At 38.8% G+C, this 210,141-nt stretch overlaps 6 protein-coding genes across 13 annotated transcripts; 2 read left to right on the top strand and 4 right to left on the bottom strand.

Moving 5' to 3' along the window:
* Nucleotides 1–75,742: 75,742 nt before the first annotated feature.
* mepcea (methylphosphate capping enzyme a) lies at nucleotides 75,743–94,451 on the bottom strand. 6 transcript variants are annotated; one of them, XM_079815476.1, is made up of 6 exons: nucleotides 94,400–94,451; nucleotides 91,913–91,962; nucleotides 88,326–90,165; nucleotides 82,639–82,857; nucleotides 78,317–78,440; nucleotides 75,743–78,230 (listed from the first exon to the last, which is right to left on the bottom strand). In XM_079815476.1, the coding sequence occupies exons 3-6, from the start codon at nucleotides 90,132–90,134 to the stop codon at nucleotides 78,178–78,180; spliced, it is 2,205 nt and encodes a 734-aa protein (XP_079671602.1). In that variant the 5' UTR covers nucleotides 90,135–90,165; nucleotides 91,913–91,962; nucleotides 94,400–94,451; the 3' UTR covers nucleotides 75,743–78,177. The 6 variants fall into 6 exon arrangements, with proteins under 6 accessions (XP_079671602.1, XP_079671599.1, XP_079671601.1 ...); XM_079815473.1 differs by having other exon boundaries at nucleotides 93,867–94,423; XM_079815475.1 differs by lacking the exon at nucleotides 91,913–91,962 and having other exon boundaries at nucleotides 94,400–94,424.
* A 10,672-nt stretch (nucleotides 94,452–105,123) lies between these two features.
* Nucleotides 105,124–107,240, bottom strand: her1 (hairy-related 1; the record flags this gene model as incomplete). Its single annotated transcript, XM_079813981.1, has 4 exons — nucleotides 105,124–105,860; nucleotides 106,800–106,893; nucleotides 106,981–107,076; nucleotides 107,199–107,240. 4 exons carry the CDS (start codon nucleotides 107,238–107,240, stop codon nucleotides 105,124–105,126), a joined length of 969 nt encoding a protein of 322 aa, XP_079670107.1.
* Nucleotides 107,241–123,408: 16,168 nt separating this feature from the next.
* her7 (hairy and enhancer of split related-7) lies at nucleotides 123,409–124,730 on the top strand (the record flags this gene model as incomplete). Its single annotated transcript, XM_079814247.1, has 3 exons — nucleotides 123,409–123,420; nucleotides 123,528–123,623; nucleotides 124,251–124,730. The coding sequence occupies 3 exons, from the start codon at nucleotides 123,409–123,411 to the stop codon at nucleotides 124,728–124,730; spliced, it is 588 nt and encodes a 195-aa protein (XP_079670373.1).
* Nucleotides 124,731–135,471: 10,741 nt separating this feature from the next.
* Nucleotides 135,472–168,288, top strand: ganaba (glucosidase II alpha subunit a). 3 transcript variants are annotated; one of them, XR_013816395.1, is made up of 26 exons: nucleotides 135,472–135,560; nucleotides 135,891–135,977; nucleotides 142,253–142,361; nucleotides 143,185–143,312; nucleotides 146,529–146,708; nucleotides 150,253–150,318; nucleotides 152,832–152,889; nucleotides 153,004–153,085; nucleotides 153,200–153,296; nucleotides 155,163–155,343; nucleotides 155,541–155,694; nucleotides 156,329–156,564; nucleotides 157,594–157,720; nucleotides 157,793–157,872; nucleotides 158,011–158,151; nucleotides 159,847–159,943; nucleotides 160,029–160,130; nucleotides 162,968–163,211; nucleotides 164,109–164,173; nucleotides 164,257–164,333; nucleotides 164,416–164,490; nucleotides 165,010–165,123; nucleotides 165,222–165,334; nucleotides 165,981–166,081; nucleotides 167,772–167,944; nucleotides 168,227–168,287. XR_013816395.1 is itself a non-coding variant. In XM_079815467.1 (25 exons), exons 1-25 carry the CDS (start codon nucleotides 135,541–135,543, stop codon nucleotides 167,879–167,881), a joined length of 2,844 nt encoding a protein of 947 aa, XP_079671593.1. In that variant the 5' UTR covers nucleotides 135,472–135,540; the 3' UTR covers nucleotides 167,882–168,288. The 3 variants fall into 3 exon arrangements, 2 of the variants coding, with proteins under 2 accessions (XP_079671593.1, XP_079671594.1); XM_079815467.1 differs by having other exon boundaries at nucleotides 167,772–168,288; XM_079815468.1 differs by lacking the exon at nucleotides 150,253–150,318 and having other exon boundaries at nucleotides 135,533–135,560; nucleotides 167,772–168,288.
* A 1,285-nt stretch (nucleotides 168,289–169,573) lies between these two features.
* slc25a45 (solute carrier family 25 member 45) lies at nucleotides 169,574–189,901 on the bottom strand. Its single transcript, XM_079815469.1, has 7 exons — nucleotides 189,819–189,901; nucleotides 189,498–189,545; nucleotides 182,343–182,386; nucleotides 182,184–182,255; nucleotides 172,734–172,904; nucleotides 172,408–172,654; nucleotides 169,574–170,937 (listed from the first exon to the last, which is right to left on the bottom strand). The coding sequence occupies exons 2-7, from the start codon at nucleotides 189,532–189,534 to the stop codon at nucleotides 170,654–170,656; spliced, it is 855 nt and encodes a 284-aa protein (XP_079671595.1). The 5' UTR covers nucleotides 189,535–189,545; nucleotides 189,819–189,901; the 3' UTR covers nucleotides 169,574–170,653.
* Nucleotides 189,902–191,715: 1,814 nt separating this feature from the next.
* LOC307124921 (cytochrome P450 2J2-like) lies at nucleotides 191,716–204,337 on the bottom strand. The gene is made up of 9 exons (XM_079814421.1): nucleotides 204,062–204,337; nucleotides 200,788–200,950; nucleotides 200,507–200,656; nucleotides 197,042–197,199; nucleotides 196,697–196,873; nucleotides 193,775–193,916; nucleotides 193,443–193,630; nucleotides 192,332–192,473; nucleotides 191,716–192,238 (listed from the first exon to the last, which is right to left on the bottom strand). Exons 1-9 carry the CDS (start codon nucleotides 204,242–204,244, stop codon nucleotides 192,066–192,068), a joined length of 1,476 nt encoding a protein of 491 aa, XP_079670547.1. The 5' UTR covers nucleotides 204,245–204,337; the 3' UTR covers nucleotides 191,716–192,065.
* Between the last annotated feature and the right edge of the window lie 5,804 nt (nucleotides 204,338–210,141).

The following is a 210,141-nucleotide window of genomic DNA, read 5'->3' as shown; positions in this document are numbered from 1 at the left end:
GTTTACGCCAAATTCTGACTGTCTGAATGTCTCAACAGAAATCGAGACTCATCAGACCAGGCAACATTTTTCCAGTCTTCAACTGTCCAATTTTGGTGAGCTTGTGCAAATTGTAGCCTCTTTTTCCTATTTGTAGTGGAGATGAGTGGTACCCGGTGGGGTCTTCTGCTGTTGTAGCCCATCCGCTTCAAGGTTGTGTGTGTTGTGGCTTCACAAATGCTTTGCTGCATACCTCGGTTGTAACGAGTGGTTATTTCAGTCAAAGTTGCTCTTCTATCAGCTTGAATCAGTCAGCCCATTCTCCTCTGACCTCTAGCATCAACAAGGCATTTTCGCCCACAGGACTGCCGCATACTGGATGTTTTTCCCTTTTCACACCATTCTTTGTAAACCCTAGAAATGGTTGTGTGTGAAAATCCCAGTAACTGAGCAGATTGTAAAATACTCAGACCGGCCCGTCTGGCACCAACAACCATGCCACGCTCAAAATTGCTTAAATCCCCTTTCTTTCCCATTCTGCCATTCAGTTTGGAGTTCAGGAGATTGTCTTGACCAGGACCACACCCCTAAATGCATTGAAGCAACTGCCATGTGATTGGTTGATTAGATAATTGCATTAATGAGAAATTGAACAGGCGTTCCTAATAATCCTTTAGGTGAGTGTATATGCTATGATACAGAATATCCGCGGCACTGTTACTAGTAACTGATCTCGCAAATACTTTGTTTCTGAATTTAAACATGTAAAAACGGTGTGGTATTTGTCCCGCCCCTATCACTGTGATGGACGGCTGGGTAAAAAGTGACAGCGATGAGTGCAGCGTTTTACCCAAAGTTGAACATTCTTTCATCAACTTTCTGCGACCGGTAAAAAATGCTTTGGTGGACGCACGGCTTAAGAATTCAGACTTTTCTGACCTTTGATGTTTAGGTTACACTTTATTTCAATGGTCCATTTTAGACATTCTACTAACTATACTTTGCAATAGTATAGTTAATCAATAGTAAATCAGAATTATCGGCACCCCAGGTAAATATGGTCAAAGATGGCTGTAAAAATAAATCTGCATTGTTTACGTCATTGTACGTCAACACATTGAATAATGCTGCGCGCTTCAAGGCACTTCAGTGGACATTTAAAGGAACACGCCGACTTTTTGGGACTTTATCTTATTCACTGTATCCCCCAGAGTTAGATAAGTCCAAACATACCATTCTCATCTCCGTGCGTGCCATAACTCTGTCTGACGCACCCACCACTAGCCTAGCTTAGCACAAAGACTGGAGGTAAACGGCTCCAGCTAGCCTACCGCTCAATAAGTGACAAAATAACGCCAACATTTGCCTATTTACATGTTGTGATGTGTGTAGTTACATCGTGTACTAAGCAGGGTTGCCAAGTCTCACGCATTTGGCGTGATACTCACGCTTTCAGGTTCTGTCTCACGCTCTCACGCTGCCCAACCTAATCTCACGCCAAATTGCCAAACCTGCTTTTGATATTAAACAAAGTCTAAGCTTTTACATTTTTTTAAGTTTTAATGCAAAATTTAAACAATAAATAGCGTTTTGGCGCTAATATGGGATAACAGTTAAAGCTAGTGTTGAAAAACGGAGTTGCGACATGCTCTCTCATCTCCTGGGGGCGCACGCGGTCACGTGCTTCACGGAGCTCTCAATACTTCTAGCGCTGTGTCAATGCATTTGAATGGCTTGATACACAACAGCTCCACTTTACAGGGGTTTGCAGCTAGTTTTGGTAAACAGTAAACATTGTATTTAGCCCTCAGGTATTCCTTACTAATTGGTCACACTTATACTCATTGATGGTCAAATGTGACCATACACCTTAATTATTTTTTAATTGAATTAATGTTATATATTTTAGTTCAATAATATTTATTGAATATTTGGAGATATTTTGGTACAAAATACTATTTGTGCAATAATTATGGTCCATTAATGACCACTTAAAATATTTTTCTTCTAATATTTTTATTTATATTACAATTAGTGTAGTAATTAAGGTTAAATTAGAGAATTCTTATTCAAAGAGGCAAATTAGAGTCATTTTGTGGCTCGAAAAATAATAATTTCCATTTGTAATGTACCCACTGATGCCTTTATGGCTCTTTAATCAATATACATGTATCTAATCTAGTTGCTCAAAAAAGTTTTACATTTTAATAAATATTTAGATATGATCAAACACTAGATTTCTTTAAATGTGAAATTTTAAAATGTCAATAACGTACATATCCTTATTTCCTTATATGTACATTAGGCTATGAATTGATACTGAGATCGAAATCAATATACCGTCGTATACCGTCAGCCCCTCAATACCTCATCACCCCCCCCCCCCACCCCGAATAAAAGTTGGCAACCCTGACTAAGACCGAAAAGTTGCAATTTTCTAGACCGATATGGCTAGGAACTATACACTCATTCCTGCGTAATAATCGAGGAGCTTTGCTGCCGTCCCATGAGTGCAGCGGCGCAATGATATAACACAGCGCCTGAAAATAGGCTAACTTCTGTCAACATAACCAACGTGACAACCTGCTTACACAGAGAGCGTGCTGGGGACTATTATTTTCGTAATTTCATTGCGTCGCTGCACTCATGGTACGGCAGCACCATTTATTTTGTCACTTATTGAGCGGTAGGCTAGCTGGAGCCATCTACTACCAGTCTTTGTGCTAAGCTAGGCTAGCGGTGGGTGCGGTCAGACAGAGTTATGGCACGCACAGAGATGAGAATGGTATGTATGGACTTATCTAACTCTGGGGGATACAGTGAATAAGCTAAAGTCCCAAAAAGTTGGCGTGTTCCTTTAATTTCGTCAATACACTGGCATAGGAAGTGTGTAGATATCGTCTGCATATCTAATGTCTGGTGTTTACCTTTTCCCTCTATTTTTCAGTGTTTTCTGCACTGTTTGCTCAGATTGTCATGCCATTATTGGGATTTGTTTTTCTATTCCAGTCAACTATTGTGATATAAAACCGTTTCAGATAACTCCACCGCTCTTTCTTCTTAAGTGTTACAGTCAGTTGTTGTTGATGATGCTGTTACTGTAATACTGTTTGAGAAGAAAACACCACTAATAACTGTCATGTGAGAAGACAACGGCACAAATCTACCTAAGCCTTTCTCTCTCCGTGATACAGTTCTAGTCCTCCTTTCTGGAAAGTCCAGACGGGCCACCTGGTGTGACAGTGGCAGCTTGCGTTGTTAAAAAGTGAGCCCTGTCCTGTCTCACCTTGCCTAGACAGAACTTACACAGAAGCCTGTTGAGATGAGAACGTGTCCTGCCAAATCATGACCTTTCTCCCACTTCATTTTGCGCATAAACTTCGCCCTGAGCCAACCGATTCAGTTTACACTCTACATTCACTCAGCTATACTTAAAAAGTCTTGTTTAAAGTTTTTAAAAGCATAAAAAGTAAACTATTAACTACATATCAATATATTGTTGTAACAATGACAATGAGATTGTCACTGGATGATTCAGCATTTTTGAACAAATCTCTTGAATGAATGATTCAATGACAAATAAATTTTTTAACAGTGACTTGTCGCCACCTACTGGTGTAACGCTGTAATTGATACAATCTTTATTTTGAAACGTGAATTACGTAAGGAATAATTGATGACGGGCCATTTAATTATTCGATTATTATAATGTTTTGAGGTGAGTTAACCGTAGTTATGCTTTGCGTCGTGACCACATTGCGACCTCGGGTGGGCATTATTTTTCAATAATTCAACAGCGCGGCGTCAATTATTCCACTTATACTATGGCTACACCTCACCACACCTCAGGTTTTGTCTTTAAAACGCTCTTGTGTGCAGGACTAATTTTGTTGCGCATCTAAACCCAAGCCTCCATTGCTAATCCCAAAACGTCATTTTAGAGCTAGTATAACGGAGGCTTGAGCCACTGATAGCAGACTAAGGCCCCGATCAGACAGAACGCATTTTTGCAGTGAGAGGCGCCTTTTTTAAATCGTTTTCTGTTGGCAGTGAGTCTTATGCATGCTGTTTGTATGTGTTTTAAAGTCGGAGTGAAACGGAAGTTGAGATCGTCTTTTTCTCCTTATTGTGACGTTTATCCAAGTGAAACGGCTTCTGAAATTAGAAAAAATGTAAGGTGAGGCTTGATTTCGTCCTTCGGGAATTGATTGGATCGTTGGAAGTTGGGCTTTGCTAACAAAATGGAGGCAGATTTGAAGTTTGCACTCAGTTGTGGAGAAAAACTTGATCGATCTCTTAAATAAATGTATTTTCTCTCTAAATCTTTTCTACATATTTTACTGAGCATATTTCCTCTTTCGCTGGTTTATGCTACAGATTTCACTTATTTTAAGCCTTTTATGGCTTTATTTCTGTAAAACTTTTTTCTCAGCTCTCCCTTGTAAGGGGGCGCGCCGTAAGCGCATTCACACACGCTGCATTCCTAAGTGCGAGCCGTCACGACAAGCTGTTCGTCCGACCATATTGAGTAATTTTTACATTAAAAAAGCTTTTATTTCTCATATATTTCTCTCTTTTTGCCTCAAGTCCTTCTTGAAGAAGGTATTGTGTACGCCGAGAAAAATGCACCTGACCACCATATTGCTACGATCAGTGACAGGTTTCTGAGAGGCGGTGCAGAAACGAGACAGGGGCCATAGCACAAGACCGGGAGAGAAGAGAAGTCGTTTCGATGGGGGAGGGAAAGTTAACGTATTTGATTAAAGATTATAAGGGTAAATAAATGTTTTTTTAAAAATGAAGTGCACAGATAAATCAGTTATAGTAAACACTACAATATTAAATATAAAAATACGAATTGTAAAATTTGATTTCATGTCGCCTTTAACCGCCTGCTGTGCCTCGCGTTTTTCCAGGAGCGCTCAGCATGAAATTGAAAGAAAATCAACTCTAAGCAGAAAAGCGCCCGACGTCATCGCGTTTTTTCCCATTGACCAATCGAATGAATGGAGAGGCGGGTCTTCCGTTGTGGTGACGGTTATCTTGATTAGACTGACAGCACAGCTGATTCGGGGGTTGCCTAGAAATATAAATAAACGCAGCGCACTGCTATTTTCTCAATTAAAAAACGTCAACAAAAAAGGCAGTGCGGTGCGCCTCGCGTTTTCAAACCTGAAAAACACGTTCTGTTTGATCGAGAGAGAGAGAGAGAGAGAGAGAGAGAGAGAGAGAGAGAGAGAGAGAGAGAGAGAGAGAGAGAGAGAGAGAGAGAGAGATCGTATGTGAATGATCTCAGTCTGTGCGTCTCTCAACGGTGTTCGGCAGCGTCTACTAATACGAAACTGTAAGAACAGCACCGTTTTTACCTCGCTAGTGAGAAATGGCATGTAGCTTTTAAGCTGCTAAACTATTTTACTGATAAAATCGTCAGAGCAGCGCTGACAACACTTTTCTGTGCGAGTGTGTGTCCGTACTATATGTGTGTTTGTTTGTGTGGGAGAGAGAGAGAGCGGGACAAAGAGAGTATGTGCTTTCCGTCAGGGCCGTAACCACTATAGACAGTGAGGGGGACAAGTCCCCCCCAATAATTAGAAATGGCCAGCTTGTCCCCCCAAATATTTGAAATGATTGCATTCCTCTGCTAAACTTCATTACACAGTGCTCTGCTCTGTATGTTAGGATGACAAAAAGGTTTAAAAGTTGCATGTTTTAGTCTGGTCTGCCTCAGGTCTAACGTGCTCGTCAATGTTAAAATGACTGAAATGGCCAATCAAATCAAAGTAGGCGGGGGTTATGTTCTCTTTTGGCTCGTTCACAGTCACACCTATTTTTTTACAGTCGGTGCTTCACACAGACAAGTGCGTGAATCTATCGCTTAATGCCGGGGAGTCGGGGACTCTATTCTTTCCGGTGAAATCACAAATCAAAATGCACACAAACGTGTTCATGCTCTTAATATACAACATCTTTGATTTTAATGAAGAAAAAATAACTATATGAGGGCGGATTAGAACCTGTAACCTTCGACACGGTTTACAAAAATTCTACCACCAGACCACTTAGGAATTCAAATTTTAATAGCAGATCTATGTATTTATTCACTAGCAGGAAGAATCTCGAGACAATCGATATATTTGACGCAAATTAATGCAAATATTATTTGCAAATAGTCCCAAAATTATTATTTCCCAACAAGAAATAGATCTATAATTTCGTTCACTGTTCTGTTTCTTTATGCTTTATAAAAATTTGGTTCAAGACACGGTTACGGCCTTGCTTTCCATACATAATAAAACGCAATTTTGTGGCAAAAAAACATGGAAATAATCTGTTGTTTTTATCCTATTGTTTACTATATTTATTTGTTTGGTCAGTGTCATTGGTTATTTTGCTGTAAGGACCTTTGAAATAACTGAAATCATTTGGCGGAGTGATATGGAGCTGTAATGTGGTCAAAACCTGCCTGGAACTACTTTTGCCGTGCGTTTCCCTGAAAATAATTGCACACCTTAGAACGTTCATCAACCAATCAGATTCAAGCATTCAACAGCCTTGTAGTATAACGTACTTTGATCGCTATACCACAGACATCAAATCTGAGCTTTTACCCCAGTACTTCTGTGATCGTTTCAATTATTGTATTACTATAATACTGTCTGGTTGAAAATCGGTTGTCATACCTATACATGACAACGGCTCTCTCTGTTTCAGAACGCAGATCTGAATGTTCGCTGTGATCGCACTTGTCAAAGGTTTAATAGACACTGGAGAATCGTTGTCATTTAGGAATGAGATTGAGTGTTTGAATTGAGATCGCAATGGATGGATGGATGGATGGATGGATGGATGGATGGATGGATAGATTTTTCACATTTTATCAGTCCATTCCTTCCGAATGGAACCCATAACCTTGCCATTATTGACACCAGAATGATTGGCGGCTTTTCCGCACACTTTGTAATCACATGCCCATCGCTTCTCATTTTGGATCTCAACAGCCATCTGATGAAATGGCAGGACTAACGCATTCTTCTACGTTGTTCCCTTTTTAATTTGGATTTGCAATCACATGAGGGTGCGTAAATGATGACACCATTTTAATGTCTGAGTGAGCGACTCCTTTAATGAGCTTTTTATGTGTGATCAATTCTGCAGCAGAGGACGTGAGAAAGACTGATCATGCGTCTAAAGTGTGCGTGTGTGGTGTTTGAATATGGAGGATGCACCTCTGCAGTGGATGTGTGCGCTGAAGGTTGATGTATGCGTGTAGGAGACTCACTGAGAAGAAAGAAACGATGGGCAGATGAGAACTGAGGGAAATAAATGAGAGAGAGTTAGATGAGTGGGAACGGTACTTGCACAACATACAGTATGTGTGTGCAAGCACAGGTCACTGGATGTGCCCCGTAGTTTAGCTTAGCATAACTACGCTAAATATTAATGAGCACACATGAACGCAGTGTTTTAATTACCGGTGGGAAACTGTGGATTTTCTTTTAAGCCCTCGCTTTCCGAGCTGGGAGCCTGTGCATTAATAAAAACATGACGGGAGCTAATTGGTATCAATCATAATTAAGTCATAATTGTGAGCCTTTACTGAGTATTTCTCATTGTACGCATCTTGAGGAAGAGAAGAGCTAAAGCTTCCAAGAAAATATCACTTATTTAGCTAGTGACATTTCTGACATTACATTACTGCCTGCATGTTTCAAAGCACTATCAAAATAAAATATCCAATGAGAAACTGATGAACAGATGAACGTTATTCTGCATTGTTTTGGTTTTTTTACATATCACAGCAGTTCGGAAATTAAATATCCAGTAAATGGCGCTAAAAAATATTTCATTTTAGCTTGCTTATACAAGTGTGGGTGCTGTACCAGGTAAAACTTAACAAGTTTACTGTGTGAAAAGCCACACATTTGGATCTGGTTATGCAATGTTAAAGGGTTAGTTCACCTAAAAATTTAAATTAGCCCATGATTTACTCACTTGCAAGTCATCCTAGGTGTATATGACATTCTTCTTTCAGACAAAATCAATTGGAGTTATATTAAAAAAGTCCAGGCTAATCCCAGCTTTATAATCGGAGTGACTTGATAAAAAGTCCATAAAAGTGCATCTATCCATCATATAACTGCTCCACATGGCTCCGGGGGTTAATAAAGGCCTTCTGTATTGAAGTGGCGCATTTGTGTGAGAAAAATATCCATATTTAAAACTTTATAGACTAAAATAACTAGCTTCCGGCGGTCAGCGGTACGCAAGTCGACTTGCGCTAAAAGAGTAAACCCTGAAGTGATATACAGGAGCATCTCGAGACGCCTCTCGTGGATAGGGTTGGGCAACAAACTCAAGCCCCTCTTCTCTTATATCGAAATCCTCTGCCAATTCTCTGTAAAAAATTATCGTTTTAGACTCTAATTCATGACCTGTGTTTTGTTTTGCTCTATACTCTACGCTTCTGCTTTTGTCAATGCGCAAGCATCAAGGGTTCAAGGGTTACTCTTATTCACCGCAATTTGACATGCTTACCGCTGACCGCTGGAAGCTAGTTATTTTAGTCTATAAAGTTTTAAATATGGATATTTTTCTTACACAAACACTTCGCTTCACTACAGAAGGCCTTTATTAACCCCTGGACACGTGTGGAGCACTTTTATGATGGATAGATGCACTTTTATGGACTTCAAAACAGAAACATTCACTGCCATTATAAAGCTTGGAAGAGCAGGACATTTTTAATATAACTCTGATTGTGTTCGTCTGAAAGAAGAATGTCATGTACACCTAGGATGACTTGAGGGTGAGTAAATCATGGGCTAATTTTCATTTTTGGGTGAACTATCCCTTTAAGACATAACAGATAATGTTTGCATGAATACTGCCGAGACAGGTATTTTGAAATACTGTATATGTGTATATACAATTTTTTTTTTTTACATTTATGAATGTGAATCATAAACTAAATGGTCCATACTCATGTTCCATTAATATTTATACAAAATGTTTACTCATTTAAAAGTCTTAATTCATAATATGTAGGGATTATTCAATTCAATTTGATGGAATTAAACAATTAATTGAAATATGTAAAAAAAATTGTACTGTAAGTAAATTTTACTTAATTCTATGTGTGAAATTTACTTTAAAAATATGCATGCAAAAACTTACAGTACACTATGGTAAAAAGCATTTGTGGTCATATCATAATGTACAAGGGACCACACAAAAATTATTATTTTTAAATTATTTTAATTATTATTTGATGAACTGCCCGTGTAATCGTAATTTGTGAACTGGAACAAACGTTGTTGCTGTTTTACTGCCACTATAAATTCAGCTGAAAACTGCAGTGAATTATATATATATATATATATATATATATATATATATATATATATAGTATAAGTTTATATATAAGTTTTTAGAGTTTTGCAAAAAAATGGCAATGAGTCCACGATAGCTATAGATAATAACATAATGACAGATTTCCACAACAAAATTACATTTCCCATTGGTCTCTGATGCAGCACAACAATGGAAGCTACAGACCAACATAAAAGAGCAGTGTGAATGAGCAGCTCTTCACTTTGTTCCTGTTTTTTAGTATGTGGAAAAGAGGAAAAGAAATATGAAATTTCACGATGTATCCAATGCTTTCAAATCAAAATCGAAACTCGAACTCACATCAGCGATAAAGCTTTACAGAATACTCTCATTAGCCAGTTTGCCAGACTTCCTGTCATTCTCTGGAGCAGCATGATAATGATAAAATACATATGTTTACATACGCTATATAGATAAAGAATCATCATTATACTCTTCATCTGTAGTGTCCATTATTTTCCCCAATCCACTTCAGAGGTAGCATTTCATTCTGAGCCATTGGGGTAAACGTAAGCTCAATACCCATTAAGCACACTACTATCGTTGAGCTCAGATTATAAAAATAAAACAATTATTGATCATCCTATTTGATGTCTTAACCAAATGATGTGTTTGTTACTATATACCTCCTGTAATTTCAAGCTAATCAGACTATTGCACACTGAGATATGGGTATTCATGTGTTCACACTGTCTGGCGGCCATTTTGAAAGCTGTCTGAAAACTTTCACCAAAAGAGGAGGCCCTTAAATGTGTGTAAGCCTTTATTTTCTGTAAGTATAACTTCTTACTGCAAAATTAAGAGATTAATATTTAGATTTTTGCATATCATAACCTGGAACCTGGATGTGGGAAATAATTACAGTTAGACCCAAAAGATAGTTTTAGCAACATAGCGCAGATGCTACTGAACATTGCTAGCTTACTAGCTGAATAAGATTGTGTGCTACACTAATATATTACTTCACAGGCATTACTGGCTTTTAAATTCATTATATTATACTTCATATTATTGTGAGGTGAGCTTAAAGGGTCACTACTATGAAAATCACAGATTCAGTGTGACATCAATAAGAAAAAGTATAATTTCATAGATATTTTCAATAATAGCTGTTCACATTAAAATATGTATGAACTCAATACATGACCTAGATTATTTATTTAGAAAAAGTGTCCTTTTAAATTTAATGTAATAATATGTATTAATTCAAAAAAGGTTTGCTGTTCCAATAATCCTCAGTGTGCTCCCTTTAAACTCATTGAACGTCTATGTAAATACTTCATAAACAGACTTTAAATATTAGCTCATGGTTGTCACTTCAAGTTATCTTTATAAAAGTATTCTTTAAAAATGTTGTTTAAAATAAACAAGAATTTTCCCAAAAAAACATGATGTGAGTTTAATAGCAACAGGGGTGTGAAGGGTACAAACATGCACCCATTAAGCACAGCCAGACTATTTGCATTTAATGATGTATATCTTAATTTAAATCCTTTTGTCATTTAAAATAAAATTAAATATTGTGTGAGAGATTAATATTTTATTTTAACATAACTTTTGTACTCAAACCAATTCCCTGTGCACTAAAATGTCTCAATGTAGATTTTAGTGAGCTTAATAGGTACCCTACTTGGAAATGTGTCACCCTACTAAAAAGGTCAGTTTTTAGACAGTTTAGCATGAATCTCACTGGCTATGCTTGGAAAAGATAGTTGACCAAGAAAGTTTGTTTTGAAATAAATTGCACTGTCATACTGCACACACACACACACACACTTCTTACTGCACTGTTTAGTCTGAGTAATTTTGATGAAGAATAGTAATAAAGCTTGAGTGACAGGTCTGGTAAAACTACATTTCCCATCATTCTCTGGGCTAGATAAAGCAACAGTTACACATCTAATGCACACCCTTTGTTTCATTTAGTTGTGGCAGCACTAAAAGAAGCTTGTTTGCCAGTAAGTTATATGAAGGAAATATGAAATTGCCCACCAAGTCCATTATTTCTAACCAAAATCAATTGAACTCACATCATGGTGTAATTACGACTTCCAAACTTGTAAGTAGAAACGTCCCAGGAGATTTTGAGTGCAGAATTAGAGCTTCGAACACAGCAATGATACTCCTGTGGTTTCTGTTCAAAGTGTGTGGGTGCAAAAATATATATAAAATTAAAATTAAAATGAATAAAATGCCTATAGTTTTCTGTGAGGGTTATGTTTGGGGTGAGATTAGGGGATAAAAAATAGCTCAGTATAAAACAATTATGCCTTTATTGAGTGTCCACAAACTATTTACGCATGTGTGTGTTTGTATATATGGTTTATAAGGACACAAAATGTGTATAATGACATGCATTACAACATACGACACTTGTCCTTGTAATCCAAATGGCTTAAAAACATACTAAACTGTTTTTTTATTTAAAAAACGGCAAAAGTTTAGTGTGATGGGTAGGTTTAGGGGTAGGGTTAGTGTAAAGGGAGAGAATATACAGTTTGTACAGTATAAAAAACATTACGCCTATATGGAGAGTCCCCTCAAGGACAGCGAACCTGTGTGCGTGTGTGTGTGCCTGCTGTGTGTGTGTATGTTTTTGTGATTTATGAGGACACAAATTTGTGTAATGACACAGGTATTACACTGGTATTACGCATTTCATATGTCCTCATATTTAAAATAGCTTTAAAAACATACTAAACAATGTTTAATTAAAAATTAAAAATTTAGGGGGAGTGTGTGTGTGTGTGTGTGTGTGTGTGTGTGTGTGTGTGTGTGTGTGTGTGTGTGTGTGTGTGTGTGTGTGTGTGTGTGTGTGTGTGTTTGCGTGCTGCGTGTATGTGTGTGTGTGTGTGTGTGTTTGCGTGCTGCGTGTGTGTGTGTGTGTGTGTGTGTGTGTGTGTGTGTGTGTGTGTGTGTGTGTGTGTGTGTGTGTGTGTGTGTGTGTGTGTGTTTGCGTGCTGCGTGCTGCGTGTGTGTGTGTGTGTGTGTGTGTGTGTGTGTGTGTGTGTGTGTGTGTGTGTGTGTGTGTGTGTGTGTGTGTGTGTGTGTTGCGTGCTGCGTGTGAGTGTGTGTGTGTGTGTGTTTGTGTGTGTGTGTGTGTGTGTGTGTGTGTGTGTGTGTGTGTGTGTGTGTGTGTGTGTGTGTGTATGTGTGTGTGCGTGTGTGGACATCAAATGATAAAAAAATTAATTTGTGGAAGATTAGGGATGGCTCAACCTGGACACATACAGGGCCACAACTGGCAGCATAAATCTCTGATTTTGCCAGATAGAGTTAAAGAGAGAGAGAGAGAGAGAGAGAGAGAGAGAGAGAGAGAGAGAGAGAGAGAGAGAGAGAGAGAGAGAGAGAGAGAGAGAGAGAGAGAGAGAGAGAGAGAGAGAGAGAGAGAGAGGAGGCCGGTGTCCTTGAGAGGAGATCAAATATGACCTCTCTACTTTATCTGCTGACATCAGAGACATTATAAGAGTGTTACATTCACACACATACACACACACACACACACACTAAACACATGCACAACATGTCTCTCACATCTGAAAACATAAGAAAGCTTTACCATCACACATGTAAACAAACACACAAATACACACACAGAATATGACTCACAACCATATCAAGTGTCCCGAAACATGAGCTAATGTTCGATTCTTTTACAAATACACTCACACAAATGCAGCGCAAGCCCATTGTGAATCAACACGCTGCTGCCTACAGATTTGGCCATGTTGCGTATAATGTACACGCTCGCACACACACGCCAACACGCGTTCACCCACACGCTATCCTACTTAAACAAACCCTGACACATACACATGTGGATAAAACTCTGACACACTATTTTATGACACACTTGTCATCTTAAACTGAGCTGAGAGCTGTGGAGGCATGGATGAATAATTAACCCAGGCAATTCGATTTTGTGCGATGGTGTGTGTGTGTTGTGTGTGATGAAAAGGCTAAGATTTGCAGCAGCTCCTAAGTGACTTTAGCCGTTAGATGTCACGCCCCAGTACCCATCCTGGCTTTGTTTGGGATAGCATACTAACACACTACTCTGTTTCTTTGGCAAGTAGTAAGTACTGTGCACAGCATGCAGAATATCCAGACATGCTACTACATTTGCCAAAATGTGCAATTTACAGCACTATCCCATAATGCAATGCACTCAATTTCCATTTCAAGTGTGACAAATGAACCACAAACACTTATAGCCACAATTTTACAGTAATAGCTCATTTGGCTCATTATTTCATTGGACTTCACTGCAAAAAAATGCTTTTCTTACTTAGTATTTTTGTCTTGTTTTCAGTCCAAATATCTGAAAAATCTTACATTAAGAAGCATTTACTAGACAAGCAAAAGTTTTTGTCCTGTTTTGGGGGGAAATAACTCAAAATTAAGGGAGTTTTTGCTTAAAATAAGCAAAATAATCTTGTTTTCTGTTTGAATTAAGATTATTTTGTTTACCCCATTGGCAGATTATTTTGCTTATTTTAAGCAAAAACTTCCTTAATTTTGAGTTATTGTTCCCCAAAATAAGACAAAAACTTTTGCTTGTCTAGTAAATGCTTCTTAATGTAAGATTTTTTTTAGATATTTGGAGTGAAAACAAGACAAAAATACTAAGTAAGAAAAGCATTTTTTTGCAGTGTACAAAAAATGCTGACATTGTTACGCAAATTTGAATTAAAAAAAGAAAATGACTGTACTTCAAATTTAGAATGGAAAAATAATCCCAAACCTACAAGCAGTGACAGAAATGAACATTTTAAATTAAGGGGTGATATTTGCATTGATTTCCATGGTCATTCCTTTATAAAGGCACCTTTTAGAACATTTTTAATGGGGTCATGAACTGAGAAATCACATTTTCCTTGAGCTTTTGACATAAAAGAGGTCATCATACTATAAGAATATCCTGTCAGTTACAGAACTGAAAACGTCCTTGTCAGTCCAAAAACAGCTTTTATTGTAACCAAGCCCAACTAACTACTCGTTGAGGAATGTGCCAATATATGAGGTGAAAGAGCGCCTCTGCAGAAGAAGATCAACGCCTACTTCACCATTGCAACTTTGGCCCCGCCCACTGGCGTGTTAGTGAGATGACGAGGAGAGAAGAGCGATACAGGATCACTGGACTAAAAATAACATTCCCTTCCAAAGGACCCTAATGCTAGGAATGTGCTTATTTATTTTCATCAATGTGAATGTCTCAGTTGAGCATTATTTATTTGTACATTTCACTGTGGATTCTTCAGTAAATCAGTCGCAATTCTGTCGCAGGCTTTGCAAACACGATATGGACTCGACAGTAATGCCACAACATGCAAGTAACCGTGTTCACTCTAATGGCTGATCTGTGATCAGTGATTTGTGATATGTAATGATTCGTGTACAGTCAGATGTTCTTTGTCTGTGTGTCAGTAAATCAAACCAGTGACTAAATGGTCAACTTCACATTGTTTCTCTTAGTAGCATGAAAATAATCTGTTATAGAGTATAAAGTTATGACGTCACTTTGTAGGCCAAAACGCGGAAGTGAGTTAGCATTTTAGCCCTTCCGGTTCCCTCACCCTAAAGTCTATGGGTTTTTTGAATGGGTTTTTGCTAAAACGCCTGAAATAAGGTCAGTGGTTAACAAAGCCTCTAAATATTTTCACGTTTTGATCTATGACATAAAACACATTAGCTAAAACCTGCTTGTGATTTTTTTTAAACTTTATTGTGTCTTAAAAACGGTGGTTGCTAACAAGTTGCTAAAAGGGACTACATCCTTTGGCGGGGACTTTAGACGTCATTGTGACAAACAGGCAATCTCTCACTAGCCCGCGTTTCAGCCTTATGAAGAACTTATGTGACGTGAATAAATCGCGCTATTCGCGCAAAGTTTGATGCTTGAACATTTGGAGTTTACTCTCTTCACATGTTTGTCTCGTTGAGAAATGGCTGACATGGGCTGTGTTTACACGTCTTTTTGTGTTAAAATTACTGTTAATGTGTGACAAAACGTAGTTTTAAGACTTTTTCAGTCGATAATGTAGTTGTTTAAAGCTCAAATCTGTGGTTTATTTATAAGAAGAGTGCCTATTTTAACATTTTATCTGGTGTTATCGGAGTTGTGAGCTCCAGTGGGTCAGCGGCGCTCCGCGCTTGTTTACCCGGCGAGGGCAACCTTTCCTCGGCTAGTCCTTCTGCCGTCTGCCGCTGGCTCTGATGTCTCTGCGGCGTCTCCAACTATAATTCGTCTTGTGGAGATTTAACGGCCCATATTTGCTCTCATGCATCTATAAGTTGTTCCCTGGCAAATCTTTTAGGCTGAGGGCAAAGTGAAGTTTCATTACTTGTTTATTTTTAGGCTATAACTGTACGTTACCGTTGTAAGTTAGCCGACTAGCACTGACTTTGAATGTTTGACTGAATTGTTCGCTTTATTTAATGTATAGCTTATTATACATTTTACTTATACTTTTGTATTATTGATCATACATAAACTTTCATTTAACAAAAAGAGACTGGGTTGTGTTTCATGTCATTTAATGTTATCACAGTGATAATCATATTGTCTGAAAAAAACATTAACAAAAGATAAATCTCAGAGAGGCACGCATAAACAAAATTAGTTTCTAACATTTTTGGAAAAAACGAATGGGCAATATTTCTCATGAAAAAGTGGATAAGTGTTCATACACAGCGCAGATCATAATTAGCGAGCGTGTTTTTTAAATAAAGTTTGAGGAAGCTTGATGATGACGTTGATCCGCGACCATGGTGTGCTGTAGTCCGTTTATAGCCTACCGTTAGCATTTTATATCTGACGGCTTTATTTAAGCTTCAAAATGTATACATTTTGGATTAATTTGTAAAGATTATCTTGATAGACAAAACGTGTAAGGGTCATAACTCTTTGTTGAACACAGATCTTATTTTTGGCGATTTTCCAAAAGTCTATGGGGAAAATGCATGGCTTTTCAATCGAGGGAACCCATGCGCCGCTAACTTCCGGGTTGGCCTACAAAGTGACGTCATAACTTCGGCACTCTATTTAAACTGTGATTAAATGATATATAGAAAGCTCGCTTTACAATCGCTGGAGCCAGAGCCGGCCCAAGGCATAAGCGGACTAAGCGGCTGCTTAGGGCCCCCTTCGCCACCAGGGGGCCCCCAAGAGCACATGAAATTACTTGCTGCATGTTGCTTTATTGAATTTGCGAAATGGCCTTAAACAATTAGATAAACTGCACTTTAAAAAAAATACAATTATCTAACATATGCACGGATTGATTCTGACAGCTGCATGAGCTCGCAGCACCATTGGCTGGACACTATTCGCTTGTTAGCCAGGGTTCAAAGTCCAAAGTGCGAGAAAAATCAGCGCTGAAACGGTGCTACTCGTCAGTTGCCCGGTAACCTTTTTATGAATGAATGGATTTGAGAATGTGATATGGTTTAGTGCAAATATCTTATCTGACGTGCTGCATGTTTTGGACAGAGTACAGCATAGCTTTCAGTTCCTGTTCGCAGTAAATGCTTCTCTACTATATGTTTGAGTCGCTCAAAAATTATAATTTGGGAATGCAACATGCAGCAAACATCTTCCCAAATTCGTAATGAGAATCATTTATAAATATTTTGTCAACAAAAAGAAGCCCTAAGTCTTCCTGCGTGTTTCTGCCTAAATAAAAGCTGTTTAACGTTTTAAAGAAATCTATCAACATTTCTTGTTTTTAAAAGAAGTCTCTTCTCCTCACCAAGGCTGCATTTATTTGACCAAAAATACAGTAGAAAAACGGACAGTAATATTGTAAAATATTATTGCAATTAAAAATAGCTGTTTTCTATGTGAATATATAGTAAAGTGTCATTTATTCCTGTGATTAAATCTGAATTTATCATCATTACATGCCACATGATCCTTCACAAATCATTCTATGAGGATTTGATGATCAAGAAACAATTATGGTTATCATCGGTGTTGAAAACAGTTGTGTAAACATTTTTTTAGGATTCTTTGAAAGCTTTCTATTTCAGATAAATGTTGTTCTTTTGAACTTTCTATTCATCAAATAATTCTGGGGGAGTATATTCAGCATAAGAGACTTCTTTTAAAAATATTTTTTAAAAAGTGTACATATCCAAGTCTGAACTATAGTAGGCTACTGTAAGACTTTGAATATTAAGGTGCAAGTTAACATCTGATCCCTCTTGTGTGTTTGCTACTGTTACAATTAAAAACCGTAAAGGGTAAAAACATGACAGGCTGACATGATGTAAGCAACACAGCTACAACTAATAACATTGATAATGGCTGTGCGAATTATCAAGAACTGACAATAGTCAATCGTATTGGTGGCACAGAGGGGCCCCCAAATTAAATTCTGCTTAGGGCCCCATAAAGGCTTGGGCCGGCCTTGGCTGGAGCTGTCAATCAAACAGCGCGAGTTTATCAGTGACTGAGTTCTGGACTCTAGTCAATCCTCCTTATCCAAAATCTCTTATTTACATTGTGTTTGCACTGTTAGTTATGATGAAGCATCGTGCAGATATTGAGTTCATGTGCTCAACATGTCTGTGATTGTCTACAATGCTCATCACTGCAACCTTTCTAAATACGATCTAAATATAATGCTATAATCAACACTTTTCACGATTAGTAAACCTTGAGAGCTGTAATAGTAAAAACATGCTAAAAAAGTTTGAGAGTTACACATGTAATACTATTTAATATGCAAAGATATTTGCCAATCACAGCAGTGGGCGTTTACACTAAAGTCTCACAACAGCCAATCACAGCAGTGGGCGTTTACACTGACGTTTCACAGCAGCCAATCACAGCAGTGGGCGTTTACACTAAAGTCTCACAACAGCCAATCACAGCAGTGGGCGTTTACACTAAAGTCTCACAACAGCCAATCACAGCAGCGGGCGTTTACACTGAAGTCTCACAGCAGCCAATCACAGCAGTGGGCGTTTACACTAAAGTCTCACAACAGCCAATCACAGCAGTGGGCGTTTACACTAAAGTCTCACAACAGCCAATCACAGCAGTGGGCGTTTACACTAAAGTCTCACAACAGCCAATCACAGCAGTGGGCGTTTACACTAAAGTCTCACAACAGCCAATCACAGCAGTGGGCGTTTACACTAAAGTCTCACAACAGCCAATCACAGCAGTGGGCGTTTACACTAAAGTCTCACAACAGCCAATCACAGCAGTGGGCGTTTACACTAAAGTCTCACAACAACCAATCACAGCAGTGGGCGTTTACACTAAAGTCTCACAACAGCCAATCACAGCAGTGGGCGTTTACACTAAAGTCTCACAACAGCCAATCACAGCAGTGGGCGTTTACACTGACGTTTCAGGGCAGCCAATCACAGCAGTGGGCGTTTACACTGACGTCTCACAGCAGCCAATCACAGCAGTGGGCGTTTACACTAAAGTCTCACAACAGCCAATCACAGCAGTGGGCGTTTACACTGACGTTTCACAGCAGCCAATCACAGCAGTGGGCGTTTACACTAAAGTCTCACAACAGCCAATCACAGCAGTGGGCGTTTACACTAAAGTCTCACAACAGCCAATCACAGCAGTGGGCGTTTACACTGACGTTTCACAGCAGCCAATCACAGCAGTGGGCGTTTACACTGACGTCTCACAGCAGCCAATCACAGCAGTGGGCGTTTACACTAAAGTCTCACAACAGCCAATCACAGCAGTGGGCGTTTAGACTGACGTTTCACAGCAGCCAATCACAGCAGTGGGCGTTTACACTAAAGTCTCACAACAGCCAATCACAGCAGTGGGCGTTTACACTAAAGTCTCACAACAGCCAATCACAGCAGTGGGCGTTTACACTGACGTTTCACAGCAGCCAATCACAGCAGTGGGCGTTTACACTGAAGTCTCACAGCAGCCAATCACAGCAGTGGGCGTTTACACTGAAGTCTCACAGCAGCCAATCACAGCAGTGGGCGTTTACACTGAAGTCTCACAGCAGCCAATCACAGCAGTGGGCGTTTACACTGACGTTTCACAACAGCCAATCACAGCAGTGGGTGTTTACACTGAAGTCTCACAGCAGCCAATCACAGCAGTGGGTGTTTACACCGAAGTCTCACAACAGTCAATCACAGCAGTGGGCGTTTACACCGAAGTCTCACAACAGCCAATCACAGCAGTGGGTGTTTACACCGAAGTCTCACAACAGCCAATCACAGCAGTGGGTGTTTACACCGAAGTCTCACAACAGCCAATCACAGCAGTGGGTGTTTACACTGACGTTTCACAGCAGTGGGTGTTTACACTGAAGTCTCACAGCAGCCAATCACAGCAGTGGGTGTTTACACTGACGTTTCACAACAGCCAATCACAGCAGTGGGCGTTTACACCGAAGTCTCACAACAGCCAATCACAGCAGTGGGTGTTTACACCGAAGTCTCACAACAGCCAATCACAGCAGTGGGTGTTTACACCGAAGTATTACAGCAGCCAATCACAGCAGTGGGTGTTTACACCGAAGTATCACAGCAGTGGGCGTTCACACTGACGTTTCACAACAGCCAATCACAGCAGTGGGTGTTTACACCGAAGTCTCACAACAGCCAATCACAGCAGTGGGTGTTTACACTGAAGTCTCACAACAGCCAATCACAGCAGTGGGTGTTTACACCAAAGTCTCACAGCAGCCAATCAAAGCAGTGGGCGTTTACACTGACGTTTCACAGCAGCCAATCACAGCAGTGGGCGTTTACACCGAAGTATCACAGCAGCCAATCACAGCAGTGGGTGTTTACACCAAAGTATCACAGCAGCCAATCACAGCAGTGGGCGTTTACACTGAAGTCTCACAGCAGCCAATCACAGCAGTGGGCGTTTACACTGAAGTCTCACAGCAGCCAATCACAGCAGTGGGCGTTTACACTGACGTTTCACAACAGCCAATCACAGCAGTGGGCGTTTACACTAAAGTCTCACAACAGCCAATCACAGCAGTGGGCGTTTACACTGACGTTTCACAGCAGCCAATCACAGCAGTGGGCGTTTACACTGAAGTCTCACAGCAGCCAATCACAGCAGTGGGCGTTTACACTGAAGTCTCACAGCAGCCAATCACAGCAGTGGGCGTTTACACCGAAGTATCACAGCAGCCAATCACAGCAGTGGGTGTTTACACCAAAGTATCACAGCAGCCAATCACAGCAGTGGGCGTTTACACTGAAGTCTCACAGCAGCCAATCACAGCAGTGGGCGTTTACACTGAAGTCTCACAGCAGCCAATCACAGCAGTGGGCGTTTACACTGACGTTTCACAACAGCCAATCACAGCAGTGGGTGTTTACACTGAAGTCTCACAGCAGCCAATCACAGCAGTGGGTGTTTACACCGAAGTCTCACAACAGTCAATCACAGCAGTGGGCGTTTACACCGAAGTCTCACAACAGCCAATCACAGCAGTGGGTGTTTACACCGAAGTCTCACAACAGCCAATCACAGCAGTGGGTGTTTACACCGAAGTCTCACAACAGCCAATCACAGCAGTGGGTGTTTACACTGACGTTTCACAGCAGTGGGTGTTTACACTGACGTTTCACAGCAGCCAATCACAGCAGTGGGTGTTTACACTGACGTTTCACAACAGCCAATCACAGCAGTGGGCGTTTACACCGAAGTCTCACAACAGCCAATCACAGCAGTGGGTGTTTACACCGAAGTCTCACAACAGCCAATCACAGCAGTGGGCGTTTACACTAAAGTCTCACAACAGCCAATCACAGCAGTGGGCGTTTACACTGACGTTTCACAGCAGCCAATCACAGCAGTGGGCGTTTACACTAAAGTCTCACAACAGCCAATCACAGCAGTGGGCGTTTACACTAAAGTCTCACAACAGCCAATCACAGCAGTGGGCGTTTACACTGATGTTTCACAGCAGCCAATCACAGCAGTGGGCGTTTACACTAAAGTCTCACAACAGCCAATCACAGCAGTGGGCATTTACACTGACGTTTCACAGCAGCCAATCACAGCAGTGGGCGTTTACACTAAAGTCTCACAACAGCCAATCACAGCAGTGGGCGTTTACACTGACGTTTCACAGCAGCCAATCACAGCAGTGGGCGTTTACACTAAAGTCTCACAACAGCCAATCACAGCAGTGGGCGTTTACACTAAAGTCTCACAACAGCCAATCACAGCAGTGGGCGTTTACACTGACGTTTCACAGCAGCCAATCACAGCAGTGGGCGTTTACACTTAAGTCTCACAACAGCCAATCACAGCAGTGGGCGTTTACACTAAAGTCTCACAACAGCCAATCACAGCAGTGGGCGTTTACACTGACGTTTCACAGCAGCCAATCACAGCAGTGGGCGTTTACACTAAAGTCTCACAACAGCCAATCACAGCAGTGGGCGTTTACACTAAAGTCTCACAACAGCCAATCACAGCAGTGGGCGTTTACACTGACGTTTCACAGCAGCCAATCACAGCAGTGGGCGTTTACACTGAAGTCTCACAGCAGCCAATCACAGCAGTGGGCGTTTACACTGAAGTCTCACAGCAGCCAATCACAGCAGTGGGCGTTTACACTGAAGTCTCACAGCAGCCAATCACAGCAGTGGGCGTTTACACTGACGTTTCACAACAGCCAATCACAGCAGTGGGTGTTTACACTGAAGTCTCACAGCAGCCAATCACAGCAGTGGGTGTTTACACCGAAGTCTCACAACAGTCAATCACAGCAGTGGGCGTTTACACCGAAGTCTCACAACAGCCAATCACAGCAGTGGGTGTTTACACCGAAGTCTCACAACAGCCAATCACAGCAGTGGGTGTTTACACCGAAGTCTCACAACAGCCAATCACAGCAGTGGGTGTTTACACTGACGTTTCACAGCAGTGGGTGTTTACACTGAAGTCTCACAGCAGCCAATCACAGCAGTGGGTGTTTACACTGACGTTTCACAACAGCCAATCACAGCAGTGGGCGTTTACACCGAAGTCTCACAACAGCCAATCACAGCAGTGGGTGTTTACACCGAAGTCTCACAACAGCCAATCACAGCAGTGGGTGTTTACACCGAAGTATTACAGCAGCCAATCACAGCAGTGGGTGTTTACACCGAAGTATCACAGCAGTGGGCGTTCACACTGACGTTTCACAACAGCCAATCACAGCAGTGGGCGTTTACACCGAAGTATCACAGCAGTGGGCGTTTACACTGACGTTTCACAACAGCCAATCACAGCAGTGGGTGTTTACACCGAAGTCTCACAACAGCCAATCACAGCAGTGGGTGTTTACACTGAAGTCTCACAACAGCCAATCACAGCAGTGGGTGTTTACACCAAAGTCTCACAGCAGCCAATCAAAGCAGTGGGCATTTACACTGACGTTTCACAGCAGCCAATCACAGCAGTGGGCGTTTACACCGAAGTATCACAGCAGCCAATCACAGCAGTGGGTGTTTACACCAAAGTATCACAGCAGCCAATCACAGCAGTGGGCGTTTACACCAAAGTATCACAGCAGCCAATCACAGCAGTGGGCGTTTACACTGAAGTCTCACAGCAGCCAATCACAGCAGTGGGCGTTTACACTGAAGTCTCACAGCAGCCAATCACAGCAGTGGGCGTTTACACTGACGTTTCACAACAGCCAATCACAGCAGTGGGTGTTTACACTGAAGTCTCACAGCAGCCAATCACAGCAGTGGGTGTTTACACCGAAGTCTCACAACAGTCAATCACAGCAGTGGGCGTTTACACCGAAGTCTCACAACAGCCAATCACAGCAGTGGGTGTTTACACCGAAGTCTCACAACAGCCAATCACAGCAGTGGGTGTTTACACCGAAGTCTCACAACAGCCAATCACAGCAGTGGGTGTTTACACTGACGTTTCACAGCAGTGGGTGTTTACACTGAAGTCTCACAGCAGCCAATCACAGCAGTGGGTGTTTACACTGACGTTTCACAACAGCCAATCACAGCAGTAGGCGTTTACACCGAAGTCTCACAACAGCCAATCACAGCAGTGGGTGTTTACACCGAAGTCTCACAACAGCCAATCACAGCAGTGGGTGTTTACACTGACGTTTCACAACAGCCAATCACAGCAGTGGGCGTTTACACTAAAGTCTCACAACAGCCAATCACAGCAGTGGGCGTTTACACCGAAGTATCACAGCAGTGGGCGTTTACACTGACGTTTCACAACAGCCAATCACAGCAGTGGGTGTTTACACCGAAGTCTCACAACAGCCAATCACAGCAGTGGGTGTTTACACCGAAGTCTCACAACAGCCAATCACAGCAGTGGGTGTTTACACTGACGTTTCACAACAGCCAATCACAGCAGTGGGCGTTTACACTAAAGTCTCACAACAGCCAATCACAGCAGTGGGCGTTTACACCGAAGTATCACAGCAGTGGGCGTTTACACTGACGTTTCACAACAGCCAATCACAGCAGTGGGTGTTTACACCGAAGTCTCACAACAGCCAATCACAGCAGTGGGTGTTTACACCGAAGTCTCACAACAGCCAATCACAGCAGTGGGTGTTTACACTGACGTTTCACAACAGCCAATCACAGCAGTGGGCGTTTACACTAAAGTCTCACAACAGCCAATCACAGCAGTGGGCGTTTACACCGAAGTATCACAGCAGTGGGCGTTTACACTGACGTTTCACAACAGCCAATCACAGCAGTGGGTGTTTACACCGAAGTCTCACAACAGCCAATCACAGCAGTGGGTGTTTACACCGAAGTCTCACAACAGCCAATCACAGCAGTGGGTGTTTACACCAAAGTCTCACAGCAGCCAATCAAAGCAGTGGGCGTTTACACTGACGTTTCACAGCAGCCAATCACAGCAGTGGGCGTTTACACCGAAGTATCACAGCAGCCAATCACAGCAGTGGGCGTTTACACCAAAGTATCACAGCAGCCAATCACATCAGTGGGCGTTTACACTGAAGTCTCACAGCAGCCAATCACAGCAGTGGGTTTTTACACTGAAGTCTCACAGCAGCCAATCACAGCAGTGGGCGTTTACACCGAAGTCTCACAGCAGCCAATCACAGCAGTGAGCGTTTACACCGAAGTCTCACAGCAGCCAATCACAGCAGTGGGTGTTTACACCGAAGTCTCACAGCAGCCAATCACAGCAGTGGGCGTTTACACTAAAGTCTCACAGCAGCCAATCACAGCAGTGGGCGTTTACACTTAACATTGAATCACTTATTTATTCATTTGAATCTTATTTATTTACTTAATGCTTTTTCATGATTTTTCTCTAGACTTTTTCCCGGGCCCCCTGTCACTCCTTTGCGGCCCCCTGGGGGTCCCCGAACCCCAGTTTGAAAACCCCTCCCCTAGGGGACAACTATTATTTGAAAGATTTATCATTGCATAATGCCTACTGTCTCACATACTATGTTTAAACAGTATGAAGTGTATTCTGTGCAGTACTGTGCAAGTAAGCTTGAATTCTGTCCATGGCCACACACACACACACACATACATACACACACACACTTGGAGGTGGTAGCTTAATATACAATGATGTGCTACCTAAAAAAAAAATTCCTGTGATATGTACCCATAGTTCTCATTTTAGCAAACTAGCAGCCATATTTAGGTGCAGACTAGCTCACTAAACCCCTTGCACGGCTCAAAGGGAAGCTATCTTGAGTATGAAAGACGCTGGACATGGCACAGATCAGCACAGCTGCTGACATTCACCAACTTACATCTCTTGTGCATGTATTATTCATCTAAACACGCTATAATGAGCGAGGAAGGAAAGGGGAGAGAGAACGTACAAAGAGGGCAGAGAGAGAAGCAAGAATATCAATAAAAAAAAACAGGAAATTAGGAAACTCCCATTAGCGTATGGGAGCAGCATTTACAGGCTTTTTTTTTTTGTGTGTGCACTTTTTAATTCAGCATAGCTTCTATAGACATAAAATAAATCCCAGAATGCACTGCAACAAGCTCAACGAAAAAAAATCCACCCAAGATGGTGGACAAAGTGAGAGAAGATGCTGTCTACACTCTAAAAAAAAAAAGGTTCTATATTGCACCAAAAATGGTCCTTGGCTCGTAATCATAGGGGAACCTTTTTTAGTGCTATATAGCACCAATTTTGGTGCTTCAGTGGTTCTTCAGCGGTTCTTCAGTGGTTCTTCAGTGGTTCTTCAGAGGTTCTTCAGAGGTTCTTCACCGGTTCTTTGACTAAGGTGCTATATAGCACCTCTGAAGAACCGCTGAAGAACCACTGAAGCACCAAAATTGGTGCTATATAGCACTAAAAAAGGTTCCCCTATGATTACGAGCCTTTTTTTTTAGAGTGTACCCTTACGGGGGAAAAAAGACGTTTATTCAAGTGTGCAACTCCTTTTAAACTAAAACAATAAGAAAGTATACCTTCAGTCTACTTTTTATACTTCTCAGAAATACACTTGCACTCAAGTAATCTTGATTTATACTGACAGAAAGGTCTAAGTATATTTCGATTATACATGTACTCAATCTTTTGATCAAGATTTACTTAAAAGTATAAGTATTCTCAGCTTGTTTAATCTTTTGATTGAGTAGCCTATTAAATACTTTTTTCCACATAGTTTTATAAACTTACATTGTTTGAAAATAGAAAACAGATGTTCCTAATTCTGAGTATCTGAACTGTTTGTGTAGGCTTGTCCACTGGTAGTTTAATTTAAAAGTACTCTACCCTTTCCGTGGCACTAGCCACGTTTACATGCGCACTTTTTTGTCATTCCGATTAATATCATTCCATTTGAAAGATTCGGTGGACTGTTTACATGAGACGTTATCTAAACCGATCTGGTGAAAAAAAAAAACTTTCCGAAACTTGTTCGAATCCTGAAGGAGTGTATTTTGCACAGAAATACTTGATTTGGCATTGTGGCCATGTTTAGCATGAGAATCAACTCTTTAACAGTGTAAATAAGTTAGGAATGCATGAAATAGTATTAGGCCCCCCTTTAAGGCATCCAGGGTTAACTCTTTCTTTTCTTGCTATAACTTCATTCATGTGTGGTGTAAAGCCACCAAATTTAGCATGCAGGTTATTTTTATGGCTCAATTATGAGATGGGTTAACACGCTGACTGCTTAGCAACAGTGTACACATTTTTTTAAATAAGAAAGCTCATCTCCCGGTTTTCTCAATTTGTGCTATAGAGGCGTCTTATTTTACACATTTTACATGCTTCTCGTGGAGAACAAATTTGCCTCTGATGATTGAGAGATGAACAAATAAACTTCTGATGGATCATATTTTAACATGATTTTTCTAAGAATGTATGGATGATCAAGTAAACAAGTTGATTCAGTCCAGGAAGTGAAATACTGAAATATTACTAGCAATCTAAAAATTATTCTTATGTTTAATTAATACAAATCAATAAAGATTTCACCGCATGAATCAAACCCTGAAGAGGGACTTTTTTTTACAATTATAGCTACTAAAAGGCATTTTATTTGCTAAAAAAGTCTAAACAATCAATAGCCGCGTTTCCATTAACCTTCAAATTGCGCAAATTGAAATTGCGAATTGAAAATATGCCCTATGGAAACACACAAAAACGATATCATATTTTGCACAAAAAAATTGCGCTTGCATGAAGTGGTTTTTCAGGCAATTCGAAAAAGGAATATTTTGCAAAACTGCTATGGAAACAGTGTTTTTTCGCATTTACAGGTCACCTGGCGTACACAAAAGTCGATCATTCTTTAAAGATGACGCGGTATGTTTGGACAGAAAACGAGAGATCTTTATTAAGCTCATAAAAGACAAAAGAATTATGGGAATACTGGATTCTAACACCTCACACATGACTGCTCCCAAGTATAAGGGGCTTTCCTTGCCATTATTATTTGGCTAACTGTCGTGTCCTTCGATTAAAAATAATGGCTAGTGCTAGTGTTTACGTGATATACGTAAACATACTAACATCCGTTGCCATTATTTCTGGAATGACTTATTACGAGAGGAAAAAATTAAGCTATAGTCGCATAACATCGGTTGTTAGAAACGCTGTCATTTCGCAATAGTTTTTTATCGACATTTAGAAGATATCACAAAAGTTTTGCACAAATCTACAATGGAAACACGGCTACTCAGACGAAAGAAGGCTTATAGTAGATTGTGTAGTTTTGATCATATTTATAATTTATGTGTGTTTCAAAATCAAATACATTTAATGCTTTATTATCTGGTGCCACTAGGTAGCATTTAAAGTTATACATTGATGCTTTAGTGTGAAGGCTGTCAGTTTTATGACATAACAAAAGTCCATAGATACCATATCAACCAACATTTCAGTATCAGTGCGTCCTAACTATACTATGAAGTAAGCTCCGTTTCTCCACAGTTGATGTGAGTGTTTGAGACATGTGAAATGCTCTGTGGTCTGGATCTGTTGAGCTGATGGTTTTGAGAGCTTATGGAGGGTGAACATCAGTTTACTTGGCCCGCCAGTGAAGTTCTTTCCATTTTAAATAGGCCATCTGCCTCCTGTATGTTAGCCAAACCTGGCCTGTCACAGCCAGTCTTTAGACTAACACACACACACATACGCTTACATACAGGTTCACACACAAACACACACGCACTTATTTTTACCAACGTAATCACACACTGTGCCAATCTCCAGCCTTTTCTCACTCTCACAGACGTGTGAACGTTTTTTTAAAAAGGCTTGTTAATATCCATGGAGACGCTCTTCATTCTGTCTCAAATCACTTTAAAAGTTCTGTTGCCACAGTACATCACAGAAGTGTTCACTGCATGCATCCTCCTCCTCCTCCTCATAGCTGGGCAGCAAATGAGTGCGTCTGGAACAGACGGCCAATGCATTTGTATATCACTTGTATTGTCAGTAGCTTTGTATGAAGATACACCCCTGAAGGCAAGCGTCCAAATGTACATCTATAATAGGGCTTCTTAAAATCTCTTACCAACACTATTCAAAATAAAAGTTCTATTGGCATCGATGGCTCCATGAAGAACCTTTAATATTGTTCCATTGTACAAAAGGTTCCTTATAGTGGGAAAAGCTTTTCAAAATGTTCTTCAACCTCAGAAAATTTGGCTCTTTTAAGAACTGGTCACTGAAAGGTTTTTTGGGACACCCAAAAAAACCCTGGAACCTTTGTTTTTAAGAAGGAAACAGTGGTTACTGTAAGTGTTTTGGGCAACATATCCTCCAACCAATACGCCTATATAGGTCGTTTGTCACTTCCCTGAAATACGACCCATAGGAGCGTTTACAAAAGTTGTGCCCCTATCGACAACAGGACACTTTCACTTTAATGCTTTGTTTCCTTTCATTTGTGTCATATTTTGGGTTTTGCCTAGCTCAATTGATAGAGCATTGCAAAATACAACATCATGTTATCATGCAATCGTGGGTTCGATCCCAGGGAACGCATGTGCTCATAAAGTGTATATGCACTATAAATCACAGGGTAGGTTTAGGGGTGGGATGCATTTCGTTAATGACGAAAATGCTGTAAATTCTCTTAAATAATTGCTGTAAATAATCTAAAGCGTTACCCAAACAGACACATGCCGAGAAGCAAGAACAAGTTCTGCTGTATGTCTTCCACTGTTGTTTAATGTGCATTCTTCTTCATGCAGGAATGAATTTGATCACTTCATCACCCCTATCAAGTAAGGGTGCTGTTGGCGGTGGAAACGCAAGCCGGATTAGGGTTTAGCGTCTCGGATCGTGCTGAACTGTACTGAACCGTACCGAACCGTACTGCACCGCTCATGGGACCAATAAAGACAAACCAATAAAGGCTATGTTGATTAGCATTGAAGTATATACTTTATTATCATGAAAATACCCAAGAAGGTTAGAAGACCTCAGATAAACCATATATTGTCGTAGTCATGTGTTTATTTGTCATGTTTAATCGATCAAAGCGTTTCTGTTTATTCAGCTACAGCGATAGTATAATGCCCATAAGGATTTCCTGGAATGAAGTGCAGCCCTAGTCTCCTTGTTAGAGAATCTGACTCTCTAACTAAGGAATAATTGACGACAGGCCATTGAATTAGTAGAAAAATAATGCACACCTGAGGTGGTAATGCAGTCACGACTGAGTCTATATAGCCCCTTTCACAAAGAGCGTTGATCCCAGAAAATAACGTGTACAGAATTGCTAGTGTGCTGGGATCGATCCTGGGATGGGGACCTAGTAACATTGCTGGGATCAGTGTCAGAACAAAAGGCAGGACCAATGGCGTAACGGGTGATGACGTAGTTAACAAAGAAGACAGTTTGTGTTCGTCAAGGAACAAAGGAAGGACAAAAAATTATGATTATTAATCAAACTGTATTATTCATTAAATGTTTATAAGGTCCGCTCCATATTGTTTTCTGAGGTGCATTGAGGAAGGACTATTTATGTTTTCCTGGGACCCACAAAGTCATAAGTTACTGTGTAAGTACTATATATACCACTATACTATGTGTTTTGTATAGTTTGTATATAGTTGGAGCAAAGTGACGTTTTTAGCTTTTAGACTGAACCAAATTAATCTGTAATGACTACAGTGGTTATTTGTCAGTTGTAAAACATTTAGTTGTAAATGTAACAAATACAACTGACTTCTTTCAACTGCTCTGTCAGCAAAAAAACTTTTATTCTTTCAGTCGTCTACCAAAATGCATGCAAAAGATTACGATATCATAATCGAAAACATCTTCTCTGCCTTCAGGAATCAACCAGATGGAGGAATCTTTGTGTGAATATTATATTAAGGCAAATCTTTATCTTTCTACTTTAAAGACTTAAAGTAACAAAAATGGTTTTACTGCCTGATGCCACGGAAGAACCTTTTTAGGAGAATATTATTAACTTTTAAGAATCAGTCTATGGTTCTTTTGAAAAGTTTCAATGGCTTTAAACAAAAAAAGGAATATGTGGCTTTTTCTGAAGGACCTAACACGCAACTCATGAACCCTATATCATGAAAAAAATTATACTTGATAATAAGAGGGTTCATTCCTGAATAAGCAGATTCTTTTCTTTCCTGGGACTTCAACTAATCACTTTCATGTTCAATAAGTTAAGCTCAATCAACAGCATTTGTGGCACTTAGTGGATGAATAGGGACAATCTGTGAACAATAAAATGCTCATTGTTTCAAAAGTATAGCACACACACAAACCATTATGCATGTTGCATGTACTTTAGTGTGAACAAATTGCTTATTAGCCTTTTCTGTCAAGTTAAGACTTCAAAAATGGCCATAAAATTGACACAAACAGCTTTACAGCTCAAATAATACAGACGTTTTAACTGAAGAATAAAATTACAAGCTTCACATTTCTGCATTTAAAGCTGCAATATGTAACAATTTTTAGGTAAAATATCCAAAAACCTCTAGGCCTGTGTTATACATTTTGTTCAGTTGAGTACTTATAATATCCCAAATGTTCCAACTATTTGTAAATTGTGAGAAAATTGCTATTTTAACCAAGGAACCTGTCGCCTGTCAGTGGCGTCATATCTGCGTTCCCCTCAGTTTCCGGTTTTATTTTGCAGAAACGCTTTACTCTCACTGCAGTGTGAACAGGTGTCATAGCAGCCGCCACGAGAACGCACAGAGTAACGTCATAACATCATTAACACACTCAGATGTGTCTAATATGATAAACAGAGCTGCGTTACCTCATGACCGGAAAAGCGGAAATGGCGCCGGCAACTGTGTCATAATAAAAGTCCCGCTGCTCGCGAGGCGTGTGTTGCGTTCATCTTATAAACAATCGCTCCAGCCGCCTTGCTCAGCTCCACAACACTCAGTCCTGCTCTGCTTCACACTACTGTTACAAGTAGACAGGAGGCAGACACAGATGTAAACAGGTATGGGTAGTTTATTAGACCACAGTAGAGCAGGTGTTGTGGAGCAGGTGAGTAAACCGGCTGTTGGTAGATTAGAAGGTGATATGAGAGAGAGAGAGTTACTGTCTTTTGTTTTGAAGATGGAAGGACGCTGGAGCTTGGAGGTTATTGGAGATTGGAGATCGCTGGAGTACAGAGGGACGGACAGGAACACACCCACACAGCAGACAAGGAACACAGAAGGAAGGAGACACGCTGGAGACAGTTAAGTATCAGTAGTAGAGTCCTTGAGGTAAGCATAGCCTGAAGTATATGCGAACGAGACCGGACGTGGAGTGCTGTGTGCGTGTGCTTCTTATAGTGCTGGTGATGAGTGCCATGATGAGGTGCAGGTGATAGTGATCAGTACTCTGGGGATGGAGTGCGCTGTGATTGGTGGAGGGTGGAACCTGACGTGTCTGTGACAGTACCCCCCCCCTCCACGGCCCGCTCCAGAGGGCCGAGAACCCCGACGCCGTGGTGGACGTCCTCTACCCCGCGGAGCTGGCTTCTCAGGATGACTGTCGTGAAAGGTCTGGAGTAAACTGGGATCTAAAATGTCGTTCCTTGGGACCTAGGAGTGTTCCTCGGGACCATATCCTTCCCAATCCACTAAATATTCCAGCTGTCCACCACGACGTCGGGAGTTCAAGATCAAGTTCAAGTCTGACGTGTCTGTGACAACTACAGTAACGTTAATAATCACATCCATCAACATGATTTCTGCCCGAGTCCTATCCCGATTCTTTCCCACCGGCTGTGAGGTGAAGACCACATGTCCCAAGATTCTGCGCTCAAACTTGGCGTCATCAAGCTACGCCTTTGTTTTGAACAGGCGACCTCTAGCGGACGGAAAAGTTACATAGTGCACCTTTAAGCCCTCCAAAATTTGGCACCATTTACTTCCATTGTAAGTATACTTCACCGTAAGTTTCCTATTACTTTTACTGAATAAAATGAGTGACTAGTCAAAATAATTTTTGGTGGTAATCAACATTGTGATTTGCTTTAACTTGTACATTTCTTTAAGAAAAGAGTGATACTATATCACACAAGCAAGAGTGTTGCAGTACACAATATCAGCACGGCTGTGATTCGGAGCAACACCCTCTTTATGTCCAACTGGGCGAGGGAAGTGATATTTGTGATTAATGCATTTAAAGATAACATCCTAAGAGGAAGATATTTCCTTTCTTCTTGATGTTTCCTTCTCTTTGTGTTATTTATCACATCACACATTGATCCATCAGCTGATTAATGTATGTTATCCTGTGAATAAGCTTATTTAAAAACGAAGTCATTGCATGGCTCGGTTTAACGTTCAATAAACACTGAAACTGGCCAATCTCTTTTTCAGCAAATGAATCCCTCAAACAGGCAGTCAGATCTGCGAGGGAGAATCTTTCATCCAGTTTTAGGCAATTAACCCAGTTTCTTCAGTCTTGTGTAAAGGAAAAGCCTTAAGTCATAATTCACACATAATCTTGCCTTCTGCCTTCCATTCAAACATTAACACAAACTGCCTCCTCCTTTGGTCAGTTCTCTTTCAGGTCAACATACGCATGACAGACAAGTTAGAGTTGATCTGCTTACAGTTAGCTATCTGAATAATAGCACATCCGATTTTTTATGAGGTAACCCAGTGAGCAATTTTGCGTTTAAAAGACGTGGGATAGCTGTCCAAACACAGTCTTGACATCTAGTCAACAAGGCAACATTTGGGCTGTCAGTGAGAATGTAATAGACGTCTAACCATAGCCCAATAATAGAATAGTCATCTAGAACATGAACAACATGTCAAAGAAATGAAACCAAACACCTTGTAATCACTGTTGACTTTGCTTACATGATGGAATATCACACATCTCACAAGTTATTTTGGCAGAAACAACATGTAACCAAATCAAAGGTTATTTTGGCTAGAAGTGGGTTACTCATAGCGGGTCTATAGTTAACCGAGAAGGTGAAATGACAGCTATTCATAGTTTTCACGTGACGTCACAGCATTATAGGAACGCCCACCTGGAGGGCAAAACAAGGCTTTCCTCCATTGCCCGCCAGTCATTTTTACCAGGTTTGTAGTAAGTTTTAATGCAGTAAGACAGTGATATTAAAAGACCAACTTCAATATACACTTTATTGATGATGCATACTTTGTACAGGCAAGCAAATGAACACAGAATATTAATTTTCCCAATTAAAACCATTTTAAAGAAAACGTGTTGCGTTCATAATTTTGGCTCATCTGCTCACCTCTATATATAGTATGGATCATCAAAAAAAGTGAATTTGATCTTTTAATATCACTGTTTTAGTACATTAAGGCACTTTAAGGATGGGTTGCACTAATAATGATTCTTTAGCCTGGCGTCGGTTCATCCCGATCAGCCCTTTAATTCTAACGGTCTTTCTATTAATCTGTGTTTGAAATGAAGTGGTGCAACACAACTCGATTTAAAATAAAACCCAGATCAACAAATCCTTGATTAGCGTTAAACTTTGCTTAAAGGGGCACTTCAGTGCTGGGACGATGAATGTATTTTTAAACTGGGTTATTTATGTAGTAGAAATGTGAAATTATTTTTGAATTTTGAGCCTTCTAGACTGAGAAAAGACAGAAAATGTATTTTTGTCTCATGTGGATGAAAGACAACAACTCCCAGAATGCACTTGCTTCGCTGCCCTACGAGGCCACTCCCAAAGCCACGGCTACTGGTTATCACTTGCCCACCATGACTCCGCCCCCACCATCGTTTTGATATTCATAGTAATAAAATCATTTCGTTCAGTTAGAGAACAGACACTACAATTAAAAACTGAACGTGTCTGCTCAATAAAGTGTGAGTGAGCCGAACGAAAGTCACAACACAAACGCAGCAGGAGTCAGATTTTATTCATCACGAGAGTGAAGAGCTGAGCAGAGCTGAGGTAAACGCGGCTGTCATTCATGCTTATTAGCCTATTAGCCTCTGTCGCATTATCAGGCGTAACGCGTAACTTTCATAGGAATTCATTGAAAGGTTGCAACACTCACTTTGCTCCGCACCGCTCCGTTATTAAAGGGGTCATATAATGCCTTTTTTGTACAAGTTAATATGATTCTTTAGTGTCTAAATGAAAAGTTTGTATTATACTTTAATTAAAAATTCTCATTAGTATTGTAAGAAAACACTCATTTTACCTGGTCAAAAACAGCTCTGTTTCCCGATCCGAGCGGCAGCAGCCGTGCACATTTACATTCTGTGAGTGAGATCCCTCCCCTGTGGGCGGGTTGAAAACATGCAGAACTACCTCCTGTAGTCTCTAGGCTCTGGCCAAAAATCCTCAGATGACGCAAAATGGCGATATTTGAGTCATCTGAGAATTTTTTCCAGAAATAAAATGCATAATTCTCTCGTCTCAGGGCGACATGAGGGGGGAAAGTACAATAATTTGAATATACTACAGGGTTTCTACTGAGACAAAGCTTAATGCTAATCGCTGAAGTAACCCTTTAATGTAATCTTTATTGGTGCAACTCACCTTATAAGTGTTTTTAACGTTAAGCGTTTTAAAACGTCCCGCTGTTAGTGCATCCTGTTTTAACATTTTTTTTTTAATTGTCAGGCGTTGCTGCAGTTCTGTGGCTGTTTTGCCCTCCAGGGCTCCGCGACAGTCACGTGAAAACCTGAAAACTACGAATTGCTTGCTGGAAAATTACACATTGTGCACGTGTAGTGTATTTCAAATCTAAAAGTATATTTTTTAAAGAACTGTACTTGCAGATAATATACTATTAATTAAATAAAAGACCTTTAAAAGAGTACACTTTCATGTTCCCTTTCAAAAGCTACACTCAATGCTGCATAAGCTTATGCAAATGGGGATGTCTTTGACATAACCAGCTGTGAAAATAGTGTGAAAACACGTCAATGAAATTGACCCGGAGGTATTTATAGCCTCGGCCGGTGACGTCATAGGCGCACCTGCTGCACGAGGCTATAAATAGATGAGCTTCAGCTGGAGCAAACCAGGTCTTTTTGTTTTCAGACCAACTCTGTGTTATGGTGTGTTACAAAGTCTCTGGAAAAAAAAAAAAAAAAATTCTCTCTCTCTTTCAAGACTCAACTCGAGATCTTTGTTAGGAGTTAGTTTTCAACATGGCAGTGTGCAGATTTCTCTCTCTTTCTCATCTCTGTTACAAAGAAACATAAGTGGAAAGAGTTCTAGTTAAATCTGATCAGTTGGAAACGAGTCAGCAGAGTAAAACGCTGTATATCCATGTTCTCTTTCAAATAACAGAACTGGATGCACACGTGTATTGCTGTGTGTGTTTGGGGAAGAGCATGCGGTTCGCTGCATTGAGTCAGACGAGTGTGAGCATTGCAAGCCTTTACAGTTAGAATGCTTTATGCTCGTCTGGGCTACTTTCAGTCCGCACCAGTTTTCGGAGCTCTCGAATGGGTTTGTTGACGAGCAAGAGACGGGTTCGTCCCTTTCGCTTGCTCGCTCAACAAATGCATGTTTCCCCGCGTGATCCCGAAGCGCGCTCCGGCGTTTCTTCGGCTCGCGCGGGGAATGATGATGAATCTCTGGGTCCGCGGACCTCGAGCAGCCGCCTGCGATCGTTCCTCACATGATAGTGAATCCATACGAGGAATTTATCGAGGTGGTTGTTCGCGCGGTGGCCAGGGCAGTTTGTCTGGTACCGTGAATGAGAGATCCCCGAACGCAGTGAGCTTGAGGTTTTTGTCTATAAAAAAAAAAAAAAAAACATTTACTTCACGTGTTTTTGTACCCTTGACGTCGACATTTTCGACTATCATGGGTGCGAAATCGCGTGGATATGTGAGAATACCCCAGGTGGGAAACGCTCACGAGCTATCTCTCGCCTGGGTCTGCATTTTCATTAAAGAGACATACCTCCCCATAAAGCCATGTAGAAAATAAACGTCGGCTGTCATGGGCAAAGCTTATATATATGAATTATATATTGTATATTATTTTATATGGAATATATATATATATATAATATATTATTTTATATGGAATATATATTGTATATGATTTATATAAGAATAAAAAGGGACAGGCTGGTGCTGCGCTGCACACTATGGCTGTCTTGCAAGCATATCAGGCTGACCTTCTGAAGGATTTGAGTGGTTCGATGGTGACTCAGTTAACTCTGTAGTGGCCAGATTTAAAGGAGTGGAAGAAACATGAAGTGTTCACTCAGTTTCTTCCTCAATGCACTCAAGGGGAGGGGCTATCAGCCACACAACCTCTCTTCAGTCCTTCAAGATTTAGGGGGGTAATAAGCAGAGTGTGGCGAGTCGCGCTCTCCCTCGTAAAGACTGGAGACCGGCTCGTCATCCTCAACAACCTCTCAGGGCAGACCTCGGGATTGTCATCAATATAAGAAGTCCGGTGGTCTGGTGCCCAGTCTGCCCCCACGGGACAGGGCGTGTCAAACATTTGCTCGCCCCACCCCGTTATCCTCAAAACTACTCCATCCCCGCCGCCTCTGGTGATTCGGGGGGGCAGTGGTTTCCAGTGAAATGTTAGACGTTCAGTGTTTAAATCCTGCTATCATCCAGGACATAGAACGTCTAACATCCCCTCAACAGGAAGTGTTAAAATTGTCACTCTCAGAGTCTCAGGCAGCGTGTGAACTTCTGCCAGGCGTTTCTGCATGGGTGTTAAGCACAGTAAAAATTAGTAAACTAATTTATTTGTCATCCTCCTTGTTTGAACGGCGTGGTCTCCACTTCCGTGAAGGCGGAGTTGGCGTTCGTACTGTCACAAGTGACAGCAGTTACTTCCTGGTCCCCAGTAGGGTGGGGGGGGTGTCTAATCTCAGATCTTCGAGTCTTAAACCGTGAAGCAGTTAAAGTACTCAAGATGTTACAGTGAAGGCGGTCGTGTCGCATATTCAACATTGTGATTGGATTCGGCACGATTGATCCGAAGGACGCATGTATTCGCATAAAAAGTCTGCCACAACACAGGAAGTTCCTGAGGTTCGCTCTTGGGGGCAAAAGCTTACCAATTTCGGGTCTTCCATTTGGCTAGCCTTGTAACCGCACATAAACAAAATGTATGGATGTATTACCGGCTCCATTGGGATTCCGGGGCATTCAAATTTTGAATTACAAAGGCGATTGCTAAAATTAGCACAATCACATGAGATGGTGCTTCAACACAGTGTGTTGGCTCATCTAGTTTCTCTAGGGTTGAGACTCAACACCAAGAAAAGTGTTCTTTCTCCTGCCCAGAGAACGACTTATCTAGGGTTTGTTCGGTTTTTGGTCACAAGGTGGGCACAATGGTTTCCCGCTTGAATCAAGACCATTCAGTATTCCCTGAGCAAAGTCAGGCTAGACCAAGATCTTACTGATCATCAGCACCAGAGTGTTAGGTCTAATGGCATCAGCATCCACGGGTTTCCCTTTGGGGTTGTTGCACATAAGACCGTTTCAGTTGTGGCTCAAAGCCAGAGGACTTAGGGCCAATCCTCAGGCAAATAAAGTGGCGCGCCATGTGGCTTCGTACACTAACTATGTGGTTCAGACCCCGGTTTTTGCCTTGGGTCCCACTCTAGGCGTACCTTGTCGTCGCAAGTTGCTAACGACGGACGCTTCCCTGACGGGCTGGGGTGCGGCCTTAAGTGGTCGTCCAGCCCAACGGGAATGGGAGGGTCAAACTCAGTTGGCACATCAACTGCCTCGAGTTGACGGCTGTATTTCTGGCCCTGAAATACTTTCTCCCCCAATTGAGGGGCTGTCATGTCCTAGTGCGGGTGGACAGTACAGCTAAATATCTTGTATATAATCACCAGGGGGGTCTGTGCTCACGCTATCAGAATAGCGAGACAGATTTTTCTCTGGGCTCAGAACAAGTTCCTGTCACTCGAGCAGTGTACATTCAAGGGCGGGAGCAGATTTACTGTCCAGACAGAGTTACAGATGGGGGGGTAGAAACTCCACCCAGAAGTAGTCAAGCAGATCTGGATCAGATTTTACAGAGCTGACCACAGGGAGTGGACCTCTTCGCCTCTTCTCAGACAGCGCAATGTCCCTGCTTCTCTCTGTCACCCAGCCCCGCTGGGTCTGGATGTGATGGTTCATACATGGCCCAAAATGTGTCTGTATGCCCTCCTTCCAGTCGCTCTGCTCCTGGGAGTTCTAGCCGGGGTTCGCCAACAAGGGTCTTGCTTCTTATCGATAGCGCTGCGTTGGTCGAACAGGGTTTGGTTCTCGGAGATAGTGTCTCTCCTCAACGGCTCGCCTTGGGCGATTCCGGCGAGGAGGGACCTTCTGTCTCAGGCCCGACCTGTGGAACCTTCATGTTTGGCCCCTGAAGGGCACCAACTGAGGGACACGGGGCTTTCGCCTGCAGTTATTGAGACCATTCTAAGTGCTAGAGCTTCCTCCACTCGGAAGTTTATGCTAATAAATGGGGTGTCTTTGAAAGGTGGTGTACGACACAATGTAGATTCAGTCAACTGCCAGGTAACTTCAGTTCTGGATTTTCTGCAAGAAAAGTTGTCATCAGGCACCTGCCCCTCCACTCTCAGGGTTCATGTGGCCGCTCTTTCGGCTTGCCACGCCTTGGTGGATGGGGTGCCGCTCGGGAGACATCCTCTACTCGCTCGCTTCATTCGTGGGGTAGGCGGTTGAGGCCACCTGTTAGAACCAAGATCCCTTCATGGGACTTAGCTTTAGTCTTCGAGGGTCTGGTTGAGACCCCCTTTGAAACATTAGCTTGCCCCTCCACTCTCAGGGTTTATGTGGCCGCTCTTTTGGCTTGCCACGCCCTGGTGGATGGGGTGCCGCTTGGGAGGCATCTTCTGCCTGCTCACTTTGTTGTGCCAGGCAGTTGTGGCCTCCATTAAGAGCCAAGATCCCTTCATGGGACTTAGTTTTAGCCCTCGAGGGTCTGGTTGAGACCCCCTTTGAACCTCTAGAATCAGCGTATGACGAACTTCTGACTCTAAAGATGGTTTTTCTTATGGCTATAACTTCTCTGAAAAGAATTGGGGACATGCAGGCTCTGTCAATATCGCCATCCTGCTTAGACTTTGCCCCAGGTTTGGTGGAAGTGATTTTGCATCCCCGCCCTGACTACCTGCCTAAGGTTCCTTTGTCGACTGTACATCCTGTCACTCTTGAAACCTTCTGCCCTCTGCCGTTCACAACGCCGGATCAGGAGAAATTTCATAGACTGTGTCCAGTCCATGCTCTTCAGGCCTACGTCCACCGCACTAGCCAGTGGCGTAAGTCAGAGCAACTGTTTGTTTGCCATGGGGGCCGTAACAGAGGTTCTGCCACCATCAAACAATGTCACATTGGGTCAGGGATGCTACTGCTCTTGCCTATGAGGTGCGCGGTCAAGCTTCGCCTATAGGATTAAGGGCTCACTCCACCAGGGGAGTCGCCTCTTCTACTGCGTTAGCAAGGGGTGCTCCCTTACAAAGTGTTTGTGATGCGGCAGGTTGGTCCTCTCCGCACACATTCTTAAGACTTTATAGCTTGGATGCTCATGCCACTCTGGGCTCTCATGTCCTTGAGTCGACATCACAGGCTAATGCCTGAGGCTTCCTGCGTTCTTGTGCACACCTACACAACCGTAAGGGGTCCAGGCACCATCAAGCACGGCGGCGTGGGTATTCTCGTTCCCATTTGCATAAGCTTATGCAGCATTGAGTGTAGCTTTTGAAAGGAAACACTTGGGGTTACTTGACTGTAACCCTGTTCCCTGATAAAGCGGAACGAGATGCTGCATTGCTAGGCCGTGCTGATGATGCTTCAGGACTGGTCTTCAAACAAAGAAGATCTGGTTTGCTCCAGCTGAAGCTCATCTATTTATAGCCTCGTGCAGCAGGTGCGCCTATGACGTCACCGGCCGAGGCTATAAATACCTCCGGGTCAATTTCATTGACGTGTTTTCACACTATTTTCACAGCTGGTTATGTCAAAGACATCCCCATTTGCATAAGCTTATGCAGCATCTCGTTCCGCTTTATCAGGGAACAGGGTTACAGTCAAGTAACCCCAAGTGTTTCTTTACACACTTAAGAATGTAAAATTAAAATTACTTTCATTGTTTTAATAATCTTTTGTCATGCTTTAAAGAAGTGCCCTTATTTTGATGTGTTGACTAACATACTAAAGCACATGTAAAGTACTTGATTATAACTTAACTGTAGTGTGTTATTTGGTGTTACTTTTAAAGGTAATACATTTTAAATGTACTAAATTGCAACTTCATCATTACAAATACATTCAAATACATGACACAAAAGTCTCAATGGAAATAACATTAAATGCTTGTTATTTTAATATTTCAAAGACAATAGAATTATGAAATTACATATAAAAATGTACTTAATTCCAGGTAAAAAAAAGCATCTAAAGTTCAGCTAATTGCATTTAATATAAATTTTAACTATAATACATTTTCATTCAATTGCAGTTAACATGCAATTAAGTGCCCAAAATATTACATTATGTTTGCACTGAAGTGTATCTTTGGTATATTTTTTTAAAGTATATTATTTCCTTAGTAGGTACTCTTTTTAAAAGTATGCTAAAGTGTCCTTAAAAGGTATTTGGGTGTTCAACAGGACAACTTGCTTGCAATGCTTTGGTCAAGCATTCACATTTTTGATTAGTTTACATTTACTCTTCTTCACATTAAAACTCATCTGATCATTTCATTTGAAAAAATCTCACTCACAGTTTTTTATTGGCATGAAATAATTAGGCAGCAGCTATTTATAAAATAGCTAATTTTCTTAGGGATAGTTGCATATTTTTATTGCATATTTTCTTTGCAATAAATCAACAGTATTTGTCAACAGTAGTTAGATGCTATTTATACTTATAGTGGCAGATAATATTTGCACCTCATTGTTGTTGTACATTAAACTGTATGCAATAACGAGAGAGAAAATTATTATATTTATTAGAATTATTAAATGGATGCTGCATTATTGAGACAATAAAGCCCTCCCTACCACCCTTAACACTTTATTTTTAAACACACGTTAGACACTTTATTTCCACTTTTCAAATATTTTCTTGAAAATAAATGTCTTTCCGATCTGATATGTGATGGGAAAAGAGAGTAGTGCGAGTTCGGCAAAAGGAAAATTCAAACTCGGGTTGATTTGTGGCAAAACTTTCTACCTCACGCCCTACTCCTACACTATCAGCAATCCAGTGGCATCCGTAATTTCCTCTGGCCCAATCAGACGTCAGTGGGCGGAGTTAATGTAAATAGACACTCCGAAATAGATAAGACTGAAATGCATTTTGATTTTGGCTATTTGTGCTGCCAAATCAACTGTGGATGAATGAGATGGCCCGTCACCTTCTCAAAAAGCACTTGTATAACAATCTCTGTCATTACCGACAACAAAATCTTTGAATAGATCACAATCTCAGGCCCCGTCCACACGGAATCGCGTTTAGCTATATATAAAAAGTTGTATCGTTGTGCTGTTTCGTCCACACGTATCCAGCATTTTGGGAGCCTAAAACTGTTTTTTTTTTCCCAATCCGTATTTTCTCCAAGTCTTCTTCTCCGTTTTACGTGCATCTCTGTGGCAGAATTACAGCGCCACATACTGGTCTGGCATGTATACTACATCGTTTTGAGTCAGTGTCAGTGGTTTCGTGTGTATGCAGATATTTCTGGAGACGAGGGGAAAAAAAGATTGGATAGGGAAAGCTCTGGTTTCGTGTGGATGTGGCCTTAAACTCTCCAAAAATCTCTCCGAAAACCACTTTCACTCTTTTCTCCTCTTACTCTTCTAAAATATGAGTCAGAAATTTGCAGTGATCAAATTTCAAAGTAAAGGTTTAGTGGTGCTGAATAAAAAGTGTTCAGTGGTAAAAGCTTGTTTATTCAGTGGGGGGTAAATTATGGTTCTTCCCAAGGATTTTAACATACACCTACTACTACCTCTAAGTATAAATGTTTTTTTTTTTTGAAAGTGCTATTTGTTTGAAGGTCAGCCATTCAAGCACACCTTTCATCAGCATCTGGTCCTGTCTGAAACTGTCTAAAGTGGCCTAATTTATCAGCTCTGAAATGACTATGTGCTGATCCTACACCAACTGTTTAAAGGAAAGTTCACTCAGACATAATTCTGTAATTACTGTCTCACTCTTGTGTCGTTCCCAACCGGTTTGCTGTTGCTGTTGCTATTATTCTCATGAGATGAAGACTCCAGTCATATCAGTAGCCTACTAAAAGCGGTTTTATTTTACCTGGAGTACGTAGCCTCATTGGGATAATATGTTGAGATCATATGACCAGTCGAATGCTAATCGCTTTATCCCGGTTATCGGACACTTGCACTCAAGGGCTGAATTCGAAATCGCCCCCCTATACCCTCAAATAGGGCATTATTTGAGGGGACAGCCATTTGCAGTGGTGTCCGAAACCATAGTGGACGTTATCGAGAGCACTCATTCAATCCCACAATGCACCACAATAACGAGAGTACAACCAATGTACAATCAATGGCTGTCCGAATTCACTCACTCATTTTCATAAACTCCATCAAGTGAACTATATTAATGGACTAACGTAGGGAATAGTAGGGCCCAATGAAATTCGTTTTTATTTTTTTCCCAAAAATATTTTCTGGATTTGTTTTAGTTTTTTTTTCATTTGGACTCCATTTTAATGGTTAAATAATTGTTTAACTAATCAAAAAGCATGTATAATAGGGTTGGGCGTTGTGTTGATGTTTGGCTACGATGAACCATGACATCCGGGGTTGCGTTTAAGCGTTAAAGGAACACAGCACACTCTAAAAAAAAGGTTCTATATGGCACTAAAAGTGGTTCTTGGCTCGTAATCATAGGGGAACCATTTTAAGTGCTGTATAGCACCAATCTTGGTGTTTCAGTGGTTCTTCCGTGGTTCTTCAGCGGTTCTTCAGCGGTTCTTTGACCCAGAAGCAATTTGTTTACAAGCAGAGGAAGACGCGCCGCATCTAAGCTGTTGAATTCTACATTGATCGTGCTTTAGGTCTCGGCGTAGTTCTCAAATGGGACTAAAGTGTGCATTCCATGGATTCCCGAACCCCGGCGCTACGTCATATTCTCGTGCATGCGTCGTGGAGGCACACACGGAAGACAAGAAGAGGTTGAATAAAGTCGTTATTTTGATTTTTTTTGCGCACAAAAACTATTGTCGTCGCTTCGTAAAATTATTGTAGAGCCACTGTGGTGAGATGGACTTTGTAACAACGTTTTAAGCGCCTTTTATGGGTCTTGGGAGTGTCAATGTACTGAATGCCAATGGAGGCCTATCTGAAGCCTTTCTCAGCCATCAGCTTTCAACTAAAATATCTTCATTTGTGTTCCGAAGATGAACGGAGGTCTTACGGGTGTCGAACGACATGAGGGTGAGTAATTAATGACAGAATTTTCATTTTTGGGTGAACTAACCCTTTAATCCTATAAAGCCAGTATCATATTTCACAAATTATGAACAAAACTTGCTGAAGAACTAAATCTACAACATTTCTTTTGTCGTCTAGGTAAATGTTTACACTTTTTTAGCAAGTAAAAGGCCTTTAAATTGTACAAACATCAACCTTCTGAAAGGGAAACTCCTACAAATGCATATGCAATGAGGTCAGCCGCAAAATCACCCTGTCCACGTCTTTTCTAACGTGTCTTTAGTAAATCCTGACAGTAGTTTTTTTTATGTCAAAAGAGGGGTTGTGCTGGTGCAAGCTGTTAGTAAATCTGGCCCTTGGTTTTTTGAGCTCCAACTTGAATGGACATTTTTTTTACTCTTTTTTACTTTTTTACATCTGACACAGCTCAGAATTAGTTGTACTCGTGTGAACACCAAAAATCCGCACAAGATCAGATTTTTTTTGCATCCGATCTGAGCCACCTCCAAATGTGGGTTTTAACTCAGATACAACTGATATCTGGACTTCTGACCTACGTCCAAACACGTATATCTGATTCCCCTTTGAAGCCAGAACAAGGCGAAGGCGACACGTTTGCCCACAAAGATAGCTTTTCAATGTTGTATTATGAAGCAGACGTGCCGTATGCACTCGCTCTCTGCTTTTTTATTGAGGTGGGAACTTTATAACGGAAAGAAATTGTGCGCACACAGAAACATTCAGGAGCTGGTTTTCAACCTCTGCCCCTTCATACTGAAAGCTACATTAAATTTCTCAGGAATAAGATGATAACTTTGCTGTAATTAAACCAACAAGCTTCACTATTATGACTCTCTCTCTCTCTCTCTCTCTCTCTCTCTCTCTCTCTCTTTAATTAACTCAAATTCATTAAAAAAGTAATCTTACATTGCTACTTTATTTTCACTTCAGAAGATCTGGTTTTCCGGGAGCTTCCGGTGTTTCTCTGAGCCTAACTGTATTGGGACTGTCACTGGAGAGAGCGCTAAAGCTGCTAAAGGAAAAATTTTACAAAAAATGATCATTCTTTCTAAATGTGATGTAAACATACTGTCCTGTGATTACAAATAAGCAGAAACAGACACGACTGAATAAGCGTCCTCTTTCTTTTGTGAAATAACGGGAAATACCACTTTATTTCTGTGGGAATAATGGGCAATCTTGACACAAATGAATCCATTATGATCAATGCATCAGTTATTATGGTAAAACTGTGGTAAAACTGTGACTACGTTTACATGGACAGCAGTAATCTAATTGTTGACCTTATTCTGAATAAGACAATATTCTGATTAAGGTGTTTACATGAGTTGCTTTTTGAATATTCTGTTCATGTTCCCGTTTTACATGTTGTAGAACATAGCTCAATTAATGGCACATCATTACGTCCCCATGCCACGCTACGCTGTCCCATGTCCAATCATAGCACGACTTTCGTGGGTCTGTTAAAATAAATGGGCTCAGGCAACCCGCTGTAACTTTACCTGTGGGTGTCGCTGTTGGACAGTGTTCCTTCATAAAAACGAGTGATTTTTATACTTTATATATATATATATATATATATATATATATATATATATATATATATATATATATATATATATATATATATATATATATATATATATATATATATATATATATATATATATATATATATATATATATATATACACACACACACACACACACACACACACACACACACACACACACACACGTTTTATTTTTGTAATATTATATATTGTGTCTTTCAGTTTTTTTTTAAGAGACACTGCCCAACTTGCCTCCTTCTTGACAGCCTACATTATACGAATAATAGCTTTGAATAATGATGAAAGGTTTCAAAATCGCGATTGTTTGGATTGTTTTTTTCTGCCGTCGAGGCACAGGCGTTCACTGAATGGCCGCTCTTGTAAGCACACAATTATGAATCTGTGATTACAGATAGCCTACAAACTTATTGTATTTTACTTTTACAATGAGCAGAATTATTACAACACAAATAAAAAAGTATAGAGGAGGCAGTGTCAGAATGAGCAGTCAAGCAAGGCACGCACCATAGCAACATAGCGACATTTCAGACTGACAGATACATAAAAGATAAACGGGACATTTGAGCGCTTTGTTACTGTTTTGTACGCGCTGTTATATTAATTATAATTCAAATTCTGTTTTATTTGTCACAATATTATTGATGATTGTTGAGAGGGACACTTTTGATACATTTTTAAAAAGGGTGTGTGTGTGTGTGTGTGTGTGTGTGTCCTGTCACAAAATGCGGCGAAAACTCCTACACGACGTTAATAGATCAAGGTGTGTACATGTCTACAATGCTCTCCGATAATGCGACTAAAATAGGCATACTCCACATGTCTTAATTCGATTTTTGTTTAATTCGAGTATGGCTTTAACCGGATTTAAGATAATTAGAAATCGCTGTTTACATGGTAGTTTCTTAATCAGAGTATGGTCTTAATCAGATTAATATCGGAGTATTGTTGTCCATGTAAACGTACTGAGTGATGCTTGGGTTTTAAATCTTTAAGTAAACGACAAAAATGGCAACAAACGCACGCGTTTATCATGCTTGTTTTGCGATCTCGCTAGTTTCCAGTGATTTCATTCTGATTAGTTTTCTGATAAAACTTCATGCGTTGGTGAAATTATGGATTTGTGTGAAGTTGTTCCAGAGAGGCGTGTTAAGGGCGGGTTTTAGTGAAGGGCTGTGGAGCTTCTAGCAAAACGGTGGAAACGCAGCGTGATTTTGGGCTCGGTGCTACAGGTCAGAGGATATTAGCCCAGCCCGGCCTGTTAAAAGCCCTGGCTCGCATTGGCCCAACAGTGGAAAAGTGGCTATTTACGCCCGGACATTTAAAAGAATTGAGATTTTCTGGAATTCTCTATATGTACATGTGCAGCCAAGACTCATGGGGCCCTATTTTAATGATCTGAGCGCATGGTCTGAAGCGCATGGCGCAGGTGCACTTAGAGCGTGTCCGAATCCACTTTTGCTAGTTTAAAGATGGAAAAAACAGTCAGCCCTATGGTCTAAAAGTGTTGTGCCTAGTCTCTTAATGAGTCATGGGTGTGTTTTGGGCGTAACGTCCAATAAACCAATCAGAGTCTCATCTCCCGTTCTCTTTAAAAGCCAGTTGCGGATAGACTGAACGCTTCTCCAGAGAGGAATCCTTTTAATATGTAAAAATATCTGTGTGCTGTTGCATGTCCCTGTGTGTGCACCCGCCTATAGACGCAAATTACTGACGTGCCCTTTAAATAACACAAAAAATACTGCGCTATTGACTTTAGAGCAGGGGCGCAGTTGTTTTCAGTTCCTCAAAATAGCAACGCGCCAACAATGCTCCTGAACACGCCTGCTTTTCAGACCAGATGGGCACGAGTGCATTTGCAATACAAACAATGTGGCGCTGGATGTGAAAATGATCCTAAATGAACTGCGTTGGGCTGAAACTAGCAAAAAACACTTGCGTCACGCCTGCCGTGTCAGTTTGGTGAATGATAGGGTCCTTAACTCGTTCCCCACCGTGTTTTCACTGTTTTATGCTAGGGGACGCTATAACACATCTTCTGAATGAGTACAGAATCTCCTGATCAAAACACATGCGAAGAAGACACAAAAAAAACTAAACAAATGATCGTATGTAATCAGATGCATATGTAAAATAACGTGATCATCAGTATTAAACATCATATAAATCAAAACGGCCTAATATTACTGAATTAAATGTCGACCCAGGGTGAGCTACAGGACTGTGCAAGTATTTGCCGTGTTGATGGACTCGATCTACTCCATCTGTGTTTGATCATCGCTCTGAATCTGATCTGGATGTAGTCTTTGACAAAAACGTGATTTTCTCAGCTTTTTGTTCAAAATGTTGCTTTTTTTTTATTTAACTTACCCATATTTAAGTGTTGATAAAAAAGGAATGCATGCAAAACTCTTTTTTTTTTTTAAAGCAGAGGGTCTGTTCTTTCTTTTGATATATTGCATGCTCTGATATATCAACAAAATATTCTATGGGCCATTCGATTTTTGTGACAATTATCAAAAACCCTTTTTTTAAACTCTGGCGGGGAAAGAATTAATGTATTCAGTCAAACCTCAGCAATGAAGCTGCTTGACCAATGAACCTGCTCCACTGACGAAACAAATGCTTGCAACAAAGACATCAAGTTCCTGCAGCTGGAAGAGCATGGCGCTCACAACGCCAAGGTCATGAGTTTGATTCTTAGGAAATGAATATACTGTCTTGAATGCACTGTAAGTTGAAAATGAATAAATGTAAATATTGTGTTGCAACAAAAAGATCCATTTAAATACAGCGAGGGACATGTATTGGTCAATGTGAGGTGGATTCATCCACTGTCACAGTCTGTGGAGCCAGATTTGGCTCAATCTCAGTCACCACAGGGAGAGATCCAGTTTCAGTCTGACTGAAGAGGATTTCAAAGAGTAAACCTCCACTTCTGTACACACACACACACACACATATACGCGGGCCGTCTTCAGACACACTAACAAACTAAAGCATTGGGAGAGAGTGCACACACTGACACATACAGCTTATCAGCCTTCACAAACACACCTCTACAGATACACAGAAACCTTCTCTATCGTTCTCTTCGCTCATCTCTCCTACCCACTTCATATTGTCTGCTTCTGTCAACTGACGAACAGGCGCCTGCTTCTGTTGCCAAGGGAACAAGGCTTAAATCAAATGAAGCCAACAGGAACTGAGTGACATTCACATGCATCTGTGGCCATGGATGAGCTAACACACACACACACATTTATACACAAACAAAAAAACTGATTCTAACACAACAAAAAATAGCACACATGCTGAAGAAACATAGCATACACACAGATGTACGCTGGCACAATACATAACTCACCCACAATATAACTCAATGAAACCGGAACATAATGTACAGCAAACTTTATAGATCAGAAAAGGGGGTGACAAAAAGTTATTAAATTGCTGAATCAGGATGAGACTCGTGGAGTAACACAAGGATGCTGACAAGATTCGGGAACAAAAAAGTAGTGGTAATAACGCGCATTATGAAGAACATACACCATCATAAGGATTTTTTTGGACGTTTAACCTGATAATTCGAGTGTCATGTAAATATCAAGACATATGAATATGGTCATTAAATTCACACACTTTAGCATACTTGTAAAAGGAGTCCTTATTACAGAAATGATATACTGTAAAAAAGAAAAGAAAAAGTGAAATGTATAAATTATACATTTATATTAAATACAATTAGTTAAACTTAAGAGTGATTTTTGACCAGCTTAATAGGACTTAATTATATCTCTCATGTATGTCATTTTATATGTCATTTCTATTGAAACTTGTATGTCATGTATTTAAATAATAGGCTATATTTTAAATACCTGACACTAGTTTCAATAGAAATTACATAAAATGACACATTTCAAACATATTACATTTGTAAAAATGTAGTACATGTAAAATATATTAACTTTAAATATCAAATAACACACTACAGTTAAATTATAATCAAGTTCTTTACATGTGCCCGAGTATGTTAGTTGACAAGTCAAAATAAGTGCACTTCTTTAAAACATGACAAAAGATTATTAAAACATAATTGTTTAAAATGTACTTTAAAGTATTTGACATTATTGCAAAGTGCACTGGTAACACTTTACAATAAGGTTTCATTTGTTAACATAATGTATTAACTAACATTAACTAACCACACTCAAAAAAAAAAGGTTCTATATGGCACCAAAAATGGTTCTTGGCTCGTAATCATAGGGGAACCTTTTTAAGTGCTATATAGCACCAATTTTGGTGCTTCAGCGGTTCTTCTCCGGTTCTTTGACTAAGGTGCTATATAGCACCGCTACCATATACAGAACATGTTAAGATATGGCGCTATATAGCACCAAAAGTGGTTCCTCTATGATTACGACGAAGAACTTTTTGGTGCCATATAGAACCTTTTTTTTTTTTTTGAGTGCATGAGTAATACATTTGTTACTGTATTTGTTCATCTTTGTTAACGTTAGTTAATAAAAATACAGCTGTTCGTGTTAGTTCACAGTGCATTAATGTTAAGAAATACAGCTTTTGATTTTAAAAATGTATTAGTACATTTTGAAATTAGCATTAACAAAGATTAATAAATGCTGTAGAAACAGTCATGAAAGTTTACTCTTTTTACACTTAAGTGGTCTTTTATTTAATAAATATTATATTCTTTAATATTAATATTATATTTAAGTACAGTTTTTAAAAAAATATTTTTTTCTATCTATCTATCTATCTATCTATCTATCTATCTATCTATCTATCTATCTATCTATCTATCTATTTTTTCTATCTATTTTTATAAAAATCTATCTATCTATCTATCTATCTATCTATCTATCTATCTATCTATCTATCTATCTATCTATCTATCTATCTATCTATCTATCTATCTATCTATCTATCTATCTATCATCTATCTATCTATCTATCTATCTATCTATCTATCTATCTATCTATCTATCTATCTATCTATCTATCTATCTATCTATCTATCTATCTATCTATCTATTTTTTCTATCTATTTTTATTAAAATCTATCTATCTATCTATCTATCTATCTATCTATCTATCTATCTATCTATCTATCTATCTATCTATCTATCTATCTATCTATCTATCTATCTATCTATCTATCTATCTATCTATCTATCTATCTATCTATCTATCTATCTATCTATCTTCTATCTATCTATCTATCTATCTATCTATCTATCTATCTATCTATCTATCCATCCATCCATCCATCCATCCATCCATCCATCTATCTATATCAATTTTTTATTGATAGTTTAGGGTTAGTTCACCCAAAAATGAAAATTAGCCCATGATTTACTCACCCTCAAGTTGTATATGACATTCTTCTTTCAGACGAATAAAATCTGAGTTATATAAAAAAATGGCTCTTCCAAGCTTTATAATGGCAGTGAATGGTAGTTTGTGTCTGTGTCTGTTTTTGAAGTCCATAAAAGTGCGTCTGTCGATCATAAAAGAAATCCACACGGCTCTGGGGGGTTAATAAAGGCCTTCTGAAGCGAATCGATGCATTTGTGTAACAAAAAATATCCATATTTAAAATGTTATTAAGTAAAATAACTAGCTTCTGGTAGACAGCAAAAGAATAACAACTGAACTGACGCATGCGCAGAGGATAGAGCAAAACCACTGCGAATGCGTCAGTTCAGTTGTTATTCACACACTTTTTTCTTCAATTTTTGTTTATGGCTTCTTTTGATTTGAACAGATTATGTTTTGTTAGAGGTCCCATGGCATGAAAATGTCATTTTATGAGGTTTTTTAACATTAATATGAGTTCCCCTAGCCTGTATATGGTGCCCAAGTGGCTAGAAATGGTGATAGGTGTAAACCGAGTTCTGGGTGTCTTTCTCTGCTTTTGAGAAAATGAAAGCTCAGATGAGCCGATCTGGAATATTGTGGTCATACGGGGAAAGGTTACCTCCCCTTCCTCTGCTTTGCCCGCCCAGAGAATTTGGAGAAAATGGATTCAGTTTATCAGTCGCGCGATGTCAGCACATGCTTTACAAACAGACTTTTCTATATGGATTCGACAACACCGCCACAAACAGTGAGTAACAGTGTTCATTAATGCCTGATCTGTGATCAGTGATTTCTGATGTGTGGCTAATCATTCAAGTTCACGCAGACTTTCTTTCTAAATCGTTTAATGATCGCCGTCTTGATGCCCTAAGCGTAATGCATCCGTGAATCAAGCCAGTGACTAAAACGATCGTTTCTGTTAGTAGCATGAAACAAATCTGTTATTTAAATGATTAAACTACAGAAAGCGATCAAAGAACTCTCTCTTTATAATGTTCGGATCTTTCAATCACACATCGCGAGTGTATCTGCACACTTGTCCAAACTGCCGTTATAATGAATGACGCTGCACAACGAAGCTCTTACTGTATTCATGTCCATGTCGTGTTTGCTGTTAGTTGTGGTCAAAGCATTTTGTGAGAGAAAACGTGTTGCAATGACGAGAGATCACTGCATTCAAGCGATCAACAGACTGTCCGTGTACTCAATGCTCTTCACCGCAGCCTTTCATGTGAAGGGAAAAGATCGAAAAGTAATGCTATAATCCACACTTTGACGATTCGTTCATCTCGAAAAACGTAGTAAAAGTATTCGAGAGGGGTTCCACATTACAACGTTCGTAGAATAAGGAGGAAGAAGACAGGGTCGCGTGGCTGAGACTCGTGTTTATTCAGAACTCTCAGATACAAACAAAATAAACTCGTGCTCACAGCGCTCTCAACAACTCGGTACAATAAAACTTTCTCAGCAATCTTTCTCCAGCTCTAAAAGTCTCTCTGGTCCACAAGTGCCCAGTCCGTCTCTTTCTCTGGCAGCGCTTGCAGATCTCGCTAAACCACGCCCCCACCGCCACATAATCTAATACTCATTTCAAATGCAAAGATGTCAGCCAATCACAACAGTGGGCGTTTTCACTGGAGTCTCACAGCAGACACGCCCCTTCAAACAGAGCATTCAAGCCAGAGGGCTTATATCAGTATAGAAAAAATGCTTTTTATTTCTAAATGATGACGTTTTTTTATGTAAAAACCATACTAACAATATAAGTACACCTCAGGAAACATTATAAAATAATAAAAACAATCCATGCCATGGGACCTTTAAAGAAATGTTCAGTTTTTCATGAAATATCCCTTTAATTAAGAAATAAAGAAATAGTGATTAAAAAACACTGAAAGTTGTTAATTTTGAAGCATTTCTAAGTAAGAGAATGTTATTAAGGAAACTTCAAAAGGGAATAATCAGCATATGCTGGTACACATGCTAGTTGCTAAGTGGTTTCAATTAGCAGTTTGTATACAGTGCAAATGATTTAATTGTAAGCATAATAAACAAAGCAAATGCATTCTGTGGTCCATACAGACTTAATGCTAATTAAAATGCATGCTGCTTATGAATATGAACCATTCATTTAAGTGTTAATACTATGTTTGAAAGGTTACAGTTGAGTGAAGAGCATCGTTTTGGTGTCCAGAAGCTATTGTGAATCCAGAGTAAACTTTCTGGACAGCCTTACATCTAATGCAGTCGTTTGTTTGAATGGAAATGCAAATGTAGAATTTCGCAAAGTCTTCTGTTTTGCAGATATTTCTCCAGAGAAGGAAAAAAACTGTAATCATGGCCCAGAAATCAGTAAAGTCTCATGTAGAAAATATCTAATGTCTCCAAACTGTCTTCAGATTTGCAGTAGAGCTATTCAGAGATTTATGAACTCTTCCCAGACCAAATGATCTAAGCTATGCTTTTCACATTCGTTTTATTTCTGTATGTGTACACATACAGTATATGTCCACTCTCTTGAGGAGTTGTAACATCTGAGACGAAAGGCCCGTTCACACCAACAACATTAACTTTAAAGATATCGATATCGTTCTGTTTACTCTAAGTTCGCGCTGCAGTTTTGTCGCCTGTCACTTTAAATGCTCAGGTTCGTTAAAGGAAGATGGATTCTGATTGGCTGTCAATGTTTTTATCATGCATCAGCTGTGATTCCAACAATATTGTTTCTCTGTGCCGTTATGGTAATTCTTTTAAATTAGAGCGATTTTTAGAACTGTATCTTTATCTTTATCTTTATGTGAACGGGCCTTAACCCCTTGTCTGTCGCTGCCCTGCTAGCGGGACACTTGGCGCTCTTATTTATCGCTTGATTATGATGATTAGTAATCATTCAGGAATCATTCAAAAACGTATAAACTCGTTTGAAAACGTATATTTTTCTCTCCGTTTTGGCCTTCTGTCCACACTGAGACGGCGTTTTAAGTCAACGAAAACGTAGCTTTTTGAAAACGCTCTCCAAAGCGGATACATTTGAAAACGCCGTCTTTGCGTCATAGTGTGGACTGTGAAGACGGAGGTATTTGAAAACAATGACGCATGTTTAGTCATGTGACACGTATTGTACCAATAGGTATTGATGTTTATACCGCTATTGTGCCTGTCAGTGGCATGCACAGACCTCCTCAGGGGCAGGGGCAGAAGGACCAAAAAGGGCATTAAAAAAATAACAAGAATCAAATGTATTTTTTACATAATTTAAATGCATTTATTTATGACATAAATACGCTGTATTTAAAGCAGTACGCGTCTGTCTGTTGTGTTTTTAAATATTTTAACAACAAAAAAAGGGGGGGGGGCAATTTTGTTCCCCACTGGCTTTCAATATATGGTTAAAACCATTCTTAAAAATATTCCATATTTCCTTGGCATTCTATGAAAAGACATTGATACAAATAGAATGCATAACACATCAAACAAAAACAGGGAAATTATGATAATATTACTATATATATATATATAAATATTATTTACTTTTACTTTGCTAAAAAAAACAGTGAGAATCAAGCAGGTAATTATGAGGAATTCATGTTCAGTTTTGTTGATGTTGTAAACCTGTATTGTAAGTAGTATTTGCTATCATGCAATAGGTAACATTTTACAATAAGATTTCTTTAGTTAACTACATTTGTTAACATGAACTAATAATAAACTGCCCTTCTACAGCATTTATTAATCTTAGTTGATATTAATTTCAGCATTTACGAATACATTATTAAAGGTCCTGTTCTTCGTGATCCCATTTTTCAAACTTTAGTTAGTGTGTAATGTTGCTGTTAGAGTATTTATAATACCTGTAAAATTATAAAGCTCAAAGTTCAATGCCAAGCGAGATATTTTATTTAACAGAAGTTCCCTTTCAAAGCCTACAGCGAACGGCTGGCTTGGACTACATCCTGGTATTTCCTGCTTTAATTACGTCAGTAGAGCAGTATGTCGACTAACCTCCGCCCACAAGAACGCGCGAAAAAGGGGGCGTGGTCTTGTTGCTCTCCCACGTGGAGAAGAGGAAGTGTTGCGTTCGGTTGCGTTCGTATAGTTTGTTTGTTGCCATGTCGTCGAGACGCTGTTATTTTCATCCCGGAGTCAAGTCACCTTTGTTTGGCTTTCCCAGGGACGCTGTACTTAGAGATCATTGAGCGCATGCATCCCCGTTATGGTGAGAGGCGTGACCTTTCCGGTAACGTGCGCTCTGCGTGCGCTAAGCTGCTGTCGAATCACAACACGGGAACCGCTGGCACAATCAGAACTCGTTACGTATTTCTGAAGGAGGGACTTCATAGAACAGGGAAATCTTTCAAGCCGTTTTGAGGACAGTGAAAACAGCAGTATACAGATAAGTAAATTGTGTGAAAAATACTGTGTTTTTTTACATGAACACATGTTATATTGCACACTGTAAACACAATCAAAGCTTCAAAAAAACACGAAAAACGGGACCTTTAAAATCAAAAGTTGTATATGTTATATTAGTTAATGCACTGTGTCAACATGAACAAACAATGAACAGCTGTATTTTTATTAACTAACATTGACAAAGATTAAAATATTAATATACAATAACAAATGTATTGCTCATGGTTAGTTCATGTTGGTTAATACATTAACTTTACAAATGAGACCTTCATGCAAGTGTTACCATGATATCAAATATATAAATTCCATACAATTTAGAGTTTGACAAGGACTTTTTTCATTTCATTTCACTAGATTTCTTTCCCCGAGCTAATAACACGAGGACGTGCTATGGTCTTGGATAAAAACAAATTGAATGACATTGTCAAACTCAGAATGCTGCTGCTGAACTCGAGTTATGCTTTTATTATAATTAAGCATAACTTGCACGCTCCCGCAACCTTTACAGTAGCGTGGTGGTAGGATAATATACATTTTCTGTATTAGCTTAGCTGCTGATCGTGTAGTTTGAAAACTTGCACGGCTAATCGCTGTGCTGTGTGCAAACTGCGTGCAGAGAGCTGAAATTGTAACTCCGCCTACCGATCCGAATACTTTTTGTAATATTGTTAGTGTTAAAATGGTATATAAGCGTACTGTTATTTATTAAAATATTTATAATAATAAAAAATATTATTTACTATTACCAGGGAGGGGCACATTACATTTTGAGACAAAAGGGGCAGGGGCTTGAGCCCCCCCCCCCCTTGTGCACGCCTGTTATGTGCTAAAATATGTTACTTCGTGCACTCTTCATATCGCAGTCCTGCAAAGATGACACAAAATTTACTCGCAATTGCTGTCCTGTGGCAAAACATGACAGCAGTTGCGTTTTAGACCAAACATATAATGGTGAGTGAGAGCGACCTGGACGCATCAGAGTTAAGGCCCTTTCACACCGGACACGTAACGGAAAAGCGAAGCGGAAAAACAAATGTTTCGTGTGCGAATAGTTTGTGGCAAAGCCATAGAGTGCCGAAGTAATGACGTCACTTTGTAGGCCAACCCGGAAGTTAGCGGCGCATGGGTTCCCTCGATCAAAAAGCCATTCATTTTCCCCATAGACTTTTGGAAAATCGCAAAAAATAAGATCTGTGTTCAACAAAGAGTTATGACCCTTATACGTTTTGTCTACCAAGATAATCTTTACAAGTTAATCCAAAATGTATACATTTTGAAGCCCAAATAAAGCCGTCAGATATAAAATGCTAACGGTAGGCTATAAACGGACTACAGCACACCATGGTCGCGGATCAACGTCATCATCAAGCTTCCTCAAACTTTATTTAAAAAACACGCTCGCTCATTATGATCTGCGCTGTGTATGAACACTTATCCACTTTTTCATGAGAAATATTGCCCATTCGTTTTTTCCAAAAATGTTAGAAACTAATTTTGTTTATGCGTGCCTCTCTGAGATTTATCTTTTGTTAATGTTTTTTCAGACAATATGATTATCACTGTGATAACATTAAATGACATGAAACACAACCCAGTCTCTTTTTGTTAAATGCAAGTTTATGTATGATCAATAATACAAAACGTATAATAAGCTACACATGAAATAAAGCAAACAATTCAGTCAAACATTCAAAGTCAGTGCTAGTCGGCTAACTTACAACGGTAACGTACAGTTATAGCCTAAAAATAAACAAGTAATGAAACTTATCTTTGCACTCAGCCTAAACGATTTGCCAGGGAACAAATTATAGATCCATGAGAGCAAATATGGGCCGTTAAATCTCCACAAGACTAATTATAGCTGGAGACGCCACAGAGACATCAGAGCCAGCGGCAGACGGCAGAAGGACTGGCCGAGGAAAGTCAACTCTCGCCGGGTAAACAAGCGCTGACCGCCGCTGACCCACTGGAGCTCACAACTCCGATAACACCAGATAAAATGTTTAAATAGGCACTCTTCTTATAAATAAACCACAGATTTGAGCTTTAAACAACTACATTATCGACTGAAAAAGTCTTAAAACTAAGTTGTCACACATTAACAGTAATTTTAACACAAAAAGACGTGTAAACACAGCCCATGTCAGCCATTTCTCAACGAGACAAACATGTGAAGAGAGTAAACTCCAAATGTTCAAGCATCCAACTTTGCGCGAATAGCGCGATTTATTCACGTCACATAAGTTCTTCATAAGGCTGAAACGTGGGCTAGTGAGAGATTGCCTGTTTGTCACGATGACGTCTAAAGTCCCCGCCAAAGGATGTAGTCCCTTTTAGCAACTTGTTAGCAACCACCGTTTTTAAGACACAATAAAGTCTTAAAAAATCACAAGCAGGTTATAACTAGTGTGTTTTATGTCATAGATTAAAACGTGAAAATATATAGAGGCTTTGTTAACCACAGACCTTATTTCAGGCGATTTAGCAAAAACCCATTCAAAAAACCCATAGACTTTAGGGCGAGGGAACCCATAGGGCTAAAATGCTAACTCACTTCCGCGTTTTGGCCTACAAAGTGACGTCATTACTTCGGCACTCTATTCACATCAGCCGCAACACGAGTTTGCGACATTTCAGGGCTCCAACATTCCAAAACATTCGTGGCGACAGCAGAGAAAACATGGACACTTCCTCATTCGGTGAAGACGAGCTTTTCATTTCCTTTAAAAGACCGAAAAGAAGGTTCTGGGTGCACCCAGTCTTAAAGAACAGAGAGTCTGAAGGGGAGTATGCTAATCTTGTACAAGAGCTAAAACTTTATCATGGCCGGTTCTGCACTTTCGAATGTCCGTGGGACAATTTGAGGAGCTCCTCCAGAGACAGTAGCACCGCATCTGACGAGACAAACACACACTTCAGGAACCGATCGATCCGGAGCAACTGTGTTTCCAGTTGAGAACCACAGTCGTACTGACGGAAACGCATTCACTTTCTAGTCGCGGACACAATTAGATTAGAAAAAAATCTACGAGTTTTAACTCAAAAGGTTATGTTATCGTTGTCTGTAGCCTACAGTGGGCAAACACAACTACAGCTGTAATCTCATGAGAATGCGATACCCGCCAAAGGTTAATGTTGATTGAATAGCTAATGACATCAACTGGACATTTCGTCACCGAATTCCTTGTATGTGATTGGTTGAAGCCTTTTCTGTCGCTGCGAGAGTTAAAAAAAATCGACATTGAAACGGAAAAAAATAAACATTGTTTTTTCGCCGCAGCACATGCACGTTCGGTGTGGAAGCACTCATTACACAAACAGCTGTTCAAAAATAAAACCATCGCCCGAATTATTCACGCATCCAGTGTGAAAGGACCTTAAGGTGTATTATTTTGCTTCATAAAATGATCCTGCCAGAAGAATTGTGTGATAACCTGATAATGACTTAATAATAAAAATAAATACAACAGGATTTTTTTTTTTTACTTGTATAAACATAAAAGCGGGGCTAGGGCTTTTAAGATGTACGGTAAGTGCAACCGTGGGGTATAAACTAAGCTAATCGGGTAGCTGTATGCTATGCTAGAACGTACGCTAACTAAAAAAAACATTAAGAACGAGATTTGCTTGATTTCACAACTTATAGCTTCGGTTATATACTATTTGCAAGACGTTAAAGACTATTTTAACACAATTTAAACGACAAAAATCAAAACGTGATTTTGTAAGAATTGTAATTCGCTCTGAACAGATTACCCATTAAAAGTTCTTTCAGCCAATAGAATCGCTCTGGGGTACTAAGCGGACACTATCGCTGCGTCCCAATTCACATACTATCCGTACTAAATAGTATTCGAAAAAAGAATTAGTATGTCCCAAATCATATGTCCCATTGCGAAATGGACAAGGATTCGATTAGAACTACAAACATGACGGTTATGCGAGACGGTTATGACAGTTAAGTAGACAGGGTTAGATAAAGCGGTTCGAACAGGAGGGGTTACACAAGCACATGAGGAGAGTCTCTGCATTAAAGACCCAGGAATGGCAGATCAACGTGTGTCTATACATTTCTCTCCGATATGGTAGGAAATTAAATTGAATGTGGAGGATTTGAACTGTGACGATGATTGACAGGGCAGTTTAAACGGTGACGGGATGCACGTAACTAAGCGACAGAGTATGTTAAAGATGACGAAGTAGTACGTCCCAAATTGCATGCTCTTCTGCTACACACTCAAAAGTATGTACTTTTTCCTCACAAAAAGAGTACATACTTTTAGGTCGTAGTATTAGTAGGCGAATTGGGACGCAGCATATTTCACAGGGGGACAGGATTTCTCATGACAGGTGTCGACGTAGCCTAAATTCTTTTAGCAGGCTCCTCCCCTAGTGGGCGGAGTCAGGTTTCATATTACAACATTTATTTTAAGTACTTTATAATCAAAACCTTGACAAAACACATATCTTCAGGAAAGGTCTGAATCTCAGGGTTCCATATTTTATGATAAAAGTAATATTTGGACAGAAATTTATTTAGAATTCTTCAAAAAAAAATGCAATGGAATGTGGGCGACATCCAGTGGCTATTTTTGGTAACACGTCTAAACTAAATCTTCAATTTTTGTGATATCAACTTCAAATTTGGAACACAACTTGGTTAGACATATGGCAAAATTATACAAAATTATTTAGTACAGTACATTTGATGTACAGTAAATTTGAACTTCCATAGCTTTGTCATACTTTCATTTTTTGAAGTGCTTTAATCTGCTGAGTGTCTTCTTTAAAGACCAAATTTAGGTCTATTTTGGATAGTGGATTTTCACTTCTATTCTCAAAATTGCTTTATTTGTACATTTCTCCATATATTACAAAGCCTCCCAACATTTCAAAATAAAGTACTACATTTTACCGTATTTAAGTTGAATAAGTAGAAAGAAAGGGGATCAGAAGAAAAACAGAGACACACAATAAAAGGAATGCACCTAGAAAAAAATGCTTTTCTTACTTAGTATTTTTGTCTTGTTTTCAGTCCAAATATCTAGAAAATTTTACATTAATAAGCATTTACTAGACAAGCAAAAGTTTTTGTCTTGTTTTGGGGAAAAATAACTCAAAATTAAGGTTGTTTTTGCTTAAAATAAGCTAAATAATCTGCCAATGAGGTGAGCAAAATAATCTTGTTTTCTGTTTGAATTAAGATTATTTTGCTTTACCCCATTGGCAGATTATTTAAGCAAAAACTCCCTTAATTTTGAGTTATTTTTCCCCAAAACAAGACAAAAACTTTTGCTTGTCTAGTAAATGCTTCTTAATGTAAGATTTTTTAGATACTTGGACTGAAAACAAGACAAAAATTCGAAGTAAGAAAAGCATTTTTTGCAGTGTAAGGCACTATACGAAACATAACATATAAGCCTCACAGAATCAGGTTCCTTGTACGGTCTTTAATAACAGCAAATCCAAAGACCAGTGCACCATTTCCATCTCAACCCACACAAAAGCAGGCACTGCGCTAATTTCTCTCTTCAACTCTCTCTCTCTCTCTTCGTACCTTTCTGACTCACTCATACAGTAGGTCTGTTGGGAGGGAGGTCATATAGTGTTTAGGAGGAGCATGCAAGGTGGGAGTCCATCTGAAGACAATGAGAGAGAGAGAGAGAGAGAGAAAAGTGATAGAACAGACTCCAGCTCGGGAGAGAAAGCACCAGCCAACGTTACATAAACCATTCGGAGTGCTCTGCCAGGAACACGACATGGGCAAAGAGGCACCAGCCGTCAGGAGCAGTGGGATGTGTCTCACCTCCATACACTAACTGCAGTTCGATGACAAATCACATGTGAGCATTTATTAATGAAAGCTTTCCTTCTCCTCTGGCTCCCACACATACATGAGTCCTTCCCTCTATAATTTAACGGATCGCTCTCACTTTTCTCTCTCCTTTCCTTTTCATGTCCTCACGGACAGCATCTGAAGCACGTCTGAAGCACCACAGCAGGGTCAGAAATTAACCAGGGCTCGAGGCCAAAATGCCAGTGAAACTGACAAAAAATGCCCCAAATATTTAAAGCGCGTGTGTGTCCTGGTAAACCATACATTATGAGGACAAAATGTCCCCACAAAGATGGCAATATCCAAAATGAAAAAGGCTTATAAATCACACTAAGTTTTCTGTGATGGGAAGGGGAGAGAATATACAGTTTGTACAGTATAAAAACCATTACGCCTATGGAGAGTCCCCACTATAATGTGTGTGTGTGCGCTTGGGTCTTAACTGTTCTTTTTGTTACCAGACATTTTATATATTTCATAATGTTCAATCTGGTTATTGGGTGAGGGACAATGCAGACGCTGTAGTGCCTGTCAAATGTAAGTGCTGTTGAATGTGCAGCTAAAAAGAGTATATAAAAAAAAAGACAATCCAATTGCTCCAAAATTTACAAAAGCGAGCCATTAAAATCTAGACAGCACTTTTGCAGCTACTTTAGTCCAGTATTTGATGTTGATTTGCACCCTCACAAGTGTTTTAAATATATATATATATATATTTGATTGATTCAACTGAACTAAATAAAGTGTTTGTATACGGTTAGAAAATCAAAGTTAAATGGGGAAAATATAAAAATAAAAACAGAAAGTTAATATCTGACACTGCACCACAGTGAGCGCGAGACCCGTTCACACTAGACGCGTTCTCGCGTTCCGCTGCGCTATCGTTTAATTGTTGTACACATGTACACACACAAACAGATGGACCTCTTTTACTTTGTTTAGTGGTGGCGTCTCTCTGGGGTATTTTTTAAAGCGAGTCAAGTAAAAAGAAGTTGAACTTCTTTCGCGTCTCGAGACCCAAGCGTTGCGCTGCGCGTCCGTGCGCGCGCAAAAAAACGCGTAGGGAGGCAAGAGAGGGAATACAAATACATGATGCTCCTGTCACAAAACAGGCAGGCATTTGATTTCAAAATACGAGCTCGGATGAGAGAGACGAAAGAAAGAACACATCAGTGCTGAATCCACAGCACACTTCGCGCGCCGCGCTCACCACATAGTCCCGCTTCTGGGCTCGTTCTGGTCGTGACGGAAGAATTGTCTTACCTTTGTGGTCACTATGCAGAGGCAGTCCATGGCAGAGAGAAGAAGACAGGTGGAGATGTATCCAAACCCCCGTTCCCCCCTCTCCCCTCTCTCCCTCCAGCTTCTCTCCTTCTCTCGTTCTCTCTCTCAGCGCCCGCCGTTCGCCCCTCTTTTCTTCAGCGTATCTCTTTTGACTGACTTAAGCAGCATTGAGGAAAATAGAGTATGGAGGGAGGGGGGAAACGTAAAGAGGAAGGGGGTGGGACGGAGAGAGAGAGAGAGGTCTGGCTTCAGGATTTAGCAAACGAGGAAAGGACGAGGAGAGGGACGCGATCGTATCGATGAGGGGTGAGACAAAAAAAGACGAGATGGAAGAGAGGATACGAGCAAATGAAAGGAGGTGGGCTGGGGAGGATGAGTACAGATACGAGAGGTGACGAAGAGGGGGAGAAAAGAAAGAGGGAACGGACTGAAGCGGCAGAAGATGCAGAGAGAGAGAGAGAGAGAGAGAGAGAGAGAGAGAGAGAGAGAGAGAGAGAGAGAGAGAGAGAGAGAGAGAGAGAGAGAGAGAGAGAGAGAGAGAGCGCGCGCACGGAGGGAGGGAGGGGACGTAAAAAGATGGAAGGGGAGGCGAAGATGTGTGTGTAGAGAGATTTAAAGACCGAGAAAAGCGAGCTAATGTAAAGGAGTACACGAAAACGCGAGTTCAGGCAAACAGATAACGAGGGTGCTCCTCTGGTTATCATGGCTTTCGGTAACCGTTGCCTTGGCAACGCTGCAGAGTTGTTGCTGTGTAAATAGCCGGGCTGTTGTCATGTGGCCATGGCTTGACAAGCGCAGGGAAATCAGTGAGCGTTCCAATGGACCACACGCGTACTGCAGACTGCGCACTTCAAAGGGTAGTGTGCGAAATGTAACGATAAACGTATCATACTGTGCACGCATGGGATCCGCGGAAGGCTTGCTGCAGATGCAACTTGATGTACTAAAATAACCCAAAAACTGAAATAAAAATTATTAAATCTATATAGGCATATTTTTAAAAGAAAAGTAATTTAATGACACAAACAAAAAAATTGTCATCTAAAATTAAAACGGAAAATATAATGCATAAATTCATAATAAAATGATGAAAATAAAAAAATCCGTTCCACACTCTAAAAAATGCTGGGTTAAAAGCAACCCACGTTGGGTTGAAAATGGATAAACCTAGCCATTGGGTTGTTTTAACCCAGCGAATGGGTTGTTTTAACCAAGCGAATGGGTTGTTTTAGCCCAGCGATTGGGTTGTTTTAGCCCAGCGCTTGGGTTGTTTTAGCCCAGCGATTGGGTTGTTTTAGCCCAGCGAATGGGCTGTTTTAGCCCAGGGAATGGGCTGTTTTAGCCCAGCGAATGGGTTGTTTTAACCCAGGGATTGGGTTGTTTTAGCTCAGTGAATGGGTTGTTTTAACCCAGCGATTGGGTTGTTTTAACCCAGTGAATGGGCTGTTTTAGCCCAGGGAATGGGTTGTTTTAGCCCAGCGATTGGGTTGTTTTAACCCAGTGAATGGGCTGTTTTAGCCCAGGGAATGGGTTGTTTTAGCCAAGCGAATGGGTTGTTTTAACCCAGGGATTGGGTTGTTTTAGCCCAGTGAATGGGTTGTTTTAACCCAGCGATTGGGTTGTTTTAACCCAGTGAATGGGCTGTTTTAGCCCAGGGAATGGGTTGTTTTAGCCAAGCGAATGGGCTGTTTTAGCCCAGGGAATGGGTTGTTTTAGCCCAGGGAATGGGTTGTTTTAACCAAGTGAATGGGTTGTTTTAGCCCAGCGATTGGGTTGTTTTAGCCCAGTGAATGGGTTGTTTTAACCCAGCGATTGGGTTGTTTTAGCCCAGTAAATGGGTTGTTTTAACCAAGTGAATGGGTTGTTTTAGCCCAGCGATTGGGTTGTTTTAACCCAGCGAATGGGTTGTTTTAGCCTAGCGAATGGGTTGTTTTAACCCAGGGATTGGGTTGTTTTAGCCCAGTGAATGGGTTGTTTTAACCCAGCAATTGGGTTGTTTTAACCCAGTGAATGGGCTGTTTGAGCCCAGGGAATGGGTTGTTTTAGCCAAGCGAATGGGTTGTTTTAACCCAGGGATTGGGTTGTTTTAGCCCAGTGAATGGGTTGTTTTAACCCAGCGATTGGGTTGTTTTAACCCAGTGAATGGGCTGTTTTAGCCCAGGGAATGGGTTGTTTTAGCCAAGCGAATGAGTAGTTTTAACCCAGCGATTGGGTTGTTTTAGCCCTGTGAATGGGTTGTTTTAGCCAAGCAAATGGGTTGTTTTAGCCCAGCGATTAGGTTGTTTTAGCCCTGTGAATGGGTTGTTTTAGCCCAGCGAATGGGTTGTTTTAACCCAGGGATTGGGTTGTTTTAGCCCAGTGAATGGGTTGTTTTAACCCAGCGATTGGGTTGTTTTAACCCAGTGAATGGGCTGTTTTAGCCCAGGGAATGGTTTGTTTTAGCCAAGCGAATGGGTTGTTTTTACCCAGTGAATGGGTTGTTTTAGCCCAGCGATTGGGTTGTTTTAACCCAGCGAATGGGTTGTTTTAGCCCAGCGAATGGGTTGTTTTAGCCCAGTGAATGGGTTGTTTTAACCCAGCGATTGGGTTGTTTTAACCCAGTGAATGGGCTGTTTTAGCCCAGCGATTGGGTTGTTTTAGCCCAGTGAATGGGTCGTTTTAGCCCAGCATTCGGGTTGTTTAGCCCAGTGAATGGGTTATTTTTAACCCAGTGAATGGGTTGTTTTAGCCCAGCGGTTGTTAAAGTTTTGCCCAATGAATGGGTTGTTTTAGCCCAGCGATTGGGTTGTTTTAGCCCAGTGAATGGGTTGTTTTAACCCAGCGATTGGGTTGTTTTAACCCAGTGAATGGGCTGTTTTAGCCCAGCGATTGGGTTGTTTTAGCCCAGTGAATGGGTTGTTTTAGCCCAGCATTCGGGTTGTTTAGCCCAGTGAATGGGTTATTTTTAACCCAGTGAATGGGTTGTTTTAGCCCAGCGGTTGTTAAAGTTTTGCCCAATGAATAGGTTGTTTTAACCCAGCGATTGGGTTGTTTTAACCCAGTGAATGGGCTGTTTTAGCCCAGGGAATGGGTTGTTTTAGCCCAGCGATTGGGTTGTTTTAACCAAGTGAATGGGTTGTTTTAGCCCAGTGATTGGGTTGTTTTAGCCCAGTGAATGGGTTGTTTTAACCAAGTGAATGGATTGTTTTAGCCCAGCGATTGGGTTGTTTTAACCCAGCGAATGGGTTGTTTTAGCCCAGCGAATGGGTTGTTTTAACCCAGGGATTGGGTTGTTTTAGCCCAGTGAATGGGTTGTTTTAACCCAGTGATTGGGTTGTTTTAACCCAGTGAATGGGCTGTTTTAGCCCAGCGATTGGGTTGTTTTAACCAAGTGAATGGGTTGTTTTAGCCCAGCGATTGGGTTGTTTTAACCCAGCGAATGGGTTGTTTTAGCCCAGCGAATGGGTTGTTTTAACCCAGGGATTGGGTTGTTTTAGCCCAGTGAATGGGTTGTTTTAACCCAGCGATTGGGTTGTTTTAACCCAGTGAATGGGTTGTTTTAGCCCAGTGAATGGGTTGTTTTAACCCAGCGATTGGGTTGTTTTAACCCAGTGAATCGGCTGTTTTAGCCCAGCGATTGGGTTGTTTTAGCCCAGTGAATGGGTTGTTTTAGCCCAGCATTCGGGTTGTTTAGCCCAGTGAATGGGTTATTTTTAACCCAGTGAATGGGTTGTTTTAGCCCAGCGGTTGTTAAAGTTTTGCCCAATGAATGGGTTGTTTTAGCCCAGCGATTGGGTTGTTTTAGCCCAGTGAATGGGTTATTTTTAACCCAGTGAATGGGTTGTTTTAGCCCAGCGGTTAGTAAAGTTTTGCCCAATGTGCTAGGTAGTTTTATTTAACCCAACTGTTGTTTAAAAATTACTATATAGCTGGCTTAAAATGAACCCAAAATAGGTTGGAAATTAAAAATCAGACACATAATTACTAGAGGCAGCAATGATAATCAAAAGGTGAACATTTATTAATATGCAATTTAATAAATGTTGAAATTATTATTCATTAAACTTATTAATAATGTTAATTTATTAAACATATTAATACATTTTAATTTCCAACATACTTTGGGTTAATTTTAGGCAAGCAATACAGTAATTTTTAAACAATATTTGAGTTAAGTAAAACTTCCCAGCAGGTTGGGCAAACATTTAACCCATTCGCTGGGTTTGCATTTTCAACCCAACTAGGGTTGTTTTTAACCTTAACATTTTTAGAGTGGCATTTTTTATTTGGTAACACTGTATTTTATTTCACAGTGCCCTTGTTACACACGTTACAACAGTAAATTATGCATAATTACACGCAACTAACCCTCAACCAAAACCCTAACCGTAACTTTACATAGTTAATTAATATTACTCAGTACTTAAATATGTAATTACATTGTAACAATAACACCTTAAAATAAAGTGTAGATTTTTATTTTAAGGTGACGTAGTTACACTTACTCAAATAAGCACTGAGTAATATTAATGTACTTACTATAACGTTACGGTTGGGGTTAGGGTTTTGTTGAGGGTTAGTTAGCGTGTAATTGTGCATAATTTACTGTTATTACTACGTTAAGTACATGTAGTACCGTATAAATATGTCAACTTCAAAGGGTTTCCTGTAAAATGACACCAAAAATTGTGTATTTAGAGACGACTGTATGTGGGTATGGGAAGCTTTTCAATTTGGGTAGGCTAAATCCAGATGGAAATGGTCCCCTACTATATAGTAGGCAAAAAACAGTATGTGACAAAAGAAGTATGTCTGAATTCACAGTACTCATATAATAGTGGGTGAAAAGTACTTCTTCCAGCAAGATTCTGCAGTGTGTATAATATGATGGACATTTTACCCATGAGGCCTCTGGAGAGAATTTATGAATGGATGTGAAGCAACGCTGCAGGTCACATGACTATGACAACATGCCGAATGTAGTACAGCTGAAATTGACCTATCGGTAAGCCCCGCCCCCCTTAGTTACTGTTGCTAACTCGGACAAACAAACTGAGTTGCTATATCTTACAATGACAGCCGTCAGTGTGAAAACCTTATCCCAAGATGTTTTTGGACACAGATTGTAGCGTATATCCCGTCCGAATGATGGCCAAACTTAACTGATGGTTTATCAAGTTTATTATGTCCTTTTTCACTCCAAAAAAATCATCGTAAGAGCTGAACAAACAAAGCATAAGAAGTGCGCACTAACGTCTCATTCACAAACTATCTCTCTCCGTTGCATTACCATTAACATACACAGCAAATTACACAAAAACACTCATACAACTAACAGTAAACAAACATACACACAGACCGTATGCCTTTTCGAGAGTGCAGTTAATAACTGGTAAACTTTGTATCTGCAAAACAACTCCGATAAACTGCGTGCGAGCTCTCCCTTATACCCGTAGACTATAATACCCATTAAAATAGGAGTCCTCCTTAGTAGGACAGATAATGTAGACCTTAAACATATCTAAAATGAAATGAATTTACATATAACCAGTTTAATATGGAGAGGCACTGAAATGTAGACCTTCGTGTTTTTGACCTACAGTGTTACATGACGTGAGAACAGTTAGTTTTTACAGTTTGTATGTTAGCAGGGACTTTAATCGTAACTTAACGAGAGTTTGACAAACAGAAAATCCTCTCAGGATCCCTGGAATCAGTGTTATAGTACCTCAGGCACGACATTTTAGCATTTTTGTAGCATAAACATCATCAAACCGATGAGAGCTTCGGATTTTCCAATGTTTCTCTCTGGCGCTGAAACCTAAAGATGTCCGAGTTCTGGTCCCAGCGCAACTGATACTCAACTGCTATTGGCTCATCTGCGATCGAGGGGAGGGGCTTACCGATAGGTCAATTGTATCCTCTCCTGAGTAGGTACTTATTTTGAATGAGTAATTACTTCACGACCGCTAATGCTGAATGTGTGTAGCATGAATGTAATCTGGACGTACTAAATTCGCCATGTTGTCTTAATCATGTGACCAGCGTCAGTTTCATTTCACTGTCGTTCACCAATCCTCTCCCGTGGCCTCATGGGATAGTAAAGTTTCCCACACACACGTCACATGTCATTGTCATGTGACCTACCAGCCTTGCTTCAACTCCATTCATAAATCCTCTCCCATGGCCTCATGGGTAAAGTGTCCATCGTATACACACACTTCAGAATCTCACTGGGTCATCCGTGTGCTTTTTTCCTGCTCTTTTACGAATACTGTGAATTCAGACATACTTCTTTTGTCACATACTGTTTTTTTGCCTACTATATAGTAGGGGAGTGTGTGATTTTGGATACAGCCCATAAGTGAATTAGAGAGAGCGTGAGTGTTTGTGACAGGGTGTGTGTGTGTGCGTGTGTGTGTGTGTGTGTGTGTGTGTGTGTGTGTGTGTGTGTGTGTGTGTGTGTGTGTGTGTGTGTGTGTGTGTGTGTGTGTGTGAGTGAGTGAGTGAGTGAGTGAGTGAGTGAGTGAGTGAGTGAGTGAGTGAGTGAGTGAGTGAGTGAGTGAGTGAGTGAGTGAGTGAGTGAGTGAGTGAGTGAGTGAGTGAGTGAGTGAGTGAGTGAGTGAGTGAGTGAGTGAGTGAGTGAGTGAGTGTGTGTGTGTGTGTGTGTGTGTGTATTAGACAATGAGTGAGTGAGTGAGCGAGTGTGAGCGTGTGTGAGTGAGTGAGTGTGTGTGTGTGTGTGTGTGTGTGTGTGTGTGTGTGTGTGTGTGTGTGTGTGTGTGTGTGTGTGTGTGTGTGTGTGTGTGTGTGTGTGTGTGTGTGAGTGAGTGAGTGAGTGAGTGAGTGAGTGAGTGAGTGAGTGAGTGAGTGAGTGAGTGAGTGAGTGTGTGTTTGTGTGTGTGTGTGTGTGTGTGTGTGAGAGAGAGTGTGTGTAATCTGGACGTACATCCGGGTGCTTTTTTCCTACTCTAATATGAGTACTGTGAATTCAGACATACTTCTTATGCGATTTCAGATGCAGCCCATAATGAAGTGTGCATGGACACTTTTTACTATCCCATGAGGCCACTGGAGAGGATTTGTGAATGGCAGTGAAGTGACGCAACTGACCACATGATAAAGACAACATGGCGAATGTGGTACTTCCGGATTACATTCATACACACACTAAAACATACTTTTTTAGCAGTCATGAAGCAATTACTTACGCAGCCATTTGCAATTAACCATGTGACTGTTTGTGTGACAAAGAGTCACATTGTGTGCGGTACAGTTTTCCACTCAGCGTACTTTGGTTGCACTGCACATTTTGGCAAAGGATCATGTCTTTCAGAATCTTTGCATACTGTGTTTCTATACTGCAGCAGAGGTGGACAAAGTACAAAACTCCATTACTCGAGTGAAAGTAAAAGTACTACTGGTCAAATATTACTCTGTTACAAGTGTAAGTTGTTAAAAACTATTTTTACTTAAGTAAAAGTACAGAAGTACTTTCTTTTAAAAATACTTAAGTATCAAAAGTATATTTCCTTTTTTATGTCAATGCATTATTTTATTATCGTTGCATTGTTGTATAAATGCTCGCTATGCCATGGTGGTTTAAGCCAGTCAGTGATGCTCCATCCGACATGCTAGCATTCGACCACCTTGAACTAATTTAAATACTTAAAAGTTACAAAGCTCTTTACAAAGCTACATCCGATATTCCCCCAACTGTTTACGTTCACTCAAGACATAATCAACTTTGTTTACGTGAATACTTTCTAAAATGAAAATTTTGACATTTTGTGTGTATTGGTCTGTTTAAGTGTGAAAAAAACACACAAAAGAAAGCTCTATTCACTACTCGTGCTCTGGCATCCCAGAGGCACAAAAAACAGGCTGAACTGAGCTCTTTCATCAGGCTTTTTCAGATTCATCCTTAAAGCTACACTATGTAACTTTTCCGTCCACTAGAGGTCGCCTGTTCAAAACAAAGGCGTAGTTTGATGACGGCACGTTTGAGCGCAGAATCTCGGGACATGTGGTCTTCACCTCACAGCCGGTGGAAAACAGTCAGGATAGGACTCGGGCAGAAATCATGTTCATGGATGCGATTATTAACATTACTGTAGTCTGAAGCAGAGCAGGAGCGAGTGTTGTGGAGCTGAGCAAGGCCGCAGGAGCGATTGAAGAGCGGGACTGTTATTATGGCATAGTCGCCGGCGGGACTTTTATTATGACACGGTTGCCGGCGCAACTTCCTCTTTTCCAGTCATGAGTTTGAGGTAACGCAACTCTGTTTATCGTATTAGATATATCTGAGTGTTTTGAAAAGGAAGTTATGACGTTCGCTCGGCGGCTGCTATGACACTTGTTCACTCTGCAGTGAGAGTAAAGTGTTTCACTGAATAAAACCGGAGACCGAGGGTGACGCAGATATGACGCAATCGACAGGCGACTCCCTCACACGCATAGCTCACACGTCCCGGTTCCTCGGTTAAAATAGCAATTTTCTCACGATTTACAAATAGTTGAAAACATTTGGGATATTCTAAGTACTCAACTGAACAAAATATATAACACTGGCCTGGTGGTTTCTGGATATTTTACTGCAAAAATCCTACATAGTCCACCTTTAAGTCTATGCTTCTCTTTCTCCCAGACATTAACATTTTGCAAAAAAAAAAAAAAATGTAAAGAAGATAAAAATTCATCCACTGACTTGGAAAGCTGCTACAGAAACGACTTTTGACTTCGAGGACCTTGATAGAAATGTAGTGGAGTAAAAAGTATGATATTTGTCTTTCAAATGTAGTGAAGTTAAAGTAAAAGTTTCCCTAAAAAATAATACTTCAGTAAAGTACAGATACTCAAAAAGTGGACTTAAGTACAGCACTCAAGAATGTTCTTCGTTACTGTCCACCTCTGTCCTGCAGAAATACACTAGTATGGCAATGCGCTATTCCCAATTATACACAATGTGAATGGGAGACAGCGGGAAAGAGGCCATGCATTTTATCTTTTCTCTCAGAAATAAAAGACACTAGATGAGGCTATTTTTAGTGATACTGACATCTTATTTGCTTCTTTTTATGCCTTTGTTAAGCCCAGTGAGAGTGTATTATGTTGTGCACAATTTAAAAAAAAGAAAATTGCATGTATCGCTTTAAGAGCGTGGACTGTACCATTGAAGTCAGAGCCTCGAAGCCTTTCAATCAGAATCTCCACCCAGTCAAGGGTTAATGGTGTCGCAATGAAGCACACGTTTACGTTCTCCGGGGTGGTGCAACCGCAGATAAAAGCATTTGACAAAGAGAATCGGTGTGTGAAGAGTGTTTGAACTGAGTGACACCCAAAGCATCTGTATCTGCCGTGCAGCACATGCCACTTGAGCTGCAGAAGTCCAGAGCTGCCATGGCTGCAGGAGCGTTAAATGTGCGCATAGAAGAGGACAGAGCAGAAAACTGGCCCTGTGCTAGAAGAGAGAGAGAGTGTGTGTGCTTTCACTGGGTGTTGGTGAAACAGAAAGAAGACAATGAATGAAGAGGAATGCCTTTAAATGGATTGACCTGTTTACATCTTCACACTTACATCACTGTTGCACTGTGTGTGTGTGTGTGTGTGTGTGTGTGTGTGTGTGTGTGTGTGTGTGTGTGTGTGTGTGTGTGTGTGTGTGTGTGTGTGTGTGTGTGTGTGTGTGTGTGTGTGTGTGTGTGTGTGTGTGTGTGTGTGTGTGTGTGTGTGTGTGGGTGGGTGTGTGGGTGTGTGTTTTTGTGAAATATCAGGACACAAATGTGTATAATGACATGGGTATGACATAGGTATTACAAAAAGAGGGTGAAATATGAGGACGTTCCCCATGTCCTCACTTTTCAAAATGCTTATAAAACACACAGAATGAGTTTTTTTTCACAGAAAGTGAACTGCACAGTCTCCTGTGATGGGTAGGTTTAGGGGCAGGGGCAGTGTGTGTGTGTGTGTGTTGTGTGTGTGTGTGTGTGTGTGTGTGTGTGTGTGTGTGTGTGTGTGTGTGTGTGTGTGTGTGTGTGTGTGTGTGTGTGTGTGTGTGTGTGTGTGTGTGTGTGTGTGTGTGTGTGTGTGATGGGTGATGGGTAGGTTTAGGGGCAGGGGCAGTGTGTGTGTGTGTGTGTGTGTGTGTGTGTGTGTGTGTGTGTGTGTGTGTGTGTGTGATGGGTGATGGGTAGGTTTAGGGGCAGGGGCAGTGTGTGTGTGTGTGTGTGTGTGTGTGTGTGTGTGTGTGTGTGTGTGTGTGTGTGTGTGTGTGTGTGTGTGTGTGTGTGTGTGTGTGTGTGTGTGTGTGTGTGTGTGTGTGTGTGTGTGTATTAGAGAGAGAGAGAGAGAGAGAGAGAGAGAGAGAGTGTGTGTGTGTGTGTGTGTGTGTGTGTGTGTGTGTGTGTGTGTGTGTGTGTGTGTGTGTGTGTGTGTGTGTGTGTGTGTGTGTGTGTGTGTGTGTGTGTGTGTGTGTGTGTGTGTGTGTGTGTGTGTGTGTGTGTGTGTGTGTGTGTGTGTGTGTGTGTGTGTGTGTGGGCATGTTTTTGTGAAATATCAGGACACAAATGTGTATAATGACATGGGTATGACAGGTATTACAAAAAGAGGGTGAAATATGAGGACGTTCCCCATGTCCTCACTTTTCAAAATGCTTATAAATCACACAGAACAAGTTTTTTTTCACAGAAAGTGAACTGCACAGTCTCCTGTGAGGGCTAGGTTTAGGGGCAGGGGCAGTGTGTGTGTGTGTGTGTGTGTGTGTGTGTGTGATGGGTAGGTTTAGGGACAGGGGCAGTGTAAGGGGATAGAAAATACGGTTTGTACGGTATAAAAACCATTACGCCTATGGAATGTCCTCACATTTCACAAAAACAAACATGTGTGTGTGTGTGTGTGTGTGTGTGTGTGTGTGTGTGTGTGTGTGTGTGTGTGTGTGTGTGTGTGTGTGTGTGTGTGTGTGTGTGTGTGTGTGTGTGTGTGTGTGTGTGTGTGTGTGTGTGTGTGTGTGTGTGTGTGTGTGTGTGTGTGTGTGATGGGTGATGGGTAGGTTTAGGGGCAGGGGCAGTGTAAGGGGATAGAAAATACAGTTTGTACGGTATAAAAACCATTACGCCTATGGAATGTCCTCACATTTCACAAAAATAAACATAGAGAGAGAGAGAGAGAGAGAGAGAGAGAGAGAGAGAGAGAGAGAGAGAGAGAGAGAGAGAGAGAGAGAGAGAGAGAGAGAGAGAGAGAGAGAGAGAGAGAGAGAGAGAGAGAGAGAGAGAGAGAGAGAGATTCATTCTCAGGGTTTAATAGCTAAATGAAGTTTTCTATTAAAGGAGAGTTGCCCATAGCAAGCTTGTCATCACAAAATCGCATTCACATTCAAGTTCAAACACGTGTTGGGTGCATTAATATTTAAGTTTAACACTTACACATCTGCAGTTAGAAATGTGTGTTCACACATTGCTGTGCTGTAGAGACAGAAGCTACCAACATACATTCACACAAAAGCAGCTTTTCACACACACACTCGTGTGTCTTAAGCATTATGTTTAAACTGGTTAAAGTTTCTATTTAAACAGTAGACATTGATGTTACAATCATGAATGTGTTAAAAAGCAAGATAAAGGAATTTCCTCCTCTTGTTACACGAACAGCTCGTTTTTTGTCAAATTGCTCCCTCTTGTGGTCGTTTCAGTGGAACAGATTTGTAATGTGACTATATTCAGCAATATTACGAAGGCTACCACAGCCGCAGCGCACCGTGTAGTGAAATGTTACTGCTCAGTCTGCAATGCTTGAGCCATCGGGCAGCAATAACTTTTACCTATGATACATATTCAAGAAAGTTCGAGAAATTCTCAATCGAGCCTCATTCAGGACATCTTTTGTAATTGTACACATTTGTATATTATTGTCAATCCTTTATTTTTCTTTAATTCCAATGACTCGTATCTGATATACAAATGACATCTTTCAAGTAATCTTTACTACATTAATTGATGAAAAAACAATCCCATAATCATAAACGACCGTTGGTTAAACTGAGAAAAGTAGCGCGTACCACGTGACAAATCAATCGCTGCGGTGTTTCAACCATAGATATCCGTCTCGTGCGTGCTGCTGGCCCTGGCGGCCATCTTGTCACAGGCAGCCCGCTCACTCGTAATATTGTTTTTATGGGTGCTTGCACTAAACCATAACTTGCTCAATTTTCTACCGATTTTCAAACTGTTTGGTTTGTTATAAACGCCAGAGATGTAGTTATGACATTGCATACTTATGAAAAATTATTCATAATTTGTTCAAGCATCCATAATTTTAGCCACGTTAATAACGTTTGTAAGAAACCAAACCATTTGTAAATCCGTTAAGATTTCAGTGAGATAAGAGTATTTGTGTTCATGCAGATCATCAAGTACCACAGAGCCCTGCCTGTGACAAGATGGCCGCCGGTGATGACGTTAGAGACTCCGCCGTAAGACATCAAGCCTTTATTATGGATATCTATGGTTTCAACTGCCGTCTGGACGATTGATATACGCTTTAATAATCATTGAATAGAGTATACACAATAAACATGTTTAAAATTATTGTGACAAATAGCACCAGGGCCACTAGTCGAAGTAGAGTCGTGTAGTTATTAATTGGCATAATGCGCCATTTTATCCGATACAATTTGGAATTTTTAACGTAAAGACCCTTTTCACAGACTGCGAGGACGTGTTTTAACGGTCATCAGCATCGTAAATCCTGCGACGTTTTTTTTAATATATATATATATATATAATTTTTTTATGTATGTAGTATGTACATTTATAACACTATACGTTGTATTATATTACATATGCATCAAATAAATAAATAAAAATTATAATTAACGCTGCTGTGAGGGTGTTTAACTGTGGTGGGAACAAGCCTGGGGGGGGTGCTCTGAAGTTGTCACTGAGGTTCTGAAAAAAAGGATAGAAATTATAAAGTTAGATTTGGTCGTTGCAACAAAAAAACTTTCTCACTAATAAAGTAAAAGAAGTGTCTTTTAAAAGAATAAAAAAAATTTACCCTGTTAAAGCTGCACTGTGTAACTTTTTTAGTTTATTCTTAGCTAAAAACACTTCGTTCTTTCAAAAATATATGTGCTCATTAATGTATATTTACTTATTTCAAGTAATAAAGTATTCTCTTAAATGTATAATATGCCATTGAAAATACATACGGGTGAGGGTTCGAATGCGGGTCGCCATGTTGCCCCTCCATCTTGAAAGTACATTAGCCAAAGAGGGACATACCCGTAAATTCAAGCTTCACCTTTCACCGTGTCGAATGTGAACGAGGTCGAACTGGAAGCCATGTTAATCTTGGACTAAATCGGCCACCGTAGGAGTTAAAACTAAATCGGAATTGAGAGGAACAGAAACTAATATTCTCTGGATGGTCATATACCTTTTCACCACTAGAGGGGGGAAAATAATCACACAGTGTAGTTTTAAAGATTTCATGAAGAAATTTAAAACTAATATTGATACTAGCTGTTCATTTTGTCAAGTCCACACAGAAACTGTTTATCATTTATTTTGGTCATGTTATTATACTAAACAACTTTGGAGAAATATTGAGGCTTTTATTAATGATAATATCCAGCAAGGCATATCCATAACTTTTAAAGACATTATTTTCGGTCGGTATGGTTGTGACTCTACTAAAAGCAATGCTTACTTTGCTATAAATTTAATATATTTTCTTTGTAAATTGTAAATTTTATATCCACAAATGTAAATTCACCAACAACAAACCAATTTTTCGTGTCTTTTTGAAAGAATTTAACATATATCTTAACACTATTTCATCCTCTGTAAATAAGAAAGCAAGTAAAACGATGTCAATTTGTATTGACTTTTATCTGTATAACCTAAGTGATGTATAATTATCTTACCCTCATGTTCTTATGTTCTTTTTTTCTCTTTCCTTTACCTTAATCTTTAACTAATTCGTTCTAGCCTTTATATTCTGATGACATTGAACATATTATTGATACATTTTGTGTACTGTATTACAAACTTGTGTATTATAAATATGTCATCTCTGTATCTTTTTGCATTAAAAAAAAAATAAAAAAATTTGTCAATGAGGTACCAACCGGCTTTTTTCGGGAGGAGAGTGAAGCTTTCGCTTTAATTTCTACATTTCCATAACTGTTTATTTCACACCAACATAATGAATTTAGGATTTAATAGGTTCACATAATTGCCAATAACAGATATATTTAACCACTTAATTTTTCCAATAATATTACTCTGTCTATGAAGAGAATGAAGTTGCGTCATCCATATTTTTTTTACGGTCTATGGGTGGGAATGATGGCAAAATCTGACTGCTGTTATCCGTTTTCTCCCTCTTTCTGAAAGTAGTAAAAATCCTTTTCGCATTTCAGGTTTCTCAGAGCGGAAGTCATCATAGTTGGGTTTACTTTTATAGCAGTGAATGGGAGTATACATTAAATATATTTTTTGTTTCCCCATTTGCTTAAACAGCAAAAAGAAAAACGCCACAATAGTGATTTCACAATTTTACAAAGAGAAACCATCACCATCCCTCCCATAGACGCTGTATTAGAAACACCCTCACAGCAGCGCAAACTTGTTTTTTTGTAATTTGATGCAAAAGTAATAAAATACAAAAAACGTTGCAGGATTTACGATATTGATGACCGTTAAAATGAGTCATGACAGTCTGTGAAAAGGGTCTATCTTGAAGTTTTTCATTTGCTACTTGAGCTAATGGAAACACAAAAAATATTTAATGTACTCATTCACCACTGTATAAGTTTACTATAGAAACACTATATAACTATGACGAAACCCGGAAATGTGAAAAGCGTTCATTAGCAAATAGAATAACATTTTTAGGTCCAGAAAACATGATAAAAAAAAAAAAACAGCTCAGCATTACAAATACATGTTACTTTGTAGTTTATTTTTCATTTTCATCGAGTCCTTTGAATGAAAAGGACCCTTTCTCAGAGATACACCGACTTTCCATTTGCACATCAAAATACAAATGTGGGAGAAATTTGTTCTCTCGTTTTAGTGCAAACTTTTAAATATGAATAAAACTAACAACAACAAGGTTACCTCGATGGCGACAACAACTCTGGACGAACGGTTTACAAAATGTACATCAGTTTGTTAAACTTTAACAGTTGGAGAATAAGAACAGAACACATTCAAATAAAAATAAAAAAAGTTATAACATCGTTCTCTGTGACCCACCAACACTAAAAAGGAGTCACATCCTTCTGATATAAACACTTTGTCATCGCAAATCAGCTAACCTGCAGCTTCAAAACTCTCAAGGACGAAATCATCCGGTTAGACCAGGGAATATAATTGATGGATATGAAATTGAGCTATCGGCATTTGTTACTAGAATTAGCGGCCATGTCTGTCTGCAGAACGGCGGATGGGTGACATGCTAGAAGTGTCAAAAGCTTCCTATGTTAATAGCCATGTTTTGTTCGAAACTAAAAGAAAAAATGAAGTACATGACAGTGCAGTAGCATCACTAGTAGAGCAAAACCTTTTTTTGCAAACTTAACCACCAAACATTTGAATTCTAGATGGTCTTTTACCAGTTGTGTGTATGCTCAAGAATTTACACTATTGGGAATTTCATTCCAAATGAAAAAATTATTTGACAAGATTGACTTGGGATTTGATTGAATTGAACTTTGTGCTTCTTCACAAGACCGTCCTTTAGGAGATCATCTTGATCGAATAGGGAAAAGTCCTTGAAAAATAAATTGCGATATTTTCCTTTTCTTTTTAAATGGAAGGAGGAAATTTGATCTTATTCAGCACCAATGAGATTCCATTTAACAGTTCAAAATATTGAATGGCCCATCTCAACTTCGAAGAAAACGTTTAAAGATCCAGTGGCTTCAAATGCTGGTTGATTTCCAAATCTTCACATATGTGGATTTCAAAGTCAAAGTTGGCGGTCAAACTGGTGGCGTCACTTTTGAGGTGAGAGTCCTTTGTGGAAAATGTAGATTGGTCTCTGAAAGCCTAAGAAAAAGACAAAAAAGGATCAATATTTGCATATACAGTACAATATCACAGGTAGGAATGGCAAAGCATTTTCAAGCTCTGACCTCTAGAGTAGTTTTGTGGCGTTCCGATGAGCTCATAGCTGGAGAAGCCCACATCAGCAGTCAGGTAGGAGGAGAAATGGTCCGGTTTTAACCGGATGCTATGGTAATTCTTACTGATGTCCTCCTGAGAAATCAAACAACAATTTTGTTAAACAACTTTAAAGGAACACTCCACTTTTTTTTTAAAATAGGCTCATTTTCCAACTCCCCTAGAGTTTTCAAATCCATTAAGCCGATCTCCGGGTCTGGCAGTAGCTCTTTTAGCATAGATCATTGAATCTGATAAAATGGTTAGCATCTCGCTAAAAAAAATAAAATGAACAAAGAGTTGATAATTTTCCCATTTTAAACTTGACTCTTAGTTACATCTTTCCAGCGTAGGTCCACGGGGTCAGGAGACTGACGCGATCTGTCTGTGCGTTGAGTGTGTGTGTGTGTGTGTGTGTGTGTGTGTGTGTGTGTCAGAGTGACATGTCTCTCTCTCACACACACACACACACACAGGACACTGACATACAGCGCGTTCTCTTGTGTCTTGTCGCGCTTAGAAGCATTTACATGTATAAGAACGTGATTATATAATGTAACGCTCAGCAAAAATGGATATAAAAACGGACGCTGGAAATTATCGTGGCCGGAAAAATTAGAGCTCTTTTTTTTTTTATAGTGCGATTAATTGATTTATTGACTATCGCGACAGGCCCATGCATGTTCACTGTGAGAGACATAATCTAAAATAAAAAATACAGAAATCACAATGCATGATTTTTAAACTATTTATTTGTATGATACAGCTGCAAATAAGTTTTTGAACACCTGTCTATCAGCTAGAATTATGACCCTCAAAGACCTGTTAGTCTGCCTTTAAAATGTCCACCTCCACTCCATTTATTATCCTAAATTAGATGCACCTGTTTGAGGTCGTTAGCTGAATAAAGACACCTGTCCACCCCATACAATCAGTAAGAATCCAACTACTAACATGGCCAAGACCAAAGAGCTGTCCAAAGACACTAGAGACAAAATTGTACACCTCCACAAGGCTGGAAAGGGCTACAGGGAAATTGCCAAGCAGCTTGATGAAAAAAGGTCCACTGTAGGAGCAATCATTAGAAAATGAAAGAAGCTAAACATGACTGTCAATCTCCCTCGGACTGGGGCTCCATGCAAGATCTCACCTTGTGGGGTCTCAATGATCCTAAGAAAGCTGGCTAATGACCTGAAAAGGGCTGGGACCACCGTTTCCAAGGTTACTGTTGGTAATACACTAAGACGTCATGGTTTGAAATCATGCATGGCACGGAAGGTTCCCCTGCCTAAACCAGCACATGTCCAGGCTCGTCTTAAGTTTGCCAATGACCATTTGGATGATCCAGAGGAGTCATGGGAGAAAGTCATGTGGTCAGATGAGACCAAAATAGAACTTTTTGGTCATAATTCCACTAAACGTGTTTGGAGGAAGAAGAATGATGAGTACCATCCCAAGAACACCATCCCTACTGTGAAGCATGGGGGTGGTAGCATCATGCTTTGGGGGTGTTTTTCTGCATTGGGACAGGGCGACTGCATTATATTAAGGAGAGGATGACCGGGGCCATGTATTTGTATGAGATTTTGGGGAACAACCTCCTTCCCTCAGTTAGAGCATTGAAGATGGGTCGAGGCTGGGTCTTCCAACATGACAATGACCCGAAGCACACAGCCAGGAGAACCAAGGAGTGGCTCTCTAAGAAGCATATCCAGGTTCTGGCGTGGCCTAGCCAGTCTCCAGACCTAAACCCAATAGAGAATCTTTGGAGGGAGCTCAAACTCTGTGTTTCTCAGCGACAGGCCAGAAACCTGACTGATCTAGAGAAGATCTGTGTGGAGGAGTGGGCCAAAATCCCTCCTGCAGTGTGTGCAAACCTGGTGAAAAACTACAGGAAACGTTTGACCTCTGTAATTGCAAACAAAGGCTACTGTACCAAATATTAACATTGATTTCCTCAGGTGTTCAAATACTTATTTGCAGCTGTATCATACAAATAAATAGTTTAAAAAAAAAAATCATACATTGTGATTACTGGATTTTTTTTAATATTATGTCTCTCACAGTGGACATGCACCTACGATGACAATTTCAGACCCCTCCATGATTTCTAAGTGGGAGAACTTGCAAAATAGCAGGGTGTTCAAATACTTATTTTCCTCACTGTATATGTATGTATATATATATATATATATATATATATATATATATATATATATATATATATATATATATATATATATATATATATATATATATATAGGGAGTGCAGAATTATTAGGCACGTTGATTTTCGGATCATATTTTTTTTCCAGGCACATTTGACCAATTCCAAACCACAGTAATCCTAATAACTACTATTGATTTAGTATTTAATAATGTATAAGAATTCATCTTCCAGAATCTGGCAGTACGTTTTGGGAGTTCATTTTAGTCCATCCTGAAGTCCGTTTTGCAGAGATGGACTAAAAATGAACTCCCAAAACGTACTGCCAGATTCTGGAAGATGAATTCTTCAAACAGTGGTACTAGAGGATGTGGTGCTGGTCCTTCAAGAGTCACTCTCAACCTATCTGTCCATAAAGCCTATAAAAAAACCTTCTTCATGTATTTTACAACACTTCAGCTTATGATTCTTATCTAGTGAGGGTCATTTTTTAGGATTCTTTACCTAACTGAAGTCTCTGAGATCCTGACACCTTGCACTTCTGGAGACTCCAGGTAGGTTGCAGCTCTGGAAAATGGTGGCGCTGGAGACTAAAGGGTTCCTGATGGTTTCACCCTTAATTCTTCACCTTAATTCTTTTGCAGTTAACAGGTGTCTTTTCTTCACCACCTGTTTTTGTCAGATCCTGCTGACCCAACGAGCATTTCACTGTCCAATGGTCATGCCTTAACTGCAATGTCTAGTATTGCATTAGTATTGCATCCTTCTCATGGGCATTTAATACTTTTTAGTAGTTAAATCTCTTTTTTGGCTCTATTTATCTGTAAAAGAAAACATGCCTAATAATTCTGCACACCTGAATATAAGGTGATTTTCATTTCCAGCCTTCATGAACAATTATATATCACTTATACATTATTAAATACTAAATCAATAGTAGTTATTAGGATTACTGTGGTTTGGAATTGGTCAAATGTGCCTGGAAAAAAAATATGATCAGAAAATCAACGTGCCTAATAATTCTGCACTCCCTGTAGATATATAGAATTATTATTATTTTTTTCTCAGACACCTTTCAACATTCTCTCACATTATCAGTTTATTCGCTATAGTTCCAATTTAGGTCAACCAATGACCAAACAATGCTTCATTTAGTTCAGTCTGTGGTGTCAAAGGTCGCATTAGCAATTAAAGAAAAAACACTGAAGCAAAACATGCTCAGGTCAAAGTGTCGGAATCATTTTGCTCCCAAATTTGTATCATTTTTACTGGTTGTCACTGTATGAAGAAATTTTGGGTATAAGATCACAGTTTGCTTTATTTTGCTCTCCTCACTTACATAAATGAACTATAGTGTCCTGCACACACTAGTACAAAATTATATCTGGTGTCTGAATCATTAGTATTAAACCGTTTTGTTTTTTTTCATGTGTCAACTTTAGATTACACCCCCACTGCCCCCTTTTTCCCTCTCTCTTGTATTATTGTAAATAAATAAATACAATTGGGACTAAACTGCCCCATTTTAAACTTCTATTGTTTTCTATTGTTTTCAATTTCTATATTTAAAATGTTATATAAACTTCATCCCAAGTGGTCAGAGGACACACACTTGAGAACACCATCTTGAAGCTACACTGTGTAACTTTTTTAGTTTATTCTTAGCTAAAAACACTTAGTTCTTTCAAAAATATGTGCTCATTAATGTATATTTACTTCTTTCAAGTAATAAAGTATTCTCGTAAGTTTATAATATGCCATTGAAAATACATACGGGTGAGGGTTCGAATGCGGGTCGCCATGTTGCCCCTCCATCTTGAAAGTACATTAGCCAAAGAGGGACATACCCGTAAATTCAAGCTTCGCCTTTCGCGATTTAACACTCGATGGCACCGTGTCGAATGTGGACGAGGTCGAACTGGAAGCCATGTTAATCTTGGACTAAATCGGCCACCGTAGGAGTTAAAACGAAATCAGAATTGAGAGGAACAGAAACTAATATTCACTGGATGGTCATATACCTTTTCACCGCTAGATGGGGCAAAATATCACAGTGTAGCTTTAACACCATTGAATGTCAAACATCTTAGCAGAAAAACTGATGCTATGATAAAAAAGGGGCCTTACAGTGAGCTTCTTTCTCTTGCTGTAGGAGCTCCAGGGTTGAGGCTCCAAAATGAAGAGTCCTCCAGGCCGCAGGTGATTGTACACCCTGTGGAAGAGCCTCTTGAGTCCAGCATCACCCCAGTTCAAGTGGACCCATTTTGTCACACTCAAACATAAGATCACGTCATACTCTTCCTTCTGTATCTGCACCAACATATCACTATCCAGCACATAGTTCCCCTGTGTAGATTAGACAGACAGAGTATAATAAAACAGGATAGACAGGTGCTGCATGCCTAGTAGTAGTATTTTAACACAAACATACACATCTTTAAAAGTTACTGTGCCACACCTGTTTCCTGATTTTAATCACATTGCCATGCGGTTTGCTAAGGTGTTCTCTTACTGGCCAAAAAAAGTCCACCTCCAAATCTCTACAATACTCTTTTCTCTAGATGTGGCTCGGGTCACTCCATCATTGTCAACTTGTTTTTTTTTTTTTAAAGGGAAAGGCTTAATGTGCTTGGATGAGCATGCATAAGCATATACACACAGCCAAGCAGAACCTGGCGACAGACCAAACACCTAGATCATCAGATTCCAGTGTATCTTTAGCTATGCTACAAAACTAGGTCCTGTGTGTGCTTTAAACAGGAGGTAAACAGCTAAAACTACTATGAATGACAGGATTGCATGCATCTCTCGTGTGCACTGCATTACATGTATTGCATTCACTTCATTTTCACTACTCAACTAGTACCATTCCCTGCTCCTATATTCGGTCCATCTTATGCCATTGTGATTAAATGCGTTCTAGGTGAATAATGCATGTGGAATGCATCAATATACCGCATTTCATTTTTGTACAAAGGGATAGTTCACCTAAAAATGAAAATTCTGTCGTTTATTCCTCCCCCTAATGTCGTTCCAAACCCGTTCATCTTCGCAACACAAATTAAGATCTTTTTGATGAAATCTGAGAGCTTTCTGTCCCTCCTTTGACAGCTCCACAACTACCACTGTGACGCTTCAAAACCTTCCTAAAGAGATCATAAAACTAATCCATATAAATCAAAGCTAAATGATGTCCTGGGATAAACGCGATGCGTAACACGAGAATAAACCTCATTGGTTCTTGCAGAAGCTCAAACGTGCTGCGTAATGCTGCGTTCACACCGAACGCGAATAGAGCGTCTGGCGCGAGTGATTTCAATGTTAAGTCAATGGAAAGGCACATTGACGCGCGTCTGGAGGTCCTGCGGCGCGATAGACACGTTTCGTGCGATGCGATGCGATTCCGCCTCATTCACGCATCCAGTTCGCGTGAATTGGACGCAAATTGAGCGTCTTGCGCGATACACGCGAGTGGTGCTTTTTGTGCATTCATGCGTTTGAAGCGAATTCGCGTCTGACGCCAGAGTTGAAAAATTTAACCAATCAGGAGCCTGCTTGCTGCCGTCATGTGGTAAAGTGACGTGATGAGAAACCCTGCATAATTTAAAATTACTACAATTGTGTCACAAAATGTAGTTAAGACTATTTCAGGTGAGAATGTAGTTGTTTAAAGTTCAAATCTGTGGTTTATTTATCAAGAGAGCGCCTAAAAAATAGTGCGTTTTTGGAGTTGTGAGATCCAGGCGATCACCGGGTGCTCAGCGCTCATTAACCCCAGCGAGAGCAGCCTTTCCTCGGCCAGTCCTTCTGACGTCTGCCGCTGGCTCTGATGTCCTGTAGTGGTTCGTCTTGTGTAGATCTAACGGGCGATCTTTGCTCTCATGAATCTATAATTTGTTGTCTGCCTAATCGTTTTGACTGAGGGCAAAGAGAAGTTTCACAACAATTTTTTTTAAGGATATTTAAATATACATGCAGTGAAGATAATGTAGGAGTTGCCTGGACCACATTTGTGTGGCTATTAATCAGAGGTGTCAAGTAACGAAGTACAAATAAGTAGAAAACGAAGTAGAAATTTTGGGTATCTATACTTTACTGGAGTAATTATTTTTCAGCCTACTTTTTACTTCTACTCCTTACATTTTCAAGCAATTATCTGTAATTTCTACTCCTTACATTTTAATAATAGCCTCGTTACTCCCATTCCATTTCGGCATGTTTTTATTCCGGCTTGTCGTCAAAAAAAAAAACAAAAAAAAACTATTCAGATAAATCGTGCCATCCGGATAGAGTGAATTTGTTTGTGGTTGGGTGAGAAAGATAAACACAAACCATTCCGACACCCTATTGGGTTGTAGGCGATCAATCACGCCTGCACCTGAACAAATCACACACCATGCTGCCAGATAGGGCGGGTTCTCGCCGACGAGCACGCACTTTCAGCCAATCAGCGATCAGCAGGCAGACGTGCTCATTCATGACTTTAGCCGGGTTTTTAGCACGACAACTCGTAGCTGTATATTCCAGTGATCACTATGCCAGTGGCATAAATATACAGTAAGTTGTATCTACAGTAAAGAGTGGGAGAGTGACTCTCAAACGTGAATTACACCTGTGCCTCGAAGACTCTTTATAAATATGACAGTGACTCCTGTCCATCGTCATACACACACTTAGGACATCTGCAACTAGCAACCCCGACAGCTGCTGAAAGAGGTTAAAATCAACGATTAATCCGTTTTGACTGTGCTAAGTGCATGCGCCGTGTATTTTATGAAAGACGTACTGTAGTTTTGTCAAAGCAAAGTGCAACACAATGGTAGGCGCATTGTTATTTTTTGTTGGCGAATTTAACAGTATCAATGAATTACGCATTTTGACAGTGGTGTGTGCATTAACGTGTGAAATGCCAGTTAATTACATTGCTTTTTTCAATCTCTATATTGGGCACTTTTTGCACGTAAATTGGCTTCTTACTGTTGACATTGTGTTTTTCTGAGGGATTGCCGTTTTGACAGTTTCTTCCTGGACTATAATAGTCATATTTGATCTGTTTTACTGGGAAATGGATTTTTTTTTTTATCATCAATGTTATGTTTTAAGGAGATAAAATGGTAACTTACTTATCAACATTGATTGGTATGGCAATAAAATAATATCACATTTTGGCGGTTAAAGTTTTGGGATTTTTCTTGGAGTGACTAGTTGCCTATAAGTATTGTAAAGGTGCAAAACGTCAAAATTCAGAGGCATGTTATCAATAACCATTTTTTGAATATAAATGTACATTTGGTGAGTTTTTGGGCTGGAAATCGTTGACCCAATCTGGCCACACTGATCACACATTCAAATAATGGTTATTGATAACATGCCTCTGAATTTTTACTTTTTGCTCAGTAGTACACTTATGGTTCTTTAATGTATTTGCATTGTCTTAAAATGCGTTGATTTTCAATGGGAATATATGCAGCTGAAACGGGTAGCCTATGCATCTAAAAAATTTCAACATTAACTTTTTAATATAACATTATAGTCATTGTGGCCTTTAGATTTTTGTGGGGTATGCACTGTGGCGCGGCCTAATCTTTTGTCCTTAAAGGGATACTTCATCCAAAAATGAAAATGCTGTCATCATTTACTCACCCTCAAGTTGTTCCAAACCTGTATGAGTTTCTTTGTTCTGAAGATATGTTGAAGAATGTTTGTAACCAAGCAGATAGAGCAACCATTGACGGCCATAGCATTTTGCCCCTACTATGGCAGTCAATGGTTGCTCTCTCTGCTTGGTTACAAACATTCTTCAAAATATCTTCAGAACAAAGAAACTCATACCGGTTGGAAGTACTTGAGGGTGAGTAAATGACAGAATTTTCATTTTTGGGTGAACTACCCCTTTAATGGCATTTTTTCCCCTTACATTACTTTTACTTTTATACTTTTGAAACCAGTACTTTTACTTGAGTAAAAAGCTTGAGTTGATACTTCAACTTCTACAGAAGTCTTTTTAAACCCTAATATACTTCTACTTGAGTAATGAATGCGAATACTTTTGACACCTCTGCTATTAATGCTAATATATATTTTTAATGAAAATGAAAAGAGGCAGAGTGGCATTTTATGACATTTCTCCTGGAGCGCCTTGAACGCGCATCTATTTCGCTTCAAATGCTCGATTTATAAGCACGTCCAATTCACTGTGGACGCGCGAATGGATTCAAAATGTTCAAGCGTCCAACTAGACGCGGCAGACGCGATTTTGACGCTCTATTCGCGTTTGGTGTGAATGCAGCATAACAAGAATGAACCTCGTTGGCTCTTGCTGAAGCTCAAACGTGCTGCGTAACACGAGAATGAACCTCATTGGTTCTCGGATGTCAAGTGCACATGCTTGACCTTCTGTTGCCGTTTAGATTGTGCGAGTTGAAGGTTTATATGTGAATAAAATCCTACATTTAATCTGTTCATCATATAAAGCGATCGAGTCTTCAGAAAATTTGGACTAAACCGCTCAATTCATATGGATTAGTTTTAGGATCACTTATGAACTTTTTGAAGCGTCAAAGTGGTAGTTGTGTAGCTGTCAATGGAGGGACAGAAATCTCTCAGATTTCATTTAAAAAGATTTGAGTTCTGAAGATGAAAGAAAGTCTTACGGGTTTGGAACAACATGAGGGGTGAGCAATTAATGAAAATTGTCATTTTTGGGTGAACTATCCCTTTAAGTCGTCACATTTATTTATATGGAACTTTATACAGTACAGACTGATTCAAAGCAACTTCATAGTGATAACCTGGGAAATAACAGTATTAATGTTGTAAAATGTATCAATAGACCCTTTTCACAGACTGTGATGACGCGTTTTAACGGTTATCAATATCGTAAATTCTGCTACGTTTTTTGAATTTACATTTTTTTTTAAATATATGTACATTTATAACACTAATACTTTGTATTGCATTACTTTTGCATCCAATTACAATAAAAAAAAGTTACAGCTGCTGTGAGGGTGTTTAGTAATAGCATCTATGGGAGTGATGGTAAAAATTTACATATTTCTCTCTTTTCATTGCCGTTTTCAATCTCACTAAATTTTTTCCCTCTTTTTGAAAGTTGTGAGATCACTACTGTGGCGTTTTTCTTTTGCTATGTGAGCAAATGGGCACACAAAAAAAATATTTAATGTATTCTCTCATTCACAGCTATAATATTTAACCTAACTATGACGACTTTCGCTCTGAGAAACCCGGAAATGTGAAAAGGGTCTATTATGAGGTTAATGGTGTCATCATTCAGCTCAATTTAGGTCAATGTTGGTTCAATTTTATAATGTGTATATTGAGGGTAACATCAAACATACTGGATACAGCACTTTTAAAATGGAGCTTTTATTTAATATCTTAAAGGGATAGTTCACCCAAAAATGAAAATGCTGTCATCATTTACTCGCCCTCAAGTTGCTCCAAACCTGTATGAGTTTCTTTGTTCTGTTGAACACAAAAGATGATATTTTGAAGAATGTTTGTAACCAAGCAGATCGAGCAACCATTGACTACCATAGTAGGGGACAAAAATACTATGGTAGTCAATGGTTGCTCGATCTGCTTTGTTACAAACATTCTTCAAAAGATCTTATTTTGTGTTCAGCAGAACAAAGAAACTCATACAGGTTTGAAACAACTTTAGGGTGAGTAAATGACTGAATTAAAAATTTTGGGTGAACTATCCCTTTAAGTAAAAACGTATCTCAAGTAAGCATTAATTCCAACTCAAATGAAAAGCAGCAAAAAACAGAAATTAAGTTTTTCAGTCTTACCTTGACAAAGGTCACGTTAGCAGGGAAATCTCCAGGAGGGAGACTATTTGTGTTCGTCTCAGGCAAAGGGGGGCCAGCTATGGGTCCTCTTGAGATTCGGAGCGAGACAGGGAATGAATGCTTCCCATCAGGGAGACTTACCGACGCTCCATCTTCCATTTTTCCACTCGTTCCTCGCTGATCAGCCTCAGTGGATCTGCGCTTCTCTCCTCGACCAACTTCCATTTCTTCCTCGACCGTGCATTTGTTCACGTCATCCACATGCTTTGTTTTTTTCTCATCTCCGTCCTCTTTCACAACAAGACTCTCTTCGCCTTTCTCATTCCCCCGACTCTTTTCTTCTACCAAATCCTCCTCCATCCTCTCCCTCCCTTCCCCTTGATCCCGCTCCCCGTTTTCCCCAGAACGTCGGGAGTGCTGCGTGTGGACCTCAGAGAGATAGTGCCGGATATTCTGCCGAGCAGCATGTATCAATGCCCCATCAATATCCAGGCCGACAATCCGTGCCGGTCGCCAGTTTTTGGCGATGGACAGCGTCAGGTGGCCGGTGTTGCAGCCCATATCTAAAACAGCCTTCCCTTGGAACCACTCGGGATTCAAAACACACATACGAGGATCCTCGCTCAGACCCGGGTTCCGATAACCATAGTATTTATTATAGTTGCCGTACTGAAACTTCTTCTTCGGCTGCTGGTTGTTGCTGTACTGCGGCCTCCAATGGTTCGGATGTGGCTGCGGTCTTTCTGCAGTTCCCGTTCCTGGGGTGTGAAAGGACTGAGAATGCCTTCCAGGTCTTCTCACCTCATTTAAATAATCTGCGTTCTCGAATCTGCCACTGGCACGCCTGCGTTTGCGCTGCCTGTTTGATGGAGCATTGGTGGGGTTTGTGGGTGGAGGTGCAGTTGAGGCGTCAATGGCTTTCTCCTTCACCTCACCGCCATTTGTGGTTAAACTGGGCTTATCTGAACACTGAGCCTCAAGAGTCAAGTCCGATAACGTTTGGTCCTCAGGAACGAGGGGGTTCGCCACCCTTGAACCCCCTTCGGAGTGCAAATGTGTCAAGGGGAGCGTTGTTTTTCCATCGTCTTGTGTCGTTGCACAGCCGTTAGACTCGAGTAAATCGATCTGTGCGACTCCTTCGCCAAAACCTTTTCCATGGTGCTTGTTCCGATGTCTTCGCCTGCCTCCGCTACTTTTTAAGGGAGATGTCAACAGACTGCTATCTCCTCCACTAAGGCAATTGAGATTGAGGGGGTCTGTGATATCTCTGGGTATCAGGATTTCTACAGGATCTCTGTTTTTGGCTGGCAATGGCGAGGACTTGGGCGTCTCTGCATTGAGAGCCCGGTTCACCTCTTCATCCAGAAGGCTGTTAAGGTTGAGTGGGTCAAAAATGTTCCCGCCCAGCAGGAAATTGGTTGGCAGGACTGACTCGCTCTCCGAGTTGGCACGCCGTCGTCGTTTCCCACAACCAGGGTGTTTGAATCCAGCGCTCATAGTGTTGCGGCGCTTATTGACTTTCTGCTGTTGAGGTTTGGACTGCTGGGTGCCATTTTGGGTTTGTGTAGATGATTCGACCCCACTGTCACTCACCGCATTGTTATCCGCGGTTTTCTCTCTGTGCTCCACCGATGTCTCACTTCCGGTCTCTTCATCAGCCTCTTTGCTGAGGTTTATAACTGTGGTCTTCTCGGATGGATGGAGAGCGCTGGTCTCATTTCTAGGAAGTTCTGAGTGCTGTTGGGAAGTGGGGTCTGTTTGCCCCTCACAAGATAAAACAGTTCCTTTGTCAAATGACATCTCTATCATTTTTCAGGCTGACGCTGGAGGAGACATGGATCTGAAATAAAAAGCACAAAGCAATCATCCACAAATCCATGTGCACAAAATCATTACTATACACACTCAAAAGGATGGAATTTACTGGAAATGCGCTATCCAATCCTAAAGGATCCTAATTAGTGACAGACTAACACAGTGGCAAGAAGTAGTATGTGAACCTCTTGCAGAATCTGTGACAAAATGCATGTTATTTTTTTATTTAGTACTGTCCTGAATAAAATATTTTACATAAGATGTTAAAATATAGTCCATAAGACAAAAAAGGTGAATTTATAAAAATGACCCCCTTGGTTCTTAATACGGTGTCGTTCTTCAGAAAAAAAATCCTCCAATTCCCAAAAATTCTTCAGTTTTCCAGCATCTTTTGCACATTTGAACCCTCTCCAGCAGGGACTGTATGATTTTGAGATTCCTTTTCACACCGAGGACGATTGAGGGATTTAAACAACCATTAAAAAAAAAAAAAACATTCAAACATTCACAGATGCATTAACCCTCCGGGGTTCTTCATTTATGGGTCACACTCAGGACCTTCAGGTCAAAAATGACCCGGAGGGCGGGATTAAGATAAAAAAAAAGATTTGAGTAAAATCAATTAAATATATTTTTGTTCAATAATATTTTCTCTTTTCTTTTTTGGTGTTTTGAGATTAATAATGAATATTTAAGCAATAATTATGACCCATTTTTCCCCTTTGAATATAATAAAAAATGTATTATATATATATATTATTTTTTTTTATTAAAGCTGTATTTCATTTTAGAGTCAAGCCTAGGCCTCATGAAAGCAATTTTTTAAATGAGATCGGTGCCATCCGGTGGACACATTGAGCATTTTTATCACACAATAGCACATTTTTACCACTATAGTGTATCTTGCGTTTTATAATTTTTTTTTTAAAAGATCGCAGCTTCATCGGAATGGTCCGAAACTTAGTGACTTTATTGGTCCTTGGTATATGAACACCCCAAAAAATTGGGGACAGGATTTGAAAAGTCTAAGTGGTCGTAAAAAAAATAGTCACATTCAGGACCTTCTTTTTTTTTACGACCACTTAGACTTTTAAAATCCTGTCCCCAATTGTTTTGGGTGTTCATATACCAAGTACCAATAAAGTCATAAGTTCCGTGCCATTCCGATGAAGCTACGATTTTAAACATTAAAAAAATTATAATAATTCGGGTCAGAAATGACCTAAGACCCCCAGAGGGTTAAGAGCTTGGGGGTGAAAACTTTTGAACAGGATGTCAATTTTTCTTATTTTGCTTCAATATCTTTTTTTCTTCCATTTAGTACTGCCCTTCGGAACAAACAGAAGAGACTTACATGTTTCCCAAAAGACAAATTAAGTATAATTTACCGTAATCTTCAAATTCAAAAGGTTTTCTTTCTGTATTAATGCATTGGGTTTCCTTCGGGAGCATCAGTGAATGTTTGTCCCTTTTTTTAAATGAATAATTTGCAGTACGTGAAGGATTTTTCTGAAGAACGTCGGGCAGTTCAAGAGACTCAAGAACAGCCATCAAAAAACAAAAAAACAGCGTGGGTCATCCAGGGAACAACACACAGGATTAATAATCAAGGGTTCATAAACTTATTTTAAACTTACTTTATGTACACATCTTTTAAGGAAAATATCTTATCCGGGACAGTACTAAATAAGAAAATAACATGCATTGTGTATGATCTCTCTTATTTTGTTAAAATCATTCACATTTTCAGATTCTGAAAGGGGTTCCCATACTTTTTCTTGCCACTGTAATTCAGTCCATAATATCAGTCAGGCGATGTAAACTGTAAAAAAAAAAAAAAAAAGGATGTTGTCTTCAATGTTTAAGTACAATCAACTTGGACGTTTAAGTCACTTCAACTTAAATTACATTAAACTGTAAAGTGAAAAATGCTCAACTTATTTTGATGAGTTAATTCAATGTAAAAACATATGTTGTCATAACTTATTGATCATTTTTATAGTCCAGTATTTGACTTTTTTGTATAGTTTGCAGATTAACAAATTATTCTGTCTAGTTACAGGTTCAATTTATTTAATGATTTTGCTTTGTTGATTTTGGGCAAATAACAATGTTTATCCAAACTTAGCAATTATGTTTATATCTATTTGCTATCATGTAATTTTACTTATATAGCAGGCGGCTAAAACTATCTATTCTTTAAATTTATCAAAATATATATTTTTTTAAAAGCACAATAGGTCAACCACTAATCCTAATGAAAATGGTCTTTCAGAATCCCAAAAGAACTCAAAGTAAATATTAAGAGTTTCTGATACGAAAATATTTTTCAGGATATTAAAACTGCTACAGCTTTCATTTAACCATCCATTAGCAAGAAGTTACTTCAACACAAGTAAAGTTGTGATAAAGATGATGATTTCAGTGTATATTGCAGTATTTGTGCAATTGGCAGATAAACTGAAATGATTCAGTCTCGTTTCAGGTCATATTTATTAAATGATTTTGGTTTGTTGATTGTTTATCCAAAGTGATTGTGAAATGTTTATCCAAATTTAGCAATTATCTTTTTGCTATCATGTAATTTGATTTATATAACAGCCGACTAAAACTATCTATACACAATATCAATAACAAAAAGCCTAATGAAAATGGTCTTTCAGAATCCCAAAATCTTTTAAGAGTTTCTCTGATTCCCAATAAGAAAAAATATTTTTTTTTTCAGGACATTAAAACTCCTACATCTTTCTTTGAACTATCCATTAGCAAGAAGTTACTTCAACACAAGTAAAGTTGTGATAAGATGATGATTTCAGTGTATATTGCAGTATTTGGCCATTTTATGCAATTGGCAGATTAACTGAAATGATTCTGTCTCGCTTCAGGTCATACTTATTTCATGCTTTTGGTTTGTTGATTTTTGGCAAATAACAGTGTTTATCCAAATTTAGCATTTAGCTATTTGCTATCATGTAGTATTTTTATATTCGGCGACTAAAACTATCAATTCAAAATATCAAAAATAAAAAAAGCACAATAGGTAAACCACTAATCCTAATGAAAATGGTCTTTCAGAATCCCAAAAGAACTCAAAACATATATCTTTTAACTATCCATTAGCAAGAAGTTATTTCAACATAAAGTAAAAGTTGTGATGATGATTTCAGTGTATATTGCAGTATTTGGCCATTTTATGCAATAGGCAGATTAACTGAAATGATTCTGTCTCGTTTCAGGTCATGTTTATTTCATGCTTTTGGTTTGTTGATTTGGGGCAAATAACAGTGTTTATATCCATTTGCCATCTTGTAATTTTACTTATAGAGCGGGTGGCTAAAACTATGCATTATTTTAATATATAAAAAAAAAACACAATAGGTAAATGACCAACTTAATCCTAATGAAAATTATCTTTCAGAATTCCAACAGAACTCTCAACTTCCTGATTATGATCCCCAATCATAAAAATTTAATTCAGTATGTTAATTATACAGTAACAAGACGTTATTTGACCACAAGTTCTGATAAAGATGATAACAGAACCTCTTCTAAGAATCCTACATATATATAAACACACATTCATACCGTTATTAAAACCAAAAACGAATTCAACTACATAGAGAAAATGAAGTTTGCATGGAGCTTAACGTTACCTGTCGAAACATCTGTCAAATGTGCATGAAGAAAGTAAATGTTTAGGTCAACGTTGGCAAAACGTCCACCCACCTTCAGTGTCAGCGGGTTCGCCTCCTCTTGACACTGCCGTTATTACTGATACTTCGTATAAGCCCCGCCTCCGAGCGTCATTTATGAATAATACATAGCACAGTAAAATCAGCCAGAAGAAAACAGAAGAGAAAAAAGATACCTAAACAGGATCAGTACTGTGTTGAGCACACAGCCCCGGGGCTCTAACTCTCTCCGCCCTCTCTTAAAGCTACACAGCCCAATGCCTGCCTCCCTCTCCAGCGGACGAAAAAATAACCCCACAACAGCTTGGACAGGTTAGCGACAGCTGTCCTTGCACATCCCGCACGGAAAGCACCAGTGCCTTACTACGCACAGCTGTCCGCTGATGTCGGGTTCAGAATCAAAACAATACACAGAGAGGACACACCCCTTAAAAATAAAGATTATATACAAACGAACACTATTTTAGAACATCAGCAAATCTGTGTGGAGGCACTGAACACAATGATAATATTTTACAAACCCCTAACTGTTCGGCTAAACTCCTGCGCTTACTCGGCTGAACTTACTAATGAGCTGCAGAATCTCGCTGTGAGGAGCGGGGCTTTCGCTGCTTTATATATTTTCAACGGCTGATGACGTCGCGAATAGGCACTTTAAACGGCCAATGGCACGCCGGCTTTCTGGAAACCGTCCAATCACGTAGTGTGAGAGGGCGGGATTAGCCTAGATACTTCTGTATAGGTACCCTAGGTATGTGCCTGCGTATAAAAATCAGCTTTATTAAAACGGGTTTCATCGTTTCGTGAATCGCGCAGCGACCTCGTTAAACTTCCGCGTGTTTTCCATTTTATTCCATTACAGTAAGACTGTGGTTTTGTTCGTATGTGTTTATTTGGCTGTTGTTGACACACTGCACACTTCCTCACAGGCAAGCAACACGACGCCCCGTAGCTTTTCTATTCAGCATGTAACCTAAATTTACGACATTTTTGACGCTTGGCTGACAGACAGTATCCTAAAAGGCAAATCCAGCAACTCTTATACAGCACTACTTGCCTTACTTCCGCGATTTATTGCTATTTTAAGCTAAACGCTATAAGCAGACGCTTTTTGGTCCCCGCCCCCGCGCAATATCAAGCCACTGGGATTTGTAGTCCCCGCACACTATTCGTCTCGTGCACATTTGCTTAGTCTACATACAACTCCCATCACAGTTACCATCACATACCGTTCATCCTGTTAAAGTAAAAGGTGTGATAGTGAGGAAAAATTAAGGACATAACAAAGCATTTACAAACAAAACATCCAAAAACAAAACTATTACAAGTAAAACGGTTGAGTTTACAATACAGGAAATAAGATATAGATATTGATTTACATAGAAGTAGTAACCTAGTAGAATTAGTAGGCCTACATAGATCAGGCATAAAATTATGACAAATATCTGTTGGTTTTCTTTTGCTGCCAAAACAGCCCTGACCTGTCGAGGCATGGACTCCACTAGACCCCTGAAAGTGTGCTGTGGTATCTGGCACAGATGTTAGCAGCAGATCCTTTAAGTCCTGTAAGTTGCGAGGTGGGGCCTCCATGGATCGAACTTGTTTGTTCAGCACATCCCACAGATGCTCGACTGGCTTGAGATCTGGGGAATTTGGAGGCCAAGTCAACTAAACTAATTTTTGTGCTCCTCAAACCATTCCTGAACCATTTGTGCTTTGTGGCGGCGCATTATCTGCTGTAAGAGCCACAGCCACCAGGGAATACAGTTTCCATGAAAGGCTGGACATGGTCTGCAACAATGCTTAGGTAGGTGGTACGTGTCAAAGCAACATCCACATGGATGGCAGGACCCAAGGTTTCCCAGCAGAACATTGCCCAAAGCATCACTGCCTTCTTCCCATAGTGCAACTGGTGCCATGTGTTCCCCAGGTAAGCCACGCACACACACCCGGCCATCCACGTGATGTAGAAGAACACGTGATCATCAGACCAAGCCACCTTCTTCCATTGCTCCGTGGTCCAGTTCTGATGATCACGTGCCACTGTTGGCGCTTTCGGCGATGGACAGGGGTCAGCATGGACACCCTGACTGGTCAGTGGCTGTGCCGCCCCATACACAACAAACTGAAATGCTCTGTGTATTCTGACACCTTTCTATCAGAACCAACATTAACTTCTTGAGCAATTTGAGCTACAGTAGCTCGTCTGTATGATCGGACCACATGGGCCAGCCTTCACACGTGCATCAATGAGCCTTGGCCGCCCATGACCCTGTCGCCTGATCCTGTCAAATCACAATCTGGCTCTTGGCAAACTTGCTCAAATCCTTACGCTTGCCCATTTTTCCTACTTCTAACACATCAACTTTGAGGACAAAATGTTCACTTGCTGCCTAATATAGCCCACCCACTAACAGGTGCCTTGATGAAGAGATAATCAGTGTTATTCACTTCACCTGTCATAATGTTATGCTTGATCGGTGTACAAGTTCAATTTTTAAGTAACTTCAACTCTTTAGCAAATAACACTGTATCTTTAATTTTTTTTGTTATCAATACATTAGAGAGACTCAATATACAAATGAAAATCAAGCAAGATTTAGAATTTATTTATTTTACATTTATGAATTTACCAACTAAAGTCATTAGATTCATCATAAAATTAACAGATTGTTTATTCAAAATATATAAAAACATCTTTGGACGTTAAATCACAGTTATAACCAGAATTCTGTCTGTCATAGATGAATCTTTGCAGTATTTTTGGGAATGGTAACATTGAAAAAAGATGTAGTAATTTTTTCTGGCTGATCTGAACTAAATGAGCAATTTTCATCAATATCCATAACTTTTGATAAAGTATAATTACTAACATAAATATTATGAAGAATTTTCAAATGTAGTTGCCAAAGTTTGCTCGATATACAAAACCAAAAAGGAAGCAACCAAGCTTTTTTCCAAATTATCTCTGGGAAACAAATATTCCAGAAAGATTTTGGTCACAGTTTATTTGAAGGTGTCATTGTTACGGTGTAATTATATATTTAAGCACTGAGTAATAATAATTAAAGCTGCACTATGTAACTTTTCCGTCCACTAGAGGTCGCCTGTTCGAAATAAAGGTGTAGTTTGATGAGGCCAAGTTTGAGCGCAGAATCTTGGGACATGTGGTCTTCAGCTCACAGCCGGTGGGAAAGAATCGGGATAGGACTCGGGCAGAAATCATGTTGATGGATGTGATTATTAACGTTACTGTAGTATGAAGCAGAGCAGGAGCGAGTGTTGTGGAGCTGAGGAACCGCTGGAGTGATTGTTAATAAGATCGCAACACACGCCTCGCGAGCAACGGGACTTTTATTATGTCACCACTTCCGCTTTTCCGGTCATGAGTATGAGGTAACGCAGCTCTGTTTATCATATTAGATGACGTTACTCTGTGTGTTCGCTCGGCGGTTGCTATGACACTAAAAAGCGTTTCTGCAAAATAAACCAGAACCCGAGGGGAACGCAGATATGACGCCATCGACAGGCGACTCCCTCACACGTCCCGGTTCCTGTTAAAAGAGCAATTTCTCACGATTTACAAATAGTTGGAAACATTTGGGATGTTGTAAGTACTCAATTGAACAAAATATATAACACTGGCCTACAGTGGTTTTTGGATATTTTAATGATTTTTTTTTTTACATAGTGCACCTTTAACTGGATGTACTTATAGAGTTAGGGTTTGGTTTAGGTAAGTTGTATATGCATCATTTATAGTACTATAGTAACATGTAATGTGTGTACACTGTAAAAAAAAATCAGGTCTCCAATTGAAAATTTTCTAGTGACCGATCACATCTACATTTTTTAGTTGGCCAAATTGAATTTCTGTGAATTATCAATTCACAGAAATTCAATTTGGCCAACTGAAAAATGTAGATGTGATCGGTCACTAGAACATTTTCAATTGGAGACCTGCATTTTTTTACAGTGTAACAAAGACAGTAAAATAAAGTGTGTTACCAAAATTTCCCTTAAAGTATCTGTTTTATAAAAATAGATTTCTAATTTATTTATTTGTGCACTTTTTACTTTTAATGTCTACCCATTTTAAATGAAGAAATTATCTTTTATTCACAAAATTGAGCTGACTGATCTAAAGGTCAGATTAAACGTAAATTCCTCTATCCATCCAACTCTGTAAGTAAAGAGATTTCCGATTAACAACCATGAGGAACTTTCGACAGACTTGAGCAAACACTGTTATCATCAATTATCAAAGAGACAACTCTGTGTCAAGGTCACATACTAACAGTCATGTTAAATTCAAGTACTGTTTGTGTGTAGGCCTACTATAGCATAGTGTCACATCTGTTCTGTGTTTTGCACTTTTGGGACTTTTAAGTTGACGTTATTTGTGCCTAGGTTCTGTGTTCTTTTCTGTGTCCTGTTCCTGTGGAGTTTTGTAGTTCTTTGTAGTTTTTCATGTCGATTCATTTTCCCAGGTGTTTCCATTCACCACACCCCTTGTTATCTTTAGCTAGTCTCCCCTGTGTGTATATAAAGCCCATGTTTTCTCTGGTTCTCTGTTGGTCGTTGTTTAATGTTTTATGTGATGCAGGTTTATCCCATGCCCCGTGGTTTTGTTTATGGTTTTCTCAAGTGTTATTTTGTTCCTGACTTTTGATTTATATTTTGTAATCTACATTAAATTCCCCTGCTTTTGGATCCTCATCTCTGCCTGCCGTCTTTGATTTCCCTTGTGTTCCGTGACAAACAGGGCCTGAACAGACAACAACAAATTTGAAAAAAATCAACCAATTACACTTTCAACAATTATATTTGCAGAAGGCACATGTTTTGTACTCAAAACAAGCCTAAAATGCAAAATTAAGGATGGAGAAAGTCCATTTCTAAAACAAGCACAAAAATAACATTTGAAAAGTAAAAAAAAAATGTACTGTAGGCTATAGAGTAGGAGCGCGGGGTTAGTTGTAACACACATGCTTTAAAACTTTCCACACATGTCCGGGGTCCGTTCTTCGTACCTCGCTTAATACATCTGAGATGATTTGACAGATCCCAGATCTTCTAATCGTGACAACTGATGTCTGGCTAATTTGGTTCTCCAAACGAATTTGCGGATTGGATTAAAATATCTGGATTAAATGATCTAGGATTACTGCGCGTTCTTGTGTTCCCTGAAGAGGGCAGATGCATCAATTCTCGAAACCACGATCAGTAAAGCAGCGATTGGCTGGCATCAAGATAACAATGACATCATATAAAATTAAAACAGCCACCTGGCAAAAAACCTGACAAATTACACAAAAAAGCTTCATGAATTTCTGGACCTTTATAAGGAAACAGCCAAACCAACATAAAAGTTATAATAGATAAATGATAAATGTTTGTTTAAAAAAAAAAAAAAAAGAACACCCCAATTACCAATTATTTATATTCACGATTTTATAGTACACTCTAAAAAATGCTGGGATAAAAATAACCCAAGTTGGGTTGAAAATGGACTAACCCAGCAATCGGGTTGTTTTAACCCAGCAGTTGGGTTAAATGTTTGCTTAAAACAACCCAATCGCTGGGTTAAAACAACCCAACAACTATTACTGCCATTATAATGCTTGGATTAGGCTGAACATTTTTAATATAACTCAGATTGTATTGGTCTGAAAGAAGAATGTCATATACACCTCGGATGACTTGAGGATGAGTAAATCATGGGCTAATTTTCATTTTTGGGTGAACTATCCCTTTAAGAGATGGGGGTGAAAACTTATTGAATTTGAAGATCAAGGTAAATTGTAATGAATTTGTCTTCTGGAAAACAAGTATCTTCTGTTGTTTCTGAAGGGCAGTACTACATGAAGAAGAAAAAATATTTAAACAAAATAAGAAAAATTTGGACATCTTTATCCTTTTCATAGTGATATTTGGTGCATTGTATTAAAACAAGTTAGTCAGTTTGACGTCAGTTAATAATTAGTATAACCAGGGTTTCCGCTGGGTCTTAAAATCTAAATTTTAGGCCTTAAAAAGTCTTAAATAGGGCTGTGCACGAATATTCAAACTGTAATTAATTTTCAAAAAATAAAAATAGTATTAGAATTTTACTACGTTGCTTTGCTGGCTGTAAATGCAGTGAATCCATGATAAATCCCACAAAAAAATTGCAGCTGTAACTAAGTCCACTGGGTGGCGCTGTTGAGCGTGTTAAGTTTATTGTATTGGATCACATAATGTTGTTGTTTGGAAATACATAAACAATATAAACACGATAACCATACGTATGATAACTGGTGCACTCTGCTTTATTTACGTTTTTTCCGCTCGCGTTGCTTGAGTTTGTAATGATTTGTTCTTTTGGCATATATTTTTGGGTTTACACATATTGTTTAATATTTTAACTGAAAGAAAACATTAAAGCTACACTGTGTAACTTTTTTAGTTTATTCTTAGCTAAAAACACTTAGTTCTTTCAAAAATATATGTGCTCATCAATGTATATTTACTTCTTTCAAGTAATAAAATATTCTCGTAAGTTTATAATATGCCATTGAAAATACATACGGGTGAGGGTTTGAATGCGGGTCGCCATGTTGCCCCTCCATCTTGAAAGTACATTAGCCAAAGAGGGACATACCCGTAAATTCAAGCTTCGCCTTTCGCGTTTTAACACTCGATGGCACCGTGTCGAATGTGAACGAGGTCGAACTGGAAGCCATGTTAATCTTGGACTAAATCGGCCACCGTAGGAGTAAAAACGAAATCAGAATTGAGAGGATCAGAAACTAATATTAACTGGATGGTCATATACCTTTTCACTGCTAGAGGGGGGAAAATATCACAGCTTTCAGTAGCTTTAACAATGCATCTCCATCACTCTCCATTATAAAATGATACTAAATTATGGTTGACGTAATAATCAATGCACACTATGCTGTACTGTTTACTAAAAACTTGCTGCAAACACCTCCATAGTGAAACTGTCGTCTATCAGCTTAAGCCATTCAAATGTATTGACAGCTCTGGTTTGTTTGGAACAAGCCTACAGCACTCCTCTCAGAAACTGAAGCTTCCGCGCCTCGATCGCCCCCCCCGTGGTTGGTCCCAGTATACCTCATAACCCCCACCCCTCCATGTATTTGAATGGACGCGAGACACACTAAACAATTCAATTACACTTCAAATAATTGTTTCCTAAAGATGGTTTCTGTCATTTTAGGCAGTTTTTATTACGATGATTTCATTTCAAGTGTTCGTTTTTTAAATAAGTTTAGTTTTAGTTAGTTATTTGATACTATAAAAACAGGGGGTGTGACGTCATGATTGACAGCTGAGATTGACGGCTTCTCTGAGTGAAGTTGTCACTGAGGCACTAACAGACTTTTTTCGGGATTTTTGGGAGGAGATTGGAGCTTTAGCTTTAATTTCTACATTTCTATAACTGTTTATTTCACACCAACATAATGAATTGTTCTGCATCTGTGAGAGTGTGGGCGGGCTTTTGATAATCGCGCCTCTACTTCCTGTTCTCTACTGCGCAACTCCTGTCCTGAGATCGCTACTGCGCAGACTCGGTCCCAAGATGTCAGCGCCGTGTGCGGGCCTACGAAAGCTTCAACTATGGTCAGCGGAAGTCAATGAAGTCGCGTCGTCCATATTTTTTTACGGTCTCTGGTTTGTTTGGAACAAGCCTACAGCACTCCTCTCAGAAACTGAAGCTTCCGCGCCTCGATCGCCCCCCGGTGGTTGGTCCCAGTATACCTCATAACCCCCACCCCTCCATGTATTTGAATGGACGCGAGACACACTAAACAATTCAATTACACTTCAAATAATTGTTTCCTAAAGATGGTTTCTGTCATTTTAGGCAGTTTTTATTACGATGATTTCATTTCAAGTGTTCGTTTTTTAAATAAGTTTAGTTTTAGTTAGTTATTTGATACTATAAAAACAGGGGGTGTGACGTCATGATTGACAGCTGAGATTGACGGCTTCTCTGAGTGAAGTTGTCACTGAGGCACTAACAGACTTTTTTCGGGATTTTTGGGAGGAGATTGGAGCTTTAGCTTTAATTTCTACATTTCTATAACTGTTTATTTCACACCAACATAATGAATTGTTCTGCATCTGTGAGAGTGTGGGCGGGCTTTTGATAATCGCGCCTCTACTTCCTGTTCTCTACTGCGCAACTCCTGTCCCGAGATCGCTACTGCGCAGACTCGGTCCCAAGATGTCAGCGCCGTGTGCGGGCCTACGAAAGCTTCAACTATGGTCAGCGGAAGTCAATGAAGTCGCGTCGTCCATATTTTTTTACGGTCTCTGGTTTGGAACAATTGAGAGCTCCGTGAACCACGTGACCGCGCGCGCCACCCGGAGATGAGAGCATGTCGCTTTAACTGTTATGTCAGATTAGCGCCAAAACGCATTTATTGTTTGAATTTCGCATTAAAACTTCAAAAAAGACCATTTAAAATAATTAAAATATTTTTCTTATTTCTTTTACAATTAGTGTAGTAATTAAGGTTAAAATAAAGAATTCCAATGCAAAGAGGCAAATTAGAGTCATTTTGTGGCTGGAAAAATAATAATTTTCATGTGTAATGCAATTATCCACTATAGGTGCCTGTATGGCTCTTTAATAAATATACATGTATCTAGTCTAGTTTCTCAAAAAATTATTGCAGCAACTGTTTATTTTCAGGTTTTGCATCTGAATACATATTTAGACATGATCAAACACTAGATTTCTTTAAATGTGCAATTTTAAAATGTTAACTTACATCCTAATATTTTTAATGATACTTATTTAAGCACACACACGTGAATATTAATGAATGCAAGATAATGTAGTTTAACCCAAGAAAAGCTTAAAATAGTGCTTAAAAAGGCAAACTTATTTTTCCTTATATGTACAGTAGGCTATATACATATGAATTGATATTGAATCAAGATCGAAATCCATTTTTTGTGCCAATCACCAACCCCCAAATGTGTTCTATTTAGGCTTATTGGCCTTAAACTATCAAATACATTATGCCTATGTCCATACTGGTGGTTATGTCTTGAGTGAATAAGATTGGGAGACGTGTGTCAGTGTTGAATCTGCTCATTACTGTAGGTCTTAGACACGAGCGGGTATATATTAGATTGCTTTCACTTTGTGTCATTCATGTTAATCACACAACAACGGGGTCACTTAAACTTAAAGCACTGTTTGTTTCTGTATATTTATGTTGTATTTAGTTGTCCTATTCTGCCCTACAAAGGCAAAAGACCTTAACTCGCTAGAGTGGAACTGATAAAAATGACTTTAAAGATGTTTTGTTTTGCTGACTATTTATGCTAAACATAGACGATGCTAAAGGCTGCTAGCTAGCTAAACGAAGTAGATGCTGAATCTTTTGCGTTACACGATTTTTTACCTTGCCCTTGATGTCATCCTTAAACGCTATTAGTAAAAACAACCACTCAACTATTTGTTTTACCTACACTTTTATTCAGGTAGGCTATGGTGTGTGTCAGACGTGCTTCAGTGACAGATATATTCACAGGCTACACCGTAAACTTTGAAGGACAGTAAAACAAAGGCAAAATACCGTAACTCCAGACCTTTGCCTCTGTAGGGCAGTATTGGAATTATAAGTTCTTATTTTATTACTGACTGTTTAATTGATTACTTAATTACTTGAGAACTTATATTAATTGCTTATTTTTGTGGTTTACTTGTAAGACTTTGATCATATTTCCCACTAAAAGCAGGAAAATTTACCAGCACAAAATCAGTCATTTTGATCTATAAAAAAGAATATTATATTATTTTAATTTTTTTATTTATTTATTTTTTAATAAATGTTTTTTATTGCGTGATATAGGTCTTAAATTTAATTCCTACGGGTCTTAAATTTGACTTGATGAAACCTGCAGAAACCCAGATAACAATAGTAGCCTATATGGAATACACAACATACAAAATATATTGTCCCCTTTTTTTAATTCATAGATACTAACAAGTGAGATTTGACTTACATTCCATTTCAGAAATCTGGTCACCTTATAAATGAGAACAGTAAGTCTTTTTGACCAGCAGATGGCAATGTGTTTTTGTTCATAAATTTATTGCTGACATTATTACCCAAGGGGGGGGGGGGGGGGGGGGGGGGGGGGGGGGGTATGTTTTTGTGATACACATTTGTCACGATCTGGGGTAAATTGTCACAGTGGAACCTACCAACAAATAGCCTATTATAGACTAAATAATTTATGAAAAACAATATAATTTGCCCTGCCCTGTCCTGAGATGACAATATATTTATGTTATATAGGTGTGTGTTTGTGTGTCCTGGTAAACCCTACATTATGGGGACAAAATGTCCCTATCCAAAATCCGTGTGGGGACGACAATTTTTGGTCCCCATGAGGAAAACAGCTTATAAATCACACTAAGTGGGGGTTAGAATATACAGTTTGTACAATATAAAAATCCTTATGTCTAGAGTCCCCATAAAACGTGTGTGTGTGTGTGTGTGTGTGTGTGTGTGTGTGTGTGTGTGTGTGTGTGTGTGTGTGTGTGTGTGTGTGTGTGTGTGTGTGTGTGTGTGTGTGGGCATGTTTTCGTGAAATATCAGGACACAAATGTGTATAATGACATGGCTATGACATAGGTATTACAAAAAGAGGGTGAAATATGAGGACGTTCCCCATGTCCCCACTTTTCAAAATGCTTATAAATCACACAGAACAAGGTTTTTTTCACAGAAAGTGAACTGCACAGTCTCCTGTGAGGGCTAGGTTTAGGGGCAGGGACAGTGTAAGGGGATAGAACATACGGTTTGTACGGTATAAAAACCATTGCGCCTATGGAATGTCCTCACATTTCACAAAAACAAACATGTGTGTGTGTGTGTGTGTGTGTGTGTGTGTGTGTGTGTGTGTGTGTGTGTGTGTGTGTGTGTGTGTGTGTGTGTGTATAAAGAGGAGTCATACAAATTAACAAAATTATATAGATTTAATAAGTGAAAAAAGTACAATTAATTTATACAATGTACAATAGGGACAAAATAAATATATTTACACAATTTGTATACAATAAAGAATCTTAGATAGGAATGTGACAGCAGGAATCGGGGAAGCACAGAACACATACATGAACACTGCAAACACAGAGATCCTAATGTTTCTCGCTCACCTTCGCTTGTACATGTGCATTCCTGATGTGTTTTCCATGGGAAGCTGTTGCTCTGTGTGCAACTGATGAGCTTTAAGTCACTAAGTGTTTTGAGGTTTGCTCACCAGGGCCTCCACAAAGAGTGTGTCTGGTTGTGGAAGAGAGCTCGTCTCAGAGTCCGGGGTTGGCTGGAGGGAACCGGGCCAGTGGGTCGCACTGGAGTGGGGGATCCCACTGAGACCTGGAGATGAGGTGCTGGGACTACGGTCGAGAGGCTGAAAGAGGAGGACGAGGACGAAGAGTCGCTGGAGAGCGGCGAGATGGTGGGAGGGAAAGGGAAATGGCAGGGGACAGAGAGGTATGTGGGAGAGCTGGAGAAGGGAGGAGAGCTGCTGGAGTAACAAGGAGAGGGTGGAGGAGAGACGGAGTACGGAGGGGAAAGGTATGGATGGGTCATGGGCTGGTGGAGCATAAAAGATGTGGGATACAAACTATTGGTGTAGGAAAAGGGCTCTGTGCTGGCTCTCATGGGGACGTCCGACCTGCACGTCAACTCTGCATTGGGGATCCATGGATGATGGGAAGCTTGGCTTGAAACTCTGCTTTGGGGGAGGGCACTGCTGTAGGAGTCGAGGTGGTGACACAGCCCTTGAACGAAGCCGTCCCGCTGAGAAGGCTCCACGCAGTCAATGAAGCTGGCCAGGCGGGAGATGCACTCCTTAAAACCAGCCTTGTAGACTGGATTAGAAGGCATCTGGGCATTGATGGGCTCGGGGACCGAAGCAAAATGCACATGGGGTCTTGTCGAGAGCAGAGGCGGAGCGTTAGCGTCATGTGGGTCCGAGTCTTTGATCGGATCTGGGACGTGGAATTAAAGGCGTACGAAGGAGGAAAGGGGAAAAAAATCAAAAGCAAGAAAAGGAAGGGTTTAGGTGAGATAGAATAACGTGTTGATTTATGGTTGATGAAGGTTCGTTCAAAGGAACAGTTGAGAATTTAAAGCAAAGTTAAAGGAGTAAGAAGAAAATGGTTTTGGTTTGTTGGTTGCCAGAATGGAAAGTTGGAGAGCGAGGTGCGTTAAGTTATTTTGGGGTTAGATGGAGAAATTGAGAATGATTCAAAAATGGGAGGGGGGAGAGACAGAGACAGAGACATAAAATCAATTAGAAACATCACACTCATAGGCAACTCAAATATCAAACAGCACTTAAAAGGGACAGTTCAACCAAAAATGAAAATTCGGTCATCATTTACTCACCCTCCAAACTTGTATGAGTTTCTTTCTTCTGTTGAACACAAAAGAAGATCTTTTGAAGAATGTTGTAACACCCATTGACTACCATACACTCTAAAAAATGCTGGGCTAAAAACAACCAATTTGGGTTGAAAATGGACAAACCCAGCAATTGGGTTTTTGTAAGCAAACATTTACCCCATGCAACCGCTCGGTTAAAACAACCCAATTGCTGCGTTTGTACATTTTCAACTCAACTAGAGTTGTTTTTAACCCAACATTTTTTAGAGTGTAGTTTTTTTTCCTAATATGGAAGTCAATGGCCACCGTCAACTGTCTGATACCAACATTTTTCAAAATATTTTCTTTTTTGTTCAACAGAAGAAAGAAATTCATACAGTTTTGGAACAACTTGAGTGAGTACATTTTCATTTTTGGGACTAAACTATCCCTTTAGTCCAGACCTGTACACAAATATAAGGTCGATACTATCATTTTAAGATAGGAAATACTTGTAAAATAAGCTAACTCTTCAATGAATGAAGTACAGACAGAAAGCTTACCATGGCCATCTCTCGCGGCTGCCGCTTTTCTCCTGATGTATTCAACGGTTAACTCCAGGATTTCAGCCTTCTCCAGTTTGGGGTTTTGAAGTCGCTGTAAACGTGAATGTAAATGCGTTATGTTGCTGAAACATTCCAGTGCTCATTAGGTTAATATTAAACACTGGATTTCCTTTCTTACCGAGTCCAGAGTGTTATCCAGCAGAAGCGTTCGCAGCTCATCTAAACGCTGGTTAATCCGGTCTCTCCGTTTCTTTTCTATAACCGGTTTCAAGATCTAAACGGAGCGCATATATTGAATTTAACCATATAGTATTTAAAATGAAAGAAAAGAGAGAAATTCTAAAACTCCTCACTGTATTATGACATGTAAAAGTCCATTAAGAAAGAAATACTCACTCTTTTGGCTGGTCGTCGACTTGCCATTTTTGGAGGAACCATGATCTGTTGAAGAGTATCAAAATCGTATATTCCCGTTGTTCTGTGTTGCTAGAGGAAATTCTACTGTGGAAAAGCTCCTCGCGAACACTTGCCTTTTATTGGGAATGCTGGCTTGTCATTGGTGGTGACGAGGTGTCAATGATGTGTGACCGTATGGTGGTCGTACCCCAACCCCGGCATTATGGCATTCTGCCATTGTCAATTACCATTTTAATATATTCCAAGATAAGAAACTATAAATCGATTAGGTTAAATTAAAGAACCATAATACAGCGGATATTAAGCGGGAACAACTGAAGTTTGTCCATTGCACTTGCACAGCTTTGGTTTTTACGAAAATCTGAATATATAGTCCTTTAATATGAATATAAACGCATAATGAAAACTGCACACATCTTAAATGCCATCAGAAGTTTGCTTAGAATGACCAATCATGCAGTAATAGAACGCTTATGCTTTTATGGACCATAGTTTGTTGATTTTATTGCGCCAAATTGCAGCGCAATTTCAACACAAACTTCTTGACACTCAATTCACGGACACGCTCCTCCCGTTAAAGTTCACGACCTCCAACCAAAGCCAACCAAACCCCTAACAATTTACTGTTTAATGTTCAAAAACAACCTTGCCTTTTATTATGCAAACCTGTGTATTAATATAATTCCCGATACGCAGTCTATACACAATTAATGCATTTCTATTTTCTGGCTTCAAATGATATATTTTTGTTCAATATGATTGATAGCTAATGCTGGTCAATGATTCATTTCTCACTACTATGTTTCGTTTTTAAGCAGATTTTCGTAAAGCCAAAGCCGTGCAAATGCGATGGGAAACTTGAGCTTTTCTCGTGGGAACAGAATATTATGGCACTACACATGTGTAAAAACGAACACACTCACACTAACAGCGCCAGACTAGAATACTCTCAGAGGCGCGTAGAATTGCATTAGATGCTTAACATTTTCGAGCATTGCCTTCGCACCTGAAGCGGGTCAACTGTCGGCGATCACAGCGATGTGCAGAAGCGAAAAAACAGACTGGTCTGAACTTGTAACGCGCGATTTAATATGCATGATTTATTAAAGTAGAAATATGTTCATAACTGCACAACTTTTAAATGCACCTTTTTAGTAAAGGCCAATTTGCGTTTGTGCATGGGAGTTTCTGCTTTTCAAGAGTGGGTTAAAAGTTCGAAATTCTCAATAAATTTTGACATAGGGTGAATTAAGAGTGATTGGGACACTTTTTGCCATTGAGATGACATGGGAAAGTGTCCCAATCACCCTGAATTCACTATTTTTAAAGCAGATTAATACCACTAGGTCTAGATGTTGCAAAACGCCACACTGTAAAAAAAAATCAGGTCTCCAATTGAACATTTTCTAGTGAGCGATCACATCTAACATTTTCAGTTGGCCAAATTGAATTTCTTGAATTTTAATTGAATTAAAATGCATCAATACACAGATTTTTACTTTGGCCAACTGAAAAATTTAGATGTGATCGCTCACTAGAACATTTTCAATTGCAGACCTGAATTTTTTTTTTACAGTGCACTTGGTGCTGATAACGTCAACTCAATTTACAGGATGAGATATGTTGCTCTTTCCTAAATTGACAATATACTAAATTATTGAACTGGCCATGTGTTGCTTCACTTTTTGACCCCATGCTTCATGTCTAACCTTATGAAAAATCCCGTGGGAAAGTTTACTGTTTGGTCAGGTAGAGTGGTGGCATCATACGCACCTTGCCCATAATTCCATTAGTATTATGATTCCTTTAACACGTCTCTTTAACAGCGAATATTGCGTGAGGTTTGCTATGGACAAACGGTCGCGCGCTTTTCATTGCAATCAAATCATGCATTTAGCCTACAATAAACTAACTCAACAATAGATGGTTGAGTGACCAAACTCAATGTTGACCAAAGCAAATATCTGTCTTAAGCTACTGGATTTTAGAAGTTATCAATGCCAATCTGCAAGGGTCCAAAACGAGGAAATTCTAACTTTCCCAGGTCGCCTCGATTGTTCTTTTTACGGAAATCGGATGTTTAAGTTGCTTTGTATGGAAGAGGCAAAGTGTTTGAGTACTTTAGAATCATCAGTGCAAAACCATTGGGATTCAACTGTTGGTTTCTGATATGCATCCCCACTGTCTGATGACCGACCGTCGAGCAATTAGTCAAATGTTAAACTTGGCACCTGCTGGAGCAGGACAGAGCAAATGGGCACGTGGAAACGTTCGGCACTTGAGCGCCTGTTGCACGGAGGTGTGAATTAGCCACGCTTTCGAGCATGTGCGAGCACGCGCCGTCGGAGTAGACGCGCTGCTGTTTGGGACAAGTAAACGCGGCTGAAAGGTCTGAAAAACACATCCCATCCTAAGGGATAAATCATCAGGTTTGCATGTGTTGAATGAAAGTCGCGAAAATGGGGTTCGCCAAAATGTCGCGAAATTGCTGCTAAACATGGAAATTTAACTTTTCTGGATTCTATTAAATAAATTATTAGTATGGCATTGGTTTCATACATATTGATGATCAATCTCAGGGATTAATCAGGGATAAAATATATGTAGGCCTAGGGGGATTTCAAAATATTGTGGTCCTCAAGTCATTTCATGATGTTTCCTATTTTTTTTTATGATCAGAATGCATCTATGACAAATTATTAAAAAAATATAGGCTTCTTATTTTAAAAAAGTGTTCCTGTGGCTCAATTTTCCCCAGGTTATGGGTAAGTTGATCCGAGTGGGTGGGTAAATTGCACCATCTGGGTGTAAACTGATCATCTAAATTAATCTAATTCAAGCATGTGGAATTTAAAAGATGATTTACTTATTAAATAATTAAATTTCCTTTTTACAAATAGTTGTATTTCATTTCTTAAAGCTAACTTAGACGACATAAAACCAACCAAATGAAGTTTTTAAAAAATATCACTGAAACTAATAAACATAAGATTATTGGCATGGTAGTTTTTTGGCAATGCTGAACATGAGAGACTACAGGTGGAAAGATATATAAAATATATGATTATAGTGAAAATCATCTTCTGGTTCTCATCAGAGAAGGATTTGTACACTGTCCCTCAAAATAAAATAAAAATCAACTAAACCAGTTTTGTAATATTACATTGAAATTATACCATTTTATACTTCAGAGATTTCATTTAACTTTGAGCAGTGCCTAAAGGTGGGGAAAGTTAAAACACTGGCTCAATTTACCCCACATCATTTGGCTCACTTTGCCCCATAATTGCCATTTGGGGGAGGGTTGGGGGGGACTACCTAGCTTACCAATTCAGGCTAATATTTAGCTAAATGATGGGTTCTACAGGTTGCTAAATCACCAACATGCATCATAAATAGTTTAAAACATTCTCCTTTTCACAGTCTGGCAGAAATTATGGGTGGTTCCAAAATACATGGACACGACAATAAAAGTCAAGATACAGGGGGTGGGTCAATTTACCCACCGGCTCATCTTACTCCACTTCCCCCCTAATGTGATTACACGCAATGTGGCTGCTGTTAGTTACAACTTACCTATCATTGTGCTCAGGCTACGGTTGGACACAGCATCAGAGGGACCTTTTAGTAGGCCTACTATATAGAGGAAATATTCCATGCATTCATCTGGCTTGAGGTCTAAGCACTATGTGACATTTTATAGCCTGTGTGTGAACATGGCCCACTAGGGGGTCTCAGTAAGCTTCCAAGTGTGCTGCAAGATGCTAATCATCTTATTACACTTACTAATTATACTTTGCTTTCTGAGTTCTTTCTAAATAACTTAAAACATCTTTTGCTTTTTTTTATATAGGCTATCAGTAAACACACAAAGTAAAAAGTTATAGGCCTGGTTTCACAGACAAGGTTTAGATTGAGTCAGGATTAGGCCTAGTTCAATTTGGACATTTAATAGCTTTTATAAATGTGCCTTAGGAAAAAACATTACTGGTGTGTATCTTGAGACAAAACAATGGCACTGATGTATTTTAAGATATCTCAGTGCAAACAGCTCACACATGCATTTTAGTCCAGGACTCTCTTAAGCCGTGTCTGTGAAACCGGGGGGAAATGAAGGGAAATATTGCCATATTTAATGGACAATCCTAATCCATTTATCCTGCACGTTTCTTATTATGTTGAATGCAGTAGTCTTTCACTTTTCCACCTGCATGAGCCTGCTTAAAAATAATTTCAAATAGTCAATAAACAATTAAATCAACGTTTATAAAAAATATTTGAATATGTGATAGAAGAAAATAAATACCCAAAAGCATAAACTAAGGCTATTTGCTTGACACACTCCATTAAAAGTCTATTAGTCCATCACTGACATTTTTTTTACAGTATATATCTCTTTTAAATGGTTCAAAACAGTTCCAGATTAGGGTTCTTCGGATTTTAAGCACAGCAGAAACCTTTTTGGTGCAAAATAACCATGATTTGAAAGTGTTTAATAGTGCTTTAAAGAACATTATTAGCTGTATAATAAGTAATAGCTGGATATTGATCTGATTAAAGGGATAGTTCACCCAAAAATGAAAATTACCCCATGATTTACTCATGTAAATCAGGTGTACATGACTTTCTCCATCCAGACGAATACAGTCAGAGTCCTGGCTCTTCCAAGCTTTATAATGGAAGTGAATGGGAGCCTAAAATTTGAAGCTTAAAGGGTTAGTTCACCCAAAAATGAAAATTCTGTCATTAATTACTTACCCTCATGTCGTTCGACACCCGTAAGACCTCCGTTCATCTTCGGAACATAAATGAAGATATTTTCTTCGAAGCGTTATGAATCAGTGAGTCGAATCAGCAGTTTGGATCGCCACATTTCAGCAGTTTGGCGGTTTGACACGCGATCCGAATCATGAATCGGCTCACTGATTCATAACGCTTCGAAGCTTCATGAGGCCGTGTTTTGAAATCATCATCACTATATAAGTCGTTATTTAGGGTTTTTTTGCGCACAAAAACTATTCTCGCCTCTTCATAAAGTTATTGTAGAACCACTGTAGTGAGATGGACTTTGTAACGACGTCTTTAGTACCTTTTAAGGGTCTTGAGAGTGAACCGTGCATTGTGCCAATGGAGGCCTTTCAGAGCCATCAGATTTCAACTAAAATATCTTCATTTGTGTTCCGAGGCCTGACGGGTGTCCAACGACATGAGGGTGAGTAATTAATGACAGAATTTTCATTTTTGGGTGAACTAACCCTTTAAAAAAGTGCACCCATCCATTATAAAAGTACCTCACACGATTCCAAGGGGTTAATAAAGGCCTTCTGAAGCGAAGCAATGCGTTTGTGTAAGAAAAATATCCATATTTAATACTTTATAAAGTAAAATATCTAGCTTCCGCCAGACCGCCCTCCGTATTCAACAAGTGTAACGCCTCTCGCAGTTCAAAACACTTGCGCTACGTCCGGCGACATCGTCGCGACAGTTACAATTTTTCCGTAAGGTGAATACGGAAGGCGTCTGACAGAAGCTAGATATTTAACTTTATAAAGTTTTTCTTACACAAATGCTTCGCTTCAGAAGGCCTTTATTAACCCCTGGAGCCGTATGGAGCAGTTATAGGATGCATGGATGGATGGAATGCATGCACTTTTATGGGCTTCACATTTTGGGCAGCTATTATAAAGCATGGATTTTTTTTTTATATAACTCTGTATTCGTCTGAAAGAAGAATGTCATATACACCTAGGATGGCTTGAAGGTGAGTAAATCATGGGCTAATGTAAATTTTCGGGTGAACTATCCCTTTAAATACAACCCCATTTCCAGAAAGGTTGTACATTTTATAAAAAGCAATTAGGTCAATAATCTGTAATTTGTTAATACAGGGTACGGAATGACATCATCATGTGTATACTGTAAATTTTAAATGTCTGTGGAGGAACTCTGACCTCATATGTGTTACCATTTGAAAGCTTAGAGTCTCTACTTTCTGGAGATAGGCACCACTTCCGCCTGGATTTGGCCTACCCAAATTGAAAAGCTTCCCATACCCACATACATTGTCATTTTACAGGAAACCCTTTGAAGTTTCATAAAACACTGCTAAAAGTGATAAACATGTAAGTATATGTTGTCTGAGCTGTAATAATGATTTTTTTTGTTTGTTATAAATTCAGTTTTGAAAGTGTGTAACTCAGGCCCTGTGTGCTCTAGCACCCTGCAGACAGTTTGGGCTGTTTCCACTAGATTCCAGAAGATACTGGAAAAAAGATTTGTGTGTATCATATATGCAAGAATTATTCAAATGAATCTAAAAGGAGGAATATTACCTTTTTTGCACTGACGCACCTCAATACCATGACAGATGTTTCTGATGAACGTCTGGATGGTTTGGGACTGAGAACTCGAAGTCAGTATTTCCCAAAAACAAGCTGAAACGTGGACTCATCTGCAGTGTTGGGGGTAACGCATTACAAGTAACTTGAGTTACGTAATAATAGTACTTTTTCAAGTAACTAGTAAAGTAACGCATTACTTTTCAAATTTACAACAAAATATCTGAGTTACTTTTTCAAAAAAGTAACGCAAGTTACTTTTTCACATTTATTTGACTGACAGCTCTCCTGCCCCCATGTTGTGAAAAATAAGTGGAGAGGCGTTTTATGTAAACATGAGGGTTATTGTAGTTCTAGACTAAATGTGAGCATTTATTTATCTCACTTGCACAATAAAGATTCTGTACTCCTCAAAATGAATAAAATCAGTCAAATGCAAAATCAGAGTACTCAAACCTCAAATATATAAATGTTAAATAAAACAAATATTTTTATGCATTTAATCTACCTTTATTGACCAATGTCGTGCTGCTGACCTTTGATGATTCAGTTAAGCCATGAGCAAAAATTACTAGATTTTTTGTTTTTATTGGTAAAACGTTTTTCTCCTGCGTCCTATTCTTCCATTATCCAGAATGGCAGCACATTTATACCTCAGCCTGAGGCCTATTATTTCAATTTTGGTATGAAGAGGTCTTTACATTTGCACAAAAAAGGACTTTTTTTGCTATTAAAAAACAAAACAAAAAAGCAAGCCCAGCCCAGGTGAGAAAAAGTAACGCAAAAGTAACGTAACGCATTACTTTTCCTAAAAAGTAACTAAGTAACTCAATTAGTTACTTTTTAAGGGAGTAACGCAATATTGTAATGCATTACTTTTCAAAGTAACTTTCCCCAACGCTGCTCATCTGACCCCAGCACACATTTCCTCTGTGTTTCAGATCATCTGAGAGGAGCTCGGGCATCTCTGCATTGAACAGATGTAAAGCTTTCTCCTTGCGTAATAGAGATTTGAGTTGCATTTCTTGATGCAGCGTCAGACCGTGTTAAGTGACAGCAGTTTTCCGTAATGCTCCTGAGCACACGTGGCTGTATTTAGCACAGTAGCATGACGTTTTCTCATACAATGCCACCCGAGGGGTCAAAGGTCACTCACATTCAACAGAGGTTTCCTGCCTTGCCCTACACCGACCGAGATTTCTCTGGATTCCCTCGATATTTTCACAATATTATGTTTGGTAGATGGTGAAAGACCTTCCAATCTTGCATTGAGAAATGTGGTTTTTGAATTATTTGACAATTCTAACATGATATTTGGCACGAAAGTGATGAGCCTTGACCTCAGCTTGCAAAGAATGAGAAGCTCATTTATACACACTCACGATCCCCTGACCTGCTCACGGTGGACTGTTTCAAAAGAGTTTAACCTGGATAGTCTATAGTCTTTTCACTTTTATTTTGCCTCTGTTCCAACTTTTTTGGAGTGTGTTGCAGCCATCAAAATTGTTCTATATTTACAAAATACAATTAAAGGCACAATATGTAAGATTTTAGATTAGATGTAAGATTAAGACATTATCCCAAATGTTTCCAAGAATGTTTAAATCCAAAGAAATAAGCAACCAGGACACGCCTATCAATGCGTTTCCCTCGATTTCCGGAAACACCAAAGACGCTTTAATATATTATATGTTTTATTAGACAAGGGAACATTTGTTTGGATACATTTATAGACAGAAAACAAATTATTGTACAGTAATACAGCATTTTCTTCATCATACAATATGTCACACAACACAAGCCATCCAGCATTTATTAATATGATATTCTAGTATCGCTCTAGCTCACTGCAGTGTGAACAAGTGTCTCATAGTTGCCGCCGAATGAACGCACAGAGTAGCATTATAACATAATTTTCACATGGGCGTCAGTTTGGTTTGAAATGTGCTGGGGACAGAGACGCATTCAGAAGTGCATTTTCAGAAGTGCTGGGTACATTTTTTTTTCTCTTTCGCGCAGGTCATGTTTTGAAAGACTATGTCCTGCAGCTTATGTAAATAAATAAAAATGTCAGATGAGAGACATATTGCGGGTCTTATAGCCTATCTTACTCATGCCGACGAAAGCGCCCCGCGAATTCTTTAATATTTTTCATTTTTGCAATTTTTTTTACCACTTCATTATCAGAGTCCCACTGGAGCCCGTGTTTTTTTTATCCTCCCTATTACACATTAGTTACAGCCATTAAAATAGTTCAGTTTTGTTTTTAATGTCAAAGTAGATATATTTCGTTTTGTTTCTTTATTAAGTTAATTTAGAAAAATGTTTAAAGCATTTAATGTTTGTTAAACTAAAGTTTTTGCTTTTTAAAGTGACGACCAAGCGGCCAGCGGCCGACAGTGAGTTAACCCAACACTTTAGCCTCTGAAATCAACACTTGACTTGTCTTGCTTATTAAATCCATAAAAAACACTTAAAGCATTGTTTAAACGTTTAGCCTATTATCACCACCATCACAGTAAAAAGGCATTTTTGACAAGATGAGGCAGGCAGATCGCAACGGCGCGAGCAAACAAAACGGGCTACACAATCTAAACAAATAATTAAAAATAAAAAAAAAGCTGGTTGTCTTACCTTAGGCTACACCTCTCCGCGAAATGAATATATATCCGATCTTCAATTCCCGTGCTATATGCACATTTAACGGAGTTCATGTCAACGAAATCAACCGATATGAGTATTTTATTCATCAGCTCTTTTCAATATCAAAGACCGCATTATGAGAACGAGCGACCTAAACACTGGTAAGAGCATTTAGTCTCATTAATTTTAATGAAGATGATTGTGCTTTTGAGCATCTAAAACTTAGCTTATTTTCAGTTTCACTTGTGGCAGTTTGCGTGTTGGCTTGCTTTACTCATTTGCGGCGATGCGTGTTGCATAGCGTCGTCCTATAGCCTAAAAAAGCCCGAAGCCCGGCCCGCATCTGAGGTAGGCTATGACTGGAAAATTGGCCCGAAGCCCGGCCCTAGGGCATTAAAAAGTCGGGGCCCGTCGGGCTCGGGCAGAAATGTAGGGCTCTACTTTGAGTAAGGCTGAAAGCGTCTTTCTTTTTAATACATTTCTTGAATGTCTCAATTACAGTAGGCTTAGCCTATAGATAATTATGATGTTTGTGGCTGCACCGGGGTCCGTCATTACGCTAAATCATGAGCGGTCCATGGCACCTGCTACCCATGGCTGTTAAGAACTGTATAGGCTACATCAATCCATTACAACAATTTCGTGTTATGGGCACTGCCACTGATACAGGCAGCGGAAGAGCCTATTTTACGGAGCTTGCTTCTGCTTTTCAAACGTTTTTACAACAAAAGATGTCGTTAAAACGACATAAGATCTCGTTATTATGAGAAAAGATGTAGTTAAAACGACATAAGATATCGTTATTACGACACAATTGAGTGGAAAAAATAATATGTGTGTGTCAGCAATGCTTCACCGCAAAATTGAACTCGAGGTTTAAAAAAAAAAAAAAAAGTGGTGGGTACAAAAGGACTCATGACGAAATCTGGTGGGTACGCGTCCCCCCCGTCCCCCCCGAAATCGACGCCTATGAATTTTCAACACACTCAAATGTATCTAATATGATAAAACAGAGCTGCATTAACTCACATACGCATGAGCGGAAGAAGTGGAAGCGCCGACTGAGGCAGAATAAAAGCTCCACTGCTCTCGAGCTCCAGCCATGTGTCGCGTTTCTCATTAAAAATTGCTCCAGCGGCCTTGCTCAGCTCCACAACACTCGGCCCTGCTCTGCTTCATACTACAGTAACGTTAATAATCTCATCCATGAACATGATTTCTGCCCGTGTCCCATCCCGATTCTTTTCCACCGGCTGTAGAGGAGAGGACGACAACTCCCAACGATTCGAATAGGTGACCTCTAGCGGCGAAAAACGATATAGTGTGCCTTTAAATTGATCAGTGAAAACACTGAATATTTTTCTTTGTACTTTTGTCAGTTAAATAAAGGTTCAAGAGAATTAACGAATCACTGATTTTTGATTTTATTGCATTTTTACAAAATGTCCCTAGTTTTCTGGCAATGGTGTTGCACTGATGTTGCACTCATATATCATTCTGGGTGTATTTTGATGTAATTGATTGTCCTTCAAGGTCTTCAATGTAATGTCCAGACCTTTAAAACTCACTTAAAACAGTGGCTTCTAGAAAACCAGACATGTACTCACTTTTAACTGTTACACATTTAATCACCAATACTTTCACTGTTTAATTGAATGTAGTAGGTGGATGAACAATGTCTTTGCCATTATGTATTTTTGTTTTGTTTTGTTGTTTGTTTTATCAATGTATGTGTCATTATTATGTGTATCTTGTCATTTATAGTGAATGAATGTTGTATGCTTGTTGGCTGTCTTCTTGTTAGTCTTATGTTACCTGCCGGGACTGCAGATGAAAAGTAGTTATTTTTACTGATTCTGGCATATTGTTCATGAATACGCATGGTCCCTATCAAATAAATCAATAAATAAATCAATACAAATGGTCAGTTCCTCTCTGCAGGTGTAAAATGTTCACAAAAGATGCCAGTGTATACGAGCCTGCTAACACTTTAGTATGGGGAATACATTCACTGTTAACTAATAAACTCATAATTACTGCTTATTAAAGGATTAGTTCACTTTTAAATAAACTTTTGCTGATCATTTACTCACCCCCATGTCATCCAAGATGTCCATGTCTTTCTTTCTGCAGTCGAAAAGAAATTAAGGTTTTGGATGAAAACAGTCCAGGGTTTTTCTCCATATAATGGACTTCAATGGGCTCCAAACGGTTCAAGGTCCAAATGACAGTTTCAGTGCAGCTTCAAAGGACTTTAAACGATACCAGACGATGAATAAGGGTCTTATCTAGCCAAACGATCAGTTTCTGCGAGAAACCGAGCAGTATTTATGCTATTATTTTTCCTCTTAACAGACGAACGCGATCTGAGCTCCGCCATAACTTCCGGCAAGTAAGGGCAAATTAGATCGTGGTTATAGATGTATACGTAGAGGCCTCATTAGCGACTACACGGATCAGTAGAATGAGGCATCTACTATCGATATATCTATGACCACAATCTAATTTGACCTTACTTGCCGGAAGTTATGGCGGAGCTCAGAGACGATTGCGTTCGTCTGTTAAGAGGTAAAATAATTTTGGATGAAAACAGTCCTAGGTTTTGCTCCATATAATGGACTTCAATGGGCTCCAAACGGTTCAAGGTCCAAATGACAGTTTCAGTGCAGCTTCAAAGGGCTTTAAACGATACCAGACGATGAAGACGACTGCAGAAAGAAAGAAATGGACATCTTGGATGACATGGGGGTGAGTAAATTATCAGCAAAAGTTTATTTAAAAGTGAACTACCGGTAATCCTTTAATAGTTAGTAAGGTAGTTGTTAAGTTTAGATATTGAGTAAACGATGTAGAATATGATCATGCCGAATAAGGCATTAATATGTGCTTTATAAGTGCTAATAAACAGACAATATCATAGTAATATGCATGCTAATAAACAACTATTAATAGTGAGAATTGGACTCTAAACTAAAGTGTTACCATGAGCCCTTCACAGTGTTAAAAGGAAAAAGTGATATGAAGTCAATTTTTGTGCATGTGTATGCATAAACCAAGGTAATATTTGAAAACGTATGGATCATAAATTGAATATCTCTATTGCTTATACTTGCATAGTGAAGAATAGGAAAGAAGTATCCAACTTGTACATATTAAGAGGAATAGCACTTGCTGAGAGTGTGAGAGGTTGAGCCCCACAAAACCAGTAAACAATGTGGCTGTATTTTCCTTTTTTTTTATTATACAGATTTATAAATTATAGCTTTAACAATAACAACAAAAAATGCAATAAAGAACCATAACTCCAACACACACACGCAAAAAATCGTTTGTACTATTACCTATGTGTAACGATTTAGGCTACTATAATGATGAATATCCTAATTTAGTCATTTACGTTTTTCGTCATAAATACCTCATAATTTCAGGCACGGTTTTACCAAGTGCTATACCGCAATTCCCGTGGGAAACTGTGAGTAAAACGGGACACACGTCCTTCTCTGCGTGCTTCTATTCTTATGGGTCCATTGACACATTCTGTTAACACCAAACGTGTGTCGATGAACCTGTGTTTGGGACAAACGACCCGTTGCCTTCGCCTCTGCTGGTGTAATAGATTTATACAGATTTATGAATTGCTCAACCGGTCTGCTCTACGATATATGATGACATTAAATGTAGCCTAATAATTTCGACTTTTTAAGTCATTATGTGGTGAAAAGTCCAAATTATGAGATTTTTTTATGGTGCTTTATGTAGGCTAAATTTCGATTTTAATGTCATACTTTAGGTTTTTTTTATTATTATTTTAACTCATAGCCTAATTCGGATTTTATGTCTTAATTTCTTAAATTAGGGATTTGGACTTTTCATCTCATATTTATTATAATTTAGGGCTATGTCATAATTATGACTTACCATGGCATGTTTTTCTTATGTGGTGGAAATGGGCTTCCATTAGTTTTGCTAGGCCTGATAGCAGAACTTTTGGGCAGTGCAAACTTGCCTTGCTTGCCTTGACTGTAATGAAGTGCACGGGTGTGTTCATCCAACGTTATCTCACGACCAATTCGTACATATTTTACGAGGTGGCTAATTCGTACAAATTTGTACGTTTTGTCTAAACCCCAGTGACGGTTAGGTTTAGGGGCGGGGTTTGAGGACTCTTGGCAACTCGTCAAATACGTACGAATTAGCAAAAATCGTACACATTCGTACGAGTGAGGTCGTACAAATTCGTACGAATTAGCCACCTCGTAAAATATGTACGAATTGCCGTGAGATCGTGTTGGTTCATCTGGTTCGGTATAATAACTTTCATGAAATGATACATGTGAACCGTTTTCGAAATGTGCAACAACAGGCTAACGCTAATGATTTTTGTTTTAAAAAGACAACATCAAGCCTTTCTGTGATGGGATGTCACACACTTTTAAAATGTTGTAGGATTTTGCGCGCTGGTGTGAACATTTACATCTCGAGAATGCCCGACAGAGAACTGGAGGAGTGCTATGATGGGAACCCACTATTAAGCACACTCTCCAAGTAACACGGACTGCTCAGACACCTCAGCTCTTTTTATTACCTGTCAGAATTTGTACATTATTAGCCGAGCGCAGAGATGGTTCCCACGCTTCTCTCCAATGTTCACATGCACTCTTCACTTTCTTCACCTTGGCGATGCTTGCGATCGGCCGTTTATAGATACGAATTAATGCCATCTTAGCCTACAAAAGTGACTTTTTTTTAAGACTGTCTACACGCTTACTGTCTGTCTTTATTCTTATTTTACTTAGCGACACTCATTTGACCTTCGCGTTCAAAAGGCCAAGATTAAAGCAACTGGCACGCGCAGGGCCATTAAAGCGCGAGGGTTGATGTGTTTGCGCGCATTAGAATAGGAAAGGCGCAGCTGAGCATCTCTATCTCTCTGGGGATATTAGCATAGGTCTATTATACGTACCTATTTTAATAAATATTAAGCAAAAATGATAAAACGGTAAACTATAACAACAGTGCGTAATTTCGCGCTGTAACAAAGGCAGAAGAGCCTATTTAAAAAAAACTAAGAAAAGCAATGGTGGCCACTCGATCGTGCTGTCTTGTGCAGAGAGAAAATGATTTCCAACCGAGCTAAAAGTTACAATATGCACGACAACGCGGTGTGTATATAGGCTAATACACATAGCTACACAAAGGGCATGCAAAGGGCACGAAATTGTGTAAATATTTGAAATTCGCCAACAGGCAATGATTTCAAGAGTGTTATGATGGGAACAAGCTTTCAGCCACGCTCTCCCAGTAACACGAACAACTTACACCTCACCTACTAACATGGACTCACACCTCAGGCCTGTTTTATTACCTGTCGGAATTATCAATGAACAGAGACGTTCCCACGCTACTCTTCAATAAACATTATAACACAGCCTGCGTTCACATATAGTCTCCATTTGTATCACTTCCATAGGGCGAGTGTTTATCATACGCGGCGCGTCAGGTCAGGAACTTTCTGCTATGGCTTGATGGAAGGCAACGCATTTAAAACGGTGCAGTTTCTCTCCGGCTCTCCTTTATCTCTAGGCATATTGTAGCGACGCGTATCCAGCGAACAAACAGCCGCGTTTCCTCGGGAACCAGACACGTGCTGTTTTCGCATTAGAACACATTTAACATTAGCTCAATCTTTAGAGCTTCGAGGACGAGAACGTTTTTGCGTTAAGAAAAGATGTAGGCTATCTTCAGAAAACGTATCTATTAGCATAGTGATTTCAGTGCGATGAATAATAATGCACACGCACGCTTTCATATGCACACGTGGATATGACTGTCCACGCGCGCGTTGTTCACAGGTGTGAAGTTGGCACGCGGCACGCGCCCTGCCGAATTATAAAGAGGTGTGAACACACGTTGCCTTGCTCCCCCTGAAGATTTCTTACACCTTTTATTGAACACAGATGTTTAGGCTACTGCGACTTTATGCCTCTCTTTTTTTTTTTTTAGCAAAACAAATGTACTCTGGAGGGGAAAAGCGTGGATTGGCACGCGCTTATTTGTTATTACGCACAGCCCTGTTTCTTCCAGGGTAGATAGCCTACAGCTATTCTTGCGAAATGCAATTGATTTTGTTATAAAGTGCGACTTTTAATGGACCCAAAAATGGTACCCAAACAGCTGATGGCCCCTGTTGACTTCCATAGTATGGAGAAAATAAATACTATGGAAGTCAACTGTTTGGTTAACCATATTCTTCAAAATGTCCTCTTTTCTGTTCAGCAGATGAAAGAAATTTGGAACAACTTGAGGGTGAGTAAACGATAACAAACGTTTAATTTTTGGGTGAAATATCCCTTTAAATTGAGTTTAAATATGGCGCGTTTGAAGCCTTAAATTCCCAATAAACGCAATCCTGCCCTGCGTAAACAAGGAACAACAGTGTTCATATTTAATAATGGTTTATAATGTTTCTGTTTCTGTTGTTTTGGGGTCGCTTGGTGATAACATCGTTAGTTAAAAAAATTCAGTTGCACTTTTAGTTTTTTTGCTACAAGCTGCATTAATTATATGGCACACTTGTGCGTAACTTTCAAAAAAAGCAGGCATGTTTCCAACAGTGGAAATAAGACTCTTGAAAGTAAAAAGAGAGCTCTTTTCTTAGTTTATTATCATTATTATAATGTCGCCTGTCTCACCAGCGGCGCGTGTGCTATTGATATGCGCATGTATTGTCAGGGTGACACTTGTTTTGTCATGCGCACACGTGCCCGCGGAAGTTTAGGTGTCAGCGAGCGTGTACCACCATCAGCCCTTTTGATCCAAGATCGGCCTGAATGTCTTCAACCAATTCAGTGGAGATTATGTTAGCCAACTACAGCAACAGAACAAAATAAGGAGTTATTTTAATAAATATGCAAGCCAAAACTTTGCACCCAGTAGCGATTACAGTTCACGAGCTTGAGTCCAAAAACTGCACGAGGGCTTTGCGCCTCTCCAGTCTGTGACAGATAGTGGGCGTGGTTTGACACCACGCGCCTGGATGCCTATAAATACCAGCGCTCAGCTTCAGACTCGCATCTCACTGTCGTGTGCGCGCCTCGAGGACAGCTCTCTTCCCAGCATACCCTAATAAAAGAGAACTTGGATCTTTACTGGATTGTATCATCACTGGTGCTCGGAGCAGATTAAAAGGAGAGCCCGAGACCGTTAAAATGGACAGAAAGGTAAATATGCATTTCTGTGCATGAATCTCCCATTCTAACCCTGCAGACTGGCACACGCGTGTGAAGCCTGACCTGTCCACTGACACTAGTGTCGTTGTTTTCTGCAGCTGTTGAAGCCTCAGGTGGAAAGACGGAGAAGAGAACGGATGAATCGGAGTTTGGAGAATCTGAGAAGTCTTCTCCTGCAAGGCCCCGAGCACAATGTAAGAACTTTTTCATAATGCCAACTCACTCAAAAAAAAAAGGTTCTATATGGCACCAAAAATGGTTCTTGGCTCGTAATCATAGGGGAACCTTTTTTAGTGCTATATAGCACCAACTTTTGGTGCTTCAGTGGTTCTTCAGAGGTGCTATATAGTCAAAGAACCGGTGAAGAACCTCAGAAGAACCGCTGAAGAACCTCTGAAGCACCAAAATTGGTGCTATACAGCACTTAAAAAGGCTCCCCTATGATTACGAGCCAAGAACCATTTTTGGTGCCATATAGAACCTTTTTTTTCAGAGTGTAATTTCACTGTACTTGTATACACTGTAAAAAAAAAAGGTTCTATATGGCACCAAAAAATGGTTCTTTGTCGTAATCATAGAGGAACCACTTTTGGTGCTATATAGCACCATATATTAACATGTTCTGTATATGGTAGCGGTGCTATATAGCACCTTAGTCAAAGAACCTCTGAAGAACCACTGAAGCACCAAAATTGGTTACGAGCCAAGAACCATTTTTGGTGCCATATAGAACCTTTTTTTTTATAGAGTGTATGATTAGAATATATGTTTTCTGCTAAGCATGTTTGATTGGTCTAAATCCTCCCCTCTCGTGTTCACAGAGTCCTTCTCAAAGGAGACTAGAGAAAGCAGAGATCCTGGAATACACCGTCCTGTTTTTGCAAAACTCTGTCGCTCAGGCCAAGAAAGCACAGGATGAGGAAGGAGGAGAGAAGCACCAGTTCATGGACGGCTTTTCGTCGTGTCTTCAGAAGGCGGCCCGTTTCCTGACGGACGACGGTGATGCCCGTGCGCTGGAAGGCTCCGTGTCGGCAACACTGTGTCAACGCCTGACCCGGCCCTGCCCGTCGACCAGCCTCAGATTGCCTGCCAGAGTCCAGAACTCCTCCAGAGCGCAGGTTCCACACTCACAGAGCTCAGTCGGCAAGCGAGGACTTCTGTCAGCCTGCAGGAACACTGTGCCACACTCCAACAGGCTTCCATTCAGAAGCACAGACTCCCACACACTGCATGCGACGGCCCGGGCCGCCTCTCAGCACCAAGCACCGGTCAGCCAGACCGTCTGGAGGCCTTGGCCTTGAGAGAGATCAAGGCGGAGAAATGGACTCAAATTAGCGGGCTTGTGTAATAACCAGACATGGTGCATCTCTTTCCAAACTCGGCTGCGGAGAGACATGTTCATTTCCCCAAATAATAAAAATGTGTCATGATTTCATCATCACATTGGAAATGTAAAATGTGTAAATAGTGTATGATAAATATGGCGATATATTTTTTACACAGATTTTTTTCTTCTTTCTGCATGATCTGTACTGGGTTGTATGATCATCTGTAATGCATAACTGATGTATTTATCTATTTTGCACATGTATTTATTCGTGACATTCCCTTTTTACGCTCAGATTTATAGTTGTATATTTTGGAGACTGAAGCAAACGCATTCCACCATTAAAATTTTAAAAAATGAACCAGTGTTCTGTCTCCCCTTTCTTTGAAATAACATTACATTTGTTGATGCTCGCATTAATGATCGCGTTGCGCACGCGCCGCACATTTAAAGTTGATCGTCCTTTGATCGTCGAGGCCTTTGAAGTGCGCGCGACCAAACGCGAGTGTGTGAGGCGCCGGAGAGCTGGCACACTTCCACAAGACTTCTGTTCACACACCTCGGCTTCCTCTGCTCATCAATAAACAGTGCGAACGGCCGCCACGTGCCTTGGCACCTTAGACATCCGCCTAAACAAAGATTTACTCCCTTACGAAAATCAACCATGGTTTTATTATAGTAAAAATTTGAATACCATTGATATGACTAGAGTTTTAGTACAAATACCATGGTTAAACTGTGGTTAGAGAAGCAAAACCATGGTTAATTTGCGGTTACCATGGTTTTACTACAATAACCATGGTTTTTTGGTTTTATTTGTAGTAAAACCGCATGGTTTATTTTCTTAAGGGCTAGTGTTGACATCACAGTCTGACCCACGAGTCTTTTACTCGTTATGGGCTACAATTTGTATCAAATCACAGATGCATCAAATGGTGTGCATATATATATATATATATATATATATATATATATATATATATATATATATATATATATATATATATATATATATATATATATATATATATATATATATATATATATATATATATATATATATATATATATATATATATATATATATATAGGCCTATATATATATATATATATATATATATATATATATATATATATATATATATATATATATATATAATGAGAAGAGCAGCATGCAAAGATACATTTAGGTTTAAACGTCTTCTTTACTACTATTTTGCAACTGCAAATGTCCTTTACTAATTGATGTTAAAAAGCAGGGGAAAGACTCCTGGACATCTGAGCAATGCTAATGACTGGACAAAAGGCTGAACTGTTGCCTGGTTTAACACGTCTTGGCCTCAGGATTTGGTCTCGCAAGTGTCGGGTCCACACGACTCAACGACTGGCACGCGCATTTACATCCGTTTGAACCAGAGACGCGTGAATTTTTTTACACAATAAACCTTATTGTGGCCAGGGAATGAAGGTCAGATGTCTTTCCCACGCTTTGGTTGTTCGTTTTTCTTTTTTTAAAACAATTCAAACGGCTGGTGTTTCCCAATAAATAATACCAAAATAAAAATAAAAACTTTTGATGCCCATAAACTTTACAATGCCCATAACGTTGTAGGCCTAAGCTGTTAATAGTGCTCTTATTCTGCATTAATTTAAAACATTTTTACACTAACGGTCAGTTTGGATGGGTACTAAGTTTGGAATATATATATATATATATATACACACATATTTCAAAAACATTGTTACACTAACGGCCAGTTAGTTTGGACGGTCACTAAATTGGAATAGCCTATATTATATATATTTAAAACATGTTACACTAACGGTCAGTTAGTTTGGACGGTCACCAAGTTTGGAATATATTATATATATATTATATATACACATATTTCAAAAACATTGTTACACTAACGGTCAGTTAGTTTGGACAGTCACTAAGTTTGGAATATATTATATATATATATATTTCAAAAACATTGTTACACTAACGGTCAGTTAGTTTGGATGGTCACCAAGTTTGGAATATATTATATATATATATATTTCAAAAACATTGTTACACTAACGGTCAGTTAGTTTGAACGGTTACTAGTTTGGAATATATTATATATATTTAAAACATGTTACGTGAGTAACTTGCCCAACACTGTTACAGCTAATGGCATATACACTTCTTCAGTGTTGGTTAAATATGAATAATCTTGATTTGAATCAAGTAATATTTGTGGTTCTTAAAACAGATCTATTTAATTCTCCATTCTCAAATACTTTGATAGAAATTTCACAAATATATTAAGTATATTTTAAATAAATAATTGGTTATTCAAATACAAAATTCTTTTAGCGAAAAAGAAAAGAAAACTTAAATATAACTGTAAATTTGAGACAAAATTAGCTGTTGGATTTGTTGTCAATTATTTTGGTATGTTCAACTCAAACCATCAATTAAATGATATTCAGAGATATTAAGTTAATAAAGTCAATTATTACTGTGATGTTTACTTAGCCACTGAATTATTTTTAAGAGGGTAAGAAACACCCAGATGTAAAGCCACAGGTGAAAACTGTGCCTCCTAGTGGAATTACAAGGAAAAACACAATAAAAAAATAATAAAGAATATATAGACTATGTCTATATATATATATATATATATATATATATATATATATATATATATATATATATATATATATATATATATATATATATATATATATATATATATATATATATATATATATATATATATATATATATATATATATACACACACACACACTTTTTTTTGCTTGATCTGTAATATGTATGATTTGTAATACATAACACACACACACACACACACACACACACATATATATAGCACATGTATTCATTCCCTTTTATGCTCAGTTGTATTTGGAGATTGAAACAAATGCATACCATCATTAAAGTTATTTTGTAGTATGCATTTCTCATCATCCCATCACAACAGAAACGTCACCACTGCATTTATTATCAATTGAAGAACCCATTAATGTTTATTGGACAAGTAAGCCCTCTTGGCATATTGAACTTTTTGGTCTCAGAATAATAGATCATAAACCCGTTTAAATATATGGGATGTCCTCATAGCTTTAAATCAGGGACATTTTCCAATTACAACAAAAGTTATAAACAGTTTAGGCTTGAGGTTGAACTTAATGCTTGAATATGATACAGATAAAGTTTAGTAGCCTTGTAAGTATTTAACAAAGAACCACAATGACTGAAATATACATTAAACCATGCATGCTGTAATGCACTGCACTGAGTTTGCATTTTCACTAGACATGTGCTGTCAACCAAGATCATTGCAACATTTCTTTTTTTAGTCTTTATTCACTGTTATGGGGACAAAGTGCAATGCACATTGCTTTTACAAAACGAATACAATAAAAAGCATAGCCACATTTTGAGTTGCTACTGCTGATCGTTTGAGAGATTAATATCAAAGCACCAAATTGTTTGAGCAAAACAACGAATATCACCTGCAATAGAAAATCAAGCATTTTTATGATAGATCTTTGGGGCCAGTACCATGATGGTAGTTGAATAAACTCAGGGTTACAAGTGAACATTTTGTTCTCATAGTTGATGTGTTAGAAGCAGGAAAAATGTGCAAGCGTAAGGATTTGAGCGAGTTTGACAAGGGCCAAATTGTGATGGCTAGACGACTGGGTCAGAGCATCTCCAAAACTGTTCCCGGTCTGCAGTGGTCAGTGTCTATCAAAAGTGTGCGTGGCTTACCTGGGGAACACATGGCACCAGGTGCACTATGGGAAGAAGGCAGTGATGCTTTGGGCAATGTTCTGCTGGGAAACCTTGGGTCCTCCATCCATGTGGATGTTGCTTTGACATGTACCACCTACCTAAGCATTTTTGCAGACCATGTACACTCTTTCATGGAAACCGTATTCCCTGGTGGCTGTGGCTCTTTCAGCAGATAATGCGCCGCCACAAAGCACAAATGATCCAGGAATGGTTTAAGGAGCACAACAACGAGTTTGAGGCGTTGACTCGGCCTCCAAATTCCCCAGATCTCAATCCAATCGAGCATCTGTGGGATGTGCTGAACAAACAAGTCCGATCCATGGAGGCCCCACCTCGCAACTAACAGGACTTAAAGGATCTGCTGCTAACATCTTGGTGCCAGACACCACAGCACACCTTCAGGGTCTAGTGGAGTCCATGCCTTGACGGGTCAGGGCTGTTTTGGCAGCAAAAGGTGAACCAACCCAATATTAGGATCGTAATGTTATGCCTGATCTCTCTCTACATTATATATGCATTGCTAAAAGCCAGACAATTTTGTAAATTTGCCATGTAGTGACCTTTCACCATAAGAACAAATGTTCAGTTTACTTAATTCAATTGTGCAAACTCGTTGCCTTAATTCAATTAAGCAAGCATAACTTAATTGCATCAAGTTGTTGTTAAACCATTTAAGTTGTCAAATTAATTATATCTGTGACCTGAGGACGTGTACCTCCAGAGTGCATTGTGGCATGAATAAATTGCTTTGTTTTACCATGTTTGGCTTTATTTTACCATTTTATGTGCGGTCTTTTGTCAGTATAACCCCAATAACGACAGCAAATAAAATTGTAATAAAAAAAAATAAAAAAAAACCTTGTTACCATTGTTGTGTTTTGCTGAATGTTGAAGTCTGTGACTCAAGCATGATCAATTGCAAGATAGTCACAAATAGGAGGTATCAAATCAAACCAATTAAAAGTTTATGCATTAAGTGTTAGTAATAAAATGTTTAAAGATAATTAATTCACACACAGTGTGTGTGTGTGTGTGTTTTAAAACGAAGCATACAATACAATTATCAATATAATATAAGAGGAATAATTAATTAACTAGATAAATGCATTGAGAGGTAGCAGAAACACTTCCATGAACAATAAAGCAACATCATGTGAATACATGAACACAAATCAAGCACTACTTCAATGTAAAGTATCCTTAACCCTCTATGATACGGTGTTTCCTCCAGGCAACATTGTCTATTTTAGTTTATTTTTAATACAATGAAACACCAATTTATTGGTCAAACCTATTTTAGGGAAGAAGAACTCAAATACTAATCAATGAAAGTGCAAAAAAATTGGTCACATGACCCACAGGGGTCCATTTTGTGTCCTGTTTCAGCACATGTGCACAGGTCACATGGCTCCATATTTTCTCCAATGAAAAGTGTATTTTTCACTAGTTTCCGTCCAGTTAATCACCCACAAAAAATATGAGTCACATTCACTGGTAAGTAAAGAAGTATTTTCAAGAAGTTTACATTATATATTATCAAATGTTTTAGAGTTAATAACAAAAAACTGTGTGTTGCCTCAAGGCAACATTGTACCATAATGGAATCGCATAAGGCCAGACACACTAGATTGGATACAAATATAGTATATTTTTAAGGAAAAGAGTTAAAATTCTCTAAATGTATTTGCATTTTTCCATGATTTTGTAATGCACGTATAAGATTATTAATTCACATACTATAACTGCATATATTATGATCTGCACGTTTTCTATAGCACAAAAAAGGTATAAAACACAACTGATGAGGGTGAGGTGTCATGTGATGAGGAAGATGAGGTCATGACAATCTGGCAGGGAGAGATCGAAGATGGAGATGAGGATGAAGATGGATATGATAACTTGATATGATAACTTGATGAGATAGTTTGGTAATACTTGTGTTCCACAATGGTACAATGTTGCCTGAGAGCAACAGCTGAATTTGAAATGTTACTTTTTATTAAATATGAAATTTGTAATACATTATAAACTGGATAAATGTGTTTGTTCAGGTGTCTGGTTAAAGAAATCGATGTTTTCAATAAATATATTTCTTTTTTGTACATGAAAATGTCAAATGTTTAAATTTGTCCGTTAAACAAACTTTTAAAATATAAATAAATAAAAAATTTATGAAAGTGTTTATTGCTATTGTAATAGTGTCCTATTTTAAGCAGGAAAAACACCACAAATAATTTTTTCCTCATTGAAATCATATTGCGTAGGCTACCATAGAGGGTTAAACAAGGGCTATCATCAACCAAACATACATTCAGTTCATCAAACAGTTCACATGAGCTGAAGCACATAAATCAACTCACTTGTTCATATTATATACGCGCACATCAAATGTGAAGCAAGCATCGAGTCCGTTTGACACAATCACTCCATCCATGCTGAGCTATTTACTAGCACTCATCAGCGCCACCTGCTGGAGATGGGCGGAGCTCACCGTCTTTTGCGTCGCTGCTTTGATAGACAGCGCGCTCTGGCATTGGCTGATTGTGCTCACAGACACAAAATCAAAATACATTTACAATGGGCCTTTTTAACAGTGCCTAAAACACAGGTGGGCCAAAATCTAAACTGAAACATACCTGGCTAGTCACCTAAACCGGCTTCATGGTCTAGGCCGCTGGTTTCACAGACAAGGTTTAGATTGAGCCAGGATTAGGCCTTAGGTCAATTTGGACATTTAATAGCTTTTATAAATGTGCCTTAGGAAAAAACATTACTGATGTGCATCTTGAGAGAAAACAATGGCACTAAAACATATATTTTAAGATATGTCAGTGCAAGTTGCTTTCAGTTAAAACAGCTCAAACATGCATTTTAGTCCAGGACTAGCTTAAGCCTTGTCTGTGAAACCGGGGTTGAGATTTACAACTTTTGGAAATTAATAAAGAACTAGCTTACATGGACCTGTTGATATAAAACTGCTTTGTCTTTGTCTTTGGATATTTTTAATTTTTGAGCCAAATCTCAAAATTGTCTTATGGTGACAGTGACGGTCTCCAGCATGGTTCAGTAAATTACAACTTTTATTAAAATAAATCCATTTTAGTAAATGACCATTTCATCCATATATTTCTAAAAGCGTAGGACTCTAGTTTGACTCTTAAGGGTGAAGACCCAACTGCATGTTTTTAAGATTCCCCCCTCCGTTAAACATGTGTTGGACTGTCCTGGGTTAAAACAAGAATGCTCTTTTATCAAGTTATTTCACTTTAGAACTTATTTTGTAAGATTACGATATGCATGAAAAGGATTTTTTTTCATCATAAGTTGATTTAAAAAAATCTTGTATACGACTTGTGTTTGTTAGCTTGGTTTTATTGTATTTAGATGATATTTGTATTTTTGTAATTGATTTTTTGCCATGAATATAGCCTTAGATGCTGACATGGCATTAAATAAAACAATCTGTATTCCATTATTTTATTTTTATTAGTAAGATGTGTGCATAAGAGTAAACTCTAATCTGTGCAAACATTAAACTTTGCTGAAATTAACACTTCATCTCTACACTTTGTTCTGGTAACTCTGCTAAACTATAATTACTAAAACGTATAAAAACTAAATAGAAATGTGTTTACAAAATAAAAACTAAACTAAAACAATTGATAAAAACTAAAACTAAACCGAAATTTGTAGCAAAACTGAAAACGATAAAATAAACTAATTTAAAAATGCAAAACTATAATAACCTTGGTAGGACCCATGTCCTCTGGTAAATCAGGACCCCAGTACTGTGAAGCCCATGACATGTGCGTCTCAGAATCGCAAGAATAAACTTTGTAACCATTATAAGTGTTAATTTGTGTTGTCCTTTGGGATGACAGCCCTATATTCTTAAAACTTTGTCACACCATAGGACACATTTACATCAAATTTAAAGTTAGGGACCCCTTTTATTTTCTCAATCACCACAAGTGCAGTTTCTTCAGTAGGTTTTACAAAAATTACTACTCGTCTACCCAGTTTCATTGCATGTATTAACACAAGTTTACACATTTAACATTAAAATGCTATATTTTTTAGAAACTTCTAGCCTTTGGTACGCATGAATTTTCAAACAGATTGACAAGTGTAAATTTATGCACAAATTACTTTCATTTCACAGAACACAAATTTTGGTATTTAAAGTACAGCTTAAGGGATAGTTCACCCAAGAATGAAAATGCTGTCATTTACTTACTCTTGTTCTTAACCTGTATGAGTTAATTCCATTGAACAAAAGATTTTAAAGAATGTTGGTAACCGTAGCCATTGATTTCCTAAAGTAAAATAAACTAAATGGGGTCCATCAAATGTTTGGTTACCAACATTCAGACTCAGAACATGTGTGATTAAGTTCACCCAACAATTAGTTGTCACTATCCATTTAAATAACAAATGGACACCACCGGTCACTGAAAATTAATCCCCCCACCCCCAAAAAAAACACGTAAAGAACAGACCAAAGATTAGAGTCATCGTTTATTAGAAAATATTACTCTGTAAGATACAAAAACACATCCAGCAGCTGGGTCCCACTTTCAGCCCACATAAGGAAAAAACCCACTTGTGTTTGAACCACACTACAGTAACAAGTATACCTCAGTGTTTACTATGGTTTAAGAATTAGATTACTATAGTACCATGTTAGCATCTAAGGCTATTTCACTGGCAAAAATGTAATTACAAAAACAAATATCACAACCAAGCAAACGTCATATACATTTTTTTTTTAATTTAACAATTAACTAGTTAAAAGGGTTAGTTCACCCAAAAATTTAAATAATGCAATTACACACCCTCAACACCTCCGGTCATCTTGGGAACACCAAGATATTTGTGTTGAAATCTGAAGGCTCAGTGAGGCCTGCATAGCCAGCAATAACATTTAAATCAGTCCATGTGAGTACAGTGGTATACATATTCTAAAGCGACGAGTATTTTAAATTCTCGTGGCTTTATAATATTAATTCACTGTACTCAGATGGACTGATTTAAATATTTTTAGTACATTAATGGATCGAGTGTAAATTACATTGATGCCTATGCAGGCCTCACTGAGCCTTCAGATTTCAACAAAAATATCTTCATTTGTGTTCTGAAGATGAACGGCTTGAGGGCCAGTAATAAATTACATTTTCATTTTTGGGTGAACTGACCCTTTACTACAGTATGCTGTGGCAAATGCTATAATATTTTACAGTAGCATAGCTCAAACAGTACAGTATTTACTAGAGTAATTTTACTTTAATATTCTACAGTATTTCTCATGTGAGAGCAAATAAACAAAGCACAAATAGGGTTGCTGCACTAACATAAACTATTCAAAACAAGTTTAAGACATTTCAACTTCAAAACAATCATAGAGCAAATGTTATTTATCATACAGTAGATTAACTAAAGAGCAACTAATCAGACCGAACACAAGCCAGATTCCTGGAACCTCAGAGGTAAGTTAGCTTGACTTCAGTAGATCCCGAACACTGGAGCCACGAGGAGAAGCATGTAGCCTGTGAAGGATAAGGACAACTTACGATTAAAATAAGTATCAGGTATAATATCTAGAAGAGAGAAAGCACTACTCGAATTAACTTTAAGTAGAACGAGAGCGTGTTCCAGTGATTGAGGATAGAACCAGCCGATGGGAAACATGCTGGTACCGAAGACATTGCACTGGGTCTAGTCTTCCTCCATACATACACACAAGCGTACTAAACACCGCGAGCATGCCAAGAATGGAGGTTAGTCATACAGAATAACGTGTTATCGAAGCTACTACGCGTCTCAAATAGTGAGATTCATGGGTTCACATACCAGTGCTGAGTCTGCCTTCATCCGAGAGCGACTGTAGAGAGAACGAAAACCGCCACTCGCGTTATTTTATAGCAGCTGTGTCGTCATTTCCGCGTTGAAAGGTCCAATCATCTGACGACTCCGAACCCTTGGCCCTTTATCCATTTTGTTTTGCATTGATCTTTTTATTTTTATTTTTATTTTTTTGTATGATTTATGGTGTTGTCAAAAGGGTTGTTTACATTTGTGATTATATCTGTGATAAATCCAATAAAAATAAATAAAAATCGACTCCGGTGGCAAACGTGACAAATGCAAAATGGCGGTTGCGCTCAAATATAAAAAAAAATAAATAAAAAAAATAGCATATTTCAGTTATAAAAACAAATTTACTGTTTTTTTAAATACACTTTTTTACAAAAACATATGTCAAATTAATAGTTAAATGTCCAGATTTGTATTGATAAAAAGATTGATGGAATTATGTTCATTTATTCGTTGGTATTGCTATTTATTATTATTATTTCTACTACTGTTATTATTTAATTATGTCCTGTTTGTTTTATTATGCACTAGTAAGAAATTATATAGGCTACAGATTTCGTTTGTGAATGAAACCCGATTTAACAACACTGTGTCTTTGTTGTGCCGCCGGAAACATATATACACAAAGGTAAAATAGAAGAAAACTAAGATTAGTGATATACAAATGTAAAATGACTTCAACCATCTGTATATAACACGAATAAATAAAATATTGAAGTATTCAGTGATCACAAACGACTTCCCTGAGCAGCGTAGGAAAAAGTAACGGGTATCACGTGACAGCGCAGGCACATAACCTTATTTTATTATTATTATTTCGTGGTGCATGTTATCAATTCAGTGTGTATTCTATGAGGTTTCTCAGTGTAATTTTTATTTAAGTTTTAATATTATTCAGACAACTGATGAAGCCCCGACTAACTACAGCGCGAACACATTCTTGAAATAAATGTATTGCTGTTGCACACTTTGTTTAAATGAGGGTAAACATTTTTTTCCCCCCGTGATTGGCGCAGTCAAAATACGATTGTACACAAGCTCATCTACTGAAAAGTGCACGTGCACGACACGAACCGACTGGACGCGAGCGCGCGGAGGGCAAAGTTCACACGGAGGCAAGATGGCGGCTTCCTGTGACAGGTATTGTATTGCTCAGGCAGGGTAATAGGATTATATGTAAATAAAATCAAAGGCTCAGCCGTTTGAAATGCTCTTTTTTATATTCCGAGCTATTTGAATGCTTAAAATCGCTTTATAGTCTTTGTGAGTTATTCCTCACGATGTCAGAAATCGCTGCCATTATTGCATACAAAAGACTGCTGTTGTGGTACCATGGTTCAGAGATTAATTCATAGTTTTATTTACAGTAAACTGTTTGTCTGGGGTTGATATAAGTTAATGGCGTGAGCAATTGTGTCCACACAGGTTACAGTAATGTATCCTTTGTGAATGTACGGTATTGTCTTTCAGTTTGGTGCTGATTCTGCTGGTGTGTCTGAGCGCTCAGGCCGTGGACCGAAGCAACTTTAAAACATGCGAGCAGAGCGCCTTCTGCAAGTGAGTATGAGTCCACTCAAAATAAGACGAATAAACATGTGTGTGCGATCATGTTCTCATGCGATACGTGTTACTTTTCTACGCACTTCTCAGGATGGACCAATCACAGTGGTTTGTGATTATACCGTTGTTAAAAATAATCTAGGACCTTTTCCTTTGCTTTCATATTTGTTACCAATCATTGGAATTAATACACGTGGATCGTTGTACTTTGTAGTTTACACATCTCTCAAATGTTAAGACAAAAGCATCGTTACACAATAGAGGATTGAACCTACTGAGCCAGCACGCGCCCCCTATAGGAAGAGTGGTTAATGAAACTTCACAGCATTACTTTCCAGTGCTCTACACACCAAGGGTTTTCAAACTTTATGATGCCAAGGACCCCCAAATATGATTAACCTTTATGAGGGACCCCCTTCCTAAAATCCATCTATTTTTATGTACGAAAAAACATTTAAACTGTTCGATAAATAGTAAGGGTGACATTATAAATAAAACATATTGTTTCCCAACTTAATTTGGCTAATGTCGGAGGTATAAACCTGAAGAAGAACATTTTCAATTAAAAATCATTTATATAGGCAAATTTCACAATAAATGTATGCAAGCAGCTTACGTACTGTGTTAAGAAAACTGCCTTACAACCCCAGTGAGTGAGATAAAGGGGACTATAGAGAGAACAACAAGCTAAAGATACAAAGCAAACATATACAATTCTGGAATGTATACGGCAAGAAAGGAGAGAAACATGTAGAAATGAAATTTTAGGTCGACTTTATCCATTTTTGCTTTGTCTTTTTATTTTCTGAAATTTTCTGGGGACCCCTTAGAACCTTCTGGAGGAACCCGGGGACCCAAGTTTGAAAACCCCTGCTCTACACACTATTATGAATTTTGATACTTTATGCACCTGCAAAATCACCAGAGCTGGCTGCTGATGTACTGTCTACATGTATGGCTGATGTCAGACAGTGGCTCAATCAAAACCAGTTGGTGCTAAATCTTACAAAGACAGTTTCCATGTGTTTTTCTGTTAAAGGGTTACTTCAGTGATTTAGCATTACGCTTTGTATTTAAACTGGGTCATTTATGTAGTAGAAATGTGAAATTATTTTTGAATTTGGTGCCTTCTAGACTGTGAAAAGACAGAATGTATTTTTTGTCTCATGGGGATGAAAGACAACAACTCCCAGAATGCACTTGCTTCGTGGCTCCACCCCAACGTCGGTTTCATTTTTATAGTAATACAATCATTTTGTTCAGTTAGAGAATTAAATACTACATTTAAAAACTGAACGTGTCTTTTCAATAACGTGTGAGTGAGCCGAACGAAAGTCACGAGACAAACGCAGCAGGAGTCAGATTTCATTCATCACGTAAGCTGAGGTAAGCCCTCATTTACAGCGCGTGTCCAGTCTGGCGCGTTCTCAGATCGCATATGGAAGCTATACTTTCATAGGAATTCATTGAAAAGTTGAAACACTCACTTTCTCTGCTCGGCTCCGTTATGAATGCCAGAGTCCGAGCTGTGTGCATTTACATTCTGTGAGTGAGATGAGATCCCTCCCCTGTGGGCGGGTTGAAAACATGCGGAACAGCTCCATCTAGTGGCTGAAGTCTTTAGGCTCTGGCTAAAAAATCCTCCGATGACGCAAAATGACGACATTTGCGTCATCGGAGGATTTTTTCCAGAAATAAAATGCATAATTCGCTCGTCTCAGGGGGATGTGAGGGGGGAAAGTACCATAATTGGAATATACTACGGGGTTTCTACTGATACAAAGCTTAATGCTAAATCACTGAAGAAACTTGATCTAAACGAAAGATTCAAAATTAACTTGCAAAATGAGAAAATTGACTCTGTCACAGAATTTAAATATCTTGGATTGGTCTTAGATCTTCAACTTAAAATTTACTAAACATATAAAGAAAATCTCTAAAATAATACAAAGCAATCTTAACTGTTTTAAATTAATCAGACACTACATACCAAAGCAGGCAGCCCTGCTGTACATGCATGCTATAGTTTTTTTTACATATCTCATACTGCATGACAGTTTGGGCACAAGCAGCTCCGTCTGCAACGAAGCACATTGGTTCACTCTATAATCAAGCAATACAAATTATGGATAGAAAGCCAATCCGCCATCATCATTGTCATATCCTCTAGAAATACAATTTACTAAGCTTTGGAAGCTTTAGTGATTTTGTTTTCTAAAATGTATTTTTAAATGTATCCATAATTTAGCACCCGAGCCACTTAGTAAATTTGTTCAAAATACAGAACAGCAAAAGAGTTACTAGAAGCACTTCAAATCATAACTGCATAATAGCGTACTGCAGGACAAACTTCGCTCAGACAGCCTTTTCTGTCAAGAGCTGTGAGCTATGGAATTCATTACCATCTGACCTTAAGACTATATCTGACTTAAAAAAGTTAACTTCTAGGTTTAAGTTATGGCTAAAGACAAACCAAAACTGTAACCATTTTTAAATATTAATCTTGTGGGTTTTTTTTCTCTTCTTGTGAGTGAGTGTGTAGAAATGTGAATTTTTTTATACTTGCATGCAGGGCTCTGAACCGGTTCAAGGAACGAAAACGAAAACCGGAAACGATCGAAATTTTAAGAGGAACGAAAACGAAATCAAAATCAATTTGAATCGTTCTGAACAGAAACGTTCATTTGAAATGGCCATTAACCGGTTAATAACGTTATTTTATCGTTCTTTTAATATTTTAATTTGGCAGTGACCAATCATGAATAGAGTAGTCCAGCATGTGACGTTGACGGATCAAGCGTGAGTGAGATGCCCGCGCACCATCATCTATGAATCTACCGGTAACGCAAGTCAGTGTGAGTGCGCATTTTCATGCCTCAAGTACATTTCTTTCCCCGCTGAGGTCTACAATGAAAGCGCAGGTATTGGAGGACATTCTTTTCGTATGTTTAAATAAGCAGTACGGACTTTAAGATCAAATAGTCTGATTTAGGCTAGTTTATGGATTCCGTTTAAGCCTATCCAAGTAGGCTATAGCATCTATCAAACATTTTTCCTATAGACTTTCAGATTGCCAATACAGGACAGGTCAATGTTTTCTATTTAGAAGGTTGATGCTTCGTATTAAATGGTATGTTATATTGCATTAAATGATCAAGCTTTATTAGCTGACTGAATTTGATTAGCCTATGTGATGCAAGGACGTGTTGCGCAGTGTTTGCTTTGAAATTACCAGTTGACGGTGCATTAAAAGTGCAATGATTATCCAGTTTATTTATTCTTTATTCATGCGATTTTTAAAACAAGTCGTGTTGAAAAAAAGTTATGTACAAAGAATGTTATCACTCTTCTGAAAAGAATTCGGCATAAGATGGCCACTTTCGATTGTCTAACGCTCCATTAAAACAGGTCCGCTGTTTATGCTTTGTAATTAATGCAGGTAATTCTGTTGTGGTTTTAAAAATGTTATGAAATAAATATTCAAGTTTAATTACCATGCGTATTATTATTATTATTATTATTATTATTATTATTATTATTGAGTAAAAAATAAGTCTATTTATACATATTTGTATAGGCTAAATTAAAATAACGTTATTAACCGGTATTTTTTCAAATCAAACCGTTTTCGGAACCGTAATGTTTATTGAGGAACGCAAAAACGGAAACGCTATAATATCGATTCTGCTCGGAGTGAACCGATTGATATTTTTTTCCGTTTTTAAGCCCTGCTTGCATGTATATGTTTTATAATGTATTTACAAAAGCCCAACCAGGGACAGGAGTTGAGAATTAGAATTAGCTATAAACTCTATATGCTGCGCATCGGTTGCAGTAATTGTATTGTAACTATGTTTGACTGCATTGGCCCTGTTAAATAAAAAAATAAATAATAATAAAAAAAATTAAATCAACATTCTGCCCTGAACGTGATCGGGCAGATCAAACCGTAAGTCGTAGAGAGTTGAAACTTTGAATGATGGTAGTCCCCTCACCATCTACAACGTCATCATGGCTCGCCCCAATCGGCCTGACGATGGCGCTACAGCGATCAAAAGAGTGAAATCGCTAATAACACCTAAATAGTTTTTTGCGACAAACAAAATGCCTGCCTCGGATTTGATTGCCGCTCTAACATTCGCTTAACCACCTTGGTACACCTGTGAATGGGCTTTATCTGTGGTTACATGAAAAAGGACATGGCGTCCGGCCACTTGGTGGTGCTATAAAATGAAGCACGGAAACGGCTATAGCTACGCTACAGTCAGTCCGATTGACTTGAAAACTGGCAGGCAGTGTCTTTGTCGAAGCTGCCATGATTGTCTATGCCATGAAGGAAAAATCTCTTAGCATTTTTACATCTAAATAAAAAAAAAGGCTAGCTTTTAAATAAACATTTAAATAAGTTTTATTTTGAATGGTTTTGATTGCACATTCAATGCGATTTGAGATGTACATTTAAAGGCGCTATAGAAAATAAAGATTATTATTATTGTGAGGACATTTGCATATCTTGAAAAACACGGCAGCCATCTGAAAATATTTTGTTTTACGCAGAACTTGAGACGCCACGAAAGTAAGTGCACGTGACATATGATTCTAAAGAAACATGCAAACTTTTATGGAGATCAGGCCATAGGTGGCGCTATAACAGTTAAAAATGTTTAAAAACCACACATTTCCTTGGTAAATTACCTGTATTGGCTGTAAATGGTCTTTTCCATCTCTGATCTAGGTGGTTACAGGCTTGCTAAATAAAACTTAATACCATTTTACGCATGTAAAGGCCTTAAAACGCTTGAACCCTGATAAATGCTGCTTGCAGCTTTATTTTCAATGGTAGTTGCTTGGAGCCAAGGGGGTAATCCAGCACCCGGAAAGTGTATCTTCCATAGGGGCAGCAATTGCTAACCAAACCATCACCTGCTGTTAGCATCCCATTGACTCCCATTAATTTTGGCATCACTTTGACAGCGAATAACTTTACATCTGAGGCGTTTAAAGACTCCATTTGTCCATTGTTTATTTCTAAAGAAACACGACAATGTATACAAGGCTCCATTACCTTGTATCTTCAACTTTCGCCCCGTAGAAGCCGTTTTTGTAAAAATAGGCTAACGATTGCATCATAACCACGCGACTCTTTCGCACTGTAGAGAAATTATGTACATCCCCATATAGAAGAGATGCATTATCTTAAAATGGCGTACTGGCTTTAAATTTTAAAGTAAATAAATACTATGCAAAATTACAAAATAATTCATCAGAATACTTACCAAAAGTTGCCCCTGCTCACGGTCTTTGTCTCTGCAAGATTCGGTGATTCAGATTTGACTTTGCACAACTACTAGAAGACTTACAACTGTCAGACTGGTTGCTCACGTCACATCTGCGCCATCAAGCTCAGTCTGAGGCTGCGATCAGCCATCAGGAAGTGAGAGCTTCTAACTGACTTCACTTTTCTGCGTTGAAGTCTATGGGGTCGCTGTGTCCATTTCTTTTACTGTCTATGCTTGGCGCGTGACTCCCCTGAAAGAACGCCATATAAATGGTTGGAAGCAGTTGATGCTGAGTCAGTGTCCTGAGGCAAAAATGACATGACACAGCCTTTTCATCAGATATCAGATTTTTGTGCCTTTTCATCTGTGTTTATAGCCTGACGTCGTCATACACAGATTCTAGTCAGAATATGAGTCTGATGCTGCTCCATTGGGCTGTGATTATGGGGCGTGTTTCAACCGAACCAGGAAAGAAAATGCCTCTGCACTCAATTGGATAGACCAACAACCAATCAGAGCAACGGAGCGACGCATAGTTGTCAACAGAACTCAACTGCATGCACGCTGGAAGAAGTAGAAGAAGAAGATGAGTGTAAACGATCTTTGCCGGTGTTGTAAAATAATTTAAGGATACACAGAGTACTTACCAACACGATCATCATTTATGAGAGAAATAGTGCAGGTGAACGCATATACGAACAAGTTCTCCGTTTAGTAAACAAATTCAACCCAAGCGCTCTTTGGTGACGTGTTTTGATTGCGTTAATGTTGATCATCTGTCCATCATCTTATAAAGCCTGCCCTGACAATTTGATTGGTCCGAGCAGCTCTGGTTCCAGCATTGTTGCTCCACAACGGGTCAAGTCCAGACCGTACTTCCCGACCTCAAATGTTGTGGGCGGGGCTAAGTTCGGGTGGCATCCAGGCTACAGTCTTAAGCCATCCCCACATTGATGCCCACATGTCTGATGTTTTCTGTGTGTATGTTTGTAGGCGTCAGAGGGAGCTGAAGCCAGGTCAGTCTCCGTACAGAGCTCTGCTGGACACGCTGGAGCTGAGCGACTCCAGAATCACCCTGCAGCTCATCAATGACAACAACAAGGTCACTAAATATACCAAACTTCATCTCAAAGTTGGTTGTTTGAGTCTCAATTGACCATTCTTGTTTTTGATAACATATTGCAGTATTTTGTAAATTATTTGTTCATGCACATCATTATTTTTTAAAATGCTTGTTCCCTCCGTAAACATTGAAGTCGGAACAATAATCATTCCAACAACCTGTCACTCTCATGAGATCGCAGCAATAGCAATAGCAAATGACAATGATCCAATCATTTTATGATTGAAATAAATCCTGCCCTACATGTTTTTACTGTTCGAGAAGCCGTTTCACTCAGATAAACGTTACGGAAGAAAAGATTGCAATTCCTGTTTCATGCCATTTGTAAGTTATAGAACTTAGGGTTGGGAAATTTTAGGCACCTCACGAAACCATTCTTGATGAATATTTTGTTTTTTACTTGATTAATACATTTTCTGACTAATCAAATTTATTTGTGCATTTTATTACATTAACTTGTATAGTTAAAGTTACTTTTTAAATTGATTACAAATGAATAATAAATCAAATTCAATAGTATGCTAAGAATTATTAACTAATATAGTTTCGTAAAAAGTAATAATCGGGAACAAAGAAACAAAGTGCTTTTCAGTGTCTGACAGTGCTTAAAAAATCCATTTGAAGAGAAAATCGCAATGCATCAAAGAATCAATTTTCTTTTTTTTTTTTTGGAAGAATTTGTCAGAAATTTATTTTAATGGGAATTTTTTTTTCCAGAGCCAAGGTTACTGATAAAGTGGGTGGTCAGTGTTGTGCTGCATACTAAGTGTGAGAGAATTGAGACTCTTGTGTTTGATTGTAGGTTCGTCTGTTGCTTGAGCTGTACAGACTGCAGGGGAACATGACCCGGGTGAAGATTAATGAACTCAAACCACTTAAGGCTCGTTACGAGGTTCCAGATGTACTCATCTCTGATCCCCTTACTGAAGCGTAAGTCAAAACTACTTGCATCATCAGAACGGCTTTTACTCTCTAGATTAGTGTTTCACAGCAGGGGCGGATCTTCGGGTGAGCCAGATTGACAGCTTGCCCAGTAGGGCTGTAGCGATACACTAATCTCATGATATGATACGATACGATACACGATATTCCGCTCACGATACAATGTATATATATCACGATATTCAGCCAACGATACGATTCGATATAATTCGATACACTTGCATCATTTTCTGAAAGAGTTAAAGGGGACAGAGTGATTTTGGTGACATCTTGTGAGTGTTTCATTTACTTGAATTGAATTAATTGAACTGAAAACTAAAAACATCAATTACACAATATATGTATCTGACTGAATCAAAGATGTGTTGAGAAAATTTGTTCCATTTATTGAAACAAGCCTTACAAGCCTTTGAAAAAGTTGGTGACCCCTGGTCTAAGTTGTCGCTTTCCTTCTTCTTTTTAAATCCAAAGTGCTCCCACACATCTGCCTTTAAGCATGAAGGTGCTGGATTTATATTCGCCGCCATTTTCTTGAATCTCCACGCTCTGACTCCGTAAACAGGAAGAGGTCGGCGTCTGTGTAAAGTTAGTAGTACGGGTAACTTGCTCTACAGCGACACTGGCTGCTCGCTGACCAAATCGCTCTTCCTGCAACGCAAATGGAGGTAAACGCGGGGGATTTGAATGGGACTTGCGTATCGATACTCGCGGCTTAAAATTCGATACTTTCTTGGGGAAAAAAATATCGATTTAGATCGCATAATCGATAAAATTGTTCAGCCTTATTGCCCACCCTGTCACATCCAGGGAAATACATTTTTTTAAATAATAAAATTTTCTTAAAGGGGTGGTAAAACACATTCTTTTGAAGGCTTGATTGTGTTTGTGGGGTGCACTGTAACATGTGTTCATGCTTCGTTTTAAAAAAATTGCCTTATTTTTCATATATTTGACCTTTATTCTACACTGCTCTGTCCTCCTTGTAAAACGGTCTGATGCTTTCCGGGTTGTATGAAGCCAGTCCCTCAAAACTACGCAATGGGCTCAGATTGGTTAGCTGGCCCAGTGTGTTGTGATTCGCTAACCGCCTAGTGCACGTTTGTCGGAAACGTCACGCCCCTTACCTGGAGGCTGTGCTTTGGCAGTAACATTATTAGAAACAATGTTTTCAATAAAACCATACCAATCTGAGCCCGAATCAGACCCAGAACATTTTAGTGAAGATGATCGAGCAGAACCTGTTCAACATGTTCAGTCCTCAAGAGTAAAGACTGCGGATCTATAGTGATCGCTACTGAATGGCACTGTTACTTTTGTATTTTTAGAACGATTATAGCCAAATATCTGTCGCAAGAACTAACACAAAAGGAACACTAAACACTGGCTTTACTAGTAAGTTAGCCAAATCACACACAGAACCATGTTTAGCAAGCCTGTAGATAAACAATACATAAAAGCTCTAATCAAAGAATCATTTACACTAATGCCAAGTTCGCTGTTGAGATTTTAACGTTAGTGTTTGTAACGTTAGGTGTTCGTCGGATAACGTTAAGTATGAATGAGCATTTAACAGACTGGTTTGCAGAACAGCATTGTCATCTGTTTACTTCCTCGCTACAACCTAATACAGGAAAACACATCGATGAAATATAAATCAGACTTACAGGTTGTGGCCCGTAAACAGCTTCTGTTTGTAAATCCAGCTTTCAGGACAAGCCGTTGTGTGATTCCTGAATTGAACTCGCGAACATTGTGGAAGTTGTCCTCCGTGAAATGTGAAGCGCGCGCGTCATGCATCCACGCACCGGCAGTGTTCTTTTCACACAGATGACGTTGTGCATATCCTGTATTGAACTCGCGAAGATGGTGGAAGTTTCCCTCCGTGAGATGTGCAGCGGCTCCGCGCGCGCCTGTTCCCCGCTGTCTCATACACACGTACATATAACATGCTGTATGTTAAACGCTCTGCAACGCACCCCCGTCCCAAGGAAGGCTGAACAGAGCAAGTACCCCAGACCTGCAATCCGGATGAAAATAACAGCGTTTCCTCGGCATCGCGGCAACACCACTCCAGCCTAACTATACCACAACAGCGCCGCGATACAAAATGGCCTCACCCCCCTTTATTTCATATTCTCGGAGGAGGGGTTTATGTAAATATTGAGCCTGGTGATGTCACCAACCCTGGAGGAATGTGTGTAGTCGCCTACTGGCCGTTTGCTGTAGTTCTTAGAAACTGATTTCTTTAAAAGCAAATATCTCCCTTTGCTTTAAACTTTGAACGTTGTAACTTTGCAGATGTTGTTTATGCTCAAGCAGCAACATTACACGCTAGCTAAAGTTAGAATAGTGAAATCGTGGTTTACCACCCCTTTAAAGGGATAGTTAACCCAAAAATGAAAACTAGCCCATGATTTACTCATCCTCAAGTCATCCTAGGTGTATGACATTCTTCTTTCAGATGAATACAATGGGAGTTATATCAAAAATGTCCTGGCTAGTCCAAGCAGTGAATGGGAGTGATAAATAATGGCAGTGAATGGGAGCCCAAAATTTGAAGCCCAAAAAAGTGCATCCATCCATTATAAAAGTTCTTCACATGGCTCCGGGGGGTTAATAAAGGCCTTCTGAAGCGAAGCAATGCGTTTGTGTAAGAAAAATATTAATATTTAACAGTAAAATATCTAGCTTCTGCCAGACCGCCGTTCATATTCACCTTACAAAAAAAATTTTGGGCTGCCATTAGACAGCTTAGAAGAGCCAGGACATTTTTTAATATAACTCTGATTGTGTTCGTCTGAAAGAAGAAAGTCATGTACACCTAGGATGGCTTGAGGGTGAGTAAATAATGGGCTAATTTTCATTTTTGGCTGAACTAACCCTATAATGTTTAACAATTTTCAATAATTATTATTATATTATTTGGGTTAGTTCACCCAAAAAGGAAAATTCGGTCAGACCTTCTTTCATCTTTGGAACACAATGAAGATCTTTTTGATGAAATCCGAGAGCTTTCTGACTCTTTCATGTTTTAAACTATATTCAAATAGAAAACAGCCGTTCTCAGTCAACCACTATACGGTTCCAATTTGCATATTATAATTTGGGTCAGTTTTCCCCCTTTGTCGCCATCATATGAATTATCATCATTGAGCTATGCTGTTCTAACAGCTGAATGTCTTGTGTGTGTGTGTGTGTCTTCAGGCTGTCTGTGGTGTCTCAGGATGAGAATAGTCTGGTGTTGTCTCTGGGTGGGAAGGAGCAGCGGCTCATCGTAAGTGCTCAGCCCTTTCGGCTGGACATCGTTGAGGGTCCTCAAGTGCTCATGTCACTCAACTCCCGCGGCCTGCTGGCCTTCGAGCACCTACGCGCACGCAAGGACACGTGAGTACAACAACACAAATCGGACAGAAAGGGCATCTCATTCAGGAAGTTATTTACAGATAATGCCTCTTAATAAAATAGATAATGCTGAACCAATAATTCTTAAAACTAAAAATATTTTGCGCTGATTTCTTGGGCTGTATTTCTGATTTATTTGTATAATTTGTCTCTTTTTCTTTCTTCCCTTTGTATTAATAAGGCCTTACTCTCATAGGCGCGCAGAGTCTCAAGGCCTGTTCACACCAAGAAAGATGACTATAACAACTATATTAGAGTCAACTCCAACGCACAATATTGTTCTGTTTATTATAAGCATGCACTGAAGTATTGTCTTCAGCCGCTATGCTCACGTTCTTTAGAGTCAGGTGGATTCTGGCATTTTGACTTAATGTTGTGTGTATTTACCCGTTCAAGCACGATAACACAAGAACTCAATTCTCTTGCATGTCTTTTTGTGCTTGAATGGTTTAAAATACCTGAATGTTTAAATTGCCAAGATTTGAAACTGTCCTGAGCGTTTTTTACACTGTCGCCGGGCCATCGAGCAGTCATGTTTATAGTTATATTTGTCATCCTTGGTGTCAACGGGCATTTAACCTTAACTGAACAATACGGCACATCAGTAACACAGTTTTTACATTAATTAAATATAAATATGACAAATTAGTCAGAAAAACTGTCAGTAAATGTATTGGTCTTATTTCACCCCCAAAAGTTTTTATTTACACAAGGAAAATTAAGATTTTTGTGTTGTCATTTAATATTCATAAATTGATATTTAAAAAAGCCTAAAAAAGATTTAAAAGGTGTACAGTAATGTTTTGTAATGATAATATGGGTAGAATGAGCTTAATTTAAATTACATTAAAACCTGTGAAAATAAAAACATTATTTTCCTGAGTTGCATCAGGGCCTGGTTGCAACAATTTCTATAAAGGGACAGTTCACCCAAAAATGAAAATTTAGTGTTAATTTACTCACCCTCAGGCCATCCAAGATGTAGGTTTTTCCCCAGTAGAACAGTAAAGAAGATTTCTAGCTGAAATCGTGGTTCTCCCGTCCAACCTTAGTCCTTGCCATCACTTTGAGATTCAAAACATAGGCAGACAAAACTAAAGTTAATACACGTTAATAATCCTGCCTTATGCATTATGCGACATGAAGTAACCGCTACAGACTTTTGTGAACGCGCTCAGGACCGTTTGCCAAGGCTGTGGATTAGAGGTAATAATGTTGTAAATAATGTTCAGTTTCTTTCATTGCCTGATTGTTTCCCTTCTTAAGACCTCAGAGTATCATCAGGAGCCATGTGTATTAATTTTGTTTTGTTTGCATTAGTTTTTTTAAATCTCAAATTGATGGCACCCATTGACTTCCATTATATGAATCACAGAAGGCCATGGTTTCTGCTAAAAATCTTCTTCACTGTTCTACTAAAGAAAACAAGTCACCTTTATTTTGGATAGCCAGAGGGTGAGTAAATTAATAGCAAATTAAAATTTTTGGGTGAACTATCCCTTTATTTACCACTTAAGGCTGGAATTCAAATGCCAAGATTTTTGCCTCAATTTGCAGTCGGGACGAATCAACGCTAGTTGTCAAAGTTCAGAGCCAGTCTGCAGATTTTGTCCGGTCATATTTGACCAAATTCACAGTAAATCGCAGTGTATGATGGGCATGGAAGCTTTTTTGGCTTCAAACTATGATTCCATCCAGTCAGAGGATATTAAAGTGCCCCTATTATGCTATTTCAGATATTATCTTTCATGCAGATAAATGAAGTTATTGTCTCCTAAAAGAAAGAAGCGAGTCTAAACTGCCGGAAACGTTGGTAATTCCAGTCTTGCTTCCTGCATGAACCTACGCAGTTTTGTAACAAATTTGCAATTTGGTTTTTATTGGCTGCGCGCAAACAACGTCAACTTTGACCTTCAAACACTTTAGCTGTAGCTGAGACTGGAAGAGTTTAGTTCGTGTTGTCGTCATGTCAAGAAGACGCTGTTTTCTGTTGCCACAGCAAATCCACTTTGATGCACTTCCAAAGGATGAGACTCACACTCGAATGGATACGGTCAAACCGACGTCATTGCTAATGTTCGTATCACTGTGTATCAAATGCTGAGGAAGATACAGATATGCTAATGGACGTTTGTTTTCAGATATGTGCTGTGAGCAGTTGACCAATCACAACAGACTGGTTCATCTGACCAATCAGAGCAGTGCAGGCTCTCGAGATTGAATCCTTTATTGAACCGTTTCAAACACTTTGAGAATAGAAGTGATGCTGCAATATATATGATGAGAAAATTCAAGTGTTAAAATGGCATAATAGGGGCACTTTAATGATATCTTGAGCGTGTGATCCAGCAAGGTTTTTCCATTGTAAGTGTATGATGCCTAGTGTTTTAAAATCTCTTCATATTTTAGAAGTCGTGTAATGTATTCCAGCCTTTAGTTACAAGATTGCCTTATTTTAGTGGATAGGGAAAATTCTGTCATCATTTACTCGCCCTCATATCCATACAGACCCTTATGGCTTTCTTTCTTTTGCAGAAGAAGGTATTTTGAAATTGTTGGAAAGACTGTGTATGGACTTAAACCGTTGAAACATTGTGTTCTGCGGAAGAAAGAAAGCCATTCGTGTCTAGAACGATGATTTTTGGGTGAACTATCACTGTAAGGGGTTTGCTTTGAAACAATCTACATTGTTAAAAGCGCTATATAAATAAAGTTGACTTGACTTCTGCTGGCATGCAATGAAAAAAAGTACATCTATAGTTTCTTCTGTGTTCACTGTTTCTAAGATCTGAGGGTCAAGGTCTCTCACAACTTCTACTTGGATTCTTGCTGTTGCTTTTCTTTTCATTTCTGGCTTTCTCTCTCCGACGAAATAACTCTGCTAAAGCAGGACTGCTGTCATCTAAGCCCTGTAGAGCACAACAATGATCGTCCACTTTTTCAGTGACTTCACTTCTGGTTTTCCCATTCATTTTCTTCATAGGAATTTGCAAAAAAAGAGTTCAATAAAGTATTGAGCCAAATCAAGTTATGTGGTGAATCAGGGAATTACAGCCATTGATGTGAATTAAACAGTACAGTGTGAAATTGTTAGATAGACGCCGCCATTGATGTATAATTATAAAAAATACAGTATATATGGACAGGAACATTTTGAAATGGCTGCAGAAATATATACCAACACCCTTGGATCCATGGTAGGTTTGTCTTGAAAGATTTATACATTATTAACAATCATTTTAAACCCTACTGTTGCTGTCCAAATGGTCACTATTTGGGTTGGTTTTGTCCTGTGGTGTTTTATGATCGTGATCTTATTTATTTATTTTTCAGAGCAAAAATGACATCAGGTTAAAATGACACATTACTTTGAAAAATTGGGTTCTGGGATTTGTATCTTTTAGATAACTGATCATTTAAATGTGTCAGACATTTCATTGTTAATGTTTTTACTGAAATTCTCATCACATTCTATTTTCCTTCCCCTCTTTTTCTCAACTTTCCTCTCTTCTGTCACGCTCAGCAGTATCTCTCATAAAATAAGTAGCACAGTTGGTAGCATGTGGGACTCGCTCAAGAGCATTTTCTCTAGGTAACATCCATTTGTCCAGTTCTTGACTGTAAGAAAACTTAGATTTACGTCATATCATCTTTTATTTCATTAATCGTAATGTTTGAGTAACATTTATCCATGTTTTTTTTAATCAACAGTAGTGTAAATATCTGTAGTACTCCAAATTATTAATGCTTGTACACTTTAATCTTTTGATTAAGTATTCAAATAGATATGTGTTCTAGATTGAAATCATAATTGTTATCTTTACTGTACTAGTCATTAATGATTCCATTGATTTTTGGTATCATGGTCATTAGTTTTGTAGAAGTTTCATCTGCAAGCATAAACTGCTGGGTTCAAAATGTACTTTTTGTCACACCTGTCAGTTGTTGGTGGATCATGAAAATTTTCCATAAACATTTACTGACCATGTGTTTGGTTAAACAAAAACAACAAAAATGTACATTTAATTTACATCAACAACATTACATTATTTACCAATGCCATTTTTTTGGCTTCTGACAAATGTTAATCTCAAACCTTCTATATAACATGATTTTTTATTATTTATATTCCTCTCTTAAACACCGCTACATGCATCTCAACAAAAACATTTCATTCTCTTTGATTGTTTTAATGGATGAAAATGTTTTGTGTAGAAATGATGATTTTTTCTTCTTTCTGTATTAAAATTAAAGGATGCACTACTGTTTTGTCACAGCCAAAATATAATATTTAATTAGGCAGTGTGTGTTTACATTGTAAAAAATTAGCCAACCCTCCGTTTCACCAGCCTCTTTCACACAGTAATCCCAGTACATTTCTGTAGAATTACCAGAATGACTTTACCAGTAAATGCAAAAATATGCTGTTCACACAAGCAACGGCGTTCTGGCTTGACAGATAAGATCCCATTCACACATCAGCACCAAAATAATGGAAAATTCTGTGATGTCAACAGGAAATGATCTTTAAATGTTGCTCTGTTGTCTGTTTTAAATGTTGCTCTGGAGAAATGCTATCCGTTTAATTTTACATAATTTTTTTAACTTCCAAGTGACCGACGTAAGGGGATGATCACAGAACATGTTTTTGCTCTTAAAAGCACAAGACGTGCATTATCCAACTGCATATCCGCAGTATTGATGAATGATGAAATGATGGCTGGGTGACGCGCTGAAAAAGCTGCGAGATGCGGCGCAACGGTCAAAGATGTCCATCTAGCGCATATTTGCATAGGAAAACTATTAAAAGGCAGTAAACAGTATGACATAATTGCGTCATCTCCATAAGAGCTTTATGATTGGCCCAAAGCAGACTTCTCGCGCCAGCGCGTGCTCATACCGGTAATCTTCATTCTTTGTTCACACACAGCATCATACTGGTAATTTACTGGTAATTTTACAACTTCTCACACTGGTAAATTGCCAGAACCTGATTTACCGGTATTTTTGAAAAGGTCCTGTTCACACATGATCTCTTGGTAAATATAACAGTAATTTACCAGTAAAGACTGTATGTGTGAAAGGGGCTACTAACTTTGTTAAACAGTGTTGTCACCTACACAATAACATTTGTCAAATTCATCCAGATTATTATTTGGGAAGTCAGGTTGACACCTGCTCCGTTTAACACACATTTAAAGGGATAGTTCACCCAAAAATTCTGTCATTAATTACTCACCTTCATGTCGTTCCAAACCTGTAAGACCTTCGTTCATCAAAACTAATCCATATGAATTGAGCGGTTTAGTCCAAATTTTCTAAAGAGAAAATTTCTAAAGAGAAAAGAGGCTGAAATTCACTGATCACTTTATATGATGAACAAATTGAATTTAGGCTTTTATTTACATATTAACATTTATCAGTGAACCATAAACAGAAGCTCAAAGGAACCTGCTTGACACACAAACTCAAACGTGCTGCGTAACACGAGAATGAACCTCATTGGTTCTTGAGGAAGCTCAAACGTGCTGCGTAACACAAGAATGAACCTCATTGGTTCTTGAGGAAGCTCAAACGTGCTGCGTAACACGAGAATGAACCTCATTGGTTCTTGAGGAAGCTCAAACGTGCTGCGTAACACAAGAATGAACCTCATTGGTTCTTGAGGAAGCTCAAACGTGCTGCGTAACACAAGAATGAACCTCATTGGTTCTTGAGGAAACTCAAACGTGATGTGTAACATGAGAATGAACCTCATTGGTTCTCTTTCGTTTACCACAACTGATGTGAGTTGACGAATGTTGATAAACGAAAGTCTTGCGTGTTTGGAACGACATGAGGGTAATTAATGACAGAATTTTCATTTTTGTGTGAACTAACCCCAATGTCCAGTCAAACAACAATTGTAAAACAAAAATCCCCAAATGCTTGTTTTATTGTAGAATCACCATATATTTGTCCTTAAAGAAATTTAAATGGCAAAGTCTGATTATCAATGAGTCATATTGATGCATAATGAAATGATTAAAGTTCCTCCTTTACCAGATATAGGTTTGTTTAGTTGAATAAGTATATGTATTAAGAGAAACTGTGTCTACTTTTCAGTAAAAGTGAGTCGGAGGAAAAGACGGGACAGGAGAGTTTGGAGACGCAATCCGACGAGGTGTGTGTTGAGATCTGCATTCCTTATATTAGAGTTGAAATTTAAAACGTGTTTTAACTTGTAACTGTTGCCTTTTTTTTCTTCTTCTTCTTTTTCTTTGTTTTATTCATTTAGGATGGGCAGATCAAAGAAGAGGAGGATAAACCGGGCATGTGGGAGGAAACATTTAAATCTCATAGTGATTCAAAGCCCAATGGTACATTGAAATCTAGATAATATTTCCCATTTTATTCTATAACATGATCAGTACAATATCGGTAAGATAAACTCAATCAAGTTTGTTTGTTTAAACTTTTTTTTTTTAATTCAGGTCCATCATCTATTAGTTTAGATTTTTCTCTGCCTGGTGTGGAGCACGTCTATGGCATTCCGGAACACGCAGACACGCTCAAACTGAAGAACACAGAGTGAGTTCTCATATGCTGGACACACAAGCAGCTTAACCACATTTTAATGTGAATTCAAACATAGGTGATTTATTACTGGTTTTGTGCATAGTCATGCTGTTCACCAGCCAAATCTAGCTGTTCAGGCTGACTGATAAAACAAGTTAAGCTGGTTAGGGTTGACAAAACCAGACAAATCCAACCTGGTAGTTTAATTCACTTCTAATGAGGGAGTCGGTACAATTTAGCCTGGTCCTACCAGACATTTCATTGGTACAGAGAGTCTGGCCACTCTCCAATAACAAGCGTTTACTTCCTTGAAGGCGCGAACTCTGCTGAAGTTTAAAACTATTGGATCTGCCCAGAGCCACTCTAGATCTGCCATAACCAATCGCTAACGTTTGGTCGTGACTAGGCATGTGCCGGTATAAAATTTTCAAGTTGCGATTAATTGCTAAAGCTTTTATCACCGTAATATATTATTATCACGATATTGAAATTCGTTGCAAAAAAAGTGGTCATACTTTTTTTTTAAATAACTTTCTTTAATAACTTTAACTTTCTTATAACAAAACGTACCAAACATTTAAAAACAATAAAGTAATACACAAAAATGTATAAAGTAAACAAATATTTAAAACCAATTAAAGTGCAAAAGAATTATAAAGAGCCTGGACCCATTAACATTAACAAAGAGCGAATTGCTACATTTTTTTTTTAAGTTATTCTTCGAAAACGTTAGTAAAAAAAAAAACAACTGTTAGTATTAGCTCAGGTCCATTAAATAATACAGTTACAACTTTTGATTTTAATAATGTTATTAAATGCTGAAATTTACATTTAACTAAGATTAATTCATGCTTTATAAGTATTTTTCATTGTCAGTTTGTTAATGAATGAACTAATGTTAAATAATAGAGCCTTATTTTAAAGTGTGTGACTGAACAACAAAGAATCAACGTCATTGTTCTCAGCGTCCCTCTGTTCGCTGATTGGACCGGTTCAAATTTGACTGGAGAAAACCAGAGAATATACCGCAATCCCAGACGGAGAACTGAAGGAAAATGAGAATTGAGCGGAAGTATGTAGGAGGGCGGAGCCAGGCTAGGCACAATTCACTTCTCTGCTGAAAACAATGGGATCGTTTTGAAAAATATCAAACTTTGCGACCGTTAAAAAAGGATGCACTATATAGTATGAATATGGGTTGTATGAATGAAATTCAGACGTATTACATCCGCCATGTTGTTACCGCCACATGACCTTCCATTCATAAATCTATTCCCATGGCCTTATGGGATAGTAAAGTGTCCATCTAATGCACACTTCAGAATCTCACCAGAAGTAGTAGGTCATCCGAGGACTTTTCGTCCACTCTTTTTCATAAACTATGCATTTGGACATACTACCTTTTTGGCATACTGTTTTTCGCATGCTATATAGTAGGGAAGTATTGAAAGTTTGAGTAGGCAGCTGAAAGACAATATTTGACTATATTAATGCAAATGAATCAACTGAATTTTCAATAATTTATATGGATTCTCAAAGAGCTTAAAAGCTGTACATAACACACACATTTTCTGCCAATCTCATGTTAATCTTGAGTACCTATAGAGTAGTGTTGCATCCTTCATATCAAGAAAGGTCTTTAGTTTTATCATATTTATAAAAGACAGATACAATGTACAGATTCTTTGCAAAAATAGCCAAACTCGCGAAGGCGTGCAGTGGGCGGAGCTAAAGAGTCACGAGCGCACGCATACACACAATACATCATTCACTATACATTATTTGTCAACTGCTTATCATGTATTTGTTTTTAGCACTAAACCAGTAACAATAGTGTTTCTCTGGCCCATTGTTGTGCTCTTTCTTTTTTTTTCTTAGTGGGTCAGATCCGTATCGGCTGTACAACTTGGATGTTTTTCAGTATGAGCTACACAACCCAATGGCCCTTTACGGGGCAGTTCCTGTCCTCATATCTCACAGTACTGACCGCACCATGGGCATCTTCTGGCTCAATGCAGCAGAGACATGGGTGGACATCAGCTCCAACACTGCGGGAAAGGTGAGCGTGAGCAAACTGCTATTTGCTGCTTTGGTTTTGATAAGATGTCTAATGATTTTGGTTGACAAGGTTTAAATAAAGAACCTTTATTAGGGAAACGCAATAAATTGGAGAGCATTGCAGTATTCTCTGTATCGGTGCATTTCGTAGGTCAAATTTTTTAGCACAATTCCCTTAAATGTGTGTTCATTTTTCAGACAATGTTTGGAAAAATGCTGGACTTCGTACAAATATCTAGTGAAGCTCCTCAGACGGATGTACGCTGGATATCTGAGAGTGGTATTATTGATGTCTTTATCATGTTGGGACCAAAACCTACGGATGTCTTCACTCAGTACGCCTCACTCACAGGTATGCATTTCACTGCATAGAGTCAGCGGTAAACTTGAAAATAACATGATTTCTTTAAGGTATATTTCAACTTTTGAGTTTGTCGTCGTTTACTCGCCCTAATATTTTCAAAACAATGACATTTTGAAGAAATGTCCATATAATAAATTTGCCCACTGCCTTTAGCTCTCAAATCTCATTAATGATTTGTCTTATTCATTTAGGAGACTAAAAAAATAGGGATGAGCCAAAATGAAAATTCTGGATGCACTTGGCTGAAAACCGAAAATAAATAAATAATGTCATTGTTACAGTGTTATTATATATTTAAGTCTGGAGTAATATTAATTAACATGTACTTACTATAAGGTTTGGTTAAGGGTTAGATGCATGTAATTATGCATAATTTAATGTTATTACTATGGTAAGGACATGTAACATATGTAACAAGGACACTGTAAAATAAAGTGTTACCAACTTTTTATCTAAACACTATATTGCCAAAAGTTTTGGGATACCTGACTTTACATGCACATGCACTTTAATGATATAATTTCACTGGAACTAAGGGGCCAAGCCCAACTCCTGAAATGTATAAAGCATTTTGAAAGTGTTTAATGAATCCTCCTCCTAAACGTAACGTTCTCTTCCTTAGGCACTCAGTCATTTCCTCCTCTCTCAGCGCTGGCATACCATCAGTGCCGCTGGAACTACAATGATCAGGAGGATGTAAAGGCTGTTGATCAGGGCTTTGATGAGCACGACATCCCGTATGACTTCATTTGGCTGGACATTGAGCATGCGGATGGAAAGCGCTACTTCACCTGGGACCCCAGCAAGTTCTCCCAACCTAAAGAAATGCTGCAGGGCCTGATGGACAAAAGACGCAAGGTATGGCATAAATTATGCCCTGCCTGATATAGATAAAATAAAAATGTGTATACTGTGTATATACATTCTGTGTGTATGTACACACACATCGGTCAAGAGTTTGGAGTAATGATGATTTTTTATTTATTATTTTTTTGAAAGAAATATCTTATGCATTTGAAATTGAAATGTACTTATATATATATATATATATATATATATATATATATATGTTAGTTATTTTAGTCTATAAAGTTTTAAATATGAATATTTTTCTTACACAATGGTAAGGACAATGCACTCTTCAGAAGGCCTTTATTAACCCCCCGGAGCCGTGTGAAGCAGTTATATGATAGATAGATGCATTTTTATGGATTTTAAAAAACGAAACAACCATTCACTGCCATTGTAAAGCTTGAAAGAGCCAGGACTTTTTTTTTTATATAACTCGTCTGAAAGAAGACTGTCATATATCTAGGATGACTTGAGGGTGAGTAAATCACGGGCTAATTTTCATTTTTGGGTGAACTATTCCTTTACGCACACAGATGAAAGCAGGTTTATTCGGTTGCTGTCACTTTAAGAGCTGCACGGATGCAATATATTGTTACATGTGCGTTTTCTTAGTGTTTATTCTAAATAAAATCTATCTAACCGCTTGGGTGAATACTCACCAAGACGGGCATTTTGACATAATTTTGTGTGTGTTTGGCCATATAAGCTGTGGAACTGATTTCGGGATTACGTGCTGTCCGAGAGCCGGCTTTCTGCACCCAATACCCAAAAACAGTCATTTATCTGGTCTACTATCTGCGGTGTCCTAAAACTTGGACATTTTGTAATATTTTGGAGTAATAAAATAATGCAGTTATCACAACCCGTTTGCGATATTTAGATATTTCAATTTACCCTAATATGCATCTAAATACACAGGTTATAGTGAGTATTCAATATATTACCCAGCTTAAACTAAAATAGCCGTTGTTGCCCTGTTGAAATCCTTTGATTTAAAGGCTTTGATGCCAACCATGTGACCTTTTGCCTCCTCAGCTGGTGGCCATCGTAGATCCTCACATTAGGGTGGACAGTGGCTACAAGATTCACAATGAGATCCGCTCGAGAAACTTTTACGTCAAGAACAAAGATGGAGGAGACTATGAAGGCTGGTGCTGGCCAGGTGTGTAGCTGCTTGTCCAGCTCTGTTAAAATCAGTGCTCTGTGCCGAAACTCACTGTTTTCTCTCCTGAAGGCAATTCTGGCTATCCCGACTTCACTAACCCTGAGATGAGAGCCTGGTGGGCCAGCATGTTTGCCTATGACCAGTATGAGGTAAGGGCTTTCCGAACAGCTGAAACCCTTGACTGTTTATTAGATTCTCTCTTACAATTAAAATGTTGAGCTTGATAACTTAAGGCAATTTTAGTGGAGACGATTTTAAGTTTGTTAAATCCCATTGCCTCTGTCCAGGGATCCATGGAGAATCAGTACATCTGGAATGACATGAACGAGCCGTCTGTGTTTAATGGGCCTGAGGTGACCATGCACAAAGATGCTGTTCATGGTGTCTGGGAGCACAGAGATGTTCACAACCTTTATGGACTCTATGTGGTGAGAGACCAGTTTTTCACATAAAAGCCCTGATAAACTCACTGTAAAGTTCTATTTTGTTCTTCACTTTGGGGTAAAAAGTTAGAAATACTTTTGCAGTGTACATGGTATACTGTTAGCGAACATCCTAATGCCTCCCACACTTATGGAAGAAAATGAATGCCAAATGTATTTGAAACAAAAACGCTTGTTGAGTTGTACTACTTGAAAAAAGTATGCATTGCATTAACTGGGCTTGCATTTGGTTGTACACATGGTTGTATTTTTAAGCTGTGAAATATTTCAATTCAAAACATTTCACACACATTTTCATAATGAAAAATTCAGTAATCCGTATTTACCTTTCAAATGTCACTTTCAAAATATTTGGGTTGTTTAAAAATACCAGATAGATTCTCTAAAAGTATAAAAGATTAAAGATTCACCCACCCAGGAAAAAGGTACAGATTTAAGGTCATGATTTGATAAGAATATCATAATAAAGACCTAGAAAATGTTTGGGGCACCTGACTCTACTTTTCTTTGTTTTTCTCACCCATTCTAGCAGTTAGCATCAAGTGTCATACATCATTTTAAACAGGAGAACATGACGTTTCCATCTAGCTCATTTGACGTCCCAATTTTACATTTATTTAGTCTGAGAATGGATTCGATTAATAGAATTGTAAGAAAAACGGCACAAATATTGTGTTTTTTTCCTGTGAGATCAAACAGAACTTCATGAAGTTTGGATTTTTTCCTTTAGAAAGTTAGACTTGGTTGTTTTAGACTTCCAGATGAAATTGTCTACATGTAACATTCCCTCAGCAAGTTATAGCCATTTATTATAATATTATTCTAGGCGTTTTTGAGAAAACAGGTGTATTTTATATACTGACAATGTAGATGTGTCCAAAGGCTCATGTAAAAAGTGCATTAGAATATGTTTTGCAAACTTGCTGAGGTTGGATATTTTGTCAAATGACATCTTGCCCTGCTATCAGTGTTAACTCTGACCTGGTGTTTCTTGGAGAGAAATCCCTCCCTCTAGTTTTCCCATCCAAAAAGCTGTCTCTCAGAAATATGTCACAATGCACAAGTCAAGTCAGCCATAACTTCTGTTACATGATGGTTTGCGCAGCAGGATACTATTAATGAATTGGCCAGGTCGTCATTGTAAACGAGAACTTGTTCTCAACTGACTTACCTGGTTAAATAAATAAATATTATAAATAATGAAATCTGAAATCTAAAACAAGCCTAAGATATTGACCAAATGACACAAAGTAATATTTAGTTGGACTTGACTCAGACCCCTTTTGGAATCAGACTTTACTTGGACTTGACTATAGGTGAACTTGAACCCAACGCTTTTAAAAAATGTATATAAAAATAATTGGTCTCCTAAGGAATCATATGAATAAAATGTTAAAAGGGAGACATTCCCTGTATTAAAAGACAACCTGTGACATTTATACTCAATATGAATCCATAGCGGTCAGATGGTACAAGTCAGAGCGCTCCGAACATTTCCATTTGTAATTACAAGATGTGAACCTTTTTACAAACCTTTTCTATGGCTTAAACACACACATATATAATACTGACAGGCGTGTGTGATGGAGTGAAGAAAAATGAAGAGCCAAAAAAGACAGAAGTGGTTGTTTTGAAAAGTGGTTCTTTCTTTCTCTCATAACAATAAATCTGTATTTCCAGCAAAAGGCGACGGCAGACGGCCTGATTCAGCGTTCAGGAGGAGTGGAGAGGCCTTTCGTTCTGACCCGAGCATTTTTTGCAGGATCCCAGCGTTACGGTGAGAGACGCCTTCACTTCAGACACAAGCCTCATGTTTTGTAACCGAGCGTTTGGTGATGACTTCCTCTCTGTCTGTGGCTCAGGTGCGGTGTGGACAGGAGATAACGCAGCTGAGTGGGGTCATCTGAAGATGTCCATCCCCATGTGCTTGAGTCTGGGCTTAGTGGGCATCTCTTTCTGTGGAGGTGAGCAGTTTCTCTAGTAATGAGAGGTGCTGACCGTTTGTATACACTTTGATACAAATGAGAAGTGACGTACAGTTCTTGATATGGGTGAACAAAACTGCACACATATTTAGATAATGGCCGTCAAAAGTTGACTTATCTCTTGTTAATTAATTCTTTCCCCACCATGCATGACGATGCTTCTCTGCCATTGGTGGAATTTTCTGCCATGTATGACGCAGTGTTAATTTCGTTGACGAATAATTTTCGTCAACAAAGTTTTTTCACTGACGAAAACGAGACGATAACTAAATAAAAACTAGTGTTGGATGACAAAAACTACGACAAATCAACTGTCATTTTAGTCAACAAATAAAAACGAGACAAAGATGTTTGGGAGGATCGATAAGAGAAGAGATCCAGCCAGAACTGATGTCCTGTGTAACAGATGCGCACATTTGATTTGAACGTGCTGATCTAACCGCTGTTCTTCAGGCTCACGCATCCCCAATCCAGCGCTCCAGAGCGGCTCAATCAATGAATAACACACATTTATGCCAGGCAATTGTTTATGAACTAATGCTGATGAATAATGACAATGTTTACTTTACTATGTTTTAGACGGTTGTAACGATGCATATTTTATCTCCCTCATCTGAACTTGAATGAGCTCCTGCAACTGCAATAGTAAGGTGCAGACATTTCAAAATAAGCGTCTCAGTGTATTTTAAAATTAAAAATCACGCATTGTATATTGTTTTTGGTTACACAATAAACTGTATTTCATTTAATTCCCATTTAATTCATAGTCAGGAGGAAAGACCAGTTTTTGACACGCATTCAATAAAGTATCAGGGTTTATAATAGTTCACTAAAACCATTAAAAAAAAAAACTTAATTACTTGAAATTAAATAAATGTACACTGAAATAAAATAAATAAACAAACTTATTTGAATCTTTAGCTTAACCTGATATGGCCTACTAACTAAAACAGAAATATAAAGTTATAAAAACTATAAAGATGTCTTTAAAAAACAAACAAAAAGTGAATTGAGCTCTGTTTCGTGTATTTTTAATGTCAAAAATGTCAATGTCAGTTCAAGTGACAGTCGGTTATGTAATGCTTAAATGCTTAATGTATTACAATTTAACTAAACTCATTAGATTTTAGGAGACTAAAACTAAAAACAATTCAGGTGACTAAAATATGACTAAAACTAAATAGCATTTTAGTCAAAAGACTATGACTAAAACTAATTAAAAATTTTCTGTCTAAATTAGCACTGGTATGATGACGCTTCTCTGCCATTGGCGGAATTTTCTGTCATGTATGACGACGCTTCTCTGCCATTGGTCAATCCATGTTTTCACTTTTATACGGTAGGGGGTGCAATTACGCATCATCTGAAAGAGTACTGAGTCTTTGGATCCAAAAACTAAGGATAGAGGCATTGCTTATGCACATGTAAGCTAATGTGATTATCAAATGTCAAACCCAGGAAATGGTATTGGACTGACGCTTTGGGGGTGTTGATGGAATCTCATGTATGTATTGATCACCGCTCTGAATCCGATCCAAAGTTTTTGACAAAAACGTGATTTTTCTCAGCTTTTTGCTCAAAATGTTGCTTTTTTATGAAACTTTCCCACATTCAAGCATGTTTTGAATTTTCAGATATTCATACAACAAAATATTCTGGGGGCCATGAGAATTTTTTTTTGAATTGCGGGTAAAAAAGTTAAAGTTTAATACTTAACAACATCTAAAAAGTTTCACTCAGCATACTATTTCTTACATTCATTTTTAAAGTTTACACTCAAATGCATTTGTATTAAATAAGAAAATAATGGTATAAGCATTTTTTTAAACAATGAATCCTTACTGAATCTGATATCTTAACTACTACCACCAGGATTTTTTTTATTTTAGTCTGATCTTGAAGTTTTCTCAAATGTGTGGCCTTTTTTGTTGTTTTTCAGTGAAAAACCCCCACCAATAATCATGTACCATTAAAGGGTTGGTTCACCCAAAAATTTAAATAATGTCATTTATTCCTCACCCTTATGTCGGTAAGACCTCCGTTCATCTTCGGAACACAAATTTGATATTTTTGTTGAAACCCGATGGCTCAGTGAGGCCTGCATAGCCAGCAATGACATTTCCTCTCTCAAGAACCATTAATGTACTAAAAACGTATTTAAATCAGTTCATGTGAGTACAGTGGTTCAATATTAAAATTATAAAGCGACAAGAATATTTCTGGTGTGCAAAAAAAATAAAAAAAATAACGACTTATATAGTGATGGCGATTTCAAAACACTGCTTCATGAAGCTTTGGAGCATATCAAATCAGCGGTTCGGAGCACCAAAGTCACGTGATTTCAGCAGTTTGTTGGTTTGACACGCAATCCAAATCATGATTCGACTCGCTGATTCGTAATGCTCCGAAGCTTCATCCTTTTGATCAGAAATGTTTATTGGGCAGAAAATGATCATATCAGAATGATTTCTGAAGGATCATGCGACACTGAAGACTGGAGTAATGATGCTGAAGGTTCAGCTTTGATCACAGGAATAAATTACATTTTACAATATTTTCAAATAGAACAGTTATTTTAAATGATATTTCACAATGTCACTGTTTTTATTGTATTCTAATCAAATAAATGCAGCCTTGGGGAGTAAAAGAGACCTTTCAAAAAACACATCTAATCTTTTTACTGGTAGTGTACATTACATTTGTAAAGCAGCACTTTAAGGTTATCGGCAGAACATCATTGCAAATCATTAAAGTAAGTGGGAAAAGTATTTTTATTTTTGTCTCACATGCTGTACCTTTGTCTTTCTCTTCCTCAGCCGACGTTGGTGGTTTCTTTAAACATCCCAGCACTGAGCTTTTGGTGCGATGGTATCAGGCAGGAGCTTACCAGCCGTTTTTCCGTGCACATGCTCACATAGACACGCCCCGCAGGGAACCCTGGCTGTTCGGCCCGGAGAACACCGCCCTCATCCGGGAGGCGGTGCGCCAGCGATATGCTCTTCTGCCCTACTGGTACCAGCTTTTCTACAACGCACACCACACCGGACAGCCTGTTATGAGGTGAGTCAGCCCAGTGACAATCAGGGTTGGAAATTAATTGGGGGTTTGGGGCAAAAATGCCCCCCAAATTTGATATAAGGTGGCAAAAAATTAATTATGCCCTGCATAATTAATCTCAACATATAACGTCTCTTGCAGTAATGCAAAAATGAATGAAAAGTGTTGATTGCAGCATTACATTTAGATCTGCTCAAGTTGCATCATACTACTTTTGACACATTTTTGCAGCATTGTGCTGTATCACACGTTTCTGTTGAGCTTATGAATAAAAATGGCCAATCAGGCGTTTAGATTAATCACCACTGAAAACTCAATGTGGTATTAGGTTTTGAAAAATGCATTTCGCAAACAATGTTAATTAAGGGTAGCCTACACAAGCCACCATTGGCAGGGCTCAATCTGAGGGGCGGGATAAACGGTTGTCTGTCAAATTCCCTCTGCACGCAATAGGAAAGCGCTACAACCAACCAGAGCAACGAAGAAGGTGAAGCGGATCTAGTTGATAGATTAAACTTTCGCCGTATCTGGTCGTCAAAACTCCGAACACATCTTCCGAATGACTTCAGTGCCGTTATTTGTTCTTTTCTCAAGGAAAAGCTGGAAAACTCCAAGTCTTCCAGAGTCGCAGCCAAAGCCGATTCGAAAGACCACTGTTTGCCAGCTTCTTTGTTTACACGCGGAACCACTGTAACTCTGCCGTCATTATATTAAGCCCGCCCACCGACTCTATACACGACCTGATTGGTCTGACCAGAGTTTGGTTTTTCCAGCTCGCAAGCAAACGGAGAGTTGCTAGACGACCCTGGCTGCAAATTACATTTGCTGCCGCTAGGGTACGTCTAGATTTCTAGGCTAAATTAAGGGGTCATATCATTGATATTCTCCTTCTTTTCATAGACCTTTATGGGTAGAGTATCCTGACAATGTCGCCACTTTCTCAATTGAGGATGAGTACTTGATTGGTGAGTTTTTAAACATGAATTATAATTATCCCAAATAAATATTGTGGCAGAGAAGGCTAACACAGGTTCATTTCTCTTCATAGGGAAGGATTTACTGGTGCACCCCGTTACCGATGAGGGCGCTAGTGGTGTTACTGCCTATCTGCCTGGGAAAGACGAGGTAACACATTTCTCAACAATCAATGGCACATCTGGAATGGATCTCTAAAGTCTTAAACACTTACTCTGGGTTGCTCTTGTAGGTCTGGTACGATGTTCACACTTTCCAGAAGCATGATGGGGATCAGAGCCTCTACATTCCTGTCACTATGAGCTCAGTAAGCCCTGTTATTTCATTTGTTTATAAAGATTGCATAAATTAGGGGCCATAACATAGTGTTCTTGGGTTGTGGTTTTGTATTACTCAAATTTGATTCAGATCAGGGTTGTTATAGTTTACTGAAACCATAAAAAACATTATTGTTGCTTTAAATAAAATAGACATTAACTCAAATAAAATATATTGAAAGCTTACGGTTTGGTCTGCCCGATCACTTTTAGGGGAGAATGCTGATCCTTGGAAATTCTAACAATTGCAATAGAGTTTCAGCGCTACGTGCTTGAACCCCTAAAAACTAATTCAAAATATTCATAACTATAATAGTATCTGAATGATTCAAAATACACACTGGTTCAGATGATTTTTAGACCTTTCCATGACCGGTCAATCAGTTTTCCTATACACTATAACATATCAGGTGGTTGTTTTCTATAATTGATTCCTGTTTTGGTCTTTATCAAACTAAACACTACCTTTCTATCTGTTGCATCTGCACTTCCTCTGTCTCGTTGTCCAGATCCCAGTTTTCCAGCGAGGAGGGTCGATTATCTGCAGGAAAGACCGTGTTAGGAGATCTTCCTCCTGTATGGAGAATGATCCATACAGTCTCTATGTTGCTCTCAGTTCTCAGGTGTGTATGTGAAGAAGCAGTGGAATCCAAGCAGAATGTGATGGTATACATGGATATTGCTTTCATCTGTGTACATTTACTGCTGTCTTCTGCTTCAGGGCTCTGCTGAAGGAGAGCTGTACATCGATGACTTCCATACCTTCAACTTTGAAAAGTCAAAGCAGTTTGCCCACAGACTTCTGTCTTACTCTGCCAACACGTTGTCCTCCAGGTTGGTCTTCCGTCCTTTTCTTTTAAAGGTTGTGACACCAAACCGACATCAGAGAACTAGCAGTGACGAAGCCGACTGTGTTGTTGGCTTGTATTGTGTGCGTCTGGGCCCAAAAAAGCTGAACTTGAACACACCACAAAGACTACAGCCAATGGAAAACTAGCATGTATGTTTTGATTCCGTGTGCGAAGAAATATCTGTCTATATCAGCTGGTATCAATAGTCTATATTCGTCGTTCAAAATGGGAAACCAAAACTAGGACTGCACATGTACAAACAGTAAAGCAAAGCAGCACTACCATTTTGAATCATGTTGATCTCTTTCTTCACTCCAATCGGCCATGTTTTTATGAAAATATTCTCGTATTGAAATGCCCATGTAAGATGACAGCCAATAAGAGTTCTCTCGATGGTGCCAACCATACCGGTCAAACACGCTTAATCGGTCAAAATATCCATCAGTGGGGTCTGACGGACAAAATATCCATCAGCAACGACTGCCCAACATTGGCTGACCGTCGGCTTGGTGTGTCACAGCCTTCGTAGCATTTCTTGGTGTTTAAAAACAAGTCTAAAGAGTGAAAAGTACAGTCACACATCACTGCCATGGCGTTTCTGACCTCTTGTCTTTTGCATGTTTTGTCAGAAATCTGTCCCCAGACTCCCAGTTTTCCACTGGCTCTTGGATAGAAAAGATTGTGATCGTTGGAGGCAGTGAGCCGTCCTCTGTTACTCTGAAAAATGCAGGTCAGTGGCACTGTTGCTAGTCAAATGTATATCGGAGTATTTAAAGGGCTGGGTCACCCAAAAATGAAAATGTTCCCATAATTTACTCACCCTCAAGTCATCCTAGGTGTACATGACATCCTTTCCTTCTTTCAGCCGAACACAATCGGAGTTATAAAACCCTCTGTGGTTCTTGGGGTCAAAAATGACCCGAAGCGTTTTTTGTTGTTGTTTTTTTTTTTAATCGTAGCTTCATCGGGATGGTCCGAAACTTGGTGACTTTATTGGTACTTGGTATATGAACATCCCAACAAATTGGGGACAGGATTTGAAAAGTCTAAGTGGTGGTAAAAAATAGTCACACTCAGGACCTTCGGGTCAAAATGACCCCCATAGGAAATGAATGGGAAATTGGCAAAAATATGAAAATACAGAGTTTTTTTGTGCATACAATCTACGAATCAGCCAGGATGCAGAAAAAAAGGACTGTGAAACAGTGAAGGGGTGAATCTCTAAAACATCAAGAGTGCAAAACAGACAAAAACACAATTAGCTTTTGAGATGGCACGCGTTCATTTGTGTGTGTGTGTGTGTGTGTGTGCGTGTTTTTTTTTTTTCTGTTTTGCACTCTTGATGTTTAGATTTCTGCATCATCATTTCATTTTTGACCTGAAGGTCCTGAGTGTGACCCATTAATGAAGAACCCCAGAGGGTTAAAAAATATCCGGGCTAATCCAAGCTTTATAATGGAAGTGAATGGTAATTTAGATTTTGAAACCCAGTGATTTATAATTATAAAGTTATAAATATGGATAATTTTCTTTAAAAAAAAACGCATGGCTTCACTTCACAAGGCAAGAGCTTCAAAAACTCAGTTACTATTATAAAGCTTGGAAGAGCCAGAGTATTGTTTTAATATAACTGATTGTGTTTGGCTGAAAGAATAAAGTTTATGGGATTATTTTCATTTTTGGGTGAACCCTTTTAATGTAAAATGTTGGTGCTTGTATGATAAATTGCTTGAGTTTTTCTGTAAGTTGCTAAGAAGTGTTTTTATTAATGTCAATATCCATCCATCCGTCCGTCCGTCCGTCCATCCATCCATCCTAATGTCATACATCCATCCGTCCGTCCGTCCGTCCGTCCATCCATCCATCCTAATGTCATACAATCTATCTTGTATGACTTTCTCAAAGGCTCAAATCAAACAATCTGACAAGTTACAGTTAAAATAATAGAAAAATAATAGTCTTATTTAAAAAAGGAGAAAATGCTGTCCATATCCTTTTGTTTTTAATGTCTAAGCAAACCTTGCAATCAATAAAATGAGATATTAAACAATGAATTTAAATGGCATACTTCACTTTGTAGAATTGAACTAACTTCACTACAACTACCTTGAACAAAAGATATTACTTTTTCACTCACAGCAATGATAATAGTTTGTGCTCTCGACTGTGCTTTGTGTCATGAATTATTGGCTGAATTATTTCTATAGTTGTACTTCTGTTGTTTATGCATTTACAAATGGACATATGTTTTTGGGTTTATGCTGCTCATGGTAATACAAATACATTTCAGTTAGAATTTAAGGACATTTTTTTTGTTCACTTTTGGTGCTGTTGTCCAAAGTAAATTTGGGTCCTGAAGTATAACCAGTATAACTGTTTTTGCACAACATATGGAATTATTATTTTTGTCTTTTTTTCAGATGGTACCGAGTCGACATTAGAGTTTGAGTATGACGCGACACATGCAGTTTTGACTCTACGTAAGCCAGCGGTCAACGCGGCGGCAGATTGGACTGTGCTTTTGCGGTAACACAAGGATGACCTGCAAATAACAGAAGGACGGCACTTAATGTCACATGACCAGACACGAGCAGTAAATATGAGACCAAATAGAGAATGGGATTATGCTGAGGGATCATGAGAAATCAAATGTTTTTAAGATGATATTTGTATGTGTAGAGATCTAAATGTAGTTTGTTTGAATGTGCAGGACCAGGTGTTTGATGACACTCTTAAACTTTGTGTGATTTCAGGCTGAACTTTTTCACTTAGACATGTGGCATTTAAATTAGCAATTTAATAACTGGTTGAATGAATAACATAGTGGAGGTTGATTATTGTTTGTACAATTTAGGATTTTCTTTTTTCATCTCAGGTTCATGAAGTATTTGGGCATCAAAAAATGCATTTTAACATCCAATAAAGGAGTTTGCACTAAGAAATTGTGTTTTCACTGAGCAAGTTCTTATATTTCTGCATTAGGGAAAATAATAGCTTAAACAAAATAATGAATAGTAACTCATATTTTTGAGATGCAAGAACAGCACTTCTTGCTCTTACAAATTGTTCAAGCCACAAGCCATCTGTACCTGATATTGTAGGATATTGTATCAGGCTTTGATCATCGTCAAGAACAAAAAGTCTATCTTTGGGAGGTGATATTCCCCAAATCACCTGTCCTACTCATATTTCACTCCAAAATCTGAAGAAATTAGTCATATTTTATTACACATTAATAAATATAGTTTATAATTAAGACTCCAAATGCGTGTGTATTTCAGCAGTGGTGTGAAACGCAGTCACTAGCCACTTTGAGTTGAATGTAATATGCAATACATTTTTCAATTGTAGTCTTTTAAAAAGGCGTCAATATAGTGTTGTCAAAAAAATTATGCTATCGATACTGAAATATCTGAAACGCTTAATATTAATTTTGCTCATAATAGACACACAATACCAGCTGTTCTCGCTCTCATCTCTCTGACAGTCGTTTCATTCGAATGTTGGTGTTATAGAGCTTGAATTTCGGCGTGGGATTGCGTGTGTGTTGTGCACGCACATAAAGCTGCCTCTCAGAACAAAATTGAGTTCTTAAACAGTCAAATGCACACAAAATAATGTCAAAATGCCAGTCTTGGCTAGCCTGGATGCCAGCTGAACTTAGCCCCGCCCACAACATTTGAGGTCGGGAAGTTCGGTCTGGACTTGATCCGTTGTGGAGCAACTAAGTTTGAACCAGAGCTGTTCCGACCAATCAAATTGTCAGGGCGGGCTTTATAAGATGATGGACAGATGATCAACAGTAACGTAATCATCCACGTCACCAAAGAGCGCTTGGTTTGAAGTCGTTCTAATCCTAAACGGAGAACTTGTTCGTATATGCGTTCACCTTTACTATTTCTCTCATAAATGATGATCGTGTTCGTAAGTACTCCGTGTATCCTTAAATTATTTTACAACACCTGCAAACATCGTTTACACTCATCTTCTTCTTCTACTTCTTCCAGCGTGCGTGCAGTTGAGTTCTGTTGACAACTATGCGTCGCTCCGTTGCTCTGATTGGTTGTAGGTCTATCCAATTGAGTGCAGAGGCATTTTCTTTCCTGGTTCGGTTGAAACACGCCCCATAATCACAGCCCAATGGAGCAGCATCAGACTCATATTCTGACTAGAATCTGTGTATGACGACGTCAGGCTAGGTCTTGGCAAGTATTCACGCAAACGCAGTCAGTTCTGTTTTAAGTGAATATAAACAGTTGAGAAAGAAAACACATGTGTAACAGTATAATGGATCTGTGCGTCAGGTGAAGTGACAGCAAACACCTAATATATTCAATAGTGACTAACATGACTGTTCAACAACAGTATTTTTTTTACAGATTTACCATTGACAACAGTGCATATGTAAGTATACACACACACACACACACACACACATGGATATAGATTTGGTCGGCATTACTGGGAACGCCCAAAAAAACGTCATATCCGTCATAAAACAAGCCATTAGAATGAATGCACGTAGACCTTGTTAGACGATTTATCTTTACTCTAAAACTTCACATAACTTACTAGAGGAGCAGAACGCCACATGGCAACTTTTCGGGACTGCACCAAGCAAAAAAAGAAAATGGCGGATATGACGTTTTATTGGGCGTTCCCAGTAATGTCTATACACTGCCCAGCCAAAATATCAAGAAGTCGCTGTTTGGATTGAAATGGGCAAATGCTTAAGAGTCAATGATTGGATCATTATTGCAGTGATTATTATGTTATATATGTGACTTCTAACGCTAATTGATGGAGTGTGTAGCTTTTCATTTCTTAAACAACCTTGTAGGAAGACACATCATGAACATATTCCAGGATGACAATGTCCAGATTAATCAGGCTCAAACTGTAAAAGAATGAAGAATCATTTCCACACATGAATCGGTACTTCTGAGTCCAGTCCTTAAACTCACTGAACGTCTTTGGGATGTGCTGGAGGAGACTTTACAGAGTGCTGGACTCTTGCATTGGCAATACAAGATCTTGACCAAAACTGGAAAAATGTTATTTTGGTCAAGATCTTGAATTGACCATGTAAGAGTCAACCTCTAGTCCCATTTAGACACTTGTTAGCAGGACAAATAAGGGCTTTAAAATATCACGGAGGGTATTACTGATGCATGTCGTGTATCTTGAGATTGTGTCCACCACAGACCTTATTTCAGGCATTTAACCGAAAACCCACTGACTTCAGGACGATGCGAAGTGTTTTCCATGTTTTGGCCTGCAATATCCATCATCCCTGCAGCACTCAGTCGTGGGAGGAGTCAGTCATGGCTCTCATTAGCATCTCAAAGCTGAGGAAGGTCACAGCGTTCACAGGGAACGCTCTCACGCTGTTCAGAAGAAGTCCTTTGAAGAACACGCGCACGCCCTCTTCCCGCACACTCACAGTAATGCAGTGCAGCACGCCGCTGTACACTCGCCCGCCGCCTCCAGACATCTGCAGGCGAGCCTTGATCACGTCCATGGGTGTGGCGCAGGCCCATGTGACCACACCAGCAACACCACCGGCCACTAGCACAGCAGAGTTACCTGAAGGCCACATGATCATATTAATACTCAATTTATCACTAAGAACATTTTTGGGGTTCCTGAACAGCCTTTTGCAGGCCGTTTTAATAACTTAGCCGAGTAGTCATTCCAACCAGAATAAACGTTTCTTAAACATACATGCATGTGTGTGTGTATTTATATATACATATTTATACACTGTACACACACATCTATTATGTAAACATGAACTTCTATTTTGAGTGCAATTAATCGCAATTAACCGACAGCAGTAATATTTCATAAATTAATATACCATACTAACTTACAAACATACTAACTTAAATTATAATGTACAATTTTATATGTATATTAATATACCATATTTTATTAAATTGTATGAAACTTCCCAAAAAAGTAAGATTAAATAATTTGTACATTATTTTATGTATATAACATATTTTTGAATATATCATAAATTAATATGACATAAATATATGAATATCATTTGAATATATATATATTCATATATACATATATATATTCATATATTTGTGATATTCATTTATGATATACATAAGCCATACATTTACAAACAAACTTACAAAAATACTAATATTTATTATATATATAATGTATATTATATATATATTATAATATACCTATACTGTAATATATATATATATATACAGCTCTGGAAAAAAATAAGAGACCACTTAACATTGATTTCTCAAGGTTAAGTGGTCTCTTGTTTTTTTCCAGAGCTGTATATATCATACAACCATTAGAAACAGAAATATGAAAATAATATACTGTATGTATATTAACATACCATAAATATTTTTTTTACAATACTTCATAAATATACCATGCATATAAACTTATAAATATACTAACATAAGTTGTAATATTACATACATTATATATAGCATAGATATAAATTAATATTTTATAAAATATTATTAAACTTCCCAAAATGTAAAGAAACATCGAACAATTTGTACAATAAATGTATATATAAAATATTTTGAATATATCATTATAAAGCCATAATTAAGAACTTATGAATATACTAATATATATTATAATATACAACTATATATTATTATATGGAATATACGGCCATTACTAATGACAACTTGGATATTTGAGTTGCCTAAACTACAAATGAAGGCAGCACGAACACTTACTTTTTTACATTGTATGTGAATATATTTTAAAATGTAAATTTACAGCATAATTCCGGCCATTAATATATGCGCCGGAAGGGCTGCTGCTTTTGCATAGTTTGTACCTGCTCTACTCTGCGTTTGCTTCCAGCCATTAATATAAAAAATATGAATATAATATACTGTATGCATATACCATAAATATAAATATTAGACTTTTATATATATATATATTTTTTACAATACTTCATAAATATACCATATATGTAAACTTACAAATATAGCATACTGATATATAATATACAGCCATAAATATAAACTTCCTTCATTCATTCCCAATCACCTGGCTGCTTCCCTTTCTCCGTCAGCGTCCTGCAGATGAGCTCGTACGGCAGGAAGTAAAGTCCATAACAGGGCACGTCCCGTAGGGCCAGAGCCCACATTCCTCTGCACAGCCCTCTCACCCCGTCCTGTCTTAGGATCACAGCGACACAGTGTGCGGGGCCTCTGTATTTACTCCCTCCTGGCCTGCCTTCCGTCTGGTTCTGCAGACGCACTTTAACCAGGTCTATCGGAGCTGAAACAAACAGCTGAGAGGACCAAAACAGCACAAATTAGTGACATGCTGTGAGCTCTGTTAGATCCTTCTGGCTTGATCCCCAGACGTGCCTGAGTTAGACCTGAGAAGCAGCCGGCCATGAAGACCGCTGAGAGCGGCGAGCTGCTGCGGTGGCACGGGGTCAGGTAATCCAGGGCATTACTGTAGGAACCGAAGGCCACAGCATTGCTAAGGGCAACAGAGAGGACAGGAAATGACATGCCCTTAAAAAATCCATGGAACTGGAGAATAAAGCAAAAAGAAGATTAAATGATTAACTTTTTGTGAACGCAGCAGTAACTCGCTAATTCTTGCTGAGAGTTTATCCGTACACAACCAGTGTGCTCACCAAGACTACATTTATTTGATTTATCATATTATAACATATACACTCACTTAAAGGGTAACTAAACCCTAAACCAACTTTTTTTTGTTAATGATCTGTAATACTGGGGCTTTATTAATGCTGTTCATTGATTCGAGTAAATGTTTTGACATGTGAGTATAAAGTGTTTTAATTCTATAAAATATGGTGTAAAACCGCCAAAGTGCTGCCCTCTTAAGGTTGAACGGTGGCTACTGCAGTTGAATTTTCCTATTGGACGTTGTGGGTCATCGTGACGTAGGATGGTACTTCCAACGGCTCACTATCCGCGCCCCTGGCACGAGCTCACCTCGCCCTCAGAAATGTTTCCCCCAATCACACGATGAGAACGGCTTCACTCCAGTATGAACTGTCATGTTACATGAAGTAGAAACATTATGAATGAAACTCGACACTTGACACTTGCTTTAACATTGTATTGAAGAAAATACGGTTAAATAATGCAGTTGTCAGTACACGTCAGGCTTTTCTTGCGATATTATTGGCGCCCGTCATGTGTACAGATCATTTTCATACATGAGACGCACTTTCAAACCCTGACACGCAAGTGGTTGCCGCGGACGCAGATAGATTAGGTCGGTTCTCTTGCGCGGCTGCTTCACTAGCATCGTCTGCATCGGGAGTTAACGCAGTTTGAGCAGCGGCTCGCATTGATAAGACTCCGGGTTTGTGTCTACAGACCTTTCACCCTCCTCCACTTCAGGTGAAGGTAGGAGAATGACCGCTCTGTTGCAAAGCTGGCGTCACTCCAGTCATTCTCCATCTCTGCGACTCGCGAATCTGACAGCTGTCAATCAACCCGTCACTGCGGGTCTCAGGTGCACGCCCTCCGCTCAGCCCCGCCCTCGGTTCGTCCCCTCTGTCTCCGCTGGGCTCTGCCCACTTTTCCAGCATTTTTAAAAAATTGCCAGTGGGTGGAGTTAAGCTCTGAGCAGGGGTTTAGTTACCCTTTAAAGGATTATTAGGAACGCCTGTTCAATTTCTCATTAATGCAATTATCTAATCAACCAATCACATGGCAGTTGCTTCAATGCATTTAGGGGTGTGGTCCTGGTCAAGACAATCTCCTGAACTCCAAACTGAATGTCAGAATGGGAAAGAAAGGTGATTTAAGCAATTTTGAGCGTGGCATGGTTGTTGGTGCCAGACGGGCCGGTCTGAGTGTTTCACAATCTGCTCAGTTACTGGGATTTTCACACACAACCATTTATAGGGTTTACAAAGAATGGTGTGAAAAGGGAAAAACATCCAGTATGCGGCAGTCCTGTGGGCGAAAATGCCTTGTTGATGCTAGAGGTCAGAGGAGAATGGGCCGACTGATTCAAGCTGATAGAAGAGCAACTTTGACTGAAATAACCACTCGTTACAACCGAGGTATGCAGCAAAGCATTTGTGAAGCCACAACACGCACAACCTTGAGGCGGATGGGCTACAACAGCAGAAGACCCCACCGGGTACCACTCATCTCCACTACAAATAGGAAAAAAAGGCTACAATTTGCACAAGCTCACCAAAATTGGACAGTTGAAGACTGGAAAAATGTTGCCTGGTCTGATGAGTCTCGATTTCTGTTGAGACATTCAGATGGTAGAGTCAGAATTTGGCGTAAACAGAATGAGAACATGGATCCATCATGCCTTGTTACCACTGTGCAGGCTGGTGATGGTGGTGTAATGGTGTGGGGGATGTTTTCTTGGCACACTTTAGGCCCCTTAGTGCCAATTGGGCATTGTTTAAATGCCACGGCCTACCTGAGCATTGTTTCTGACCATGTCCATCCCTTTATGACCACCATGTCCCCATCCTCTGATGGCTACTTCCAGCAGGATAATGCACCATGTCACAAAGCTCGAATTATTTCAAATTGGTTTCTTGAACATGACAATGAGTTCACTGAACTAAAATGGCCCCCACAGTCACCAGATCTCAACCCAATAGAGCATCTTTGGGATGTGGTGGAACGGGAGCTTCGTGCCCTGGATGTGCATCCCACAAATCTCCATCAACTGCAAGATGCTATCCTATCAATATGGGCCAACATTTCTAAAGAATGCTTTCAGCACCTTGTTGAATCAATGCCACGTAGAATTAAGGCAGTTCTGAAGGCGAAAGGGGGTCAAACACAGTATTAGTATGGTGTTCCTAATAATCCTTTAGGTGAGTGTACACTGTAAAAATACATTGTTTCAAGTGCAGCCTTAAAATGTTAAGCTTAGTCAACTTGAAATGTGAAGTTGAGTTGACTAAACTTAAAACTTTAAGGCACCACAAACACTTACTGTTTTAGTCCCCGTCAACATGGAGACGCGTTTAGCTGTATACGTACAAATGTTGTATCGTTTTTGCGTTTCATCCACACAGATCCGGTGTTTGCGTATTTTCTACACGTGTTTACAATATTTTTTATTACAAATTCAATAGTTTATTATTATTTATTTATTTTAGAAACCCATGGTAATGAGGAGCATGGTTTTACCTGTGACTACCATGATCTTACAGTTGAACTATAAATAAAATGTCATTAGGGTAATTCAAGGATAATTCAACAAAACAGCTTTAAAGCCTGATCCCGTGAATTAAGGACAAAGCTTTTTTTCTCTTTGAATGTTTTATGAACTTTTTAATAGATCTAATGAAATTTAACTAAATGTTATTTCAATGAGAACCTCATGAAAGATAGATATCAGTGTCTTGCATAAATTAGTTAGCCTGGGAAAACCCAGACAACTTCCGGCAAATTTAGATTTGCTCTGCAAGTAGTCTGGCAAAGAGTCCATTCAAACCCATTTCTAAACCCTAGAAATCGCGGCACCAATCAGAAACGTTGGGGCGGGCTTTACACGATGACGACAGCGCAGCGATGTTGAAGCAGATTTGCAGCTGCTGTGGAGCATCACTCGTTCGAATCAGCTATCGCGTCTGTTTTAAGCGATTTAAACTTCTCCTTTTCGTTAAAACCCGAGCAAAGAACAACACTCGAAGCCTTTATATCTAAAAAAGATGTTATCGCTGTTTTACCGACTGGATTCGGCAAAAGTCGTGTGGAAAAACGAATGGGTCTTAGCAAGAGTCCTCTGGTAGTGTTCATGTTTTACAAAATATAGTTTTAAGTCCTTTTCAGGAGTGAATGAAGTTCTTTAAAGCTCAAATCTGTGGTTTATTTATAAAGAGAGCGCCTTTTTTTAAATTTGATCTGCCGTTTTCGGAGTTGTGAGCTCCAGTGGTTCAGCGGCGCTCAAACGATTATTGAGCCCGCCGAGAGGCGCCTTTCCTCGGCCAGTCCTTCTGCCGTCTGCCGCTGGCTCTGATGTCTCTGTAGTGGTTAAACCGTCTCGTCTTGTGTAGATCTAACGGCTGATCTTTGCTCTCATTAATCTATAATTTGTTCCTAGACAGATCGTTTTATCTGAGGGCAAAGTGAAGTTTCATAACTTTATATTTTTAAGATATTAAACTTAACCGTTGTAGTCTCCTGGCGCTGACTTTGACTGAATTGCTTTATTTATTGTATAGCTTCTTATACCTTTTACTTATACTTGTATAATTGCTATTGATGATCACACATAAACTGACATTTAACAAAAAGAGACTGGGTTGTGTTTTGTGTCATATTTAATTTATTACAGTGATAATCATAGCCTATATTATGTGTGTGTGTTTTTTTTAATGTAAACGAAAAGAGGCTGGGTTTTTTATATTTCGTTTTGTTATAAACATGCATTGAAGATAATATGCATTGCGTGCACTACATATACAAATATATACTGAGTGATGCTGTCAAGAGCATAGTAGGCGGACTAGTGTCCTCCCGTCCTCGGGAGTTCGTTCTCCGGAGTCAAACTTGGTAAGTCACGGACGCAAGTCAGAAGTTTGCGTACGAAATATGTCATAAAACACCACTGCCTCATTTCATAAAAAAATTAAAATTAAACATAATAATAATAGCCACACGAATGTGGTTCAGGCAACGCGTAGCTAGGCCAACATTGATTATCTTATATATTTATAATAAAACGAAGTATAAAACACCCTGCCTCTTTTTGTTTACATTTTAAAAATAATATATTAAACATTAATATGTGGTTTAGGTAAGGTGACCAGATTTCTGAAATGGAAACCGGGGACATTTCCTATTTGAGAACACAAGTACAGACAAGAACGCATATTGAGAAACGGCCAGAGTCAGCTGTTTCTCCGTCGCTCTGCATACGTCATCTCCCTCATCGCTCTGATTGGTTTTAGGTCTATCCAATTGCGCCGAGAGGCATTTGAGCGACGCCCGTTGGTGACGCCCCTTTGGAAATGATTTGTCTATGAAGCTTTGCCAGACCATAACTCAGTTACTACTGAGAATGGTCTGGTTTTAACCAGGCTATAAATTAGTGTTAACTCTTGAAAAATTTTATTATTTATTAGCGAGTTATTACTCGCTAATAAATGCGCTACATGGCACTTTAAAAACCGGATCGTTTATTTATAGTTCGATTATGGATATTTCACGTCATGTTCGAATGCATATTCGAATATCGAATAAAAAGTGACAGCCCTAATACCTGTGTGATATTACGCTGTAGCCGCATTGGACCAGCGGTTTGGAAAATGGTTGAAATGATGATTCAGCTGCGGACGCCATCTTCTGGTCAGATTCGGGAATTCATTTTGCGTGCGACTCTCACAATGCATTTTGGGTATTCTCTAGCTGTTGAGTGTACACTTGTTATTGCGGTGCATTGTGGGATTGAATGAGTGCACTCGATAACGTCCACTGGTTTTAGACACCACTACAAATGGCTGTCCCCTCAAATAGTGCCCAATTTAAAAGGAACATGCCACTCTGGCGGTAGCACTTTTAGCATAGCTTAGCATAGATCATTGAATCCGATTAGACCGTTAGCATCTCACTCAAAAATGACAGAAGAGTTTCGATAATTTTCCTATTTTAAACTCGACTCTTCTGTAGTTACATTGTGTACTAAGACCGACGGAAAATTAAAAGATGTGATTTTCTAGGCCGATATGGCTAGCAATGTTATTACACAGCGCCTGAAAATAGTCCCCAACACACTCCCTGTGCAAGCAGGTTGTCACATTGGTTATGTTGACGGAAGTTAGCCTATTTTCAGGCGCTGTGAAATATCATTGTGCCGCTGCACTCATGGTACGGCAGCAAGCTCATTGATTATTACGCAGGAATGAGAGTATAGTTCCTAGCCATATCGGTCTAGAAAATCACAACTTTTCCTTTTCAATGACCCTTTAAAGAAAACCAATTATCCCAAAATATGTTCAGACCCCAACAAGCGTCCCAACGACTCCCTCCTCACTATGGGCCTGTGTCATCGACCTTCATCGTCTATACTCCACAGCCTGCTCTACTGTGTTTTCTTCCTCCATCTGGTTTCCTCATGTACTTGTCCCCCCTGCCAACTAAGGACCGTCTTTATAAATGTAAGTGTTGTCAGCGTTTCACTTTCATCCATCATCAATGTGTTGTTGTTCTGTCTCTGCCTCTGAGTCCCGGACACACACTATATTTATAACCAAAGGGATGTAAACCATTTGAATATAGTGACTGGCGTTACTTGTTACTTTGTCTTGTGGTAAATATGTAGATATTATGAACTTTTTTTGCTACAACATACAAGACAAGAGTTTGTCCCAATGTAGCATAGAAAGCATTAAAATTTGTTCACGGAATTATTACATAAATGCTGAGTAATAACAATGAACATTGTTGTGCCGAATTCTGTGACCCTAGTTGGCGCTGTATTGAGCTAATCCAACCTACTCCTAATCCCAGTCCTAATCCCAACCTTACCGTCACTACAGCGCCTACTAGGGTCACAGAATTCGGCACTACAAACATGATTTTAAATGAATGCTACTGACATTGTACTTCATACAAATTTGGTCACACTTTATATTAGGTGTCTTTAACAACTATGTAATTACATCCAAAAATATTAACATCAATAGTGTAATTATAGCTGTAATTACAGAAACGAATTACAAATGTAATTAGATGCAGGTAATTATAACAATATAAGTACAATTTAAAAACAAGTATGCACATAATAAGCTCATTGTATTAAATTATTAATTTAAAGGTTAGTACCTAGTTAAAGACACTTAATATAAAGTGTGACCATAAATATATATTATTGGCACCCTTGATAAATATGAACAAAGATGGCTGTAAAAAAAATTTCATTGAAGTAAAATAATTGAAAGTGGGGGGAATCACATTATGAAATAAATGTTTTTCTCCAAAACACATTGGCCACGATTATTGGCACCCCTAGAATTTTTTATGTATAAAATATCTCTGAAGTATATTCCCATTCATATTTACATTTTTAGCACACCAGGGTGACGAGGAACATGAAATTATCCAGCCATGACTTCTTGTTTTAAAGGAGTATAAATATGAAGAAACACAAAGGCCAAATTCCCTTAATCATCATCACAATCAGTAAAACCACAGAATATAGTCCTGATTTGCAGAAAGTGGCTGTAGGAAAATAGCTAAAGCATTGAACATCCCCATTTCCACCATCAGGGCAATAATTAAGAAGTTCCAATCAAATAGAGATGTTATGAATCTGGAAGAGGACGTGTGTCTATATCGCCCTAATGCATGAGAGGAGGAGAGTTTGATTGGACAAAGACTATCCATAGATCACAGATGGAGAATTGACCTATCGGTAAGCCCCGCCCCCTTAGTTACTGTTGCTAACTCGGACAAACAAACGGAGTTGCTATATCTTACAATGTACAGCTGTCAGTGTGAAAACCTTATCCCAAGATGTTTTTGGACACAGATTGTAGCGTATATCCCGTCTGAATGATGGCCAAACTTAACTGATGATTTATCAAGTTTATTGCATCGTTATTCACTACAAAAAATCATCGTAAGAGCTGAACAAAGCATAAGAAGTGCGCATTAACGTCTCATTCACAAACTCTCTCTCACCGTTGCATTACCATTAACATACACAGCAAACTACACAAAAACACTCATACAACTAACAGTAAACAAACATACACACAGATCGTATGCCTTTTCGGGGGTGCAGTTAATAACTGGTAAACTTTGTATCTGCAAAACAACTCCGATAAACTGCGTGCGAGCTCTCCCTTATACCCGTAGACTATAATACCCATTAAAATAGGAGTCCTCCTTAGTAGGACAGATAATGTAGACCTTAAACATATCTAATGTAGACCTTAAACATATCTAAAATGAAATTAATTTACATGTAACCAGTTTAATATGGAGAGGCACTGAAATGTAGACCTTTGTGTTTTTGACCTACAGTGTTACATGACGTGAGAACAGTTAGTTTTTACAGTTTGTATGTTAGCAGGGACTTTAATCGTAACTTAACGAGAGTTTGACAAACAGAAAATCCTCTCTGGATCTCTGGAGTCAGTGTTATAGTACCTCAGGCACGACATTTTAGCATTTTTGTAGCATAAACACCATCAAACCGATGAGAGCTTCGGATTTTCCAATGTTTCTCTATGGAGCTGACACCTAAAGATGTCCGAGTTCTGGTCCCAGCGCAACTGATACTCAACTGCTATTGGCTCATCTGCGTTCAAGGGGAGGGGCTTACCGATAGGTCAATTGCAGAGATTAGTTGAGTCTTGGGGTCAGAAAGACTAAAAAACTGATCAAACAACTCCTACATCACCACATGTTGTTTGGGAGGGTTTCAAGAAAAATCCTCCTCGCTCATCCAAAATCAAACTCCAGCATATTCAGTTCAGACACGACTGGAACTTCAGACGGGACCTGGTTCTGGTCAGATGAGATTTTTGTCAGCCATCCCACCAGATGGCTTTAGTGCAAACGGTTAAATATACCACTGGATCTTTAATGTTGAGGGCCGATTTTTTTTCTTCTTCAGATTCATGGCATCATGTATCTAGCAAATAGCAACAGATAGAGAATCAAAACCTGACGGCCTCTGCTAGAAATCTTATAATGGGCCGATCTTCCATCAGGACAACAATCCAAAACAAAAATCAACACACAAATGTGTGACTGAGCACAAAATGAAGCTTCTGCCATGGCCGTCCCAGTTCCCTGACCTGAACCCTTTAGAAATGAGTGATGAACTGAAGAGAAGAGCTGGGAATCTGAAGGATCTGGAGAGATTCTGTGTGAAGGAATGATCTCTGATGTTCTTCAAACTCATCAGGCATTATAGAAGTTGACTCAGAGCTGTCATCTTGGCAAAAGGGAGTTGTATTTAAAGCTACACTATGTAACGTTTCCGTCCACTAGAGGTCGCCTGTTCAAAACAAAGGCGTAGTTTGATGACGCCACGTTTGAGCGCAGAATCTCGGGACATGTGGTCTTCACCTCACAGCCGGTGGGAAACAGTCAGGATAGGACTCAGGCAGAAATCATGTTCATGGATGTGATTATTAACATTACTGTAGTGAAGCAGAGCAGGACAGAGTGTTGTGGAGCTGAGCAAGGCCGCAGGAGCGATTGAAGAGCGGGACTGTTATTATGGCATAGTCGCCGGTGAGACTTTTATTATGACACGGTTGCCGGCGCCACTTCCTCTTTTCCAGACATGAGTATTATGTAACGCAACTCTGTTTATCGTATTAGATATATCTGAGTGTGTTGAAAAGGAAGTTATGACGTTCGCTCGGCGGCTGCTATGACACTTGTTCACACTGCAGTGAGAGTAAAGTGTTTCACTGAATAAAACCGGAAACCGAGGGTGACGCAATCGACAGGCGACTCCCTCACACGCATAGCTCACACGTCCCGGTTCCTCGGTTAAAATAGCAATTTCTCACGATTTACAAATAGTTGGAAACATTTGGGATATTCTAAGTACTCAACTGAACAAAATATATAACACTGGCCTAGTGATTTCTGGATATTTTACTGCAAAAATCCTACATAGTTCACCTTTAATAAAAGGGTGCAACTAATTATGACCAATGTGTTTTGGAGAAAAGCATATATTTCATAAAGAGATGTCCCCCCACTTTTAATTCTCTTACTTCAATGAAAGGTTAGATTTTTGCACAAAAAAATTTAATGAAAGATCAAATGGATAAACAATATTTTCCTTCTTATTGCTCAATGTAGTGTTTGAAGACTTACTCCTTCACGTGTGTATGTTTTGACCACACAATCACATATCCCTCTATACACAGACTGGGTCTGCAAGCGCACCTATGACCAAAACAAACATAAACTGCAAATCAGTAATGTGATAAAAAACACCAAATCATCTATTTTTCTAATGTCAAGGAAACTCACCTTTACTGTGTCCAAAGGGTGTCCGACAACTAAACCCACAGCACCTAACACCACATATGATTAACCCTTTGTGAATCATTTACCAGTTTACAATCTGGAACTGTGAATCATTTATTATAGTATGGGACAATGCATATATTTCTCTTTACTATGTTAAAACATTTTTTTTACTGCAGTATCACGATAAAGATATATACACAGGCTACCATTGTAATTAATGATACTATGGTATTTGAGTGATTCTATAGTTGGAGATACATTTTGCATTTCAAAAAAACGTTCACTAAAAGAAATTCTTATTGAAAACATATTCAATTTTAATGATTGAGGGCTTGCCAAACACAAGTTACTTCCTTTTTATTTAAACTTTTAACGAAAAATTTATTTCTTTATAGTTGTCAACTATGTTACAGACAAATTAGGAAATGTATAGAAATAACATCGGTAACAGAGTTTGACGGTAACAGAATTGACCATTTTAAATGCTAAGAGCACATGGCACTGATCAAATCATAATTAAAAGACTTTTAAACAACACACTGTGTGATTTTCCTTTTGACATTGTGGTAACGATTTTGACGTTTTACAAAATAAATCAAATAAATAAACTTTTTAGTTTAAAATATTTTCTCTTCAGCTTTCAGTGCTTCGGATCTTATCAGTGAGGGAAAGTGACATCATTTCCTGTATCTTACATAGTAAGATAATTTCACCAATTTAAAGGCAAAGTATGGTACGGTAACAGAATTGACGTAAGATTTAAAAGTTAAAAGTTATTTTTAAACAATTTAAAGGTGCAGTGTGTACATTTTAGCGGCATCTAGTGGTGAGGTTGCGAATTGCCACCGCTCACCCCTCCCTTTTGAAGCACATAGAGAAGCTACGATGGCCAACACAGGACAAAGATGTCAACATCGGGGAGAGCAGAGAGTGACTAGCGCTCTGTAGAGAAGTTTGTCCATTTAGGGCTCCTGTAGAAACATGACAGCGCAAAATGGAAACTTCGCTGTAAGGGTCCACGGCGTATGGGGATATAAATGGCTCATTCTAAGGTAATACAAACATAACGGTTCATTATGAAAGGTCTTTATACACCACTGAAAACAAAGTTATGTATATTATATTGCATTTCTGTCAATAGATCCTCATAAGTACTACACACTGCACCTTTAATGTTGTAGAATTATACAAATGACTATTTAGGGCTTTTATAAATAAAATAAATGAAATATTAACAAAAGAAAAGTAAAATAAAATATTTTTATTACACAATGATACATACAGGTGCTGGTCATATAATTAGAATATCATCAAAAAGTTGATTTATTTCACTAATTCCATTCAAAAGGGGAAACTTGTATATTATATTCATCCATTACACACAGACTGATATATATTTCAAATGTTTATTTCTTAAAATTTTGATGATTATAACTGACAACTAAGGAAAATCCCAAATTCAGTACCTCAGAAAATTTGAATATTGTGAAAATTTTCAATATTGAAGACACCTGGTGCCCCACTCTAATCAGCTATTGAACTCAAAACACCTGCAAAGCCCTTTAAATGGTCTCTCAGTCTAGTTCTGTAGGCTACACAATCATGAGGAAGACTGCTGACTTCACAGTTGTCCAAAAGACGACCATTGACACCTTGCACAAGGAGGGCAAGACACAAAAGGTCATTACAAAAGAGGCTGGCTGTTCACAGAACTTTGTGTCCAAGCACATTAATAGAGAGGCGAAGGGTAGGAAAATATGTGGTAGAAAAAAGTGTTCAAGCAATAGGGATAACCGCACCCTGGAGAGGATTGTGAAACAAAACCCATTCAAAAATGTGGGGGAGATTCACAGAGTGGACTGCAGCTGGAGTCAGTGCTTCAAGAACCACTACGCACAGACGTATGCATGACATGGGTTTCAGCTGTCGCATTCCTTGTGTCAAGCCACTCTTGAACAACAGACAGCGTCAGAAGCGTCTCGCCTGGGCTAAAGACAAAAAGGACTGGACTGCTGCAGAGTGATCCAAAGTTATGTTCTCTGATGAAAGTACATTTTGCATTTCCTTTGGAAAACAGGGTCTCAGAGTCTGGAGGAAGAGAGGAGAGGCACACAATCCATATTGCTTGAGGTCCAGTGTAAAGTTTCCACAGTCAGTGATGGTTTGGGGTGCCATGTCATCTGCTGGTGTTGTTCCACTGTGTTTTCTGAGGTCCAAGGTCAACGCAGCCGTATACCAGGAAGATTTAGAGCACTTCATGCTTCCTGCTGCTGACCAACTTTATGGAGATGCAGATTTCATTTTCCAACAGGACTTGGGACCTGCACACACCTGTACCTGGTTTAAGGACCATGGTATCCCTGTTCTTAATTGGCCAGCAAACTCGCCTGACCTTAACCCCATAGAAAATCTATGGGGTATTGTGAAGAGGAAGATGCGATATGCCAGACCCAACAATGCAGAAGAGCTGAAGGCCACTATCAGAGCAACCTGGGCTCTCCTAACTCCTGAGCAGTGCCACAGACTGATCGACTCCATGCCACGCCGCATTGCTGCAGTAATTCAGGCAAAAGGAGCCCCAACTTGGTCTTAAAGGGTTAGTTCAACCAAAAAAGAAAATTCTGTCATTAATTACTCACCCTTATGTCGTTCGACACCCGTAAGACCTCCGTTCATATTCGGAACACAAATGAAGATATTTTAGTTGAAAGCTGATGGCTGAGAAAGGCTTCAGATAGGCCTCCATTGGCATTCAGTACATTTACACTCACAAGACCCATAAAAGGCCTTTAAAACGTCGTTACAAAGTCCATCTCACCACAGTGACTCTACAATCATTTTACGATGCGACGACAATAGTTTTTGTGCGCAAAAAAAAATCAAAATAACACCTTTATCCAACTTGTTCTTGTCTTCCGTGTGTTCCTCCACGACGCATGCGCGAGAATATGACGCAGATCCGGCGTTCGGACACATGACCCAGAAGCGATTTGTTGACAAGCAGAGGAAGACGCGCGTGTCTAAGCTGTTGAATTCTACATTGATCGTGCTTTAGGTCTCGGCGTAGTTCTCAAAATGGGGCTAAAGTGTGCATTTCATGGATTCCCGAACCCCGGCGCTACGTCATATTCTCGCGCATGCGTCGTGGAGGCGCACACGGAAGACAAGAAGAGGTTGGATAAAGGTGTTATTTTGATTTATTTTTTTCGCACAAAAACTATTGTCGTCGCATCGTAAAATGATTGTAGAGCCACTGTGGTTAGATGGACTTTGTAACAACGTTTTAAGTGCCTTTTCTGGGTCTTGGGAGTGTAAATGTACTGAATGCCAATGGAGGCCGATCTGAAGCCTTTCTCAGCCATCAGCTTTCAACAAAAATATCTTCATTTGTGTTCCGAAGATGAACGGAGGTCTTACGGGTGTCGAACGACATGAGGGTGAGTAATTAATGACAGAATTTTAATTTTTGGGTGAACTAACCCTTTAAGTAATATTCAAATTTTCTGAGATACTGAATTTGGGATCTTCCTTAGTTGTCAGTTATAATCATCAACATTAAAAGAAATAAACATTTGAAATATATCAGTCTGTGTGTAATGAATGAATATAATGTACAAGTTTCACTTTTTGAATGGAATTAGTGAAATAAATCAACTTTTTGATGATATTCTAATTATATGACCAGCACCTGTAAATACACTAGTGCTGGGCGGTATACCAGTTCATACCGAATACCGGTATTTATTTTTGTTATGATATAAATTTTGATGATACCGCAATACCGGTATATGTCGCTTAAACAACAGAACGCAGCGCATCACTGTTTGAGAGGGGACCCATTGCACTGTTGCACTGTACTAGTGAGAGCAGTCAGCAGAGGTCGCATTACAGCCTATGGCTGAATCCGAGATCGCCCCCTATACCCTCATTCACTATTCCCTACATTATCACTTTATTTGAAGGAGTGAATGAAAACGAGTGCGTGAAGTCGGACAACCGTTGTGTGTACATCGGCTGTAAATTGCGAGTGCGATGTGGGATAGAATGAGTGCACTCAACAACGTCCACTGTGGTTTCGGACACCGCTACAAAGCACTGTCTCCTCCAAATAATGCCCTATTTGAGGTTATAGGGGGCGATTTCGGATTCAGCCCTTGATTACAGCGGAGAATTCAAACTACACGCGGCGCGCGGGAGAGAGCGGTTTGAGATGAGATTAACAACGCTCACCACATGGATCATATATCACAAATAGACTGGAGCGAGCGTGTTTAAGTTTTTTATGGACATATTTCATATACTATAGTGCTCTAAACGTGAACCCGAAGCGTGTATGCGCACATATTTCATAAATGAAATGTGTACTGATTTGGCTACACTGAACCATGGGCCTACATCTGATCACGACCGCGATGACACGATGGATTATTCTGCTATACAAAATACAATGAATGATGCAAGTTAATAATAAAATGACAATTCAAAGAAGAATGGGCAAAAAAGTAACTGCTTTATTCTTTCTGTGTAAAACTTATGTGTCATTGGTTCAGAGAGTGCTCTTAAATGTATTGCAAATATCCACGTTTCTCCCTCGTTTTGGCAGTTTGTTGTTATATAGGATTTTTATAACAACAAGATAAGATTTTTTAAATGCTTAAGGTGCCCTCAACTCAGTTTTTTTCTTTCTCTGTGGTCATATTTTAATATTCATGTTTCTGTAATGAGTGTGTAGTCTGTGTTTTATCGGTTGTCTCTCCATAGCATCATTTTGTGGGGCTTTGTAAACCTGTATTAACTCTAGTATGGAATTTTTCTACAATATTCACCCGGCCGTCATGACAGTAAAATAGGGCATTCTAGTGAATCTACTGCAGTATTTCCTCTCTCAATCAGTAGAAAATGTGGTTAAAGGAACACTGCACTTTTTTTGAAAATAGGCTCATTTTACAAGTCCCCTAGAGTTAAATAGTTGAGTTTTACCGTTTTTGAATCCATTCAGCTGATCTTTGTATCTGGCGGTAGCACTTTTAGCATAGCTTAGCATACATCATTGATTCTGATCAGTCCATTAGCATCTCATTCAAAAAATGACCAAAGACACTTTCAATATTTTTCCTATTTAAAACTTGACTCTTCTACAGTTACATCGTGTGCTAAGACAAACTGAAAATGAAAAGTTGCGATTTTCTACACCTATATGACTAGGAACTACTTTCTCATTCCTGCGTAATAGTCGCGGATCTTCGCGGCCGTACCATGGCTGCAGCAGCGCAATGATATTACGCAGCGCCTGAAAGTAGCCCAGCTAGGTAACTTACAATGTGACCGGCACTAAGTTTGTGTAGTTGCAGAGAAAGTTTCAGGCTTGCAGCCGACAAATTGTGTTGTGGATTTACCTGTGTGGTTAGCCATGGTTCTGTGTGTTGTAAAGGCATTTATACTTCTGCGTCGAGTGTACGCCGTAGTGTACGCCGTAGGCTACGCGCGTAGCCGACGCCGTCGTGAGCATTTATACTTCTGCGCTGTTGTCTGCGTCAATGTGCAATTCCACATGCAGACGCTAGAAGGCAGTGTCCTCGGGCATGATGGTGTAATCAAGACAACAGCCGAAGAAGAAGCAGCTTGATGTGTAGAATCTGTACATTCATGTCGGAATATCAGCAGCAGTGAGAGAGCGGCTTTTCTTGCAGCTTGAGTTGTTGTATCTAATACAAATTAAGCATCTCTAGTTGATTAGTAAAGTTAAATAAGGCGATCTGGCGCTGGAATGCATTTGTGAAATCATGCGGAGCTCGTGGCCGCTGTTTTCACTAGCGGTGGCTCAGCAAGCGATTGTTGTTGTGGAGACTTCATTCACGAAATATACCCTAATGTGTCCCTGTTCTTGATATACAATTACTGATTAACATCTTTGGATTTAATGAGAAAATAAATAAACTATATTCAGCGGATCTATGTATTTATTTACTACCATAAAGAATCGCTGGACTGCAAAATAGTGTGTTATAGCAGACGTAAGGAACTATCATCCAATTTCTGGACACACACACACAGTCTCCTATCGCAGATTTTTTATTTATTTATTGACCTGAGGGAAGGGTTCTGGCAGACCAATCACAGCGCTTGCGGTCCGCGTAGAATTGACGCGTTGTTACATTTTTGGAGAGGTGCGCGTCAGGCTACGGCGTAGGGTACGGCGTATCCAACGCGTCTATGCGTAGGGTACGCCGTACCCTCTGCGTGCACTCGACGCAGAAGTATAAATTGGCCTTAAGTCGAAAATGTAACTACCACCATGTTTCACAGAATACCAACGAATCATTGTGCCGCTGTAGCCATGGTGCGGCCACGAAGATCCGCGACTATCACGCAGGAATGAGAAAGTAGTTCCTAGTCATATAGGTGTAGAAAATCGCAACTTTTCATTTTCAGTTGGTCTTAGCACACGATGTAACTGTAGAAGAGTCAAGTTTTAAATAGGAAAAATATTGAAAGTGTCTTTGGTCATTTTTTGAATGAGATGCTAATGGACTGATCAGAATCAATGATGTATGCTAAGCTATGCTAAAAGTGCTACCGCCAGATACAAAGATCGGCTGAATGGATTCAAAAACGGTAAAACTCAACTATTTAACTCTAGGGGACTTGTAAAATGAGCATATTTTCCAAAAAAGTGGAGTGTTCCTTTAACACCTGGTCATGCATAGGGGAAAAAATACCTTCATATACCGTGAAACCGATATAATCTAGAAAAATACTGTGATATTTATTTTTGGTCATACCACCCAGCACTAAAATACACTAATTTGGACAAGAAGAAATCTTCCTTTGAAATCCTTTTTACAGAAAATATTATATTGTTATGGCCTGTAACATCATGTAATCCATGACAATGAGTAACAAAGTATTAAAAAAATAAAAATATAACCATTTGAAAAAAGCAACAAAAAAAGACTTTGCACACTATGTCTGCAATTATAGAATCACCCATACATGTTACTTCAAGGTATGGAGTAAGAAACAGTGTAAAGAATATCATGAGACTAACAGGTTGTTTAGAACTTTTTTGGCTTATAAACAGAGTCAAAGCTAATTTTTTAACCAAAGTAATGGCTAGTTTTGTTCTAAAGCCAAAGTTTTTAAGAATTAGCCTACCTGAAATCCATCCAGCTACGAACTCCACAAGCGGCATGGCACATTTACCTAATAAATAACAGTTTCCCAATGAAAATGAAATCCAAGCAAGGTGAACTATGTGTTCAATACGCGTGAAATAAATAACTAATGAGGGTCCCAAAGTTCAGCTGCGCGAGCTGGCATATGAACCTCAACACAACATATACAGAAACATCACTTCTAAAGAATAATGCTCGAGCACAAACGCGGATTATCGCCAAGCTGCTTCAATAAACTGTACATCGAGTGACTCTAGCCTTTCTTGAACTCAACGAGTCCACATTATTTGAAGAAACTCACCTCATTGATGCTGTTAAAAAGGCAAATAGACAGAGAAATGAAAGAGTTTGTGGTTTTTTAGAGTTTCTTTACTGCCGTCTGCTGGTGATAATGTACCTTGACAGATGTTTTTAATGCTAAGCGCGACTGTTATTCAGCTCAATCGCTATGGCAGGCGGAATTAACATAAAACTATGCTTTGGCTATTCATAAATATATTTTAGATAGTTACAATTGTATTTCGACGAGTCATCTTTAAAGATGATGAATTTAAGATACCTTAAATAATAGGTAATTCAGTGCTCTAATTACATTTTGGGTTAGTTCACCCAAAAATTAAAATTAGCCCAGGATTTACTTCTTCAGATGAATACAATCAGAGTTATATTAAAAATGTCCTGCCTCTTCACAGCTTTATAGCAGTGAATGGCTGTTTCTGTTTTGAAGGCCATAAAAGTGCATCCATTCATCTTAAATGTACTCCATTTAACCCCCAGAGCGTGTGGAGTATGTTTATTATGGATACATGCACTTGGACTTCAAAACCGAAACAGCCATTCACTGCCATAATAAAGCTTGGATTAGCCAGGATATTTCTACTCCGATTGTGTTCATCAGAAAGAAGAATGTCATATACACCGGTTGAGTAGGCTAAATCATGGGATAATTTTCATTTTTGAGTGAACTAACCCTTTAATTATCGCTAGTAAAATTGTAATTTGAGATATTATCTAATTAGAATTATATGCCTAGTACAAAAAATCAATTATATATTTATTTACAATTTCTACTAGTCAAAACTCATATCAGAATATATTTTCCAATGAAATTCAATAGAATAAGTAGGTAAAACTCAAGATTTCTTAAGTAAGCAGAACCTGCAGATTTTTATTTTGCAATCATACATTTTAATCGCTCTGAACTTGAAATATTTGAGTAAGCTAATTCATACATTTAAATTAAAAATATCATGTAATCTCACATTTTAGTAGTGGAAACTTCTAAAAAACTTTAACTAGCTAATTCAATAAATGCCATATTGCTAATTGGTTACACAATGCTTTGGTAGTGTTAGCATTGAATAGTACTTGCTGAATGAGGACAGCTATATAATACATTTAAAATCTGTTCTCAAACGAAGCTCATGCTACACTCGTCACCATGATGGTAACCCTACAAAAATCTACTTAACAGAAACTCATCTAAACTAGCTAAACAAAACATTAAACAGTACTAAATCTCCCGCTTAGCGTTAATATTGTGCACACACACAAATATATATATATATATAATATTTAATTTTGGCATTTACTGGCCCTTTTGAGTGTCATGGCAAGGCATGATGGGAAATAGAAATCCCAGCCCAGTTTCGGTAAAATTTAAGTTAGCCTAAATTAAAAGAAACAAGTTCATAAAACTCAAAACAATGACAATTCAGATTACTTAAAATGTGTCTGTTTTGAGAAAAAAAGAAAGTTCTAAATACTCATAAAAGTTGATTTGTTTGAACTAATTTGTTTATTTTGAGTTGGCTCTACTCAAACTAATTAATTACTTGTCATAATATACTTTTGAGTATAATATACTCAAAAGTATATTATGACAGGTCAAAATTAACATTGTAGATATCTTCCAACTCCAATTACGGTGAGTCAAAATTGCAGAATATATATCTGGAATTGGATTTTTGACTAGTCAAAACTAAATTACTACGGACAGGGGCATTAAATGCTAACATGACTTGCCATAAAGAACGATGTTAGGGATCCGCTTAAAAATAATATAATACAAATATATATACAGTATATATTTATATATATATATATTGACTTAATTCAATAAGTCAGAATAAGTCAACAGGGTACTTTTCTTCAACCAATATTAATGTTAGAAAATGAAACGCTCACAAACGCTTTTTAGTGGACTTCACAATTTAATTTCTGGGTAATAAACTGGATCTTACATCAATTGCTAAAATGTATAGCATCACATTCACATTTGCACTGTAATTAACATTTTACAGTCTAAGCATTTTGAAATAAAAAAGACATTAATACGACCTCAAACACTGTGGATAATACAGAAATTTACAAGCCCAAAAAATCTATGAACAGAATCAAATCGCTCTAATGTATATAATGCATATATTATCTCACATAAACACCGTAGCTACTGCATGTTGACCGCATTTTACTGCATGAATTAGCATAAGATCAATCTATTAATAGAACTCAGTTAGTATAGGTCCAGTTGTGACTCCTATCGTTTCTAACAACGTAATGACACACAGATCTGGAAGGCTTCTGGGGGCGTCTTGACCTTTTCCTGGGCCTCGAGGCAAGGTTCTGGTCCAGGACAGAATGAGAACCTTTGGAGCAGGGAAGTGAAGAACAGGAACAGTGTATTCCGTGCCAGCTGCTCACCAAGACATGACCTTTTCCCTGGGGAAATTTAAAGGCAGGATACACTTATGCACACGTCGTCCAACATTAAGCATCATTTGTAAGTGTGAACGAAATGCAACAAAAGACTACCTGCCGAAAATGGATAAAATGCATCCCGTTTCCTGAAATTCCTTTGTTCATCTAGGAAGTGCTCAGGGTAAAACTGATCTGGTTTTTCCCATTGGGATGAATCTTTCAGCACAGAGGAGAGATTACAAATGACCATTGTGCCCTTGTGTGAAAGGAAACAGATAATAAATATAATAGAATTACATATAATAACAGTTAGACTTTCATATCTATAAATACAGTCCCATGAGAAAAAAGATATTTATTACAGAAATAATCTACTTGAAAAGAATATACTTCAATCACACTTTAATAATTGTTATTTGCGATTAAATGAAAATGTATTATAATTGAAATTCATATTAAGTGTTAACTGAATATGTTGTGCTTTTTTGGCACACAGAAGTTCATCTTTATATGTAATTTCATAATTATTTCTATTTGAAATGGTTCACGTGTACTGCCAAAAGTAGCGACCAGAAATTCTGATAAACTAAATATATACTTTATAAAATTGTATGTATTTAAATAATTTGTAATTACACATTGTAATGATGCAGTGGTAATTTACGACATTTAAAATATATTAACTTTAAATGTAATATAACACACTACAGTTAAAATTATAATAAAGTAATCTGGATATACTTTACTATGTTAGTCGCACAAGTGTACTTCTTTAAAACATGACAAAAGATTACTAAAACATGATTTAAAATGTACAACATGATTTAAACGTGTCGACCTTTTAAAAGTGTACTTAAGTGTTTTAAGTCATTAAAGTGGCCTTTTATTTCATTAATATCATATTATCTACAAGTATAGTACTTTTAAGATTAATAAACACTACAAACATTCAATACAAATAAGCAAACAAGGAGCATTCTTCTATATCAGGGGTTTTCAAACTACAGATTTAATTGAATCAGGCTCAATAAAACCATTTGAACACTCTTCCTAACAAAACTTGGTCAAATATGCATGCCGTACGTTCCTAACGCCATGTACAAATTACCCAAAGCAAAACAATATATATAAGCAAAAGCAATTAATCCAAAGGACACAACAATCCAAGAAGTGCAACCATACCAAATGTCATTACAACAATAGTACAAGACTAGAGCAGAAGTACTTTAGGAATGAAGTATCCGGCCAGCACAGAGTCTCGACTTGACAGACGGGGAGCAATCAGAGGTAAGATGTTGCTCACTCTCTGAGTTTCATGAATAACTGCGTTTGTGTAAGGCATACTGGCTCGGTCTACCAAACATGGCTGCCGCGACTTCCCAATTACACAGTCGATCTCATCTTGAACTTTCTCTATGAAGAATTACAACAATCATACAGCTGCATACAGTGGCTATGTTAACAACCACAGACGATATATTGTGATTACTTGAATTCACATGAAATATATTAAGTCTGTTAATATATTACAAAATAAATGTTTTCAAGTTCACTTACTTTGGACTTTGGGGTACTTGATCATTAGAAGTAAAGCCCTTTGTAGGGTGTCAGTCATGGTCTGTGTCCCAGCCTTCAACAGGTCCACAGTGATACAGGCAAGATTATCCACAGTGAAAGCCGCCTCTGTATCCTTCCTTCTCTAAAACAAAGCCATGATTCAGAAAACACTGGACCAGATTTAAAATGTAACACTAAGAATACTGTCAAAGCATACAATAATAGCCAAAAATGGTGATGTCCGGAGGGGACATTTGTTTTTAATGACTGTACAAGTTGGATTAAACCTTCAAAGTAGGAAAATGGTTTCTATTTTTTAACACAGGCACAGGACAGAGAACACAGAAAGATTAAATAGGAAAGGAAATGAGGAAGGTAACAAGAGAGAGAGCAGGTGAGGCAAATGAACTAATAACAAGGTAACAATGGGGCAGGGCCAAGATGAGAGGCAAGAGAAGGACACATGGCACACAGAAACACACAAAAAGCCATGTGCAAAAGGCACAGGGCAAACAAACATGACAGATGCTATGTGCTCACACAAATACACAAGACAGAAGATACAGGGCAAACAAACTTTAATTCGCCATGTGCTCAAACAGAAAACTAGACACAAGACGGAGGAGAGACAGCTATCCCAGGGCACACAACCTCACCAGACTGGTCAGGCTCTGAGATAGGGAAACCCCACAAAGAGGACTGCCCCAAGGGTGGCAGGGCTGATGTAGTAGGAATAGGGCAGACAATCCTTCGTGACGGGAGTGGATTCTGGCGGCTATTGGCTGGAGCGGACCACCAGAGTCCTCCAGGACCACCGGACTTGAGACCACTGGAGTCGGGTCCTCTAGGACCACTGGATTTGGGACCACCGGAGTCAGGTCTTCTAGGACCACTGGATTTGGGACCACCAGAGTCAGGTCCTCTAGGACCACTGGATTTGGGACCACCGGAGTCAGGTCCTCTAGGACCACTGGATTTGGGACCACCGGAGTCGGGTCCTCTAGGACCACTGGATTTGGGACCACCGGAGTCAGGTCCTCTAAGACCACTGGATTTGGGACCACCAGAGTTGGGACCTCCAGGACCACCAGACTTGAGACGACTGAGTCGGGTCCTCTAGGACCACTGGATTTGGGACCATATGAGTCGGGTCCTCTAGGACCACTGGATTTGGGACCACCGGAGTCAGGTCCTCTAGGACCACTGGATTTGGGACCACCGGAGTCAGGTCCTCTAGGACCACTGGATTTGGGACCACCAGAGTTGGGACCTCCAGGACCACCAGACTTGAGACCACTGAGTCAGGTCCTCTAGGACCACTGGATTTGGGACCACATGTGTCGGGTCCTCTAGGACCACTGGATTTGGGACCACATGAGTCGGGTCCTCTAGGACCACTGGATTTGGGACCACCTGAGTCGGGTCCTCCAGGAACACCAGACTTAAAACCACCAGAGTCGGGTCCTCTGGGAACATGAGATTTAGGAGCTCTGGGACCACCGGGAGTACCTGGATTTGGAAAGCGAGAGGAACCCTCCTCCTCCGCTTGCTGGGTTGAGGCGGATTCTGGGGGCTCTGGGGCTGGAGTGGACGGAGTCAGAAGGGACGTGTGTGTGGCCCACTGGACTTAGGAGCTCTGGGACCACCAGATTCGGGTCCGCTACAAACATTGGATTTGGGACCACCAGAGTCGGGTCCGCTACGACCACTGGATTTGGGACCACAGGAGTCAAGTCCTCCAGGACCACTGGATTTGGGACCACCAGAGTTGGGTCCGCTACGACCACTGGATTTGGGACCACTGGAGTCAAGTCCTACAGGACCACTGGATTTGGGACCACCAGAGAGGTCCGAACCCTCCTCCTCTGCTTGCTAGGTTGAAGTGGCTCTGGGGCTGGAGTGCACGTAGTCAGAAGGGACGTGTGTGTGGCCCAAATACACAGGAGGGCGGTGGTATAGAGGGAAAGAATCGTGACTGGAAGAGTGGACAGCTCTGGTATGGCTGGATGAGCAGGGACCACCAAAGTCGGGTCCTTCAGGTCCACTGGATTTGGGACCACCAGATTTGAGACCACTGGAGTTGGGTCCTCCAGGACCACCGGACTTAGGAGCTCTGGGACCACCAGAGTCGGGTCCGCTACGATCAGTGGATTTGGGACCACTGGAGTCAAGTCCTCCAGGACCATTGGATTTGGGAGCACCAGAGCAGGTCCTCTGGGAACATCGTACTTGAGACCACTGGACTTGGGAGCACCAGGATTTGGGAAGTGAGAGGAACCCTCCACTTTCTCCTCCACTTACTGGGTTGAGTTGGATTCTGACGACTGGACGGAGCCAGTGAGGACGTGTGTGACCTAAACACGGCTGTGGTATAGAGGGAAAGGATGGCCCCCTTGGCCGTGACTGGGAGAGTGGGTGGCTCTGGTATGGCTGGATGAGCAGGAACCACCAGATTTGGGACCACCAAAAAAAGCATATATTGACTACATTGACTTCAACAAAATGAGTTATTAATATTTTGCTGGTTCTCTCTTGTTTTTGATACAAAAAAAAAAAAATTCTAATTTAAGGGTGACAATGGCAATTTTTCAATGCCGGACATCCCTTTTTGCCCACTACTGTAGATGAGCTCATGAGTCAAACTAATTTAAGGTCAACATGAAATCAATATTATTTTCTTTATGCATGTTCCTGTGTTTAGTGTGCACGCCTGTACTGTAGTCTTTGATCAAAAATATAACTAACATAACTTTGATATAACAACATATAACTTTGTTTTACCTTTACAGTGACTTTCCTTTTCTTTTCTCTACTTTTTCAACCCCTAAAATGGGTTGTGAATGCCATTTCATGTTGACTTTTAGTGAAAAAAAAAGTTATGATGCTTTCTAGTGAAAGAGTGAAAAGTATTCATTATCTTACCTTATCTATCTCTCCAATGTATGCATCTATAAAATCACGATGATCAAAAGGATCCCAATCCTTCTTTTGTTTCTCAATTTGTTTCTTAATGAAGGCTGTTAGCTTTGTGTAGTTTGATTGAATAGTCTTATGTGATCCATAGAAACGTTCGGCAAGCCCAGGAAATGCATTATAAAACTAAAAATATATTAAAACAGACAAATTTGCATTATCATCTTATTTCACATAATCTGATTCAAACTAGTAAGCACTGATAAACAGTCAAAGCATGTCTAGTAATTTATGAAAAGTGAATTTGGGAAAACAAAACCTCCACATTTCACAGAAGGAACAGTGAAAAAGTACCTGAATTTGTGGAATATTTTCTATGAACATGGGGTCTGAATTTACAAGTAGGTTCTGGAAGTCAGTGAAGCTGTAGTCAAAACGCTTCCCAAACACAAAACATCCAATTACATTAGCAGCGGCATTGTTTAGAGTGCCATGAGGATTGAAAGGGCATCCTGGAAAGTGATAATATTGTTATAAGCAAAATGGGTAATGGCTCAAATCTGTCAAATATTAATTGCATTCATCATTGACACAAAAATGACATTACAACATGACATGCCTGTTTGAACTGAAAGTGGAGAATATATATATATATACAGTCAAACCAAAATGTATTCAGACACCAGAAATAATTAGTGGGTGCAGGACACCATTGTCATGATCCTAGTCTGTGTTCCCCTGTCTTGTTTAAGGACTTTTGTTATTTCCTGTCTTGTGCCATGTTTTGTTAGCCTGATGTCGTCATACACAGATTCTAGTCAGAATATGAGTCTGATGCTGCTCCATTGGGCTATGATTATGGGGTGTGTTTCAACCGAACCAGGAAAGAAAATGCCTCTGCACTCAATTGAATAGACCTACAACCAATCAGAGCAACGGAGCGACGCATAGTTGTCAACAGAACTCAACTGCACGCACGCTGGAAGAAGTAGAAGAAGAAGATGAGTGTAAACGATGTTTGCAGGTGTTGTAAAAAGAATTTAAGGATACACAGAGTACTTACGAACACGATCATCATTTTTGAGAGAAATAGTGCAGGTGAACGCATATACGAACAAGTTCTCCGTTTAGGATTAGAACGAATTCAAACCAAGCGCTCTTTGGTGACGTGGATGATTACGTTACTGTTGATCATCTGTCCATCATCGTATAAAGCCCGCCCTGACAATTTGATTGGTCGGAACAGCTCTGGTTCCAGCATAGTTGCTCCAGAGCCGTTGAAAAACAGAGTTGCGACACTCCCATTGACTTCCATAGGAACTGAGGAATGCAGAAGTAAAGCGTGTCATGGAGGGATCAATAGTTCCAGCATTGAACCCCATTCATTTCAGTGCATCTCAAGCACACTCGCTGGCAAATTGATGAAATTACTGCATATTTTGAGATTTTATGGCATTAGTTGACCTCTCAGGAATATTTAGTGGTATTTTAGTGGTATTTTTTGAAGTGCGTCATAGTTAATGTTTATTGTTATAATAGATCGTTGGACTCTAACTGCAGTTAGATAACGTGAGCAGCACTGCAGCAGCTATATCCATCCAGATGCTATCGGTCATATTTCAACAGTTTTTAGTCTCTCTGAGATCTTTCTGTCGAATGTGTTTCTATGAAGTAGCCCATTCAAGGAATAAAGTATAACGCCTATGAATAATGAATGTGAATAACTGAAAAGAGTTTAATTAAATTGGTTGCTCTGTTTTTTTAAACACTATTTAAAACTTCTTTCTTGGGTTAAATTCTGTATATGCTAGAATCATTCATTTATATCCACCTGTTGTGTATGCTTATGTGAGTATCATAAAATAACATTCGGACGTTAGCAACATTTAAATTATAAAAGAAATGACGAACACTTATTGGCTCATTAGCCATTTTTTCTCTTTTGTTTTAATGAATTTTTATAGATCATCGAATCCCTATTATAACATTAAAATATCTATTTTTGTTACTGTATTTGTACTGAAGTGTTAAATATATAGGCTAATTGTAGGGAAAACACAGTCTCATTAAAAACAAAAACTTCTGACTAAATTTCACAATAAATCTTTATTTAAATCGTCTCTGTGCTTTGTTTGTTATGATGAGAGGATTTGTAGATAATGGGAAGATTCGTTTAAAACGTAAACTTGCACTAAAATTCATTCAGCGTTTAGAGACTGTATAAAACTTGTTTTAATCGATATGGATTCTCATTCCTGGTAAATTAAACATATAACTGCTCATTATTTTCAACAGAAATGCCCGTGATAGGCTACAACACTCAACACTGTAAAATCATGCACTCACATGACCCAGATAAAATAACCAGATCACTAAAAAAAAACATTAACGTTATCTCTTTATTTTCTCCACAGAATAAAATGCTGCTGTAAAGCCTAGTCGAAGTCGATGCACATATTGTGTTAATATTTACCAGAAATTGCAGCAAATATAGTGAAATGCTGTCTGTCCTGCTTAATCCTATTCAAACAGATTGACAGCGCGGAGTTGTTTGGAACTATTGAGAGCTCCATGAACCACGTGACCACGTGGCGGCGAGATCAGAGTGTCGCAACCGTCGCAACTCTCTTTTTCTATGGCTCTGAGTTGCTCCACAACGGATCAAGTCCAGACCTAACTTCCCGACCTCAAATGTTGTGGGCGGGGCTAAGTTCGGCTGGCATCCAGGCTAATGTTTTGTAGTTCTTTGTAGTTTTTCATGTAGATTAGCCTCCCCAGGAGTTTCTTGTTAACTTATTGAGCTTGTTTGCCCCAGTGTATTTAAACCTCTGTGCTTCAGTTGTTGGGTGTCGGTTTTTGCTCCTGAATGTGTGTTCCTGTCGTTGTGCTCCTGCCTGTTCTTTGTGGATGCTATTGTTCTTGGATTTTTTCTTTTTATGTTTTTAATAAATGTTCGTGCTGCATTTGGATTCTCACTCAGCTTCATCCCTGCTCACAACTATAGTTCATTTCTGTAAGTGAGGAGAGCAAAATAAAGCAAACTGTGACGTATTATACCCAAAAATTCTTCATACAGTGACTACCAGTAAAAAAACATAAAAAATTGGGAGCAAAATGATTCCGACACTTTGACCTGATCATGTTTTGCTTCAGTGTTTTTTCTTTAATTGCTAATGTGATCTTTGACACCACAGACTGAACTAAATGAAGCATTGCTTGGTCATTGGTTGAGCTAAATTGGTATTATCTGATTGTGTACTTTAATTTAACAGCTGATTGGTCGATTGTAATCCATTACATCCCTTTCTATCTGACATTATCAAGATTACTTTTTTCCGACAGTTTAACTGTCATATTTTAGTACCATTTTCTAAACTATAGCGAATAAACTCTGATAATGTGAGATAATGTTGAAGGTGTCTGAATAAATTTTGGTTTGACTGTATACTAGTCCTTTTTGGAGCTTGAGCAACACTAGAAAAGAACTGCATGAAAATACAGAAAAAAGAGCAGCATACTGGTTTGGAACAATATAAGAGTGAGTAAATAATGGCAGTATTTTAACATATGCGTGAATTATACCTTTAAGACTTGTTACAGAGCTTTGTGACTGCTGTTCACAAAAGAAGTTGCAGATTGATATATCAACTTTTTCTGAACTCTTTGGGAAATGTACTTTAATTATGGCATGGGATGTGTGTTGTAAACAAGAAATGATTAAAAATATCAATTTGATGATTCAATTCGCAGCACCAGCAGCTGACTAAGCAGTGGATTTGGCAGATATTACCAGAAACAGGGGTAAATATAGCACCACACCTTGTTCTTCCTCAAAGGTCTGACACAGAAAGATGCATTCTTGTTGAATGTGAAGCTCCAAAGCGTTTTTGCCTTCAGCAAAGGCCTTCAGGTGAAAGGCAGTAAAATGCCGCTGCTTCCTCCAGTTGTATCCACTGCTCATAGAAATGCCTGGAAAGATTATAAATAATAATTATATTTTAAACTATTTGCCAGCTAATTGGCTTGCAGCGCCATAATTCACTGGATAAACTGGTTGTGGTTCTAATCTATAATTCTGTCACAAGAAACACTATACTCACCATTTCTTTGGAATACTTCTTTAAAAAGAGGAGATATGGCCCGGTCCATAAAGTAGTCTCCTTGTGTCACCAAAACCTCCTTTACCCATTCATATCCAGATACCAACACAATCTTGTCATATCCCACTCTGAGGCTGAAAATGTTGCCAAATTTTGCAGCCACCTGCATGATAAACAAATTAAATAAAAATGGTTATAGTTTAAATGTAATAAATGCCATTTCGAGTGCTTTTTTTGGTAGGATCTTTATTTATTTTAGTTTCCATGGACTCTTATTTTGACATTATTTTGTCCCGGTTTCATTTCCTGTTTTTCCATGGTTTTTGATTTTCCCCACACCTGTCTAGTTTAGTTATCATTATCCCTTTGCATATAGCTCTATGTTTCCTATGTTTAGTATCTGGTTTTAAGTTAACTTGGTAACGCTTTAAATTAAGGTTTCATTTGTTAACATTAAATAATGCATTAACTAACATGAACTAACAAGGAGCAACATATTCTTACAGCATTTATTATCCTTTGTTAACGTTAGTTAATAAAAATGTTCCTGTTCATGTTAGTTCACAGTGATCTTAAAAATGTATTAGTACAGGTGAACTTTATTATCCCACAAGGGGAAATTCATTGTCACGACATATTCTCTAAAAACATAATAAAACCAGTAAACATACATGTGTATAAAAAAGAAATAACAATGACAGAAATTAACAGTGACAATCCAACATCTAACGTTAAAAATGACTAATATTATCAGGTAGCTAAAAATGTGATAGCTTGCGATGTGCTTGATCATTATACAATCTGATCGCTGTAGGTACAAATGATTTATTGTACCTTTCTGTTCTAATTCTCTGTTGTAAAATTCTACCATTGACCTATTACTTCTCCTAAATTTATGATGGAGAGGATGAGTGGGGTCATTGAGGATTTGGTCAGTCTTTTTTAAGATAAGTTCATTGTACAGCTGAGCTGTCGACACCTGGTCAAGTCCAATGATCTTACCGGCCATCCTAATCATGCTCTGCAGTCTCTTTTGGTCCTTAACATGCATGTTGCCATTTGCCAAACACGCAGATAAGACCTTATGTTGAGATTAACATTCATTTAGTTTAATAAATGCTGTAGAATTATTGCTCATTGATAGTTCATGTTAACTAATGTAGTTAACTAATGTTAAAACCTTATTTTAAAGTGTTACCCTTAACTTTTATGTAACTGCTTTTAAGTTTTTCTCATGTTTTCATTTTGTGTATTTCTTCTACAGTAGTTTCAGTAAAATGCATGCAATGAGAACCACGATCAAATAATTGATTCCGACACAACATTATTTCAAATGAAACTTGTATGTCCAGATCTTAAATATACTCGTGAGTCGTGATTACACATTTGTAATGATAACATTGCAATTTAGTACTGTAAAATGTATGAACATTAAATGTAATACTGAATCAGTTAAAAGATTAAGACAATTATTTTAAATGTAAAACACTTTATTTTACTGTTACATGTAGCCTAGTTACTATAGTAATTAATATAAAAAAATACATGCAATGATTACACTTTATTTTAAGGTGTCCTATGTCCTTGTGTCCTGTCCAGGAAGATTTGTCTGTAAGGGTAATGTTTAAATGCACAGTTACCTGACAAATATTTTTTGAGTACCCCCTCCGGTGCGAGGAAGACCCGTTTAGATCTGCTCTGACGGGTGAAACATCTAGAGAACGCCCTCAAGTTAGGCCAAGAAGATTTGTCTGTAAGGGTACTGTCTAAACGCACAGTTACCTAACATATATTTTTAAAGTAAACCTGACTCTCCATTTTCCTCCACCCCAGATAGGGGATTTCATCTTTATTTTTTCTTTTCTTTTAATTCCTATTATAGCTGTTATACTATATATATTTTTATTTTTATTTGATTCACTTATGACTACTTTAACTTAATTTCTGTGTAAAGCACTTTGAATTGCCACTGTGTATGAAATGTGCTATACAAATAAACTTGCCTTGCCTTGTTTCAGTGTAATAATACATTTAAATACTGAGTAATAATAATTAACTATGTACTTACTATAGGGTTAGGGTTTGGTTGAGGGTTAGTTGCCTGTAATTATGCATAATTTACTGATATTACTTTAGTGTAACAATGACACTGTAAAATAAACTGTTTTACATTTAAAATCATTGTCTTAATCTTTTAACTGTAGTGTGTTATTCAGTATTACAGTTAATGTTCACACATTTTATGTGTGCAATACTAAATTGCAACGCTAATGTGTAACAAAGACGCTGCAAATTAAAGTGTTACCCATGCAACTAACCTTAACTACCACAGCCTAATCCTAACCCTATCTGTAGATCTTAATTATTATTACTCAGTACTTAACTATATATTTGCACTGTAACACAGACACCTTAAAATAAAGTGTAATCTAAAGCTTGGTTACACTTTATTTTAAGGTGTCATCGTTACAGTGTAATTATATATTTAAGTACTGGGTAATATTAACAACATGTACTTACTATAGGGTTAGGGTTTGGTTGAGGGTTAGTTGCATGTAATTATGCATAATTTACTGTTATTACTATGCTAAGTGCATGTAACATGTGTAACAAGGAGACTTTCAAATAAAGTGTTAGCAAACAATCATGAAACTACTCTTTTTAAGTGGCCTTTTATTTCATTCATATACTGTATAGGCCTATATTATTTCATCTACAAGTAGGCTACAATACAGTGCAAGTCGGCTATACAGTATGATTTGATGTGAACAGAATAAAGTGCACTTGTTTTTCACAGGGCACAGTAACAGAATTCCTTCAACTCTAAAATAAAACAAAAAAAATGCAATTTAGCGTCCAGCTGCGGAGACTTAGGTTCATTGCTAATTTGCGGTTCTTCTCTGAGTTTTCATATCGTGAAATTATTTAGGCCTATACTTTCTAGAGTCAAGTTGTTACAACATGTGTAAACAAACAAGGGCGTGATGACTTTAGAAAGCACTGCAACCCCAACAAACCAATTCAAAGATAGCCTAAAACATCAGTGTTTTCACCATTCTCGTATGTTCTCGGTTGTTTTCAGCACAACTGCTGTAGAACTGCAAGTGCTCTAACGTGTCGAAATAAACTTTGGTCTGGGAAAGGCGTTATTGTCTCCGTTCCCACGGTTAGTCGTGACTGATATAGGCTACAGACATTACGAGTATAATATCAGCACGGCTTCAGAAAGCGTCTTTATCAGTTAGTCTGCGAAAGAAATAGGACTGAATCTTACCTCATCCATCGCACGATAGCCGAAATCGATGAAAACGTTGCCAAGAAACGGAAAACCCCATGGTCCTGGTGGAAAGTTTGGCGCATTCTTACTCTTCCAAAAATCAAAAATGAGTAACGAAACGAGAATAAGTCCCAAATAACTCTTGATATCCAAGGCATTCAGTAATGACATCAAAAGCATGGTGGTGCTTCGGGCAGAGTTGGCTTCCAAAGTCCATTCAAGTCCACGAGTCAATGTGTGTGTATGTTACCAGACTGCATCACTGCAAGAGTCAAGCCAAAACAACACGGACAACAGTAGCAAAGCCAGTGACAATAGTAAAATAAAAAATTGTTAGGAGTTTGACACTTTATATTGATTTAAAATAGTTAGATATATGTCATTTTGGTCTCCACTTTGGCTCTGTTACACTTTATTTGGTACCACTTTATTTTACAGTGTCATTGTTACATATGTTACATGTAGGCCTTGCCATAGTAATAACAGTAAATTATGCATAGTTACTTGCAACTAACCCTCAACCAAACCCTAACCCTATAGTAGCTAACTACATGTTGTTAGTTAATATTTCTCAGTACTTAAATATATAATTACACTGTAACAATGACAACTTAAAAAATAAAGTGTAACCAAGTGTTACCAGATTTTTTTCATCCGTCTTATCTTCCAGGTGAATTTGCTTGTTGTACCCAAATTTTACTTACCGTGAAATTTCAGTGGTCCCTATCCAGTGTTGAATAAGTTATACTCAAAGTTATAAAAAAAATTATTAATTGCTATCTAATGACATCTTGTAATTAGATTACTGGGTACCACTTTATTTTATAGTGTCACTGTTACATATGTTACATGTACTTACCATAACAGTAAATTATGCATAATTACACGCAACTAACCCTAAACCAAACCCTCACCCTAAGTTTGTGTTGTTAATTAACATTAAGTAGTACTTAAATATATAATTACATTGTAATAATGACACCTTAAAAATAAAGTGTAACCCTTTATTTGAATGTGTCCCTGTTGCAGTGTAATTATACAGTTAAGTACTAATGTATTTAAGGGTTAGAATTAGGGTGTGTTTTAGGGTTAGTTGCATGTAATTATGCCTACTTTATAGTTACTACTTTAGTAAGTACACATAACATGCGTAAAAAGGACACAAAAAAGTGGGTACCACTTTATTACATATTATTACATTTATTACACTTGTTACATATGTTACATACTTACTACAGTAATAACAGTAAATTATGCATAATTACATGCAACTAACCCTAAACCAAACCCTAATCCTACCCTAACCCTTAAGTACAGGTAATATTACTCAGTACCAAAATATATAATTACACTGTAACAATGACACTTTAAAATAAAGTGTAACCATGAAGAGTTACCACATATTTTTAATCCGTCTTATCTTCCAGGTGAATTTAATAGGCTTGTTGTACCCAAATGTTACTTACCGAGAAATTTCAGTGGTCCCTATCCAGTGTTGAGTAAGTTATACTCAAAGTTATATATATATATATATATATATATATATATATATATATATATATATATATATATATATATATATATATATATATATATATATATATATATATATATATATATATATATAAATTACTAGCAAATGACATCTTGAAATTAGATTACTGGGTAACACTTTATGTTATAGTGTCATTGTTACATGCAGTTTCTATACTTAGCCTACTAAATTGTGCATAATTACATGCACCTTAACAATAAAACACACCCTATTCCTAACCTTCACACTATAGTAAGATCATGTGATTACTTAATATTACTCAGTACTTAAATGTATAATTACAGTGTAACAAAGACACCTTAAAATAAAGGGTTATGCTTTATTTTAAGGTGTCTTTGTTACACTAATTATACATTTCAGTACTGCATAATATTAAGTAACTATTAAGTTGCTATACACTCTAAAAAAAAGGCTCGTAATCATAGGGGAACCTTTTTTAGTGCTATATAGCACCAATTTTGGTGCTTCAGTGGTTCTTCAGCGGTTCTTCAGAGGTGCTATATAGCACCTTAGTCAAAGAACCGCTGAAGAACCTCTGAAGAACCGCTGAAGAACCTCTGAAGCACCAAAATTGGTGCTATATAGCACTAAAAAAGGTTCCCCTATGATTACGAGCCAAGAACCATTTTTGGTGCAATATAGAACCTTTTTTTTTTTAGAGTGTAGGGTTAGGATTAGGTGTCCTTGTTACATAAACTATATTGCTAAACACTATATTTTGGGACATCTGCCTTTACATGAACTTTAACGACATCTCATTCTTAATCGAACACTCCCCTTTTTTAGAAAATAGTCTAATTTTCCAACTCCCCTAGAGTTTTTACCTGCCGTACCATGAGCTAACTTCCGTCAACATAACTAACCTGACAACCTGCTTGCACAGACAGTGTGCTGGGGACTATTTTCAGGCGCTGTGTAATATCATTGCACCGCTGCACTTATGGTACGGCAGCTAAATTCCTTGATTATTATGCAGGAAATGAGAGAAGAGTTCCTAGCCATATCGGCCTAGAAAATCACAACGTTTCATTCATTTTTCTTAGTACACGATGTAACTATAGAAGAGTCGAGTTTTAAATAGGAAAAATATTTAAAGTCTTTGGTCATTTTTTGAGCAAGATGCTAACGGTCTAATAAGATTCAATGATCTATGCTAAGCTATGCTAAAAGTGCTACGGCCAGACTGGGAGATCGGCTGAATAATGGATTTGAAAACGGAGTGTGTTTATGGGAATTTCTGACCATTCTTCTAGAAGCGCATTTGTGAGGTCAGGCACTGATGTTGGACGAGAAGGCCTGGCTCTCAGTCTCCGCTCTAATTCATCACAAAGGTCAGGCCAGTCAAGTTCCTCCACACCAAACTCGCTCATCCATGTCTTAATGGACCAACGCTTTGTGCACTGGTGCGCAGTCATGTTGGAACAGGAGGCGGCCATCTGTAGCTTTGTGACTCTGCAGAAAGTTGCCGACTTCTGGACACTGTGCACCTCAGCATGTGCTGACCCCGCTCTGTGATTTTATGTTGCCTACCACTTTATGGCACTGTTGTTCCCTATAGTAAGTACATGTGCAGTATAATCATACTGTAACAGACACCCTAAAATAAAATATAACCACTTTCTGTACTAATTACTCTCTCTAAAAATGATTGCATTACTTATTACTAATTACTTTCTAAATCTACCTCGACCAGTTAAACAATACAAGGATAGAAATGAAACTGTACGTTTGATCCCCTCAAATAAACAATATAGCCTACAATTGCATAAATTATTCTTGAACTGACTAAAGTGCAAAAGGGCGAGGGTTACATTAAAACAATTTGAACAAGTAAATGTAATTAAATTAAAGAAAATTTAAGAATGATCCCTTACTTCAAGGGAAAAGTAGTTAAATTACAGTAATTAGATTAATTATTTACACCCAGCACTGTTTAAAATTTAGATATCCATATATTTTGGCCGCCTTGGCCACCCATGACCCTGTCGTCGGTTCACCACTTTTTTCTTCCTTGGAGCACTTTTGATAAAGTGTAAGCGTAAGGATTTGAGTTTGACAAGAGCCAAATTGAGATATGCATTTTTGGAGATGCTCTGACACAGTCGTCTAGCCTTCACAATTTGGCTCTTGTCAAACTCAAATCCTTACGCTTGCCCATTTTTCCTGCTTCTAACACATCAACTTTGAGGACAAAATGTTGACTTGTTGCCTAATATATCCCACCCACTAACAGGTGCCGTGATGAAGACATAATCAGGGTTATTCAATTCATAATGTTTTGCCTGACCGGTGTATATTGATATTCTGGTCTTCTTAGCGTCTATTTATTTATTTATTTAATGTTTAGGGTTAGTTACAGTTCAATAGTTTCGGGTCAGCTAGCACTAAATTACACTAAATATTACATTTTAGGTTAGAATTTCTCCATTTTCATCACCTTCATCATCTTAATGTGCCAAAATACTTTTTTAAAGCCATATTGTCTCTCAGCTGTTATAAGGTCATAAGAGCTTTGTGCTCATTGTTATAAAAAACTGCTGTTAATAATCATGCAAATGTACTTCAAGTCAATTACCGTTCAATACTACGCATGACAAAAAGACGAGAAGCAATGTGCCTGATTTTGCCTATAGACGTGTACATTTTGTTGATCCTGGAACAATATTCCAGGATCAAAATCTATGAAAATTTTGATCCTGGAAAATTTATGTCAAAACCTCCCTACCCCTAAACTTAATCCTACCCATAACCTACTCCTAAAATCAGAATGAAATAATAGGTGAATAACTGATGTAGGAGCACCTAACCCTTGTTGTAACTTGTAAGCCTAAACTTGACAGAAACTGCAAACTTGTCCCTTAAATCTGATTGGTTGATTGGAAAGTTGTTCCAGGAACATGTTGTACTTTGTGAAATCACGTCCCCCACCTCTGGTGAGTCTATATGAAATGTGGTTTTGCTAACATTCTTTTCAAATTCTTCACATTTAAGAGCTTTGAACATTTGGAAGGGGGTGTGTGTGTGTTATTAAAGGCTGTTTTTGGTTGCATCAGCAAGATTGGAGAGAGATGTAGAGCAATTTTATGGCAGAGAGAGAGAGAGAGAGAGAGAGAGAGAGAGAGCGAGAGAGAGAGAGAGAAAAGAAAGAACAGGTGCAGGCTTTCCAGGATACACACTGCAGATGCTGCCTGAAATCGGAAAAACAAAAGAAGCTCCCTCCCCCCGCACGACTATCCCAAAGGAAACCTTTCCACTGGCTTACAGCCCTGTGTCCCGGTCCTACGCCGTTTTGTTCCATTTCTGTACAAAATGTCCGTGTCTGCACACACATACACAAATCCTGTATCCATATCCACACAGTCTCCACATGGTTCCTTCTCGCTGCATTATTGGATTAAGGGAGGGGGGCTGAGGAATGAGGGAGCGTTCTTTTTAATGAGCGTTACATCTTTTATTTTGAGAGACTGTGGTGTGAAGAGCTTCAATCATGTCAGGTCAGTTTTACTATTCACAATACTTACAGAACTTTACAGAAAATAGTGCCTGTGGAGACTGTGACAAGAAAAAACCCAGCAAGCAACAGCCGTCATTTCACCGTCTCGGTTAACTATAGATCCGATACAGTCCGGCTATGAGTAACCCACATCTAGACAAAATAATCTTGAATTTGGTTACATGTCGTTTTTGCCAAGATAACTTGTGAGATGTGTGATATTCCATCATGTAAGCAAAGTCAACAGTGATTACAAGGTGTTTGGTTTCATTTCTTTGACATGTTCATGTTCAAAATGACTTGGGCTATGGTCAGACGTCTATTAAATTTCCACTGACAAGCCAAATTTTAGCCTAGACGTTAGGGCTGTGTTTGGACGGCTATTAGACGTCTTTTAAAGGGGACCTATTATGCCAAATTCACTTTTATAAAGTGTTTGAACACAGATGTGTCCACAGTGTGTAAACAACCTGCCTATAATGGTAAAAATCCACCCAATACTCATTGTTAAGAGATATTCTTAAAGGAACACGCCGACTTTTTGGGACTTTATCTTATTCCCCATATCCCCCAGAGCTAGATAAGTCCATACATACCATTCTCATCTCCGTGCATGCCATAACTCTGTCTCTGTCCACCACTAGCCTAGCTTAGCACAAAGACTGCAGGTAAATGGCTCCAGCTAGCCTACTGCTCAATAATTGTCAAAATAACGCCAACATTTTCCTGTTTACATGTTGTGATGTGTATATTTACATTGTGTACTAAGACCGACGGATAATTAGTTGTGATTAATTAATTAGTTGTGAAGTTGTGATTTTCTAGACCGATATGACTAGGAACTATACTATCATTCCTGTGTAATGATCAAGGAATTTTACTGCTGTACCATGAGTGCAGCGGCGCAATGATATTATGCAGCACCTGAAAATAGGCTAACTTCTGTCAACATAACTAATGTTTAACATACGTCATTGTGAATTATCTTATAATTAGTTTTTTGTGTACATTTTTGACATTTCTGTGTGT

This window comes from Gobio gobio (genome assembly GCF_949357685.1).
Source record: "Gobio gobio genome assembly, chromosome: 4".
NCBI lineage: Eukaryota > Metazoa > Chordata > Actinopteri > Cypriniformes > Gobionidae > Gobio > Gobio gobio.
The sequence above is the reverse complement of the archived record's forward strand: the minus strand, read 5'-3'. Positions and strand labels throughout refer to the sequence as shown.

What these genes read in the sequence shown, in the direction of transcription:
- mepcea (XM_079815476.1), bottom strand. Translation starts at nt 90,134, where the DNA reads ATGATAGAGATGTCATTTGACAAAGGAACTGTTTTATCTTGTGAGGGG. An exon ending in GCAAGAGAAAGAAGCTCACT is followed by an intron (nt 78,441 to 82,638) that starts GTAAGGCCCCTT and finishes TTGATTTCTCAG; the next exon opens with GAGGACATCAGTAAGAATTA. An exon ending in GCCACAAAACTACTCTAGAG is followed by an intron (nt 78,231 to 78,316) that starts GTCAGAGCTTGA and finishes TCTTTTTCTTAG; the next exon opens with GCTTTCAGAGACCAATCTAC.
- ganaba (XM_079815467.1), top strand. Translation starts at nt 135,541, where the DNA reads ATGGCGGCTTCCTGTGACAG. An exon ending in TGCAGGATCCCAGCGTTACG is followed by an intron (nt 159,944 to 160,028) that starts GTGAGAGACGCC and finishes TCTGTGGCTCAG; the next exon opens with GTGCGGTGTGGACAGGAGAT. An exon ending in GCCAACACGTTGTCCTCCAG is followed by an intron (nt 165,335 to 165,980) that starts GTTGGTCTTCCG and finishes ATGTTTTGTCAG; the next exon opens with AAATCTGTCCCCAGACTCCC.
- slc25a45 (XM_079815469.1), bottom strand. Translation starts at nt 189,534, where the DNA reads ATGCCGCTTGTGGAGTTCGTAGCTGGATGGATTTCAG. An exon ending in AAACATACACACGTGAAGGA is followed by an intron (nt 172,905 to 182,183) that starts GTAAGTCTTCAA and finishes TTTATTCTCCAG; the next exon opens with TTCCATGGATTTTTTAAGGG. An exon ending in GGAGAAAGGGAAGCAGCCAG is followed by an intron (nt 170,938 to 172,407) that starts GTGATTGGGAAT and finishes TGTGGCCTTCAG; the next exon opens with GTAACTCTGCTGTGCTAGTG.
- LOC307124921 (XM_079814421.1), bottom strand. Translation starts at nt 204,244, where the DNA reads ATGCTTTTGATGTCATTACTGAATGCCTTGGATATCAAGAGTTATTTG. An exon ending in GCTATCGTGCGATGGATGAG is followed by an intron (nt 200,951 to 204,061) that starts GTAAGATTCAGT and finishes TTTATCATGCAG; the next exon opens with GTGGCTGCAAAATTTGGCAA. An exon ending in AAAATATTCCACAAATTCAG is followed by an intron (nt 196,874 to 197,041) that starts GTACTTTTTCAC and finishes ATATATTTTTAG; the next exon opens with TTTTATAATGCATTTCCTGG.